Here is a 274,888-nt window from a genome sequence, read left to right as displayed (position 1 = left end):
TGTAAACGCTCCAGCTGTGACTGAGTTCAGGCTGTCGGCATCCAGTCGGTAAGTGTAGGGCTGCGAGGAGAGGCACACGGTCAGCTCTTCCAATAGGTGTGGACAGGATCCAGCCCACCACTTCCCCTGGCTCTTCACACAGTCTGTTCTTTCTGCTTAGAACCACCTTCTCCAAGTTCTTCCACTTCTCCCCACACACTTCCAGCCTAATTCCTGCAGAGCTTCAACTGGTGGCCCAGCCGTAGTCACCTTGCCTGGGGGTGGGAGGCAATGCTCCTCCTACCTGCTTCCGAGCCACCTGTGTTTCCCTCTCGTACAGGTGCTCAGGAGTGTCTCCATTAGACCACAAGCTCCTGGCATCCACCAGACTTTGCACAGTACCCAGCACATAGCCAGTACTCCAAAATGTTTATTGCATGCATGAATGAATGTACTCCTTGCGTCGCATGAAATCTCTTCATGGGGGCAGCTGTCAAGCTGACCTGGTACGAGGCCACGCAGAACGTATTTATTAAAGATATAAACAATGCAGCTTGGAAAAGACTTTCCAAGAGTCGGGCTAGTCGCTGGCTCATTCTCACTTCATTAAGCTGCTTGTGCCCAAGAGATCAGTAATTGCATTTCTTGGTCCCTAGTCCTGCATTTGCCTTCCCTGTCCCTGAAGCCCCAAGGAGGCGTATCATTAGTGAATGAGCACCTCTCACAAGGATGGAAGATGTCTGTGTGTGAGGTGAGTGCTTTGCTTGTTTTTGTTTGTGAGAAATGCTCACCGGAGGGACAATAAAGCCCCAGGATGGGGTGTGTGTGGCATGGCAGAGGATGCTGGGGCGATGGTGGGAGGGATATGGGGACAAGGAGCAGTCAGGAGGAAAATCTGAAGGATATTGATTCATTCTCAACGTATTTTCTGAGCTTGGAGGGAGTGAACATTCTGTATTCAAAGGGCTTTGAAGGTTGGTTTAATATTGCACCTTTTTCTGGGAAATCGGAGATAATAGATCTTTCTGACTCTCCACAATAAAAAATAGACCAGCACCTCAAAGAAGGATCAGTGTCTACTTGTACAGGAGGTAGGAAATGAAGTGGTCAAGTCTCCTGGGTAGCCCATGGAAGAGACCTTCTGCCCATGTCCCTGTCCTGTCCCATGCCTTCACCCCAAGGGACAGTTAGGGTTGGAGTGCGTGCATGGGCACACATCTGCGGGCACACTGGCTGCAGTGCAGATGGGAAGCAGACGACCGACAGCTACTGCCTCGTGAGTGTGCCTTTATAATCATGTGGACTCTGTTGAAAGGGAAGGCAACCATCATTCCTTGAGCCTTATAATATCTATAATATCACTTCTATTGGAAGAGACTTTTTCTTCTTTATTCTCTGCTTCACTTACTCCTTACATTTCCTCCAACAGCTTCTAAAACATTTTCACATGAGAACAAACATTTCCAGAGCTCCACTGAGTACCAGCCCTGTAGTTAGATGGAGGTAGAAAAACAGAGGCCTTGATCTCTGACATTAAGAATTTTACAGATAAAAGAAGTGGTTCTTTACCTGTGACCATGATCCCTAAGAGAGTCCAGGGATGGCCTTCAGGGGTCTTGCACATGCCTTGAACTTGAATGCAAAATTTCAGTTGTCTGGGGAAAGGGTCCATCACTTTCACTGGTGTGTCAAAAAGTTCCTTCCTGAAGCCCACGATGTTAAGAGCTGGGCTGATGATGTAATAGAAAAAGGCTGCACTCAAGGTATCAGGAAGGCACATGGTCTCAAAACAACCCTGTATGGGGGTCAGAGCTCGGAGGTGATGCCCTGAAGGAGAAACAGGTGGGCTTCGGCCTCAAACGGGTGAGCTTTAAATCTTGGCTCTGCCCCTGAGCTTTGGGGGACCTTGGGCAAGTTGGGTGACCTCCCTGAACCCAGGTCCTCCCTTGCTTTCAGATTTAAATGGGATAGGGTCCAGTGTGTTTGAAAAGCTGGGCGACAGAGCACAGATTATTTATTTATTTATTTTTAACATCTTTATCAGAGTATAATTGCTTTACAATATTGTGTTTCTGCTGTATAACAAAGTGAATCAGCTATATGCATACATATATCCCCATATCCCCTCCCTCTTGAGCCTCCCTCCAACCCTTCCTATCCCACCCCTCTAGGTGGTCACAAAGCACCAAGCTGATCTCCCTGTGCCATGCACCTGCTTCCCACTAGCTATCAATTTTACATTTGGTAGTGTATATATGTCCATGCTACTCTCTCACTTCGTCCCAGCTTACCCTTCCCCCTCCCCATGTCTTTAAGTCCATTCTCCACATCTGTGTCTTTATTCCTGTCCTGCCCCTAGGTTCATCAGAACCATTTTTTTTTTTAGATTCCATATATATGTGTTAGCATACGGTATTTGTTTTTCTCTTTCTGACTTACTTCACTCTGTATGAGTCCATCTACCTCACTACAAATAACTCAATTTCATTTCTTTTTATGGCTGAGTAATATTCCATTGTATATATGTGCCACATCTTCTTTATCCATTCACCTGTCAATGGACACCTATGTTGCTTCCATGTCCTGGCTATTGTAAATATTGTAAATTGTAAAAAAAATTTACAATTGTAAATTGTAAATGAACATTGTGGTACATGACTCTTTTTGAATTATGGTTTTCTCAGGATATATGCCCAGTAGTGGGACTGCTGGGTCATATGGTAGTTCTCTTTTTAGTTTTTAAGGAACCTCCATATTGTTCTCCATAGTGGCTGTATCAATTTACATTCCCACGAACAGTACAAGAGGGTTCCCTTTTCTCCACACCCTCTCCAGCATTTATTGGTTGTAGATTTTTCGATGATGGCCATTCTGACTGGTGTGAGGTGATACCTCATTGTAGTTTTGATTTGCATTTCTCTAATGATGAGTGATGTTGAGCATCTTTTCATGTGTTTGTTGGCAATCTATATCTTTGGAGAAATGTCTATTTAGGTCTTCTGCCCATTTTTGGATTGGGTTGTTTGGTTTTTTGATATTGAGCTGCATGAACTCCATGTAAATTTTGGAGATTAATCATTTGTCAGTTGCTTTGTTTGCCAATATTTTCCCCCATTCTGAGGGTTGTCTTTTCGTCTTTTTTATGGTTTCCTATGCTGTGCAAAAGCTTTTAAGTTTCATTAGGTCCCATTTGTTTATTTTTGTTTTTATTTCCATTCCTCTAGGAGGTGGGTCAAAAAGGATCTTGCTGTGATTTATGTCATAGAGTGTTCTGCCTATGTTTCCTCTAAGAGTTTTATAGTGTCTGGCCTTACATTTAGGTCTTTAATCTATTTTGAGTTTATTTTTGTGTATGATGTTAGGAAGTGTTCTAATTTCATTCTTTTACATGTAGCTGTCCAGTTTTCCCAACACCAGTTATTGAAGAGACTGTCTTTTCTCCATTGTATACTCTTGCCTCTTTATCAAAGATAAGGTGACCATATGTGCATGGGTTTATCTCTGGGCTTTCTATCCTGTTCCATTGATTTATATTTCTGTTTTTGTGTAAGTACCATATTGTCTTGATTACTGTAGCTTTGTAGTATGGTCTGAAGTCTGGGAGCCTGATTCTTCCAGCTCCGTTTTTCTTTCTCAAGATTGTTTTGGCTATTCAGGGTCTTTTGTGTTTCCAAACAAATTGTAAAATTTTTTGTCCTAGTTCTGTGAAAAATGCCATTGGTAGTTTGATAGGGATTGCATTGAATCTGTAGACTGCTTTGGGTAGTATAGTCATTTTCACAATGTTGATTCTTCCAATCCAAGAACATGGTATATCTCTCCATCTGTTTGTATCATCTTTAATTTCTTTCATCAGTGTCTTATAGTTTTCTGCATACAGGTCTTTTGTCTCCTTAGGTAGGTTTATTCCTAGGTATTTTATTCTTTTTGTTGCAATGGTAAATGGGAGTGTTTCCTTAATTTCTCTTTCAGATTTTTCATCATTAGTGTATAGGAATGCAAGAGATTTCTGTGCATTAATTTTGTATCCTGCTACTCTACCAAATACATTGATTAGCTCTAGTAGTTTTCTGGTAGCATCTTTAGGATTCTCTATGTATAGTATCACATCATCTGTAAACAGTGACAGTTTTTCTTCTTCTTTTCCAATTTGTATTCCTTTTATTTCTTTTTCTTCTCTGATAGCTGTGGCTAAAACTTCCAAAACTATGTTGAATAATAGTGGTGAGAGTGGGCACCCTTGTCTTGTTCCTGATCTTAGAGGAAATGCTTTCAGTTTTTCACCATTGAGAACAATCTTAGCTGTGGGTTTGTCAGATATGGCCCTTATTATGTTGAGGTAGGTTCCCTCTATGCCTACTTTCTGGAGAGTTTTTATCATAAATGGGTGTTGAATTTTCTCAAAAGTTTTTTCTGCATCTATTGAGATTATGATATGGTTTTTACCCTTCAGTTTGTTAATATGGTGTATCATATTGATTGATTTGCACATATTGAAGAATCCTTGCATTCCTGGGATAAACCCCACTTGATCATGGTGTATGATCCTTTTAATGTGCTGTTGGATTCTGTTTGCTAGTATTTTGTTGAGGATTTTTGCATCTATGTTCATCAGAGATATTGGCCTGTAGTTTTCTTTTTTTGTAACATCTTTATCTGGTTTTGGTATCAGGGTGATTGTGGCCTCGTAGAATGAGTTTGGCAGTGTTCCTCCCTCTGTTATGTTTTGGAAGAGTTTGAGAAGGATAGGTGTTAGCTCTTCTCTAAATGTTTGATAGAATTCACCTGTAAAGGCATCTGGTCCTGAGCTTTTGTTTGTTGGAAGATTTTTAATCACAGTTTCAATTTCAGTGCTTGTGATTGGTCTGTTTATATTTTCTATTTCTTGCTGGTTCAGTCTTGGAAGGTTGTGCTTTTCTAAGAATTTGTCCATTTCTTCCAGGTTGTCCATTTTATTGGCATAGAGTTGCTTGTAGTAATCTCTCATGATCCTTTGTATTTCTGCAGTGTCTGTTGTTACTTCTCCTTTTTCATTTCTAATTCTGTTGATTTGAGTCTTCTCCCTTTTTTTCTTGATGAGTCTGGCTAATTGTTTATAAATTTTTCTTTATCTTCTCAAAGAACCAGCTTTTAGTTTTATTGATCTTTGCTATTGTTTCTTTCATTTCTTTTTCATTTGTTTCTGATCTGATTTTTATGATTTTTTTCCTTCTGCTAACTTTGGGGGTTTTTTGTTCTTCTTTCTCTCATTGCTTTAGGTGTAAGGTTAGGTTGTTTATTTGAGTTAGGATTGTATTTCTGTAAGGTAGGATTGTGTTTCTTGAGGTAGGATTGTATTTCTGTAAGCTTCCCTCTTAGAGCTGCTTTTGCTGCATCCCATTGGTTTTGGGTTGTCGTGTTTCCATTGTCATTTGTTTCTAGGTATATTTTGATTTCCTCTTTGATTTCTTCAGTGATCTCTTGGTTATTTAGTAGCATATTGTTTAGCCTCCATGTGTTTATATTTTTTACAGTTTTTTTTTTCCTGTAATTGATATCTAGTCTCATAGCATTGTGGTCGGAAAAGGTACTTGATATGATTTCAATTTTCTTAAATTTACCAAGGCTTGATTTGTGACCCAAGATATGATCTATCCTGGAGAATGTTCCATGAGCATTTGAGAAGAAAGTGTATTCTGTTGTTTTTGGATGGAATGTCCTACAAATATCAATTAAGTTCATCTTGTTTAATGTGTCATTTAAAGCTTGTGTTTCCTTATTTATTTTCATTTTGGATGATCTGTCCGTTGGTGAAAGTGGGGTGGTAAAGTTCCCTACTATGATTGTGTTACTGTCTATTTCCCCTTTTATGGCTGTTAGCATTTGCCTTATGTATCGAGGTGCTCCTATGTTGGGTGCAGAAATATTTTCAGTTGTTATATCTTCTTTTTGGATGGATCCCTTGATCATTATGTAGTGTTCTTCTTTGTCTCTTGTAATACTCTTTATTTTAAAGTCTATCTTGTCTGATACGAGAATTGCTACTCCAGCTTTCTTTTGATTTCCATTTGTATGGAATATCTTCTTCCATCCCCTCACTTTCAGTCTGTATGTGACCCTAGGTCTGAAGTGGTCTCTTGTAGACAGCATATGTATGGGTCTTGTATTTGTATCCATTCAGCCAGTCTATGTCTTTTGGTTGGAGCATTTAATCCATTTACATTTAAGGTAATTATCCATATGTATGTTCCTATGACCATTTTCTTAGTTGTTTTGCGTTTGTTTTTGTAGGTCTTTTCCTTCTCTTGTTTTTCCTACCTAGAAGTTCCTTTAGCATTTGTTGTAAAGCTGGTTTGGTGGTGCTGAATTCTCTTACCTTTTGATTGTCTGTAAAGGTTTTAATTTCTCCCTCAGATCTGAATGAGATCCTTGCTGGGTAGAGTAATCTTGGTTGTAGGTTTTTCCCTTTCATCACTTTAAATATGTCCTGCCACTCCCTTCTGGCTTGCAGAGTTTCTGCTGAAAACTCAGCTGTTAACCTTATGGGGATTCCCTTGTATGTTATTTGTTTCTTTTCCCTTGCTGCTTTCAATATTTTTTGTTTGTATTTAATTTTTGATAGTTTGATTAATATGTCTTGGTGTCTTTCTCTTTGGGTTTATCCTGTATAGTACTCTCTGTGCTTCCAGGACTTGATTGACTATTTCCTTTCCCATGTTAGGGAAGTTTTCAACTATCATCTCTTCAAATATTTTCTCAGACTCTTTCTTTTTCTCTTCTTCTGGGACCCCTATAATTTGAATGTTGGTGAGTTTAATGTTGTCCCAGAGGTCTCTGAGACTATCTTCAGTTTTTTCATTCTTTTTTCTTTATTCTGTTCCCTGGCAGTTATTTCCACCATTTAATCTCCTGAGTCACTTATCCATTCTTCTGCCTCAGTTATTCTGTTATTGATTCCTTCCAGAGTATTTTTAATTTCAGTAATTGTGTTGCTCATCCCTGTTGTTTGTTCTTTAGTTCTTCTAGATCCCTGTTAAATGTGCCTTGTATTTTCTCTTTCTGTTTCCGAGATTTTGGATCATCTTTACTATCATTACTCTGAATTCTCTTTCAAGTAGGTTACCTATTTCATCTTTATTTATTTCTTCTTGTAGGCTTTTACCTTGCTCCTTCGTCTGTTACAAATCTTTTTGTCATTTCATTGTTTTTTGTTTTTGATGGGTGGTGCTGTATTCCTGTCTTACGTGTTGTTTGGCCTGAGACGTCTAGCACTGGAGTTTGCAGGCAGTTGGATAGAGCTGGGTCTTGGTGCTGAGATGAGGACCTCCGGGAGGCCTCACTCTGATTGATATTCCCTGGGGTCTGAGGTTCTCTGTTAGTCCAGCGGTTTGGACTCGGAGCTCCCACTGCAGGAGCTCAGGCCCAACCTCTGGCTTGGGAACCTAGATCCCGCAAGCTTCATGGCACAGTAAAAAAAAAAAAAAAAAAGGAAGAAAGAAAGAAAAAAAGGAGCAGTACAATATCAAAGAATGAAAAACAAAATAAAATTAGAAAGATAAAAAAATATATTAGGAAAAATAAAACTATAATTGAAACAACCGGTTGCTGAGGTTCCTCCCGTCCCCTTAGGTGTCCGTGGTCCCTCACCAGTGCCTTGTAGGTGCCCTAGTTGTGAGGAGACGCGAATTCCACGTCCTCCTAGTATGCCATCTTGACTCCGCCCCCAGGTTATTTTTAAACAGCATGTTGGTTATATTTTCCAATGCTGTGCTCAGTGTGTTCTTCCATCTCCAGACTCCTTTTCAGGTGAAGAACTTCTAACTTTAAAGCTATGAGTCCAATTGTTCACCTGAAAAAGTACAAGAAGTACTTATTTTCTCTGTGTTTCTAGACTTTGTGAATGCTCTGCAGTGTATTGAAATTTAGAAAAATTTTACCTGAAAAAGTGTCTGGAGGTTAAAGAAAAATAGTATGAGCATATTATTTGAAAATGCAGTAGCACCCTGTTTAAAAATAGGTTTATTCTATGTGCCCAGACTTTTCAGACACCCTGTATATATGGGTTGTTGAGACGCCACTTTATTTTGCTTTTTTCCCTGTGTAAGAAGCAGAGGTATGTGACTCCCAAAGACAGCAGTCAGCAGCACAACAAGAGGTCCCCTCGTTCCTGGGCTACATTCCGTCAACTGTTTACCACCACATTGGCATGTGCGGCTGGCCACATGCCCTGTCCTCTGTCCCTCCCTCTGTCACTCTCAACTCCAGTGGCATGGAGGCAGCTAGCAGCCCTCCTCCATGCTCTCACTCCTGACAGATGACTACCCTAGGTTTGGCCTGAGGGGAAAAGACTGCTGGTTAGAGAAGAGTTCAGTTGCATCTATTCATATGAACATGGTTTTTAAAAAATGATGGTTAGAGAAGAAGAAGCCTGGAGGAGTCTTTGTCACCCCCTCCTCAGGTGGGGTGCCCCTGCTGCGTGCCCCCAGAGGGCCCTGTCCTTTCCTTCTCTCGGCTCTTTGCACCCAGATTGCAACTGTTTTCTGGGTGCTCTGTCTTCCTCCCCAGCTCACATCCAGTGTTCACCAGCACAGAAAGTATCTTTCAAAGAATTACTTCTTAAAGAAACTAAGGTCTTCCTGAAAATGTTGCTACTTGAGAGTACAGAGTTACACTTGGAGATAAAAGTTACTCAAGGGCTTCCCTGGTGGTGCAGTGGTTAAGAACGTGCCAATGCAGGGGACACGGGTTCAAGCCCTGGTCCGGGAAGATCCCACATGCTGCAGAGCAACTAAACCCGTGCGCCACAACTACTGAGTCTGCGCTCTAGAGCCCGTGAGCCACAACTACTGAGCCCATGTGCCACTACTACTGAAGCCCACGTGCCTAGAGCCCGTGCTCTGCAACAAGAGAAGCCACCGCAATGAGAAGCCCGCGCACCGCAACGAAGAGTAGTCCCTGCTCGCCGCAACTAGAGAAAGCCCGTGCACAGCAACAAAGACCCAATGCAGCCAAAAATAAACAAACAAATAAACAAACAAATAAATAAATAAAAGTTACTCAAGTAAGAAATGCCTTGTTAGTTAAGCCAAACATCTGAGCTACAACTTCCCAAATTCTTTTCTCCTGTGAAGCTGTGACATTAACATAAGAAGATACTCAGGAAGCAAATAAGCCCGTTGGTGTGCTAACAGATTTTATTAATGCAAAGATAAGCATTAAGAAGCAAGGAGTGCTAAGGTGTCCTCTTAGAGTCCTAGATCCACTTCACATTTGTTTCTCTGTGTGAGTAGCATACCAAAAACAACTTTGTGCCTGGAAACAGTGAGGGAAGTGGTTCCCAACCCCAGCAGGGCAAAGGATCACTTAGAAGGTTTTTGGAAAATACAGTTTCCCAAATTATAGTCCTGTAGATGCTGATTCCAGAGGTCTGAAGTAGGACTTGGAATCTGTTTTTAACAAATGTTGCCTGTGATTCAGTTGATCAGTTAGGATTGGGGACTGACTTCTGAGGAAACTGTAACTGACTAGGCTTGAACTGATTCTCCATGACTAACGAACGTCTCTAAAGCAGTGGATGAGTATGTGTAAGAATCACCCACAGAGCTCATTAAAAATGCAGATTTCACATCCAGTAGAAAGTGGTTAAAATGACAAAGAGAGACAACAGCAAATATAGGTGAAAAAGGGGAGAAGCTGGAACTCTCATTACATTGTTGATGGGAGCATAAAACTGTAGTCTTTTTGAAAAGCTGTTTGGCATTTTCTTATAAGGTTAAACATACACCTACTCTGTGATCAAGCAATTCCACTCCTAGGAATTTATCCAAGAGAAGTGAAAGCATATGTTCACATAAAGACTAGTTGGAGAAAAGACAGCCTCTTCAATGAGTGGTGCTGGGAAAACTGGACAGCTACATGTAAAAGAATGAAATTAGAACACTCCCTAACACCATACACAAAAATCAACTCAAAATGGATTAAGCACCTAAATGTAAGGCTGGATATTATAAAACTCTTGGGGGAAAACATAGGCAGAACACTTTCTGACATAAATTGCAGCAAGATCTTTTTTTGACCCATCTCCTAGAGAAATGGAAATAAAAACAAAAATAAACAAATGGGACCTAATGAAACCTCAAAGCTTTTGCACGGCAAAGGAAACCGTAAACAAGACAAAAAGACAACCCTCAGAATGGGAGAAAATATTTGCCAACGAAGCAACAGACAAAGGATTAATCTCCAAAATATACAAGCAGCTCATGCAGTTCAATATCAAAAAAGCAAACAACCCAATCCAAAAATGGGCAGAAGACCTAAATAGACATTTCTCCAAAGAAGACATACAGATGGTCAACAAACACATGAAAAGATGCTCAACATCACTAATTATTAGAGAAAAGCAAATCAAAACTACGAGGTATAACCTCACAGCAGTCAGAATGGCCATCGTCAAAAAGCTACAAACAATAAATGCTGGAGAGGGTGTGGAGAAAAGGGAACCCTCTTGCACTGTTGGTGGGAATGTAAATTGGTACAGCCACTATGGAGAACAGTATGGAGGTTCCTTAAAAAACTAAAAATAGAGCTACCGTATGATCCAGCAATCCCACTCCTGGGCATATACTTGGAGAAAACCATAATTCAAAAAGACACATGCACCCCAATGTTGACTGCAGCTCTAGTTACAATAGCCAGGACATGGAAGCAACCTAAATGTCCATCAACAGAGGAATGGATATCGTATGATATCGCTTATATGTGGAATCTTAAAAAATGGTACAAATGAACTTATTTACAAAACAGAGTTACAGATGTAGAAAACAATGTTATGGTTACCGGGGGAAAGAGGGGTAGGGATAAACTGGGAGATTGGGACTGACATATACACACTACTATATATAAAATAGATAACTAATAAGGACCTACTGTATAGCACAGGGAACTCTACTCAGTATGCTGTAATGACCTATATGGGAAAAGAATCTAAAAAAGAATAGATGTATGTATGTGTATAACTGATTCACTTTGCTGTACAGCAGAAAGTAACACAACACTGTAAATCAACTATACTCCAATAAAAAAAAAAAAAAGACTTGGTACTAGTATACATAATAGCTAAAAACTAGAAACAACTTCTGGTGGACACACTCTAAGGTGACTCCTGATAATCCACAGCCTTGTATAATCCCCTCTCCTAGAGTCTGGGTGAAATCTGTGACTTGTTCTATCCAATATAGCAAAGGCAACGGAATGTCACCCCCACGATTATGTTATATTTTATAAGATTCCGTTTTAGTAGACTGAAGGGGGAGCCTCTCCTGCTGGCCTTGGAGGAGCAGACAGCCATGTTGTTAACCGTCTATGGACAGGGCCACGTGGCAGAGAACTGCAGAGGGCAGCTGACGGCCAGTAAAAAGCCAAGCTCCTGGGCTTCCCTGGTGGCGCAGTGGTTGGGAATCTGCCTGCCGGTGCAGGGGACACGGGTTCGAGCCCTGGTCTGGGAGGATCCCGCATGCCGCGGAGCAACTGGGCCCGTGAGCCACAACTACTGAGCCTGCGCGTCTGGAGCCTGTGCTCCGCAACAAGAGAGGCCGCGATGGTGAGAGGCCCGCGCACCGCGATGAAGAGTGGCCCCCGCTTGCCGCAACTGGAGAAGGCCCTCGCACAGAAACAAAGACCCAACACAGCCAAAATAAATAAATAAATAAATTAATTAATATTAAAAAAAAAAAAAGAAACAAGCCAAGCTCCTCAGTCCCACAACTGCAAGGATCTGAATTCTGAGCTTGGAAGAGGTCTCTGAGCTCTAGACAGGAGTGCAGCCTGGCTGACACCATGCATGCAGTTTTGTGAGACTCTGAGCAGAGGATCCAGCTAAGCCGTTTCTAGACTCCTGACCCATGGAAATTGTGAGATAATAAATGTGTGTTGTTTTAAACTGCTACATTTGTGGTAATTTGTTATACTGCCTAGAAAAGGAATACACAACTCAAATGTCCATCAACAGGTGAATGTATAAACAAATTGTAGCACATTCCTGCAATGGGATATTACTTGGCAATAAAAAGAACTAATTATTGATACATGTAACAACATGGATAAATATCAAAAAACATGTTGAGTGAAAGAAGCCTGACTCAAAAGAGTATATGTGGGTTTGTCATATATGGCCTTTAGTATGTTGAGGTAGGTTCCCTCTATGCCCATTTTCTGGAGAGCTTTCATCATAAATGGGTGCTGAATTTTTTCAAAACCTTTTTCTGCATCTATTGAGATGATCATATGGTTTTTATTCCTTAATTTGTTAATGTGGTGTATCATATTGATTGATTTGCGTATATTGAAGAATCCTTGAATCCCTGGGATAAATCCCACTTGATCATGGTGTATGATACTTTTAATGTGCTGTTGGATTCTGTTTGCTAGTATTTTGTTCAGGATTTTTGCATCTATGTTCATCAGTGATATTGGTCTATCATTTTCTTTTTTTGTGATATCTTTTTCTGGTTTTGGTATCAGGGTGATGGTGGCTTCGTAGAATGAATTTGGGAGTTTGAGAAGGATTGGTGTCAGCTCTTCTCTAAATGTTTGGTAGAATTCGCCTGTGAAGCCATCTGGTCCTGGACTTTCGTTTGCTGGAAGATTTTAAATTATGGTTTCAATTTCATTACTTGTGACAGGTCTGTTTATACTTTCTAATTCTTCCTGGTTCAGTCTTGGAAAATTGTACCTTTCCAAGAATTTGTCCATTTCTTCATGGTTGTCCATTTTATTGGCATATAGTTGTTTATAGTAGTCTCTTATAATGCTTTGTATTTCTGCAGTGTCAGTTGTGATTTGTCCTTTTTCATTTCTAACTTTATTGATTTGCATCCTCTCCCTTTTTTTCTTGATGAGTCTGGCTAAGCATTTCCACTAAATCAGGAACAAGACAAGGATGTCCACTCTCACTACTTGTATTCAACATAGTTTTGGAAGTCCTAGCCACAGCAATCAGAGAAGAAAAAGAAATAAAAGGAATACAAATTGGAAAAGAAGAAGTTAAATTGTCACAGTTTGCCGATGACGTGATACTACACATAGAAAATCCTAAAGATGCCACCAGAAAACTACTAGAACTAATCAATGAATTTCGTAAGGTTGCAGGATACAAAATTAATGCACAGAAATCTCTGGCATTCCTATACAACAACAACGAAAAATCAGAAGGAGAAATTAAGGAAACACTCCTATGTACCACTGCAACAAAAAGAATAAAAAACCTAGGAATAAACTTGCCTAAGGAGGCGAAAGACTTGTACTCAGAAAACTATAAAACACTGATGAAAAAAATCAAAGATGACATAAATAGATGGAGAAATATACCATGTTCTTGGATCGGAAGAATCAATATTCTGAAAATGACTATACTACCCAAAGCAATCTACAGAGTCAATGCAATCCTTATCAAACTACCAATGGCATTCTTCACAGAATTAGAACACAAAATCTTACAATTCGTATGGAAACACAAAAGACCCCGAATAGACAAAGCAATCTTGAGAAAGAAAAATGGAGTTGGATGAACCTAGTTGCAGGGCAGGAATAAAGAGGTAGACATAGAGAATGGACTTGATGACACGGGGTGGGAGGGCAAAGCTGGGGCGAAGTGAGAGTAGCATCGACATATATACACTACCAAGTGTAAAATAGTTGGCTGGTGGGAAGCAGCAGCATAGCACAGGGAGATCAGCTCAGTGCTTTGAGATGACCTAGATGGGTGAGATAGGGAGGATGGCAGGGAGGCTCCAGAGGGAGGGGATATGAGGACATGTGTATGCACATGGCTGATTCGCTTTGTTGTGCAACAGAAACTAACACGGTATTGTGAAGCAATTATACTCCAATAAAGATCTATTAAAAAAAAAAAAGTATATGTGGTGTGATAGAAATGAGAACAGTGGTTGCTTCAGAGGGGTGGGGTAATTGACTGGAAAGGGGCCTAAGGAAACTTTCTGGAATGATAGAAGTCTTGGTTGGGGTGGTGGTTACATAGGGTATACGTATTTTTCAAATCCCATTGAATGATATACTTAAAATATGTGCATTTAATTGTATGCAAATTATACTTCAGTTGTAGAAAAACACAAGTACCTCTACCTTCCAGATTCTGATTCAATGGGTCTAACCTGGGCAGTAGGATGTGGCATTTTTCATTGTTAACAAGCATCCCCAGGCAATTCTAATGCAGAAATCCTTGGACCACAATTTTAAAGACACCACCGAGTAGTGGATTATTTAAGGAGGAAGGATGGAAGAATCAGGAACATATGGTTTCTTTTGACTCAATCTAGCTTTCTCCCAAGAGACCTGTATTCTAATTAGAACAACAGTGTCTTCATTTGTTATTCAGCCAGTCAACAAACAGGCAACTTGATTCAGTTCAATTAATTGAGTATTTTTGAAGTACTTGCTATTTATCTTATTCAAAGCAAACATAAGACATAGCCCTTCTTCCAAAAGAGCTAAAAATTTAATTGAGGAAAATGCCCATATACGCATGAAACTGGAAACTGCAATTGTAATACAAAGCAAACAAGAACCCACTCTTATTAGTTATCGGATCTAGTTTTTCTTGGTCACTTTCCAAAGTATTCCCAATGGCCTTGCTTCCCTCATATCATTTTATCTTTAAAGTCACCTTTTTACGGGATAGTTAATCATTTTAATGATCATTCAGATGTTGTTCTCCCTTGTAGGTTTCTGTTTTTTTAACCTTAAGGGTTTTTTTTTTTTTCCCTCTCATTTTATCCATTTTTGTTCTGGTTGGCCATGAATCATGCTGCTGGGAGATTTTAAGAGCTCTCGGCTGAAGATCATAACAATAATCAGCCCCACCTGCCTTCCCTGATGTGTTGGCGAAGATCTCGGTACTGCCCTGTGTTGCAAGAACCAAGGAAGGAGACTTATTCCAGTCAGATGCCCAGCTGGATAGATGAAATACAACATCTTAATTCCCAGATGCTGCTGCTCTTCACTGAGCTTACTTCACTTGGGGAAATGTCTGTTAACTACCTAAGCATTGAATTTTAATCCTAATTAAGTATCACAATCCATCATGTTCATGCAAATTCATACTTCTGAAAGTTTCCTGACAATGTTCTACTTCATTTTCCTCGATTCCAGGTCATTCTAAATGATGCTTTTCTATTATGGACAATAAAATTGTCGATGGTCCAGAAAATAATGTTTATCTTTGGTAATATAGATGGAAACATTCTCTTTTATAATGGAAGAATAAGATACTCCAAATTGGCAAAGGCTTTTCAAACATATTGTTGTTATAGTAAAGTCCCTTTTATCTAGGATGTAAATCCAGGGACCTAAACAAAACACTACATTAAAGAAAAGTAACCAGGGTGGAGAATGCACAGGGAATCTTTGGTCCAAAGAAGGGAAGGTTCAAATGGGCTGTATTCTAAGATAGGATGGGCTGTCTACATGGCTCCAAGAAATAAAGTTAGGTCGAATGGTGGAAGGAATGGAGGGACAGATTTTAGTGCAATAAATAAGGAGACATTTCCTTACGAAGGCTATTCAAAGATAAGCTTCTTGGGAAGGTTTATTCATTTTCCATGGCTGCCATAAAAAATCATCACAAATTTAGCAGCTTAAAACAACCCTCACTTACTACCTCACAGTTCTGTAAGTTTGGAGGTAATGTGTTACAGAGCAGTAGAGAACTAATACACATAGATTTATCCCTAATGCCTCTTTTTTGCTCACATTCCATGTCCAATCCATCATAAAATCTTATTGGCTCTACTCGTATCTAGAATCTGACCATCTCACGCCATCTCCACTGCCACCACCCTGGCCCATCATCTCACTGCTTCCACGCCTGCACTACCTCAGTCTATTCTTAAAGGAGCATCCACAATCCTTGCAAGACATTAGTTAGATCATGTCACTCCCCTGCTCAAACCCCTGCAATTGTTTTCTCATTTCCCTTATATAAAAGCCAAATCCTTACAGTGACTCTACATGGTGTTCCCTCCCCACTCCCATCCTCTCAGATCTCATCAATTATTAATCTACATTCCCTGTCCCCTCTCCCATCTCCCCCAACACTCCACACTCACCACACTCACCTCTTTGCCTCTATTTAAATTTGCAAGCCCCTCCACCCTCCACAGCCCTCCCTACATCCTTAGCACTTATTACCCTCTGACATATTGTTTGGGGCCAGGCCCTTGCTCCCTAGCCCAGGACTCCTCTAATGGGCAGTCTTACCCCAGAGTTCCCCTATGGGTTGGCAGAGATGCTGTCAGATCTGCATATTGGTCTCAAGGCTTTTCCTGCCTAATCTTGCCTCCTTTTCATTTTATCTTTTAAAGACATTACACCCAATAATCTTTTGCATTCCTAATTCCATCTTAGTGTCTGCTTCCCAGAGACCAAAACTTACACATGTACTGTTAGAAGCAATTTACCTATATTAACTCACTTAAATGCTTGGTTTTATTTACCTTCCAGCTTCTGTTCCTAGAGCTTTCAAAATTTCTTAGGATCTAAAACCCCAGCATCATGGGAATTAACTAAGTTTCCTAAATCCTTATTTTTATCAGCAAAACTCTCCTGTTCTTAACCTTAAATCATGGCAAAATTCCCCCATTTTTCTCTTTTTGGAGAGAAAATAAACCTTTGTTAGACCCTTTTGCCCCCTCTAATTATCTGTCTTCTCATTGCCACACTTCCTAAACAAGCTGTCTCCTTTATCTCCATGTATACTTGCCCATGGACCTGGCCATCTGATATCCCACAGCTCTCCTGGGACCACTGCTGTAGCCGGCACTCAGTAAATCCCTGCTTGCCTCTGTTGGTTAGTGGTCCATATCATCTCCTTTCCCCTCCGCCTCCTTCATTTGTTTCTTCTGGATTTTCTTTGCTTTCTCATCTTCTCCCTCCACCTCTGGTCTGGATATTCCCAAAGGCCCAGTACTTGGCCCTCATCCCTTCTGTCTCTGTGCACCTTCTCCCAGAGAACGCACTCACCCTCACAGCTTCGGCTGTCACTTGCATATTTCTAATGATGTTGATGTCTATCACTTCAGTGTTTTATTACCACTTCGGAAGAAATTCCATAGAGGAAAGCTTGACAGGGAAACCAGAAGCCCTAAACAAAGACACTGGTAAATTCGATGACCCAAAATTTAAAACATCTGCATGGCTAAAAATCCAACAAAGGAGTTTAAAAACAACCAACAAACCAAACCTACCATAAGCAAACTTAACAGATAAATCATCAATTGAGAAAAATATTTATAATTAATATGGCAAATGCTAATTTTCTTACTATACAGACGACCCTTACAAATTCATGAAAATGCCCCAAAACAACCCAATAAGGAAAAAATGGGGAAAAGGTGTAAATAGAAAATTTATAGGGTTAAAAAAAAGGCAAGTGGGTGCCGGGATAACTGGATTTTGACATACAAAAGAATAAATTTGGTCCCCTACCTCACAACATATACAAATGTTAACTCAAAATAGATCAAAGCTCTCAGTGTAAGAGCTAAAACTATAAAACTCCTAGAAGAAAACATAAATGTAAATCCTTGTGACCTTGGATTAGGCAAAATTTCCTTAGATGTGACGCCAAAAGCACAGCAACCAAAGAAAAAATAAAGAGGACTTTTTCAAAATTAGAAACTTTTTTGCATCAAAGGACACTATCAAGAAAGTGAAGGGCTTCCCTGGTGGCGCAGTGGTTGGGAGTCTGCCTGCTGGTGCAGGGGACACGGGTTCGAGCCCTGGTCTGGGAGGATCCCGCATGCCGCGGAGCAGCTGGGCCCGTGAACCACGACTGCTGAGCCTGCGCGTCTGGAGCCTGTGCCCCGCAACGGGAGGGGCCGCGATAGTGAAAGGCCCGCGCACCGCGATGAAGAGCGGTCCCCGCACCGCGATGGGGAGTGGCCCCCGCTTGCCTCAACTGGAGAAAGCCCTCGCATGAACCGAGGACCCAACACAGCCAAAAATAAAATAAAATAAATAAATAAAGTAGCTATAAAAAAGAAAAGTGCTTTAAAAAAAAAAAAAAAAGAAAGTGAAGAGACAAGTCACAGAATGGGAGAAAGTATTTGCAAATCATATAATAAGGGCTTAGTAGTACCTAGAATATGTAAAGAAAACTTACAAGTTAACAATTAAAAGTTAAAAAATTTAAAAATGAACAAATAAATTTTAAATGGGCAAAGCATTTGAATAGATATTTCTTCAAAGAAGATATACAAATGGTCAATAAGCACATGAAAAGCTGTTCAATCTCAGTAGTCACTAAGGAGATACCTCTTCACATGTACTAGGATGGTTATAATTTGGGGGAAAAAAGAATGATAAAAAATACTGGTAAAGATGTGTAGAATTGGAACCCATGTGCACTACTGATTAGAATGCAAATGGTACAGCCACTGTGGAAAACAGTTTGGCAGTTCCTCAAAAAGTTAAATATAGAGTTACCATATGACCCAGTAATTCTATTCCTAGGTATATACTCAAGATAATTGAAAATATATGTTCATACAAAAACTTGTACACGGGCTTCCCTGGCGGCGCAGTGGTTGGGAATCTGCCTGCCAATGCAGGGCACACGGGTTCGAGCCCTGGTCTGGGAGGATCCCACATGCCGCGGAGCGACTAGGCCCGTGAGCCACAACTACTGAGCCTGCGCGTCTGGAGCCTGTGCTCCGCAACAAGAGAGGCCGTGATAGTGAGAGGCCCGCGCATCACGATGAAGAGTGGCCCCCACTTGCCGCAACTAGAGGAAGCCCTCGCACAGAAACGAAGACCCAACGCAGCCATAAATAAATAAATAAAATTTTAAAAAAAACAAAAAAACCTTGTACACAAATGTATATAGCAACATTATTCATAATAGGCAAAAAGTGGAAACAACCCAAATGTTCATCAATTGATGAATGGATAAACAAAATTTGGTATATCCATACTATGGAATATTATTCAACCATAAAAAGAAAACACTGATACCTGCTACAAAATGGATGAACCTTGAAAACATTATGCTAAGTGAAAGAAACTAGTCACAAATGTCCACATATTACTTGATTGCATTTATAGGAAATATCCAGAATGTCTTGGAACTAGACAGAGGTGGTGGTTGTACTATCTTGTGAATATACTAAACAGCACTGAAATACATACTTTAAAATGGTGAATTTTATGGTATGTGAATTATATCACAACAAAAAATGAAAAAAAGCAAGCGGCTAATAAACATGGGAATAGATGATCAAACTCAATAGCAATCTTGAATATTCAATTGTTTTAATTTAATAATCAGGATTCATTTTTCCCATCATTAGATTGGTAAAGATTTAAAATCTATAACATGGGCTTCCCTGGTGGCACAGTGGTTAAGAATCCGCCTGCCAATGCAGGGGACACGGGTTCGAGCCCTGGTCCAGGAAGATCCTACATGCTGCGGAGCAACTAAGCCCGTGAGCCACAACTACTGAGCCCGCACGCCACAACTACTGAAGCCCATGTGCCTAGAGCCCGTGCTCCACAACAAGAGAAGCTACCACAATGAGAAGCCCACGCACCACAACTAAGAGTAGCCCCTGCTCGCCGCAACTAGAGAAAGCCCATGTGCAGCAATGAAGACCCAATGCAGCCAAAAATAAATAAATTTAAAAAATAATTTTTTAAAAAAAAGAAAGTTTAAAAAAAATAAAAATAAAATAAAATCTATAACACACACAACGTTTCATGGTTGTAGAGAAACACGTATATCCTGTTGGGGGAAGAGTAATCTGGCATATTGTGTTCATACTCTTCGAGTAAATAACCTCAATTCCAAGAATTTACTCTATGCTTATATTTGTACAAATAAGTAATGTTTAAAGCTGTTAGCTGTAGCATTGTTATTAACAGTTAAAAACTGGAAACCATTTAATTGTATAGCCACACAATGAATGGAATATTAAGTTACTGCTAAAACAATAAAGTAGGCTTATGTGGAAAGATGCCCATAATATACTGAAATGCTTTTTAAAAAGTTATCATATATACATATGTATGTGTGTATATATATATATATATATATCAGCTATAATCTTTTAAAATGTTACATTACATATACACATATACCTTATACTTAAACATATATACGTTATACATAAAATACATCCCATTTTTGTCCAAAGTGTATGTATGCTTGCATGTTAATTTGTAGCATAAAGGCTAGAGAAGCATACACTGAAATGTTAATAATGGTTGTTGGGGATGAAGGAAGATGAGATTTGGGGGATATTTTACCTTCTATCTATCATTATTACTTAAAGTTTTGAATAAAGTTGGGACCTCCCTGGTGGCGCAGTGGTTAAGAATCCGCCTGTCCAAGTAGGGAACATGGGTTTGATCTCTGGTCTGGGGAGATCCCACATGCCGTGGAGCAACTAAGCTCGAGCACCACAACTACTGAGCCGGAGCTCTAGAGCCTGCGTGCCACAGCTACTGAGCCTGCGTGCCGCAACTACTAAGCCTGCGCGCCTAGAGCCTGTGCTCCACAACAAGAGAAGCCACCACAATGAGAAGCCCGCGCACTGCAACGAAGAGTAGCCCCCACTCACCACAACTGGAGAAAGCCCGCGTGCAGCAACGAAGACCCAACGCAGCCAAAAATAAATAAATTAATTAATTAAAAAAAAGATTCTCTCTAAAAATAAGCATGTTTAAATCTTCTATAATCAGAAAAACTAATCACTGTAAAAATTAGTGAATATCTTGAAAGCTCAACCTATAATATGAATACATTATGACATATTTCAAGGTATTTTAAGAAGAAGATTTTAGATGAAAATAAAATTTCTTAGAATCTAGGATATCCTGGAATCCTTTCTTCTGAAGTATTTCTTTACATGTGTTTTATCATCAGTTAATATATTTCCCCCCCTGCCTCTCACACAGTTACTAAGAGTTTTTATCTTTTTCTACCTGAAACATGAAAGAGCTGGGACTTTGGAAGTAAGAAGCTTCTGCTTGTGGACCATAATCCTGCTACATAGAGGATGGCTGTGCCTGTGAGGAATGATTAATTGTTAACATTACTCCAATTATCAATAACTTCACAGCTAACAAAGAACTCGGTGCATCTCACCTCTTTGAACTGAGGGGCCTAATGCTATTCTAGGTTCCGTAAGATCAGGTTCCTCTCTCATTAACCACTGTGTCCCTGAGATCTGGCTCAGGCAATGTGCACAATTAGGTGTTTTCTAAACTGAACTGAAGTTGGGGAGAGAAAGAAGCAAAAGGATCCCAATTATCCACATGCATTATGGGGAAAGTAGGGATGAAGAGGAGAACATTAAAATAGGAATCACCCTGAAGCCATTTAATAGGATTTCAAATTTCTCCCCCACCCCCCATCGCATTTTTAAGATCTAGTTAAGAAGGCAAGACAGGAACTCCAGAGGAAAGTGACAAGAGGGAAATGGACAATGGGAAACGACAAAGCCAAGTTTCTCCTAGGTCCTGTTTTCCAGAAGCCAGTCACATTCCCTGAACTACAGGCAAAGAGTATAAGGCTAGCCTCAATCAGATAAAAGTACCAGGCATTTCATTGTTTGTCCTCCAGTCATAGTGAATTCGTTTGTTGGTTTTTGTTGTTGCTTTGTTTTGTTTTTTGGCTTTTTAAAGCCAACCATGGTCTGGTCTCTCTTTGATATTTAGCTGAGCTGTATCAGGAGGTTACTCTTTGAAATTATCACACTTTTCAAATACCTCAGCTGGTGGTGAGCGTGGCTATAATGCAAATGGTCTAAAGTCTCCTTTGAAACTGCCAAACTTGAGGTTTCAGGTTGAGTCTTGCAGTTGCTTTAAATTCTCTCTTTGCTCTGAATTCTGCTCAGTTCAAATAAAATTCATGCTTCCTACATCAAGGAAGACAGGGAGTCATCTGAAATTTCCTGAAACACCTGGTACCAGGCAGGTTGAGGCAGGCAAACCTGTCATGCTGCCCTTGACAGGTTTGTGATAGCATCGTATTTTGGTCTTTATGTTATTTACTGGCAAATTCCATGTAACGTCAGTGCTGATGAATGCAAAACAGCTACTGTGACAGCGCTATCACCACTCCCCAGAGCATAGACTTCGATTGATCTAGAGCAGAGTTTTGCAGACTGGAGGTGGTGTGACCCATTGGTGGGTTGAAAAAACAATTCAGCGGATCATGACAGTGTTTAAAAATAAAACCAAATAGGATAAAATGAAAAAATATCAGTTTATAGTTCATAGAAAATGTGAGAATTGTTTTATGAAACAAGTATTTTTTTTATATATCTTTACTGCAGTATAATTGCTTTACAATGTTGTGTTAGTTTCTGTTGTACAACAAAGTGAATCAGCTATAAGTATACATATATCCCCATATCCCCTCCCTCTTGAGCCTCCCTCCCATCCTCCATATCCCACCCCTCTAGGTCGTCATAAAGCATCGAGCTGATCTCCCTGTGCTATGCAGCAGCTTCCCACTAGCCATCCATTTTACATTTAGTAGTGTATATATGTCAGTGCTACTCTCTCACTTCATCCCAGCTTCCCTTTCCCCCCCGGCCCAGGTCCTCAAGTCCTTTCTCTACATCTGCATCTTTATTGCTGCCCTGCCACTAGGTTCATCAGTACCATTTTTTTAGATTCCATATATGTGCGTTAGCATATGGTATTTGTTTTTCTCTTTCTGACTTACTTCACTCTGTATGACAGACTCTAGGTCCATCCACATCCTTACAAATAACTCAGTTTTGTTCCTTTTTATGGCTGAGTAATATTCCATTGTATATATGTCACATCTTCTTTATCCATTCATCTGTCAATGGACATTTAGATTACTTCCACATCCTGACAACTGCAAATAGTGCTGCAATAAATACTGTGGTACATGTATCTTTTTGAATTATGGTTTTCTCAGGGTATATGCCCAGTAGTGGGATTGCTGGGTCATATGGTAGCTCTATTTTTAGTTTTTTAAGTTCTCCATAGTAGCTGTATCAATTTACATTCCCACCAACAGCATAGGAGGGTTCCCTTTTCTCCACACCCTTTCCAGCATTTATTGTTTGTAGATTTTTTGATGATGGCCATTCTGACTGGTGTGACATGATACCTCATTGTGGTTTTGATTTGCATTTCTCTAATGATGAGTGATGTTGAGCATCTTTTCATGTGTTTGTTGGCTGTCTGTATGTCTCCTTTGGAGAAATGTCTATTTAGGTCTTCTGCCCATTTTTGGATTGGGTTGTTTGTTTTTTTGATATTGAGCTGCATGAGCTGCTTGTATATTTTGGATATTAATCGTGTGTCAGTTGCTTCATTTGCAAATATTTTCTCCCATTCTGAGGGTTGTCTTTTCATCTTGTTTATGGTTTCCTTTGCTGTGCGAAAGCTTTTAAGTTTCATTAGGTCCCATTTGTTTATTTTTGTTTTTATTTCCATTATTCTAGGAGGTGGGTCAAAAAAGATCTTGCTGTGATTTATTTCAAAGAGTGTTCTGCCTATGTTTTCCTCTAAGAGTTTGATAGTGTCTGGCCTTACATTTAGGTGTCCATTTTGAGTTGATTTTTGTGTATGGTGTTAGGGAGTGTTCTAATTTCATTCTTTTACATGTAGCTGTCCAGTTTTCCCAGCACCACTTATTGAAGAGGCTGTCTTTTCTCCATTGTATATTCTTGCCTTCTTTGTCAAAGATAAGGTGACCATATGTGCGTGGGTTTATCTCTGGGCTTTCTATACTGTTCCATTGATCTATGTTTCTGTTTTTGTGCCAGTACCATACTGTCTCGATTACTGTAGCTTTGTAGTATAGTCTGAAGTCAGGGAGCCTGATTCCTCCAGCTCCGTTTTTTTTCTCAAGGTTGCTTTGGCTATTTGGGGTCTTTTGTGTTTCCATACAAACTGTAAAATTTTTTGTTCTAGTTTTGTGAAAAATGCCATTGGTAATTTGATAGGGATTGCATTGAATCTGTAGATTGCTTTGGGTCGTATAGCCATTTTCACAATGTTGATTCTTCCGGTCCAAGAACATGGTATATCTCTCCATCTGTTTGCATTGTCTTTGATTTCTTTCATCAGTGTCTTATAGTTTTCTGCATACAGGTCTTTTGCTTCCTTAGGTAAGTTTATTCCCAGGTATTTTATTCTTTTTGTTTCAATGGTAAATGGGAGTGTTTTCTTGATTTCCTTTTCTGATTTTTCGTTGTTAGTGTATAGGAATGCAAGAGATTTCTGTGCGTTACTTTTGTATCCTGCTACTCTACCAAATTCATTGATGAGCTCTAGTAGTTTTCTGGTAGCATCTTTAGGATTCTCTATTTATAGTATCACATCATCTGTAAACAGTGACAGTTTTACTTCTTCTTTTCCAATTTGGATTCCTTTTATTTCTTTTTCTTCTCTGATTGCCATGGCTAAAACTTCCAAAACTACGTTGAATAATAGTGGTTAGAGTGGGCACTCTTGTCTTGTTCCTGATCTTAGAGGAAATGCTTTCAGTTTTTCACCATTAAGAATGATGTTGGCTGTGGGTTTGTCATATATGGCTTTCATTATGTTGAGGTAGGTTCCCTCTGTGCCCACTTTCTGGAGAGTTTTTATCATAAATGGGTGTTGAATTTTGTCAAAAGCTTTTTCTGCATCTATTGAGATGATCATATGGTTTTTCTCCTTCAATTTGTTAATATGGTGTATCACATTGATTGATTTGCGTATATTGAGAATCCTTGCATTCCTGAGATAAACCCCACTTGATCATGGTGTATGATCCTTTTAATGTGCTGTTGGATTCTGTTTGCTAGTATTTTGTTGAGGGTTTTTGCATCTATATTCATCAGTGATATTGGCCTGCAATTTTCTTTTTTTTGTGACATCTTTGTTTGGTTTTGGTATCAGGGTGATTGTGGCCTCGTAGAATGAGTTTGGGAGTGTTCCTCCTTCTGCTATATTTTGAAAGAGTTTGAGAAGAATAGGTGTTAGCTCTTCTCTAAATGTTTGATAGAATTCGCCTGTGAAGCCATCTGGCCCTGGGCTTTTGTTTTTTGGAAGATTTTTAAGCACAGTTTCAATTTCAGTGCTTGTGATTGGTCTGTTCATGTTTTCTATTTCTTCCCTGTCCAGTCTTGGAAGGTTGTACTTTTCTAAGAATTTGTTCATATCTTCCAGGTTGTCCATTTTATTGGCATACAGTTGCTTGTAGTAGTCTCTCATGATCCTTTGTATTTCTGCAGTGTCAGTTGTTACTTCTCCTTTTTCATTTCTAATGCTGTTGATTTGAGTCTTCTCCCTTTTTTTCCTGATGAGTCTGGCTAATGGTTTATCAATTTTGTTTATCTTCTCAAAGAACCAGCTTTTAGTTTTATTGATCTTTGCTATTGTGAAACAAGTTTTAATTACATATATGTGTATTGTGTTTATGTATTTTGTAGGTTATAATGTAATATTAAATGCTTTTCTTATAGTTATGGTCAAAAGAGGTTGAAAGCCATTGATCTAAGGCAGAAGTTGGCAAACTATGGTTCAAGGATCAACTTGTTGCTTATTGTCTGTATGGACTGCAAGCTAAAAATGGCTTTAAAAGAAGTATATATCATGACATGTGAAAATCATGTGAAATTCCATATTTCCTATTGTCCATAAAGTAAATATTATTGGAACGAAGCCACACCTATTTGTTTATGTATTGTCTGTGGCTGCTTTTCCAAGAGTTGAGTAGCAGTTGCAACAGACACTTTATGGCCCATAAAGCCTAAAATATTTACTATCATTACAGGAAAAGGTTACTGACCCATGATCTAGAAGACTTTTTCTTGATGCATGTTTTTCAAGTCTGTAAATCTGTGCAATTTGGTTTGTAGAAGAAATAGGGCAACGATCTGACAGGATTGGAATATGATATTTGGGGAGTGTCGTAGACACTGCCACTACTCCCCACGCCGCTGGGATCCCCATGCTGTTCTGTGTGACCCTCCTCTGGCATCTGTGCTTTCTAACAGCCCAGACCTGCAGCTTTCTGCACAGTCCTGCCCTTGGGCTTCTGGAGTGGCTCTGCCCACCTAGCAGTGCCTGGGAGTTTCAGCTCCTGCAGGCAGGACCTTGGCCAAGATGCAAGGGTATTAAATGCTAATCCTCTTGCCTCAAGTCATGAGTACAAAACTCTGAATGATAACCTCCAGCTGCAAAGGTGCCCTGTGGGATCAGGCCATGTTCATCTCCTCTGGGCTTTGCCAGAATCATACACTTGCTTAACTTCTCTCCCCTCTCTGTCCACCTGCCCCATTCCCTCTCAGAGCACTTCCTTAACACTTGAGGACACATGAATCCTAGTCTCAGAGTTGTCTTCTGGGGAACCCAGCCACTGAGAGTGGGAGCAGGGTGGGGAAGCGGGGAGAAGTTCATAAAAGACAACTTTTTTAAACTGAATTCTGGCCTTAGTGGGTGCCACCAAACTCTCTTGCTGAGTGCGGACTCTTTGCATGCTGCTGTTGGTGGTTTTCAGAAAGGAGGAAGGTAGTTTTTCTTACTGAAGATGAATTTGCAATGCGTTGTAATTTTAAAGAGCTCTGGGTGGAGTCAAGAGAATTGGATTTTAACTCTAATCGATCCACTGGGCAAGTAGTAATCTCTATAAGACTCCTTTTCCTCTGCTTGAAAAAGAACTAGATCAGCCAGTGTTTAAGGTATCCTCTAACCTTCTGAGTCTCCTTGTGAAGTGGGTGATTGAAACCATCTTCTAGATGCTGACCAGTCTTGATCGGGCCATTGAGCCCACAGACTTGGCTGGGCTCCAAAATCCAGACTCTACCCACACAGCAGAGGAGCTAGACCTGTCATCTCAGGTGGGTGCCCAGGGTGCAGCAGAGCCCCTCCAGGGGCCCCTCTGCTCCCCCTACCATAAACCCAGACCTTGGCAGCCAGTCAGCAGCGCTCAGAGACTTTGCTTTTCTAATGTGGAGCCGCTACCGGTGGTTTTAGGCTTTAAAAACCTTTAAAACCTCTCCATCCCAGCCTGGACTCTGCTGTACTGGGCTTCTGACTTGGTACCAGGTCTTTGGTCTGCTCTTTTCTGTCGTGGTCACACTCCATAGCGGGCTGTTTTGCAGCAGTCCTATCAGTGTATCAAAGCACCTATCTGTGAGAAAGAGCATTTCTAGTAGACACACAGGGGGAGGGAAAACCCTAAAAAGGAGATGGGGAGCGTAGGGTGGGGTGGTGAGAAGGTGGGTGACTGTAAGATGGCACCACTTTATTTTTATCTCGATCATTATAAAAACTTTAAACAACACAAGGATATAAAGTGTTTCTTCACCCAGGTCTAAGGACCCCTAGGGATTCCAGACGTACTGTCTGAAACCTGTGGGCTCTTTATACAAAATAATTTGTAACTGTGTCTATTCATTTGCATAGCCTTCTTGATGATTAAATGTGAAAAAACACTGTCATCCAGATTCCAGATGACTTAAAGCTAGACCTCAATTTTATTACCTTTGTTTTAATTTATGCTTATAACTTCAGGAGTCAAGTGACAAAGTGACAGCGTATTATCTTTTTCTTTTTTCCCCACAATGAAACCAGCCTTATTATTTACTTTTAATGTTGTGTCAATAATCACGATCATTGAAAAACATTCCAATAGCGCATGAAAGGGCAAGGAAAAAGTAAAAATCACTCAAAATCCTACTCCTCTTGCCATAAACATGACTTTTTCTGGTTTTTATCTTTTCATGAGTTGAAAAGCAAATCTAACTGCCATAATGTTGGCAGGTCCCAATGTCAAAATGATAACTGTCACCCTTATGTTGAATTATTTTCTAACTTGCACTTGAGTGGTATTTTCATATATGAACTTAAGCTTAAAAAAGTATTTAATAAATTGAGGGGGCTTCCCTGGTGGCGCAGTGGTTGAGAGTCTGCCTGCCGGTGCAGGGGACACGGGTTCGAGCCCTGGTCTGGGAGGATCCCACATGCCGCGGAGCAAATGGGCCCGTGAGCCACAATTACTGAGCCTGCGCGTCTGGAGCCCGTGCTCCGCAACAAGAGAGGCCGCGATAGTGAGAGGCCCGCGCACCGCGATGAGGAGTGGCCCCCGCTTGCCACAACTAGAGAAAGCCCTCGCACAGAAATGAAGACCCAACACAGCCATAAATAAATAAAATTAAAAAAAATAAATAATACCTAGCATATATATAAAAAAAATAAATAAATAAAATAAATAAATAAATTGAGAATTCAAGCTGACATCCTGAAAATTAACATAATTAAAATGAGTAATGGACTACTTTAATTAATGAGGAGTAATAGAAAAGACCAGAAGCAGACTTAATATGAAGATGGTGCATTTGGGCTATCTGAAAGCCACAGGACATCGTACTGTTGGTCATTTGAACATTTCATTTGCAGACAAGATAGAAACAATGATAAGAAAACTTGAATTACGGTAATTTTCTAAATGATATGAATGATTCATATCTTTATCATTTTCTTTCTAAGTTTTGACTGTGAACTCTTTGTTGAAACTGCATTTTTTTCAACATCTGAACCTGCTCTGTTTCAAAAAACAGAGCAGGTTCAGATATTTTCCTGTTCCCCACAATATTTGATGTTTTAAAAATGTTATAATAATAACCTTACTTTTAAGGGAATAAAATCAATTTAGAGCTATCAAGTATCTTATCATTAAAATTGATCCATAGTTTTGGTTAAATGTGGTCTGATAATCTTGAATTTCAAACATAGACCTGAAGCTTTTCATATTTTATAGCATGATAGCAATATAAAGAGTACTATCAAAGTCAAATGCAAAATGATTTAACATAGACTTCTACCTGAGGTCTCTCTACAATTGTAACTTCATCAGAGATCTCATTTCAGCATAACAACATCATCTACCAATTTGAGTTTTTATTATATAATTTTTTGGCATTTAATTTATAAATTGCCTTTGCATTTATATTTTTACTAATGCTCCAACTTTCTGGGATCCCCAGTTGATGCTAAAAGCACCAAGAGTACACTGATTTCCAATTCGTGCACCTATTTAAGTAAAATTTAGGATTAAAAATTTTAAACTAATAGTGAGTATCCAAAGAACTATTTTCCATTAGGGGATCCATACATTACTCAAATTTGAGAAATTCCAGCGTAAGGCTAAAAAATGTTTCTTGTTCCTGTTGCGGGCTTTAGACTGTAAATAAATATATATATTTAATATCAATGAGACCATCTCATACATGCTGTTCTGTAACTTGAATTTTTACTCAATAATACACCACAGAACTCATTCTTTTCAATGGCTATAAAGTATTTTGTTACATGACTGGTTAGCCAGTCCCTCATTAAAATATTTTTGTTGTTTCCAGATTTCACATTCTCATGAGGAACATTGCAGCATACATCATTCTTCATTTTGTAAACTTGTGTAGGGTAATTTTTATAGGTATGGAATTGCTGAGTGAAAGAGAAGGCACATTTAACTTTTTGATAGATACTGCCCAATTGTTTTCCAGAACGGCTGTATCAGTTTTCTATCCCACCCAGAGTATGAAAGTTTTGCCACATTCTCACCAACACTGAGGATCATAGAACTTTTAAATCTTTGGAAATCTGAAGGTTGAAAAGTTAAAAGTTGTGTGTAAACTGAATTGATGGTATTCTATGTTTCAAATGTGTATAGATGCTGCTGTGCTTGTTGAAAATCATTTCAAAATGTTATTTCATTAAGTTATCTATTTATCGTTATGCATTTTCTCAAGCAACAGCTCCTTAAACCACTATCATGCGGAAGTTTTTGATTTTGTTTCTTTCAAAAAAAAGATGCTCGCAGTAAAATGTCTGGAAGCCTGTAATTATTTGAGCTCTGTCTACATGAGAAAACTACCCAACATGATGCAGAGAAAATGGCAGAACAAGGCCTGGGATGGGGCAGCCCTGCCAGCTGCCCTTTCCCTTTGTACTGATAAATACCACCCTAGTTGCCCCTGGGTTCAAAGAGGTCCCAAGGAAAGATGGGGTCCCTCTCTAGGAGGAGTTTTTTTACTTAATCAAGGAATAAGAGTTTCCTTTGTCTTTTTCGTTTCCAAGTTCCAGAGTCTTAATTTCCATTACTGTGGAATCAGCATGAGTAGACATTACCTTAAAAAAAAAGTGCTCAGCCATGTACCCAGGTGACATAAAAAGACATACTCAGCTGTGCCACTGCCCTTGAAGTTCCTTGATGGCAGGCTATGTGCCCCCTCTGTCCTTGCATCCCCCAGTGCCTGACAGAACACCTGACACAAATGAATGAATGAATGAATGAATGAACAAATGCTATGAGCGTCCATGTTCATTCTGTAAACCTGTGCAGAGTGACATGCTTTCTAATACCTTTCTCCTTCTCACTCTTAACTGGGTTTTAGCCTTTAGAGAAATCCTTTTAGAAATTACTGGTACAGGGCTTCCCTGGTGGCGCAGTGGTTGACAATCTGCCTGCCAATGCAGGGCACACAGGTTCGAGCCCTGGTCTGGGAAGATCCCACATGCCACGGAGCAACTAAGCCCGTGAGCCACAACTACTGAGCCTGTGTGTCTGGAGCTTGTGCTCCGCAACAGGAGAGGTCGTGACAGTGAGAGGCCTGCGTACCGCGATGAAGAGTGGCCCCCGCTCGCCACAACTAGAGAAAGCCCTCGCACAGAAACGAAGACCCAACACAGCCAAAAATAAATAATAAATAAATTAAAAAAAAAAAAAGAAATTACTGGTACAGGTGTGTCTGATTTACTTTTGCTGGAATTTGTGACAAAACAGTTAAAAAGATGAGTACAAATTCTCTCTGAAAACACAACTGACTGACTTCTTAAAAATGAACCTTCCTATGACAAGGGCAGAATATAACCTCCTAGCCTGGTTCAGTTGACACTATTTCAAAGAGAAAATTTACACCTCTGCTAGTGTCGTGGATACTGGATTAACCACAGTTACCAATTCTACTAGTTACTTTCATCCAGAGATGAAAGCTTTGATTACGAATAGCAAATATGTTCCTAAGTAAATATCAAACACTACATTTCCAGTGACCTTTAAAACTTCATAATTTAGGGGACAAAAATAAAAAGCAAATCTAACAATTGCCAGTAAGAGAAGTCTCTCTGCCCTCTCTCACTTTTCACTTCCTTCAAAAGACTTAAAAAATTGAGATATAATTCACATACCATAAAATTCACCCTTCTGAGTGTACAATTCAGTAGTTTTTAGTATATTCACTCATCAGCACCATCTAATTCCAGAAAACTTCCATCATCCCCAAAAAGGAATCCCCTACTGTCCAGGGCCCTGAGATTCATTTCCTTTTAGTTACCTCTAGATAATAGTGCCTCTAGCCTTGGGGAGGTGGTGGCCATTAGCATCACAGGCCTTGAGAGAGTTCTGTTTCCAAGGATGCTTTTCTTTTTCTGCCACCATCAGCAAATGCTACTGACCGAGCACAGAAATCACAGGGAATTCTCTGTAGGGCAATTACTCTTTGTCATATTAAAAAAGAGTTGGGGGGGGTGGGGGGTGTTGTCTGGGGAAAGATTAACTGATGAGCACACGGATTATTGCCTTTGTTAAAGTACAGTATTGATTGTCAAGGATGGCTGAAGATCACATCCTCCTGAAGAGATAAAGTAGCAGGGCAATTTCTTTCAGAGTTAAGCGAAGGCATTTGCCATCACAGAGTCCAAGAGTGGGTCTTAAATTCATTAACATAATACAAAACTCTTGCTGACAATTTGTGTCTGGCATTTTGTCTGGGAATGGAGCAAGGTGGTTCAGGAAAGAGCTACATGGGAAGATGTAAGAAAGAAAAGCAGCCCAACACCCAGGAGTTGGTCTGGCACTCACAGCTAAGTCTTGTTCTCCTATTGAACATAAACAATTGTACAGAACACTAACATACGGCAAGGCCGTTCTGTGACCACGATGGATCAAGACAAAGACCAGACCACTCTGTTATTACGTCTGAATAGGGACTCACGTGAATATTTCCAAAGCACAAAAATGACCAAACATCCTCCTGTCCTGGCTAATAGAAGTGGGTGCTGCTTCCTTACCAGCCCTGGCATTAGCTTACCTTCATTTCTCTCACCTTCTAGATAAGAGGTATTAAGATATCAAATCATAGAATCTCCTGTCCTTTCTGATAGCATCCAATCCAGAGCAAAGCCCTGCTTGTTTGACCCTCCTCAAAATCACATAACTCAAACTCAAATCGCATCTTAAGTCCTTTCCAACATCTCTTTCTGAAACAAGTAACGCACACAACCTGTTCGTCTACAGACATGTTTCTTCTATTGGTCTTTGGATGAAGGACATTGATGGGGGGGAGTAGGTCATCTTCTATAAGGGTTACTTCAGGGAACCACAGAAGGGCTCCTACCTGAAACTATTTCACCTACCTACCTGCCACAAGGAAGACCTGAAATTCCACTGTGAGAATGTTATTCCTTCGGGTTGACACTTAATGACTATTTAGGCAGAAATGCTCTCAGAGAAGAAAATGACCTTTGAAACACTCTCAATCATAGATGTTTAACTTTGAGGTAAGCCACTTCCATATTTCATTTATTCACCAAATTTCCTTACATTTTAGCCCCTTGAAATTAGGACACCGCCTATGATCCATAGCATCTTAAATTCTTTGAAACATGGTGATACTTCTGAGCTCGAGCTTCCTCAATTGTGAGCCCCATTGGTGGGTTAAATATTATTTCCAAACCTCAGTCATTTGCATACAACTCCTACAATTTTTGCTCTATGCACATTCTACAGTAATGACATTCATATTATATTTGTCTTTACAGGAACTCACTTTTAAGATTTAAGTAAATCTAGCTTTCTCCTCATAATAATATCCGTGGAGTCCTGGCCAAGATATGCTAGTTATAGCTTTCTTTAAAACATATTAAAATATATACACAACTATTAAAAATTGTAAAATGTCGCTCACATTCCACCAAAAAACATCTCTTTTGTCCCCCAGTGGTAGCTGTGCCATCCTTGGACAACACTGAACTAGCTGATACCTAAGTGTCTTCCTGGCTCCTATGTTTGGTGTTTCAATGGTTCTAAGAGGGGCACAGTCTGTCCACCAAAGTTTACAATCTAAGGGTCAAGACAGACATGAACAGGGAATTCTCTGTAGGGCAATTACTCTTTGTCATATTAAAAAAGAGTGGTGGGGGGAGAAAACTTACAATCATACATATTTCTAAACACAAAAATAGATCCTATTAAGTATTTATCAATATATGGCTTTTAAGTAAATAATAAGATAATTGTGTTGGAGTCACTGGACCTTGAAGATTAATTAGCTTTATGTTGGTAAAAAGCACCAGATCTCTTGATACTTGGAAACACACATGAGGGATTTCAGATATAATCTTTGTCTTAAATATTTTAGTGGGTGTTGGGGATTTTGTTTGGGAGATAAGGGAACAGATTCGTTTTGAGTAGTCTGGGAAAGCCTCTTAGAGGAGAAAAGCTTTTAGAAATTACACAAACTCATCCCTTTATTATGATCAGCCAGAGGTCCCCTAAGCCTTGCAATTCGAAATATATTTGGTGAACATCGTCATGGCCGGGGAGCTTGTTAGAAATGCAGGTTCTCAGGTACTAACTGCAGCCCTGCTGAATTGAATCTGCTTTTTTCCTGATCCCACGTGATTCATATGCACATTAAGTGTGAGAAGAACTGCTTTAACCACCAGAGCCTACCTTAGCTACTGCTTATCTAAAAATGGTCCTTCAAGGACATAGCCCAGGCCAGGTAGCAAGGAGACCAGAGGTGTCTGATAGATTAAATACATTAGATTCATGTGTTTCCCCTCCACTGTCTTTGAGGGATGCCACATTAAACAGAAGACTTAGGAAGGTGTATTTTATTTAGGGGGAAAAAATAAACATCAATTTAAACTAAAATCAAAACCCCAAGCCATGACTTGTGGTCCAACAGCTGACTGAGTCTAAGAATCATATTAAAATAATACTAATTTTCTTCTTTCTTCCGACCATCTCTACCATCTCACTACCCCTGTACCCACTGGCTCAGAAACACATCTGTCCTCCATTGTAAAATTGCAAGCTTCAGCTTGAACATGTAAAGTGATAAAGATTCATATAAAGGAAAATATTTATGGGTGAATTTATTCACATGGAAAAGAAAATGTCATCTTTTATGTGGAGAAGGCATGAGCATTTCTATGAGAAAACATTTTCCCTGAAAGCATTAGCCCAGAGGACTCCTTTACTGAACTCAAGACCCCTGTTCCTTCCTTTATTCATTCATTCAGTCAATACCCAACATGTATTAATTGAATGAATGAATGAATGAAATCATTTCCCTTCATGGGCAATAGCCTACAAAGCCTCCTTCTCCTCTCAGCCCCTCTGGAAACTCTGGATTCTTTCCAAAAGCCATCTGATAGAATGTTTTCTGCCATCCTATCAACAGAATAAAATCAAAAGCATTTAAAAAATTGCCAGTGACTAAGTAGAAATTGGTTATTTAAAAGGCCAAATGAAATGAGCCAACCAGAAAACAAACAAACAGCCAGTGGCTCCACATAATCATGGAGTTTCTGTCTTTTGAAGTGAGCTACACTCTAATCTTTAGATATAAGAGAAAAAGGTTTTATTTTTGCATATTCAAATTCCTTATCCCTAGGTTTCCATTCTGAACTCAAAATATACCAGGCTCCAACACTGCCACCATTTTCTTTCTGTGTCTTATTTCATCAACATATTCAAAAATTTTCTCAACTAGCCTCTTAACATTTGCTGTGGGGAATAATAAGATGTTATTGTCAGAACATTGTCTTGTAATTATATGTAATAATGGACTTTGATATATCCATGTGAATAAGAGTAAAGTCATTTATTTGAGTTTAAATGTTCCTCAATAAGGACATTTTGATGAGCACATCTCAAACCCTGAATGTTAATGTGCTTTAGTTTTCTCCAGGTATTTCTAGCAAGGAGGAAGAGTGGGAAGGAACTGCCAATTACTGTGCCCTTATTCCATGCCAGGCAGTCTGCTGGGAGGTTGGTGAGAAATAAAGGTGGACAAAATACTAGAATAAAATATATCGTAGGTGACCTACTATGTGGCAGGTATTGTTTTGGACTCTAAGTGTCTAAGGCAGAAATTCTAACGCAATGGTTCTCAGTAGTGGCTGTACAGTAGAATCACCTGGAGTCTTTCAAAATATATACTAATGCTTGGACCCCATTCCCAGAAATTCTGATTCAATTGGTTGAGGTGGGGCTGGGGACATCAGAGTTTCTTTGAAACTCCCTAGGTGATCTGCCTGTGGGCCAAAGTTGAGAACCACTGCTCTGAAACATGTGTATTATAGTATTATATTAATATCATCCATATGTAAGTCTGAGTGATAAATTTATTGAGATTTCAGTGTACATAATAGATAGAACATCTTTCTTTATGATTCTTGAGAACAAGGGCCAAGCCTTTTATCTCCAGTACCTATCACAGTGTACAGTCGATAAACATGTGTTGAAGATCTTAATGATGATGACCGGAAAGCTTCTGGAAGTCGTATTCATACGGCCTGGCCCATCTCCATCAAATATATGTTTATTAAATGAAAAAAAAGTGATGATGGAGTGACATAGTACCATATTACTTCCTTGGAAAAAGAAGACATGGAAACTCTGCTAGCTCCACTGTTCCTGGCTCTGTGGAACTTTACTACCCATCTCCTCAGCAGCAAATGAGTAGCATGAGTTCTTTGCCACAGATGAACCAGACGGCCCTGAGCCCATCTCTGCGCCAGCTGTAGAGGTCCTTGGACCCTCCCCTCCTTCATCTGAGGCTCCTCCCTGCCAGGGTCAAGTTGTGATCAGAAGGGGAGATCAGGGAGTGTCTTCAGTCGGGGGATGAGACACAACACTGGCACCATAGGAGGAAAAAGAATTCCATGAACATTGGTAGCCAATGACTGAATTCTGCTGTGAGAATATCTCCTTTATTTACTTACGTGGAGTCAAACCTTTGCCCTTTTACAAATTCTTCCATTTTTGATATGACTGACTATGGTGGAACTGAGTTCTCAGGCACTGAATGAGATTCATAAGATCAAGGGATATTATGCATGTTTACGTGTGTCTACAAGTTGGATTCAAATGTCACCCCTTCTGTAATGGAGTTCCTTTGAACAATTTGTGATGCTAGAACCTAGGTAGCATATCTTGCTGTCTTGGTACACAGTATACAAGATGTATCACGTTGTGTTCTTACCGTACGAGCATCCCACCACATTACAACATTTTGTAACAGAGATTTGGATAGACTGGGAGTCAAATTATTTCACAAAGCCTAAAATAAATGTTCTAATATTGTCAGCCTCTTTGGTGGATGCTAGTCTCTTCACCAAATACCAGTATGATAGAGAACTCTCCACTATTTGACATTAATCTACATATCTGGTGTGTGAGGCTCTATGTAGGATATTCTAGGAGGAGGTCACATGCTGCAGCATCAGCCACTGCAAATGCAATTAGAGTTCTGAAGTGTTTCACCTGAGAAGATATTAGCTCTAACAGAAGCATCCACTGTTTCTCAGGCAGACACACAAAGAGCAACCACTAGGAATATACACAAAGGCAGCAGGAAGTTCCTCAATTCCGGAAGCCCTGACAACACACAGATCTGTTCCATGATACCACGTGGAAACCAGGACATTGGCAGGAGGGTTCACTTCCATATGATGGCATAATTGTAGGACAAGGATCTATGAACAAATTAAACAACTTTTTTCCAGCTCTTGCCTCCTCACTGGGTCCATCTCTCACTAATGCTCTTACCCAAACCTTCACTTTGTGTTCTTGATTACATTTTTAAATGCACCTGATTTCTAGAATGAGGAGATAAGGTATAAATACACATCTATATTATATAACATATTAAAATACATAGATCCAAACATCTCATTCTTTCTTTGAAATTTAATTCTTGTTATTATAGTTCATCCCATTTCACCTGCAAATTGCCTCTTTATCAACTTCTATCATATTTTTTTACACCTTCTTCTTGCAATTTTGCAGTAGCCTCTTACCATTCCAGCATCTTCAAAGTGTTCAAACACCCATTTATCAAACCAACTCTTTCTCTTCCACTCCCCACTGATATTTAACTGCCAGGGAATAGTTATGATAAAGAAAATCATATGAGGTGCCAGCCATATTGTCTTCATTTTCCTGACTCAAATCTTTTCTGGGATTTTGTTTATAAAAGATTGACTACTTTGTCCGTAGTTTGATCTTTCTCTCCTTTCACATTTCTTCAGTTTCTCAGCTTCTTTACTGAGAGGAAATGATTGCAATCATCTAGGGAAATGTATCTAAGAATTAGAGTTGGACACTAGAGGGGATATAATAGTTTGCTAGAGTTGCTGTAACAAAGTACCACAAACTAGGTGGCTTAAACAACAGAAATTTATTGTTTCACAGATCTGGAGGCTAGAAGTCCAAGATCAAGGTGTCAGCAGGATTGGTTCCTTCTAATTGCTGTGAAGAAGAATCTGTTTCATGCCTTTCTTCAGTTTCTGGTGCTTTACTGGCAATCTTTGGTGTTCCTTGGCTTGTAGAAGCATCACCCCAATCTCTGCCTTCATCCTCACACAGCATTCTCCCTGTGGGTGTGTGTCTGTCTCCAAATTTCCCCTTTTTATAAGGACACCAGTCATATTGGATTAGAGCCCTCTCTAATGACCTCATTTTAACCTGACTACCTCTGTAAAAACCCTATCACTAAATAAGGTTACATTCTGAGTTTTTGGGGGCTTAAGACTTCAAACTTTGTGGGGACACAATTCAACCTTTAACAGGGGATTACTTTTTCTGAGCTGTGTGTGGCTGGACTGGGCTATGTCTTTCTTCCTCGACAGCAGACTGGACCAAACATTGGGCAGATCCTCTCAGTTTCTTTCTGCCTTTTGCCCACATGACAGTGGACTCACTTGGTATCATTTCAAAGGAAATAGTCATTACTGGAGAGAGTGAAAATAGTGACTGGGTTTCAAAGGACCTGCCCATCATCCCTATGGGAGAACAAAAACCCTCCCTACTCTACTCACCCTTGTTCCCACCGCTCCTCACCCCTCCCCACACCCCACCTCTTCTCCCAAGCTATAACCCCATCTAATATTTTCTTCTGACCCTCCTCAGAAGTCACTCTGGCTTAAATCACTACCTGCTGCTTTGCAGAAAGCCAAGGAAGCAGCTCATTGAGGTGTCTTTCTCAAATAACAGATATGCTGAGCCCTCCCGCAGAGAACCCTTTGTCCCTCTAAGTCCGGAGATCAGGAAAAGTCTTATCTGTGAGTGAAGGGGTCAGTGGGATGGGCTGAAAATGCCACATCTGTGGGGGGTAGGGGGCAGGGAAATGAGCTGAATGAGACAGAAAGTAAATGGAGGAGTTCTGCTTGAAGTGTTGGTTCATTTTTCCAACCCGCGCATTATGTTTCTAGGCCTCCTTGTTACAGGACAGAACATACCCCTTAACTGTCTCTCAGGCCTAAGGGAACAAAGCTGCAAAGCTATGTGGTGGTTTAAGTGGTTCTGTGTTTTGTTTTTGTCTTTGTTTCCCCAATGGAAAAGCCAGTACTTTGTTCTCAACTAAACCATTTACAACCTTTGTGTTCTTCTGGTTCTCTGATATCAGCCAAAATAAAAGGTACTTTTGCCTCAGGGAAACTTGTAAGCTAACTGAGTTCATACAGAGACCGGGAAAGCTTATTGAAAATCATCTCCTAATACATCTGGGTATTAGACTTTCTAGAAAGGTGATTACTAGGAGACTTGAGAGACTGAGAAAAAATGAAAAGAAAAGCACCTTTTGTTTGAGAAGATTTTTGGCAAAGGGCATAACCTGGGTGTGGTGGAAAAGGCAAACATTTACCTCTTACCAACTCTGTGACTTAACCTTTTTGAACCTCAATGTTTGCTTTTTAAACTTTCCAGATGAGGAAAATAATTCCTGCCTCAAGGGTGAATATTAAGTGAGATGATGCAGAATGACAATGACGGGTCATTCGTAGGCAAATTCTCCTGCCCATTTCTATAGAAGTATCTCAATATAGTTTTGATTCAAAAGTAGGAAAGGAAAATTAGGAACAATCAATGTGAGAAAAGGAAAGTAGTTAGTTAATGTTGAAGCATCTCTCTGCCTGGAACTTGGCAACAGGGCACCACTTACTAAGAGGCGTAGGATTGGCCAAAGCAAGGTTGAGAGAGACCACAGGCACCCTCTGGCCACCCGCTCCACAATCCGGACTTAGTCTCTTCCTAAAAGCATGCAGGTTTCCGGGCACAGAAACACATCCACCTGCACACACATGGTTACCGATTGACAAGGAGACATCAGTATTGTGCTGGCTCAGAAGGTGAGGAACCAAGGAGAGTCCCTTCTCCTAACAGTGTACTCTTTTTGTAGTGTGCAGTAACTGCATGTGCTGTCTTGTCTCTCCACGTGAATGAAGGGCAGAGAACAAGTCTGTTACTTCTCTTTCATGCACTGAAGTTCCGCAATGCTGAGCAGAGAGTAGATGTTCAGTGAATGCTTTATTAACTGGATTTTCACTCTGGCTATAACAGTCAATTTTCGTGGGACCAGCTCTCCATTGAACCCAACTAAAATAGCTGGATTTTTAAAAAGAGCCACCTGTTTAAAGCCATCAGAGGGTTACCACAGCAGCAGAAATTAGGGGCAGGGTCCTGGAGAGAAAGGAAAGGCACTGAGGTGAGACCAAGGTAGGGCCATTTCTCCCCTCCAGGGACTTGCTGATTCATAGGAGGAATGGGGTGAGAGGCTGAGGATACAAACAGAAAGTGATTGCTAATCAATTGTATTTCAATAAAGCTGGGGGGAAAAAAATCAAAACAAATGCTCATAGAGCTTTAAGGAAAAAAGAAAGGGATGATTAAGAGACAGAGAAGCTGAGCAAAGTCTCACAGGGTTGAGAAAATAAAAACTGGAGCTGGGGGTTCACCAGGGAGAAGGGACCTCAGGCTCACAGCTGTGATCCCTGAAGGGCTGCACCAAGGAGAAAAGAAGAACCAGAAAGAGCTCTGTCAGCAGCAAGATTGATATCCAACCTCAGATCAGATCAATCCAAGTCTGGATTAAGGCAAACAGCCCTATTCTAACTGCTTCCCAGAAGCAAAAGTAAATCTACTCTGGTGGGAAGCAGCCGCATAGCACAGGGAGATTAGCTCGGTGCTTTGTGACCACCTAGAGGGGTGGGATAGGAAGGGTGGGAGGGAGGGAGACGCAAGAGGGAAGAGATATGGGGATATGTGTATATGTATAACTGATTCACTTTGTTATAAAGCAGAAACTAACACACCATTGTAAAGCAATTATACTCCAATAAAGACGTCAAAAAAAAAAAATCTACTCTGGAGGAAGATGACACCATCCAGAACTTCTATACTTTTTCATACAATTATTCAATGATATTTACCTTTATATAGCTCCTCTCCCCTTGCCTTTCAGATCCTCTTGCTGAGATGTGGAAAAGGCATGGACAGTCAGACACCCTGGCCTCTAGGTCTGTTTCCTTATTTAGAGGGTGAGGCAGGTTTATCCAGCTCTGAATTTCTCTGTCTCTGTGTGTGGAATACTCACAGCCATGTATACTCACACATGCTCACAGCCCAGGGAAGGAAGACACTCATGCCATGTGAAGCCACAGGAAACAGAGTGAACAACCAGGGGCTGTGGGAGGCAGGTATTCTAGTACCAAGAGGGTAGGGGTGACCCCTGCTTCCCATGGAGAGATGTGATTGGCTTGTTTGAAATGTTCCATGGGCTGGCTGGGAAACAGGAATCCACTTCTCAGGGATAAGCAGGAGCTGTGCCTGGTCCCTTTGATAAGGAGGGTTGTCTGGCTAGAGGATCTCCTCTGTGGAAGCTGAGTGGGGAGGGGGACTTACTTACATTTAGGCCATTTGAGGCTCTCCCGATTTTACCAGTTGTCAGGGTAGCACACAATTTTGAGCCTTCATTTCAGGCCTTACACTATACCTCCCAAGAGAGAAGCCCATGTATCCACACCCAGTGTCCAACTTCTGTTCCTATCCTCAACTGTCTTGACTTTTCATGTATGCTCACACCTCATACTCCTTTCTTATGGTCCCGTGGCTCTCACCAGAGTTTGGGTCCTTATCACTTCTGTCAGTGATAAAAGTGTTGCCTGCCTTATCAGTAAACAAAGGATGTTGCATTAAGCCATCGCCTTACAGCCACCCCGACTATGCACTCTGAGGAGCCTCAGGGTGAGAAAGCACAGGATACTGGCCCCGGATAACTGAGGCACATATCAAAGGAATGATTTCAATGAACTCAGACTTCTGCATCTTCCCATACACAGAAAAGTGCTAAATTCATTAACTTGAGATGCCTGGTTTTCTTTAATGAACAGTAATCTTTTGATGTTCTGGCTACCTGGTCTTTGTTGCAAAAAAGCCTGGCCTTTGTTCCTATGTATCCTGGTTCTTCCCTTGCTTGTTCGGAGAGGCCCTCAGAGCTATCTGAGACGCTGCCTCCCAGGCGTTAAGTCCTCAGTTTTGTCAGCCGAATAAAACATAATTATCAACTTTTAGGTTGTGAGTAGTTTTTCAGTCAACACCTCCCATCTGTTGTGATAACATCATGCAATAGGTTTCTCTGCCTCTGTTTCTCCCCTGGTGGAATCTATTCTTGTCACAGCTGACATATTAATCTTCACAAAATACCACTTTAACCAGTACCTCCTCACAACCTTTCCATAGCTCCCTACTGAACCTGTGATTTGGCCTTCCCAAGTTGTGTGAAAATGCAAGGACGGCTAGCACAGGACAGGCCAACTGAGCTAACGGTGATCAGCTGAGCTTCAGCAGCCAATTCTCTGACTTCAGGATGAAAAATTAGATACCTGGCTTCATGTTGCTACTTTCTAAACATGATCAGATAATTAAACTTAAAAAGTAAAGTTAGTGCCAATTTTCTTATTGACATTTTTCTTTTCAATAAAATAGGTCACCTTGGTTGTAAAAATAGGCTTCTTATTTATCAGCGTCAAAAGGAGCTATTTTCATTTTGAATGATTAAAAGAAGATGTGACTGTAATCATTTTTATTTTTTCTGAATCGATCCTTTGCAAGAAAAGATTGGGGAAGATAGGCCCATCATAAAGGTTTTCATTTTCCCTGTTAACTCCCTGGATGCACTGCCTATCACAGGTACCACACAGCGTCCCTGTCACATAAATCCATCCCTCATTCATCCAGCTGACTTTGTTTTCTAAATAGACTTTATTTTTTAGCGCAATTTTAGGTTCACAGAAAAATTGAACAGAAAGTATAGAAAGTTCCCATATACACCCTGCCTCCATACTTGCATTATCTCCCCCACTATTAACGTCCCACTTCACATGGGATGTGTTACAGTAGATGAACCTACATTGACACAATATAATCAATAGTTTACATTAGGGTTCACTCTTGGTGTTGTACATTCTATGGATTGGACAAATGTGTAACGACGTGTATCCACCATTGTAGTATCATACAGGATAGATTCCCTGCCCTAAAATCCTCTGTGCTCTGCCTATACATTTCTCCCTCTTACTGTCTCTATAGTTTTGTCTTTTCCAGAATGTCAATATAGTTGGAATCATACAATACGTAGCCTTTTCAGTTTGGCTTCTTTACTAAGAAATATACATTTAGGGCTTCCCTGGTGGTGCAGTGGTTGAGAATCTGCCTGCCAATGCAGGGGACACGGGTTCGAGCCCTGGTCTGGGAGGATCCCACATGCTGCAGAGCAACTAAGCCTGTGCTCCACAACTACTGAGCCTGCGCGTCTGGAGCCTGTGCTCCACAGCAAGAGAGGCTGCGATAGTGAGAGGCCCGCGCACTGCGATGAAGAGTGGCCCCCACTTGCCACAACTAGAGAAAGCCCTCGCACAGAAATGAAGACCCAACACAGCCATAAATAAATTAATTAATTAAAAAAAAAAAGAAATATACATTTAAAGTTCCTCCATGTATACTCATGGCTTGATAGCTTTAGTGCTGAATAACATTCCATTCTGGAGGTACAGTTTATTTATTCATTTACCTACTGAAGGACCGCTTGGTTGCTTCAAAGTTTTGGCAGTTAAGAATAAAACTGCATCTTGGGACTTCCCCGGTGGTGCAGTGGTTAAGAATCTGCCTGCCAATGCAGAGGACATGGGTTCGATCCCTGGTGCGGGAAGATCCCACAGGCCGCGGAGCAACTAAGCCTGTACACAACTACTGAGCCTTCGCTCTAGAGCCCGCGAGCCACAACTACTGAGCCCTCGTGCCACAACTACTGAAGCCCACGCACCTAGAGCCCGTGCTCCGCAACAAGAGAAGCCACCGCAATGAGAAGTCTGCGCACCACAACGAAGAGTAGCCCCCACCTGACGCAACTAGAGAAAGTCCGCGCGCAGCAATGAAGACCCAACGCGGCCAAAAATAAATAAATAAATAAATAAAAATTAAAAAACTGCATCTTGCACACTTTTGGCCTTGTAAACAAACCTACCTGGGCTGGCCAGGCCAAATGAGACTGTGGTGGGATTCCCAATAACCAGCAATTCCCAATTAAGTGCTGCTGTATATGTGTTTGAGTAAGATATCTGCTAACTACACCCACGCCCAGGGCTGCATTATAAAATTCAGGTCTGGGCACTTTCAGGGATACCAGATTCCCCCAATAGAAATTAGTCAGTTAGCCTGCACAAGCATTTATTGAGTATATTCAATGTTCGGGTGGATGATGAGGTGACTAAGATGACTAACTGCCCTCAGGAAGGCTTGAGAGCCATGTAGAGAGCCCGTTGCTACAATGTCCTTACAATGAATATTTATTGAGCAAGTACTAAGTGCCAAGTGCAATTGGAAGGTATTTCATCCAAGCCGCACAGTGACCCAGCAAGGACATTTCACAGAACAGGGAACTGAAGCTTAGGCAGGTTAAAGGAAAGCCCTCCCCAGCTGAACTGCAGATACTTGTAGTGCATTTGGAACAATCAGACCTGCCCCCTGTCCACTTGTTGCTATCCATAGGAAGCTACGCCTTGGACCCTAAGATCCAAAATTATGTTCTCTATTACTTTCCTTTTAAGTCAAGGGAAGAGTCAAGGATGCCAAGCAAACACACACACACAAATCACAAAAAGTACAACAGGTCTCTTGTCCTAGCAAGGAACCTTGATGCATTCCTGACAACAGTTTAGCCTCCTGAATTAGAGCAAGATGAAGACATCCAGCCAGGAATGACTATCCACTTAGGAGGGAAAGGGAAGAAGGGAAGTCATTCTGAGCCTTTGCAGCAGCAGACTCTGCAGTTTTGGGCTGATACCTGACCCAAGAGCTTTCTGTGACAAGCTGTTCAAGAGATATGCTGATTGAAAAAGAAGAGTGGCCAGGGAGATCAGAAAAAGTACAACTGCCATAACAAAATAACGAAATACTAAATAGAGCAGAGCAAGAAAAAGGAATTAATAAAAATATAAGAAATTAATGAACTGAAAACAGTAAAACTAATATAAACAACCCCCAAAGCTTATTAGTTAACAATAAAAAATACAATAGGTAATCTATATTCTTACTCACCAGGGCTGGTCTAGCTACTGCCACTGCTGAATGTCCAACCAACTGGCAACAGGAACAAAGCTGAGTTCCCTGTAAAGTGGGGACCAACCAACCAATTGGTGGTAAGCTGCTTACACCGGACTCCTCCCATTCTGCAAGGGTCAGTGCTTCCTCTTGACTGGTATGGACACGTCACAGGTTTTCTTTTGCCTTTCCAACATCGCTGTCCAAGGGCTTCCAGAATGTTTCATACACCAACACAGAATCCTGCATAGTAACACAAAAGACCAAGGAACTCATTTTACAGCCAGGGAGGCATGCTGTGGACACATGACCATGGGATCCACTGACTCTATTATATACCATTCCACCCAGAATTTGCCAACCTGATTGAAAAATAGGATGACAAAGTCAAGGTGCCAGCTTAGAAAGGATACCATCTTCTAGGATGCAGTATGCACCCTAAAATAATGACCATTATGAAGGGCTGTATCTCCAGTAGGTAGAATTCATGGGTCCAGGAGTCAAGGGGCAGGGGGAGGGGTGGGAGAGGATGGCTGTGCTTACCATCACTCCCAGTGATCCACTTGGGAAATGTATGCTTATAGCTCCTGCAAATATCTGCCTGCAGGTTTGGAGGTCCTGGTTCCCAGAGGGAGAAACTCTTCCATCAGGAGTCACAGAAAAAGTCCCATTCAGCTTTAAGCTATGACTGCTGCTTGTTCACTAGGGCTCCTTGAGCAAAGAGACCAGCAGAGAAGCAGAGGGGTTACTCTCTTGGCAGGGGTAGTTGGCCCTGATCAGCAGGAGCAGGTAGACTACTTTTATACAATGGACAAGGTAGATTATGTTTGGCACCCAGGTAATCCACTGGGTATCTCTTGATGGTCCTCTGCCCACTTTTTAAAAAATTTTATTGAAGTATAGTTGATATACAATGTTGGGTTAATTTCAGCTATAAAGCAGAGTGATTCAGTTATATATATACATACATACATACATTCTTTTTTATATTCTTTTCCATTATGCTTTATCACAGGATATTGAATGTAGTTCCCTGTGCTATACAGTAGGAACTTGTTGTTCATCCATCCTATATATAATAGTTTGCATCTGCTAATCCCAAACTCCAGTACTTCCTTCCCCCACCTCACCTCCCCCCTTGGGGACCACAAGGCTGTTCTCTGTGTCTGTGAGTCTGTTTCTGTTTCGTAGTCCTCTGCCCAATTGTGATGGTAAATCAACAAGGGCAGCAGCTCTGTCCAGGGACTCAGAAACCTCAGGGACGAATTCCTGATTTCCCCGAACAGGATAGCCACGTAGACTAGCAGAGACGCTCGCTGAGGTTGAGGAAAGTGGAGAATGGCCAGTAGATGATGAGTATCAGTTGTATCAAGATCAGCTATAGCAGTGGGGGCTACGGTTTGTGTCACTAACCTTACTTTAAGTTTCCCAGGGAACTGAGGAAAGTGGAGGACATGCTTGCAATGAGACAAATGTATTATTCTAAAAGGTATACTGAACTCACAAGGGGTGGACTGTCCTGGATGCTGCGGTGCGTGCCCTGGAATCCCTCTTCAGGACTCAGGCACTCATTTCTCCAGCTGCTGGGGAAGTGTTGTTTGCTGGTGGCTTGGCTTTCAGTTGAGTCTCTTCCCAAGAACTGCCCTTGGCTGAAGGAAGCTACCTCACCCAAGGTTATACCCCTTGCTGGTCAGCCAGGATCTAGTTGACATGAGGGTCCAGAGGCCCGGCCTCCCTGCCTCAGTTGGAGACATCTCTGGAGGGTCTTCCCAGCTTCAGAATTCAGGCCTCCACATCACAGCTGAACTTCTCCCTCTGTCCTCCTGTTTCCCTTACTCTGTCACGGTGCTGTTCGCGAGAGCACACCCCAACAATCACCTGCACACAAAACTTCATCACCCAGTCTGTTGCCTAGGAAACCCAACTTACAGTCCTGGTGATTGGACATTTTAGAAGCTGGCTCCGCCAGCTTTTTTGTGGATACCAACCACTGCATCCTTGAGAGGCAAAGGGAAGCTGAGGGCGGGGAGTGCTGAAAGATGGCAGAGAAATCTCAGAAATACCCCCCTGCATCCTTGCTAATGGTTGGCTCTTTAGGGCAACAGCAGCAGGAGGAGTGAAGCCAGGCGTTCCCCAGGCCCAGACATTTTCCATCTCTCTCAACTTTTCTCATAGAGCCTGAAGCCCGAGTATCCTACTCATCACTCATTTGGGCTGATTATTCTGCCTTTTGTGGCATCCTTGAGAGGTCTCCTGTTAAGCAATCGGCGAAAGCGCTAACTACAGTCAGGAATGGAAATAAAAGTGCTCCTTCCACCCTGCTCTAAAATGTCTCCGCAAAGAGAAACTAAGGGATATTTCCTAAGCAGGACGTGGCTTAACATCTTTCTTTTAAAATATATTTTTAGCAGCCTACAGTAAAAGGTAGCCTTATCTAAAAGGAAGCTTTATCAACCTCAAAACCATTTCTTCACATTTCAACTCTCTTCAACTTTTTAAATGTGACTTTATAGTCTATTAGTCACCAAAAAGACATTTAGAGCAGACCAGAAACAAAGTTAGAGACAATGAATGAACCAGAAGATAACCTTTGTGGTTTGGGGGCCCAGCACAAAGTGAGAAAGTGGCTGTGTACATTTTAGCCAGATTTTCCACAGTCCCAAACGTAGAAGTCTCCATGTTTTAAGGTCAACATTGGAGTGGGGACAAATGGCAAGTTGAAGAATGAAAAAAAAAAAATGGTTAAATGAAGGATTGCTGCTGTTACTTCCCTGCCACCAGGCAATCCTACAGAGGGAACTGGGGAGCACACGTAGGTTCAAAGACCCCTGCCGTCGGCCTGCTCAGTCCCCTCCCCACTCAGTGCTCACTCTCCAGGCCCCAGGAACAGTGGCAGGAGATTGCCCCTCGGTTTGTATCATAATTTTCTCCTCTCAGGCAGAAAGTAGGGCGCTGTGAGTGCCAACTGGTGCGTGGAAGGAGATGACTGGAGGTATTCACTTCAGCCTGTCCCTGGCTTCCTGTCGCACAGGGAAGGACTGGTTTGTAGGATGGACGCTCTCTGTGCCACCTGAGAATGCTCAGGTCACTAAAGGGCCAGTTTACCATAAGATGCATCAATGCAGCATCCCGTTGGTCTCACAATCAGTTTGCTAATAAACGGACTCTCCTTTCCTCTCTTCCAAAGGCTGAGCTATCAAATGTGCTTTTCCTCCAGCAGACAGTTTTGCAACTCAAGGCAGGAACAGGCAGTTAGAGGAATGAGCGCAAGCCCAGCGGAGCCCTGCTCAGCCCCCGTGCTCTCCCTCTGTGGGCTCCCCAGTCCTGACCCTCCTTTCTGCTCTTCCTGACATCATTCTCTGACTCCTTTCCTGAGCACCGGGATGGGGATGTTTTCAGAAGGCGTCATCAAGCTGGCCCAACAGCAGAGCCCCTCTGCCCCTGGTAGCACTAACAGAGCCAGGATGTGGTGACGCTGAGAAGCTCCGCCACACGCTCCCGAGGTGTGCCTGGTGGCCCAGCCCAGGCAATGCGTTCACACACACCCACGCTGCTTTCACCAGCTCACACCCAGGTCTGGGCAACATCAGCCCAGAAGGGGACATTTTCTGTGGCAGCCCAGAAAGCTCTTAGTTCATTTTCGTTTAGAAATGGTTTTACCCCACGAGGATGGCTGCAGTCCAGCAAACATGCCCACCCTCAGGCTTAGGAAGCCTTCTGGTTCAACAGAAGGACAGAGGACTGTGCTCTGTCATGGCACAGATATTTTTATTGAACACTTTTCTGAACCTTTACTTCGTTAGCCATGTCCTTTCACCTTTCTACCGTCGGTGGGTCCAGCGATCTCGTTCAGTCCTCTGGCTTCAGTCAGCTGGTCCACGGAAGAGACGAAACAAGAACACTGCTGTGGTGGAATGAGCTGATGAATATCACTTTGTGATCAGGCTGCTTCTAGAAAAATCTCTCCACCCTGAAAACCTTCTATGTGCTAACTTAGGATAGAAAGATGGCTGAGAAAGCACCATTGTAAAGTCCTGCCATTGAGGTGTGGCACATGTGATGATAAAAGCACATACAGAAACTGCATGGGAAGAACCAAATTATCCTTTTTCTTTTTCCTCTATTCCTTTTGGTTTTTTTGTTTGTTTTTCCTTTGAAGAAGTGGTGGTCAGGAAGACTCATAGAGTAGACAGGTGAGTGGGATGTTAAAGTACAGCTCATAAAACTGTTGCAGGACTCACTGGAAGGAACATTGCAGTGTGAGCCCTGGAGTCACACATCGAGGTCCAACTCTGCCTCTGCTCCCTGCCGGCTGTGGGGCCTTGGGGAAGTGACTTAACCTCTCTGTGTCAGGGATTCCTTATCTATAAAACTGGGGGAAACGAAAGTTCCTGTCTCGCAGGCTTATTGTGAGGACTGAATGAGTTAACACGTGTGAAGCTCTTAGCACAGTCCCAGGCATGTATTAAGTGTTCAATACGCATTAGCTAGTAGACAATTTTAGAACATCTGCTTTTATCCTTCCTGTGACGGGAATCTTTCCATCTTGCCAGGTAGAAATAAAAGTAGAGGAAAAACAAAGCCCAAGAGATGCGGAGGGAAGAGGAGAGGAAAAAAGATGGGACAGGAAGAGGAAAAAGAAGGGAAGGGGCTTCCCTGGTGGCGCAGTGGTTGAGAATCTGCCTGCCAATGCAGGGGACACGGGTTCGAGCCCTGGTCTGGGAGGATCCCACATGCCGCGGAGCAGCTAGGCCCGTGAGCCACAATTAGTGAGCCTGCGCGTCTGGAGCCTGTGCTCCGCAACAAGAGAGGCCACGATAGTGAGAGGCCCGCGCACCGCGATGAAGAGTGGTCCCCGCTCACCACAACTAGAGAAAGCCCTCGCACAGAAATGAAGACCCAACACAGCCATAAATAAATAAATAAATAAATAAATAAATAAATAAATACAGACTTTGTTAAAAAAAAATAAAGAAGAAGCAGGAGGCAGGTCCCTGGGGTGGATGGTGGGGTCCCCCACTTGCCTCTGTGGGCCAAGAGAGAGTCTTCTCCCCTGGGGAAGGAGTGAGTTATATATTCCAAAGAAGGTGAATTGCCCAGGGTCTCACAGGAGCCAGAATGAGAACATTTACAGGATTTCTGAGAAAACTGAGAAGCTGAGAGGCCACGACTGAATACACACCTCACAGTTTCACATGTCAACCCAGGAAATAATGCAGCATCAACAGTGGGGGAGCCGTGATTGCACCCTAAAGGACATCAGTCCACACACTTAGCATTTGTTGTCATATGTGTTATATGTGTTGTTACATTATATGCAGAATTTTCTATTGATTAAATTTCTTGATGTAAATATGAAACAAGAGTATTAATCCACTACTTCATATATTCAAGAATGGTGGGGGGGGGCTTCCCTGGTGGCACAGTGGTTAAGAATCTGCCTGCCAGTGCAGGGGACACGGGTTCGAGCCCTGGTCTGAGAAGATCCCACATGCCGCAGAGCAACTAAGCCTGCGAGCCACAACTACTGAGCCTGCTCTCCAGAGCCCGTGAACCACAACTACTGAAGCCCGCGTGCCTAGAGCCCGTGCTCCGCAACAAGAGAAGCCACCACAATGAGAAGCCCCGCGCAACGCAACGAAGAGTAGTCCCTGCTCACCACAACTAGAGAAAAGCCCGTGCGCAGCAACAAAGACCCAATGCAGCCAAAAATAAATGAATAAATAAATTTATTAAAAAAAAAAAAAAAGAATGGTCGGGGAAAGGGCAGGGAGCTTCATGTCATTTGAGTATATTTCACGTCATTGAGTACCTGGCAAATGTATGTTAGAAAAATGCCTTGATGTGGGTTCCACCAAGGGAGGAAGAGGAGTTTCCAAGTAGACAAGTAGGAAGGAGACAGACGCACCAAGCAAGGGGAAGAATGTGTCTGAAGTCTAAGTATGCAGAACAGCATGGTTTGTGCAGAATGCACCAGCAGTAGGGTATTACCCGAGCGTAAAGGGCAAGGAGAGGAAGATGAGGCTGAGAGCTGGGGCTAGGCTAGGACTCTGTGTATCTTGTCTGGGCACTTGAACCTGATCTTTCTAAGCTGTGATAAATCACTGAATGGTGTTGAGCAGGGGAATGTTGGCTTAGAAACACAGTGGAGAAGGGTTTCGAAGGGACCACGACTGGACAGTGGGAAAATTATGAGACCCCCAGCAATAGTTCGAGTAGGACTGATGAAGGCCTGAGCTAAATCAGGACTCCAGGGGATGGCAATTCACCTTCTGAAAGTGAAATCAGTAGAACTTGGAGAGCTTATCCATAAGAGAAGAGAGACGCCCTGGTTCTGGTTTGGGTGACTGAGGGGATGATGGCGATTCAAGCGACAGAGGGTGTACAAGTGGGAAAGATAACTTCCTTTTTGGATGCAGGATGGAGAGGAGGGGCTGGGTGGGTAGGGGGATGTGTGTGTATATGAGTAGAAGAAGTGGACTGAGTGAAAGACACTTTCCAAAGCTAAATGGACAAGCTATTTAGCTTATCTGCTGTTTTATACTGTCTTTGCCACCTCTCCTCTTTAGACAGGGAATATTTAAAGACACACCAAAGGAAGAACCAACAACTCACATTTACTAGGGGTTTCCTTTGTGACCTCTTCCGGTGGTTAAGTACTTTACCTATATTACCTCATTTGAACCTCAAAAGAGTCTTTTGAAATGAATATCATCATTCCTAGTTTACAGATGAACAAAGTGAGATTCAAAAGGATTAAGTAATGTGCTAAAAGCCTCACAGTTAATAAATGGTAGAGCTGAGACCACTCCATGAGAATAAAGAAAATTTCAGTAAAGAAGTAAGAAGTAAGAATTTTTCATTGTTCATATTTGGTGGGGGGAGGGATAGGCTGATGAGATATTTGGGTGAACAAATGCACTTTGACACTTACACTTATTTTATGTTCACGCTTTCAAAACACGTTCACATTCCTTATCTCAGACTTCTCACAAAGTATCTACATGAGGCTTCCAGGGCCGATTCTTGTAACTCTGTCAATCAATGAACAAACATTGGCCAAGTATCCCCAGTGAGCGAGTCACTGCTCACAGGGTGTTTGCTGAAGTTTCCTTCATGGTCCTGCTCACGAGGGGTTGACAGTTGCTACAGGGGACCATATAAAAACATAAGGCAGACGGGCAAAGCGCCAAATGGAGGCTACAAACCATTAGTTTTCAAACTGTGTCCTAGTTCCTCTAGGACACTGGTTCTCAAGGAGTGGAATGATTTTGCCCTTTGGCAAAATGGGGGACATTTGGCACAGAGTGGAGATGTGTTTGGTTCTCGCAACTTTGTTGGGGGAGGGCGCTGACGTCTGGTGGGTAGAGGGCAGGGGAGCTGACAGTCACCCCACAAGGCACAGGACAGCCCTCACAGCAGAGAATTCTCCAGCCCAGAACAACAGTGGTGCCAAGGTTGAGAAACCTGCTCCAGGGTAATACAATTACCTTGATTTGAATTTCATTTTTAAATTTACACTTTGTTATTTAATTTTATTTGTTTATTTATTTACTTTTGGCTGCATTGGGTCTTCGTTGCTGCACGCGGGCTTTCTCTAGTTGCAGTGAGCGGGGGCTACTCTTTGTTGCGGCGTGCGGGCTTCTCATCGCGGTGGCTTCTCTTGCTGTGGAGCACAGGCTCTAGGCGCACAGGCTCTAGAGCGCGGGCTCAGTAGTTGTGGCGCACGGGCTTAGTTGCTCCGCGGCATGTGGGATCTTCCCAGACCAGGGATCGAACCCGTGTCCCCTGCATTGGCAGGTGGACTCTTAACCACTGTGCCAGTAGGGAGGCCCTACACTTTATTTTAAAATAGTAATAAAACAACAGATACGCTGAGAATTATTACATACTAAATTTTCACACACTGTACTCACCAAAGGATTAACTTGCGTTGCCAATTTAAATGCTTTTGTGGAGAACTTGGAATAAATCTTCCTAGCGTAGTGATTGTAGAGGAGAACAATTTCTTAACAAGATTACCCGCTATGAAGAATGTCCTAAAATTTCTAGAGAAGTCATTATTTTAAAACAATTTAGCCATTTCTAACTATTTGTCTGTGTGTATCAAGGTTTTTCTCAACAAAATACAGAAACACATTTGGAGGCTGAGGCTGACACAGACTACAAACTGTCATCCACATCACGGTTTCATATTTTTGTATTTATCAAACAGCCTAAATGATTGACTTTAGAAGTAAACGTCATTAAGTTTGAACTTACACATTTGAATTAAAGGAATGCTGATCTCATTTGGAAAAAAATAAAGGCCTGTGCTACGAAAAAAGACCTTGGAAAACCACTGGTACAGGGCATAAGGGCATAAGATGTGGCTTGGCCCTCCAAGTGTGTCTTTCAGACTAGCAGCAACAGTATCACCCAAGTGCTTGGGACAAATGCAGAATCTCAGGCCCCACCACAGACCTTCTGGATCAGGACCTGCATTTCAACAAGATCTCGTGCACCTTAGAGTTTGAGAAGCACTTGATCTATGGGACATCACAGAAATGAAATCAAATAGGGCTTAGGTAGGAACAGTAAGGCCTAAAAGCAAGGTGGGATTTCAGCAGGGTATGATTTGAATTAACTAGACCGGGAAACATGGGGAGAGCACTCTAGGCGGGGGGAGGGGCAAGGTGAGGGGGTCGGGAACAGACCACCCTGGCCAGACAGAGGGTTCTGGTAGCAGAACACTTAGGAACAGTTTGAAGAATTGGGGGCAGAGAAGAACTTGGGGCTGAGAGAGCCCGGCCACCAGCCAGCTCTCCCACTCCTGGACTGCTTCACACCCCCTTACCTTGTCGACCTTGTTGAAGAGCAGCCTCCGCTGAATTCCAGGCCAGGATTCCCAATCGTGTCGCCACCATGAATCAATTAAACCTTCAATAGCCCCGAGATGTAGGGGCTCATTATCTCCATTTTCTAGATGGGGAGCCAACCACTTCCGGAAGCTGTAATTACCCCAGGTCAGAGGGCACCTGGGGCAGGAAGTCTGGTCTGTAACAGCACATTCTTGGTCCTTCCAGCTTCTCTCTCCCGAGGGGCACAGAGGCCGCTGCTGCGAGCCTTTCCAGAGCTCCAGGCTTCACAGGGCCCCGGGATGGAGGAAGTGGGAGGCTGGCGGCTCGACTCCTCCCAGGCCGGGCTCTGTGTAGAGAACATGACTCTAAGCGTAGCCCGGAGGGAGGGGGCTTCTGAGAGCGTTTGCTGGAAAGACGCTGGGACAGGGCAGACTTGGGGGGTGAGGGGGCGTTGCTGGGGAGGGTGGCAGAGGGGAGGCCTGCCTGCCCAAGGAGGCCTCTGGTGGGGCTGTTCCCAAGAGGAGTTTGAACCATAAAAGCCGTCCAGTTCAGCAGCGAGGTAACTTCAGTTGAGTCAAGAATCACCTAGTCTTCTTAAGAATCCAGATAGGTAAAACTGTAGCCTTATGTGTCAGCTGAATTCTTTATAGGCCCCCCCTACAAGCCCTGGGAAACAGAAGGTGCAGCTGGGCTGGTGGCCTGAAGCGTTGATTCTGCCTGGGACCACCTGACCAGCGCTGATTTTGCTAGGAGTCTGTCCTGGCTTTCTCTTGACCTCTTGAGAGACCCAGTGAGGTTTCTAAGCCAAGGCAATGGAATGGACCCTAGCAGAAGGACCGGTGACCAAGGGATAAGGGGAAGCCACTCCATCCCTGCAGGGCCCCCTCAGCCACCCGTCCTGAAGATGAAGCAGCTGGGACACCCCTCAGCCCTGCCCCCACTGCGCAGGGCATGTTGACATCCAGCTGGGGCCCCTTAACTCTGCCCGGAGGCTGATTCATCAGCTCCTGGGGGCTGAGTGTGTTGAGGCCCCGCCTCCCCTTGATGCTGCCCTTTGATTCCTGGTTAATGACTCCCAGCTGTGCGAGGTCCTGAGTTTGTTCAAACTTTCTGGTAAGAAAAGGCTGTGAAACCTGAGCTCTTTACTGGGTGGCTGTGGACACCTCTGGGGACAGAGCAAGGGCTGCTGGTCCTGGTGGAGGCTGCAGCATGGCCTGGGCCATATCCATAAAGGGAGGGAGACAGAGGCTGAGGTTGCTTGCAGGGAGACCTGGGAAGTCACCTTTACCTCTTGGTCTCCCAGGCCTGCTGGCCAGGCCTCAGGCATGAGATCTGTCCCTAAATTCAAGGAATGGTCTTTGGGACGGGTCTTAGCCTAAAAAGCCTAGGACTTCACCAGAGCAGAGGGACATGGGTTTCTTGCCTCTCCCCCAAATTCCCAAAACTGACTCTTCTGGGATATTAAGAAACTGTTACTGACAGCTGCAAAAACCTAGGGAGGGGGTAATATGAAGCTGAGAATGTTTTACTATAGGAAGCCTTCTGCAAGGTACAGCTAACAGACAAGTTGGCAAGGGTGGGAAGAGGTATGAAGGTAAACAAGGAGGCCCCAAGTTCATTGTTAACGCACCTGGTTAAGGGGTCCAACAGGAGGGGTGCTCCTCAATCAGGAGGTCATGTGGGTGCAGGAGAATCTCTTGGGAAGCAGTTCCGGGGAAGGTGGGGGGCAGAAGAGAGAAAGGGAGACAATGAAGCACAAAGCTGAGTGGTCAGCCCAGCCCAAGTACCTGATTTCAAAACCTGAAACGTTAGACAAGGATAGTATGGCCATATCGTGGAATACTACCTAGCCGCTAAACCATGCTGCTCTTTAAGACTATTTAAGTAGATGGGAAATGCTCATGATGTATCTGTAAGTGAAAAAAGCTTGTATTACAAATACTACATACAGATTCGCCTTATTTTGTTGAATGCACCCACAGACACACATGTGGAAATGTGGTAACTGGAAGTCGCCAAAGCATCCACAATGGTTAGCTCTGCGTAGTAGCATTTGTGGGTAATGTTTATTGTCTTCACGTCTTTCTATACATTCCACATTTTCTATAACCAGTGTGCCTTGCTTTTCTAAACAGGGAGAACAGTAACTGTTTACGTAAATGTAGCACAGGTTTCCTGTAAAGTGTGTGGCATGTCAAAGAGTCTGTGGGCTGTGGGCCAGTGAGTTGGGGGCTGGGTGGGCACGGCTTGTTGCCCCAGAGCACCTATTCCCCCTTCTTCCTTCCTACAGAAACCTCAATGCTGTCTGCATCGTGCTGCATATCTTCCCTTTGCCCTTCCAGACCCACTTCTCTCTTCCTCACTTTTAGCCCTGGGAGGCTGACCTTTATGGACAACATCAAAAGCTCTGGTTGGGTTTGGCTAGTGGGGGACACCAGCAGGAGATCAAAGGGAGACAGGACCATGCGGCTGTGGTATTGATTCCCCTGGCTTCCTCCCAGTGGGCTGGCTGTGGCTCTCTTTAGGAGGCCTTGACTCCTTCAAAAGGCTCACTCCACACAGCTCTGGCTTTGGGTTCCCTGCCTTACCCCTGCAGGCCTTGCGGTGGTGCAGTGGGCAGAATGGTGGCCGCCAAAAGACATCCACGTCTTCATCCCCGGATTGAAAATGTGACCTTGTTTGGATAAAGGGTCTCTGCAGATGTAATTAAGGATCTTGAGATGAGGAGATAATTCTGGATTATCCAGGTGGGCCCTAAATCTAATGCCAAGTGTCCTCATAAGAGAGAGGCAGAGGGTGATTTGACAGGTAGGAGAGAGGAGGCAGTGTGACCACAGAGGCAGAACTGGAGTGATACGGCCACAAGTCAAGGAACGCCACAGTCACCAGAGGCTGAAAGAGGCAAAGAACGGATTCTCCCCTAGAGCCTCCAGAGGGAATTCCCAACTTCTAGCCCCCAGAACCGTGAGAGAATAAATTTCTGTTGCTTTAAGCCACCTGTTTGTAGTCATTTGTTACAGTAACTGCAGGAAACTAAAACAGGCGGTAATGGTGTCCCCATTGTTACCTGCCCTGGTGGGAATGCGGTGCCATGGTATTTTTGTGGTCTCTCTATGCTTTCCCCACACTTTGGTAAATAGTCCCCCTCTTTTTTTTTTTTTTTTAATTAATTAATTAATTAATTAATTTATTTATTTTTGGCTGTGTTGGGTCTTCGTTTCTGTGCTAGGGCTTTCTCTAGTTGTGGCAAGCGGGAGCCACTCTTCATCGCGGTGCGCGGGCCTCTCACTATCGCAGCCTCTCTTGTTGCGGAGCACAGGCTCCGGACGCGCAAGCTCAGTAGTTGTGGCTCACGGGCCCAGCTGCTCCGCAGCATGTGGGATCTTCCCAGACCAGGGCTCGAACCCGCGTCCCCTGCATTGGCAGGCAGTTTCTCAACCACTGCGCCACCAGGGAAGCCCAGTCCCACTCTTTTTAAAAAATATTTATTTATTTGGTTGTGTTGGGTCTTAGTTGTGGCATGTGGGATCTAGTTCCCTGACCAGGGATCGAACCCGGGCCCGCTGCATTGGGAGTGCGGAGTCTTAGCCACTGGACCGTCAAGGAAGTCCCAATAGTCCTGCTCTTAAACTCAACTCACATTACCCAGTTTTCGTGAGCCACCCATTTCCTGCCTGTCTCACATGACACCTGGGGTGGATCCTGGTTCATCCAAGCAGTCTCCTAACTCTGGCCAAGTCAGAGGGAAACCAGTGGCCTTCTGGGACAGTTCATTGCTCCTGTGAGGGAGCCATAGGAAGAGATGGTCCTTCCGTCCCTCTCCTTCTTCCAGATTTGGGCATGTCTGGGCATGATGCCTGCAATGGCAGCAACAGTCTTGACACCAATTTGAGTCAACTAGTGAGCGAACGAATCAATTTACCAGCCCTGAAGGTGGTACCACTCTTCCTGTCATGTGAAATAATACATTTCTATATGGCTTATTTCAATTTGAGTTGGGGTTATGTTGTTAGTGGCCGGAAGCCTACTAATTGATGGAGAATTAGATTGGTTCTATGTTGTCTTAAGGCAGAGATGGTCAAATTGGCTTTAAATATCCTAGCGCCTAAAAAAAAAAAAAAAAAAAATTTCAAAATTTGAAAAATCTTGGTAAAAAAATGTTCATGACATATTCTACGTGCTCACACTTGGTTGGCAAATAGTAGGAAAGCAAAATGGGTAGAGATTTCTAGTCAACCACCACGTTAAACAGGGAGAGGGCCTGAAACAATTCTTTGTAACATAACTGGATATTCAGTTCAGCAAATAACTATTAAACCTGCTATATGCTAGGCACTTAGCACTGGGGTGTCAGATGGGAATGAGACATTGGTCATTTTCCTTGAGGAGCTCATAGATTGTTTTTTTAAAAAATCTTTTTTTCCCAGGTTATATTTTATCCAAATCATGGAAGAATAAATGCGAAACTGTTCATCCAGCAACACCTGTACTCTTCACTTGCTGTGTTGCTGTTGATTGTATACTCGGTGAGAAACGTATTGTAAAGCACAATTCAGAGGCAGAAAAATATTTAGAAAAAAATTTGATTCAAAAAGATCACATAAACAGAGTATGGGAGCAAAACTGGTCTTTACCCAAAAATGCTAAAAACTATGTTGTGCTTGTAAAGTATTACTTGGAACTGCAGCAAGTATTCCCCAAGGTCCCAGTTTGAAGAGAAGTGATTAAAGCTTGGGGTGCTGGGGTGGGGACGGGGTACACAACGATAGCATGCTGGGCTTACCCCCCAAACTTCACAGAACAAGGCAGATGGAGATAGAGCGGTTTCTTCACCAGCCAAGAACCCCGCCCCTCAATTCCAGGACCTGGAAGCAGACATCCTTCAGTAAGTATAGATGCATTCCTCAGTCAAAAACCACTCCCACCAGCCTGATAGTTCAATAGACAACGATTCCTTTGGGTCGAGTAGGACCACTCCATAAATCCTCTTTAAGATACTAATACCCTTGGGAGGGATATTCAAATTAATTCACAACAGTGGGTGATTCTTTTAGTTTTTTAACAGAGCTCTGAGAGAATGGGACACAGGGGATGAAGAAGGGGAGATTAAGGGAGAGAATGGGACACAGGGGATGAAGAAGGGGAGACTAAGGGAGAGAATGGGACACAGGGGATGAAGAAGGGGAGGTTAAGGGAGAGAATGGGACACAGGGGATGAAGAAGGGGAGGTTAAGGGAGAGAATGGGACACAGGGGATGAAGAAGAGGAGGTTAAGGGGAGATACTAAGGGAATGCTGGCACAGGTGGCTCGTTCAAATTGGAAATCCCTGGGAAGCAGAAGGCTGAGTGAGGGGCCTGGTGACAACCACTTACTTGTGCCTCTCTCCTTGGTCCTATTTCTCATCTCTGCTTAGCCTTCCTCTTTTGAGAAATGCTTAAATAGAAGCCAACCTCATCCAATGAACTTTCCCAAGGTTCACTCCACGGGACACTGGTTCTACAAGATACTCTCAGAAGATGCTGTGTACTGAAAGTCCTTGGGGAGTCTACAAGTAGGTTAGCACATTGACACTTCTGAGAAGTACAGCAGCTGGGAATCCTAATTTGTGTTTACGTAACCCAGCATTTTCCAAACTTTTTTTTGATGAAATAACTCTTTAGTGCATGTGAATTATCATGTCTTAAGAATGTATTCTGAGAGATGCTTATCTGATGCTTGTGGTCTTCAGTTGCAGTGTTTGCTATCTGAGTTTTCAGATAATACAGCCCAGACTTCCTTCTTTTTCCGTTTTCCCTTGCTGATGCCACCCCAGAGCACGTGAGCAGGAAAGAGAAGAGGCCAAATGCATACCGAACCCTCTGCTGTTTCTTTTTGGCTTTCCCAGCAAACAATTTAGTCAGGAACAGATTTAAATAATTCCTCACTTTACAGTTAGCTGATTAGCTACAGATTGCAATGATCTAGACTCTCATTTCTTTATTACTTTGGAAAAATTGGACTTATTCTCAGCAAAACTTTGCTCCTTTAAAAGCAGTAGCCTCCTTAGTAAGCATCTTTTCATTATTCTGTAATCTTTGGAAAGAGCCCAAACATCTCTCCTCCCCAAGGAGAGCTGGTTCAGGAAAACTACCATTGTTCCTGGCCAGAGAATAGTTAAAATAGAATCAGTACAGATGTGACTGGATGTCCAGGATGTTGCCTGGAAGCTGCCAAACTACCAAGTATTTGAGACCAAGTGAGCTCTCTGAACCAGGCACTGAGAACTTGTTAGAAATGCAAAACCTGGGGTCCCACCCCAGACCCAGCAAAGAGGAATCTGCATTTGAACAGATCCCCAAGTGATTTGTATCCCTTGTACCTCAAAGTCGAAGAAGTACCAGGATTCATCCCATCCTCTTTCATCTGTTCAAAAGTAATTACTGAGCACCCCCTTATACAACAGCTCTGTCCTACGTATTGAGGACACACTGGTAAAAAGGCAGAGAAGTTCCCGGTTCTCATGCACTTTACATTCTAGTGGGGGAGATAGACATAAACAAGTTTAAAACAAAAGATTTCAGGAAGTGGTAAATGCTGGAAGAAATAAGAGCACCATGGATTAGAAAACAACTGGGGGTGAGACACATTGCTCAGGAAGGGTCTCTCTGAATACAGACCTGCACGACGCGAGAGAGGGGACACGAGACAGGCTGGGGCAGGCACACTCCAGGTAGATGGCACAGCTAGAGCAAAGGCCCCGAGGAGAGTATGAGCTTGGGAACAGAAAGAAAGAAAGCCAGTGTGGCTAAAACCTAGTCAATTAGGAAACTCAGAGATCAGAGAGGTAGGGAAGGGCCAGATTACGTGCATCAGTGATTCTCAGAACTTCACATACATCAGAATCACCTGGAGAAGGGCTTGTTAAAACCCAGATTGCTGGGTCCCACCCCCAGAATTCACATTTCTAACCAGGTCCAGGTGATGCTGAGGCCTCTGGTGCAGGGACCACACCTCGACAACCACTGACGTAGAGCCTTGTGGGGCCTTGTTGGGAGTTCAGTTATATTCTGTTTGGTGGAATGCCATTGGAGGATTCTAAGCAGGGGAGTGACAAGATCTGACTTTCTTTTCCTCTGTCACCACCAGAAGAGCAGACCTTTCCAGTCATCCATTGCCACCTGGAGTTGCATCCCTTTCCTGCTTTGCTCATCACCTAATTTGTCCCGATTTCCCACCCTTCCTTTCCATTTCCTCCCAAACATTCCCATTGTGTCTTCTGGACAACCCTGCCCCCCAACTCCCTGATCTCAGCCTGTAACGGCCTTCCCTGCCCCTCCTTGCCCTGGTTAGAGCCTGGCTGGTCCTGAGGACACTATTCCTGAAGTTCTTTCTGGCAGAGCCTGTCTGATCTCTTAAGAGTCCACAAACTTCAAGGCCAGGAGGTAGTGTTGGTGCCTGCTTGTTCTCCACTGTTGCTCCCAGAGTGTAAGTCTTATTGCCTCTCACAAAGCCCCTGCCCGTTAGAGGGTCCTGCTGTCTGACTCTAAGACTAGACCACATGTTCTCGTTCATTGAGGGCTACACCCCCTGCTCTCCATCTTCCTCTCTGCGCGGCTCCTGTCAACAGTGAAGTTAATCACACCGACACTCCATCCAGCACACTGGTTTCTCAGTTTCCTCGACCTTCTCATCTCTAATGACCTCCATTCCACCTCAAGGTCATAGTCTGAACCTTGTCACCTTCAGAACCTGTCAGGCCTCTGCAAGCTCAAATGCCCACTGTCTTCCACAGCCTCTGCTCCTACAACGCACTTGTTCGAGTGTCCATTGTAACAATTCTTCAACTCTGTTGGGATGGCCCTTCCGTTGGCTCCACCACTTTTTACTATCCATCAGCTACCATCTGTGTTCACTCTTCTTGTCCGGCTTAGGGCTCCTGGTCCATCACTGTACATACTCCCTTCAAAAACCCTCATGCTCATAATTCCCTCCCCTTCTATTATAGCATCCTACAAAACACCATCCATTTCTCCATACCTGCCCTCGAGTAATTTAATGTTACTATGGAAAAGCCATGTCAGCAGACTGTTTTCACTTTAAGTTCATGATCACAGACCTCAAAGGGGTACTCACAACAGCTAGGCAATTTTACTGTGTTTTTCTGGTAAACCAGCATTCATATTTTTGGAAGCAATTTTTCTATACCTTTTTTATCTTTAAAACTCCCACAACCCTTCCTGCTTCTTCCTCTAGCTGATGAACTCTGCTCATAATTTCATGAGCAAAGAGAAACTATCAGATGTGAACTCCCTCACTTTTCCACCTTAAATCTACACATCTACATTTGTTGGCCTCTTCTCCTTCTCTCTGGTTAGTGTGTCCGTCCCCTATCAAAGGTCCATCAGTCCACGGGTGCTGAGTGGCCTCCCCTCATTTGTTCAATCACCCCCCATCAGCATCTCCCTCTCTATTGGATTATGCCCACTGGCATATACCCATGCTTTAGTATCTCCCATCCATTTCTTCTGTAATTTATATCTGTACTTCTAAACAATACAGCTATTTTTAGCTTCTTCAATTTTAGACACTTTCGATTGCTTTCCTTCACCGTCCTCATGCACATTTCCCCCCTTCCATCCTCCCAGTGTGGTCAGTCATATCACCATTTTCGGCTAAATCAGTGTTCCGTGTTTGCATTACCATGACTTAAGTACTCACAGCTGAACCATATAGGATGTTATTCTTTTATGGGTCAATTTTGTTTTTCTTGGGATTACTAATTACCTCATTTTTTCATCGCTTAGTTTTTAAAGTAGCTGGTACTAAGTTTTTACCAAACTTTTCAAATTGTAAAGCCCCTCTCATGAGTCACAGGTAACGAATCAAGACGGCTTCATCACACTTGAGTCCGGTGCCTTGGCTTTTGTGGCTAAAGCATGACTTAGCTAGAAGTGTTGACCCGTGTTCTTGAATGTGGTCTCTCCAGCATGGTGGTTATAGAATAGCTGGACATCGCAGCTCAGGGCTCCAAGAGTGAGTGTTCCAGTAAACAAGGTGGAAGACGTTTGGCCTTTTAGGACCTTTTAGATGGGAAGTAACACAATGCCACCATATTGTAACGGCTGAAGTAGTCAAAAGCCTATCCACACTCAAGGAGAGGGGGCATAAACCTCATCCCTCAATGAGAGGAACGTCAAAGAATGTTTGTGGCTATGTTTTTCAACTGTCACAGAGACACATACACTATACTTGCATTTGAGTGGAATGTCTTTGGAGGGAATCACAAGAAACTGGTAAGGGGAGAAACTGGGGATGGAAGTAGGAATGAGACTAACTTTGCCCTATAAGCCATTTTGTATCTTTTATAATTTTGCATCATGTGCTTGAATTACCTTTTCAAAAAATTAAATATTTTTAACCATGTCGCAGCTTTGCCTGGAGCTACACTTACCCCTAGAGGCCATGTCAGTTTCTAGGACACTCTAGACCACTATTGTCCAATAGAATTTTCTCTGATGATAGAAATACCTCTGCACTGTCCAATAGAGTAGCCATTAGCCACATGTGGCTATTACAGTTAAAATTAAACTAAGTTAAAATTTAATTCCTTAATCATACCAGCCACATTTCAAGTCCTTAATAACCACATGTGGCTGGTGGCTATATCTTGGACAGCACAGCTCTAGAACATGGGAGGCGCTTACATGAATGGGATGAGCGTGGGGTGCATGAGAGTCCTTGGGTCGATGGTCTCCCAATAGGTTTACACGAGCACTTCCTAAAACAGCTTTAAAGAAATACATACCCCCTTGCAAAAATTAAAGTTGACGTCTAATGCTTCATCCTTAGTTGGAAAGTTTATTTTTGTTAGGAGTTATAAAAGATTAAACATTTCATAAGATGAGAATGAACTATAATTAGAATAAATATTTCATGAGATGGTTTGATAAGATAGGTTTAATTACTGAATAATGCAGACTGAATCTGAAAGAAATCATGTAACAAATTTAGCACCACTAACCTATCCTGCTTTAGTTGCTCTAAATTTAGAGCATCTCAATGGGGGCCACACTTCACCCCTAACAGAAATACGTAGAAGACAGGGAAGGACAGAAAGCCGTAAGGGGCAAAGATGCCTTGATGCATCACTAAATAAGCTCCCCAGAAACGAATATGTCAATCTCCCCCTTTTCTGGCTCAAGGAGGTTTTTACACTCCAGAGCAAACTACATGTAAGAGTACGATGGGTGAGGGGAACATGGGAAATTTTATGAAATAATTTTAGAAATCTGTACTTGGAAGTTAAGACTCTGGAAGTGGATTCTCTTTAGATCATTCGTGAACTTTTACCCCCTTGAAAAGTCTGTAGAACCTCAGGTGTACTTGAACCTGGATTTGAAGACAGCTGCCATTGGAAGACGGAGGCTGGGCTCAACACCCAGGTGCCTGTTGTTGCTGCTGCTACTGCTGTGGAAGTTTCCATTGAAACCTGCCAAGAAGTAAAGATGAGGACAGTCCCCTGGTGCCCCTCAAATGGAGACAGGGTGGCCCTGTCAGCATCCCTGCCTCAGGCCTCTGGCCTGCTCTCCAAGGCTGTCACTAAGGTAGAACTATGCCTGGGGTTTCTTCCACAGAAGCTTGCTTCTCTTGTCTGGAAGTTTTAAGCCTGTGCCGGGTGGAGAGGACCAAATGCAGGGCTTGGGAAGAATCAGCAGGACAAGACTTAGTTCCTTCCTACCAGTTGACTAAGCTCCAACACTTCCCTCCTCACCATTGCCCCCTCCTCCCCTCTCTGTCTAGTTACTTCAGATGGAAGAGAGAATGCAGATGGATTTGGAGAAGCACAGTTCACTAGAAGAGGGGGAACGGGGCTGAGAGGGGCAGACCCAGTGGACAGTAGGCTAAGTCGGGGCTGATCAGAGTGTCCTCCACACGGTGGTGTCATAGCTGACCTGCGGGTCACTCACACGATGAAAATTGCACGTGGTCAACATTTCTCTTTAAAGTCTCTGAAATCGGCCTCTGAATACTGCTTATGGGGTGGTATTTTGGTGCCACATTGGAAACCAACGCACCATCTCTCAAAACATCCAGTGGGAAAACCACATTTTTCTTCTGGCCAAGTAAGGATAAATTGGTGTTTCTTTGGTCAAATACTAGATGTGTGGCTGGCTTATGTCTAAGCACTATATTGTATAAAAAGTATATTTCTTTAAATTCGAGAATCATACTTAGTACGTGGGAGCTCACACCGGGAGGCGCTGGCAGGAGCTGAGACCCTGAGGGCGGAGCAGAGCCCCATCTCTCACGCCTCCCTCACATCAGTGAGGGACTCACGGGCAGAGGCACTGAAAGCACTTAAATGGCCATTTAAAAATCCCCCTGCCCCTCTTTCTTGGCCCTGCAACTTATCGCTGAATTTTGTAAGTCTGCGTCTGTGTATGCAATGTCTCTGCTGTATTCCGTCGCTCCTCCACTACTTCCGGTCATTTCAGGAAGCCAGCAGGTATTTATGGGTTGCTACTATATGCCAGGCACTGCACGAAGCAATCTGCGCAGATCTTTCAGACAGGGGTTAGCACATAAGCCCCGCAATCTCACCCCACTCCCCATTTAAAAACTCCACCTCTGTCTACTTGCAGAGTCATAAGAGATACGGGTGACAAAGAAGATCTACACATTTGGCCCACTTTTTCACACACGAGATCCCTGAGACCGCCAGGAAGCGGCAAAAGTGGCAGCAATTAAACACCTAACTATCAAATGAGTGTCTAGATGGAGCCTGTCCTGGGGGGAGGCGAAAGGAACCCAGAGCCACAGCAGCTGAACAAATTGAGTTGAAATTGAAGATGGACGAGTTGAGTCTGGAAAAATGAAGGCACTTCATTTGCCAAGAGGAATGCCATCTTGACAAACTTCAGTGGAAGAAGCTTAAGCCAGCAATGTATTTTCTCTTGTTTTTTGCCTTGGGGTGACATCTAAAACGTCAATTAATTTTTCCAGTATGTTATCAATTTGCCTATAATTGTCATTTTAAAGACAAGAAATGGCCTACTGTGAAGATGGTTGATTTAGCAGCTTTGTAGACTTGTGTCCATTCATTCTATCCCGTCCACATTGGTGGCACACGCTCAATGCTTCTTGGAAATGGGTTCCATATTAACCGTCACAAGATCATTTCCTCGCTGCTGATTTTCTTCTCCCATCACATCCCCTTCATTAAACTCACACTGTCCATTTCCCAAAAGGCCACTGGGGAAGGTGTGCTCAGGCGAGCTCTCAGAGGGGTCCCCCTTGGGCTACTACCTAAATAGCCCATCTCACCCTTCAGACTCCAAAGAATAGACAAGCACAAACCAGCCTGAGAACAAGAGACCAGCAGTGGGTGACGTCAGCTCCTCAAGGGAATCGTATTTCTGGTCCAACGCTGCCAGTGACTGCCTTCTGGTATTTTTAATGATAACTTGACTGATACTATATTACCTCTGTCACTGTGTTTTATTTGAAGCACCCATTACCAAACTATCAGGATGTTATTTATCCAAGTAGCTAAAAGGCTGGTGTTTCCCTCTTTAACTCAGAACCCAGCCCTTCTGCATCTCTCTGGACATCAGGACATGTTTGTTGACGTCCCCCTGGTGCTGTCTGCCTGGAATTATTAGCTGGCTCATACACTCTCTGCTCAGGGGCTGACTGTCTTTTAAACTCATGCTCAAGCCCCAGCTCACAATTCTGCTCACACTGCAGCCCTGTGAGATGCCTTTCCACTCCTCCTCTTCCTTCAAGGCCTGGTTCTAGGTCCCTTGACATCCAACAGTCATTCTCTCCCTTCACCCATACTGACATCTTCCTGATCTGAACTCCAATAGCCCTCCCAAGCTGCCTGATTCTATGGCACCTATTTCTGCCTTGGAGTTGTTAATGTGTTTCTATGGACAAGTCTTAGCTTCCCAATCAGACAGGCCTTCACCGTCTTCAGAGTGCAGGCTCTGGTTTATTTTTTATTTATTTATTTTTTAAAAACTTGTTATTTCGTATTGGAGTATAGCTGATAACAATGTTGTGATAGTTTCAGGTGCACAGCAAAGAGACTCAGCCAAACATAAACATGTATCTATTCTTCCCCAAACTCCCCTCCCATCCAGGCTGCCACATAACATGGAGCAGAGCTCCCTGTGCTATACAGTAAGTCCTTGTTGGTTATCAGTTTTAAATATGTGTGTACATGTCAATCCCAAACTCCCTGACTATCCCTTCCCTCCACCCTTCCCCCCCCCCCCCCCCGCCCCCCCCCCCCCCCCCCGTAACCATAAGTTCCCGTTCTCTAAGTCTGTGAGTCTGTTTCTCTTTTGTAAATAAGTTCATTTGTATCATTTCGGCTCAAGTTTATTTATCTTGATGTCCTCCATCACCCCCCTTACCAGCACATCTGGCACAGTACCTCGAAAGAGTAGGGGCTGAATTGAATGTGCAGCGTCAGGTCCAGAACTTGAGGGAGAACACTCCAGCCTCCAAACATGCAGCTTGTGGGCTTCATGGCTCTGCCAGGGTTCTTGCACAGCCTCCCTGTTCCATTGTGGAGCCATCAGAACTTTTGGTTGTGGCCGCCAAGGTGGCCCTTGGGAACCCCAGGCTGGAGTGCTGGATGGCAACCACCTGGGTGGCCTCTGTCACTCCAGGTGGGATCACACTGAGAGTCAGGGGTTGTTAAGTCCCTCAAGCAGTAGGGAACTTGAGATAGCAAGATGGAAAAGATCCAAGGTAGGCCCTGCATTTGCTGTATCTCTCGCTTGAATTCCTCAGACAAGTGAAAAATGACCTTTTCATTCCCAGCCACCCAAACACTGTTCCTAGCCCTGCCACCTTCCCCCACTCCACCCCCCCACCCATCTCCTGCAGAGGAGTTGTAGCCCTTCCATGTGGTCACAGGTGGAAATGTCCTCGCTCAGTTGTTTGTTTAATATACAAAGGTTTACTGAATGCCTACTTTGTGCCAGTGAACAAATCAGACCCCTGCCCTCATGGAGCTTACAATCTAGCAGGGGGAAGGCAGGCAGCAAACAATGCACCTAATCCATAATAGCCTTATCGAGGATGCTAGGAAGTGACTGAATGCGAAGGAAAAAAGCAGGTAGAATAGGGTGGGGAAACATAGTTGGGCAGTGAGGGTCAACCAACCACCTCGGATATTATGGGTCACAGAATCCAAACCTCTAGAGAGCTCTTTCACTTACGGAAACGTCACTCTTATTTGCTCCGAGGAGATTTTCAGGTAAGAACTGGGAGCCTGGTAAAGCTCAGGGTTGGTAGCGGAAGAGGCTCTAGAAGGAAGTTCCTGGGATCTTCCTGATGGCGTTTGTATTAGTTTCCTAGGGCTACCACAACAGAGTGCCACAGACTGGATGCCTTAGAACAACAGATACATATTATCTCACAGTTCTGGGGCCCAGAAGTCCAAAATCAAGGCGTCAGCAGGACCATGCTCCCTCTGAAAACTGTAGGAGAAGAATTCCTTGCCCCATCCTAATTTCAGGTGATTGCTGGCAACACTTGGTGTTACTTGGCTTATACCCACATCACTCCAATACCTGCCTCTGCTGTCACATGGCATTCTCCCTGTGTCTGTGTGTCTTCACATGGTTGTCTTATAAGGACACTAGTCAGATTGGATCGGGTCGTTATAAGTAGGGGCCCATCCTACTTCACTACAACCTCATCTTAACTAATTACATCTGCAATGACCCTATTTCCAAATAACATCCATTTTGAGGTACTGTGGATTAGGACTTCAACATATCTTTTTTTAGGGGGACACAATTCAACTATAACAGTATCAGATTGGAAAGAAATGGGGTGAGGGCCTCAGTATAGTCCAGCATGAGAGAGAGCCAGGGATGGTCATAAACTGCTCTTGAAGTGGAAATATTTTCGGAAAGCAAACAAACAATACTGGGCACAAGAGTATGGGTTTGGAAGAAGATAAGTCTTGCAGAGGAAAGGGAAGGGAAGAGAAAGTAGGGCAAGAGTAAGGATTGAGCTGGTGGAGAGGGAAAGTGGGTGTCTGAGCCCAGGAAGATACACGGGTGGTGAGAGGCATGGGAAAGGAGGGTGGGAGGCACGTTCTGAAGGACAGGAAACTACAGACTCAGTGTAGGAAATCTCATCTCCATGAGTAATTATTTTCGAGTTCATGAAGCAACTTCCTGCGTGAGGCTAGAAGGGCAGTGGGTGTTCTGACCAGCGGGCTGATGGTCTTGCTTCATGTTGGTTTAAAAGGTGGAAGTGCACGTGGGAGGAGCCCAGGGCTGTGACATTTTGAGCCAGGTCCCCTGAGCTGTGGACCCGAGAGCAGGCTGACTGATACCACAGCTCGGGGGCTGGCAGAACTGCCTGGAGGAGCAGAGCCGCTTCCTGTGGGAGCTGAGCCCAGGGCCTGGCCAGGCACTGCCCACGCCACCCCACAGTGGGGAGCAGGCACAGCCCAGGTCCTCCCGGCTCCCTCAGAGGCAGACAGGAACTCACGGCAGCTAGGCTCCCCAGTGCCATCCGGCCCGTCTCCGCTCTGAGGGCTTCAGCCATCGTTCCAGCCAAGAATGAAACAGCTGGGGTCGGTGGAGCAGATGTCTCCATCTGGGCTTCTAGGGAATCACGTATCACCTCCTCCCAGACACAGTGCTGTAATTAGCACAGATCGTTGTGAAACACTGACCTGTTTTTCAGGGTCGTCCCTCAGCAGATTTGGAAAGGAGGTGACGGTTTCTCTACAACCTCTAGTCACCCAGCATCCTGGGCTAACACTCTTGACTTCTAGATAGAAGTGAGTTCTGAACCACTCATGTCCCTGGCAGGGTCCATCAAAATGTCTCTATCCTGTGTTTCATTTTGTTTCCTAATAGCTGGCAAGTCAGAACAACATAAAAGAACTAAGTTGTTAATAGATGATTATTCTCAACTGAGTTAGAGGTTTCGGTTGCCCAGAGCAGGAAGTGACTCTAGGCACCTAAGCAGAAAAGTCACTTACTGAAAGGCTAGGCGTCGTTCACAGTGTGGGCAGAGGGCACGAACCAGGCTTCAATGGGAAACAAGGCCAAGCAGAGGTGACTCTTGGGAACCATCTTCTTGGTTCCTGCCCCTGGTGACTCTGGACGCTTGGCACCATTCCCTTGGACTCGATGTGATCACGGCACCTGCGGATAATCTCCGGCTGGCCTGGGCCACTTCTCCAGGATTGACGGTCAAGTGCTGCAGCAATGGGTTGGAGCACCAGGTCCCGTGTCTCTCTCCAGCTGTCTGGAGGTGGGGAAAAGACCATCCATAAATTTTGTTTCTATAGTAGAAAGTGGAGCCTGTTTTCCTATTTTAGGATTCCTCTTGTCTTAGAATTCCTCCCAAATAGGAAGTGTTCAATGTGGGCAGCCCACAAGAACAACTGTCTGCTAGAATAACATGTATGTATATTCATGAGGGTCCCCAGGACGACTCTAATCCAAAAGCTGCCTCTCCTGGGGACTTCAGGCACCATGGCAGATGCATGGGGAGACTTGCCTAATGTCATAGGCAGAAGCCCTAGAATCAATGTTCAGTTTCTCTGATTATACATCCAAGTGCTGTTGACTGCAGTGGCCTCATTAAGTGCCTTGCACATAGCTGATGTCAACTAATATTTGCTAAGAGAATGAATGAATTATAGGTCTTCCACTATGTAATCACCTGCCTCTAACACATCATGAAAAGAGGCAGGATAGAATTATCAATCAATCAAATAAAACCTGAGGGCCCTGGGTTAAAGTGATTTAATCTCTCCAGATCTCTGTGTTTATCTTGTAAGATAAAAGGGGGGATGAGGCTGATCTCTAAGAATTTACCTTTGAACAAACTGCGAAAAAAAATTTTTTTAATTAATTAATTTATTTACTTATTTATGGCTGCATTGGGTCTTCGTTGCTGCACGCCGGCTTTCTCTAGTTGCGGGGGCTACTCTTCGCTGCGGTGCGCGGGCTTCTCGTTGCAGTGGCTTCTCTTGTTGCAGAGCACAGGCTCTAGGCGCGCGGGCTTCAGTAGTAGTGGCACGTGGGCTCTAGAGCACAGGCTCAGTAGTTGTGGCACACGGGCTTAGTTGCTCCGCGGCATGTGGGATCTTCCCGGACCAGGGCTCCAACCTGTGCCCACGGCGTTGGCAGGTGGATTCGTAACCACTGCACCACCAAGGAAGTCCTGCAAAAAAAATTTTGGTCACATACGAGACAACTGGAAATTTGAACCCTGACTGGATAATTTGATGATGTTAAAGAATTATTGTTACTTATTTTAGGTGAGATAACGATGATGTGGTTTGGTTTTAAAAAGTGCCTTTGTCTTTTAAAGATACATGCTTAAATACTTTTGGATGAAGAAATATGATGTTCAAGATTTGCTTCATAATGAATTGGAACAGGAAAGCAGGCAGGAAAATAGGTGAAAAGGGCCTTGAGTTGATCATTGTTAAGGCTTGGCAATACATACATGGGAATTTGTTATAGTGTTTTGTCTACTTTTATATGTTTGAAAATTTCCATAATAAAATGTTTTTAAAAATCGCGATTCTTTTCCTGCAGCCCCTGAAGTACCCATCCCAGTCAGAGCCTGATAGTTGCCTACCCAACAGCTCTTACTCCCTGGCTCTTTCCTAAAAGAAGCCCTGATTCCATCCAGGTGTCCACTCTTCCACACCCGGCCCCTGTGATCCAGGCAAGGTGACCCCATCTCCACCTCCAGTCCTATTTGTCTCAGCCAATCAGAGTGAGCCCAACCTTCTCACTAATCATTGGTTCTGGAAGGACGTGGGATGCAGGAGAGGTTTGCTGGGGCTTCTGAGAAGGTTCCTCTGTACTCTCCTGGGGGCTGCTGGAAGCAGCACTTCTCTCCGGCCGGAAGGAAGGAGGTGGTCCCAGATGCCATCAGCAGCCATGCTACATCCTAGAGGAAAGTCAGCTCAGGATGCAGCCGACATGCTGAACCGCAGAGCAGAGACATGGACCTGAATCCTTGATACGAGTGCTGAGCTTCTGGATCAAACAACCCTGAAGTCCAGCCTCTCCCTCTGGGCTCCCAATCACATGATATAATAGCTTTTCTTGTTGTTTGTGCAAATTTGATTTTTTCAGCCAAGAACGTATATAACCAAGAGTATCCTAACAGATGCAGTGCTCAGTGAACGCTCGCCCTGACTACTGTGAAATGAGGACTATGCTAAAGGGAGGGAGCCCCCTGTCCCCCAGTGACCCCCCACTGTTTGGAGGCAGAAAGCAGACAGTGTAGGAGAAAAAGGAAGGGCAGCATTAGGAGTAGGTCTATCAGAAGGAGGAGGCACTGGAGTGCCCTGCACTATTTTGAGCCTAGAGAGACAATTCTTCCTAATGTCAGACCATCCTGCTTTGAATGCCACTAACATGAAGCTCCAGACACAAGACCAAGTGCTACCAGCAGGAAAGTTGTGCCCAGCCCTTGCTGCTGTGGATTGCCTTTGGAATACCAATGGCACCCATTCCTTGGCAAAACATTCATCACAGAAATTATGCTAATCCATTTTTATAATTAAGGGATGTTGAGAAAGGCCATTCACAGGAACAGGTGGCCGGGTAGGGTCTGCAGCCTTCAGAAGGCTCTGGCTTTCCCCACACATTAGAGATGGAATTGCTGGGCTTCTCCCCCATCCATGTGTCCCACACTTCTCATCCTTCTTAAGTGGACTTGAAATCCAAGATGGCACCCTTGAATGGAGTATCTCTGCTTTTATGCGAGCTGGTGCTGAACATTTCAGGAAGCAATGAATACTTAACTGTGGAAAACCTCAGAGTACAGGGTCATCCAGGACTCTCCTCTCGCCCACACCCAACACATGCAGCCAAGCCCCAACTTTTCACCCAGTTACTCCTCGGCCTCTTGTTCATTCATCCTCCCTTTTCTAGTTTCTCTGCCACCACCCCTTTGCAAATCATCACTGTCTCTCACCCAGACGATTTCAATAGCCCAACCGATTCTTTGAATCAATTTCCACCCTTTCCAACTCCACTCTTTCCACAACAGCCTGAGTGCTCCTTTAAAAATGCAAATCTGGGGGCTTCCCTGGTGGTGCAGTGGTTAAGAATCCGCCAGCCAATGCAGGGGACACGGGTTTGAGCCCTGGTCCAGGAAGATCCCACATGCCACAGAGCAAAGAAGCCCTTGCACCACAACTACTGAGCCAGTGCTCTAGAGCCCGCGAGCCACAACTACTGAAGCCCACGCGCCTAGAGCCCGTGCTCTGCAACAAGAGAAGTCACTGCAGTGAGAAGCCTGCGCACAGCAACAGAGACCCAACACAGCCAAAAATAAAAATAAAATAAATAAATTAAAATAAAATAAAAATAAAAATGCAAATCTGGGAAATCCCTGGTGGTCCAGTGGTTAGGACTCCGCTCTTTCACTGCTGAGGGTGAGGGTCCAATTCCTGGTCAGGGAACTAAGATCTCACAAGCCACAGGGTGTGACCAAAACAAAACAAAACAAACAGACAAAAAATGCAAATCTGCCAGTGCCTTTTCCTTGCCCAAAACCTGCGAATTTCTTCCCACTACCAACCACGTCCTCCCTGCTTCTGCCGACCTCCCTCCGTACCTCCCTTGCCGCTCTGCTCTGGTATCCTGGACATCTTGAATTCCTTATACACACCCATTCGCTCACCTCAGGGCTTTCCTCGTAATCTGATCCCTCAGTTTGGAGCTGTCTGCTCTCCATCCCCCCACCCCCTCATCTGGGCATAGCCCACTCCTTTCGGTCTTATCTTCATTGTTACTTCCTTGGGGAGAAGGTTTCTTACTCTATCTCCCACCCCCAGCCAAGTTCCGTCCTCTTTACCTGTGCCTGCTGTATCATGTCCTTCTCCTTCGTAATAAGCAGCACAGTTATTCCCCTGCCACAGTTACAGGAAACTTTTGCTTAACATCTTTCTTGCCAATTAGATTTAAGCTTAAGGAGGGTAGAGATTTTGTCCACGTTGCTCCACGCTCCATCCCAAGCACCTATCACAGTGCCTGGCACATAATCAACGATTAGGTAATGAATACTGGTTGGCTGCCTGCCGGTGTAGCCGTTGCTGAGGCCTCCAGAAGTGCGGCCCCGCTGACCCCTCGAGACCCTATTTGGCCTCTGAAGCATCCACGGAGCTTCACATCTACCAAGTTCCCGCTCGAGGGGACAGAGCATGGAAAGAAACAGAGGTAGATGGATCCGAATCCAGTCTGGGACCTGGAAGCAATGCTATTGCCTTACGGAGAGAAAACGGTTTATTAGAATTCAGGACATTCCCCTCGTAAGCAGACTTGTTTCCCACTGTTTGTTCTAAAATGTTTGGTGTGACTCAAAGGTACGCACCACAGACTTGAAACAGAAAGCAAAGGCAGAGAGGAAGAAAGGCTGGAGCCATTTCCTGTTCACCCACAGCCCGCGTGGGGAGAGGGTCCTCGTCCTCCTGCTTCCTCGGTGATAAGTAGGAGCGTTTCAAGCCCCCACGTCAGTGCCCTCTCCTGGGCTGCAGGCAGACATCTGGTGGGAGAAGCCACAGCTACGATGCCCAAGGCGGGGGCCACTGAAGGGCCGTGTGCGGGGGGAACCGCTGGTCTCTCTCTCTGAGGCCTCTGGAGCAGCTCCGCTTCCTGAAAGGAAACGTGACCCGGGGTCACACCCTTCCCCCGCCACACAAGGCTGTCGGGCCAAGCTTTTCAGGGTCCCGTGAGCCTCATCTCCGCTCTGGGTCTGAGAACACCCCCTTCTCTTCAGGGTCAGCCACGACCACTAGAAACTCATTGCCGTGTGTCCCTGTGGAAAAACCATGAGGTCACTTTCTCCTGGAGTCAGATGCGGAGAGGTTGAGACTGTGCTGCCAGGGGTGGATCAGCGATGGGGTGGAGTGGGAGTGCGGGCTCGGGTCGGGGCAGGCGAGGGCCAAGGGAGCCCGGGGGCGGGATCCTGGACCCTGCCGGGCGGCTCAGGCAGCGTGGCCTCCTTCAGGTGACCAGGCCACAGGGCCCCTGGGAGCCTGTCATGCTGGAGCTGGGGAAGGCCAGAAGGTGCAAGCACGGGGTTTGTCAGAAGGTGCAGGGTGGCGAGATTCAGCAGGCCGTGTGGCTGGGAGCTCTCTAGCTCCCGGAGGTTCACTGTCCTCTGGTAACATGGGCTTGTCGTGGACCTGCGGAGAAATGCACGTGGACTCCCTGGCACCCAGGAGGCCCTGGATCCAAGAGCCAACGTGTATAATCACTACACAGGGCCAAGCTCAGGAACCTCGTCTCCATTCCTCCCACCTCACCACGCTGCCTTCAGAGAGGCTTCTCTAACACACAAGCCAACCCTGTCAGTCATCAGCAAGGAAGCTTTCGGTGCCTTCCTGGGACCCACGTCAGAACTTCTGCAACTTTTCTGCTGAAGTATCCCTAACAAGAGTAACGCATGTCCCGGAGCAGCAGAGATGAAATTTCTTTTAAGTCTCTTGTTCTATCTTAAAAATTCATGAATTTTTGTGTCTGACTCCATAATATATTCATGCTGGTTTTAATATAAATATATCATTTTCTTCAGATATTCAGATAAAGTATACAGCTCTACGAAGTTGCTGGGAGAAGGCGGCTGGGTGGTGAGGAAGAGATGTGAGAGTTTAACGTCTCACATCTGGAATTCCTTTTAATTTTCCCCATAACCGTATGAGGTAAAGCCTTTTTTTTTTTCTGTAAAGGAATTAAAACATTACAGGCTTTATAGAGCAGGATGTGAGCATCCCCCACAATATGAGTCCCTAAAAGAAACCCTGGTAAACAGCATCCGTGGCACCATCATGTCCACCGGCCTTGCCACGTTGTTGACCATCCCTGCCCCTGGAGTCTATGCGGTGTGTCTTGATCGTACAGTCACTTGCAGACACGGTTCTGAGCCTTTTAATTGAGAGCAGTGGCCGCCTGCCTATACCCCATTCTGTTAATTAAATGTAAGCTGTGGCCTGAAGTCAGCTCTGTCAGAAACCAAGAGAGGTGATAGAGGGGAATCTAGCTTCTCAGGGCCCTCAGGTCATCTTGGTTTAGATTTAGTGTAGCTGAACCTGATGGGGAATCATCGTCCAATGGACTCATGAGCTAGCAGGCAGCTCAGGGATCTGTTGGCATAAAGAGAGGAGTTGATGTGGACTTCGATTCAGAGCCTGGAGGGGAGGCAGGATGGAGCTGGATATCGTGGCATCTGTCCCCCTGCCCTGTGGAGGAGGGGATGGGATGAGAAAGAAGCTGCAGACGGTCAGTGAGCTGCTTGCAGCAGGGACTTTGGAGAACCAGATCCAGAGGATGAAATACAACACAGGGTTGCCCAGGTCTGTGGGGAATATAGAGGCTCAAAGGGAAGGCAGTGCTCCCAGAGGTCAGAGCAAAATGGTCATGAGCAGCTTCATGGGCAGCAGTCAGCAGTGAGGGGCCAGGGAGAGAGACGAGATTGTTCTTCCACACAGACAAGACTCCAGCGATAGCCAGAGGGAGCCTTCAAGGGGATGCCTGCTCAGAGGCAATGGGCCAGGATAATTTACTGTTAACGTTTACGTGCCCTAATAAACATTCACATCCAGGGAAGGCTTGGGGAAATTCGGTTTAGAGAAAATTTCCATCAACCAAGCATTTAATTACATGATTGTTTTTGCCTATGTGAGTTCCTGAAAAAAAAACAAAAAAAAAAAAAAAAAAACCAAACTGGAATTTATACATTGAATGAATTTGCCCCTTTAAAATGGTACCTCAGACAACAACAGGGATGGATTTGGAAGGTATTATGCTTAGTAAAATAACTCAGATAAAGACAAATATTGTATGATATCACTTATATGTGGAATCAAAAATACAACAAAACTAGAGAATGTAAAAAAAAAGAAACAGACTCAGATCTAGAGAACAAACTAGAGGTCACAGTGGGGAGAGAGGAGTGGGGAGGGAGGAACAAGATGGGAGAGGGGATTAAGAGTCACAAACTATAATGTATAAAATAAAAAGCTAAGCTAAGGATACACTGTATAGCACAAGGAATATAGCCGATGTTTTATAATAACTATAAATAGAGTATAACCTTTCAAAATCATGAATCACTGTTATACACCTGAAACTTATATAATATAATACATCAACTCTAGCACAATAAAAAAATAAAAATAAAGTGGTACCTCAGGAGGTTACACGCACGTTCCAAGAGGCTCACGATATTTGCAGAAATTATTTTTGGGAGCTGATTTCAGAACCATCCTATGAGTCATACTTTAGAGTCAGCGTGGTTTGATCACCCAGCTTATTCTTCAGATTTGCCTTTAGTAATTTTTGTTTGATTCCAAAGATAAAATCCTCTATTAAATGATTATGCTCTTTCACCAAGCCTGTTTCTCTGGAGACGGTAAATTTCTTGACCCAACAGGGCATGTCTGGTCTATCTTTGGCCACCCAAGCCCTGGCCAGGCACTTCAGAAATGCTTGATCGGTATTTAGTTGTGAGGTTGTTCACTCCATAGGGCTGTTTCCAACGCTGTCATGTCTTATACACATTGCAGGCATCAAAACATTTGCTTTCTTTCCTCAGGTGGCTTTTGGTATCAAATAGTTAATATTTATTCCAGAAAAGGAAGGGTTATTTAAATTTGCACCCCCCAAAACCCACAGTAGAAACACTTTCTGGAATGAGCATCAATCTTTTAGCTTTTTCTGTTGGTTGACGTCACAGAGAACAGTCTGTCAACATTTTCCCCTACAGTGGTTTTCTTTTCGGGGGCATAGAATCAAGATGAAAAAGCACGGCTCTGGGAGCACACAGAACAGAGATCTGGCACTCAAGGGATTGACTATGTATTCACTTATTTATTACAATTTTTAAAAAAATGGCCCAGCTGCTTTGGCTCATACAAGCTGGGCTGCAATGTTTCACTTGATAGGATTCTCATCTGGTGGTTACAGTACTGAGTGATTTAATGAGAAGGGTTTTTTTAATCCACAGCCGTGGATCCTGTGAGTTGATCCACAGCAGCCAGGTTCTCCGGTGGTGCACAGGACCACCTCGCCTGACAGAAATCCTGTCCTGTGACCTGGAAGGCCCAGGCCCAGACCTGTCCATTTGTATCTTGTAAAATGCTCCCAGGTGCTGCTGATGCTGACCCCTCGTTGAGAACGTGTGATCTATATCCTTCTGACCACTGCTGCTCTGGGTTCTCTCCTTGTGATCGTCATTATGCCTGGTGATTACGTTTGTGTCAAATGACGGACTAGCCCAGCTCCAACTGTCCTAGACAGAAGGAGACATTTGTTGGCTTATGTAACTCGAAAGCCCAAGGATAGGTTTGGCACAAGAACAAGTAGTTGCCTTGATCAGCTACTTCAAATGGTGTCATGATGAGGATTCTCTCATCTCTGGCTTGGCCCCCTCGTGGCTGGTGTTTTTCTCAGACCTCTTGTGGAGGCAAGATTGCGGCCAGATGCTCTGGCCTCGAAACCTCCAAGTCCATCAGAAAGTTAACCTGTATTTCTAACTGTTTTGGAATGAAATTCTGTGATCTGATCTTCTCCTGGTTCTAATATGGGGTCTGAAGTACCCATCTCATCTGTACCAGGTACAGGTATCATTGGTAGAATAAGAAGCCACTCTAGATATTTAGAGCAGAAGGGGATTTAACTTTAGTACCAGGAGCTTACAAACTTGTTGGATCATCTGAGAAGAAATGTTTCTAGATTGAATCTTTAGAAGTGACTCCCAGAATACAGCAGAACTGACCTTCTCGGGAGAGATGGGGGGATCCAGAGGCCACCATGAGAACAGGTGAGTTCAAGACCACCTGTCATATTTGTGAATCAGGGATCGGGAGACCAGGAGGCTGATGGCACCACTGCCACTACCACCAACCTGCTTCTCAAACTCAGGACACGACTGACCAGATGCTGGACCACTGCTGCAGGAGAGAGTGTCTCTGTGAGCATGTATGCCTGCAGAAAACGTGAAAGTCACAGGGACACCATCTCTTCTGCAATTCTGCCTTCCAAATCTAGTTTCAGTGGAAAATTTTGGATTATAATTTGAGTTCAGATCTTTGCCTATAGAAGAGTCGGGAAAAGGTAGTTTTTAGCTGTACAGCTTCTGCAACACAGGGCAGCACACTGGAGGGCACTGGGAAGGATTATGAGGGCCAGCACACCACAGGAGGAGGCTAGAGGGCACAAGGCTTTCCTCAGCCACACCTTGAGCCAACCCCTAGCTTCTGGGACTGGGTGGGAAGGGTTCAAGTCCACCTGCAGCCTGGGGACTAACAGTGGGATGAGGTGGTTGTCCAGAGGAATAATTAGGTTGTAGCATAAACCATATACTGTTAATAGAAAGAGAGGTAAAAGATTCTGGATGACAAAACCCCCAAACTGTCCCCCGAAAGGTATATGATGCTTTTATGGTTTACAGGTAATTTCACCTGCACCACTTCATTTGATTCTCACAGAAGCCCAATGAGGTGGGAAGGTCAAATACTGTGACTTCCCACCCTACAACAGGGGAAATCCAGACATCAGAGGTATATAAAAGCTCACCCCAGCTAATCCCTTACAGCTGTAGGAGGCAGTGCTTCGATTCAGACCCTGACTTCAGACCCTGAATCCCAGTCCGTGGGCTGGAGCAGAAAGTGGAAGAAAACTTCTTTCTGAAGCAAAGTATTGCAAACCCCAGCCCTCGTGTGCAGGAGCCTTGTGGCGGGACCTTGAGCAGGACAGCACTGCCTTGCCTTCTGGCAGCTCCGGCCATGCTGGGAGCACAGGTGTTCATGGAGGACTCCCGCACAAGGAAAGGGGCAGGAAACTTGCCACAAGCACGTGGGTGCTTTGCTCTGCCCTCAATTGGTCTTCATTTGAAGAAATGAAACAGGGAGTTTTCACGTTTTGTTTTGTTTAATGCTGAGTGTTTCCAAGATGCCACAATATTCATTTACAAATATCTGAATTTAGGGCATAGATGGGCTCATGTTTCTCCCAAACAGCAATATTTTTAGCATTAGCCCATTCCCATGTAGGTGCAAAATCTTCTTTCGATAATAGATCAAAGCAAATCCCTCCTCCTAGCCCTCCTTGTGGGCTGCAAAAACGACAAGTAAGCTGTGACAAAGTGAGAGAGTGGGCATGGACATATATACACTACCAAAACGTAAAATAGATAGCTAGTGGGGAAGCAGCCGCATAGCCACAGGGAGATGCAGCTTCGGTGCCTTTGTGACCACCTAGAGGGGTGGGATAGGGAGGGTGGGGAGGGAGACACAAGAGGGAAGAAGATATGGGGAACATATGTATACGTATAACTGATTCACTTGTTTATAAGCAAGAAAACTAACACACCATTGTAAAGCAATTATACTCCAATGAAGATGTCAAAAAAAACAAAAAAAACGACAGGGTTTGCAAATAAACCAGATTAGGGGCTGCACAGAGCTGCTACCCAGCATTACAAATGGCTCCTGGTGTCAGCACCCAAGGAAGCCTCCACTGCCAGATCAGCAAGCTATTCCTCGCCATTGACCCTCAGAGACTCGGGCCACCACAGTGACCAGAGACCTCAAAACTGGACTGCAACAGCAATACAAGCAATACCACATCTTGAGGAAGGGGACTTGCCTTGGGGTCAGGTGGGGCAGCAAGAATTTTGGGGGCATGTTCTTGGGAAGTTGCCCCCTGGAAAACCTGCCCTGCAGGCCCTGCACAGCTGCTGCCTTCAGACGGCTCTACTCACTGGGCAATGGGGCCAAAACTGTGATCAAGGGAGGTTCTTCCTTTGCACATGTGTGGTTGGGGTCATCACACCCCTAGAATTCTCACAGTCTGCCTTCAGCTTGTCTGCTGTAACAAAATGACCACAGGACTGGGTGGCTTAAATCACAAACATTTTTAACAGTTCTAGAAGCTAGAAAGTCCAAGATCAATGTGCTGGTGGTTTCTTTTCTGTTTGGGTGAGAGCCCTCTTTCCTGGTTTGCAGATGGCCTTCTTCTCATGGCCTCACATGCTAGAGAGCAGAGGAGGAGAGAAACAGTTTCCCTAGTCTCTCTTATAAGGACACTAATCCCATCACGAGGGCTCTACCCTCATGACCTAATCAACTTCCAAAGGCCCCGCCTCTTAACACAATCACACTGTGGGGTTAGGATTTGACAAGCGAATCTGAAGGGACACAAACATTCAGCCATATCAGTTATCCTGGCTATAGAGAAGGCCCTTAGTAGAGGCTGGTCACCCCTGGGTCCCTGCCCAGAAGTGGCCAAGTTGGGCCAGTCTTCTCTCATTCACATCAAGGGCCCCAGTGAAGCCTTTATGACATTTCACACGGTGAGCTGGTTGGTGCTCTTTCTCCTATTGCTTCATTTTAACCAAGTTGAGAAAATAGTTGTTATTCGGCTTGAATTGTTTCCTCTCCCAAAATTCATATGTTGACAACCCTAAACCCCCCAGCAACCGTCTCATCCTTGGGCTTAATGGCCCCCACTTGGAACCACTGCTTTGGAAAACGTTGTTTCGCCAAGTGCCCCCAGCCTCAGAAGAAGCCAGAACCTTGGTGATCTGACCCAGATCCAGGGTTTCCCACAGCAACATAACTATCTCCCAAGCCTCCTCTTTGCTTAAAAATTCACGTGGATTGTACATCCTATTCTATAACATAGCTGGGTTCACATCTATATTTTGAGTTACCTCGCATCTGAGTGTGAATGGATGCTCTCTGAAGAGCGTGTCCACGTCTATGGTAGCTTCCAGTGCCTCCGCACTTCCACTGAGTATGTCCAGGGGGGTCTACGTACCCTAAGTGATCAGCCCCAAGGCTTAGGCCAGGAGCAGAGAAATATTAGAACTCCTACTCATAGGTATTTTTTTTTAACATCTTTATTGGAGTATAATTGCTTCACAATGGTGTGTTAGTTTCATGCTGTATAAAAAAGTGAATCAGCTATACGTATACTATATCCCCATATCCTCTCCCTCTTGCGTCCCCTCCCACCCTCCCTATCTCCACCCCTCTAGGTGGGTCACAAAGCACCAAGCTGATCTCCCTGTGCTATGCGGCTGCTTCCCACTAGCTATCTATTTCACATTTGGTAGTGTATATGTCAATGCTACCCTCTCACTTCATCCTCAGCTTACCCTTCCCCCCTCAACCGTGTCCTCAAGTTACCACATCTTCTTTATTATCCATTCATTTGTTGATGGACATTATGTCGTTTCCATGTATTGGCTGTTGGTGAATAGTGCTGCTAAACATAGGGGTGCATGTATCTTTTTGAATTATAGTTTCGTCTGGATATATGCACAGGATGGGGATTGCTGGATCGTATGGTAATTCCATTTTTAGTTTTTCTGAGGCACCGCCATACTGTTCTCCTAGGGGCTCCACCAACAGTGTGTGAGCGTTCTCCTTTTCTCCACATCCTGTCCAGCATTGTTTATTTATAAAGACGGTTTAGTGATGTCCATTCTGACCAATGTGAGGTGGTACCGCACTGAAGTTTTGAATTGGAATTTCTCTAATAATTAGCGATTATTGAACATCTTTTCATGTGCCTATTGGCCATCTGTATGTCTTCTTCGGAGAAATGTCTGTTTAGGTCTTCTGCCCATTTTTTTGATTGGGTTGTTTTGTTGTTGTTGTTGAGTTGTATGAGCTATTTGTATACTTTAGAAATTAAGCCCTTGATGGTTGCATCATTTGCAAATATTTTCCCCCATTTTGTAGGTTGTCTTTTCATTTTGTTTATGGTTTCCCTTTGCTGTGCCAAAGCTTAATTGTATCATTTTAGTGTATGTTCCTACCCATATTTTTAATAGTTATAGTTTAGAACTCAGGACGTGTCAATAAACAAACACATATTGGCAGGTGCCTTCAGAAAAAGTTTTTCACTAGGGGGTTGGTACTTTCAGAAATGTTGGGGAGACTCTTAGCCTAGATTAAGAACCAGATTGTTCCTGCCCAGCCCAGTGTCTGCACCCAGCCCCTACTTCGGGCTGCCCATGCTCACAGTGGTAGAGCACCTGTGAGCGGACCTCCCTTCCTTCCTTCCTTCCCTCTCTCCTTCTTTCCTTCCTTCCTTCCTCCCTCCTCCCCTGCCCTCTCTATCTCTCTTTCTTTTTCTCTTCGTTGGTTGTAGTCATAGCTGGTGAGAAAAGGCAGGGGATATAAGGACACCCCTCGGGCAGGTTTCTGGCTGACTTGCGAAGGATGCAAAGGCTGGCTTTCCTGATCCTTCCATGTGTACTGCGCTCTCTCTCTCTCTTCTTCCCAGACAGGTGGCCAAGCCCTTGTTTTTGGAAAGTCCAAGCCCTTTGAGGGGGTGAAGAAGAGGAGGAGGGAAGGAGAGAACAGTGCCTCATAGGAAATTGGGCCACAGGGAAAAGTAATTTGTTCCATTTGACCTGGGAGGAGGAGAGTAGGTCTGAAGGCTCTGCAGGTCCCCAGTCTCTGCCTTCTCCTGGCAGCACCTGGGGGAGCTCGACCTCCCAGAGGAGTGGCCGTGTGGCTCCTCATGCCAGCAGGCTGTATGTCCTCCTAGTGCCTGGGACAACGGACTTCTCTCAGAGGAATCTCAGGGATGTTGTGGAAAATAAACCCCAGGCTGGAAGGGACTTAGAGAGTCTGGAGTCCAACTCCCTTATATAAAAAATGGAGAAACTGCAGCACTGAGATGTTAAAATGACTTGCCCAAGATCACACAGCTAGTTAATCCAGTTTCTTATACTTTAAAAAAAAAATAATTTGGTTTACAATAAATGCTGGTAAGAGTGTGGAGAAAAGGGAACCGTCCTACACTGTTGGTGGGAATTTAAATTGGTGCAGCCACTATGGAGAACAGTATGGAGGTTCCTTAAAAAACTAAAAATAGAAATACCATATGATCCACCAATCCCACTCCTGGGCATACAACCAGAGAAAACCATACTTCAGAAAGACGCATGAACCCCAATGTTCATTGCAGCACTATTTACAATAGCCAGGACACGGAAGCAACCTACGTGTCCATCAACAGAGGAGTGGATAAAGACGATGCAGTATATATATGTGTGTGTATATATATATATACATATATATATATATATGTATGTATATGTGTATATATATAATGGAATATTACTCAGCCATAAAAAAGAATGAAATAATGCCATTTGCAGCGACATGGATGGACCTAGAGATTGTCATACTGAGTGAAGTCAGACAGAGAAAGGCAAATATCATATGATATCATTTATATGTGGAATCTAAAAAATGGTACAAATGAACCTATTTATAAAACAGAAATCAAGTCACAGATGTAGAAAACAAAACTTATGATTACCAAGGGGGCAAAGGGAGGGGGAGGAATAAATTGGGAGATTGGGATTGACATATAGACACTACTCTATATAAAATAGATAACTAATAAGAACCTAATATATAGCACAGAAAACTCTATTCAATACTCCGTAATGACCTATATGGGAAAAGAATCTAAAATAGAGTGGATATATTTATATGCATAACTGGCTCACTTCGCTGTGCAGCAGAAACTAACACAACATTGTAAATCAACTATATTCCAATAAAAAATTTTAAAAATTAAAAGAATTTAAAAAACGATAATACAAAAAAGAAATAAATAAAAAACACCAACAACAAAAAACTAAAACTAAAAATAGAGCTACCATGTGATCCAGCAATCCCACTTCTGGGCATATATCTGGAGAAAGCCATACTTCAAAAAGACACGTGCACCCCAATGTTCACTGCAGCACTATTTATAACAGCCAGGACATGGAAGCAACCTAAATGTCCATCGACAGAGGAATGGATAAAGAAGATGTGGTACATATGTACAATGGAATATTACTCAGCCATCAAATAGAACAAAATAATGCCATTTGCAGCACCATGGATGGACCCAGTGATTATCATATTAAGTGAAATAAGCCAGACAGAGAAAGACAAATATCATATGATATCACTTATATATAGAATCCCCCCCCCAAAAAAAGATACAAATGAACTTATTTACAAAATAGAAATAGACCCACAGACAGAGAAAACAAACTTACGGTTACCAAAGGGGAAGGGGGGGGAATAGATAAATTAGGAGTTTGGGATTAACAGATACACACTACTATTATAAAATAGATAACCAACAGGACCTACTGTATAGCACAGGGAGCTATACCCAATTTTTTGTAATAACCTACAAGGGAAGAGAATCTGAAAAAATAGATATGTATAACTGGATCACTGTGCTGTACACCTGAAACTAACACAACATTATAAATCAACTATACTTCAATTGAAAAAAGATGAAAACCAAACCAAAAATGAAACATGGAAGTGTACACTTTAAAAAATTAAATATAACACATTTAATATTTTACAAGCATTTTATAATTGCAAATGATTGCCCTGTTTCACCCCCTTTGATTTAAGCCTTTTTAGGACCCAGAACTGGCTCTACATTTCTTTAAAGGATTCTTTTATCTAAACGAATTCTTCTTACTTTTTATGAGGAGGCTTTCTCTGTCTCTGTCTTGCCTTTCTAAGCATCTCTGGTGCCCCCAGCTTGAATCACACAGTGGCTTTCGATCTGACTGCATCTGTTTAGGCACATGCATCATGTCGCCCTGAGGTCACATTTTCTCATGCACGCATTTGGAGGTTCTGTACCTAGGGGAGAGTTTTCCCTTCTCGAGGTGTTCATTCATAGCCACTGCTCAGATGCCCCTTGAAGCCCGCTTTAGATTTGCCTCAGCCACTGTCTTTGGAGTAACTTTGATGACAGCAAGTCTTTATCATTCAGGAGGTAAACTTAGTTTTAAGAACTACAGAAAGTCATTTCGGGCAAGTCTGGCGGATAGAGTGGGTAATTTAGCTGCGTGAAAGCATTTGGAGTCAAACATAAGAGGTGACTATGAAGCTAAAAGATATCCTACCCTCACACCATGGCTAAGCAGGCTCTTCCAGAAATGTTTAGACCAAGGACAGCATCATTGGAATATGCAGGAATGTCCTATGAGGCCAATTCAGAGCGCACCGGGGGCTGCATTACCCATGCCAAAGACACTGCTTGTCCCCTCAACTTCTCTCCAGGGCCAGACTTCCTCGGGGGCATATTGATGCCTGCCTGTGGGAGATATTTTAGGGACACTAGAGGCGATTCTCCCTCTTACTCACTCACTTGCTCATTTACCCATAAGACATTATTTAACAAATATTTATGAAGGGATTATTCTGAGCCAGGCACTGTGTTAAGTGCTAGTGATACAATGAAGAACAAGACAAACCTGGTCCCTGTTCTGCTAAAGATTATTTAGCTCTGGCAGGAAAAGTCAGTCACTGAACAGATGATAACACCAAAAATTAAAGAGTTAAATTTTTGAAAAATTTTAAAATAAGTCAAAATATTTATTTAAAAAAACATTCTTAACAATGAGTTTAAAGTTGAAAAAGAATTCCTTTTAGTGAAGGAATGTTCTTCTACTAACTTCAAATAAAACTTGAGAGGAAGGCGTAATGGGATATGCCTAGCCAGTAACACTTTTGTATGAATCAGTTACCATACTTTCCCCCAGATAACAGCAGGATAATCTAGGCCTCTACTCTAGGGGTCATATGGTAGGCAGGATTTTAAAAAACAGCTTTATTGAAATATACTTCATATACCATACAATTCACCTATTTAAAATAAACAACTTAATGGCTTTTGATATACTCACAGAGTTGTACATTCATCACCACAATCAAATTTAGAACATTTTTGTTACCCTAAAAGAAACCCTGCACCCCTTAGCCATCTCTCTTCAACCTCTCTTCCCTCAGCCCTAAGCAGCCGCTTTCTGCTTCTATAGATTTATTTACCTAATCTGGACATTGTATATAAATGCCATCATACGTGTGAAGTCTTTTGTGGCTTCTTTCAATTACAATAATGCTTTCAAGGTTTACTCACATTGTTTCATGTATCAGTACCTCATTTCTTTTTATTGCCAAATAATATTCCATTGTCTGGATATAACACATTTTGTTTATCCATTCATCACCTGATGAATGTTTGGGTTGTTTCCACTTTTTGGCTATCATGAATAATGCTGCTGTGAACACTCATGTACAAGTCTTTGTGTGGACATATATTTTCACTTCTCTTGGGTATATATCTAGATGTATTTTTTTGCTAAATCACATGGTAACTCTATGTTTAAACATTTGAGTAACTGTCAGACTGTTTCCCAAGGTAGCTGCACCATTTTACATTCTTAACAGTAATGTATAAGGGCTCCAGTTTCTCCATATCCTTACTTCTTATTAACCAACTTTTTGGTTACAGCCATCCTAATGAGTATGAAGGGGTATCTCATTGTGATTTTGATTTCCTTTTCCCTGACAGCTAATGATGTTGAACATCTTTTTGTGTGCTTATTGGCCATTTGAATATCTTCTGTGCATATTCAGAATGCTTTGCCCATTTTTATTTTTATTTTTTTTATTACTGAGTTGTAATCGTCCTTTATAAATTCTAGATAAAAGTCCTTATTAGATATATGATTTGAAAAAGTTTTCTTCCATTCTGTAGGCTGCCTTTTCACCTTCTTGATAGTGTCCTTTGAAACACAAAAGTTTTTAGTTTGATCATGTCCAGCTTATCTCTTTTTCTCTTTTGTTGCTCATGTTTTTGTTATCACATTAAAAGAAAAAAAAACTGCCTAATCCAGGGTCATGAAGATTTGCAACTATATTTTCTTCTAAGAGTTTTATAGTTTTAGTGCTTAAATTTAGGTCTTTGATCCATTTTGAGTTCATTGTTGCAGATGGTGTGAGGTGGGTAGATGAGTTTTAATACGAGTTTGAAGAGGAGGGATACAAAGCACAGAGGATACCCAAGAATAAATAATAAAAATATAAAGAAACATCAATAAAAAGTTAAGAAAAGAAACATGGAATTATTAGTTCACATAAAAGAACATTTTTGTGGACAACTCTATGAACCCTGGATGGAGATTGTGACCAACATGTGTACGGAATTCATCCAAGTGGTAGAGATGGTGATGAAGTGGGAGGACATTCCATGCAGAGGAAATGGTGACCACATGAGATGAGAGTGTGGTGCATTCGAGGGTGTACAGGCAGTCCGGCTGGCTGGAGCACTGTTGTGAAAGGAGGAGACGTGGGTGGGGCAGAGCATGTAAAAGGCCTCTGTGTTAGTCTGTTCAGGCTGCCATGACAAAACACCCCAGACTGGGTGGCTTCAACCACAGAAATTGATTTTCAAACAGTTTTGGAGGCTACAATTTCAAAATCAAGGTGCTGACATGATTGGTTTCCCCTGAGGCATCTCTCCCTGGCTTGTAGATGGCTGCCTTCTCACTGTTTCCTCACATGACCTTCTCCCTGTTTGCCTGCATCTCTGGTGTCCCTTCTTCTTATATGGACATCAGTCCTATCTGATTAGGGCCCCATCCTTATGACCTCATTTAACCTTAATTACTTCTTAAAGGCCCTATCTCCATATACAGTCACATTGGGGGTGTTAGGGCTTCAACGTATAAATTTTGGGGTGGAGGGGACAAAATTCAGTCCATAACAGCCTCCAAAGCTACATTCAGGGGTTAAGCCTTTATCCCGTGATTTTACCCAGCACTGACATGTTAGATCTCTGTCTTTAAAAGTCCACCCTGTAGTTTTTTGTTAGAAAACTACTAACAATGAAAAATCAGAAAGAGAAATTAATGAAATAATCCCATTTACCATCCTAGGTATTTACCAATACCTAGGAATCAACCTACCTAAGGAGGCAAAGACCTGTACTGTACTCAGAAAGAGTACAAAAATGGCAAAAGACCTGTACTCAGAAAACTATACAATACTGATGAAAGAAATCAAAGATGACACAAACAGATGGAGAGATATACCATGCTTTTGGACTGGAATAGTCAATATTATCAAAATGACTATATTACCCAAAGCAATCTACAGATTCAACACAATCCCTATCAAATCACCAATGGCATTTTCCACAGAACAAAAAATTTTACAATTTGTATGGAAACACAAAAGACCCTGAATAGTCAAAGCAATCTTGAGAAAGAAAAACGGAGCTGGAGGAATCAGCACCCTGACTTCAGACTATTCTACAAAGCTACAGTAATCAAAACAATATGGTACTGGCACAAAGGCAGACTTATAGTTCAATGGAACAAGATAGAAAGTCTAGAGATAAACCCATGCACCTACCATCAACTAATCTATGACAAAGGAGGCAGGAATATACAATGGAGAAAAGACAGTCTCTTCAGTAAGTGGTGCTGGGAAAACTGGACAGCTACATGTAAAAGAATGAAATTAGAACACTCCCTAACACCATACACAAAAATAAACTCAAAATGGATTAAAGACCTAAATGTAAGGTCGGATACTGTAAAACTCTTAGAGCAAAACATAGGCAGAACACTGACATAAATTGCAGCAAAATCTTACCCATCTCCTAGAATAATGAAAATAAAAACAAAAATAAAGAAATGGGACCTAATTAAACTTAAAAGCTTTTGCACAGCAAAGGAAACCATAAACAAAAAGACAACCCACAGAATGGGAGAAAATATTTGCAAATGAAGTGACTAACAAGGAAATGACCTCCAAAATATACAAACATCTCATGCAGCTCAATAACAAAAGAACAAACAACCAAATCAAAAAATGGGCAGAAGATCTAAAGAGACATTTCTCCAAAGAAGACATACAGATGGCCAAAAGGCACATGAAAAGATGTTCAACATCACTAATTATTAGAGAAATGCAAATCAAAACTACAATGAGGTATCACCTCACACCAGTCAGAATGGCCATCGTCAAAAAGTCTACAAACAATAAATGCTGGAGAGGGTGTGGAGAAAAGGGAACCCTCCTACACTGTTGGTGGGAATGTAAATTGCTACAGCCACTATGGAGAACAGTATGGAGGTTCATTAAAAAACTAAAAATAGAGCTACCATATGATCCAGCAATCCCACTCCTGGGCATATACCCAGAGAAAACCATAATTCGAAAAGATACATGCACCCCAATGTTCACTGCAGCTCTTTTTACAATAGCCAGGACATGGAAGCAACCTAAGTGTCCATCGACAGAGGAATGGCTAAAGAAGATGTGGTACATATATACAATGGAATATTACTCAGCCATAAAAAAAGAACAAAATAATGCCATTTGCAGCAACATGGATGGACCTAGAAACTGCCGTAATGAGTGAAGTAGGTCAGACAGGGAAGGATGAATATCATTATGATATCACTTATATGTGGAATCTAAAAAAATGCTACAAACTTGTTTACAAAACAGAAATAGAGTTACAGTTGTAGAAAACAACCCCCTGGTTACCAGGGGGGAAGGGGGAGGAGGGATAAATTGGGAGATCGGGATTGACATATACACATTACTATATATAAAATACATAAGTAATAAGGACCTACTGTATAGCACAGGAAACTCTACTCGATACTCTGTAATGACCTATATGGGAAAAGAATCTAAAAAAGATTAGATATATGTTTATGTATAACTGGTTCACTGTGCTGTACAGAAGAAAGTAACACAACATTGTAAATCAACTACACTCCAATAAAAATTAAGAAAAAAAAAAAGTCCACCCTGGCAGCAATGTGAGTTCTCAATTAGAGAGTGCTGAGCTGGGGCAGAGGGCCCAGTTAGGAAGCAGTCGCATGTATGCAGGATGGGCTGATGGTGGTCTGAACTAAGGCAGCGACAGGGGGAATGGAGATTCAGTTTGGGGGCATAGGGGACATTCTGGTGGAGGGGGCTACTCTTTGCTGAGAAGAAAAAAGGCCGGTGAAGAGCCTGTTTAAAGGGCAGCTGGTGAGTGCCCCAGAGCTGAGGTGCTGGTGAGACAGAGGGAGATTGAGATAAACCCTAACGGATTTATCTCAAATAACAAGAAGGCTGGTGGCAAGCTTGGTGCACTGCTTTCAGTGGAAGCCTCCATGCGAGCCTTAAAGCAGGGGGGGGAGGGCAAGCCTGAGGCTACCCTGCTACCCCCTACTCACCCCTCCTGGCAACACAACAGCAAGTTCAAGACCTCTGCTCTCAGCTGGTGACCCAACCACAAGGATGAAGGACACAACAGAACTGACAATGCAAACCAAGAAAAGAGCAAGGAATCAAGACATGTAAATACAGAAAAGAATATTTAAGAAGTGAATGCAAAGGAAGGAGTGGAGATGCCAATTGTAGGCGCTCTTCTAAAGCATCATGAACAGGGAGGAGAAGAGGGAACAAGGGCCTTTCCGCTCAGGGTTTTTTTTTTTTGATCTCTGATGAAGAGAGGCCGGCAGAGAAGGAGAGGCTGAAGGTGCCTGGGAGAGGCACCCAGGGAGCTAGGAGGGGCCGTGCAGACGGGGACTGGTCTTAGACAAAGGGAGCAAGGGTTTTCCTGCAGCGAGAAGTCAGGAGGAAAGGACAGCAACATACACGGCACAGGGCAGATTTGTCCTGGCAGGTGAGTGGGCTTCCCCATCCTGGGTCACAGGATGTATCATTTGCGGCCACTGCTCCTGGTTTTCTGTGGAGGAGCTTCAGCTAGATAGCCTCACCTGGGCTCTCTCCCCGCCCAGCCCTCCCTCCCCCATGGGGAGTGAACGGATGGATGGTGAGTTCAGGAGAAGTAGCTGAGGACCCTCCCCTGGGCCCCAGCTCCACTCTCTCCCCACAGAGTGGCGAGGAGGTGACCGGCTCAGACCACCAAGTCCTCAGAGATCACAGACTAGAGGCTGGAAGAGGATTTCAGAGATGACAGTGAAGTGCTTTCAGACCCTGCTCTGCAGAGCCTCACCTCGGTGGGCAGGATCCTGGAATTCACCCTTCCCCTTTGATCTGAGCAACTCAGCTCATGTGTACCTCCCTTGTTTCTACTTCCTGGTAAGATTTCCTCTGAAGAAAGCCTTCTTGTGGTTAAAAAAACAAAACAAAACATTTTTTTTAAACCGCAAATCTAGTACAACTGCCTCATTTTTCGGATAAGGAGGCCCAGAGAGTAAACTCTCACCTTCCTTGTTCTCAGTTTTCAGTTCTGATTTGGGCGTTCAACATTTTCTTAAATTGGGTGATACTTTTTACCTAAGTTCCAAACTGGAACCAAAAGTATTACAGTGAAACAAATTTACCTTGAAAGCTGAATTCAGGCCGGTGACCTTGGCAATAGCCAACAAGAAGCAAACAAGTGGCAGGAAGCGAAGGAGGCATGGGTGTGAAGCTGCTTCTCTTCCCTTTACCTCCTCAAGTGCCTGCAGCCGGTGACCTCCGGCCTGAAAGCCGATTGGCAAAGGAGTCTGGGAGGCTCTGGTCTCCAGTGTTATACATTTTTCCGTCCAGAATTACATGCAGCCTTGGAAACACGTCTCTGCCGGGTGTCCCCTGGCCACTGACCCCTCCAGGGTCAGATCGTGTGAGGCAGGAAAGAGAGAGAAAATGGGGGACACGTGGGTGGGTTTATCTTCCTGCACCATCCTTCTCAGCCCCCTGCTTCCTGGTTGCCTGTCTCCCTGTCTCAGTCAGCTGGGGTTGCCATAACAAAACACCACAGGCTCAGTGGCTTAAGCAACAGAAATGTATTTCTCACCATTCTGGAGGCTGGAAGTCCATGATCAAGGTGCTGGCAGGTTTGGTTTCTCCTGAGGCCTCTCTCCTTGGCTTGCAAATGCCTCTTGCTGTGTCCTCACATGGTCTTTCTCTGTGTGTGCTCCCCGGAAGTGAGGATGCTTTGGGCAGAGGCTTATCCTCGCACTCATTTCATAGTGTGTCCCCAGAATCAGGACTGGTACAATTCTCAGTAACTTAACAGCCCAGAAGTGGGCTGGGAACACACGTGCTGCAGAGAGCAGTTTCTATTTCGCTCTGGGAGCTCTGAAATCCTTAAAACCCCCGCTGAATGCCAGGAAAAGTGCCCTTGCCTAATATGACACACCTGAGACTTCCCTGCCCTTTGGAGATTTAGGTTAAACTTGGCCCAAACTGTAATTCTGTGGCCTCCCTAAAGTTCCCTTGCCTCACTACCTCCAGTTTCTCTCTGAATTTTTGTTAAGTTCCTTGGGCTTCTTGGCCTCAGACTAGATACAGGAGTCCCTTCTTTAGAGTTTCCACACACACACATCCAGACACATGCAGCATTTTCACAGGTCATGTACTTCCCCGACGATTTCAGGTGGGGGCAGAGCGAGATCGTATCAGTACGAGACAACCTTCTGCAGTCTCCTCCTGGCCCCTTTCAGTCCCCACTTTTCCAAAGCCCAGGCTCCCTGCCTGATCTGGCCTCTGACAAGTGGTGTTCAGTTCTCTGTGTAGCAAGTGCTGTGGTACGCTGCCCAGACCCCCCCTTTCAAGGCTGAGGCATTCACTCTCCACTCGCATCTGCACAGGATGTTGCCTGCTCAAGCTCTCACAGCCGAGTCTCCCCCCAGGACCTGCCCTTGACTCAAGGGAGCTGCCTCACCTAACAGGGCATCCCAGGCCCAGTGGCTTCTCGAAGGGCGTGGGGTTCAAAGGCACAGCTCTTTGCCTCAGTTTGGGACAAGTCTGAGGGGCCATCCTGGCTCAAGTTCCCCACGGAATTGGCTGCTGCCTTTGCTGCAGCTTCTCCCTCTGCTCAGTCTGGCTGCCCTCACCCTCACAGGTGTCGATCCTGAGAGCGTTCCCTGACAAACTGCCTGCACTCAGACTTCCACCTCCGAGACAGCCTCTGGAAAACCTGGCTCGAGACCCCGGGTCTGGCTGCCACAGGGGGCAGCCCTGCCGTGGTGCTCTGTACCTCTGCAGTTTCCCCAGAGTCCTGGAAAGTCACTCGCTCTCCATTTTTTATCATCATCCCAATTTTACTGACAGAGCAACTAGGGCTCAGAAAGGAGGAATCACGTAGGCCCAGTCTCACCGGCTCCATTAGTGGCTGGGTCAGCCAGAAAGGCACAGCCCCTGGGTTATGTGTAACTCCTCTTGGTTTGGTTAGTTGTCTAACTTGCCATTTGGCACTGTGGGTGCCTGATGGTAAAACTAAGCCATAGGGTTCTGGCTATGGGACAAGAAAAATCTCTCTCTCACCCTTAATCCCACCCCTTTGTGCTTCCTTGCGGGTCCGCTCCATCAACAATCCCTTTTTCTCTCTAACATTTGCAGTCTCTCTCACCCAGAAAGCTCAAGTCTCAACTCTGATTTGGTTTGAGTTCTTTTGGTTGCCAGGAACTGAAGCCACTCTGGATGGCTCAGATAGGCTCAGATGATCTCAGGAAATCCAATCAAACTCAAGTGCCTGACCTTAGGAAGGGTTGACTCCCAGGGGCTTCAGGGAGCACCTCTCATCTCCCTTTTGAGAAGCAGTGGTCAAGGTGGCTAAAAGCCAGCCTATTTAGTTTATATCATGGCTTTCCTGCAAGTCATCTTGGGCACAACTTCTTTGTGTCTTGGGTTCCTCATCTGTAAAATGAGGACAATCATAGCACCCATCTCATGGACGATTATGAGAAATAAATGAGGTAATATTAATGTAAAGACTTACATCATGAGGCACCATAGGTTCATTACTGTCATCCCTTACTCGTGGCTTCTCCACTTCTCTCCTTGTATCTGTTGTTCTCTTGTTCTCCTTTCCCAGCCACTTCCTGTGGGTCCTCATGACTTAGGTATGCACACGAATGGATAGTGGCCACTTCATTCTCCTGTACCTGATTTTCAGCTCAAGGAACCATTCCCAAAGAGTATCTTTCATCTGTATCTCTTGGCTCAGGACTCCTATGAGAAGGTACTTGATTGTCCCCACTCATCTTTTTTTTTTTTTTTTGGCTAATTTTAAACATTTTATCAAGAAGGCACTATTTTTTTTTATACAGCAGGTTCTTATTAGTCATCAGTTTTATACACATCAGTGTATACGTGTCAATCCCAATAGCCCAATTCAGCACACCACCACCCCCACCCCCTGCCACTTTCGCCCCTTGGTTTCCATACGTTTGTTCTCTACATCTGTGTCTCAATTTCTGCCCTGCAAACCAGTTCATCTGTACCATTTTTCTGGTTCCACATATATGCGTTAATATGCGATATTTGTTTTTCTCTTTCTGACTTACTTCACTCTATATGACAGTCTCTAGATCCATCCACGTCTCAAAAAATGACCCAATATCGTTCCTTTTTACGGCTGAGTAATATTCCATTGTATACATGTACCACAACTTCTTTATCCATTCATCTGTCAATGGGCATTTAGGTTGCTTCCATGACCTGGCTATTGTAAATAGTGCTGCAGTGAACATTGGGGTGCATGTGTCTTTTTGAATTATGGTTTTCTCTGGGTATATGCCCAGTAGTGGGATTGCTGGGTCATATGGTAGTTCTATTGTTAGCTTTTTGAGGAACCTCCATACTGTTCTCCATAGTGGCTGTATCAATTTACATTCCCACCAACAGTGCAAGAGGGTTCCCTTTTCTCCACACCCTCTCCAGCATTTGTTGTTTGTAGATTTTCTGATGATGCCCATTCTAACTGGTATGAGGTGATACCTCATTGTAGTGTTGATTTGCATTTCTCTAATAATTAGTGATGTTGAGCAGCTTTTCATGTGCTTCTTGGCCATCTGTATGTCTTCTTTGGAGAAATGTCTATTTAGGTCTTCTGCCCATTTTTGGATTGGGTTGTTTGTTTTTTTAATATTGACCTGCATGAGCTGTTTATATATTTTGGAGATTAATCTTTTGTCCGTTGATTCGTTTGCAAATATTTTCTCCCATTCTGAGGTTTGTCTTTTCATCTTGTTTATGGTTTCCTTTGCTGTGCAAAAGCTTTGAAGTTTCATTAGGTCCCATTTGTTTATTTTTGTTTTTATTTCCATTACTCTAGGAGGTGGATCAAAAAAGATCTTGCTGTAATTTATGTCAAAGAGTGTTCTTCCTACGTTTTCCTCTAAGAGTTTGATAGTGTCCGGTCTTACATTTAGGTCTCTAATCCATTTTGGGTTTATTTTTGTGTACGGTGTTAGGGAGTGTTCTAATTTAATTCTTTTACACGTAGTTGTCCAGTTTTCCCAGCACCATTTATTGAAGAGACTGTCTTTTCTCCATTGTCTATCATTCCCTCCTTTGTCCTAGATTAGTTGACCATAGGTGTGTGGGTTTATCTCTGGGCTTTCTATCTTGTTCCATTGATCTATGTTTCTGTTTTTGTGCCAGTTCCATATTGTCTTGATTACTGTAGCTTTGTAGTATAGTCTGAAGTCAGGGAGTCTGATTCCTCCAGCTCCATTTTTCTCCCTGAAGACTGCTTTGGCTATTCGGGGTCTTTTGTGTCTCCATACAAATTTTAAGATGTTTTGTTCTAGTTCTGCAAAAAATGCCATTGGTAATTTGATAGGGATTGCTTTGAATCTGTAGATTGCTTTGGGTAGTATAGTCATTTTCACAATATTGATTCTTCCAATCCAAGTACATGGTATATCTCTCCATCTGTTGGTATCATGTTTAATTTCTTTCATCAGTGTCTTATAGTTTTCTGCATACATATCAGTGATATTGGTCTGTAGTTTTCTTTTTTGGTGGTATCTTTGTCTGGTTTTGGTATCAGGGTGATGGTGGCCTCAAGAATGAGTTTGTCTCCCTAGGTAGGTTTATTCCTAGGTACTTTATTCTTTTTGTTGCAATGGTAAATGGCAGTGTTTTTAAATTTCTCTTTCACATTTTTCATCATTAGTGTATAGGAATGCAAGAGATTTCAGTGCATTAATTTTGTATCCTGCAAGTTTACCAAATTCATTGATTAGCTCTAGGAGTTTTCTGGTGGCATCTTTAGGACTCTCTATGTATAGTATCATGTCATCTGCAAACAGTGACAGTTTTACTTCTTCTTTTCCAATTTGTATTCCTTTTATTTCTTTTTCTTCTCTGATTGCCGTGGCTAGGACTTCCAGAACTATGTTGAATAATAGTGGTGAGAGTGGACATCCTTGTCTTGTTCCTGATCTTAGAGGAACTGCTTTCAGTTTTTCTCCATTGAGAATGATGTTTGCTGTGGGTTTGTCATATATGGCCTTTATTATGTTGAGGTACGTTCCCTCTATGCCCACTTTCTGGAGAGTTTTTATCATAAATGGGTGTTGAATTTTGTCAAAAGCTTTTTCTGCATCTACTGAGATGATCATATGGTTTTTATTCTTTAATTTGTTAATATGGTGTATCACATTGATTGATATGTGTATATTGAAAAATCCTTGCATCTCTGGGATAAATCCCACTTGATCATGGTGTATGATCCTTTTCATGTGTTGTTGGATTCTGTTTGCTAGTATTTTGTTGAGGATTTTTGCATCTATATTCATCAGTGATATTGGTCTGTAATTTCCTTTTTTGTAGTATCTTTGTCTGGTTTTGATATCAGGGTGATGGTGGCCTCATAGAATGAGTGTGGGAGTGTTCCTTCCTCTGCAATTTTTTGGAAGAGTTTGAGAAGGATGGGTGTTAGCTCTTCTCTAAATGTTTGATAGAATTCACCTGTGAAGCCATCTGGTTCTGGACTTTGGTTTGTTGGAAGTTTTAAAATCACTGTTTCAATTTCATTACTTGTGATTGGTCTGTTCATATTTTCTATTTCTTCCTGGTTCAGTCTTGGAAGGTTATACCTTTCTAAGAATTTGTCCATTTCTTCCAGGTTGTCCATTTGATTGCCATAAAGATGCTTGTAGTAGTCTCTTAGGATGCTTTGTATCTCTGTGGTGTCTTTTGTAACTTCTCCTTTTTCATTTCTAATTTTATTGATTTGAGTCCTCTCCCTCTTTTTCTTGATGAGTCTGGCTAATGGTTTATCAATTTTGTTTATCTTCTCAAAGAACCAGCTTTTAGTTTTATTGATCTTTGCTATTGTTTTCTTTGTTTCTATTTCATTGATTTCTGCTTTGATCTTTATGATTTCTTTCCTTCTGCTAACTTTGGGTCTTGTTTGTTCTTCTTTCTCTATTTCCTTTAGGTGTAAGGTTAGATTGTTTATTTGAGATTTTTCTTGTTTCTTGAGGTAGGCTTGTATAGCTATAAACTTCCCTCTTAGAACAGCTTTTGCTGCATCCCATAGGTTTTGGATCGTCGTGTTTTCATTGTCATTTGTCTGTAGGTATTTTTTGATTTCCTCTTTGATTTCTTCAGTATCTCTTGGTTATTTAGTAACGTATTGTTTAGCCTCCATGTGTTTGTGTTTTTTACGTTTTTTTCCCTGTAATTCATTTCTAATCTCATAGCGTTGTGGTCAGAAAAGATGCTTGATATGATTTCAATTTTCTTAAATTTACTGAGGCTTGATTTGTGACCCAAGATGTGATCTATCCTGGAGAATGTTCCGTGCGCACTTGAGAAGAAAGTGTAATCTGCTGGTTTTGGATGGAATGTCCTATAAATATCAATTAAATCTATCTGGTCTATTGTGTCATTTAAAGCTTCTGTTTCCTTATTTATTTTCATTTTGGATGATCTGTCCATTGGTGTAAGTGAGGTGTTAAAGTCCCCCACTATTATTGTGTTCCTGTCGATTTCCTCTTTTATAGCTGTTAGCAGTTGCCTTATGTATTGAGGTGCTCCTATGTTGGGTGCATACATATTTATAATTGTTATATCTTCTTCTTGGATTGATCCCTTGATCATTATGTAGTGTCCTTCCCTGCCCCTTGTAACGATCTTTGTTTTAAAGTCTATTTTATCTGATATGAGTATTGCTATTCCAGCTTTCTTTTGATTTCCATTTGCATGGAATATCTTTTTCCATCCCCTCACTTTCAGTCTGTATGTGTCCCTAGGTCTGAAGTGGGTCTCTTGTAGACAGCATATATATGGGTCTTGTTTTTGTATCCATTCAGCAAGCCTGTGTCTTTTGGTTGGAGCATTTAATCCATTCATGTTTAAGGTAATTATCGATATGTATGTTCCTATGACCATTTTCTTAATTGTTTGGGGTTTGTTTTTGTAAGTCCTTTTCTTCTCGTGTGTTTCCCACTTAGAGAAGTTCCTTTATCATTTGTTGTAGAGCTGGTTTGGTGGTGCTGAATTCTCTTAGCTTTTGCTTGTCTGTAAAGCTTTTGATTTCTCCATTGAATCTGAAGGAGATCCTTGCCGGCTAGAGTAATCTTGGTTGTAGGTTCTTCCGTTTCATCACTTTAAGTATATCATGCCACTCCCTTCTGGCTTGTAGAGTTTCTGCTGAGAAATCAGCTGTTAACCTTATGGGAGTTCCCTTGTATGTTATTTGTCGTTTTTCCCTTGCTGCTTTCAATAATTTTTCTTTGTCTTTAATTTTTGCCAATTTGATTACTATGTGTCTCGGCATGTTTCTCCTTGGGTTTATCCTGTATGGGACTTTCTGCACTTCCTGGACTTGGGTGGCTATTTCCTTTCCCATGTTAGGGAAGTTTCGACTAGAATCTCTTCAAATATCTTCTCTGGTCCTTTCTCTCTCTCTTCTCCTTCTGGCAGCCCTATAATGCGAATGTTGTTGTGTTTAATGTTGTCCCAGAGGTCTCTTAGGCTGTCTTCATTTCTTTTCACTCTTTTTTTCTTTATTCTGTTCTGCAGCAGTGAATTCCACCATTCTGTCTTCCAGGTCACTTATCCGTTCTTCTGCCTCAGTTATTCTGCTACTGATTCCTTCTAGTGTAGTTTTCATTTCAGTTATTGTATTGTTCATCTCTGTTTGTTTGTTCTTTAATTCTTCTAGGTCTTTGTTAAACATTTCTTGCATCTTCTCAATCTTTGCCTCCATTCTTTTTCTGAGGTCCTGGATCATCTTGACTCTCATTATTCTGAATTCTTTTTCTGGAAGGCTGCCTATCTCCACTTCATTTAGTTTTTTTTTCTGTGGTTATATCTTGTTCCTTCATCTGGTACATAGCCCTCTGCCTTTTCAGCTTGTCTATCTTTCTGTGAATGTGGTTTTTGTTCCACAGGCTGCAGGATTGTAGTTCTTCTTGCTTCTGCTGTCTGCCCTCTGGTGGATGAGGCTAAGAGGCTTGTGCAAGTTTCCTCCCCAGTCATCTTTTTGAACCTGGTCATTGAAGTGTTATGTCATTTGCAACTTGGGTTGTCCTCCTCAAATCAGGTGCCCCCCTCAGTCCAGTCATCTGAGGCTGGGAGTCTGGAGTTGGCCAATTCCCTCTCCTCTCAGCAGGCACAGTGGGCAGGGTAGACTCTATGAGGAGGGAGAGTAGGGAGGGCAGAGACGCCAAGTATGCTTGTTGCCTCATCCTGCAAAATGGCACAGTCCTTTGACTTCCCCCATCCCTATGGTTTCTCTCACCACACATGTTGAAAGAGTAATCTCTTTTGATGGGTTTGCTTCCTCTCCACCCCCTTTACCCCTTAACTGCCCCCTCTACCCCCTCACCTGGAAGTATTTCCTCAAAGCCCCTATTTGTCTTCTAGAAACAAAATCCACAGACATCTCCTCAGTCCTTTTTCTATTTACATTCCCTGCATCATTGAGCCTTCCGATCATCCCTCCTGTATGAAATCTCCCCTGACTTTCCATGCTGCTAACCGTCCTTATGGTCCTCTTGCCTCACTCATCATCTTGGCCACTTCTGCTACTTTACAAGATACTTGGGTGTCTAACCTTCTTAGATTGTAAGCTTCTAGAAGTCAGAGACTGTGTCTTGTACAACTCCACATTCCACAAAGCCTTCCACACAGTAAGTGTGTAATTTACATTATGAGTGTTTTATAACAATCCCCAAATCCTAGTGGCTTAAAACCACAAAGGTATATTTCTTGCTCACGTTTCATGACTCTTGCAGGTCAGCTCCAGCTCTGCTCAGCTCTGCCCAGCTCTAGTCTCCAAATCTCATCCTTTTTCTGGGATTGAGACCAAAGGAATAACAACCGTCTAATTTACCTGGTTCTCACCACAGAGCATTGGGTTAGTCTCAGTGAGTACTTGGAATTGGTGTCATAGACTCATTGAAGAATTGTTATGTGTCTGGACCAAGTGGGACCTACCTTCCTGGTAGATTCCTGGTATCTAGAGTGGGCAAAACAAGGTGAACAGCCCCTTAATCCAGAATTTAATGTCACCGAGGTTTGTTAGTATCCGGGTATGATCAGTGTTGTAGGCACTCAGTAAGCTTATGCTCAGTGGAGGAGATTCATTCTTTCTGGAACAGATTGAGTCTGATGCCAATTCCTGGCAAGGATGAAGAGGGCCTTAGTGGGACTGCAACTAGTTAATGAATTCCATCACTCTGTCAGGGACATGAACTGCTTGTTAGAGGGCAAGATTTAAGACCCCCAGAAGTTAATGCCCCCCCTTTCAGCACTGGCTGATTCTGAGCCATTCGTGATACAAAACTCAGCCCCTAAAGTAGCTATAACAATAAATCCAACTACACCAAAACTCACCATGATTTTTTGCAATTTCACTGAAAATTTTCAGAGGCATGGAGGGAGTTCATGTTGCACAGCACGTAGCATCTTCCCTGTAAATCTCTTTACAAGAAGGAAATCTCTTTTAGATAAGTCTCTTCTCCTAAAATCTCCTCCTGATTTGCCTGTGGGAAATGGGGTGGATTGAAGGGTGGGAGACCTGCCTTTCTTCATCCTTCCCCCACAACAGTCAGCACCTCCTCTTCCAAGATGCTCTCTCTTGCCCTGCAATGTGGCTGGGGAGTCTCCCTTCTACTCCACAAAAGGATTATCACAGCATCTTTCTCTTAAAGCCAACCTCCTTCCTCCAGAAACCTTCGCATAAGAGCTACCAGGAAGACATTTTCTCCATTTTGTTATGAACTGTACAAATATGCTTTTCATGTGAGGTTGGATACGGTTATACATTCACTCATTAACTTGGAGAAACCTATTTCAAGTACCTGAACTTCACCTTATATATGTGCCTTGAGGAAATGGGACAGTTTGGCTTAGTGGATAAGTGCTTGGACCCTGAGCCCACCTGGGCTCCTCTCCTGGGGCTGCCACTTTCTATCTGGGTAAAACAGACAAATTAGGGGCTTCCCTGGTGGTGCAGTGGTTAAGAATCCACCTCTCAATGCAGGGGACACGGGTTCAAGCCCTGGTCCAGGAAGATCCCACATGCCACAGAGCAAGTAAGCCCGTGCGCCATAACTACTGAGCTTGCGCTCTAGAGCCCGTGAGCCACAGCTACTGAGCCCACATGTCACAACTACTGGAGCCCGCGCGCCTAGAGCCCGGGCTCTGTAACAAGAGAAGCCACTGCAATGAGAAGCCCGTGCACTGCAACGAAGAGTAGCCCCCACTCGCCACAACTAGAGAAAGCCCGCGTTCAGCAACGAAGACCCAACGCAGCCAAAAATAAATAAATAAAAATAAAATTTTAAAAAAAACAGACAAATTACCTGAAATCTTTCAGTTTTAGATTCCAGATCTGTGAAATGGGGAAATAATAGTACTTGTCCCATAGGATGGGGAGTGGTATGTCATTTAATTCTCACAACATGTAGAGTGCTTAGCATTGTTTCTTGCACAAAAGTGTTCCCCAAATATTAGCAATTATTTTTATCTTAGTAATATTTATACCAGCAAAGAGAATACATTCCAATCACATATTTTGTTGAAAATCTATGTAGTGGCTTTAAATGTGTCTGCAAATTTTTGTCACTCCGTCAGGACAGGCAGTCAAATTCCCCTCTTCCAGAATATGGGCTGGCTTTAGGGCCCTGCTTCCAATCAAACGAATTGGGCAGAAGCAATAACATGTGACTTAGGAAGCTAGGTTAGTAAGGCAGTGCAGCTTCCCGCTGGCTCTTTCTAATGTGTCTTGGGACACTTGCTCTGAGAACCCAGATGCAATGCTGTGAGGATGCCCAGAGCACATGGAGAAGCCATGTGTTCTGGCTAACAGTGCCATCTGAGGTCCCAGTTGACAGCCAGCATCAATCAGCCACTGGACATGTGGGGAGGAAGCCTTCATCATGACTCTGCAGGCACCATCTGACTGCAACCAACACCTCAGATGATAGCCACCTAGCTGAGCCTGGGGTAGGCATAGCCAGGTGATGTGGATATAGCAGTGGTGAATCTCGACCAGAGTTGCCACTTATATTCTTTACTATTTCCTAGCTGTTTTCATGGGTGAATGTCATAGTTGCAGAACAACATATGAGTTACATATCATCTAAGTGGCCTCATTTTTAGGCATATTGACAAGTGGCCTTTGTAAAACAACATTATATGGTGCCATAGACTCCTATGGCCATCATAATACTCGTTACACTTTAATTATTTCTTATATTTGACACTAGACTATCCATTCTGTGCGAGTAGGAACATGGCAGCCATAGTTACCATTGTATCCTAGAATAGTGCTGGCATATGCTAAGTGCACAACAAATATTTGTTGGCATGTGTATAGATGGATGGCTGTCGTTCATCTGGTTTAAGATGTTTCGAATGGCTTTCCAAGTTCTGCTGGCCTAAAAGACCTGCTGGCACCCCACTTTTAACATGAGCTGGCTTCTGCTTACTTTCTGGGTTTATTGTCTACCTCTCTCGTTCCTGGACATCACATTCAAGACTTACTGGATCCCTCAGAGTTCGTGAAAACCACACTATTCTCTACCTCTTTCCATCCCCCACCCAGCCCCTGGCCTTTGTACTTCTTTCCCTCTGTCTTGAATGTCCTTTACCTCTCCTGGCAATGCCTGAATTCCTGTATTTCCATAAGTCACTTACCTGATTCCCCAATATTTAAGCCTCCCAGCATCCAAAGCTGTTTGTAAGTCACACCTGGTTTGTGGCTCTTGTCAGTGTATTGCAATGATTGTTCACAAGTTTTTCTCATTTTCAGGAACAAGAGCCCTTGAGGAAGGGGCCTTTATCTCAGAGATAAGATGCTCTATAAATATTTATTGAAGAAATGAACAGACAAATTTCCTCCTTTGGAAATCTTGGCATTATCTAGAAAAATGGAAATCTACCCAAATTGCTTTATGGGAGTCACCATTGTCCATTTGGTTTCTTCTTTAGGCTTATGAAGCCTCCAGAACTCTGGGTTCAGATTAGAAATCTACTATGAGCCAGTATCCCTCTGAGCTGGTCTCCTCAAGAGATAGTTTCTCAGGATAGTTAACTCCAAGATTTCTAGGAAAAGTTTGTCTTTGCGCCTTGAAAAGACCTTAACACATAAGTCTAAATACCTTATGACATCAAGGTACTATGTTTTAAATTTCTTGCAAAATACCTTCATAAGCATGTTCATGTGAACTTCATGATAACCCTGTGGGTCAGGTAGGGTGACATCAGTTCCCCTCAGGACAGATGAGAGAACTCAGGTTGAGAGATGTTAAGGCACTTGCCCAAGGTCACACAGCAGAGCTGAGACTACAGCCTGGTTCAGCTCTTTTTCTACAACACTATGACCTTATGAATGAGCTGCCTAGAACCACACACATTGGGTATCTGTCAAGAAAGCTCCAGAACTTTCCTGGGGCTGGGAGTGCATAGAATACACATGCATGCGCACACTCAGGGTGCCTGGCCCAGGTATGTGAGCCTGGCGTTGGCGTGTCCTCTCACTTCTACAAGGGTGGGAACAGCAGTGCGGGGCCTACAGTCTGGCCCTTGCACATGGATCAGCAACTCTCCTGAGAAGGTGACCCCGTCTCACAGCCAGAGAGGTAGATTTGATAGACACTTTGAGCTTATAGAAAGATCACAGTTAGTCATATAACCTAATATAAAACATGGATTCCACGTCAGTTATCAGGTTTTCAGGACGCTTTCCTTCCTTTCTTCTTTCTTTACCTACCATTTAATTAGAACTGAGCATAGAAAGTTGAATAAGAAAAACTGGGTCCCTCCTCAAGGAGCTCCCGTTGATGGTTTGGTTCCATCGCTGCCTTTGGTATTGGAGCAACATGCCATGACCTCCCAGTATTTCATCACTTAGAGTGATCGCCAAAGTTGAGTGCACGCACCCTAGGCACAGTGCAAGATAATCTACTGGGGTGAGAAAGAGGGAAAAAATAAAAATTTCTACTTCTGTTTGGTTCATCTCAGTCTTTCCTAATTTTTATTTTGGGTGTTTTGTAACACACATAATGTATTAATTCAGTAGTACACATGGTACACCCCCCCCCCAACACACACACACACATACTTATATATAGTATGTCCCCAATTTTATTTTTATTTTACTGATAGGAATTTCTGATAATAAAGTTTGGAAACCAGTGCTTCAGAACAAGGAAAGCTATTCTTTGAGGCAGGAACCACATCTCTTTTTTATTTTGTTCTCTGCTCAGAAAGCTATGAGCTCCTCAGAATGGCCACTGCTATATGGCCTGATCTCTTGGCTAACCTGGTTGCCTTACGAAGCACAGCAACACGGTGCACACACTTTCTCCTCCTCCCAGGATGCCTCACCTGCTCCGTAATCACCTTGGACATTTGGGAAGAGCTGGGAAGCCAAGAGAAAGGTGGGGTGGGGGAACAATCTCTCTTCAGCTTTGCCTGCTCTTGTTCAGACAGATGGCTTGTCCAGAGAGAGCCGGTATATTAGTCCACACCAGTCCTTGCATGCTTTCTTTCCTGGCTCCTGTGAATTTTTGCTTCCCATTCTGTGCCAAATAAACCAGAACAATGAGACTCAGCCTGAAATCACAGGCTCCTAACCTCCATGCTTGTTTTGAAATTTGAAGGAACCTACCGATTCTAGACGATCCCTATTTGATTGGAAAAGGGGGACAGAAACTGTAACAGATCTCAGATTTCCTAAGGATATCTTCCCTGACAATGAAAGCTATTGAAGATTAACTTGGCGGGGAGAGCTATGTTCTGGGGGGATTCAGTCACCAAGCCCCGGGCGACCAGTCATCTTGGCCACATTCCCCATAATCAGTGTTCCGCAGAGGCCCATGGAGCTGAAGACAGGACACCCTGGAGAGGCCCTGCCCCTGGCAACTCAGTGTTCAGCTAAACCTACCCCTTTCACCAGTGTTTGACAAATTCTGCCCCCTCTTTTAGCAAGATGTGCCTAAGGCTTCACAGTCTTAAAAGTATTTTTCATATACTTCAATACTATACCTAGACTTTTTTGTACCTAGACAAAAGTCTAGGTATAGTATTTAGATATAAACTTCCAAGGAAGAAACAAATAGTAACCCTTAATAGTGCTGAAAAATACTAGCAGATTATGAGTCATTTCGTCTCCTCTTTAAAAGAGTGCCTCCGTGTATTTATCTCTTTTCATTTTCATGCCTGTCTGAGGGCAGGCTCATCCTAGGAGAGTTAAGAACATCTTCTCCCAACCCTCCATGTTCTGAAATCTTTGGGGAACTTCCTGACACGTGCTTGGTTCAAAGGCTTACTCCTCTCAAGAGCACCCATGTTGAAATCAGGGAAGAGAAATAACTGGTTCCATGCGAAGAGCAGGACCCCCTCAAGTGACTACCCCAAGAAGACTGGTTCAAGACAAGTGAGGGCTTCGTCGTTCCCATCCGTGGATGAAGGAACTGAGTGAGGCTTCACTTCTATTATTAACAGTAATAATAGTACAATAGCTAGACTTGCATAGTATTTACTCCAAGCGTACACTCTTCTGAGTGCTTCATGTCAATTAATCTATTTAATCCTCAAGCAACGTTATGATCCTAGTAGCCCCACTTTCAGATGATGAAACTAAAGCACTTAGAGGGCAATTTGCTTGAGGTCACACCGCCACTGGCCCCAGAATCTTTTCAGGGGTTTGTCCTAACTCACGGAGCCAGTCAGGGGCAAGAACGGGGACACCAAATTTCAGTCTCTCAGGTCAAATACACCTTTCCCTGTTCTAAACGCTGCATTCTCTGATTTGACTGATTATAAATTGTTTAAACTTTTCACATCTTGAGCTACTTATGTGAAGAGCCGGTTCTAACTTCACTCTGTGGCTGAAGTTCCGCTTCTGTTCTGGTTCCTCCCACAGCCAATGCACTTCTTGGAGAAATCATTTTCCAGACTAGTTTCTTGGGACATCATTTCGCCGGTCCATTTCCGCATGTGGCATTATAGACAACGGAATTCATCTGAGAAACACCCCGGGGAGAAGATTCAGAAACTGGGCTGGACAGGGTACACCAGAGAGGGCTTCTGTGTTGCACTTTGCTCTGGACAGGGGAACCACTCTACCTTTAAAAGGCTTCCTGGGGAGACAGCAACTCTACACACAACTCCTCCTTATGTCTGACAACAACTTTCCCTGGCAATAAGTTCCCTTTTCTAATTTAAACCTTTCAAACTGCAGCTTAATAATAAACAGTCCCTGAGTGCCTGCTATGTGCCAGGCACTAAGAGTTTATCTGCATTATCTCATTCTATCCCTCATCAACCCCATGAGGGAAGTGCTGTTATTATCCCTCTTTCTTAGACCTGGAGGCTAAGCACAGATAGATTAAGTAACTTGCCCAAAGTCAAACAACTATTTAGTGGTACAGCCTAGATTTCAATGTGGACAATCCCCCTCCAAGGACCAGTTTGTAAACGCTATAATGGGCTGTCTCTCTGTTGAGGCTCCATTTCCTGTGTACAGGACCCTGTGCTAGAGAGAAGGGCTATTTGCTGGCATCTGGATCATAGAATTGCTTCTGGCCACCCCCTACCTTTTTTTAAACAGATAATTAGCTTTAAAAAGCCCTCAAGTTCAATGTTCATTGAATGTAGGAGGTGACTAATTGTGGTTGGGGATATTTTGAAGGGCATGTACATAATCTCTGGCTGGAATGGATGATGAAAGGCCATGTGGTCCCCCCTGCTGTGGGGCAGAGGTCCTTGTAGCCAGATGGCCTTGTTCTGGGCCCTGACTCCCTGTGGTCCCGCTTTCCTGTGCTTTCATAACCCTTGGTGCTCACCTGGTACCTCTGACATCTCGCATGCTCCTCTGCAGCTTCCTGTTTTCCAGTGAGGTGTGTAGGATGAAGGGATGGTGCCGAGGGCCTGGACCTGACCTATACTTACCTGTGCATTCCAGGAAGCAGGGCTTGCTTCCTAACAATCTAACAAAATGCTTTGGGACTTCAAACTCTCCCAACCTCTGATCATCAAAGTAGAAACATTATTGCTCTACCAATAGAGCACTAATTTGTGTGAGAGACATAGGGAATCATGTTGTTGGCAGTAACTCTAAGTGTACTGAATAGCATTTCTTCATGACTATTAGTGTGAATTTACACAAACATAGTTAGGTACATACCTCAAGACTGGGATGGAACTTGCTCAACAAATGTAATATGAAGAATTATGGTGGGGTCAGATCTTTTAAAAATTTTCCTTTCAAAAAATGCTGCACCTGGAATATAGCCAATATTTTATAACAACTTTAAATGGAGTATATTCTACGAAAATCTTCAAATCACTGATCACTATGTTGTATACTTGAAACTAACGTAATCTTATAATCAGCTATACCTCAAAATAATAAAATGCTGCGGGGACTTCCCTGGTGGCGCAGTGGTTAAGAATCCGCCTGCCAATTCAAGGGACACGGGTTCGAGCCCTGGTCCAGGAAGATCTCACATGCCGTGGAGCAACTAAGCCCGTGTGCCACAGCTACTGAGCCTTCGCTCTAGAGCCCATGAGCCACAACTACTGAAGCCCAAGCAACCTAGAGCCCGTGCTCTGCAACAAGAGAAGCCACCGCAGTGAGAAGCCCGCGCACCACAACGAAGAGTAGCCCCCGCTTGCCGCAACTAGAGAAAGCCCATGCGCAGCAGTGAAGACCCAACGCAGCCAAAAATGAATAAATAAATAAAAATTTATAAATAAATAAAGTAAAATGTTGCACTTGATGTTGTCCCCTTCCAACTTCCTGTTCTTCACCTGCAGTCAGAATAATCTTTCTAAAACACAAACCTGGTCACATCACGCCCATCCTTAAAACCCTGCAATGGTCCCCATTACTGTCACGCGACAGTGCGGTCTCTTTTTTTCTTAATATTTTTATTTTTATGTATTTATGTATTTATTTATTTGCCACGTGGTTCAGCTTATGGGATGTTAGTTCCCCGACCAGGGATTGAACCTGGGCCCTCAGCAGTGAGAGCATGGAGTCCCGACCACTGGACCGCCAGGGAATTCCCTACAGTGCGGTCTTGACAGAACATGCCCTGAGCCCCGCTCTGTTCTTTGCCCCACTTCTCTCCATACTCCCCCTAGCACTATGAGCTTTAGCCGCTCTTCTTTCCTGCTTCCTCTAACCTCCAGGCCTCATACAAGCCCTTCTCTCTGCCCGTAACAAGCTCTCCTTTACCCTCCCACAAGGCACACACTTCTCATTTGCCTAATTCTGATGCATCTTTCCCTGATCCTCACTCAAGCCCCCATTCCCCTTAAACTAGGTCAGGGGTCTGCGATGTGTACCCTATCCCAGCCCTTATCACCCTTAATCGTACTTACATGTTTAAGTGGCCTCCTCCTTAGCAGCTCTGTGACAGCAGGAAATGGGTCTGCCTTACTCACATTGCTGCATATAGGTTGTGGCATAGAGTGGGACTCAACAAATATTTACTGAATGAATAAATGTATCAATGACATCTCCAAGATCTATTGAACTGTTCCTGTCAGAACTTCAAAGAGGATCACACAAAAACTACAGACACCTGAACCAGGCTGATGTAGAGAGCTATTAAAATAGATCGATATATACAAACATACATACACTTAGCCACATTCCTCATCTTGACTCAAGGGAGACAGCTACACTATCACCGGGAAGCCTTCCACCAAAGTGGCCCATCAGTCTTCTCGCAAACTCTGAACCACACTAGGTAATTCTAAGCCCTACCTGGGAGTTCTCAAAACAGGATTGTCGGGCTTCCCTAGTGGTGCAGTGGTTAAGAATCCGCCTGCCAATGCAGGGGACACGGGTTCAAGCCCTGGTTCGGGAAGATCCCACATGCCGTGGAGCAACTAAGCCCGCGTGCCACAACTACTGAGGCTACACTCTAGAGCCCGCGAGCCACAACTACTGAGCTCACGTGCCACAACTACTGAAGCCCGTGCGCCTAGAGCCTGTGCTCCGCAACAAGAGAAGCCACCACAGTGAGAAGCACCCGTGCACCTCAACGAAGATTAGCTCCCACTCACCGCAACTAGAGAAAGCCCGCGCGCAGCAACAAAGACCCAACGCAGCCAAAAATAAATAAATTTAAAAAAAAAACAAAACAGGATTGTCCTGGGTCAATCTTATGATCAAAAGTGTCAAGTGTATTCAAAATGAAACTGAAGCTAGTATATTCACTTTCTTAAACATGGACTGAGAAGCATTCCTTTGGCATGGATTTTGTTTTGGATTTTGATCTAGGAATCAGTTTCCTGTTGATTACAGCATGCAAAACATGCCCATATTTTACACAGACATATGTTCCGGAACTGATTCCGTTAATGCAGTGGTTTTCGAATCTCATTTTGTCTTCCACCCGTGCCCCCCACTCCCACGCCCGGAGATATTTGGCAATGTCTGGAGTCACCTTTGATTGTCGCAATCTGGAAGGGATTCTACTAGCATCTGGTGGGTAGAGGCCAGGGAGGCTGCCAAACATCCTAGAATACACAGGACAGGCCCCACAGCAAAGCATGAGCTCACCCAAAGTGTCAACAGTGCTGAGGCCGAGGAGCTCTGAGTGGAGATGACACTCCGTAGATACCTTGGTGCACAGAACTAGGCCCTCTTTTGTCTGTGTGGTGCTCTCCATGACGTATGGAAACAAAGCAGAAAAGAATACATTAAAAAGCAATAAGAAGGCTGTGGTTCCTCCCCTGCCTGTGATATAGAAATTAAGATGCACAGCCTGTCTCTAAAGTAGAATTATTCAGTTTGGGGAGGTTTCCTAGGTAGATCCCAGTCTTGAATCAATGAATCTCCTATGGAAATATCATAATACAAGGCATTTAGTGTGGAATTGAATAGACTCTTGAGTGTGAAAAGGAGTTTTGGTGAATTCAAAACCGTATTTGTTTTTCTCATTGAAACTGTTCAGGTCATTTTCTTTTTCTAAGAGTATAACCATTTGGACAAAAATATCCATTTGATATGCAGGTGAAATGTAAATTGCTACTCTTCTACACAGACAATCCAGTGTATTTATACTTAATCCATAAAGGCATGATGTTACAAAACACATTTGTATATTGTGAAGCCATCTGGCATCAAATTTTCCAATTTATAGACAACTTTGTATTTACATAACAAATTATTAAATCAACCATTTTTCCGGTTTATAAAAGGTCACTGAGGTACACACACAGTGTGTATAAAAGCAGATAAGGCTGATAATACATATTTACAGTAGATACAAATTAATCTTTCATATTTGAAGATAATGTTTTTTATATATTTTTTCTATATCAGACTGCCCACTGTTAGCAGGATTTCCCGTGCTTGAGTTGTTTATTGCTTTTTGGCTCACTGATTTAATATTCACTTCTGGGTTGTTTACACACAGAATTACTAATGTTCTTATCTCTTTGGCTAATGCAAATGTGATAGAGTGAATGAAAGAAAAAGATAAACAATAATTCAGTATTACAGTTCTGGTTGGTTGAGAGTATTTGTTCATAGTCCCCAAATGAGTCAAGTAATGCATAACTCATTTTATACACTCCATTGAAAAGTCTTGAGTCTTGCATTACATCATTTGGGCATAAATGGACAAAGTAAACAAGATATCAGATTTTCAGTAAGGTCTAGAATCTTGGCTTTCTTTTCAGAAAGAGCAATGTCACCAGCATCTTAAGCATCTTAGATTTTAAAATCTCAATGCGAAACCACTTGTGACTTAACAAGGGAACTTTGCAAACTGCATGGAAGATTACCAGAGTTAACTACAATATGTTATCATGGTCTGAAATGAAAAAAAGAATCACCTCATGGGACAAGTCAGCTGAAAATCTTCATAAAACTTACGGAAAGTAGAACAACCACCCTCCACTCCTCCCAAAATTCTGCAGTGTTACGTTCAAAAAAGAAGCTTGTGTTTACTTAAAAAACAGACACAGCAAATAACTCAAAGTCAGGGTTCAAATAAAAGACTAAAAGTGGCCCACGATATCACAAGGGATGAATATTCTTCTCAAAGAATTTACATGCACAATAGGACTAAAAAGTACAAACCAAAAATGTTCCTTAAGTAAATAAAAACCCTGATTGCTTTTAATTCTACAAACAAGACAAATAAGTGCAGCTCAGTTAGATTTCACTCATTTGAAATAATCTTTAAAAAACACTTAAAGGTATAGTTTATTCTCCTTGTGCTTCCTAAGACTGTTAAAGGGCACAAAATAAAATTAGGGACTATTAAGTTCTTTAAAGGAGCAAAATTTTTTTCATTCTGTTTCCATTCTCAGATTTGTTGAAAAAAAAAAGTTTATTTTAGGGAATAAAAAAATGTACTAATGTAGAAGGGCTAGCCTTCATTTTTAAAAAATGAATTGAAAAAAAATGAATTGGCTTTAATACAAAGAGAAAGAAATGGCTCTATGGGCAAAATTCAAGTACGAGTGACCAATTTTTTTAATTGTAAAGTAGGTGCAACATTTAAAAAAATGTTACAGCACTGCATGACCTGTAATGCTAACAATATTTACATTAACTGCTTACATGAAACCACAGAACTGTAGAAGAGAGAAAAAAAGAAAAAAAACCAAACCTGTGTGGACTGAAATAATACCTAGCACCCACATCAAGCCATAAGCAACCAGTGAAATCATGGGCACAAACATACTTTACATGGTCTACTGATGTAAAGTATACACGGGTCAGGGATGCACAAACCTAATTAGTTTAAAATATCAAAAAGAAGACTTGGCAGACATAAACTCAGTCTGAAGACAAAAGAGCAAAGGCTAAAAAAACTTCTACATATCAACACACACAAACACCCACATACACGCAGACACACCCAATACGCAAACACACATATGCTGTGAATCTGTAAATAAAAACAACCGTGTAGACAAAGCAGTAGAAAAGCAGATTGGTACAAAAAAAAAAGGACAACACTAATGGTTTAAACATACCGAACACATCAACTTATAACGAAAATAGTCAACTAAAGTACACAAGGTTACTTCAGGTGACTGCAGGAAGGACCAGGCAGGCAATCCGGCCACGACAGGAAAGACAAACTCAACCTACCCCCAGGAGGAAGGGTTCCCGCCTCCAGGCCATGAAGCCCAGCGTAGCCAGTTGCATTCCATCAGGCTTAGGGGTAGGGGTGAGAGTGGGAATGGAAAGGACAGAGAGACACAGGAGACCTGGGAGAAGAACTAAGAGCTGTTGATATCAAAAGTGAGCCCAGGTGCAGTGCTCTGTGCTGTGGCCCCGAGAAACCAAACAGAGGAATGACCTTGGTCTCCTTTTTCCTGAGTGACTGGAACTCTGCTACATCGTGGGACTGAGGAGTTGGAGGGCTGGATGAGAGAAGAGAAGCGAGGTGGTGGGCATTTAAGGGGTTCAGAGCCTGCCATTGGAGGGCCTCCCAGAAGCCAGAGGAGTAGGCTGTGGAGGGAGTCCCAGGCGAGGGGAAGAGGCAGCGCTCTCCAGAGGGTTAAGGGTTTGGAGGTGGGGTTGGTGGTTCTAAGAATAAAGGGATAAGGGATCCCTTCCTCTGACAATCCATCAATTGAATCCAATCCAATCAATTTCAGGCTGAAGGCCTGATACTTGGCTCAATTGCCTGGGAGATAGGGTTATACCACCACCACAAAAACTGTGGAAAAAAAAGACATTTATGTTGTGCTACATTTCTTATTAATAACCTTGTACTTTACAATGGCTCACAGTTTTAGGTTTGTATACTTGCAATGTAGTATTTTCTCTCTACATTTGTTTCACATTTTTTTACTTAATATAATATAAATAATTTGGTTAATAGATTCAACCTGCACATTTCAGCCACATTAATATATATATAAGAATCTGTGAATGGTATAAATAATTCTTTAAATAAAATAAATCTGATATGTTACATAATACTGATAAAAAATTACCATTGCTAATAATTTCGTAAGCCACCTTAACTTCTGGCGTAAGTAATACTGATGAATGGATGTGAAACTTGCTTTGATGATTTGTACTTAGTTTTGCTGCTATAGAAAAACTGAATTATAATCAACCTTACCTCTGATAATGGTTTCAAAGTAGGGCTTTGCCTCCATGTATGGAAACAGAAAGTTTTATCTTGTCAGGTATTGTTTGCAAAAAAACCTCAACTCTGAGCCTCAGTGGTGGTGCAGCATAAGCTTTCTAGTTCAAGAGGTGGCTATCAAGTGTTAACTACAGACATGATTGAGTAAAATATCCCATCTAAGATTTTTTTTTTTATAAAACCTATTCTACTTTAAAACTTAGGTAAAAAAAATATGCAACAAATGGTTGCAGTTTCTGAATTCTTAATTTAGACCTGTGAGCCCTTGTCCCTTTAGAAATCGGCAAGGTTTCGATTTCCTAGACACCCGAAATCAAGTCCAGTGCTTCCAGGCAAGGTTCATTCCAAACAGACAATATAGATGGACACTCAGTGGTGTGCAGTGTATGTCATAATTCAGTTAATACATTATCATGCCTTTTCTCTGCTGTTAAATACAAAAACAGCATCTTTTACATTATCATAGAAAAGCATTTAGGTTGTATTTTTATTTATCACTTTACACTTGTAGTCTCTGGTAGGTGTACTCCATAGAAACCAAAGAATTTTGTACACTATTTCTTTGTACAATAAAAGATAAAGTGTGCATTAGGTATGCTTGTACATGACAATATTGTACAATATTTACATTTTTGATATCACCATGAAATTCTGCATTTTCTATATACAACATGGAAAATTCTTCAGAAACATTTGGACTATTTCTTATAATCACAATTTTAGTATTATAGAAAAAGAGTTTCTCAGTAATCTCTTGACTATTTATCACTCTCATCATTCAGGGATTCTGATTGGTTTTCCAGCATTCATTATCCTTCCTGATCAAAAAAAAAAAAAAATATTGTATCACTGTTTCTTTTAGCACCCTGTGGCGGTGTTAACTATCTGCCATAGTATAAATATTGATATAACAGTGGCTATATCAATACTTATATACAGCTATATCTGTGCACATTCCTTTAATAAACACTGCGCATTGGTGAAGTAGTCCCTGTTATCTGGAGATCTTCCTCCTCTTGGGTTTGGGGGGTCTCATTTGTCTGTCTCCCTGTGGGATTTGGTGAACCTGGAAATAAAAGAGATGGGGAAAAAAACAACAACAGAGATTGAAATCACAAACACCATACGATTTCTGACAAAGAAACAGGGTAGGGAACAGACTCTGGCCCTCATTTTCTATCATTGATATCCTGAGGCATTTAAAATGTTTACCAAGGCCCAGATCACAGCGTGCCCACAGTCACTACAGAGGATGAGGAATCTTGGAAACGAACAAGCAGAGCAACGCTCTGTGGACCGCCCCCAACTAGTGGAATACAGAGGAGGAACTGGAAAAAAAAAATCAATGTGGGAAATGGGACTTGCATACCCCCCGCTGTCCATTTAAGACAAAAATAAGACGTTTCCCATCAGAGATTCCCTGGATCACTAATTTCACTGAAGTCTGGAAAAGTGGATAAATATATACTAAACATATTTTCTTCTTTACTTCATCACTGTACTTATTTTATAACTGCTATGAAGGGTCAAAGATAATACAAACATGCTCACAGCTCAGCCCAAGGAGGTTTACTTAGGAGAAGAATCGGATGGAAAACAGAATACCACTACCATCTGTTGGCAAATCTAAGCATGTGTAGTCTGGGAAGAGCAATTCATACAACGCATCTTTATATACTAATGCAGAAACTAGACGCATTTAGGGCTGTGTATCAGATCGAATGGGGTGGGGCAGCAGCAGAACTTGGTTCCCAGGTATCAGACGGCATGTATGGTTTTGAGGGGCAGAGGACAAGTGCAAGGGAGGTGATCAGGTGCCCCACGTTGTATTGCGGCTGTTGTGATACAGACAGGAGGGGGCAAGGTCAAGACCCAGGAAAGGCAGGATGCGCCCAAGGCAATGGTGTAGTAAATGCTTAATAACCAGCTCCCTATGGAGGGACACAAGCCCACTGTAGCATATGCCAATCTCTGTGGTATAATACGTGTTTCCACCACGGCCAATTTCAGGCTACCAATGGGATGTCACAGAACTCAGACTTAGGAAGAGATGTGCAGAATCAGCTCTCAAGATCCACTACAAGTTGGCTCAAATGCATGTTTTAAAGGTAATGTTTAGATAAAAGCAAAGGCCAATGCTATTCAGAGTCAAATACAGAAAACTTTAAAAAATATTATATTTCAAAAATAACACCTATGAGTTTCTCACACTGCTTCATCCTCCTAACCCCTCCATATACATTCTTTAAAACCACTAGTCTCTGATAAAGAGCCAACTGAAACCTTTTTAAAACTGAGGAAAGAAGCCTTTATTCAAGACTGCAAACTAGTAACCTGTGGATCAAATGTGGCCTGGAAAGGGATTTTATTTAGCTATATGGTGTTTTAATATTTCAAAAATAGTTGGCAACACTAAAAAATGAGAAATTTTACTTCTAGACTTGTGGCATCTCATGAAAAATGGGAAGATCTTGCAACACTGACACAATTCCTCACATGGCTCAGATGTGCCGCAGCATGGAAGCAGGAGCTCCTTCTGGACAGAGCACAGCCCCCAAGTTGCCAGGGTCCCCAGCACTGCTGACTGCCTGCTGGTCACAAAGGCCAAATGTCCTGAGACAGAGACTAGCGAGATATTGCCAAACCCATTTCTCTTCTCCCTGAGCAGGCACGGTGTATAGTACATTTACTAGTCCCCTTGAATTAAGAAGGCCACATGATGGCCTTTGGGTCAGGCCAGTGGAAAGTTAGCAGAAGTGATGAGCTTTCAGGTCTGGCCCATAAAGCCTATCCTGGTGTCCTCTGTGTACACGGTCTTCTCTCCCCTGCTGGGCTGGATGCAAAGGATGTAATGGAGCACTCTGAGGCCCTAGGGAAGGGTGGACATTAGAAATAGAAAGAATCTGAGCCCCTGAATGACTGTGCGGAGCAAGCCCTTCCTCAACCAGAAGGAGACCCAAGTGAGGAACCATCTTTATGGCGTTGAGCCTCTAAGACTGAGAGTTGGTACACAGCCTACCTTGACCAGTGCATCTTGGTTGGCATTTCTTAATCCACTGAAATTGCTCTTTTACTCATACCTGACCCCTTTTACTTAATGATATTATTTGCCTGGCCCTAGAAGGCGTTTGAGTTTATAATCTCCGCTCCAGAATTTTCCTATAATTCTACCAGGAAAGTTAACATCTCAGGGTCTCAGTTTACCCACTTTTGAAATGATGTGTCGGATCACAAAATCTCTAAAGTCCATACCAATCCCAACACTCTATGAACGTATAACTTATCTCTGTCATTCAATAGCCACTAGATGACTTGTTAGGATTCAGATAACCTTCTTAACAGTGTCAAGTAAACGTAAATTACCTTTCATTGCTGAGTAGCTTTCGATAATTCACATTTATTAGAGATTACCAAAATTATATTTTGAGCATTTACATTAGCCAATATATAAATTAGAGAATGATGAGTAAACTTCTCACATTCAACACTATTATATGCACCATCCAATAAAAATGAAAAGAAAAAGTAGACTCTACTTCTTTAAAACCAGTGGTTATCGTGTTAAATAATTTAACAACAGGATTTTGGGCCAAATATTTTATTTTTTTACGTAATAGTAGAAAGGAAATGAGAGATCTATATACTCTTGATCTTGACCCTATGTTCAATTTCCCTTTTTGTTTTATGGGCAGAGTGAAATTTATATTACTGAATACTTAGGCAACACTAATGATCACTGCTATTCTGAGAGTCAAATGTAAAAGCTGTGATTTGAACTTCAATATTTTGCTGCTCACATTTTAAAAGAATGTTATATGGGGAAAAAAAGGTACTTATCTCAGAAAAAAAACATAGTTAATACCACTAGGTTATTTTTTCTTAAGTTATTTTTAATCTTTTCTGATATCAGTCTTTTTCTGAGCCTAGTAATTTAGCATTGCTATGTGAGTTGCTTGACAGTACTTAAGAGACTTTACCAAAAAGTATAATACAATTTATTTCCAAAGAAACACAATATAATGGAAAAATAAATTAACTTACAGTCCCAGACATTTTGTCCAGTTCACTCATGGCCTCATGAATAGCAGCTTCTAAATGGTTATTTAGCTTTCCACTTCTGGAATTAATGAAAACAACACACCAGATTAACAAATTAAAGAAACAAAATCTCAATGTAATTCCCTAATCAGAGAACAGAAGTACCCATTCCACAAGAGAAAGTCAATTTACATTCACATTTGACAATTCAGATGACAAAACACTCTGGGATTCTCACGACTAAATACTAATGATAAAGTCACATAACCACAGAAAAAAAATTGAACACATGATTGGGGAAAATGGATTCTTTCCCCATCCACACGTTTCTTCCATAGTCTGATGATTTTGCAAGAAAACTGGGCCACAGGTCTCTTTTCCCACCGATGTAGCTTGTCCTCTGAGAGTCCAGCCTGCTTTGCATTGCCTTTTGTTCTGGCTTGTCTCTTTTGCAGGCGGTCCGGCTGTGTAGCCAGAGGAAGGGCTCTGAACTTCAGGCTCTGGCCACTAGGGAGCTCCCTCTACCCTCTCTGGAGCATCCTGGCTTCAGGAGTTGAGCAAGTGAAGGCTGAAATCCTGGTGCACATTTGTTCCAGGTGGGAAACAGTTCAACTCGCTACACCTGAGGCTCTGCCACATTTTTTTTTTTCCCCCCACAACCAAAATGACATAACTATTTGAGCAAATAAAGAATGATGGGCTCAGAGTGTCTATCACTCGTCTGACCTTTTCTCTCCACTCAGCGTACCATCACATGTACTATAACACATGGAACATCTGCCATGATTGAAAGTTTTATCTAGGAAGCTGTTGAACTAATTACTAAAATCAGGCAAATCTACACTATCCATGTCTATAGTTATGTCCACTCTAATTTTTCCTTCTTGATGCATATAAAGAATTACCCAATTATTCTGAGTACTAAGGTGATTCATTTCATTTATCTTGTCACGACGATTACCAGAAAAGCTGCAGAGGTAAACCTTTTCAAAATAGGCTGTTAGCATGGCTTTCCAAGAATTAAGTCCTATCCCAGCATCTACATGGAGACTGGAAATTTGCAGTTGTAGAAGACTTTGGCTCACAGACCCATTTGGTTTGGCTCACATCATGTTTAGAAACATATTTGAGCTTTAGTGGAATGCTTTTATTTATTTATTTATTTTAAAAATTTATTTATTTTTGTTCGTTTTTATAAATTTATTTATTTTACTTATTTATTTTTGGCTATGTTGGGTCTTCATTGCTGCACGCAGGCTTTCTCTAGTTGCGGTTAGCAGGGGTTACTCTTCGTTGCAGTGTGAGGGCTTCTCATTGTGGTGACTTCTCTTGCTGTGGAGCACGGGCTTCAGTAGCTGTGGTGCACGGGCTTCAGTATTTGTGGTGCATGGGCTTAGTTGCTCCGCGGCATGTGGGATCTTCCCAGACCAGGGCTTGAACCTGTGTCCCCTGCATTGGCAGGTGGATTCTCAACCACTGTGCCACCAGAGAAGCCCTAGTGGAATGCTTTTAGATGAGGCCTTTTGGTTTACCACAGCCCTCACCAAGTTTTACCCTCATACACCAGTACTGAAAAATTCATACATTTAGTTTCTGTATATAATCCTGAGTAGTATACTGCTAGGTACCTTGTGGATACTCCATATATTTACTAAATAAAAATATTTGTCTAAAGCTGAAACAACGGCTCCATATTTTGGGAAATATATATGCACTTAAGTCAGTTTAACTGAAAGGAAAGATTAATGTAGTGGTTGTAACTAAATTATAAGGGCAATGCAGCACCAACCTCTTCCCCCACCTTTTATTGGCCTGTAAGCTAGCGTCTAGCTTTTATATTCTTCCCATTTACTTTTAGAAATGTAAACAATGCAGAAAAGTGCATAGAATAAATTAGCAATCCCTATCAAACCCATTTCCAAAAATAAACTTAATAAATTACATATTTCCTTTAATTCTTTTTTATAAAAAAATTAAGCTGAAGTTCCCATTTGTTATCAATTCCTAGTCCCATACTCTCCCACCCTCCTCCCCAAAGGCAACTAACTGTGTTGTGTATTCTTACAGTGTGTTTTAATATTTTATATGATATATCCATGAACAGTACCTAGTATTGCCTTTTACGTGTTTTATATATATATATCATACAAATGGTGTCCTGATATACCTACCATTCTGCAACTTTTCTCTTTCCCTTTTATTGCTATTTTTGAGTACTGTCCAAGTTGATATAATCTATTCACATACTGTCTTTTATTTACCTACCTTTTCCAGTTTTAAGGGACCCTGGGCATCTTGTGGAGTCAGTCTGAGTTGTTTTCCCAATGAGGAGTTTGCTAAGCATGATTCTGGGTGACTGGATAGGAATCCAATCCCAGGACTCTGTAGGGCAATTTAAGCTGAGCTGGGGTTGGGCTGGGGCCCCTTTTGTGGACTGTTTAGCAAACGTCTTGACAGTATCACAAACTGCCCAGTTGCCTGACAATATTACACCTTGTGTAATGTGTTAAATAGCTTTATCCTTACTATTTCTTTTGTATAAAAGTATGAACATAAGTTTAAAAGATATTTGTTATGCATTTTTATTTACTATCTTATGGGTTTAAAATTGACTATATAAAGGTTCTAAATATCTAAAAAGAGGTAAAATGTTTCAGTGAAAAACCATCAGAGAATCTTGGTTCTCTCACCTTTAATAATAAAAATAGCTAGTATTTATTAAAAAGTTTGTATGTGCCAAGAATTGTATTAAATCTTTATACACATTATTTCATTTAATCCTTATAACAATCTGATGAAGTAGGTATTATGACAACTGTTTGTATGCAATACTTCATGACTTTTTAGGGAAAATTGGTGAAACCAACTGCAATTTTATAACTAAGAAGATGGATATTTAACTACAAATAGTTTTCAAAAGTAATAGAGTCATAAAAATGTTTTCCCTAACTAGGAAAAATTACAGTGACATCACCATTAAAGAATAAAAATAATTCAACATTATTTGTTGAATAAATAGACAAAATTTTAGGAGTTTGTGATTTCATTCTTCAACGAGATATTTAAAATGTTTATAAATACCTTGTGTCAATTTAAGGTAATTAGTATGTATTTCCTTTAACAAACTTAAGTAGTTATTAGAGGGTGAAATGACTACTTTTGGAAGAGAGAATAAATATGGAGACGTGGCGCAGGAAATTACATGAATACATCATTGGAATCAAGAGGTAAAGAGAGTTTCCCAGATGTCAAATCTGCATACTAATTTTTACACTAGCTGGTCAAGTCGGGAAAGAATGAGCTTAAAAGAGGAAGAGAAAACTCCATGAGTCCATGAAATGAAAAACTAGTCAAAATTCAGTCTTCTAGTCCAGAGGGCCTCCTTATGGAGTCTCTTCTACTATTTTCTCTTCCCCACTGACATTTAATAATAAACATTTTTACTGATGGACACTCTAAAAGCTACTTGATTAAGCAAAAGATGTTCATATAATCACATTTCTAGTTATTAACAGAGATAATTGCCACTTACCTTCACTGCCTACATTGTCACACATTACCCTTATCCTCATTAGTTAAAAAAAAAAGCCAGGTACACATCTGTGAATGGTATGAGAAATAAGAGGGAAATGAGAAGTGCACGTTGCTCTGGACTGTCAGTTCAGAATTTAAGCAACTCACTTCATGTAGAACAGAACAAACTTGGATAAGACATAAATGTCAAGAAACGTCGATTCTAAAACCTAATCCATAGGGAAAGTATGCAGATTTAAGAACATTCAACACATGAGAGATCAAGATGGTGGAGTGCGAGGACACTGAACCTACCTGCACACCCCACCCCCTGCCCCAATGAACATATCAAAAATACAACTACTTGTTGAGCAACTCTCGCTGAAAACGACCTGGAGACTAGCAGTAATGACTCTTCTACAACAAAGACTGTAGAGAAAGGTCCACATGGAGTCTGGTAGGAAGGGAGGAGAAGATATCTGGTCGGGAGTCGCACACAGAAGAGGAGGGGGTATCACCAGCTTGGAGATCCTCCCTGGGGAGCACGGGGTTCAAGCCACATTCAGGCACCCCAGCCCTGGGGTCCAACACTGGGAAGCTGAGCCCCTTAGCTGGTTTGAAAACAAGTGGGGCTTACTGGAGGGCTGTAAGAAACCGAGACTCCGCTCTTGAAGAGTGCATGCACAGACTTGCTTACCCCACCGCCACACACACACACACACAGCAGAGAGACAGCATATTGGAAACAGCCTGGTGCTTTGGCTGTCTTGCCAGCACACTCCCTAGCCTGCACTGGGCTCCTGCTCCAGCCCTTCTCGCTTTGGCACTGCTCCCCACTAGGGCAGGGGCTGCCATTGCCAATGAGAGTGCACACACTCAGAGGGAACGGAGCCCGCACAGACCCTCTGACCAGGGCAGAGGCAGCCATTGCCAGTGCACATTATCCCTGACCACATCTGGAGGGAGGAGAACTAGCCCAATATATCAAGTGAAAACACTACTTTAAAAAGATACACGTACCCTAATGTTCATAGCAGCATTATTTACAATAGCCAAGATACGGAAGCAACCTAAGTGTGTCCATCAACAGATGAATGGATAAAGAAGTGGTACATATATACAATGAGAATACTACTCAGCCATAAAAAAGAATGAAATTTTGCCATTTTTAACAACATGGATGGACCTGGAAGGTATTATGCTTAGTGAAATAAGTCAGAGAAATACAAATACTGTATGTTTTCACTTACATGTGGAATCTAAAAAAAAAAAAAACAAAAAAATGAATGTAACAAAACAGAAACAGACTCACAGATACATAGAACAAACTAGTGGTTACCAGTAGGGAGGGGGTGGGGTGAAGGGCAAGACAGGGGAAGGGGATTAAGATGTATAAGCTACCAGGTATAAAATAAGATACAAGGATATAACATACAGCACAGGGAATATAGCCAGTATTTTATAATAACTTTAAACAGAGTTTAATCTATAAAAATATTGCATCACTATGTTGTATACCTGAAAGTAATATAATACTGTAAACCAACTATATTTCAATTTTAAAAGATAAAGAAAATTTAATACAATAAGTATCATTTCTTGGTTTTAAAGTAAAAGTGTGATTTATGTTATTACTTTTTCACTTTCCAGATTCATAAAAATAAGTTTACTGAACAAATATATATGTACATATAGGCAGAAGATTTGATCCTCACTTAAAATCATAACATATCTAAAAGCTATGTAATTTTTTTCTTTAATGAAGCTATTTCCTCTTTTAAGTAGAAAATGACCCTGAGTGATTCTTCAATAAATACATTAATATTTCTTTTGTGATTAGGCTGTAATAAGCGCATCACTTTAAAGATATTTATTTATTGTACTGTTTGATTTGATTACAGGATATTGAGAATTAAAATGACTACATAATGCTCTAAACGTCTAATATGGTGATAGAAAGTTTCAACTGGCAAAAATACGTGATGATTTTGTTTGTTTCACCTGTATCTTCACAATAAAAATAACTTTACTAAATACCATGTGCCAAGTACTACGTTAAAGTTCTCTTTATATTATAACAATTCTAAGAGGTTGGAATTAATATCCCCATTTTAGAAATGGAGAATTTAGGCTCAGAGAGGTTAAATAACATACCCAAGGGTACACACAGCTATGTAGTGATGGAAACAGGATTTCAACTCAGGTCAAAAACCAACTCCCCTACCCCCTGGTTCTCCTCCTCCTTTCTGATCACTATTCCCATCTCCTTCATTATCTCTAGTAAATGTTCAAGTGCCCCAGCGTTCAATCCTTAGCCCACTATTTAAATTGGTAAAAGTATCCCTATGTGACTGCAGTCAGTTTTACATAATCAAATACCACTTCTTCCCAGTTTCAGACTTGTACCTGTGGGATCACAGGTACCTCACACTGCACTCAACAGTTTTCTCCTGTGTTCCCCATTTCAGTTTCCACTATGCATGAAGTCACCCAAGCTAAAACCCTGAGAGTTGTCCTTGATTGCTTGCTCTCCTTCACATTCCAACCAAATCACCATGATGTTCTGTCAGTTTTACCTCCCAAATATTTCTTGATCATATTCCTTCTCCTCCATTCTCATGGCTCCCCTCCTGGTTTGAGTCCTCATCCTCCCCTGTCCTTTGACAAGGCCTCCTAAATGGATGCCCTTGTCTCCAATACTGTTTTCCTAAAATTTATCCTCCATATAGCTATATCTAAAGTGAAAATCCAACCACCTATCCCCTTCAGGCACTTCCAATAACATAGAGACCCACGAGGCCTTACTAGGCCCTTTATGGTCTGGCTCCTGATTATATCTTTGGCTGCATCTTTTACAGTTCCCTGTCCCCTAAATCCAAATGCTGATCTCATCTAAATGCTACCCCCTACCCCCACTCCATTGTCCTTGTTTCCTTTGTCTGGCTAATACCTATGCAGTGTGTAAGGTTTGGCTCAGATATTAGCTCCTCTAGGATGTCTTCCATTACCTGAGTTTAATGCCACTTCTCTGTGATCCCCAAATATACTATACATATTCCTGTCATTGCAACTTTAGCATCTTAATTATTTGTTTCTATATCTGCCTCCTTCACTAAACAGTGATGTCCAGGGACTATAGCATTGTGCCTAGTTGGCACAGATTTTTTGCTAAATTAATCTCCTTAAATTGAGGAATAAATAAATGATTAAATAAATAAATAAGTGATTGGGTTCAACATATCATTTATCATTATGTAACCTTCAACTAATTATTTAAGCTATTTTGGTCTGAGTGTCCTCACCTATAAATGGGTTCAGTAATTCTGGCCCATCTTCTGATTGGGAGAATAGAAAAATGGATTTTAAATCATATATGCAAAATGTAAAGTATTCTACTAGGCATTTATAAGGCAAGTCAGTCTACTTAGACAACAGTCATAAACAAAGCTGTTTTGCTTCATATTTTTGTCTTTTACCTCTCCAATCCATACTCTTAAGTTTATGGTTTCATGAGAGTTCCTTTAGATAATGCCACTTAGGACTCGTATAAATTCACCAGAAATAGTAAACTGGCTTTGAGAAAAAATGCTTAAACTGCTGTTCGTTACTCATTACCTTTCAGAAATTGCTTAATAGCAAATTTATGGGGAAAATACAGCTCATTTCAAGGCAGTACATCTAAATATTTGGAGGAGTTATTTTATTTCTGTGTTACCAACAGTTTTGGATATATTGCACATAATCCAGCTAACTGGCATACCTCACCAAAGAAAAGATTTCAGGGATATTTTACATCCAATAAACAAGTACTATCCGGCTTCCTTGGTGGTGCAGTGGTTAAGAATCTGCCTGCCAATGCAAGGGACACGGGTTCGAGCCCTGGCCCGGGAAGATCCCACATGCCACGAAACAACTAAGGCCGTGCACCATAACTACTGAGCCTGAGCTCTAGAGCCCTCAAGCCACAACTACTGAGCCCACGTGCCACAACTACTGAAGCTTGCAAGACTAGAGCCCGTGCTCCGCAACAAGAGAAGCCACGACAATGAGAAGCCCGCGCACTGCAACGAAGAGTAGCCCCCGCTCACCACAACTAGAGAAAGCCCGCACACAGCAACGAAGACCCAACACAGCCAAAAATAAATAAATAAATAAATAAATTTATAAAAAATAAAAATAAAAAAATAAACAAGTACTATTGAATATTCTAAAGCAAATGGCCCACTGAAAATTTGTGACGTAGGTAGTTTGCAATTTCCCTCCTTTCATCCAGACCTTGTATGACTTTTATAGGCTTTATTCTACTACTAACCTCTGCATTGTGTCACTTCAGTCAGAATAGAGGGGAGGGGACTTGCCTCACTGTGTGCCTTATCAGATCTATAGTGAATCTGGCAATTCACTTGGCCCTCACCACAACCAGTGCCAACTTGCTACCTTCCAAAGGAGTCCCGAACATAGGAGCACAGGAGTTTACTCCTTGCAGCTGGCATCTTTTTATGAGACATTCTAGTGAGGTGAAGAGAGTCTCCCCAAGATTTGTTGAGTTCTAAAATTTTAGCTCTGGCAAGAATTACTGAAGACACCACTAAGAGAATGAGTGCCCTTTAATAGATATTATTATCATTACATAAGTCTTTTATACAAGATACACTTCTAATCATTATGTTTTCATAATTCTTAGATGTTGGATAATATGAAAATTATAGTAACTGAACAGGTGTATTGATTATATATATATTTAAAATAACTTTCCATGTACATATACAGAAGCACATTTATAGTTCTCTACCTTAAAATGAAATAATAGTTATGATATATAAAACTACATTGCATTACAGTCAAATTGTGTTTCAAACATTATCTACTTGTCCATACTACATTTACTCAGACTATAAAGGTCTAGAAAAAATTGAATGATAATAATGTCCCAAAGTTCAACTTATTATTATAATTCCAAAGAAAGCTTAATGCCCCTGCCCCAAGAAAAAATAATTATCTACCATCACTTTGACTAACAGTTAATCTGCCAAAGTTATTCACATGTGTACAACTCGGGGTGGGGGGGTATTCCCCCTCCCAAAGTATTTGAATTACAAAGGGATATACTTTTGCTACACTTTCAGAGACTAATTGCTACATGTTGAGAATATTAATCATATTTTCTTTCCCATTAAATGGGAGGGATGGAGACGGAAGGAGTAAGGAAAGAGCTGATGAGGTGGGAAACCCCACACACAGTATAAATTGTTAAGAAAATATTTTCTTTGTAGCTGATTTATCTATAATGGTCCTCTTGGATGATAACTTAAGCAGTACTGAGGCAAGAACCAAGATGGACAAAATCAGTGAGATTTCATTGTCCCTTTGAAGGAAAACCAGTAAATTATATGCTTGAAAAACAAAACAGAAAAAAAATAGTGCTTACTTTCTGTTCCTTTTCCGGGCTCGGCTGTAAGCTTCTAAACCTTCTGTTAGTGTCTTCAACTTCTCGGGCTCCACCTGAGTGAAGGCATGAAGACCAAACCACATTACCCAGACCTGCAATTGTTAACAGTGTGTTTATTTTCCTGCTGTACAAGCAGGTGCTGCACTGGGGGAAGGGAGGCTTAACTCTCACTGCCCTGTCAAATGCTCTGTCCTCACTCTAGCAGAGGTTGATTCTGCGGCTCCCAGGCTGCAACATCAGGGGAAATGAAAGACTGGCTTTCAAAAGTGTCAACATTTTCAAAATAATGTTTTAAGAACAAAACTTGGAATTTAAATAACCTTCATTTCACAAAATCGTATCAACAAGAGATCCTGGTTTGCTTTCTGCACTGTCTGATGCTCAGCAATTGCAAAGCTGTATTACATTAGGGATGAACAAGGGCGGTGGTTAGTGAAGGGGGTGGACTTTGGAGCCAGCAGATGGAAGTCTGAATCCAACCTCCTCACTTTCCAGCATGAATAAAACACTTAAATTTCCTGAGCCTCAGTTTCCTCCTCTTTAAAATGAGGACAATAATACCTACCTTCCTGCTAGAATCGCTGTGAGAATTAAAATGCAACAAGTCACGCTGAACACTTAGCTAAGCATAGAGCAGCTAGTGTTATTCAGTATGCGTTAGGCTCTGCAGAGGCCAGAGAACGAGTGGGGCACTAAGCTGCACGTAGTCCTTAATGATGTGGGAAGAGGGTGTTGCTACACCTGATGGGCGCGTTCTCTCCCCTGTCCTGCTTCCCCCGGCCAGCCTAGGTTATGTGACGTCTGCTATCTCATCGCCCTGTGCCACTAAATGGTGGCTGGGGGATTAGTGGGGAAGGGGAGGTGCAGCCTTTGCCACCTGCCCCTTATAAACTCTATCATGGTTCTTGAAGCCACTTCTCCTAAGAAAAGCAATTAATAAATAGGAAAAGTTGTATGTGAATAAAAACACATTTAGAAAAACACTGCTACTTTTATTGATCTTAAATACAATCTAAGTAGAAACAGTACTGCTTGCTGTGTAAATATAGCTTCAAAGTAAGTCCCCCACCATCCCTTAACCCAGTTTTTCCCTCACCCCTACACTACTTTTGTATAAAAATTCAGAGGTTGCCAAAACGCCTAGTGGGTAAGAAAATTTACACTAATAAGCAAGGAAATGATTAACTTTTGTCTTTAAATCTTCCTGACTCATGAACACCATTCATAAATAATTTTTCTTGGACCCCTTCAAATCTAGTACACAGTAATGATTAACAAAGGGTCTCCATTATCAAGTCTGAAAACAAGCACTTCTAATTATTCAATGAGAAAAACAGTCAAATAATGGAAACATTTTCCTTTTCATGACTTCTGTATTTTGTCCCAAAGGATCCAAATGTCTTATATACACACGTTCATTGGGGATACCTGATCTATTGTGCCAGAACAAGAGAGAACTTTGTTCCAGTAACAATTCTACAGGAGTGATGAAGTGTCTTATTGGGATGACTGGAAAAGCTTAAGTAAGATGAATATATCCATGTGTTGTTTTTTAAAGAAAGGTGCCTGGATACCTTTTCACATTTCACATTAGAAATGAGGTTCTATCTTGCATTCACTCACACAAAGAAAGTACGAAAGGTATTTCACACATTACATTTATGTAATTTATAGCTAATTCTGCTTATATTTAAATTATTTTCTTGGCAGCAAGGAGAAAGCTCTCCTGTAACATAAACTTCTATTAGACACAAACTGGTGTAGTGAGAGATCGCAGCAGGGATTGATGCAGACAACAGAAAGCAGATTCACAGTGAAACAAAGCAACACACCACCAATGAAAACTTACCCAATTGGTCTTAATTTTAAAAACTTAGTTAGGTTGAACTACTTTTAAAAAATCATCTATTTTTGTTTTTAATTAAGAAATAAGGGGCAGTAAAAGCATTTCTTGTGCATTTATTATGTAGAAGGTACTGTTTTATTATTTAATGCGGTAATAGTGCATACCAGTATGGTTTTGTCATTTTACAGTTGGGACTAAGTGAGTTTAAGCAACATGGCCAGAACTGAAACTCAGATCTGACTCCAAAGCAACCTCTCTCCACCACACCAACTCTAATATACATTGAAATATACATAATATATATAGGTATATATATAAATATATACACACACATATATACACACGTAGGTATATCTGTATATACACATATACTAAAAAAATTAGGTCAAATTATTTTAAATCCAATTATAGTTTTATAGATATTTAGATGATACTTGCTCAAACTTATCTTCAAAAATTTTTTTATGCTTGGATAATTTTCTGGTGATTTTTTGGAACTAATTCTCTACCATGATTTCTTCATTTAAATATGCCTCTAAGGTTCTATGGTATCTCATAATAAATTACATTATTTATAAAGGATTCAATGACCTTGAAAGAGAAAGCAATGATGGTGCTTTCTGAAACTAAATATAAGTAAGACACACATCACTCTGTATTTCTGAGATGACAAGATCATACATTTCCACAAGTAAATGTTTAGTTTATTTGGTTTCACAATTTTAGTATTCTTCTGTATTATGAAATATAATACCTGAAGCGGGTGTGTTTTTTCTGGGGAAATATTCATCTACTTATACAATATTCAAGAAAGTCTTTAAGGATACCTCCCCCCCACCAAAGGTATCAGGGAACAACAAAATAAATTCCATCTCTAGTCAAATAGAAATCATATTTAATGATTTAATGAATACTCCCTCATAAACTACTTAGCTAACTTGTAAATGAAGAAAGTACTGGGAATCAAATACATAAATATAACATTAAAAAGATTAAACACATACATATTTTAAAATAAAACTTACACTGAAGGAGCAAGTAATTTCAGACACTATTTTAATCTGTAATTTCATAATCTTATATTCCTGTATATCCAAAAGGCAGAAGCTCCATAAGTTGATTCCTATCTTGGTGAGAAATTGGGGGAGAACTTTATAATGTATCTTTACCGATAATCTGCCAACATAGTCTCATTCTAACAGTGACGATGCTAACGGTAATGGCTATCATGGTATAACTCTGCACATGTCATTCTAGAATTAGAAAAAGATACCCAGAACTTATATGTATTTATAGTACATATATTACCTTATGTATCAGTATACACATATGTTGAATCCTAAATCCCTTCTTTCATTCATTCAGATTCTTTAGATATAATAATTCTTTGACATAAATAGTCCTGTAGTCTGTTCCGTAGGGTTAGAAACATACCCATAGAGCCAGACATTATTATATGGTGGAAGTTTGAGTTTTCTGAACAACTCTGAAGCTCTGGTTGCTTATTCTGTTCAAAAGGCACGTATTAAACATTTGGTAATTTAATTAAGTTTGATATGGGGTCAGCACAGTAGCATGTAGTGTATCTCAGAAGTAAGTCTATGACAAAAGGAGACACAAACATTTCAGAGAGCCAAAGTGACCCTCTGAAAGCGAGGTATAGTATGTATTAGAAGAACCTGGACCAAAGATCCTAGATCACTTTTGAATAGAGCCAGTTAACTAGAGAAGATGTCAAAATTCCCCCACAGGTTTTAATCCCTGATAACAGGATTAAATCTCTTGGTGATTACTTTGCTGGTACTTAGTGCTGAGGCAAAGCTGTCACACAAGGTCAAAGGATAGAGCAGAGCCACGTCACAGATTTCATAACAGAGATAGAACAGCTGACCTCAATCGCCCCTTTTCATTCTTCACTTCCCATCCCATTTCTACAGTGTCATCAGCTCCTGTTTTTGGGGGAATGGTATCATGCAAAGAGTACGAAGCTTAGAGTTAGGAGACCAGGGTTGGGGCCTGGTTTAACTGCTTGTGACTTGTGCCCTTAGGAATGCCACTTCCCTGAGCTCCAAATGGAAATAATTGTGTGCATCTTTATGGAGAGGATCTAAAAAGATTATAAATAGGAAGGTGCTTTATAATCACCAAAGCAGTCTTTCCCAAAGTGCCACTGGTGGCATGTGAAATTGTTTTAGGTGGAACATGGACAGACCTTTAATCATTTTTAATAGTTATATACCCATATAAATTTATATTAGAAAAATATGAAAACATTATACCTATGATTTCACATATATCTTAGAATAAGACTAGAAGTTATTTTTAAAGTGGCTTGAATAGTGCCTACATAATACGTGCCAAAAATATTTGTTGAATGAATAAATAAATGAGTAAATGAATTTAAAGAAAAATTTTAACTAATAGTACAGGTAACATGTGACTTGAGCTGAAGTCTGAGAAATGCAGTTCTGAAGCAATAAGCAAATAGGAGGCATTTATTAGGTTTGTTGTTATCAAATATTCATTAAATAGTAACTATTTTAATAGTAACTATTTTAATCTTCAAGCTGAAAGTGTCTTGCTAACTTAAGTGCAATATTTCAACAGTTTTGCAAGCATGGGTATTAATGATAAACAAATAATTTGGGGTAAAAAGTTGACTCACCTGTGACAGAAAGGATGAATCTAATTTTCCAACAATAGTACTTTAGGAAAAATCCATAAAGTGAATCACAATTTTTTTCAAAGGGACTAAGCAAATCCACATTATTACAGTTTTAGTCAGTGGCACTATCTGAGGCTTTTTCTTGGCTTCCTTTCCTCTTCAGTTCAGATAGCAGCGTTTTTAAGTACTAGAGAACTATACACTAGGACTAGAGTAAATCTATTCTAAATATGACAATACATTTCATATAGATCCATAAGACATATAGAATTAAATGTTTTGAATAAACTTGTACTTCTAAGGATACACTGTTTAAAAGTCCATATAACAGAAGCATGTATTTGCCTCATACCTGAGGTTTCATTTGCTACTAACCACATGACAACCGTATTGACAAGCTCAAGAACTCTGTGCTTGGTCTCAGTTATCTATGAATGGAGACAGTCCTCCTTTTCCTCTTTAATCTTTCTCAGAAAAAAAAAAAAGTTCATGGTATTCCACAATTTACTAAAGTTTACCTAAGCTTTGTACTCAGTTTAGTCTTTTCCCTAATATTCATATTTTTGGTGTTACCTAGTTTATCATTTTTATTACCTTTCAAATTCTGATCAGGCACTGACTTTGTTTGCCTGGATTTTATCTTGCTTATTCCTTTTCAAAAACTATTTTGCTCCTTTTTCAAAAAGATTCTGTTGCTACAGAGCACTGATTGCCCCAGCCACCCCACCAACCAAAATGCAGCCCAAATATTGTGGATATTGATTGGGTATAGAGAAAATAATTCATTTCCAGAAGTGGTTAAGAAAATATATAAGGCAAAGGGAATACACAAAGAACACTTTCAACAGAGAATGATAGTACCAAAGAATATAAATAGTTAACACTGATAATCAAGCCCAGAAAGAATGTTCTTCAAAGTAACAGTGTTTAAACCTCACAGGAGGGTATACCTCCCAAATTTAGTTCCCAGGCTCAATTTCTTAAGTTACACACCCCCAGAATGCCACTGTAAGCTATCTCTGGTTTTGCTCCATACCATCAAAACGTGAGTGCATGTGATACTGAACTGACGTACAGAAAGTGATTGTCTCAAAAAAAAATTCGGCATGAGTTTTAATAATGATGAGTTCTTTCTGTTTTGAACTACCATTCAGAGAGCTACTTTAATCTCTACCTGTCAAATATAACCATAAGGAAAAAAGTCAAAGTGTGAGTCTAGAGAATGAGCACCCTACCCATTGCTTTTAAAAACGTCTTCATTTAACCAGGTGATGTTGAACCAACATGTAGAACTTTTCTGGGTAATCAGGAGATGTCTCTACCTGTCCAACAACAACAAACATTTCACTGAAAGGAAACATTTTGGTGCCAATATAGAAATAAATTCTTTCCTAAATTTGGCTTGAGTCAGAACACACATCGAATGTAAGAACAATGAAATATGAAGACCAATGGGACAGTGTGCAAAAAGAGTAAAAATAATCTACTCAGAAAAAAATAAGAATTTTATTTTTTTTGATTACTGATAGTCAATCCTTTTAGGCTAGTTAATGTAAGATCAAAGATGGCGGATGATAATTACAAAATATATCTTAGGAAAAAAAGAGCACTTTTTCCTGTTTTAAAATAGTTATTGAAATAAATACATAAAGATAACCATTACCCCCCATAGTTGCACAGGCTTAAAATGTTTGTACATCATAGTGTATAGGTATAACGCCAGTGGAAGCCACTTTCCTTTCCAAGAATTCCTTAATACGGTGCCAAGATCTGGCAGTACATTTCTCCAGCCATGACTCAGCACTGAGGTCTTATTCTTGGCCACTAAATCTGAAACTATAAAGGGTTCATGGTGCAGAGAGAAGCTTGTACCACTTCTTTAGACAAAGTATAAATATCTTCTAGATTGTACTTCGTTACAAACTGATAGTCTAAGGAAAAAATGAATTAGTAAGGAGATACACCACTTCCTGAATGGTGTTATATAAGGCACATAACATCCTTCGGTGCTGTCACATAGTTTCAATATTGGGACAGTATTATATATAGGGGTGATTCAGCGCAACTTTTCACAGACTGTTAAAAATCTCTACTAATTAATATTGTTGAGTGTTTTGGGGGGTAGGAAGGTAGAGGAAGAAAGTCTGAGTTTATAGTGTTTAGAAACACTGAGGAGAGGGGGACTTTCAAGTTCACTCAACAAACTAAGTGCTTTAAAATGCTTCCAAGTAGAACTCCTGCTTAAAATGAACAGCTAATAGGAATTTATAATCAGATATGCCAATTTGTATGCAACGTCCTGAGGTTCATAAAAAATAGTTATAAACTATTTCATTCATTAAATATGTTATTATTATCCTTTCACCCCCAACCTGGTTAGTAAGTCCTTTTTACACAGATAATGCATAGGTAAACAATAATGAAGGTCAAATGACCAAAATTCCATAATGGTAGAATCCAAATTCCTAAGGTTGTTTAATACAGTGCTTGCTTTGGCAGCACATATACATAAGGTTGTTTAATATAGACAACAGAGAGGAGGAGGCTAATTTTTACTGAGCCTCTTTTGTGTACCATCTATTTATGGTAATGCATTTAATTCTTAAACATCATTCTGAGTAGGGATTAATATTCCCACTTGAGCAGTGAGGAGATTTCAGCTCTGGAGATTAATATACCCATTCAGGACCATTTAGGGAACTGGCAGAGGTGCGTTTAAGCTCACACAAGAATGCCCGAAGCCCAGGCCTCTTTTTGCCACACCTGGCTTTCTCTCTAGTTCTCCAAGGACTGTGTTCACACAGTATTTGATATTTAGAAATCATACCTCCTAGAAAGGAATCTCAGAAATTGCAGGACATTTCTAATGCATTATTAGTAATTCTGCTACATTTAACACCCCGCGGAAGATTAAAAATGTCTTTCTAAAATCATAAGCTGACCAAGTCATTTACTATCACGACAAACAGTTGGCTAAAGTATCAGGTTATGGACAACTTGGAGATCTCAGCGCCTGCTCCAATCACAGCCCTGACCTCTCAGTCCAGAGACCACTCATGCAACCTGAAAACATGAGAGGTGCCTGGCTTGCTCTGAACTAGTAACCTGCAATCATGTTCATTAATTATTATTATTTTTTTCTACTTTGCCTGCTTCCAAAAAGGATTTGAAGTGACTTGCTGAGAACAAAGATTGTAACAGAAAACAAATGATAGGTTTGTGAGATGTGAGGGATGGGAGGAGGTAAGATAATAAATCTATTCTAAAACTTGAGTTAACACAGATTTTATCTGGTGGGATCTGACAGGATCTTGGATTAAGTTACATACTTGGGTGGACACAGAAATACTAGTACGAAAACCTGAGAGGCTAAGAAGGTTTTAAATAATCATGTGTAAGAAAACCGTTTAGCAAACCTTTTCTTTCGAGATACTACAGAGACACATACTGGGGGAAATGGTCCCAAGTTCCACATCAGCAAGACGGAATTAATAAGATTTTACTATAATAAACAGTTTATGAAGTCAGTCTCTGTCTTCCCCTCTTGACTTTATTAAAATGTCAGGCAGTATATGGAAGGAAACCTAATACACTGCTTACCTTTCTAAAAGCAGAAGTTTAGCTATAAACGCGGAAGACTTTATCCAATATTGTGAGGACCAAGGAGTTCTATGTAAATAAAATTTACATCATAATTGGTTCACAACTTTAAACCAATTTTACTGTAAAACATGTTTTATAGGAGATCTTTTCAAATAGATCATGCTTTGTCTTACACAGATATTAACCATAGTTTAATCTTTTCTATGTGGACCAGGATGACCAGGACATCAGGCAGAGGACATTTGGCTTGAAGTCAGAGAGATCTGTGTTTGAAATTTCACCTTTCCTGGTATTATAAACTGAGAACAGGGTTTGGCTAGCTGGGCATCATGAAATAAGGTATGAGGAAGCCCTTCCTTTGTTTGGTGAGCTATAGGGGGAAAAAAAGGGTCTGTGAAATAGCACTTTGTTTTTTTATGTGCAAAAGTGAGGTAGGTCCTGAAAAGACCAGAGGTTTTTAAAATGTTAAGTGCCCTAGAGCTTTTAAGGCTGTTATACCTTGCTTTTTAATGACAGATAAATATTTCATGTGTTATCATTAATATTTTATTATAAATTTTCAGTTTTTTACCTCTAAATGTTTGCTTTCAATTACTTTTTCTGATTTACCAGAAGTATTTTTAGTGTATCTTGATATCAAGATTTTGATATCAAAGTTTTGAGAATGCAAAATTACAATGTCAGACAATGGGAGGGGGGATATTTGAATTTACAGAAACAATTTTATGCTCTCTATTAGGAATTCACCTATTGTCTATAATAAAGAAGAATCTGGATTTTTGAAACACTTTTATTTTATAGTGACTGAAAATCAGTTGAGTATTTAAATAAAGTAAAATAAATGTTTCTTGGACTCTTAGATAATGATTTTTTTTTTTAAGTGCATCTCCTTAAACATCAGTGAGGAACTCAGATCTCAGGAGTTTGCTAACACAGACTAAGTGGAAGATTAGGACCACTGTTTAATGTGAAATGTGTTGAAAGTACATGCCTTTATTCTCCTGAGGACATAAAAAGATATTTAGACAAGTCATTTAGGACAGGAAGAATGTTTCCAGGAAAGGGAGGCCATAATCTTTTCCTTAGTTAAGCTTTTTTTGGTAAAATGGCACACAAAAAAGACTTGGTTTCATCTGCAGAGATTATAAAACAGTTTAATGTCTACATCTTGTATGTGTAGCAGTTCCGTTTATATCATAAAAGCCCAGTTTTGCTGTTTCTAATTATATTTTGAATAAACTGTCAAAAATATTTAGGTTTATCAACCTAAAGAATGATTGTCTGGTCTCAGAGAGATTAGAGAATAAAATGTTTTGTGAATAGGAGTATGGAATTCATTTTCTTATCAAAGGTAGAAACATTATGCCCAGAGTGTATCCTGACAAGTATATATTAGGCATTATAAGCAATGGGTTTAAGGACCTCCCGGTCATTTGGAGAAAGACAATCCTTTTACTGTGCTGGCAAGAATGCTTTTGGTTTCCTTTGCCATGAAACCTAAATGCCAGTGGAGGTTTGAGCAGAGTTGAAAGAGCTTTATACAATATACTCTTTAAGAGAATAATATATACCTGTAAGAGGAATTTTTATTTCCTAAGGAGATGAAAAATTACATGTTTCTTTATCATATGTGGGGAATGTACATTATTATCTCCTCCTGCTCGGATATAAATTTTTTCTAAATGTACATTATTATCTCCTCCTGCTCGGATATAAATTTTTTCTATCTACTTTAAACATTCTGCATATTTCTTGCCTAGTGAGTCAATTCTACCAATTGTGAGGGGGGAAAAGAAGCTCAGAAGACCCCTACTAATTTCTTCTAAATTGAATGGTAGTTTCATGGAGAAGTTTTCATTTAATTTATGTGATCAGATTGTGTTAAGTAGAACCAGACTACGGGGTTAAACATTTCCATATGTTATAAAGACCCAGAACGTTTCCTGAAAGGAGACTCCATTCTGAACTCAGATGTTACCTGCTGCTTCCAGAAATGGCTGCAACTCCACCCCAATTTTACCCTCTCGCCAGCTCTATGTGTCACATGTCAGCATATGGGAGAGATGCAGTCCCCTGGCACTTCCTGCTGCCTGGGAGGACCCCTACCTCTGCCACACTGCTGGTTTCCAACAACCACCATATTTTTTTTTTCTCCCATCATTGCCAGTTGCCTTCATTCTCTGTGTATGAATGAAGAATTAGGTACATGCAAGGAAGGAAGGCAAAGTTAACAAAATTCTGGAAATCTAGTTCCTGGGTTAGAGCCACCCTGAGCCCTAGTGGGATCTACAAATGCTTCACAACTCACCCCTTGACGATACGACATTTTGGTGACTACAACCATCCCCTCTTCATTTTATGCTCCAGAAGTTTCTGAGACCTCAATGAGTCATGAAGAATCCAAAGTGATGATAACAAAAAATAATAATTGATATCTGAACAAAGGTTAGTATTTGACAATGGATAAAGATTGGTATACCTTCCCTTCCTCGGGGCTTTGTTGACAAGAACTGTGAACGTCGTCTTCTCTTGCTAATTTTCCAGGCCAGGAAGTCAGTCCTTTGATTTGGCCCCAGACCAAGTCGCCAACGTTGAACGTCCTTGGCCTATAATGTATCAATTCATTTGAAGAAGGGGAGTCTGGATTCCTTAGGTCATCTTCACTACTAATGCTTTTAGCGTCTGAAGGGCTAGGTACACACCCGTTCATGCTTTTGGCATTAAAGTCTCCATTGTAATGGATGTAGTCTTTGACCAGAGAACTTTCCAAACTATTTGAGGAGCTTGGAGATTGCTCCTCTAGGACCAGGTCTTGCTTTGTGGTGCTCAGCAGCTCTCCAAAGCCCCGACTCTGTCGAGGTCTGTTCCCATTGATGTGTGTACATCTTTCCACAGTGTTCTCTAGTCTCTCCTTAAAACTCATCATAGTTCTTTTGTAGTTATTATACCTGAAATTTTCCTCCAGAATTTTATCCCCTTGACAGTTTCTTGGTGGTAACAGTATTGGGTGCTGTTCCCCAGGCAGAAATGGCAGTGTAGAGACATTGTTGGGTCTTTCGTGACAAGGACTATTGTGGATATGGCCTGGATGATCTAAAAATTCCTCACACTTCCACCTGTTTCGCTCCCCTCCAGGGCTTTGCTCCCCATCCCACTGTTTTTTAGATGTGTGGCAACTTGCCGACTTGAAATATTCAAACCCATCTCCTTCGTTTGAGTTTTTCCCATGGTCCAGATTGCTGGGCAGCCGAGCCCCTCTTACACTTCTCAGCCTACCATCATGATCAACACTGCCCATGTTTCGTCCATGAATGACCGCACTGACAGCACTGGGGAGACTTAATGGGTCACCAATTGAAGCAGTGAAGGCACTCATGGCACTCAGAGCTGGAATGGGGCTGATCTGAGTTGTACTGTTGACTGCAGTGGTGATGACAACCTGCATTCCTTTGCTGGCTGCATCAACAACTGCTTTGTAAATAGCATCTATGGAAGCATCACCTTGGCCACCCACAACGAGGCCATCCTTCACCTGTTGACCAAGAGATGGGTCAATCCGCGATTGCAACTCACAAGATGTATCTTGGAAAGGTGGAAGTGTAGTGTTTGGATTTTCGGGAAGTGCTGTGAGCCCCGGCTGAGTGCTTATTCTTTTGTTTAGGAGAGCTGCATCTTCCTGCATTCTCACCTTAAAGAAATAGACAGGAAGCAGTGAGAGAGAGAGAAAAAAATATTCAAGTCCTTAAAGAGAAAGACCATAATTTTAAGATTTACCAGAAGACAAACAAATATAACAAGGAAGGCAATATAAAGAAAGAACAAGACTCAAAAATGAAATTAAAAGTCACTCTGTATAGAAAGGCTTATGTCTTGATTATATTTGGGTACTGTTTCTTTGATTGAAACATGTAACAGATTTTTTTTAAAAAAATCATCATTACTAAACACTCTCTAGGAAAATTAAAGTTGAGGTGGTTGGATACAAAATGTTTCCAGGTGATGACTCCATGTTTTTAGTGTCATTACAGGTTTTGCAACTTGGAATTCAAAGAGAGAAACAAGTCTGTCACCAGCACTGCTCAAATTAAAAAGGAAAGCAGATTTAAAAATGATTTCTAACTCACTGATATTTCTACTGATGTAAGTGCAATACAATATAAGATAAAACAAAACAAAAAACATATATCCCTTTCTTAACAATAAACTAGTTCTGATATGACACTAAATTTTTGAAGTCTTTAAATAGGGTAGTAATGCCTACTCTTGAACCTTACCAGGTCACTGCCTGAGGGACACCCCCATGCTGCCAACAGTGACAATGGCTCACTACAGAGGTGATGCTTAATTGGGAAGAAGTGAAGGGAGGAAATGCCCGCCAGGGAAGAATATCAATACTCAGGACAGGAATGATGAGTGCAATTTGAAAAAGTCCACAGGTTATTCTAATTTCACCAACCTCAGCTAAGAATTGCTGCTATAGACCCTTGATACTTTGGATTTTTTCCCCCACAGTGATCACTCCCTTCTTGTCTTTATATCCTTTCCTACTAAACCAGAACCTGGGATCTATCAGCACATAACTACTCTCATGCCATTCTCCCCTTGTCTACACCTATCAGATAAAATCCCAATCTTGGATCAATTTAACTCCCTACCTTATATATCTATATGTACAGTGAGGATGCTGAGTATCTATCCACAGGAACTTATGGCTTCCAACCACAGCTGGGGGCTTATGTTCCCATCAATCCTATGATTCTCTGGTTAGGTATCACTCCCTCTCACAACTATTCAGATATTTATCCACTTCCTCAAGCCAGCTGCTATACTATATCCCACACTATTCTTAGTAAATGACCTTACTTAGAGATAATGAAGTTCACAGGTTAAGAATTCTCATAATTCTTATACTCTGCTATTCCCTGCCTTCTGGCAGCACACACTTCGCTGCAATATATGTGTCCCTGATCCTGTCCTGCTTCCCAGTGTAAGAGGAGCCCCTTCTACTCTCCGAGAGTCGCCCTCCATTCATGCTCTGGATCCCAAGCCTCTCCTCAGAGATCTTGCCTTATCTGTTACCCCTTCTCTTCTTTATGTTCAATCTCTTCCACTTTTTTTTTTGTCTCTTTCCTTTAGCGTTCAATATGTGCGTGGCTTCCATATTTTAAAAGTTTGCATTCAACCTACGCCCGCCTTGGGGCACTACCTTGTTTCTCGTATGTTCTTCATAGTTAAGTTTTTGAAAGTTTTTGAAAGAGTAATCCATATTCTTTCTTTTTTCATCCTTACATTCATTGCAGTCTGGTTCCTGCTCCCACAACTCCACCAAAACTGCATTCCACCAAGTCACTGGTGATGCTCTAACTGCTAAATCTAATGGAGTCCCTTCAGGCTTTATCTACCTATTTACTCAATGACATGGTTGAGCACATCCTCTTTCCTTCTAAATTCTTTTATTATATAAGACATATATGAACATTTTCTCATTGTCAAAAAAGAGAAAAGCTTTCATCACTTCCCCACCCAAATCTGTACTTTTGCATGCCACTCTGATGCCATTTCTTTCTCAGAAGTAATCAATGTTCGAGTGCATCCTTGCAGACTTGTTTTTAATACCTTAAGGTGTGTAGGTGTATATCTAGTTTCCCTTCTTTCTTCCATTCCTTCCTTTCTTCCTGCCTTATTTCTTTCTTTCACATAAATGGTATTGTATTTTAGTATTGTTCTATAATACTACAGTATTGGAGCTCTGTAATCTTGTGGATCTTCCATATCAGATTATATAAATCTACCTAATCTTGTAAACTACTAGATAGATGGATATAGCATAACATATTTTACTATTTCCCTCCTGATGGTTGCTTAAGTGGTTTCTAATTTTTGATGCCACAAATCAAGTTGTAATGAACGTTCTAGACCGTGCCCTTTTGTTCACATTTGAAGATTTCTCTAAAATAGATACATAAAAGTTGAACTTCTGGGTCAAAGAAGGTGTGTGTATATATGTGTATATATGTATATGTATATATATATATATATATATATATATATTTCTTTTTTTAAAATGCTGAACTATCAAATTACCCTCCAAAAGGACTATATCAGCATACAATCAGATCAACAATATATCTGAAAGAATCCATTTTCCCATGCCTCTGTCAGCAAGGGATATCATCAATCTGATGAACATAGTAATGTTGTAATTTATATAACTCTGATTATTCTTTTCATGTTTATTACTAATTATTATTTAATTTTCTCTGAATTGTCTGTTCATTTCTATTGCTCATTTTTCTAATCAATTATCTTTTTTCTTCCTAATTTGTAGGGGCTTTAAAAATATTATGAATGGCAATTATTTGCTATTATTATGCAAGTATTTTCTGCCAGGTTGCCACCTGTCTTCAACTTTGTTTAGAATACCTTTGGTCATACAGATTTTAAAGTTTTATGTATTCAACTCTGTTACCTCTTTTCTTTTTGACTTCTTGGTTTTGTGTCTTGCTGAAAGAGCCTTCTCTACCCCAAGATTATTTTAAAATCTTCTATATTTTTTTCATGTATTTATTTAGTGTTACTCTTTCCATCCAGCTCCTTAATCTACCACGAATTTATTCAGTTTGTAGAACTAAAAGAAGACCATGTGGCTGAAGCCCGGGAGAGAGTGGTGAGAGCTGGGGCTGGAGAGTGAGGCAGGGTAAGCATGTTAAGGATGTGGATTTTAATCAGGGGAGCAATGGGAAACCACAAAAGGGCTTAACAGGGTAACATGATCAGTTTTAACTAACAGCTCCAAAAGGACCAGTGAGATGCTTCAGACAAAATAAAATGCTTCACACAAAAAACTGGAATGTTTAACAATATTCATTATTGAGAAATAATAGTAAGTAAAGGTGAAAAGGTACATAACCACCTTCTTTCGTCTCTTCCCCCCCAATTAAGTAAAACAAGTAATAAATATTGTTTTCTACTAAAGTAACCCAGGGAAGGAGAGTACCTGAAAGTTCTGAAACAGACAAGCCATGGGGTTATTGTTAGCTGGACAAGGAATTGTGGACTGTCCTTGAAAAGCCTGGAGATTCTGGTACCCCTGAAGAAGCTGCTGTTGTTGCTGATTTGGAGGAAACATCTGATTGTTGTTTAACAGCGACTGTAGATGAGTCAGTTGATGGTTATTCAAAGTACTGTTTATTGAGGACATGTCACCTATAGTTTGAAAAACATAAAATATAAGTCAATGTGATTCTTTGGAGGTCCTATGCCTATCTTTGTTGAGGATTCCTAAAACAAAAACTAAAAACTAGACTTAACATGGTAATTCTTTTTTCTTTTTCTCCTCAAAGTCTTACTAAGTGGTAAGGAAAGAGTAGTTTTATTATTTAATTTCATCTTTCATAATTAGTGTTTTGATTTTGTATCATGGAGAGACGAGTTAAGTCTTTTGTCTATCCACTAGCCAATCCTTATATATTGATTTTCAGTGTTATAGAATTCCTTGAAACCATTTTTGTTAGAGCAACTACAATTAAAAGTTAAAATTAGTCCTAACTGCTTTAGCAAGCATAAGTATTTGACAAGATAGTTAAAACAAGTGGGTCTCATCAGGCCTGTTTACAGAATTTAGTTCTCAAGCCACAGTCATCAATAAATACCATCAAATAAAATCAGATTTGGTCTAGAAATACATATTTTGTTTTTGTTTTGTTTTAATATGTATTTTTTTATACAAAATATGTATTTTGAATTTTGGTTACCTAAAACTAAAATTGTAAAGAAAGCTAATAATACAAAAGGATTCACTGTCACAGTCATTAAAAATAAATATTATATAATCAGATAGGATTAGTTAATAACTACATTTATATTCAAAATTCAAAATTAACTTGTTTTGAAATTACACTGAAATTATTTTGAGGATAACATCATAGAAATTGCCCTATAGCTTGAAATCTGTATATCTGTAATGCTTTGTAGGTTACTTAACTACATTGATTTGACTGCCAAATAGAACTAATTAAACTTTTTTGTAAAGGTGTCCATGAAATCTGGAAACATATTTTTTAAGATATTGAAGATACCCTTGACAATATCATGTATATTTGCCTATGTTTCCAGACTTTATGGACATCATCTCTATACTTTATATTACAATTACTCGCATCAAACAGCTGAATATACTTGACATTATTTTCTATATTTTTTGAGATAAGATAATCTACATAAAGGATTTTGTTTTTAAGCCACAAAGTTCTAAAGAATAATACTGTTTGAGAAAACCTAGCAGTAGCTCTTGGGGCCTTCTGTTTCCTTGAACTTGGGCAAACTTTAACTTTGAATGTTATTATGCCTTGTTTCTTATTTTGCTGGATAAGCATTTAGTTTTGTTTATTTAGGGATCACATGGAAAAACACTTCCTCAAACCGTTTTCATCCACAGTGCAGCTGCTCATACTAACCCTGTGATGCCACACCAACTAAAATTCAAATAAATGTTATTTTTAAGGTGCACCTGTGCTTTAATTATTTGAAAAATAAGACTCTACTTGGCTTAAGAGAATGATGGGTAGGTTAGGTTTAGGTGGCATCAGAATTAGAAGAGAAAGCAGATTAAAATGATATTTAGTATTGCTAGAATAGGGGAGAAGGAAGAAGTCATTTTCATGTTTGTATAACTATGGTTGTGTGTGGGTGTTATTATATTTAGTTCCTTAAGCAAGCTGTGACATAACAAAAACATTTTTAAAAATAGTGTGACAAAATGGAGTTTTTTTAAAAAGGAGAAAATAGAATTAGAAAAACGTTTCTTTTGTAAAAATTTGTGAAAAAATTTAACTTACCAAGCAGACCTGTCCCCAGTAGAGGGTTAAGTAGCTGTGGCACCACAGAGTTACTGTTCAGTTTAGCTGGACCAGGTGTATTCCCAGCATTATTAGATATATTCAGCAATGTTTCTGCCATTGACACCACTGCTGTCCCACCAAGTGTTGAGACAGTCAGTGCTGCCACTGCTGATGATGTAGTGGTTGTGGTAGTGGTTGCCTGGGAAGAAGTTGCTATGGAAACCTCTGGATGATTAGCGGTGTTGGCCGATGCCGAGTTCAGGACACCTCCCAACAGCTGGGGATTCAAGGCCATTAATCCCGAGGCCCCAGTGACAGCTGGGAGGAACAGGGGGTTAAAAGTAGTGTCACTGCCTGCAAAGCTTGGTAAAGGGTTCCCCAGGGGCCTGGTTAAAAGGGTCTCAGCTCGGCTGTTCTCTGACTGATTGCTTGGCAAATGGTCTGGTGGGGCTGTCATCTGTGTTAATGAGGGTAAAGGGGTATTTTGCTGTTGCAAAAGATCTGAGATGGTCAGATTGAAAGATGGCAGGGGAAGCATGGCAGCTGCGTGGGCTTGGTTCTGAAGCAGGGCTGCTAAGAGTTGAAAGTGAACAGGCTGCAATACCTGCCCATCCATGTCACTGGAGAGAAAAGCTAAAGCAGCGTTTACATTCGGGTTGAGAAAACCTAAAGGGTGGAGGTTGATCTCAGACTTGCCTTCTCCTGCTGAAGGCTGGAGGATATTTAATAGATTCTGGTTTAGGAGATGCTGTTGATTCACTGGCAAAGAGATAGGTAGAGAACTGAGGAGGCTGGGGTTCAAGGGGTGTGGAAGATGGTTGTTTGAAGTGCTGTTGGATGGAAAATGAAGTGCGTGCTCCTGGCCAACAAAAGGAAAATCACTCCCAATGGGCAGCTGACTCTGCAGTGGGTTTCCAGCTGCGGTGGTGACTATGACGCCGTCTTGAAGAACAGATGTTGTCTTTGTGATGGCAGGGTGGTTGGTGCCAGCTATGGCTATGGAGGATGATGGTCCTGAACCGCCTAAAATAAAGGGAAAAAAACCCACTTATTAATTATGGATGTTAAGGGAGACAACTCTATAAAAATACATCAAGATACATTTCAATTAATATGTTACATGTCCTCTTCGTAGATTCTAACCAGATAAACTGTAATTAGAGATGATTTGACATGTTAATGAAACTAGTTTGACTTCATACTTCTTGACCTACTTTGAACATGAATATATTGAAGAACCTTAGTACTTTAAGCAATACCTGTTTCTAACTATCAAATATTTTGTTTTTCACATCCAGACAAGGTGAAAATGGGGGAAGCCGTGGTGTAGTCCATTCAATTGGGTAGATAAAAGTAACAATGCTTCATTTTTCAAAATATATTTTTACATTAAAAAAAAAGTTTTTGTTCTATATTTATAATACCAGTACTTTCTTTTAATGGAAAAAAAAAAACCCAAATAGAATATGCATGAGAATACAAAACAGAAAATAAAAAGTACCTATGTAGATAACTATTAATACTTTAGTGTATAGTTTTCTGGGCTTTTCCCACCTATATGTATATACATATGCAGACATATATATATACATGTTACATATATTTTTAACAAAAATGGAATCATATTGTTTTGCAACTTTTTTTCATTTATCAATATATTGTGAATATCCTTTCATGTTAACTATAGATCCATTTTACTAGTATCACGTATGGATATACCATAATGTATTCAATCCATTGTTGTGGATATTTTGATTGTTTACAATCTTTTACTATTTCAAGCAACACTATGATAAACATTCTTATTAACTCATCTTTGCCAATATGCTCAATTATTTTCTAAGGAAAAATTCTTAAAAGTGGAATTCCAGGGACAAAGCATTTACATATTTTTAAAGCTCTGGATACACATTGTCAGACTGCCTCCAGCGAAGTTGATCAACATATATTTAATTTATATTTCTATAAACAATGTAGGCAGCGCTCATTTTTCTCACCAACACTGTGTTTTATCATTATTTTTAAATCTTTGTCATTCTAATAGCATAAAGATACTTTATACTCATGATTCCTTAAATCAGACCAGTCCTCACCCAAATAGCGTTCTTAATCTTGAAAGTCTTGTGTATGCTAAAGATGTATATTTTAATATATATCAAAGTAATGTATATTAAATTCAGGGAATTTAATAATAAAATTTCAGTTGTGTATTATAATTGTTTTAGTTGTTATCAATCCAAGCTATACAAAATAATTACCTAAAGAACTTAAAAACAAACAAACCAACCAATGTCTGGGCCCTATCCAAGACCAGCTGAAAACTCATCTCTTGGGGTACAGCCTGGGCAGCAGTATTCTTTGAAATCACCCCTGGTGATCCAGATGCACAAGGGGTGGGGTGGAGAGGGTGAGAATCACATTCTGTTGAAGGAACCTACAATCATTTTTTTGAAAAATGTCTTACCCTAAAGAAATGCATTGTTTTATTTAATACGTGCATTTGGCAAATATTATAAGCACATACATTTAATTTATTAAAATATTAAACATGTATATGTTATAATGAACAATACCAGTGTTACTGAAAATCTAAAATAATTCAAACACTTTACTGCTGTGCTATATGCCATCATAACAAACTTTATATTTGACCACGTTACCATTGAGGCCTTGTTCAAATACACAGAAATGTTTCCATAGTTGTAATAGTAGTACAAATATAACTATATATTATTCTTGTTTCCTCCTAACAGACTAACACAAGAATTTTTCCTTTCTGACATAAAAACTCCATAGTAATATTTTTAACCATATGGATTGATCATATTTATTGATCCAGTAAAGTTTGGCATTTATATTTTGATTTTTTCATCACTATATATAACACACGGATGGACATCTTCCTGCATATGAAACTTTCCTACCTTTGAATTTTTCCTAAGGAAACTCATTGGCATGATTGTTGTGAGACTCAAAAATAGGTAAGTGAAAGGCTTGCAATGTGTAAAAGTATACAAATAAAAGGAGTTATCATTGTCATCATTATTATTGACATTAGTAGCTGCCGTTAGTTGTGATGACATGGTAATAGTAGTAAGTATAAATCAGCATATCCAACATATATATCTCTATAGCACGACTTTGCAATTTTTCCTGGCTGTTGTGGTCTTTTTTTTTTTTTTTTTTTAAGCTCTCAGTGTTTCATTTAAAGGAGATAAAATGCCGAAGTAGGCATATGGTATACAATTCTTTAAATATTAATTCAGATTTGTAATAAAACAATCAACACCTTAAATAAACATTTCATTGCTTCTTAAATCTTTCTGCTATTTCCGTTAAATAGGTACTGTGCTTTATTTGCGTTTGGAATCCATCTTTTTAAACAAGCTAATAAAAACTCTTATTTACTAGTAATCACTATCTATGGCTTTTTTCCCTATCTGTTAAATAATAACGGCATATTTAAAGGTACAGATCACCCATTCCTCTAATCACAGTCAGAGTACATTTTCAAAATACTCTAGTGTGTATATGACAAGGCTTTGTAGATGAAGGATTTCTGTAGAGGTTATTATTCTTTTATCTTTATTTTGTAAGAGAGAAACATCCATATTGAGGATTCATGAAAGTAGTCATTTGGGGACATTATTCTAAAAATTCTCCATCTAAATATTCTCGAGGAATGACAATAAAGAAAATATAGCTACTCTGGGTGTATTTTTGCATTACAAACAAGAAGGGGGTGAATACCACAAGCTTCTTAAGGGTAATATGTGGATCAGGTATATTTTTTATTTTCTCTAATTTTCAACACACCAGTTCAACAATCAAGTACACTCTACTGAACAAAAGGGTAGAAATGGTGATACAAACAAATAAACAACAACAACAACACAACACCCTGCCCTTTAAGGAACTCAGATTTTAGGCAATGTGATAAACACACAGATCTCCCTGTCTCAAATATACATTTTTTGAGAGCTGATTACAAACCAGGAAATTTTAAAGCTCTTTTCATATATCCAGTATAACTACAAGGCAATATGCCAGGAACAAAAGCAGGTATATAACAAGGGGACAATTGTAAAACTGAAGGTGTCAGGAAAAACTAAGCAAGTGGTAACATTTGATCTGGGATTTGAGAGTGGAAAAGGAGATAGAAAAGGCTTCTAAGTAGAAGCAAAGTAATTTTTTAAAAAGGCAAGGAGATAATAAAGTGTATGGAGGGTAATAGAGTCCTATGTATCCTCAGAACAAAGAAATATGACTGAAAATATTGTATGCTGCTTTCCTACACACCCAAGCCCTCCCACCCATGGTTAAACCTGCTGCCTTAGACAAGCAGTGAAGAAATTTAAAATCATCTTTCTAAACCATTAAAGGCAAGGATCACTTCTTATTTCCCTCTGTATTTCCAAGACCTAAGAGTCTCTAACACATGGTTGGCATTCAAAAAATGTTGGTTGAATCAATCTATTAAGATTGTAAGACTTGCATTCAACTTCTAGGAATCAGATCACTTGATGCTGTGTGTGTGTGGGGCAAGTGTGTATGTGGAGAAGGAGAGAGTACCACCCATTTGTGGAGAAAAGTGAAAACTGACTCTGTAGAGTATGATTGGTCCAATGCCAGGAGATAAGGGATGCTGGAAAGGAGATGGCTGAAAGATGTCAAGTTACTGTAGAAGACTCCCAGGTGTGCTGGGGAGTTAAAATAATCTTATGGAGGAAGACGTCCATCCCAAAGTACTCTAAATTCTTAAAGTCAACTCATTAACGCTTGGGGTCATTGAAAGAGGATCCTGAATTTTTATAGCAGGAGGGAAATTGGAAATTGCTTATTTCTGAACCACTTAATCTTGAACAGGCATTCTCTGGTGAACTTACTTCATAGTTCTGCATAAAAACCTATGGTCTGTTGAAGCATGTGGGGAAAAAGTCTTCTTAAAGCTGATTTTTCTTTTGGCAGCTAAGATGTTTTGAGTTTAATCTAATGAGGGAGACAGTTTTTTTTAAAAGAGTTTTTAAAATAGCAAACTATTCACTAAACATTTAGCAGTTAAATAACTAAAAGGCAGCTGGGAGCCTCGAACAAGTTAGTAAGTTGGAGAAGTCCTTTAATTAGAAAAAATTATTATTTCACACCAGCCAGCAGCACCATGAACTGGCATAACTTTTTTCTCATTGTTTCTGTTACTTTTAAAGAAGTAGGAAATAAGACTGGAAAGCCATCCAAATGAACTTTCCTGGTGTGAGATCACATGCCTAGACACCCAATCAGACACTGAGATAGTCCAGTACAATTAGGAAACAACAGTGGTAGCTTTTTCCAGTGGGGTAGATTTCCAGATATAAACAGTATTCTTTACACACACATATAATTTATGATGTGTGTGTGTGTGTGTGTGTCTGTATATGTGTGTGTATACAGAAATAGCATCAGTAATTTTTTTTAGGATTTTTTAAAGGATATTTTCCTATTACTAATAATTTCATTCTTGAGGTGTTTTATTTGCCTCATTTTTTAAACACTGCTTTTCAAAACAAAGGTAATGTCTACTTCTTTAGAGTTATTTCTCTTCTTCGTCACCAATATTCTTTGAGAAGAGTCATTGTTCATATCATGCTAAACTCTCTCACGGTTGGCCCTTAAGTATTAATAATATTGTTGTACATGGTTTTGTATGTGTACAAGAGAGGGCATAAAGCTCGTTCCAAATGGACCAATGGGTGCTTTTAAAATGTCATTTTACCAGTTTGATCTATAGCTCCAATTTTGAATAAATACTACTTAATGCTAGAAAACTTTTTCTTAATTGATATGCCCAAATACTGGTTTTTATCCATAAATTCAAGAACCTAAGAAATACATCATATGGAACACACTCCTTCACTATTTGACCTCTATCATTTGCTTTGGCAAGTGTACTTTAATTGCAATCAGGGTCAATGATAATCCTTAATAAAAACGAATGCTTCTAGAGACAAGAGAAAATATCATGCCCTAGTGAGTCTAATAAATATAATTCACTTTTCAATCCCATGGAAATAGTAAAATTTTTCTCTTCTATATTTAAAGGATTTAAAAAATTGAAAGATAACTTTTATGAGAAGTCTAGATCTTCCAACAAGGTATTATTTTCCCAAGCCTTAGTAATGACATGGTAACATGTATTTACAAAAACATACCAATCTCTATCTTTGTGCTTTGGATCCTGATGTAAATTCCTAGCATTCCTTTACCAGAAGTAGGCAGGAAGCCCTAGGGACTAGTGTCTATTTGTTCTCCATAAGGAAGGGAGGGAGGGACCCAAAACCAACACAACTTAGGAGAAAAGGAAGAGGGGAAAGGGATCAGTGGCAGTATCTGAGGAAATACTCTCCACCCTCAACAGGGCCAACCTCTTAGGGAAGAGGAAAGAACAGTGGAAGGAAATGTAGCTTGAATCTTGGAATATGAGGTCTGAGTGATTATGACCGTGTTCAGGCGGCGAGGCCAGTCTTCGGGTGGTAATGGGGTCAGACAAAAAAAAGGGTGTTTTACTACTGATCATTTCTGCTTCCTTTATTAATACATAGAATTACTCTGAAAACTGTTGAAATGAAAAAAATTGCTTGAGATTTTTCACTGTTTCTCAAGTAACAAAGATTTTTGGGTTTTTTTTTTTTTTTTTACAAATGCTTTTTATCACATTTTTCTTAATATTTATTTTAAGGAAGCAAATACTGAGAGAAGAGGTTAAGTCTCTTGCTTGGTAGGATTTCTGTTCTCTCAATATGCTAGAATAACAGTTAAAATGCTCTATCCATCAATATACCAACTGGAAGTTTATCTCATTTTGTTTAATGAGCAGAGCAATTAGAGATTCTAGATTATGAATAGTTAACTTTGTATCCTTCCATTGTGTACTATTTTATTTTCAGTGCTAAACAGTGCAGAGCACATACTAGGTATTACAAGAAATATTTGCTGAGTTAATTACCTCATGAATATTCTAAGACAGTGCTTAGACCTATTTAAGACTGTAAAATCGATTTAGTATGCCCCCAAACCAGTAGATTTTGATAAATGAAATAGAAAAGAAAAAAAAAAAAGAGTACATTGCATAGCTAGGATACTATTTTGTGGAAACTGTTTCTGTTAACTTATACATGTGAGTGCTGGGTCATGTTCTGCTGGTGGGTGATGAAATCATTTCGGTAGATCATGACTGTCTTAAAAAAAAGAAATAGAATAAGATAGGATAAGATAGAATGGGATCTAAAAATGTCAGAGTGCATCACACAGAGTGGTTTTTTCAGGAAACTTTTGCTGTACATTAAAAACATATCTCTAGTGAAATGGAATGCAAGTTAATTTCTTGCTGTGGTTAAAAGTAAAAAAACAGTTTGAAAAACACTGCTTTAGGATCAGGCCTCTCAGTTGCTCAACTCTGTGGGGGATGGTCTATGGAGTTGTGCTCCAGGAAGCATGTTTATCAGACTCTCATGTGAGAGGTATCCCTGTGGAGTCGTGCAGCACAGGAGCTCCGCTTTGGGGCATTTGTGATAAATACTACTCTTTCTTATACCTGTACCCATGGGTCTTGGATAGATATTTAGAATTTCCCTGGACTAGCTCCTACCCCAGGAGTATCTCAGCAACTCCTTCAGACTTCTGTTTGTCTAGTTTCATTCCTAATCTGTAAAAACGTGAGTTGTTACTTTGACTTTGCAAGAAGTATAATTCTTAGAAAATAATTTTTACTCTACTCTTTGCTTTGTTAGCATTAATGTTGTTTGATATAAGTTCCTTGAAGGTAGGAAGTTTATGATTTATTTAGTACTCCATGCACATGGAAGTGAAATCTATTTTGATGACACTAGGAAAATGTTTAAGCATTATTTTTAATGAGTCAAGTCTTTGTAGAGTTAACATTACTGCCTAGAATTTAGGTACTTTTAGAAGCTGCTTCAATGTTCTTAGACCACTTGATTTTAGTAAATAATAGCTTAGGCATCCCCTTGAGAACTGAAGGATTTCTAGTGATTTTATAAGTGAGCTTAGTGTGTTGCAATAGAATAAAATTCTCCCAATTTGCACACTGGGACAATTTATTTCTTGAAAGGTACAAAATAGATCATTGAATCAGCAAACATATCACACCACTCTGAGTTGTTATCACCTTTGATTACATAGACTCAGTGTCTAAATTCGAACGTATTTTAACTCCTCTTTTTGTACACAAGGAAACATTAAACCTGGAATATGTAAACAAAGCAAGTGGTGTAACCCTGATATTAGGAAACCTTAAACAGCAAGACATTGCCTGTTGTAAAAATAACTTACAGCAAAGAAGAAATGGCTCATTTTGCAAAAATTTAACTAAAAGAATAGACATAGATTTTTATCACATAATCAAGATTTTAATATAGATTTGGTTAAAAAACAAGAGCAGAGGGCAACTTTCAACCTAGAAGCCTATGCATCAATCAGGTGAGGCGTAAAATCTAGGCATTTAAAAACTTGGGTGGAAATACTTTCTATAGCAATTATCATAAATTCAGTCACAACCTTAAAGGAGTCTCTGCCTTTTTTCATTCTACATAAGTCTATAAAAGACTAGAGGCTTATTTCCACACAAACGTCCCATATCCTGAGACAGCTAACATAGAACAATCCATCCTGGAGTATTTTTATCCCATAATCTTTTTGCAACTATAACCTCAAATGAAGGGAATGACAATTTCCCTTTATTTTCTTTACTGGCATGCTCTGAGAATAAATAAATACATAGAACAAAAAACCAAGCTTGCACTTTGCAATATTTTATCCAAAGCATTCTTTTGTGATCTCTAATTTTCTTATACCTACCATATTAGTGGCTGCACTGAGTTTCAATCAGATGTATTTTGTGCTGAAAAAAACACTTTCTTTTCCAGAGTTAAAAAATATATGTATATATAAGTATTCACAAGCAAATATTTATTCATAGGTTTATTTATATTCTTGTTAGTCAATGTATATCTTTAAGAGTTAAGGCAAATAAATGATTGAATTATTTTCTCTTTTGGTACAAACTCATACTCTGCCCTTTCACAGGACTACAATTTCATGTGTTTTAGAAGAGTTGATTAAATGTTTTTTATTAGAAAAAAAAATGAGAATATAAAAGGCATTTTAAAGTGAAAAAGTTATATTTAATGACTTTATCATCTTGGAGGGAGGTAAGGTTCAGTTATTAAGTTGGTTAGCAGAATAGTCTAAATCTTTTTGCTTCTTTGAAAATTGTGAAAACCCACAGGGCCATGGAAGGATGGGTTGTCATGTGGACACTGGCAGGGCTGGGTCCTCTGCAGAGGCCCGGGTTACTGGCATGTGTGTTTTTGTTCTATGGTATACAGGTGGGCAGCAGTCAGAGGCCCAAAGAGGCATGGACCTGATGAAGTTTGTCAGTCAGGGGTACTTGATTTTGAATTCCTCCCTGAACCAAAACACCACAGGACATGTGCTGGAACCACTTAAGTGTTGAAACTTATCTCACTTCATAAACTGAAAGTTGCTTTAAATGTACACGAGTGATGGATTTCAGAACATACCTGCATTCAGCAGGTTGAGTGTTTGGACTGAGAATCAGGAACTGATTGGGGTTTGGTTGCCAGATCCACCAGAGCTTTGCTTTACAACTTGAGGAATGTCACCAAGTATCCTACTGGTCATTTTCTAAATCTGTTACATGGAAATATTAAACTTCACTTGTAATTTCGTATCCAAAAAGCTAATAGAAACCTGTAAACTTTACAATGCAAAGTGTTTAGAGAGCTTTAGTGGAAAGGCAATTTCAAAACACCAAATAGAATTAATAAAACCTTGTATATTCTTAAGTTTTAGAAATGTTTTCTAAGCATTTCGTATCTTTAATCCGATTTTTTTTTTTTTTTTTACTACTTTGCCTCCGATTCTCATATATGAGTTTTAATACATTTAAAATATGGACTGGTATTCACATATAGGCCTAAAAAATGAATATTTGGGTTGCTTATGATTGAAAAACTTTCTTTAAAAGAAGTTTTTGAAAACAAATAGCCAATCAAATTAAATGTTTCCAGAGTGATTTCTGGTCTTAAATAAGGTCTTACTGTAACATTTTTGAGCTGCTGCTTAGGAGAGTGGGGAAAAAAGGCACTGGATTGAGCAGGAGGTCACCTGAGTTCTGTTCATGCTCCATTACCACAAGGAAGAGTTGGGTCATGTTACCTGTGGGTCTCTTTCACCCTCACTGTGCTATCACATCTGGAATGGCAGGGCTAGCGTCTGCAGAGCTGCCTTCTTCAAAGGCCTATTGACACATCACCCACTAGGGACACCCATTTTTATCTGAGTGAGGTGATACAAATTCATTCAAAAAAGGTTACCAAATGTGATTCACAAATGAGGGGTAGTTCTTTTGAGACTGTGGACATTTCATCTGCATTGGCACAAACATCCTAATTATTGTACACTAGGATATTAGAGTCCAAATAGAGAAGGCAAAATTACTGACTTCTGTCTCAAAGTGCATCAAAAGTTTACAAACGTGGTTCCTAACATGCATTGATATGCTTTGATTCACTATCTGTTGGATATTTTTAAAGACTTGAAAGTGAAAACAGTATTTTTCACAACTAGATGTTTCAAATGAAGAACTTATGCAGCTGGGAAGAAAATGGATTTTAGAATCAGATGAACCCGAGTTCAAATCCTAATTCAATTATGTATGACCTTGGACAGTTATTCAAGTTCTCTGAGGCCCAATGTACTCATCTGTAAAACGAGGACAAGATTACCTTATACTTTGGAAAACTGCACAAATTAGAAATAATACAGGCAAATCACCTGGCACATCATAGGTACTCAATGACAGCTAAAAGCAACATTCTAAGAATAAAATGTGGTTTTCTTCTAATGTCTTACTAGTATGCTAGGAATACTCAGCAAAACTTAAAGGGATAGCTGTGACTGTCATCAGCTGTCTCACTCTGAAAGCCCAGCTTTGGTGTTTATTTGATGGATGAATAAATGTCAGTGAAAATAAACATTCAGGCTAAGCAGTTATAATAACAGTACATTCAGTTGACACAGTTCACTGTGTATCTAAAAGAAACATGATATTAGAGACCTCTTCAATATTCAGCTCATCAAAAGAATTATATTAATTAGTAAATCTACCCATTTTTATTACCAGCTGCACATCAGAGCTATGTACATTAAGCAGTATTTAATTTTATTAGGTTTACTACTTTAAAAAGTTCTTATTGACCTAGATTTTTATCAGGGATATGCTTTCTGTTAGCTTACACATGATTGGTCACATCCATATCATTACTAGACATTTATTCTCATCCCTTTTAGCTATTTATATGCTAACACTTTACTTATATTAGTAAATTTTCAACATGTGTGTTTTGACACTCCCTGCACTGGCAATCCAGATCTGATGTTTTACAGAGATGCACGGAACGAGAAAATACGTGTCTAAGACTATATAAAATAAGTCGAAACTTGACAATCAGAAGAAACAAGAATATAAATAAATGTTGGTCTTTTCCATTATAGATAAATTAAAATACATCATTAATAAAATACGTACACTTTGCAATATGAACTTAGACCTGAAACAAAGTAAGTTGAGGTAAGGGGTATCAAAATGGAAAGATATAATACAATGAGACCAACAATGCCTCATCTAAATGATTGAAGGTATGCTTAATAAATATAGTGTATTGTTAAAGAGTTACTGATTTTATGTAACCTTAATCTGCTAAATGCATAAGATTAAATTTTCATTTGTTTGGGATTATCTAAAAAGGAATATGAGTCATTGAAAAGCTGGAAGCCCCTTTGGAATAAGAATCCTGTTAAACACGTAAAATATAGTTTCAGGAGATTCCTTAGACTAAGAATATCAAGAAGGCACTAATCATTTCAATTATCATCTTCACCTTATATTCTTTTTAACAGAAGAGGTCAATGAACAGTTCTTCATTAAATACTGACATCAAAACATAACACATAACACAAGTTGTGGAGAATGGCAGGTAAAAGTAGTGACACCAGGAAGGAAAACACTTGATTTTACTATCAGCAACAAAGACATGTAGGTCATAACGCCTTTCCAGCATGGCGGTATAACACAGTCTATATATATCTACACAATAGATTATTAAAAGCCTCAGCAGTTTTCCCACTTACAGTAGCAATCTGGTTTTAAAAGCCCACTGTTTTCATAGCTGAATAATATTGTCTCTACAATCATCTTTTATTTCCTCCCTGCCATTTCCAACCAATCTCTCAAATCGTTATTGTTGGGTTTTGGGTATTCTTTCTATTATTTTTATGGTCAAATTTTCTGATGTCTCAATGATTTTATCTCTATAGTGCTTCCTTACGGTTTTTTGTAACAATTTCTGAGGACTCTACTGAAATAAAATATAGTTCTTTCTAATGTGTCGACTTTTAAATAAATTTGTCTCCTTCATTAATAGCGGATAAAGAGATACCATAATGTCAATGGTAAAAACAATGTTTTAGTTCTCCAAGAAGACTGTAAAATAATTTCAAGATCAAAAATTCTAGAAATCAGGTTTTCAAGCCTTTTTTATTGGAAAACTTAAATTATTACCTTTTTAAAAAAGGGAGTAGCCAATATCTATTTATGAATTTTTTCAAACAAATAATAATAAAGGATAGCAAACTAGGATAAGAAAACACATTAGAAGACAGCTTTCTACTTCATACAACTTCTAGTTACCTTTTCCTATCCATTCACCTATTTCTGGTCAGCAGAAAGAACAAAAAAATCCATGTATTTCTGCCTTTATTTTTGGGTTTTCCAAATGAGCTTCATTTACCTGAATACAAACAAGAGCTAGGGGAAACAGCTTTTATATTGGCATAGACCAAGTACATGTCTCATGAACCAGGAAATCCTGCCTTCTATGGCTTCTTTTGTAGTTTCGAGTCCAATGGTTATAGAACCAACTGAAAGTCGAACAAAATTCAAAATGACACAGGTTGACAACAAATAACGGAAACACATGGAATCCTCTTGGCTGTTATTTTTTCTAAGAGACAAATCCCTAGCATTCTGTAAATAAAATTATAAATACTAAAGAAATGATGAGAATTTCACAATGGGGAAAGGATCATTTCTTATCATAATAAATATTTTGGTATAAATTTAAAAAAAAACGTATAAAAGTTTAGTACCTTTGGGTACTTTTTTCTAATAAAACCATACCTGCTTCAGAACTTGTTTGATTATAGCTGCTAACAATGCTGTTTGGTATCACTGGAGTGGAGGACGTTGAAATTCTTGACTGAGGTGGATTGGGATGTAATGAATTTCCTAAGGCCATGCCCGACTGACTGAGCATCCCACAGTTCCCGCTAGCCTGAATCTGATTTATTAAACCTGCAAGATGGTGGTTTGGGACTGGACTGTTACTGTGAACAAAGTTAGTGTTTGCATTGTGGCAGTGCACGGCTTCCCCTCTTAAAGGTACGTCCTGTGTCAGTGGATTCTGAAGACCACTGGAGTTCACACTGGGGTCTGTAAAATGCAGCTGGTTAGCAGAGCAAGGCAAAGCAGTATTTGAGCGCCCACAACCCGGGCTACTATTGCTACTCAGGTGAGAGCTTTGACAACTCATAGACTGTAGTAACTGAGACATTGAACTGATGGGAAACGACCCCTGACCCTGCTTCCTTAGCAAGTCGGGTCCAGGTTTAGGAACTGCAGAACTATCCATTTGAGACTGTCTGAGCAAACTCAACACTGTGGTAGGTGGCTGTTTTCTTTTCCGCAGTGAGTCTTTTTGCTGAGACATCAGCTTATCTCTTAGTGCTGCTCGACCACTTTGCCCTTCACCTGTTGGGAGAAGCATGTTGGCAGCAGGAGGGAACATGGTGTTTAAAGTGCTATGTCCTTCAGTGTTGCCACTGCCAGCAACAGCTCCAGAATTGCTACTGCTGCTACTGTTGTTACCAGCAAGTTTGTTTTGATTTGCTAGCTGTGCTTTGGCTGCTGCTGAGAGTAAACTACTTGCTGGAAAGGAGGCAGCATTGTGCTGGTTCAAGATCTGATTTAAAGGCATTCCCAGCAAACCAGGCTGACTCTTTACAGAACCGCTTCCGGCAGATGCAGTAGGAAAAGCTGCACTGCTTGGGGTATTTAGTACATTACTCATTCCAGCAATTAATGGGTTAGGGATATCCTTGTACTGATGATGTCCATCGGACTTGGTAGAAGGGCTTGATGGCATTGATGGCCTTGGGGACCCTATTGTTGACCTTGGTGACCTGGGTGGAACCTTAATACCACTACAAGTGGCCTGGGGTCCGAGAGGTGGCATCATGAAATTTCCGTGATCTGATGATGTGGAAGATGAGCGTGATCTTTGGGGCGATGCCTCAATCCTTCCAATTCCAGTCCCCATCATGTGCACTGGGGATGTCACTGGAGAAGGGGACAGGGAGGTTGAAGCTGAATGCTGAACTCTTTGTACATGACTCCCATGATTCATGTGGCCAGGTTTTACGGTTGGCAAAGGGAGATTACTTGGCAAAGGAACGACAGCAGGAGGCATGCTTACATTCATCACAGGTACCTGAGAGTGGACATTTGAATGGAAACTAGTTGGATTAATGATAACAGGGTTCTGATTCACCGGTTTACTAGGAATAGGGTCAAGAATGCCAAGTGGATCTTTCTCAGATGTTAATGGCTTTTTCTGAAGAGCACAAGAAGGTGGAGGAGGGGGAGGTGGGCCTTGGGGTGGTTTGTGATGGAACATTGCTCGTGGTATTTCCATATTAGTTGAAAAACTACACATTGGTTTTTTCATTACTGGACTCTTTGTAGTCAAGGTTGGGGAAAGAGGTATATTAGTCCTTCCAGCCATTGCACAGGATGACTGTACAGGAGAACCGTGTAGCATTACTGAAGGTGGAGAAAGAGGAGTCCTATTCAGGTGAATAGGACTAGAATTGGGAGCTCCATGAAAACCAGGATTATTTCTTGTGAAAACATCAGGGCTTCCAAGTGGGTCAGTCCTTGGAGAGATTGAGCCATCTCCATATATCTGGGAACCTGACGACGCTGGGCTGGGCAGGCCTCCATGGCTGCCACGGAATGGAGATTTCTGTCCGTGTTCACTGCTGCCCAATCTCTGCCGGGGGTAGACAGGGTGGAGTTCTTGTTGCTGGCTTCCAGGCAGTTCTTGTACATATAGCCTCCCCATGGCATTTGATGATCCAATCATTAATTTGAAAGGATTCTTACATTCAGGCATTACAGAATTTGTAATTCCTTCGTGAGACTTATTTCTTACAGATCTTGGAGTTGCTGCCCGTGAAGGTACTACTGGAGTTGCATCTGATGTGAAAGAGAGAAAAAAAAAATCTGTTAGTAGTCTCAATTCTTTTGTGTTAGGATGGAGGGAGGGAAGGAAATGAGGAAGGGAGGGCATCTGAAAAAAGAAATCTGCAAACAGAAGCTGTGACTCCTTGCAATTAAAAAAAAGTTCTGTACTCTACAATAAATTTTGATTGTAAAAAATGCACATTATTCTCCCTTAGTTGACCAAAGGTTCTCAATAACTATTCATTATGCTTGTTTACCTCATGTCTGTTGAGAAAGGATGGGGATCTGAATCCGTACATACTGACATTAGTCATTCTAATAATATTTATAATATGTAAAATCAAGAATGACAGCCCAGATGGAAATGATGATGGTATTATTTTTTGGATTTGAATTTTTTAAGAACACAGTTACAGTAGAAAATGGTAATCTGTGTGGCATAATATTTTCTTGAGTAATTTAAATGAATTGCCATTTTCACCAGAAAATTTGTTGCCCGATAAAGGTTTCTATAACCTTACTAAAACCTCCTCGGGACAGCTACAAAAACTCTTCCTCATCCCAACATTTTCACTGTGAGAGTAACAGAGTCTTAATTTTTGTGAATTAAGTAAATAAGATTCTGAATCTTTTACAAAGGGAGTGATAACAACAGTAAATACAGTGAAGTTAAACAATCATGCTGAACTTCATATCAAGTTTGTAATACTTTAACACTTCAATTTCTTTGCCATTAATTAGTCATTGTTGTAAAACCAGCCTCAGTCAACCAAATTAGGTAAAAGACTGCAATTCTTTTATTAGGATAGAATTCTTATGCAAAATTTAATCAGAGTGCAAAAATCTTCAGTACTGGGCTCCAATTGAGTATTCTCTTTTTACAGAGTGCATTACTCCCTCACTGGCTTTTTGGAATCCCTTCAGTTCTTTCAGAGATCAGACAGAATACAGGCAACAAAAGCAACCTGGTTCATCATACAGAATTTTCATTTGATCATGTCAGAATTCTAGGTTTAAGGTTTTTTAGCCCCTAAGGAAGTTAACTATTTATAAGGTTGTGACTTCTAAAACAGGGATGGCAAATAAAATTAGTTTCATACACCAATTCCCATCAACTGGTGGTGGCTGCTTAGAGAGCTATGTTGAAAAGGGTGCTGAGCTCGAGCTGGACTCCATGAGAAAATGCCAATGAGTCTATTAGAAGCACAGGAGATGAGAGTGGTACTATTCATACTATACACTGGCCATCCCAATTCTTAGACTTACAGCATATCAGCAAGTATACTTGGATTCATTTGCAATCAGAGGTATATTTACTTAAATGGATAATTACACATTTAAGATAAATAAACTTCTCCTACCTGCTGAGTAGTATACAGGTCAAATCATAACACAACAATTTCTAAGTCAGTGGTTCTCAACCTGGGATAAACAGAAGTCTTGGTAGGGTACAATCAAAAAGTAAGAGAATGTAGTGAACGTATATTTTTCTTGGGAAATGTGGGCTTTCTGTTTCTGGCATGGTAAGAGACTCTTTGACAGAGTGATTTCTGTACATAATACAGTATATGAAAAGTTGAGAACCAATCATAAAAGAAAATTGCAGCAGATAAACTCAACTGAATTCATTTTCTTGTTAAAGAAAGCTTTTTAAAGTTTGTAATCAAGGAAATAATATATGAAAAATATTTGGGGCACTGAGCTTGACATATAGTGAGAACACAGCTGTCTGTATTAACATCACTAACATTATTATGGGATTGACTGTGTCCTCTTTAGTAATAAAACCCCCACCAAGTTGTGTCTTTTCTTGTTCATTTATATAGCTATCTACAATTCAATGATTAAAAATATAGACATTGGCATTTTTACATTCAACAGAATTTAGAAAGTAGCTGTCGTTTAGAAAGGATTTCTTCCATACTGGGGAAAAATAGTTACCATCTTTAAAATAAAAGGAATACCAAACAGATAAACAAACAGAAGTCATACTGCTCTTATGTTGCAGTTAGGAACTAACGTATTATAAGAGTTGGCAAATGTAAATGCTAGGTACTCATCAAGTGCTTTTGTGTATATTAAATAGACCTTTCGAAAGAGGTGTTGTATGTTTATGCATGTAAAATAAAGAGAGGTGAAAACTACTACATGAGTCTTCTTAATCTTTATTTAAATCCCAACCTTTTAATATAATTTAAAATTAGAAAATTGAAATAAATGCTATGTCTGAAGTTGGTAAAAGAGTAGAAATTAATCCAATAAAGTATATCATTTTAAAAGGGGATGGAGATATACCTCTTATACCTATACTAGTTAAATATTTACCTTTAATTTCAATAATGAAACTTGTATGTATAGAGTAGGACAAAGGACCTAGACCAAGATTCTGCTCCAATCATTAAAAAGGAAACAAGGCAGACTCTGTAGACAGAGCTGAAATGGTTGGATATGATGTGAAGTGAGAATGGCAGCAGATATGAGCATGTGCAAACACATGTGTAAGGTTAAGATGCAAAAATGAAAACATATTTACATCAAGGTGGCAGGATAATGATAAATTTTAAATAATTTATTACTGTTAAATGTCTTTAAGTTGTTGCAATATCTTTTAATTTCAAAAACATAGCTCATTAAAGAAAAAGAAAAATTCACTAAAATATATTTTTTTCTTACATACCTTAGTGGAGCAATTTTTGCTGATCATTCCTGTTAAAGTTTAAAGGTTAGAGGGTTATTGGAGAGGAGCTCTCTGCTAATAACTGCCAAATTTGTCTTTCTCTACCCTCTTCACATGAGTTCTAAGTGTGACTCTTTAATGACTTGCTTGGTGTCACAACTGCTTCTCTTTGTATCTAGAGCTATCAATAATTTGGCCTCAATTTACCTATGCAGGTTTAATTTTCCACTCAAGTCACATTAGTTTCCACATCATTCCTTAATTATGCTATACTCATTCTAGACAAGAATTTTCTTATTTCCCTTATGTGTCTAAATCCTACCATTTTCCAGGGCTGGTTCAAATCCGAGTTCTACCATAAAGCTTTCTCTGATCACTACAGGTTATATTCCTCATACCTATTTTTCAGAACTCTGTAGAACAATGCTACTTATCTTTCATAAACAAATGCTTTGGTGTTCAGCTGTGTTTTATCCAGAATTATTCAATTGTTAAGTTAATTGTAATATTTTGGAGAGTTCATATTCTAGCCCTTACAAAAAGAAGTTCCTCAGCCTCAAAGTATAATTCCACAAATTACATATAAATCATAACAGGAAAATGTACCTCAATAATGGACATAACTTTAACCGAGCAATCAAACTTAATGTCATCAATACGGGATAAACTGCCATTACGTGCTTCCTAGTTAGGACATAACATCACCTATGCAGTATTCCTATCAAACTACGTTTAACCTGAATATAAATATGAGGAAGCAATCAGGCAAATCCAAATTGAGGAACATCTATAAAACTGGCCTAGACTCTTCAAAAGTATCAACATCATGAAAGATTTAAAAAGACTGGGGAATTGATGTAGATTAAAGAAAAGTAATGTCTCTTTGCAGTTGCACAATCTTTGCACCCTGGATTTTTAAAAAGATTGGATTGAAAAAACTGTAAGAATACTATTAGGACAACTGGAGAAATCTGAATTTAGACTGCATATTAGATAATACTATCATAGCAGTTTTAAATTTTCTGAATGTGATAATTAGACTATGGTTTATATAAGAGAACATCCATGTGTGTTGAAATACTTAGGGGTGAATTGTCACAATATCTGCAACTCCTGAAACAAAACGTTAACTGGTAAATCTAGGGTACTCGAACTGTTCATGTAATTTTTCTGCAGCTTTGAAATTTTTAAAAAGTTCGTGTGTGCATGTATGTGTTGGATGGAGGTATAAAAAATTCCTGGCAAGGTGATTTGTTAGTAGGTGTTCAATATGTAGCTATTAAATGACTGAAAGAATAACACTGCCAGTTCTTGATAACATTGCTAGTCGCATTTAAGCACTTGATACTACACATTCCAATACAGCCCTAGGAAAAAGGCTACATTTGTTTCCTAAAAACCAATGGCCCTTTCTCTTTTGTTAGCTCAGCTCTATGTACCTCCATAGCATTTGTATGTGCTAATCAGTGTTTATTTTCCTCATTTAACTAAATGATTTGGATAGGAAACTTTGGGTGACAACTTCATGGGAATTTTTCAGAACTAATTTGTTATTTGCAATTAAAATGATAAAACATACATAATTTTAAATGCGTTGTGCATGTTTGAAAAGTGGACTCAGAAAATGCTTGGCAAAGTGATTTCTAGTGACTCCTCCAGGAGAGGAGTGGGGGAGGAAAAATTCCTAAAACCTTCACCATATTACATACTTGTTCCTCCTCCGGGACTGGGGAGCACCAGAGAAGGATGTGGGGCTTCCATGCTTTTATGAAGTGTGGCCACTGCAATGATTTTTCTTTTATGTATGCATAGCTTTGTGACATCTTCATCTGCTTTAACATCTTCTGCAGTTCTCTGTTTCACAGCAGCTCCAGGATCAAAATTAAATACCTGGAAAAAGCACAGCCTTTGTTTAAAATATGTCTGTAAAAATATTAAGTAAAAAGATCCCCTTGTTAAAAAAAAAGTTTTGCATAGATTAACCCATAAATCTGAATAAAACTTTCTCAAGTTTTTAAATTTAAGAAAAGCAACTTTATATATAATGGAATAAATACTTCTGCTGAACTCATGGTTTTTAGTGGCAGGGTAAATAATGAAAACTATCCTAATTCTAAGATAGCTAAGATAAATATATGGAAAGGAATAGTATCTGATAATGTTCCCAATTTTAGATACTTCCTGATGTTATAACAGTACAAAAACAGATGAAGTACGGTTAAGAAACCCTAAAATCTGACATTGCTATATGCTAACTTTTTCTTTGGCTTTACTTTATTGCTATATTAATATGACCTTTTCACTGATTTAAAAAATCTACTACTCTATTTTAAAAAATATTTATTGTGTATATACTTATAAGCTGTTTCAAGTGCTTTTTTGTGAATGAGGTGACACAAATAAAAAAGAAAAAGTTGTCTATTAATCTTTAGTTCTGTGATTGGGACTATTATAGATATCCAGAAAACAATGACATGTTTCTATAGTAAATATTTTATCATTTAAAATGATTTTACTTTTTACCTTGCAAAGGAGTAAAACAGTTTCACTTTTGGCTATGAGGGTTCAGCTTTGTAATTTAAGAAATATTTGTGGCAGATTTATCAACACCAGTGCTAAAAATAACATTGCAGACTGAGCAGGAGGGAAAAAAATACTGCACTATTAAATAGTAAGCATGGGTATAGCTCTAATAAAACGGTGCAAAAGAAGTTTTGATGAAATATTTAATATGAATATAGGTTTGTCACCTTTGAAAATGACTCTTGGACTTGAACTATTTTCCACAATCTTTAAGCATTCCAAAATGCATGCAAAAGATATATAATTTAAGACTTTAAAATATATAAATGATTGGAGAAGTAATATAAAAATGAAATGCCAAATGAGAAAAGCAAATATATGAAACACCTAAAAAATGAAAAATTGCTGATTACATCTATTGCGAAATGGTTACCTTGGGAAGAATAAGAGGACATTCCAAGCCACACTTGCATGTTCCGTCAGTAAGCAGGTATGTTTTAACCTGCTCCAAGCAAGATAACAAAGACCCACTGGGACTGTGAAAATAGTTTAAAAAAACATCAGGAAATAATTCTGACTGCACATATTATATGAAAAACGGCATAATTTATAGTCTACTGTCCTTCACAGGGTTTTCTCCTGTGAAACATTTTCCTACTAAGGAAAAGCATTTTCTTTGTCAGTATTATGTTAGCTACTAAATTATAGCCTTTAACACTATCACTCTTTCTCCTGAACCAAAATATTTCTCAGAAAAATACAGATCTTCATAGAAAAATAAATAAAAGTATTTTGACAACCAAGAGTGGACTAAGGATGGGAAAAATGCTATTGCTAAGAAAGAGCAGGTAAGAAAGGAACAAGAAAACTACATGAAAGTAATCATTATCATTTTAAACTAGAAGATCTACTTCTAAAGCTGTGTGAGGAAAACCTGAAATTTAGGAACACGTTGGAGGTCAAACCAGAAAGTCACTAAATTTACAAAAATTCGAGCTAACAAGTTCTTCCCGTTAATCTTGGAGTCTAGAACCAAGCTGTCCCTGTGTAAAAACAGGCTTCACTTTTTCCTCCCTCATTCATTTGTTTCTTTGAAGATAGATCAGTGTGGCCCAGCTCAAATTCTACTGAAGATCCAAGCTGTACTTATAAGGATGGGGAACTCTCGAGGAGATAGGGTTTTAGGTGGCAGAAAGGTGCCTTGCAGGCCTTGTGGCTGGTGATTGGGTAGTGCTCTCAACATTACTACTCTTTGGGTCACAGAAGTTAGTATGATATGTGAATACTGATCAAATTTAAGTCTACAAATTAGGTACTAATTCTGATGACAGGGTAAGTCTCTAATGTTTATTTACAATGAGGATTAGTTTAAAATGGGCAATTTGCATTTTAGGACTTCTATTATTAATGTACTGATTTTACAGCTTGCATGCATATTATGTCTTGAAAATTATTATAAACTTTTTATTCAAGAATATCTTTTATTTATGACTATTTACCAAAACTTTCACTTAAGCCATCTGATAAAGTTTATCCAGAAACGATACTCTCCACTTCATAAGCAAAGCTTTACATTACCGGGGGTAGACTATTCTGCTTCTACAAAAACACAGGTAGTAGTTTGGTGTCTATAAATAAACCAGCTTTAAAATGCAATTCATATTTTATTTATGGACAATCATATAAATGACTTATGCATGTAGAAAATAACAATTAAAATCCTCAACTTTGTTAACTCTTTCATTTATTTGGGCTAACAATTTTTTTCAGATGATATGCAAAGAATAATAATTCCCATATTACAGACTGGAGTTCCACCCTAGCGGTAGGGGCAGCAAGATGTTTTTGGAGGTCTGGTAATTTTGATAAAACAAAATCACTAGTTATGTGAAGAATTCATGAATTTTATGAAAAGAAACTGCCGAACGTGTTACAGTTAAAAAAAGTGTATGAGTGAATCCTAGAAGCAGTTAATTGTAAAATTAAACTTGAAGACAAGAATTCCTGAATTCTATCAGAGAACTCTACTCTAGACACTTTAAAAACACTTCCTCTCAATCAGTCAGTTGGGTTCTTTCCTTTAGTTGCAGCTCTTTAATTAACTTTTGGGAGTAATAATTAACATAAAAATAGTTACAAGTCTTATGGCATAGATAAAGCTTAGAAGATTGGAAGCAGGTGGGAAATTTAATGTGCAGCCTCAATGCCACCCTGAGGCAGGAGCAGCTGGAGACTAACCTAAAAATTATAAGCAAACTGCACATTGCAAAGGAAGCTATAGAAGGAGGGCTAGCCTCTTATACATGTTCAAGTAGTAGTTTAACCAGTTATATACAAACAAATCAAACCCACGCTGGCTGAATTTATTTGAAGGTGTCTTACCTTATCTGGCAAAGTTAGTTTCCAAAATAATCCTTAGTGTACAGATTTGGATTGGGAGAATTCAAACTAACTCATATTAACAGATAGTAAAGTCTACTCACACTTGGAAAAGTCATGAGCAAGATAACTGACAGATTCCCAGACTTAATTTGCTTTAACCTAACTCTCAGCAACCTGAAAAGCTGATTTATCTTTCATAGGGATAAAGATGAAGTAAAACAAAAACAGAACAAACAAAATCTCCCAAAAACTAAATTATCAAGATTTTTGGAGTTATTTGCTCTAAGCTGAATATATTTGCTCCTTACAGACTAGAAAAACCATAAATATGAACATAACACCGATATCTTGCTATATTATTGATACATTGATAACAAAGTATTTCTGGCAGTTTGTTAACAGCATTGGCAATAGAAACACTTTGAGAAAGTTATTCCGTATGTCCTCATCCATCTAAGCTACCATGGGGTGAGCTCCACATTCCCCGCTTTCTTATCCCTTCACTTCAATTAATATAGAGCATATCTTGAATATTACAGAAACAAAAAACACGTGTGCAAAAGAATTTCAAGTGGTCATTAAGTTTACCTCAAGAAATACCTTCCACAAGACAAACCAACCAACCAACCAACCAACCAACCAACCCAGGACAGAATCTGAAATGACAGTAGAGTTGTTATAGTATGAAATCGTTTGGGTTTATATAATGGAAAATTCCTCATTTATATAAATACATCTTTGCACAAATGAGAATTCCATTGAAGCTGAGATACAAATAACCACAATGAAAGTAACAGCATTAATGTAATGATGCAATGTGATATCTTTTAAAAAGTTCTCTTTGTAATAGTTTTTCTTATTACATCACAAAGATTTATGGTATTCTAATCATATACTTACTGATAAACTACAAAGTAAGGAACTTAGGTGCCAATTATTTAATAATAAGACTAAAACTTCTTGCCAACAGTTCAGTTACTTCATTCAAGTTGTTCAACATAATAAAGGCTGCCAAAATTTAAAAGAGCAGGCATTTATATGTAATTTGTATGATTTTTACTTGTGAGATGACTTCATCCTGACTTTTACTATTATATGCAGGGAATAGATTAAAAACTGCACAGAAAAAATAGGGAAATTATTTTTGGTTAATATCAGGCATTAAGAAACTAATAATTGAAACTGCCTATAGATAAAAACACTTAACCTTACATCAGAATAGCCAGCTGAAGCACTATGAAGGACACAATAATATTGTCAGGAGACATCGGGTCTGTTTTCAGTATTTTACATTCTCCTGTGCATGTGGTAATGATGCTCATGTGTTTCTTTTAGAAATCTTCCTATTTTTCTTTATCCTTGTTAGAGAGATAAGCAGGATGACATTTTATATAAACACAAATAATGCATAAAAATCCTCTCTTGTAACCTAAGGCAATTTACATCGCAGAACAGTACAGAATAAAAACACTTAAATATTTCCAGCACGAAGATCATTTATTCAAACTGGTTTCAGGTGCTGTCAGTTACAATATTTACACTCTCAGAGCAACAGACTGTACCTCCTTCATCTGGGGACCACAAACTTGGAGGTAGCGCAGGTAATAATAAGGGCTCACCTGACATAAAGCACTCCATTTTGATCCACACGACGCTGCCAACCCACAGGAACTTGTATAGCTGGAAGACCTCCATCCTTGTCCCCTCCGTCACACTCCTTGCCTCCATTCATTTTCTGTGTCTGCTTGGGACTCCCCAAAGATATCAGCAATAAGATGATATCCTTATATTACAGGGCATCATGGCCTTCAAAAATGGCCAGCGCAGCACAGTTTTCCCCAGACTGTACAAAATGCATTGGGAAGCTTCGGCTCAGTTTGGAACCAAGTCCTTGAAATCTGCCATTGTAGAAAAAATCAGTTTCCCATTATAATCTACATTAAATAATCAATATTTCATTCCTAAGGATGGTCTACATGGGTAAAAACGAGTGCTTCTGACTAAGGAAAATCATATTCATCAATGCTGGTACCTGTCTGAAGTGCGGGAGGGGAGGAGTGTAAGTTTTTAGTTCAACATTTTGTCTTGAACCTTGATGTTGGACTAAAATAACCTCTATTGTTTAGAAACTGTTCTCATTTTTACAGTGTGAGTCAGTTAATATTTCCAGGTACTACCCGCCTTTATAGGCCACATTCTTTAAACTTTCTCTTCATCTTCCAATCTGAATCCAAGATGTTGCAGGTTGGTTCATCTGATGTTTTCATGTCTTCAAAATTCCAATAATGTAGCCTGAAACATATGTAAATATGTAAACACTACATTTAATAATGAAACACTGAGAAGCTGCACACTTTTTCTTTTTTTTTAACATCTTTATTGGAATATAACTGCTTTACAATGGTGTGTTAGTTTCTGCTGTATAACAAAGTGAATCAGCTATAAGTATACATATATCCCCACATCCCCTCCCTCTTGCGTCTCCCTCCCACCCTCCCTATCCCACCCCTCTAGGAGGTCACAAAGCACCAAGCTGATCTCCCTGTGCGATGCGGCTGCTTCCTACTATCTACCTGTTTTACATTTGGTAGTGTATATATGTCAATGCTACTCTCTCACTTCGTCCCAGCTTACCCTTCCCCCTCCGCGTGTCCTCAAGTCCATTCTCTATGTCTGCATCTTTATTCCTGTCCTGTCCCTAGGTTCATCAGAACCATTTTTGTTTGTTTGTTTTTAGATTCCATATATATGTGTTAGCATACAGTATTTGTTTTTCTTTCTGACTTACTTCACTCTGTAGGACAGTCTCTTGGTCCATCCACCTCACTACAAATAGTTCAATTTTGTTTCTTTTTATGGCTGAGTAATATTCCATTGTATATATGTGCCACATCTTCTTTATCCATTCATCTGTCGATGGACACTTAAGTTGCTTCTATGTCTTGGCTACTGTAAATAGTGCTGCAGTGAACACTGTGGTACATGTCTCCTTTTGAATTACAGTTTTCTCAGGGTATATGCCCAGTAGTGGGATTGCTGGATCATATGGTAGTTCCATTTTTGGTTTTTTAAGGAACCTCCATATTGTTCTAAGCTGTACACTTTTAAAAATAGAATAAACTGGTAAGTGTACTAAACCACTTTGATGTCCTCTGCTGTCAAAAATCACATGTTAAACTCAACGTGTTTTCTTCTTCCAACTTGATACACTTACTCCAGTTAAAACAATTTGCTTGCTCTTGCAACTTTCTAATTACTAGAGATAGACCCATAATTATGGCATTACACATATACACACACAACCTCCTTCTAACTGACAATAAAAACATATTTACACACAACCTCCTTCTAACTGACAATAAAAACATATTTATCACCTCTTATGACCTGACAACTAGAAAGTTGTGTGTTAATCCAATCACTTTTTTTTTTTTTTTTTTTTTTTTTTTGGCCATGTGGCATGTAGGATCTTAGTTCCCCGACCAGGGATTGAACCCACATCCCCTGCATTGGGAGCAAGGAGTCTTAACCACTGGACTGCCAGGGAAGTTCCTCAAAAACTGTGTTAAATGACTTAAGATTCATATCATAATATTAAAACTTTAAAAAATTTAAATAAAAATTAATATTTTAGATTGTTTGCATGTATAACTCAATCAACACATAGTGTAAGTATACACAAAACTACTCAATCTGCATTCTTAAAAGTCTACATATTTAAGTTGGCCCCAAATCTATTTTCAGATCTCTTCATTGGGAAAGCAAGAGAATGCTTTATAGTAAAAGGCATCATGATTCAGGCATACACCTTATTGCAGCCTTGGCTCTGAGGCAGATTAAAGGTGTTGTAATGAAGCAAATACTAATATAGCTGAAAGTCAGGAACCGTGGGGATGGGTGTGGGAAGCACTGGCAGGCAATGGGAAAAGCAGCAAAAATTTATTGGGAAAAATGTGGGGTGTAAAGGATAGAGCCAAGTAGTACATTCTCAGTGGTGACTCAAGGTGCTAATTTGCATTTCTGGGCCCACTCCACTGGGTCTATGCCTCTCAAAGAAATAACCTGCTTGCAGGCACAGCTTCCTATTTCTGTCTCCCATTCACCGACCCCTGCTGATCACATATGTGTTTTATTCATGTTTCATTTAACAGTTAATGAGTGGCTATTATGTACGAGGCACTATGCTATGTGCTGGATTACAAAGACGGTAAGACACCAGTTTATCCAAAGCCCCAGGAAATATTTGTGTTTGGCACTAAAGAGGTGCTGAGGGACTTCCCTGGCGGTCCAGTGGTTAAGACTCTGCACTTCCACTGCAGGGGGTGAGAGTTCAATCCCTGGTCAGGGAAGTAAGATCCTGCAGGTGGTGTGGCAAAAAAAAAAAAAAAAGCTGCTGAGTGGGGAAGAACAGAAAGGAAAGAGGCAGGGAGTGGGACGAGAAAGGATGGAGAGAGCAAGGAAGGGACAGTTCCTGTCCTCAAGAAGTTTCTAGCCTAGTGGAGTTCCCGGTGCTAGTGAAAGATGTGACAGAGATAAGAATTTTGTGTGATCCTGGACTCCCAGTTTGGCCAAATAGCAACAGACCCCGATGAGAAAAACTTTTTTTTTTACAGTCCTTTTTCATGCTCATTTTATTACCTTGCTTTTTACTAAAGAAATCTTTTCCGTGATCCGTGGTCTTTAGATTGGACCAGCTCTCATCTTCCTCACTTTCAAGCTTTCTGACCTTTTGACGCCTATTTCTTTCTTTTTTGTCTGCCTGCTCTTGCGTGTGACTCCAACTTCCCCAAGACTGACTGGCTCACTCCATTAAGTAATTTGTAGATCTGCCAGATAATAACATTGGATTCATTTCTGCCACATGTCTCCCTCATATTTCAATAATCAAAAATACAAATATCTGACGGCTGGGTTTTGCTTACCAGCAGTTCTCAAAGCATGGTCCTGCGACAAGCATCATTATTGTTACTAACATCTGGGAACATGTCAGAAATACAATTCACAGGACTGACCCCATACTTTCTAAATTAGAAACTCTGGGGGCAGTCTGTTTTTTAACAAGCCCTCTAGATGATTCTAATGCATGCTCAAGCTTGAGACCCACTGGCTTAGACTAATGCCCCTGCTTTCCCTCCCTGGACATGACCGGTTTTACATTTCTACACCATGCAGGCAGCCAGGCCGCTACTTCCTTTTGTTCCTGGGAGGGTCATCCTTTTTTTGGCTGATACTTCACCGTTCTAGAGGCAGCTCAGCTGTAAGGGCCTTAGGAACCCCTCATGCAGCTGAGGTCCAGTAACTATATAGTTATCATCTATCTATCTCTAAGTGGCATTGATTTCCTCAATATTCATTTTGTAAATTTGGAAAATTCAGAGATGTTTTGAGATAAAAATTAAAATTGAACTGTAATCTCACTGTTGAATCATAACCACTGCAAACACGGGTGACTTTCTTTCAGTCATTGTTTTTGGAAATTTTTAAAAGCACACATTAAAAAAAAAGAATTTAATCTAATAAACAATGAACCACTACTCCAAATTCACAATGTAAGCATTTTGTCACTTCTGCTTATTTAAAAAAATAAAACACTTTAAAAATATTACAGATGAAGTTAAATACTACCCCTCACCCCCATCCAATTTTTCTTTTTCATCCTATTCACCTCCCCTCTGGCTTAAAGGCAACTAACATCCCTATTTTGGTCTGTATCTTTCCAGGCTATGTTTTTTTTTTTTAATAAATTTATTTATTTTATTTATTTATTTTTGGCTGTGTTGGGTCTTCGGTGCTGCGTGCGGGCTTTCTCTAGTTGCGGCGAGTGGGGGCTACTCTTCCTTGCGGTACGCGGGCTTCTCATTGCAGTGGCTTCTCTTGTTGTGGAGCACGGGCTCTAGGCATGCGGGCTTTAGTAGTTGCAGCATGCGGGCTCAGTAGCTGTGGCGCATGGGCTTAGTTGCTCCGTGGCATGTGGGATCTTCCCGGACCAGGGCTCGAACCCGTGTCCCCTGCATTGACAGGCGGATTCTTAACAACTGCGCCACCAGGGAAGCCCAAGGCTATGTTTTTATATGTTTATTCCTTATGTATATATGTAAACAATATTTGGTTTTGTTACATGTATTTTAAAGTTTTTACATAAATACCATTATACATATATATCATTCTGCAACTTGCTTTTTAAAATTCAACATTGCTTTGAGTGCTATCTCTGTTGAGATACATAGATCTATCTCTGTTGCAGATATATAGATCCAATTTGTTAATTTTAAACATTTGAATGGTATTCTAACATATGACTTTACAATTATTCATCTATTGGTATATCAATCATATTAATGTTGGGTTGTAGGGTCTGCACATTTAAACTTTAGAGGCACTGCCAAATTGCTTTCTAAAGTAGCTACACTAATTCCATTTTTTTTCTATGTATAATAGTGCCTTCTTTCCTTTAAATATTGAATTATTACCACTTTATACTTTATTTTCACCTTGAGCGTTTTACTATGGCATTAAATATTTTTCCAAAATATGACTTTTAATTGCTTAGAATTTTCTTGGACAGAGGTTTATAATTTATTTACTTACTTCCCTTTTGTGGACATAGATTTTCTCCTAAATTTTCACAATTACAAATAAATCCAAGGTAAATATCTCTGTACATAAATCTATGGCCATTTTGATAATTCACTTAGAAGTATCTGCTAAAATAGAATTGCATAATTTTAGGGCCTTTGATAAATTTCCTAAAGCGCCAAGAGGGTAGTTTTAGGAAAACATTTCAGGCCATGCTTCTCAAACTTTGGAAATCCATGCATGCCCTCTTTTGCTGAATATTAAAATCTATTCTATTTGCCTCCGAGATTCTGACAACTTTATCTTCTATATAGACCAATCATTCAAGATTTAGTCAAGTTTTATTTTTATAGTTTATGATAAAAACACCAGTTTCTCCTCTTTTCCAAATTTAACATAAAAACTACATATCCACAACATTTTCCCTTCACCCCTTCCCCAAAGATTTCATTATGACCCACCCTGTTTATATGGCTTGGTTCAAGCCCAGTAGACACAGGTTAAAACAGAAAAGATATTGTAATAGGAAAGGCACCTCCATCTCACTAATACTAAAGATCAGGGATAGATCTTATACTTAGAACATAATTTGAATTTATTTCACAAACATTTCTGGTAGCAATAACAAAATTCACAAAGGGGTGTGCAGGTGTGTGTGTGTGTGTGTATGCGTTCTGAGAATATCTGCCACCATTCTACCAACGATTTCATTTTCCAACCACCTTTCAATATGCAAATTAGTCTATGAGAGTTGACTTTTGGTGAATTGAATTTTAGTGACCTGATTCACTTCTCTGCATTGGCTTCATTCAGAATTCACATTAGATGTCACCTCCTCAAGGAGACTACACTGTAAATCCTAGGTATTCTCTGAAACTTTGTTAATTCACTGATACCTCTTATCACCCGATTTTTTTCTTATCATTTTTTGTTTGTTTATTGCCTATCTCTCCCCACAGGAATGTAAACTCCTCACAGCAGGGACTTGTTTCTCTAGGTTCCTCCAATAGTCCCACTTCCTGGTGTAGTACCCCTGGCCTACAGGAGGTGCTTAAATACTTGATGAAGACTAGTTACAAGTTACTACAATGGCTACATTCTAGTTAGCCAATACAGTTTTATATTTTGATTTTTACGTAGGCCTGTGAAATTTTAGCAACACAGGCGTCTAAAATGAAAGAAAAGTTTTTAAAAGGAGTCAATAGAAGCCGGTGACTATGCATGTTGACAAAAAATACAAAGGATTTTATTAGGATTGCTCTAGATTTGTCCCTAATGATCTCAAAATCTCTGAGTAATAACTTCTGTGTAGCAAAAGTATGATAGGGCTTCTAAAAAAAACAATATGCTAACTTTATACTTTATTTGTAAAGTGCATCAGAGTTTTATTTAAATGGTTTATATACACACTTTAATTGGATTAATAATGGAACCACTAAAATAGATGAATGCAACCATATAAAAATGAAACTTGTATTTCAACAGGATGATAATTAATGCAATAGACCTTTTTTCTCTATCTGCTTTACTGACATTCTTGTCAACCTAAGAATAAATTCACTATGTTATGCAGTGATAAGTGTATATTTTAAAAGTTACACCCAAAACACCATGCAGACTAAATATCAGAGAATATGACATCATGAAAATAAGTAGGTAATCTTCATAAATCTTTCTGAATAACATCAAACATCATACATTCTTCTGAATAATGTCACACAAACTTGATTAATGGTAAAAATAATGAATTGATTTTTAAGTCATGTGATATTATGAGTAAATTCTATTAATATGTTTATAATGACATCACGCATTAATCTTGTGCTCAGGGCCATTACTTGGATACACAGTAGGACAGAATGAATCCTGAATGAGCTATTGATTTACCAAGGTGAGACGATGTAAATTAGGTAAAACACCAATATTTAATGTTATATAAGTATAAATTATCATTTGTACTTTTTATACAATGATTATAAACTTAACTCATGAAATATTCAAAGTTAAGAAGTCTCCAGTAAATCAACTCTATACTTCAATAAAAAAATTAAAAAAAATAAAAACAGAAGTCTCCTCCATTCTGACATTTGCAAGGATGAATGCCTCATGTTCTCCAATTGAGAAAAAAAAGGCTCACATAAAACCTACCTCTATACTTAAATTCCAAAACAATATGTACACGCAACAACAGGTATAATTGGATTAAGAAATAACATAAGCATTAGTATTTTGAAGAGTAATGTCTGAGTGGCTACAACGTTATCATTTGATTGGGTAATGAATGGATATACTCATCATCTTTCCATCATTATTAAGTTAAATTATGCTTGTTAGGGTAACCCTGAATGACATTTCCCTTTTCAGTGATCTTTCATCCTCATATCAATTATTTAAACAGTTCCTTAAAAGTACTTAGCCAGCCTTCCCATCCAACCTTTCCATCTGTTTCACCTTTCACCTATTTACTCAAGCTATGCATTTTTATTTATGAGCACACTTATCTTACAGTTATATCTTCTTTCATTTAAAAAAAAAAACCTTCCAAAAAGTAGTCTCATTTTAACTCTGGTTATTATTTTCATTTGGTTCTTATATTCACTGTGCAGCCACCTCTTCCAAAACATGCCTCTCAGATACATCTTTTGTAACAGACCTAATGCCTCTGCCAGGCTCTACTTACTCACCCCAAAGTACCCCAGTACATTTACACCTGTTTTATACAGTTGTATCAGGATACCACAAGCACATCTTTCCTGCTCTGATCACTAAAACTCTCTAGTTTCAAACGTCCTTGCCCTTTCAGGGCAGAAGAGTGTAAACATTCAAAAACTGTGCATGAGGATCACATTCACGTGGAAGGTTACATTTTTTCACGAACTCTGAAGGTATAGGGATAGGCTCCTGAGAATGAGGCCAGTCCTCAGAGTCAAGGTAACAAGCATCCTGACCTATGCCCATCTATGGTCAGGAGGATTACTTACACAGGCCGTTTCATGTTACCAACGTTCAGCAACTTACACATTCTCGGCCCATGGAAGCCTTTGGAGAACTAAGTGCTGAATGTAGTAGACTGCAATTGGCCACAAATATTTTGTAGTTCCTTCCGTCAGGAATTGGGATTTATTACTCTGTGGAGAGAGAAAAGTCCAGCTGGTCCAGCTGGTCCAGCTGAAGCCCCAGACATGTAACTGAGCCCAGCCAGCACCATGTGGAACAGGCATGAGCTGTCCCAGTTAAGCCCAGCCTAGACTTCCAACCCACAGAATCACGAGTATTATTTCAAATAGCCAAACACTATACTGGAAATGATCTAGAAGTCTAAAGTAGGGTTTCATTTAAATTAAGTACAGTATTGAGATGCTATGTAGCTGTACATTTTAATAGCTTGTGACCTTGGAAAAGTTTTTAAAAATTTCTTTCCTTATAGGGGCTTCCCTGGTGGCGCAGTGGTTGAGAATCTGCCTGCCAATGCAGGGGACACGGGTTCGAGCCCTGGTCTGGGAAGATCCCACATGCCGTGGAGCAACTAGGCCCGTGAGCCACAACTACTGAGTCTGCGCGTCTGGAGCCTGTGCTCCGCAACAAGAGAGGCCGCGACAGTGAGAGGCCCGCGCACCGCGATGAAGAGTGGCCCCCGCTTGCCGCAGCTAGAGAAAGCCCTCGCACAGAAACGAAGACCCAACACAGCCAAAAAAAAAAAAAAAATTTATTTCCCTATAAAATGGAGATTTTATAGAACTGTTCTGTTGTGGGGATACAATAAGTTAAAAGTCTTAAACTAGTACCTAACACATAATAAATATCTAAGTTGTTATTATTTATACATAGCTATTAAAATCATGTTATTGAAAAGGTCCATGACATTGTCAGGTGAAAAAACACATGACAAAGTTGCATGTACAGTTATAAATCTTCATTTACAAAAATGCTACTATTTATGTAGATATAGGAATAGAACAGCACTATCTTCCCCGTGCTTGTCCCTGGATAGCAGGAACATGAGTGACTTTTATTTTCTTCATTGTTTTTCTATATTTTCAAAAAATTTTTTATAATAAAAATGTGTTGGATCTGTAATTAGGAAAACTATTATTTCCAAAAAAGTTAAATGTTATATCCATAGAACAGCTAATTAATATTTCCCCAATACTTAAAAGCATTAGGGAAGATTTTTATTGGAAACAGTCACAAGCTTTGTGCCTAGTATTATGCTATTATTTCTCTTTCTGTTTTAGCTAAGTGGAGAGAAAGATAGGGAGAGTCAGGAAGAATACCACATTAACCTGACTGACCTAAATAGTAGAAAGAAAAATTAAGGCTATCCCTTTGATTGGTTCTAAAATGCCTCAGGCTGTCACCCTTACTTTTCTGCTTGCAATGTCATCTGCCATCCCCATGTTTTTCATTAAACCAACTTCTGTTTATCTCAGTTTACATGTCACTTCCTCAGAGAGGCCTTCCCTGGTTTCTCCAGTCATTATTTGGCTTTCCAGGTCTAAATTTACTTCTCTTTATAACTTCCCCTTATAATATTCAGGAATTCACATGCATTACTACACATACCTGAGCTTTTTCTTTGCCCTCACCATTCTACATGACTACAAAGAAAAAGCAATTGAGGCAGCTAACTTCAAGTTACAGCTTCCCTTGTGCCTTTAAAAATATAGAAGGAAAGTGAGGGTTTGTATGCACATGTAGAAAATGCTTATGATGCATTTTACTTTCTTAAAAGCCAAAAAGTGAACAATCACAGCTCCCAAATACATATTCTTTAAAAAAAAATCAGAGAACTGTTTTAAAGTATAGTAACAGGTCACACCAGAACATTTATAAACTAATTAATAAACTCACTATAACTCTTAGGGAAAATTTATTTATGATATATTTCTGTATATTTGGCATCAACATAGTTGGCTATTTTTGCTTTTCTATGGTATAGTAAAATTTCTCATAAAGATTATTTATAAAAAATACTTGCTTACATTTACATAATCTTTTAAAGAGTGCATTAAGCAAGTTTAAGGGGTTATTTTCACATTTTATCTGTGAATTACTAGTATTTTGGCTACTCAAGGTAGCTCAATAGGTCAAATCATTGTTAAAAAAAGAATGTATATCAATTTTTTAAAATCAAAACTGTACTAAGAATGAAACAATTGTGATTTTTGTCCATCTGGGGGTTGTACAACATATTGAAACAACTAATGTTTATGTACTCTTTTACTTAAAAAATGTTTTAGCATTCTTCAATTCACCTGGCAATGGATGCCAAATTCCTACCTGGAGTAATTAGTTCCACATAGAGGTAATGGTCCCCACCCACCCCCTGTAACACTGACCATCAAGTTACTCAAAGTAAAAATAGGAAGATTCCTCAGCCATTGAAGAAACAAATACATTGTCTCTTTATATGTATAAATATCTAGGAACACTTAAGTCTAATCAACATCTCCACCAAACATAATTAAATGTAAAGGATAACCATAGTCTAATTAATTATCTGATAAGGTTCTCAAGATGCAAGAGAAAGAAGACAGTCTCTGTGTAAATTGTAGAAGGGGGAGCCCAAAGCATACAATCTCTAAGTCCCATGATCTTTTACTGTGTTTATTTAGCTTACACATCAGGAAGGAAATGAGTAAGTAGTAATACCTGTAGATGTTTAGTGGTGGCATAAGAAAAGTGTCTCAAGGAGACTCCATCTAGCATTTGACTGCTCAGTGGAATGCTGATGGTGGCAGAGAAAATGTAGCAGCCAAAGAAAACTTATGCACAAAATGTTCAGGTTGGAGAGGAAGGTAGTTTCAATAGCACAAAACCAGGCATAGAATATTTTAGAGAACATGCTGAAGAAAAGTAAAACCTGTAGAAAATAAAGTCTGCAATTTAACAAATAGGTAAGCAAAATATAAAACCAAGTTACAAACACGAGGGCTCTGGGCCAAATCCCACCTGTGGAAGTATCTGGCAGGCGCACAGTTTGAGAATAATAATACAAGTGAATTAGTTGACAATATTTAAATCAAAAGATGTCACATGAAAATTTGCATTTCCTGCTTTACCTGAGAAACTGGACAATGTGGTAACACTAGGTCAGCATTCCTGCCTTGCAACAATTATCTGGAACGGAGCAGTGGCTGCTCCTTCAGAAAGGACTTGGCTCTCCAGTACACTGCAGTGGCTTCCTGCTTCATTCCCACCAGCCTGGCCTCTGTAGGCACTTGGGTTTCCAACCTTCTGGAATAGAAAGGACCTTGAGGTAAGGCTTGAAGGACAGACTGTAGACCTTGACAAGAGGCACAACTTATTTCTTTTAATGACCATTTAACCTACACTTCATTGTTTCTTCACAAGGGTAGAGGATGAACTCTCTACTCTGTAGTGGATCTTCACGCATTGTTAGTATATGAAGGAATACCAGCCGGTAAGCCAGCTAAAACCACAAGCACACATAGTCAACCTTCTTAATGAAATTGATTTGACCCTGAGACTCTGGTGATCGTTGAACTAGAGGAGTCAGAGGGTACACAGAATGCTCATCCAACTTTAATTCTCTATCTTTCCTTCTTTCTTAGCACCATTGTCAGCAATACCACATTATCATTATTTAAGGAACTTAATGTTGGGATCAAAGAATTATGCAACCAAACTGTACATTATCATTATTGAGTTACAAAAAGACATCTTCCCCTGACTTTTAAAACTGCTTCCTTTTAGCAAATAAGGAAAAAATTTATAAGGACTTTCAAAAGTATACTTGAGACCTTATTACCCCTTACTTAATTTTCTCCTAGCCATCAGGGAGACAAGGACAAGGTTGCTCCTCAGCGTGGGTAAAATAATCCTTGGTGCAGTTTAACTCATTTTGTTCTGCTTCCACAGGCATTGAACAACCCTCTAATTATCTGATGGATTTCATAGGGGCTTTGATATCATTAAGTTAGTGACTTAGATATCAGATACAGGTATTTCAATCAATGAAAACAAACCAACCAACAAACAGGTCACCGGGTTTATAAATTAAATTCTTGCAAATACTGAATCAACATTGTGAAAATGACTATACTACCCAAAGCAATTTACAGATTCAGTGCAATCCCTATCAAACTAACAATGGCATTTTTCACAGAACTAGAACAAAAAATTTCACAATTTGTATGGAAACACGAAAGACCCTGAATAGCCAAAACAATCTTGAGAAAGAAAAACGGAACTGGAGGAATCAGGCTCCCTGATTTCGGACTATATTACAAAGCTACCATAATCAAGACAGTATGGTACTGGCACAAAAACAGAAATACAGATCAATGGAACAGGATAGAAAGCCCTGAGATAAACCCATGCACATATGGTCAACTAATCTATGACAAAGGAGGCAAGGATATACAATGGAGAAAAGACAGTCTCTTCAATAAGTGGTGCTGGGAAAACTGGACAGCTACGTGTAAAAGAATGAAATTAGAACACTCCCTAATGCCATACACAAAAATAAACTCAAAATGGATTAAACACCTAAATGTAAGGCTAGACACTATAAAACTCTTAGAGGAAAACACAGGCAGAACACTCCATGACATAAATCACAGCAAGATCCTTTTTGACCCACCTCCTAGAGAAATGGAAATAAAAACAAAAATAAACAAATGGGACCTAATGAAACTTCAAAGCTTTTGCACAGCAAAGGGAACCATAAACAAGATGAAAAGACAACCCTCAGAATGGGAGAAAATATTTGCAAATGAAGCAACTGACAAAGGATTAATATCCAAAATTTACAAGCAGCTCATGCAGCTCAATATCAAGAAAACAAACAACCCAATCCAAAAATGGGCAGAAGACCTAAACAGACATTTCTCCAAAGAAGATATACAGATTGCCAACAAACACATGAAACGATGCTCAACATTGCTAATCATTAGAGAAATGCAAATCAAAACTACAATGAGGTATCACCTCACACCAGTCAGAATGGTCATCATCAAAAAATCTACAAACAGGGCTTCCCTGGTGGCGCAGTGGTTGAGAATCTGCCTGCCAATGCAGGGGACACAGGTTCGAGCCCTGGTCCGGGAAGATCCCACATGCCGCGGAGCAACTGGGCCCGTGAGCCACAATTACTGAGCCTGCGCGTTTGGAGCCTGTGCTCCGCAACAGGAGAGGCCACTATAGTGAGGCCCGCGCACCGCGATGAAGAGTGGCCCCCGCTTGCCACAACTAGAGAAAGCCCTCGCACAGAGACGAAGACCCAACACAGCCATAAATAAATAAATAAATAAATTTAAAAAATCTACAAACAATAAATGCTGTAGAGGGTGTGGAGAAAAGGGAACCCTCCTGCACTGTTGGTGGGAATGTAAATTGATACAGCCACTATGGAGAACAGTATGGAGGTTCCTTAAAAAACTAAAAATAGAACTGCCATACGACCCAGCAATCCCACTACTGGGCATATACCCTGAGAAAACCATAATTCAAAAAGAGTCATGTACCACAATGTTCACTGCAGCACTATTTACAATAGCCAGGACATGAAAGCAACCTAAGTGTCCACTGACAGATGAATGGATAAAGAAGATGTGGCACATATATGCAATGGAATATTACTCAGCCATAAAAAGAAATGAAATTGAGTTATTTGTAGTGAGGTGGATGGACCTAGAGACTGTCATACAGAGTGAAGTAAGTCAGAGAGAGAAAAACAAATATCATATGCTAACACATATATATGGAATCTAAAAAAAAAAAAAAAAGTTCTGAAGAACCTAGGGGCAGGACAGGAATAAAGACACTGACGTAGAGAATGGACTTGAGGACACGGGGAGAGGGAAGGGTAAGCTGGGATGAAGTGAGAGACTGGCATGGACATATATACACTACCAAATGTAAAACAGATAGCTAGTGGGAAGCAGTTGCATAGCACAGGGAGATCAGCTTGGTGCTTTGTGATCACCTAGAGGCGTGGGATAGGGAGGATGGGAGGGAGATGCAAGAGGGAGGAGATATGGGGATATATGTATATGTATAGCTGATTCACTTTGTTATAAAGCAGAAACTAACACACCATTGTAAAGCAATTATACTCCAATAAAGATGTTAAAAAATATATATATATATATAGATGGTCTGTGTCAGACCCTAGAGGCCCATCACCCTTGAGAGGAATGGCGAAGTCAATTTTTTAAAATTATTAGAGTAGGGATCACATCCTGGACCATAGTACTCCAGAGGGTGCTCCTCTACCTTTGAGGTCTTTCCAGATATCTGGCCTACTTTTTCTTTTTCTTTTTGATTTTGGGCCAAAGCAAGACAGGGGACTGTGTAGGACAGGGTGTAGCAGCATGCTTGAGCACTGCTATTCCTCAGAAAGCAGCCAAGAGAGACAAAGAAATAACTAAGGGATGTGGGACCAAGGTTAAATAACTACGTTTCTATAATCCTGATAATACTAAAGGTACTCCTGGCATTATATTTAATGTTTTAAGTTTATTGGGAATCAACTACATGTGAAGCACTGCAACAGATACTCGGGGCCCAGACATAAAGAGAACATCATCCCCCTAGCTCAAGGAGCTTACTGTCTGAGAGGTGGAGGGTAGGGAGTTGGGCAGTCAGGTAAACAGGTAATTAATTACAACACTGAGTGACACCAGCTGTGCTAGGGCTAAGTACGGAGCACTAAATGAACACAAAGAAAGAGCTAGTCTAGTTTTCAGGGATCAGAGAAAGGGGGAAGCAGGATACATCTAAGGATGTGCAGAGGTTACACAGGCAAAGAAAGGTTAGTAGGAGACCTGAAACTTTACCTAATCCATGCAAATGATCTTAGTTCCAAAAGATTAATATTGAAGATTCTATATTTATCTGGCAATAATAATCCCAATATGGTACTCATTTTTAGCTGGTAAGCAAGCATAAAGGTCTCAGTTTGTTAGACCTGTTAACCTTGAGATGTGATAAGTGATGAGGCATTAACGAATATTTTCCACACGAAGATATGGATGTCTGCCTGATGCCTTAAATAGAAAATGATGCCCTGACATCTAGATAAGCAAATATTGTTCTGTAGAAGAAATATTATGAAAGAATGATGATTCACTTCAGTTAAGAAAGTGATATTAGCTGTGACCGCATTGGAAGCAGAAGGTAAAACAAACAAGATATGGATGAGGGAGCCTTCCTCTATAGATAAAGTAGTTCAGAACTGTTTGGAAGTATATCCTTTAATAAAAGTATATCTTAAAATAAAAGAAGTCCATAAGTGATGAAAATAAGATGACTGTTGTGCTAAAGTTATTCTGGCCAAATGTATAAATAATACTGGCTGACATCCTACCATCTTCTGGGACTTTATACATACACATGTTAACTCACTTAGCCTTGTCACAGCCCTGTAAGTAAGTACTACTACTTTTTCTTTTCTAGAGTTGAGGAAACTGAGGCAAGAGAAATTAAATAATTTTACCTTCCCTTTTCCTGTCTGATAATTAATTTCCCTCTTTTCCTACTTTACTTTTCTTCTTAGTATTCATCACTATCTAACATACTGTATTTTACTATTTATCCTATTATTGTCTGTCTCCTCTGATAAGAACATAAGCTCTGTGAACATATGGATGTATTATTCACCATAACAGACAAAAACCCTTGTTAATTAAAAAAACTTTTTAAAATTGAAGTATAGTTGATTTACAGTGTAGTGCCAATCTCTGCTGTACAGCAAAGTGACTCAGTTTTACATATATAGACATTCTTTTTTAATATTCTTTCCCATTATGGTTTATCCCAGACTAATTTGTGCTTTGGGCTCAATAGCTTCTTGAAGGCTGGCTTTGTATCGCAACTTTTTTTACTTCTCATAGCACAAAGTATAGAATCTTACACATGCTGGAGCCAAAAATATTTGTTGAGTGAATGATGAGTGTAATTAATCAGTAAGGATATACAGAGCCCTTGCCATGTATGGCACTGCACTTGTCACCATAAATGGGGAAGTACAAAATACCATCAGTGTTCTTAAAGAACTTAGGAATAGAAACAGGTAGACGCATGAGGAATACCTGGTGTACAATACAAAAAGTCCTCACATTTCATTACTTCTGTTGTTCAATCATATAATGATGCCTAAAAATGCTTATTCACCACTTCTCTCAAGACATCCTAGTATTCTAATGCATTAATCTTTCTTGGAAATGCCACAACTGTTCACAACTCTATGCCTATGCACGTGTTGTTCCCTGGGCACAGAAAGATTTCCTCTCACTTTCTTAAAGCAATCTTCTGTCCTTTAACTAAATTCCAGGGTCAACTCCTCCATGAAGCCTCTTCCAGTCTCCTGCTTAGAGTTACTATCTCATTCTACAGTATTGCTTACATGCATGTAAGAGCCCTTACCATATGCTGTTTTATATACTTACATGATCAGGTACTGGGTATGAAAACAGTGTGCTTTGAGTTGAATTATTTGTTTTTCTCACCTAGAGAACTTTTGTTTACTCCCCTAAAATATAATCACAAATAGAAAAGTTCTTAATGATATGTTAAAACCAATCAGTGATACACAAGGCGGTTAATTGTAGCTGTGTATTTATTTAACCAAAATCAAATGAAGGCTGAATAGAATCTACTTTTCTTATTTTATTTTCAGCTCAACTTTTGGATTCAGAGACTATTTCCAGTGCCTAAAAGAGTATCTGGCACACAGAAAATTACTTGTTGAATAAATAAATGAATGCCTGTATACAAACCATGGCATTAAATGCTAAATGGCATGGCATAAACTAAATGTACTATAGGAACTCAGAGATGAGATAACACATAATAGAAAGAACAGTGAACTAACAGGAAGTTTGGTATCTACAATTTTCTAGCTTATAACTTTGAGCAAGATATGTAACCTGAGCTTTAATTTTTCAATTTGTTAAGAATAATGGACTGAACTAGATCAGTAGTTTTCAAATTATTTTAGTTGTAGATCTCTTTTGTCTAATAAAATCTAAATGGAACTTCCATTATAAAAAGCAGAAAAAGAGATTTGTTGGTAATAATTCATTTTGGAAGACCAAATTATAATATTACTTATTAAAATCCATCAATAAGAATAACGGGCTATTTTGATTAATAAAACATATGAAACCAAGGGATATAGGTGACAGTTGCAAGTTAAGTAATCTTCATCAACAAATTTATTTCTGTACTTTGTTTTGGTTTTATAATATTGAGACAATTCTGATTACCACATAAAAGCTATTGTAAATGGCAACTTTTTTGAAAAATAGCAAATTTGGCTTTGGCAATATTAAAATTGCTGCAATCAAAATGGTCTAGAAGCTTGAAGGGAAGTAAAGAAAATCCTGTTTCCAAAATTGAATGACTATATCTAATCATTACTCATGTCTCTGATCATGAATACAAAATATGGGTAAGAACTACCAAAAACTTAAATTAAGCAAGAAGACTTTCGTTAATACAATATTATCACATTAATTTGCCATTGCAGAATTGTTAAGGAGTGATAAGGATACATGGCAGGAAGACTACTCTATGTCATATTTGTATTTATTTAATGGAGCATACATATGCCACGGCTATTCTCTTGCTTGCATAATTTGATTTGGAGATATAACAATGGACTCAAGTTTTTAAAAAAGGCCAACTAAAAACTTAAAAATAAAAATGCATACTCATAAGAAGTTCAAATATCTACAGGGAAATTGGTGGCAAGGCTTTAGTCAGCAGTTCATAAAAATATAAACTAGCAGCACAGTTTATTTTTGCTTCACGATGTGTTCATGTGTTACAATTTGGTATAACACATGTGAGTGGGCAGGTTATTTTTATGACTGTGTTAAAATACTTAATATAATTTAAAAATGTAAATTTGTGTCCAACGTTTGGAAAACTCTGAAGAACCTCCTCTGAGCTAGATGTTCTCCTGGTCATTCCAATGCTATTGTTTCTACATAAGCTAGAAAAGCAAGAAATACTTTATAAAGATGACTTCAATGTTTTCAACTCAATCTTATATATGTTTACTGAGATTAGATACCCGTGGGATGGGGGAAGAGCCTGACCAGATTGAAGTGGAGAACTTGTGCTAGGGAGTATCAGAAATACAGCTTTAAAAAACATGTCAGTCTTCCTAGCATAGGATGAACCTCTATGCACATGAAGCTAAAAACAGCTTTGGTATCATAGATCCATGACATTTCTAACATAAGCATTGCTGGTCTACAAGTATCTTAATTTACAAATGCAATTTCATTCCTATGTACTTATTTTCTGATAATGACATCTGTCGGATGGAAAATAACTTTTCAGTGACTTTGCCTTTATTTACTTGAAGAACATATTCTGATTTGAACTACAGAGGAAAGTCTCTTAACTGACCTCCACATAAACAAATCACTGAATTAATCAAAACAGCATTTCCATTTGAAAACAGGCAAAAGCTTACTTCTGCTCTTACCACCTGAATTATATGCTTTTGAATATCAGCTGTGCTGTTTCCAAAGCTGTCTGAGTCAATAACACTTGCTGGTGTCATTTAGGAATTTAATAAAATATTTTGTAAACAAATGAAATATAAATATAAAAAGAGAATGACTGTTTCCATGAAAATTAAGTTGAAAGCATAACTTTTAATACCCGCCTCTTAAAAAGTGAGGTTGAACAAGATGGAAAAGAGCAGAATCTTGGGGGGGGAAATCCCTAAAAATTGTGGTTAAGAGCATGAATTCTGGACCCAGAGTGCTGAAAGTAAAATTTCAACTCTACCTCTTGGTGTGTGACTTAGGGTAAGTTACATCTCTGTTCTTCAATTTTCTCATCTGCAAAATGAAGATAATACTAATATCTACCACACAGTGTTGAGCAAATTGAATAAGTGAAGATTTGTAAGGTACTTAGCTCCTGGCCCACAGTAAGTGTTATGTAAATATTTGGTAAATAAATAAAAATAGCTGGCCATAAAGGAAATCTCAATGACTCCAGAGAAATGAAATCACACACAATGTATCATCTGATCAAATTTCCATACAGAACGTCATAAGAAAATGATATCCCCAAACATCCCTGTATTTGTAAATTTAAAAACAGTCACTCATATATAGGTAGCGGTGAAAGCCAATTTGAGGTCAATGATCATGAATTTATGGCAGAATCCAAAAGGTGAACTTATTCACCAGAACATGACTTCTCAGACAAGACAGCAGTATGGACAGAGCTGGACCTCTGGCTTATTGAGTATAGGCACAGAAAAAACAAAAACAAAACAGATTATATGATTTTTGCAATTTAATATCAAACTATTCTAAAAAATATACACAAACACTCACATAGAGTGGGGCAAGAGAGAATGATAAAGGAAATATGGCAAAATGTTAATTGCTGAATTTGTGCGAATAGAGTTCTTTGCACTACTGCAACTTCTCGGTAAGTTTGAAATTATTTCAAAAAATGTAAGAAAATCAAACAAAAATAAAATAGGACCATGGTTTTGAAGAGGGGTGGGCAAAAGACAGAGGGGCAATGAAGTCTGAGATACGGCACTTGTGTGACTGAAATATGGAACACAGAATCCAAGCTGGAATACAGGTTTATATGAAGTTAAAGGACATGCAGTACAGGTATCAGGGGAGGAGGAAAGCAACTGTGAGTATATGAGGCAGGAGAAATAGTCTGATCGGAAGGAGTTAAAATGTTGGGGAGACAAAACATAGACTTTTGAAGATTATAAGGCAAAGTGATTAAATGCTCAAATAAATAAAGGAGAAAGAAAAATTCGACTTCAGGTCAGAAAAGATTAATATAATGGGCTATTCTACTTTCGAATCACTTCTCTACCTTGTTAATTCCCCTAGCCCCATATATTGGTTGGAGTAACTCAAGCTTAAAGAACTGTTCATTAAAAAAAAAAAAAAAAAAGAAAAGAAAATAAAGAAAGAAAAAAAAGGAAGGACGGAAGAAAGAAAGAAAACTCCAATCCATCTTGCGTGAACGGAGGACTAAATTTGGGAGAGGGATAGGTAGAGAAGGATAAAACCTTCTGGAGAAGTTGATAAAAATGTGTCCCTTCTTAGGTGTTTATGTGGAATTGGCTTGGTCTTGAATACTTAGTAAGACACATAACTATTAAATGAGGTATGATTAATAGAAATAAAGAAATAAAACTGTCAGTACCTGAAGTCAACATGATCATTTTCCTAAAGAACCCAAACTGGAAAATTATTAGAACCAAGGACAAAGGTATTTAGAAGGTAGCTAAGTATAAAACTAACACACAAAAACAAGAAAGGGATAATTGCCCTATCAAATAGTAAAACATATTAAAAAGTTGTAGTATTGGTACAAGAATAGGCAAGTAGTATAACAGAAGAGACTGGCCACAAATAAACCCATAGATATGCAAATTTAGTTGACGACAGAGGTGGCATTTTATTTTTTTTTTATGAGGTGGTATTTTAAATCAGTAGGAAAGGGATGGCCAGTTCAATATATGGCATTGGGACAACTGTATACTCACTTGGGGAAAAAAATGAGTTACTTTCATAACTCATGTAATTTACAAAAATGTATTCCAGATGATTCAAGACTTAAGTCAAAAACAAAAACTAAATCAAGCTAAAGCATAAATGCAGTAAGACAATATAAAATAATGTTTATCTGAACTATATTTATGAAAGCCTTCTAAAGGAGATACAAAAAGCAAATGCAATAATGAAAAAGACTGTTAAATTTGACTATACCAAAATTTAAAACTTCGGTTCAGCAAAAGAATCACCAAAAAAGTTAAGACAATTGATAGGGGGAAACTATTCGCAACATATATAACAGTCTAAAGCATTAGTATTTGGAATGTATAAGTAACTTCCAAAAATCAATAAAAAAAAGATATAAAGCCCAAAAGAAAAATGGACCATAAATATGGATAGGCTGAGAAGAGGAAATGCCAAAAGGCCTGTAAGCTTAAGAAAAGATGCTCGATCTTAGTAGTAATCAGAAAATGCAAAATAAAGCAATAACAAAGCATCACTTTTCACTCCTAAGATGTGTAAACATTTTTAAAAGACTGTTAATAGCAAGTTCGGTCAAGAGTATGGGGTAACAGCTAGTGTCAAACTACTGGTAGAAGGACCATTTACCTCCTTTTAGGAGGTATATATATCAGCACCAATATTAACTTAAGATATGCATATTCTTTTAAACAGCAGCTCCTCTTCTTTATCATGCTCGGAAAAATAATAAAATATGTGCACAAAGAATTATGTAAAATGATATTCACTAGCACTGATCATTAGAATGAAAAATACAAAACAACCTTAATGCCTATTAACTAGGGAATGGGTAAATAATAAAACGTTCATAATATGGAAGATAATACAACAGTTAAAAGAGGTAGTTCTACAGTGATATGGAAAAATTTCTAAGACATACTGTCAAGTGAGGAAAAATGAGTTGAAGAACATGTTCTGAAAGTAAAAACATTTAGAATGGAGATGATCACTAATGTACTGCTATGGAGAGACCATCCGGATAGAATGCTGTTTACTGAAAAGGCGCAGAAGCAAAGGCCAGCCAGTAACAATGAACATTCCCAGGCTAAGCCTAAGGACTCTAAACACCATGGTCGGACTGAAAGAAACCAGATCTCCAGTTGGCTGTGATGCACAGACTTGCTAAAGGCAGGAAAGAAAAGAAATCAAATTCCTATGAATTTCCCTAGGCATTGGAGGGTGATTAATGAACTACTATTTAATAGACATACAGCATCTGCCAGGCAATGACAGACACTTCAATGATTTCATTTAATTCTGACAATGCCAGGGTAAGTATTACTGGTTCCATTGGACAAATAAAGAAAGTAAGGCTCAAAAGTTAGGTACCGTCCCTAACTTTAAATGATCACTTAACTACTAAGTGCTATTCAAAGTGAGGTCTGGAGAGCACTGTCAGTCTGTAAGAACAGTGTGTGAAAGAGTGAGAAACTGTGCTAGCAATTTAACAGAGTTATGTTCACTGAATCTTATAATAAAATTTGGGCTTGAAAAAAAAAGATGCAGAATTTAAAAAAATTGTATTTGTATAAAGAAAAATAAAAAGCTACTTCCTAAAAAAAAAGTAGAAACATTTAAGCTACATTAAAATATCATACATAAGGATGTATAATAGTATTTTTTGTATCTATTGATGGTGAAATTGGGTTCCTTTTCACATCAAATGCCATGAATTTTCAACCTTTTCTTCCTTGGGTGCCTTTTGTATCTTATTTTAGACTAAAATTACATGTTAGTAAGAAACATGTACTGAGTATCTACTAAAAATCTAGGTGCTCAAAAACAAGTAACACAAGGTATGTTCCCTCAAAACCTGAGGAATAACTTTTGGGAACCACTTGGGATCTTCACTCAAGAGGCATGAAGCAATCACGTACTTTGGACAAAACTATGTTTATTTTTGGCAGTCTACACAAGGTGAAGTTCTACTTTTAAGAACTGACTCAGGTATGAATTTTAACATATTACGTAGAGGTGTATAAGGTCCAATTACTCAAATCAGATACTGTTTTCTTTGTTCATTAACTTGAACTTTAATATTTTATAGCAAAAAAGCCTAGAATACTACATATAAGCCTTTATAAAAGCATCTGATTTTGTTTATTTTTATTAGGTAAACGTCCTTGGAATTCTTCAGCTTACAATTCAAAGTTTTTCCTTGATGACTTAAAATGTTTAAAACACTTTTTTTGGACCATGAATGAAAACATGGCAGTAACCTTGATATTAACATTGAACACATCAGTGTGTTACATTTGAGTTTCAAGAATACGCAGCATGGCAGAAATTCTTGGGAATCTGGAACTTGGAGGTTAAACCACTAAAGTTGGCTTAGGAGGCTTTAGGAATATTAGGAGATGAGATGATGCAAGCAATTTCATCTCTGGAAAAAATCAATCTAATGTTAATGAAAAAATTTCCATGGCAACCTGATACAGAAGCAAAGGTGCAGAATAAAAAGATAAAGATTTTTTTAGTTCTAACTATAGGTACTGTTTGAAAACTTTACTCTTTATTGAAGCTTTTTGTTTCTAACCTTCAACAGGGATATGTTTTAATATTTTTATTTTTACAGTTTTCAAAAAGGATACTGATGACTCAGATTAACCTGTAAGCTAATAAACTAGCCTCTATTGACCTAGAGAGTCAAAGTATCTGGAATAAGTTATGTAACTTTTAGGAACATTTATTAATTCTAGTTCATAGCTGAGCAGTAATACTATTTATTGATTCATTATTTTTGTCAGAAAGATATCCAAATTAGAATCAGAAAACAGATGCTGACATATAAGTCATCTATTAAACACAGCAGGTAACAACAAAACATAGCTACAAATTTTTACACTGAAAACAAGAGGGACAAGTAAAAGGAATTTACCAAATTTATAAGAAAATAATCCTGAAACCCTCAAGTAAATTTCAAATTTATATTACCAGGTCATTTCTTACTAGTAATAAACAATAAATAAATCCAAAGATGAGACTGCAATGATAGTTTTAATGTTTCAGGCATGAACACTTCAAAAGACAACTGCAGCAATAATTTGTATATTTTAAGTATGAACACTTCAACAGACAATATCTTTTTCTTTTGTGGCCACACTGTGTGGCTTGTGGGATCTTAGTTCCCTGACCAGGGATCAAACTCAGGCCACGGCTGCGAAAGCTCCGAGTCCTAACCACTGGACTGCCAGGGAATTCCATGCCCCCCCACCCCCTTTTTTTTTTCAACAGACAAAAATATTCTGTTTGAAAAAAACACCAGGATATTGTAATACAAGTGCTTTGATTTAACTGTATTATGCAATTAATGCTGAATGATAAAGAGATAAAATCCCACACTATTTCATATTTTCAACTTTGGTGTTATATCAGACATCACAAACAGCTCACTACTGTATAAATTCTATTTTTCTAGGAAAATTTTTGGTGGCCTCAATCTACTTCATATATATATGACTAGACATATAAATATATAAATATTCATACACACATACATATATATAAAATACCAGAAAGCCACAGGGAAATTTCATATTACCAAGTCTTGATTAATCTTATAAAATACAAAGAGACGACTTGTCATTAACAATTGAAAATGAAATTATATTTAGTAAAAATGCATTTTGTGAGATGATACTGTTCTTAATCTTTTTCATTTGTTCAGCTCTAGATGTGTTTAGAGTAACTGGGTCACCCTGAACCAGTAATTCAGATAATGAGAATTTTACAATACCTATATGTCCTTTCCCTCACTGGACTTTTTAATACTTCAGTATTAAAGAAAATCTTTGTTGAAAAGTCAGTTTTATTCTAAGTTTTATGATTTGTTTATAATATTGTTATTCATTCACTCATTCAAAAGTATATGAACTAGGTATAAAATCAAATGAAATTATTTAAATCCTTCATTATGGCTTACTACATATCAGACATAGTTGTAGGTACTGGGGATCCTACAATTGGGAGGCTTACAATGCAGTGGTGGAGACAGACCAAAAATCAAGAAGTGAATATATAAATAAAATAACTGGCAGTCATGTTAAGTGCTATGAAAGAAATAAATAAGGACCTAAGGGAGAACAAGGGTGAGGGGTAGGAAAGATCTCCCTTAGAGAGATGGGAAGTCCTTCCTGAGGAGATGAAATTTAAGTGAGACCTGAAAGATGAGAGAGAAACTGGCCATGAGAAGGGAATCTGGGGAAGAGTATTCTAGGCAAAGGAAACAGCATGTGCAAAATTCCAGAGCTGGAAAAGCATTGGGTGTGATCCAGAAACTGAAGGAAGATTCACGTTGCTGAAATGTAATGAGGGAAGTGGGGAGTGGCATGAGATGAGGCTGGAGAAATAGGCAGGGAGGGAATCATGTAGGGCCTCATTATTCATAATCATGTTGTGAATTTTTTTTTAATTGCAACGGGAAGCTTTCAAGAGTATAAGCATAGGAGTGACAAAACTTTAATTGCACTTTAGGAAGGTATCTCTTTTTTGCTGTGTTAAGAATGGATTGCACCAGGGGACTTCCCTGGTGGTGTAATGGTTAAGACTCCGTGCTCCCAATGCAGGGGGCCTGGGAACTAGATACCACATGCACGCCACAACTAAGGAGCCCGCCTGCCGCAACTAAGACCTGGTGCAACCAAATAAATAAATAAATAAATATTAAAAAAAAAAGAATGGATTGGACCATATGATCCAGCAATCCCACTCATGGGCATATATCTGGAGAAAACCATAATTTGAATAGATACATGAACCCCAATGTTCACTGCAGCACTATTTACAATAGCCAGGACATGGAAGCAACCTAAATGTCCATCGACGGAGGAATGGATAAAGAAGCTGTGGTACATATATACAATGGAATATTACTCAGCCATAAAAAAGAACAAAATAATGCCATTTGCAGCAACATGGATGCACCCAGAGTTTGTCATACTGAGTGAAGTTAAGTCAGACAGAGAAAGACAAATATGATACCGCTTATATGTGGAATCCAAAAAAATAGTACAAATGAACCTATTAACAAAACAGAAATAGAGCCACAGATGTAGAAAACAAACTTATGGTTACCAAGGGGGAAGGGGCAGGGAGAGATAAATTGGGAGACTGGGATTGACATATACACAATACTATATATAAAATAGATAACTAATAAGAACCTAGTGTATAGCACAGGTAACTCTACTCAATACTCTGTAATGACCTATATGGGAATAGAATCTAAAAAAGAGTGGATATATGGATATGTATAACTCATTCATTTTGCTGTACAGCAGAAAGTAACACAGTATTGTAAATCAACTACACTCCAATAAAAATTAATTTTAAAAAATTAAAAAAAAAAAGAATGGATTGGGAGAAGCAATCTGATAGAAGTTTTTGTGATAAAGGCTGAGAGCCTGACAAAATTTTGGATGCCTGTTCTCAACTGTCTCTTAAAAGTACTTCTTTGTGTTTAACTGTGAATAATAATAACAGTTATAATTGGAATATAATTGGAGAAATCGCTCATGTTCTCCTGGAGATTGTAATAGCCTAGGAAGTGCACACTGGGTGGGGTCACAAAGGTATCTTACACTTTGGGAAAGCGTATTTCAAAGTATTCAAAGACAGACAAAAGTGCATTGTCAGCAACTATTATAAGGAATGAAAAGAAAGTTTTGAAATTTAAAAAAAAAAAAAAAAAAAAAGGACACTCTGACCATGACCATACAACCAGCCTAAGCCCAAAGATGAAGAAACCAGAGAGTTATGTAGAGGCTCAAGGGGTTGAACAGGGAGCTTTCCATGTGGCTTAGGTATAAAGAGGTATGTTTCAAAAGCAAAAGAAAAGTCATATAAACCGAAGATTCAGCCTTTAAGACTTTATGTGATTTGACTTCTTGATATTTCCCTGACTACATTTTGTACCAGTCTCTTCTTTGTAAATGACTCTCCAGTTGTGTCCTTTTCCAGTTTATTGAATATGTCACACTTATTCTTGACTTTGGGCTTTTGCAGTTGCTGTTCCCTCTCCTAAACCCTTCTAATATCTGAGCTCAAACATCACCTCAAAATGCCATCTTGTTTATTTTCTTCATAGCACATATTCCTGACTAAAATAATCTGTTTATGTTTATTGCCTTTCTCATCACTAGAATTTAAGCAACAGAGTAAGGACTTTGTCTATCCTTTCCATAAGTTATCCTCAGTGCTTAACACAGCATCTGGCACATTATAGGCCTTCAATAAATACTTATTGAATGGAAAGAAGGAAGAAAAGTAGAAAGAAAAGAAGGGAAAAATGAAAAGGCATTCAAGAAAAATATAAAAACTTTTATCAAGTACAGAATGAATTGGGCTTTAGAAAAATCCTAAAGATATAAAAGGAACTTTTAAAGTTATGATTGGAACAAGAAGAAGATTCAGAGAAAGACTTTTATTTGGATAAACACTGAAATAATAAAATGAAATGAAAAGACAATTAAATTTCAATTTTGTTTCTGTTTTCTTGATCAAAGAGAATAGATCTTGTGTCAAAATGAAAAAATAAATTTGATTAAGAATAAATCATAGAGGACTCTGACTTCCAGCCAAGATGGAATAACTGGGGTCATATTTGCCCACTTGCTTGAAATAACAACAAAAAAAAAACCCAGACAAAATATATGAAACAATGGTTTTTAAGACATTAGACATCAGTCAATCAAGGTCAGTGATCTTTCAGAAATAGGAAACAAAGGAGATGAGCCCTAAAAATGCCCTAGCTTATTGCCTTGAGTGAGTTTCTATTCTGTGGGCAAAGAGGGTGAACCCAGTTGGAGCTCAGCAGACTAAGTTGAGGAGATGTAGCTGAAGAGTCAGGGGAGACCAAGGCAGTGTGAATTTGCAGGACAGAATGCTGGAGAAGAGAGAGCCGCAGGGAGAGAAATGCAGATATCTGTGGAAGGCTCCCTTTGAGCATCCCTCAGAGTACTGATAAGTGCATGCATGTGAGGAAAATAACTGAGGCTGAGGAAAGAATTCCCTGAAAGGATAGAGAGAATAGCACTTGGCATTCACACTGGGCTGGGAACTAGAATACTTCATAATTCATTAGGTATAGAGTAGCATACTCAGAAGTGTCTTGCCTAATAGTGGGGAATACGTAGACTTAGACTAAACATTGTTCTGGTCCCACCTAATGAGTTTTAAAAGCAAGACTTAAAAGGATCAAACTGTTATTTCCAAGTAGCTTAAGTGCACTCCAGAGCAAAGCTGAAGAATATTTAAAGGCATACAAAAATACCCAGGACTCAAGAAGGAAAAATTCACAGTGTCTAACATGAAGTAAAAATGATCAGACATGGAAAAAGCAGGAAAATAAAACATGTGGTGAGGCATAAAACCAGTCAATCTTGAATGAAATTCCAGGGAATTATGCTGAGTGAAAAAAGCCAATCCCCAAAGGTTATATACTATATAATTCCATTATTTAACATTTTTGAAGTGACAAAATTTTAGAAACAGAGAACAGAACTTACACATGGGACAGAATTGTACACACGGGATAGAACTGTACAGAACTAAATACACATACACGCACATGAATGAGTACCAGTAAAATCAAAGAAATCTGAACAAGATCAGTGCTTTGTATCAGTATATTCTGGTTATGATATTATACCAGTTTTACAAGATGTTACCATTGGCAGAAAATGGGTAAAGAATATATGGGCTTTCTCTGTATTATTTATTACAATTGCATGTGAATCTACAATTAAATGAATAAAAATTTCAATTAAAAAATCAATCAATTGAAACTGATCCAGACTTACAGATTTTAGAATTAGCAGATAAGAACATTGGCAGAGTTACTGTAACTGTAACACTGGCAGAGTTACTGTAACTGTAAAAGAGATATGCAAGATAGTAAAACAAAACAAAACAAAACAAAAAAACAACCCAAATTGAACTTCTAGAGACAAAAACTATGAGGTGAAAAATACACTGAATGGGATTAACAGTGGATTAGACACTGCAGAAAAGATTAGTAAATGTGAAGACATAAGAATAGAAACTATCCAAAATGAAATGGAGAAAGAAAAGAGACTGAAAAAAAAATGGACAGTGTCAGTGACGTGTGGGATGATTCAAGTGTAATTCAAGTGTGTAACTGGAATTCCTGAAGGAAAGAAGAAAGCAGGAACAAAACAATTTAAAGAAACAATGGCTAAAATTTTCTTGGATTTAGTGATAATTATAAGCCCAGAGACCTAAGAAACAAAATAAATCCCAAACACAAAAAGTATGAAGAAAACTACCCTAAGGCACATCATAATCAAATTGCTCGAAATAAGAGAGTCTGAAAAGCAGCTGAGGGATGGGGGAATGTGTTATATACAGAAGACCAAAGTTAAGGATGACAGCAGATTCCTCACTGAAAAGAATGCATGTGAGAAGACTGTGAGCTCTCATCTTTAAAGTACTAAAAAATTCCCCCAAATCTGTCAACCTAGAGTTCTATAGACAGCAAAAGTATCTTTCAAAAATGAAGGTGATACAAAGACTTTTTCAGATATACAAAGCTGAAAGAATTTAAGTAATGATAAAGAAAGTCCCTCAGAAGAAGCAAAATAATACCAGATTGAAATCTGGATCTAAGACAAAGGGAGTGTAGAGCACCAGAAATAGAAATTATTTGGCTAAACATATCAAATCTTTTTCTTGCATTTAAATATCTTTAAAGATAAGTAACAATTTAAATTCTTAAAAATGTAATATGAGGTTTATACTACACAAAAAAGGAAAATAGAAGGAGAAGGGGAAAAGAACAAAGATCAAATGGGACAAATACAAAATAAAAAACATGGGACAAACAGCAAAATGATAGACAAACCTACCCAAATCAATTACCGTATCAAACATAAATGGTCTAAATACCCCAATTAAAAGGCAGGGGTTGCACTCTCACCACTATTATTCAACATAGTTTTGGAAGTTTTAGCGACAGCCATCAGAGAGGAAAAAGAAATAAAAGGAATGCAAATCAGAAAAGAAGTAAAACGGTCACTGTTTGCCGATGACATGATACTATACATAGAAGATCCTAAAGATGCCACCGGAAAACTACTAGAGCTAATCAATGAATCTGGTAAAGTAGCAGGATACAAAATTAATGCACAAAAATCTCTTGCATTTCTATACACTAATGATGAAAAATCTGAAAGAGAAATTAAGGAAACACTCCCTCTACCATTGCAACAAAAAGAATAAAATACCTAGGAATAAACCTACCTAAGGAGACAAAAGACCTGTATGCAGAAAACTACAAGACACTTACGAAAGTAATTAAAGATGATACAAACAGATGGAGACTCCCTCTTGTGACAGCACCGGAATCACAAATAACTGCTGAACAATCATCGACAGGAAGACACTGGGACTCGCCAAAAAAGATATCGTACATCCAAAGACAAAGGAGAAGCCACAGTGAGACGGTAGGAGGGGCATAATCACAATAAATCAAATCCCATAATGGCTGGGTGGGTGACTCACAAACATGAGAACACTGATACCACAGAAGTCCACCCACTGTGGGGGTCTGGCAACGGGAGGAGGAATTCCTAGAGAATCAGACTTTGAAAGCTAGCGGGATTTGATTGCAGGACTTCAACAGGACGGGGGGAAACAGACTCCATTCTTGGAGGGCACACACAAAGTAGTGTGCACATCAGGACCCAGGGGAAGGAGCAGTGACCCCATAGGAGGCAGAACCACACCTACCTGCTAGTGTTGGAGGGTCTCCTGCAGAGGCGGGGGGTGGTTGTGTCTCACCATGAGGACAAGGACACTGGCAGCAGAAGTTCCGGAAAGTACTCCTTGGCATGAGCCTTCCCAGAGTATGCCATTAGCCCCACCACAGAGCCTGTGTAGGTTCCAGTGTTGGGTCGCCTCAGGCTAAACAACCAACAGGGAGGGAACCTAGCCCCACCCATCAGGAGACAAGCAGATTAAAGTTTCAGTGTGCTCTGTCTACCAGAGCAACAGCCAGCTCTACCCACCACCAGTTCCTCCTATCAGGAAACTTCCACAAGCCTCTTAGATAGCCTCATCCACCAGAGGGCAGACAGCAGAAGCAAGAAGAACTACAATCCTGCAGCCTGTGGAACAAAGACCACATTAACAGAAAGAAACACAAGATGAAAAGGCAGATGGCTATGTACCAGAAGAAGGAACAAGATAAAACCACAGAAAAACACTAAATGAAGTGGAGATAGGCAACCTTCCAGAAAAAGAATTCAGAATAATGAGAGTGAAGATGACCTAGGACCTCGGAAAGAGAATGGAAGGAAAGGTTGAGAAGATGCAAGAAATGTTTAACAAAGACCTAGAAGAATTAAAGAACAAACAAACAGAGATGAACAATACAATAACTGAAATGAAAAGTAAACTAAAAGGAATAAATAGCAGAATAACTGAGGCAGAAGAACAGATAAGTGACCTGGAAGACAGAATGGTGGAATTCACTGCCGTGGAACAGAATAAAGAAAAAAGAATGAAAAGAAAGGAAGACAGTCTAAGAGACCTCTGGGACGACATTAAACACAACAATGTTCGCATTATAGGGGTCCCAGAAGGAGAAGAGAGAGAAAGGACCCAAGAAAATATGTGAAGAGATTATAGTCGAAACTTCCCTAACATGGGAAAGGAAACAGTCACCCAAGTCCAGGAAGCGAAGAGACTCCCATACAGGAAAAACCCAAGGAGAGACACGCTGAGACACATAGTAATCAAAGTGGCAAAAATTAAAGACAAAGAAAAATTATTGAAAGTAGCAAGGGAAAAATGACAACATACAAGGGAACTCCCATAAACTTAACAGCTGATTTCTCAGCAGAAACTCTGCAAGCCAGAAGGGAGTGGCATGATATACTTAAAGTGATGAAAGGCAAGAACCTACAATCAAGATCACTCTACTGGCAAGGAGCTCATTCAGATTCGATGGAGAAATCAAAAGCTTTACAGACAAGCAAAAGCTAAGAGAATTCAGCACCACCAAACCAACTCTACAACAAATGCTAAAGGAACTTCTCTAAGCGGGAAAAACAAGAGAAGAAAAGGACCTACAAAAACAAACCCAAAACAATTAAGAAAATGGTCATAGGAACATACATATCGATAATTACCTTAAATGTGAATGGATTAAATGCTCCAACCAAAAGACACAGGCTTGCTGAATGGATACAAAAACAAGACCCATCTATATGCTGTCTACAAGAGACCCACTTCAGACCTAGGGACACATACAGACTGAAAGTGAGGGGATGGAAAAAGATATTCCAGGCAAATGGAAATCACAAGAAAGCTGGAGTAGCAATACTCAGATCAGATAAAATAGACATTAAAATACAGAATGTTACAAGAGACAAGGAAGGACACTACATAATGATCAAGGAATCAATCCAAGAAGATATAACAATTATAAATGTATATGCACCCAACATAGGAGCACCTCAATATATAAGGCAACTGCTAACAGCTATAAAAGAGGAAATCAACAGTAACAAAATAATAGTGGGGGACATTAACACCTCACTTACACCAATGGACAGATCATCCAAAATGAAAATAAATAAGGAAACAGAAGCTTTAAATGACACAATAGACCAAATAGATTTAATTGATATTTATAGGACACTCCATCCAAAACCAGAAGATTACACTTTCTTCTCAAGTGCGCACAGAACATTCTCCAGGATAGATCACATCTTGGGTCACAAATCAAGCCTCAGTAAATTTAAGAAAATTGAAATCATATCAAACATCTTTTCTGACCACAACGCTATGAGATTAGAAATGAATTACAGGGAAAATAACGTAAAAAACACAAACACATGGAGGCTAAAAAATATGTTACTAAATAACCAAGAGATCACTGAAGAAATCAAAGAGGAAATCAAAACATACCTAGAGACAAATGACAATGAAAACACGATGATCCAAAACCTATTGGATGCAGCAAAAGCAGTTCTAAGATGGAAGCTTATAGCACTACAAGGCTACCTAAAGATACAAGAAAAATCTCAAATAAACAATTTAACCTTATGCCTCAAGAAAGAAGAACAAACAAAACCCATAGTTAGCAAAAGGAAAGAAATCATAAAGATCAGAGCAGAAATAAGTAAAACAGAAACAAAGAAAACAATAGCAAAGACCAATAAAACTAAAAGCTGGTTCTTTGAGAAGATAAACAAAATTGAGAAACCATTAGCCAGACTCATCAGGAAAAAGAGGGAGAGGACTGAGATCAATAAAATTAGAAATGAGAAAGGAGAAGTTACAACAGACAGCGCAGAAATACAAAGCATACTAAGAGACTACTATAAACAACTTTATGCCAATAAAATGGACAACCTGGAAGAAATGGACAAATTCTTAGAAAGGTATAACCTTCCAAGACTGAACCAGGAAGAAACAGAAAATATAAACAGACCAATCACAAGTAATGAAATTGAAACTGTGATTTAAAATCTTCCAACAAACAAAAGTCCAGGACCAGATGGCTTCACAGGTGAATTCTATCAAACATTTAGAGAAGAGCTAACACCTATCCTTCTCAAACTCTTCCAAAAAATTGCAGAGGAAGGAACACTCCCAAACTCATTCTATGAGGCCACCATCACCCTGATACCAAAACCAGACAAAGACAGTACCAAAAAAAGAAAATTACAGACCAATATCACTGATGAATATAGATGCAAAAATCCTCAACAAAATACTAGCAAACAGAATCCAACAACACATTAAAAGGATCATACACCACGATCAAGTGGGATTTATCTCAGGGATGCAAGGATTCTTCAATATACGCAAATCAATGAATGTGATACACCATATTACCAAATTGAAGAATAAAAACCATATGATCATCTCAATAGATGCAGAAAAAGCTTTTGATAAAATTCAACACCGATTTATGATAAAAACTCTCCAGAAAGTGGGCATAGAGGGAACGTACCTCAACATAATAAAGGCCATATATGACAAACCCACAGCAAACATCATTCTCAATGGAGAAAAACTGAAAGCAGTTCCTCTAAGATCAGGAACAAGACAAGGATGTCCACTCTCACCACTATTATTCAACATAGTTCTGGAAGTCCTAGCCACGGCAATCAGAGAAGAAAAAGAAATAAAAGGAATACAAATTGGAAAAGAAGAAGTAAAACTGTCACTGTTTGCAGATGACATGATACTATACATAGAGAATCCTAAAACTGCCACCAGAAAACTGCTAGAGCTAATTAATGAATATGGTAAAGCTGCAGGATACAAAATTAATGCACAAAAAACTCTTGCATTCCTATACACTAGTGATGAAAAATCTGAAGGAGAAATTATGGAAACACTCCCATTTACCATTGCAACAAAAAGAATAAAATACCTAGGAGTAAACCTACCTAGGGAGACAAAAGACCTGTATGCAGAAAACTATAAGACACTGATGAAAGAAATTAAAGATGATACCAACAGATGGAGAGATATACCATGTTCTTGGACTGGAAGAATCAACATTGTGAAAATGACTATACTACCCAAAGCAATCTACAGATTCAATGCAATCCCTATCAAATTACCAATGGCATTTTTTACGGAGCTAGAACAAATTAGCTTAAAATTTGTATGGAGACACAAAAGACCCCAAATAGCCAAAACAGTCTTGATGGAAAAAAACGGAGCTGGAGGAATCAGACTCCCTGACTTCAGACTATACTACAAAGCTACAGTAATCAAGACAATATGGTACTGGCACAAAAACAGAAACACAGATCAATGGAACAAGATAGAAAGCCCAGAGATAAACCCACGCACCTATGGTCAACTAATCTATGACAAAGGAGGCAAGGATATCCAATGGAGTAAAGACAGTCTCTTCAATAAGTGGTGCTGGGAAAACTGGACAGCTACATGTAAAAGAATGAAATTAGAATACTCCCTAACACCATACACAAAAATAAACCCAAAATGGATTAGAGACCTAAATGTAAGACTGGACACTATAAAACTGTTCGAGGAAAACTTAGGAAGAACACTCTTTGACATAAACCACAGCAAGATCTTTTTTGATCCACCTCCTAGAGTAATGGAAATAAAAACAAAAATAAACAAATGGGACCTAATGAAACTTCAAAGCTTTTGCACAGCAAAGGAAACCATAAACAATACAAAAAGACAACCCTCAGAAAGGGAGAAAATATTTGCAAACGAATCAACGGACAAAGGATTAATCTCCAAAATATATAAACAGCTCATTCAGCTCAATATTAAAGAAACAAACACCCCAATCCAAAAATGGGCAGAAGACCTAAATAGACATTTCTCCAAGGAAGACATACAGACGGCCACGAAGCACATGAAAAGCTGCTCAACATCACTAATTATTAGAGAAATGCAAATCAAAACTACAATGAGGTATCACCTCACACCAGTTAGAATGGGCATCATCAGAAAATCTACAAACAACAAATGCTGGAGAGGGTGTGGAGAAAAGGGAACCCTCTTGCACTGTTGGTGGGAATGTAAATTGATACAACCACTATGGAGAACAATATGGAGGTTCCTTTAAAAACTAAAAATAGAACTACCACATGACCCAGCAATCCCACTACTGGGCACATACCCAGAGAAAACCGTAATTCAAAGAGACACATGCACCCGAATGTTCATTGCAGCACTATTTACAATAGCCAGGTCATGGAAGCAACCTAAATGCCCATCAACAGACGAATGGATAAAGAAGTTGTGGTACATATATACAATGGAATATTACTCAGCCATAAAAAGGAACGAAATTGGGTCATTTGTAGAGACGTGGATGGATCTAGAGACTGTCATACAGAGTGAAGTAAGTCAGAAAAAGAAAAACAAATATCGTATACTAACGCATGTATGTGGAACCTAGAAAAATGGTACAGATGAGGCCGTTTGCAGGGCAGAAGTTGAGACACAGATGTAGAGAACAGACATATGGACACCAAGGGGGGAAAACTGCGGTGTGGTGGGGATGGTGGTGTGCTGAATTGGGCGATTGGGATTGACATGTATATACTGATGTGTATAAAACTGATGACTAATAAGAACCTGCAGTATAAAAAAATAAACAAACAAAACAACTAATACTAAACTTTCATTGGGTTATTTGTATGGAAATATGTTAATATAAATGTTTCAGACATTACATGAAATTTCTAAAAATCTTATATGTTCTGGTATAATGTTATAAGTCATAATCCTAGTTATTACTTTAAAATGTATATCTCAGAAATAACTAATTTTCTTGTCAACTGCATTATTATGAACTTTCATCAAATCTTTAACCGTGGTCATTTTTAAGTCTTTTGTCATTTACAGACAGTTCTGGGTGTACTCTGATGCTTTTGCAAATATGTTCTTATAAAAGGGTTTCATCTTCAAGAAATTCATGGTAAAGACTCTGACAAGTACAGGTTTCTGGTAACTGACTGTACTGCTGAACTGAATGAATAAGCATTTTCAGAACTCTAATGAAAAACTGATGAACTCATAAAAGTGCTAACAAAAGATCAAGATGAAAAAAAAAATTAATTACATGGGACTGAGTGAACTGATGAGGATGAGTATAATTTTTGTGACTTTCTGTTTGAATCAAAAAAAAAAAAATCCCACAAGGACTCAGAGGCAAAGAATATACAAATCAATTTTTACTGCAAAGTAAAGGAGCTGTTACAGTGGAGGATTACTGGACTGAATGTCAATTTATTATGACATAGTATGAGTGTGTTTCATGTTTGGTAATTGCAATCATTGTTGCTTTGGTTGTGGTCATCCATGTACAATGCTTGGTGTCAGTCTATTTATGTCTTGTAAAAATAAAATACAGTGTGTGTGTGTGAAAAAAAAAATCCTCAACAAAATACTAGCAAACAGAATCCAACAACACATGAAAAGGATCATAAACCATGATCAAGTGGGATTTATCCCAGGGATGCAAGGATTCTTCAATATACGCAAAGCAATGTGATACACCATATTAACAAATTGAAGAATAAAAACCACATGATCGTCTCAATAGATGTAGAAAAAGCTTCTGACAAAATTCAACACCCATTAATGATAAAAACTCTCTAGAAAGTGGGCATAGAGGGAACCTACCTCAACATAATAAAGGCCATATACGACAAACCCACAGCAAACATCATTCTCAACGGTGAAAAACTGAAAGCATTTCCTCTAAGATCAGGAACAAGAGAAGGGTGTCCACTCTTACCACTATTATTCAACATAGTTTTGGAAGTCCTAGCCATGGCAATCAGAGAAGAAAAACAAATAAAAGGAATACAACCTGGAAAAGAAGAAGTATAACTCTCACTGTTGGCAGATGACATGATACTATATACAGGGAATCCTAAAGATGCCACCAGAAAACTACTAGAGCTAATCAATGAATTTGGTAAAGTTGCAGGGTACAGAATTAATGCACAGAAATCTCTTGCATTCCTATACACTAATGATGAAAAATCTGAAAGAGAAATTAAGGAAACACTCTCATTTACCATTGCAACAAAGAGAATAAAATATCTAGGAATAAACCTACCTAGGGAGACAAAAGACCTGTATGCAGAAGACTATAAGACACTGATGAAAGAAATTAAAGATGATACAAACAGATGGAGAGATATACCATGTTCTTGGATTGGAAGAATCAATATTGTGAAAATGACTATACTACCCAAAGCAATGCAATCTATACTACCCAGATCCAATGCAATCCCTATCAAATAACCAATGGCATTTTTTAAAGAAGTAGAACAAAAAATCTTAAAATTTGTATGGAGATACAAAAGACCCCGAATAGCCAAAGCAGTCTTCAAGGAAAAAAATGGAGCTGGAGGAATCAGCCTCCCTGACTTCAGATTATACTACAAAGCTACAGTAATCAAGACAATATGGTACTGGCACAATAATGGAAATATAGATCAATGGAACATGATAGAAAGCCCAGAGATAAACCCACGTACCTATGGTCAACTAATCTATGACAAAGGAGGCAAGGATACACAATGGAGAAAAGACAGTCTCTTCAATAAGTGGTACTGGGAAAACTGGCCAGCTACATATAAAAGAATGAAATTGGAACACTCCCTAACACCATACACAAAAATAAACTCAAAATGGATTAGAGACCTAAATGTAAGACTGGACACTATAAAACTCTTAGAGGAAAATATAGGAAGAACACTCTTTGACATAAATCACAGCAAGATCTTTTTTGATCCACCTCCTAGAGTAATAGAAATTAAAAAATATTTTAAAAAATGGGACCTAATGAAACTTAAAAGCTTTTGCAAAACAAAGGAAACCACAAACAGGATGAAAAGACAACCTTCAGAATGGGAGAAAATATTTGCAAACGAATCAACGGACAAAGGATTAATCTCTAAAATATATAAACAGCTAATGTAGCTCAATATTAAAAAAACAAACAACCCAATCCAAAAACGGGCAGAAGACCTAAATAGACATTTCTCCAAAGAAGACATACAGATGGCCAAGAGGCACATGAAAAGCTGCTCAACATCACTAATTATTAGAGAAATGCAAATCAAAACTACAATGAGGTATCACCTCACACAGTTAGAACAGGCATCATCAGAAAATCTACAAACAACTAATGCTGGAGAGGGTGTGGAGAAAAGGGAAACCTCTTGCACTGTTGATGGGAGTGTAAATTGATACAGGCACTATGGAGAACAGTATGGAGGTTCCTTAAGAAACTAAAAACAGAATTACCATATGACCCAGCAATCCCACTACTGGGCATATACCCAGAGAAAACCATAATTCAAAAAGACACATGCACCCCAATGTTCACTGCAGCACTATTTACAATAGCCTGGTCATGGGAGCAACCTAAATGCCTATCGACAGACAAATGGATAAGAAGATGTGGTACATATATACAATGGAATATTACTCAGCCATAAAAAGGAATGAAATTGGGTCATTTGTAGAGACGTGGATGCATCTAGAGACTGTCATACAGAGTGAAGTAAGTCAGAAAGAGAAAAACAAATATCATATATTAACGCATATATGTGGAACCTAGAAAAATGGTACAGATGAGTCAGTTTGCAGGGCAGAATTTGAGACACAGATGTAGAGAACAAACGTATGGACACCAAGGGGGGAAAGTGGCGGGTGGTGGTGGTGGTGATGTGATGAATTGGGAGATTGAGATTGACATATATACACTAATATGTATAAAATGGATAACTAATAAGAACCTGCTGTATAAAAAAAAATAAAATAAAATTCAAAAATTCAAAAAAAAGAAAAAGATGATACAAACAGATGGAGAGATATACCATGTTCTTGGATTGGAAGAATCAACATTGTGAAAATGACTATACTACCCAAAGCAATCTACAGATTCAATGCAATCCCTATCAAACTAACAATGGCATTTTTCACAGAACTAGAACAAAAAACTTCACAATTTGTATGGAAACACAAAGACTCCGAATAGCCAAAGCAATCTTGAGAAAGAAAAACGGAGCTGGAGGAATCAGGCTCCCTGACTTCAGACTATATTACAAAGCTACAGTCATCAAGACAGTATGGTACTGGCACAAAAACAAAAATATAGATCAATGGAACAGGATAGAAAGCCCAGAGATAAACCCACGCACCTATGGTCAACTAATCTATGACAAAGGAGGCAAGAATATACAATGCAGAAAAGATAGTCTCTTCAATAAGTGGTGCTGGGGAAACTGGACAGCTACATGTAAAAGAATGAAATTAGAACACTCCCTAACACCATACACAAAAACAAACTCAAAATGGATTAAAGCCCTAAAAGTAAGGCTAGACACTATAAAACTTAGAGGAAAACATAGGCACAACACACTATGACATAAATCACAGCAAGATCCTTTCTGACCCACCTCCTAGAGAAGTGGAAATAAAAACAAAAATAAACAAGTGGGACCTAATGAAACTTAAAAGCTTTTGCACAGCTAAGGAAACCATAAACAAGATGAAAAGACAACCCTCAGAATGGGAGAAAATATTTGCAAATGAAGCAACTGACAAAGGATTAATCTCCAAAATTTACAAGCAGCTCAATATCAAGAAAAGAAACAACCCAATCCAAAAATGGGCAGAAGACCTAAATAGACATTTCTCCAAAGAAGATATACAGATTGCCAACAAACACATGAAACGATGCTCAACATCGTTAATCATTAGAGAAACGCAAATCAAAACTACAATGAGGTATCACTTCATACCAGTCAGAATGGCCAGCATCAAAAAATCTACAAACAATAAATGCTGTAGAGGGTGTGGAGAAAAGGGAACCCTCTTGCACTGTTGGTGGGAATGTAAATTGATACAGCCACTATGGAGAACAGTATGGAGGTTCCTTAAAAAACTAAAATTAGAACTGCCATATGACCCAGCAATCCCACTAATGGGCATATACCCTGAGAAAACCATAATTCAAAAAGAGTCATGTACCACAATGTTCACTGCAGCACTATTTACAATAGCCAGGACATGGAAGGAACCTAAGTGTCCATTGACAGATGAATGGATAAAGATGTGGCACATATATACAGTGGAATATTACTCAGTCATAAAAAGAAAGGAAACTGAGTTACTTGCAGTGAGGTGGATGGACCTAGAGACTGTCATACAGAGTGAAGTAAGTCAGAAAGAGAAAACCAAATATCGTATGCTAACACATATATATGGAATCTAAAAAAGAAAAAAAAATGGTTCTGAAGAACCTAGGGGCAGGACAGGAATAAAGACGCAGACATAGAGAATGGACTTGAGGATACGGGGAGAGGGAAGGGTAAGCTGGGACGATGTGAGAGAGTGGCATGGACATATATACCCTACCAAATGTAAAATAGATAGCTAGTGGGAACCAGCTCCATGGCACAGGGAGATCAGCTCGGTGCTTTGTGTCTACCTAGAAGGGTGGGATAGGGAGGGTGGGAGGGAGACGCAAGAGGGAGTGGATATGGGGATACATGTATATGTATATAGCTCATTCACTTTGTTATAAAGCAGAAACTAACACACCATTGTAAAGCAATTATACTCTAATAAAGATGTTAAAAAAAAAAGGCAGGGGTTGTCAGACTTGGTAAAAAATAAAAAGTAACGCTGCTTACAAAAATCATACTTTAAACATAGCAACGAAATGACAAAGATAAATTCTATTAACACTAATCAAAAGAAAGGTAGAAGGGGCATTTGTGATAGCCCAAACTGAAAAAACCCAAATATCCATCACAGGTGAACAGATAGATAACCTAACTGTGGTATACCCATATAGTGGAATATAACTCAGAAAAACAAATGAAAAACTATTGACTCATGTAATAGCAAGAATAAAACTCAAAGTCATCATCGTGAGGGAAAAGTGCCTAATGAAAAAGAGTATATACTGCATTATCCCATTTATATAAAATTCTAGAAAATGAAAACTAATCTACAGTGACAGAAAACAGATCAGTGATTGCTTGAGGACATCAAGAGGGTGCGGAGATAAGGGAGGTAGAGATTATAAAGAAATTTTAGAAAACTTTTGGTGGACATGGATATGTTAGTTATCTTAATTGTGGGGATGGTTTCACATATGTTAAAACATCAAACTGTACTCCTTAAATATGTTTATTGTATGTCAACTATATCACAATAAAACCATTAAAAATAAATAAATAAAAGAAGGAACAACTCTTCTTTACAGAATAAGTCAATAAATGCAGAAGAAATGAGGAAGACAGAAAATCACTATTAGAACACCACAGTAATAAATCTGGCAGGCGTGGTCAATGAATGCTAAAAATAGTAGACGAGTGTATAAGAAGAAACAGGATATTTGCATAGCATAAAAGTATTTCCTTCCAAATGTTTATTAATTACAAAGGAGGAAAATAGCAACTTTACAGTGGAGAAACCTGACAGACACCCACTAAGCCAAGTGATCAAGGTTAACATCATCAGTAGAAAGACATAACATCATGCGCCACCTGCTAGAATGCACTGAGAAGGGGACATCACTTCCAAATATTTGTCCCACAAATGCATAATGGCAATCTAATCAGACAAAACTTCAGATAAACCCAAACTGAGGGACATTAAAGAAAATGCCTGAGTAGTTGGTACTCAAAGGGTCAAGGGCATGAAGGGTAAGGAGAGACTAAGGAACTCTAACAGATTGGAGGAGACTACAGAGACATGAAAATAAAGTGTAATGTGGGATCCTGGACTGTATCTTGAAAAGAAAAAGTACATTAATGGAAAAACTGGTGAAATCAGAATAAAGTCTATAGTTCAGTTAATATTATTGCATCAATATTAATTTCTTAGCTTTGATCACTTGATTATGCCCTATGCAAGATGTTAACATTATGGGAGGGTAGGTAAAGCCTACATGGAAATGCTCTGCACAATTTTTATAACTCTCTTTTTAGTCTAAAATTATTTCAAAACAAAAAAAATTTTTAAAGAATAAATCACAGGGATTTCCCTGGTGGTCCAGTGCTTAAGGCTCTGTGCTTCCATTGCAGGGGGCACGGGTTTGACCTACATGACTGCCTGAAAGAAATGAATGAGAGAACCTGGAGGTGAAATGAGTGGATGGATGACGGTAATCCTTTTTTAAAAAATATATTGTTAAAATTAATTTATTTTATTTTTGGCTGCGTTGGGTCTTCGTTGCTGCACGTGGTCTTTCTCTAGTTGCAGCGTGTTGGGGCTAGTCTTCGTTGTGGCGCGCGGGCTTCTCATTGCGGTGGCTTGTCTTGTTGCAGAGCACGGGCTCTAGGCGCGTGGGCTTCAGTAGTTGTGGCGCACGGGCTTAGCTGCTCTGTGGCATGTGGGATCTTCCCGGACCAGGGCTCAAACCCCTGTCCCCTGCATTGGCAGGCGGATTCTTAACCACTGCACCACGAGGGAAGCCCTGGATGATGGTAATCTTTGAAGAACTACAGAGACTAGAAGAGATGATAAGAGACTAGACAATGAAACTCTAATTTTTTTGAAAAGGAAAAGAATGTGGAGATCTCAAATTATAAACCAGTCAGGCTTTAAATCGTGCTTTTTAAGCTCTGCAAGATTTCTGGAAGGAACTAATGAACAGATAGCTTTACATGTGTTTAGAAAGGAAGACAGTGATAACTATGAGCTAGTTCATCTTTACCAAGAACAAGTCATGTTAGACTAACCTCAGTCATTTCCTGAAAGTATCGCTTGCTTGGCAGATCTGAAAAATACTCTAGCCCTAGTAAATTTGATTTTAAGAAGGTATTTGGCAAAGTCATTAGAAAGCTTGTGGACCAGATGGTAAAATAAGAGCTAGATGACATTTCAAAAGTCATATATATTCATTATTGACTGAATGACTACAGATTTATGACTCAATGTCCAAGTTCAATCTCCTATTAGAATTCTCTATTGGCAGATCGAAAGGCTTCTTTTCTGCAATCCTATCCAAATAACCATTTTCCATTAACTAGGATGAAGAAACTCTGAGATGGAAGAACGGTTGATGGTTGCAGAACAGAATTAGGATCCTAATATCCTTAAAGGGATTTTAAAAAAACCACCTTAAAAAATAAGATCAAGTGGAAGATGGAGGAGATATAATTTATAGTATATGATATAAAATCTTGCTGTACAATATAGTTGGTAGAAAGGCCAACGGGATCATACTTATCAGAGAGTGATATTCAGCCTACATTAGAATGGGGAATTCTGTGGACTTCCCTGGTGGTGCAGTGGCTGAGAATCCTCCTGCCAGTGCAGGGGACATGGGTTTGATCTCTGGTCCGGGAAGATCCCACATGCCGCGGAGCAACTAAGCCTGTGCGCCACAACTACTGAGCCTGCGCTCTAGAGCCCGCACGCCACAACTACTGAAGCCTGCACGCCACAACTACTGAAGCCTGCTCGCCTAGAGCCCATGCTCTGCAACGAGAGAAGCCATCGCAGTGAGAAGCCCACGCATCGCAACAAAGTGTAGCCCCCGCTCGCCGCAGCTAGAGAAAGCCCGTGCACAGCAATGAAGACCCAATGCAGCCAAAAATTAAAAAAAAAAAAAAAAAGGTTATAAAGAAAAAGAATGGGGAATTCTGACAAACTGTAAAATCTTCCATATTTCACTCATCAAATTTCTTTAATTCATAGAAAAGTGAGAATAAGTAAATTCTTATGATAGATAGACTTTCCAAATGCCTTTGAAATGAGAATCTTTCTTGAAAAATCATCTTCCCCAGATAGAATGAGAGCCAGGATCTCATTTTAACCAGTTTCTGATTACCCTGGTGAATATAGGTAGAACAAACTCTCTGTTAGCAAAACGCAACAGCCTATTTATTAATGTATCATGGCTAAGGTCAGGTGAGAATATTTATACATGCTAATTTGGCACAGGGCCAGGATGGCAGTAGAGTTAGAGCTGGAGGAAATAGACAGGAGAAAAATAATTATTAAGCACTGGCAACAGATGCTGAGCAGTAATTTTCCTATTGTGTCTGAAGTGCTAACCTTACTTTAACAAGAACCAGCTCCACTTTTATTTTATATAAGAGGATTCCATTAGATAAAAGGTTCCTATATTTATAAATGAAACAACCCCCCGCCCCAAAACAATGATCTTTTAAAATATAAGGAGCAGGGGCTTCCCTGGTGGCGCAGTGGTTGAGAGTCTGCGTGCCAATGCAGGGGACACGGGTTCGAGCCCTGGTCTGGGAAGATCCCACATGCCGCAGAGCAGCTGGGCCCGTGAGCCACAACTACTGAGCCTGCGCGTCTGGAGCCTGTGCTCTGCAACAAGAGAGGCCCGCGCACCGCGATGAAGAGTGGCCCCCGCTTGCCACAACTAGAGAAAGCCCTCGCGCAGAAACGAAGACCCAACACAGCCATAAATAAATAAATAAATAAATAAATAAAATTAAAAAAAAATAAAATAAAATATAAGGAGCAGAAGGCAAAAGTATAGGGGCCACAGAATAAACACTCGTGAATTAACCAGAGAATAATAAAACCAAATATAATCAAGTAGGACATGTAATCAGTTTGCCAGGGATTGGCAACCTTTGCTAAATAGTTCGCCTCAATATCAATCCTTTCCCATTTCATACATTTTTATCTCATAGAGAGATACTGAGGGCCTGAACTAGGATTCTGAGAATGAGACTAGAGAGAAGGAATACAATTGAGCAATATTTGGGTTCTGAAATAAGCAAATCTTAGTTATTATATGGATGTGTGGGGCCTGAGGATGATGTAAGGAGTCTAGGAAAGGGATGGCAAATAAGTTTTAATTCACATGCTATCTGATATAGCATGGATTTCAGCAGAAAATAAGACAACAGTACACTCAAATTGGGTAATTTGTGAAAAACTTTACCTGCAAACATGTGGAGAAGATTTAGGGGAACTGGCAAGGGATAGTATATGACCCCGGGGCTGGCAACACCAAAGACCCATTACATCCCTAAGTCAGAAAAGAGCAGTTTCTGGAATTGAAGAGGGTATTGACAGGAGTTATGTCCTTCACTGTGACGACACCTGTAAGAATAAATATCTCAATATCACTCTTCTTCCACTTTTTGATCTTCTGTGGATGCCTCCCAGAAAACCCACCCAGAAAACACAGGACAAGAAAGCTCTTGATGTAGTCCTAAAGGTGACTGCACAAAGAGTTGGGTGAAGAATAAGCCGGATACTAAGCCTAATTGATTGACAGTAGTTGCCTACAACACCATGTAGAAAAGGATTCCGTGATGTCATCCAACCTCATTAGGATAAATAACCATGAGAGCCATATACCTATTATGAGAATGGGGTGAGGCAGTATCAGCATGTGCTCATGAATCCTATGCCTGTAATAAGCATGTGTGTCTTATGTTTCCCAACCCTGGACTATGAAGACTTTCATACTTCTAGTTTGTCTGAATGATAAATAGCTATACCAACAAATGAAACAAAAAATACAAGAGGAACATATTAGGGAGCAGGGATGATAAATTCAGTTTAGGTTATGTTGACTTGGAGACGCCCAAAGATCATCCCTGGATATATGAATCTGAAGTTCAGTGGGGAAGTCTAGCCTGGAAATGGGAGTTTTGGAATCAATAGTTTTATATATGATAGTTGAAACCATAAAAATAGAGAGAACACAGAGAAAAAGAGTCATGGGTAAGTATGAATACTGGGGAATATCAACATTTTAAGTGGAGGGCATAGAAAAAACCTGCAGAAAGAAAAAGAGCAAGAATAGTCAGAAGGTTACAGGCAGCACCATGGAATGTAGATTCACAGAAACCAAGGGAGTAGAATATTTGTAGAAGAAAGTTGCCGTGAATGTCAAATGTTGAAGAACAGCTGTGAAATAAGGACTGAAAAATTTCCACTGGATATGACAATTAGAAGGTTACTGGTGCCCTTGATGAGAGCAGTTCCAGGAATATAATAAAAGAGGAAGCCCAATTTCAGTGGGATGAGAAGTTAATGAGAGACAAGGATGTGAACACTGCAAATATTGTTCTTTTGAATACAGTGAATGAGGTGAAAAGAAGAATGAGTTGATGGTAGGCAGACAAAAACAGGATCAAAAGAGAATTTTTTTAGAGTGACAAAACAAAATTAAAGTATGAGGAGAAGGAGCTAATTGAGTGAAACTGAATAAGAACGAGAGAACTATTAGAGACGGCTGGAGCCTGTTCCCTAAGGGAAAGTGTCTTGCCCACACCCCTCAGTACAGGTGATTGACTATAGTAGGCATATAAATTGGTTAATGACCTATTAAGAAAAGATGAATTGAGCCAAATGGATTCTCTTTGTTAGGAGTATGAACTAAGAAATATGGAAATAATTGGCTGATTAGCAGTGGAAACTCAGATGAAAGAGTAATGATTAAAAAAAAGAAGGAACAGCGCAGCAGTGATGAGCAATGTTAAAGCTGAAGTCAGACAAAATAAAAACCATGAGTGGATGATGGAATCATCTGTTAGGTAGAGCATAAGGAAGTTAGATCTTAGAGAAACAGAAGAGAACAGAGGTGTGTGGGGGTAGAGGCAGAGGCTCCAAGAGAGGTCATGTCCCTCTAAAGGAGTGACACAGAGAACTGCTTTGGTATCTGATAACTTTCCAGTTATGGTTCGCTGGTATCTTTACATTAACTCATCTTTTCTCTTAATGGGAATGAGTTTCTGTTCCTCGAATCCCAAACTCCAACACTAAGACAAGGACTAAAAGCAAAGCCGTGGAGGAGTCAGGAAAGGAAAAGTCAAGTGAAAAGGGCTGCTTTGAACAGAACTGAAAATCTAATGCTCAGTGATCCTAAGAAAGAAAGGACAAATGTTGATGCAGGAGCTGGAACGAAGTCCATAGCTCAAACATTTATCAAAAAAACAAAACAAAACAAAAAAGATTAAAACTAAATGAAGTTAAGCATCCAGCTAAAGAAGTTGGAAAAGAGCCACAGAGCAAGCCCAAAGAAACAAGAAGGAAGGAAATGTAAGTATAGGGGCAGGTGATGTAGAGAACAACATCAACAACCTCCACAATAGTAACAAACAAGAATAGCAACCCAAAAGCTGATTATCTGAAAAGATTAATAAAATAAGCAGACTTCGGGCAAGACTGAAAAAAGACAAGAGAATGTGCAAATAAACAAAATACAGAATTAAAAAAGGAAATAACTATAGACACCAAAAGATTAAAAAAGGAGAATGGGTATTATGAACAACTATATATTAAAATATTTGAAAATAGAGATGAAATAAATAAATTTATAAATAAATAAATTCCCAGGAAAATGTAAAATATCACAACTATTACAACAAGAAATAAAGAACTTGAATAAGTAATACAGAAATTGAAGTAACAGTCAAAGACCACACCTGTGAAGAAACCCCAGGACCAGATGGCTATGCTGGTAGGTTCGACCAAATTTTACAACATATAGAACTCTTATTTCATGTAATTTGATCCAGAAAAATACAAAAAGAATAAAGGCTACCCAAGTTATTTATGAAGCTAATATAATTTTAGCTAGTCAGATAAAAATAACACCGCAAAAACCAATCAAGCTCCATGGTGAATTTAGTATGGAAGAAAAGCAAAAATATGACCTCATATGTTTGTTAATGCAAAAATGCATTTGCTATTTGTAAAATCTTAAGTCAGAAGATTTCTGACATAAAGCAGTAAAAAGTGTAAATAATATACTAGACAGTAATACGTTAATATTGCCTAAATATCTACCTTAACGTTATAAGCATGACCTTTTCCTTGCAATTCAAAACTACATTGTATCCTCAGTGGTCTCAACAACTCCTTTTCTTACTCCCAATCTGCCAACCTCCCCTTCTCCGCCACTGTACTTTGTCACTGCTACTAATCCCTCAGGTGTGTTAGGGTTGAACATAAACTTAAGAACATCTGCTCTATCTCCAGTTCATCTCAGAGGAGGCTGAACTTTTTCTTTCAAAGTTGGTGGACTTCTCAGGCTAGGAAAATCAGACTTCCCAAATCAGGATAAAAGTGAGAAGAGAACGGAGTCCTGGACAAGGAGATGTCTGCCATTGGTTCCCCAAATCTGGTATGTCTGGTTAACCTGTTAGGATAACTTAGAAGCACTGGTTTATAATGCATAGGAACCAATGAAATTAGCAGTTTGTTGTTTTGACTGCTGGAGGTACACAATCTGTTTCTCATGGCTTCAACGTATACTCCCTGCTAACCTGTGAGGATGACATAAGGCTAGCAATGCCTTTGGAAAAGGGAGATGTTAATCACAGACCATGTTGCTTTTCTATTTTGTTATTTTAACTGGTTAGGGGAAGAGAAAAGCTTGAGTAGTGTACTGTTTACTTTCCTTAATTTCAGATTTTTGACTCTGGAGGTGATTTATTTCTTTATTGTAGTATCACAGGAATTAAAGAGGAGATTCCGAAAACTATGGAAAACATACATTTAAAAGATTAGATAGGAATACTTCCCCACAGGATTGTCAAACTTCTCAATTCTCTAAAACATGCTGACAGTTTATTTCTTTTATCCAGAAACTCTTACAGGAGTGAGAGCTCAATAATTTGCTGGAAGGTCTTTATCTTTACCTCCCTTGGTCTCTACATAACAAAAAGGATATCAAAAGGCCTGTAGCCTATAAGGTTTCTGGAACTAACTAAATCCTAGTAATGTAGAGCTAAAATTTAGAAATATACCATAACCCCTGGTAGAGAATTACAAGCTGTATTTAAGAGGCTGAAGGGCAGTGAATTTGTTTTTTGAACTTAAAAGCTGCTCCAATTTGCAGTTACACTGAATTAAAGAATGAAAGCAAATCTTTCACTGTAAACATTATCCCCTAAGTTAATACTGGACTAAAATATTTCTTTAAATAAATCAAGAGATAATAATTCCTAAACTCATTGTAACAAGAAAGAATGGGACAGATTTTTACAAATGCTATCTGTACTCCATGACCTGACAGACAAACACTGGGCAGCCATAGGCTGTAAAGGATGAAGAGAAGTTCCTCAGGTAGTGTAGGGAAGACCATTTAGCTCAGAGTCGGAGCTGAGGCTGCTTCTCCTTGGTTTGAGTTGCTGTTTAAGGGCTGTAATGCAGATATAATAGCATTAAGGAGTAACTTGGAAAGGTGTTCAACATCACTATCATCAAAGAAATGCAAATAAAAAGCACCATGAGATATCTCCTCACACCTGTCAGAATGGCTATCATCAAAAAGACAAAAACAACACAAAAAACCAACCAAAACCACACACACACACACACCCACCCCCCCCAAAAAACAGGTGTTGGCAAGGATGTGGAGAAAAGGGAACCCTTGGGCACTGTTGGTGGGAATATAAATTGGTGCAGACACTATGGAAAACAGCATGCAGGTTCCTCAAAAATTTTAAAATAGAATTTAAATTTTAAAATAGAATTACCATATAATCCAGCAGTTCTACTTCTGAGTATTTATCTGAAGAAAGTGAAAACACTAATTTGAAAAGACATATGCACTCTCATGTTCATTGCAGCATTATTTACAATAGACAAGAGATAGAAACAACCCAAGCGTCCATCAATGGATAATGAATGGATAAAGAAGATGTGGTATACATATACAATGGGATATTATTCAGCTGTTAAAAAAAAAAAAAAAGAATTCTTGCCATTTGAGGCAAGATGGATGGAATGTAAGGGCATTATGTTATATGAAATAAGTCAGACAAAGGCTAATACCATGACCTGACTTACATGTGGAATTTTTTTTTTTTTGCCATGCCACTCGGCTTGTGGGATCTTAGTTCCCCGACCAGGGATCGAACCCGTGCCCCCTGCAGTGGGAGTGCAGAGTCCTAACCACTGGACTGCCAGGGAATTCCCTACATGTGGAATTTAAACAAAACGAAACAAAGCAAAACAAAAATCAAGCTTATAGATACAGAGAACAGATTGCTGGTTGCCAGAGGTGGGGAGTCAGTAGTGGGTGAAATGGATGAAGAGAGTCAAAAGGTACAATCTTCCAGTTATAAGATAAATAAGTCGTGGGGATGTAATGTACAACACGCTGACTACAGTTGGTAATACTGTGTTACATATTTGAAAGTTGCTAAAAGAGTAGATCTCAGAAATCCTCATCACAAGGAAAAAAAATTTTTTTGTAACTATGTATGGTAATAGAAGTTGACTTGTGATGCTCATTTTGCAATATATAGAAATATTGAATCATTGTTGTTCCCTGAAACTAATATAATATATATCAATTATACCTCAGTAAAAAAGTAGTAACTTGGAAGATGAAGTATACCAAAAAAGGCAGAGAATAACGTTTCTTCAGTTTTCAGGCTATAGTGTACATTAGTGGTTCTGGAACTGTAGAGTGCTTAAGAATCACCAGTGCTGCTTTGTTAAAACGCATATGTGCAGGCCAGACTGACAGTTTTCTAACTGAGAAACTACAGGGTAGCATTTAGGCATCTGCACTTTTTAACAAGCACTTCCAGGTAATTTTGATAGAAGTGGAAGTCTAAATGCCACATATTAAAGAACACTGGTCTAAAATATAAAAAAGAAATAGAGTATTTGGCAGTTCCCCAGTTGATTTTGTTAATAAAAACCAATCAAATCCCATAACAAAGATTTGGAATTTGGAATTATGTTATGTTACTGTGTGTTGTCTACATTGCTCTTATTACAGAAATATCTATGGCAATAATAAAATGTGATATCGCATCTTCCAGAAAATCCGTTCTAATATAAACTTTTGTCTACATTATTAGAAAAACAGACATCTGCAATAAGTAGCACCACTTTTATATTCAGAAAAAAAACCCAATGCAGTAATTTCTACTTTGTGAGAAAAAAGTAAAACAGAAATTTATCTAACATAGTACACCAGATTGAGGGATGCTACAGGAAAAAATTATTAAATGTTCTATTTGTTTTTCAACAGTTCAATACTTCAGAGAAAACTGAAAAAAATAGATACATATAAAGGTCAACAGAAACATTCCCTTAGAGAATACATGTTATATATCTATATCCCTTGAGGAAGAAATGCAAAACCTGAAACAAATGAATATCATCTGTTTTCAGAATAATGATTTGTAAATATTTGCTTTTATCCCACAACTTTATCAATATATCTATTAGGTTTCAGGCTACTAAGCTTTGAAAAAATACAGAATAATTGAAGAAATAAGCCTATTGTAAAAATATCTGGGCACTTCCATTAATTCTTACATGCTTACTAAAAATCAGGCAGACTGAACATATTAGATGGGAATGGTATCTGCTAGTAAGAAACCCATTTTTTGTTTTAGGTGACCCCCAAAGTACATTACTTGTGAAATATATGATGCCAAAAGAAAAGCATTCTAGAGTCAAAATTTACTTTCAGGCAGAAAAAAGAGATTTAAACAGTATAAATTACATTAAGTTATTGGGTAGTTGGTAAAATTCCTTGCATTCAGTGCAGAGAGAAATATTAAGTCATTGAGTCATTCAGTCTAGTAAAGCAAGAATATGTCAAAAATATAGCTGGCTGCAAATTAAACCTGTAAATTTTTTTTTGTGTGCTGAAATATAAACTCATGTGATAAAACTGTTTTTAGATACAGATGTCTTTCCTAGTAAGTATTGTTCTTTAACATTGTTTTCTTAAACATTTAAAAAATAATCAACATTTCTCCAAGTCCTTTATAGAAGATAAAAAATACCTTGAAATATAACTTGCAACTATCTAAGATTAAATAAAATATTCAGAAACCTCGGAATGTTTTCTTTGGTCTCTTCCATTATTAGGTTTTTAAAGAGTCCTGGGAGTTTCAATTTACTGGCTTGAAATGCAGACTTTACAGACTTATGTGATTTATGACCATGCCTGTTTCCTATTCAGGACCCTTTTCTTGCTTTTCTTATAGAAATATAAAAAGGAATTCCAAGAGAGGCTAATATCAAGTAGATATTCCGAAGTAGAATTCCTTAAAAACCCTGTTACAATTTTTTATTGGCATCATATTGATCTATGAATCAATTTGAAAAAAACTGAGTATACTGAATCTAATATATTAGTGCAACTCTCCATTTAGATCTTTACTGTTGCTCAATAACGTTTATAGTTTTTCATAGAGATCTTGCATACTTTTGTTCATTTTATTTCTATGTACTTTAAGTCTTCGTGGCTGTACTAAGCAGCATGTTTTCTAACTTTCTTTAACATTAGAAATTCAACTTATCTTTGTCTATTGATTTTATAGTCAGTCAACTCGCTAAACTCTCATATTATTTCTAACAGTTTATCTGTTCATTATTTTGAGTTTTCCATGCAGACAATCATGTCATCTACAAATGAAGGCTGTTTTATTTCTTCCTTTCAAATGCTTATACTTGATATTTCTTTTCTGTTCTTGCTGTGGGGACTCTGACCTCCATTACAATGTTAAATTGTCTTGTTCCAATTTTAAAGAAAATGTCTGTATTACATTGGTAAGAATAATATTTGCTGCATATTCTTGATAGATACCCTTTATGAAGTTAGGGAATCGTCCCTTTTCTCTCACTTTTGCTAAGAGGTTTTATTCCTCCCCCAATTTAGTTGAATGAGTCAACTAAATTATTAAAAAATCTATTGAGATGACCATGTTTTTTCTCCTGTAAATATGCTAAATGACACATACAGATTTTTCCCCCCTAATGTTAAACCACATTTGCATTCTTTTGATGCCCTTCTTAGTCCTGATGTATTTTCTCCTTTTATTCATTGTTGTATTCACTTTGCTAATGTTTTGTTTAGGATTTGATATTAACATTCGTGAGTGAGAATGAATCGTACTTTTATTTTCTCTTGCTGTCTTTGTCTGGTTTGGATATTAAGGTTTTGATATAGATGTATTTGCTGAATTTGGGGATACTTATTCTTTTTCTCTTCTCTGGAAGAGTATGTAAGTTTGAAATAATTTTTATTTGCAATGTCAGAGGTCATTTGTAACTCTGCCAGAATAGTGGGTTTTTTTGTTTAAATGAGAAGGTTTTAACAAAGTATTTAATTCTTTAATGATTACAGAGTTATTTTGGTTTTCATCTGGTTCTTGAGTCATTTCTGGTAAGTGATAATTCTTAGGAGGTTGTATATTATACCTAAGTTTTCAAAATTTATTGGTATCAAGTTGTTAGAGTATCCTCTTATCCTTTAATCTCCTTTAACTTGATTTGTAGGTGTGTACCTTTTAAAAAAACTGATAATATCATTTATTTCTGCTTTTTCTCTTTAATTTTTAACTGATTAAATTTCCAGAGGTTTATCTGTTTCATAGGTGTTTTAAAAGAAGGAATTTCAGGCTTTGTTGATCCCACCTGCTAAATGTTTTATATTTCATTCGTTTCTGCTCTTTGTTATCTCATTCTTACTTTTGGTTTTTAAAGCTATTGTTCATTTTCTAACTCATTAAATTGGAACCCTAGGTCATTGACTTTCAGCCTCCCTCCTTTTCTAATGTCAGCATTTAAGGTTATGTATCCTATACATTTGATATGTTTAGTTTTTGTCCAGTTAGAAGTATTTCCTTTCTGGTTTGTGAGTTATTCAAAACTCTTTTTTCTTTAAATTTCCAAACATATAGTCATTAAAAAATTTATCTTTTAGCTATTGACTTTTATTTATATGTCAGAAGATGTGGTCTGTAAGATAATTCTCTGAAATTTATTGACATTTTGTGGTTAAAAAATATGGTGAATTTTTGTAAATGAGTAATCACTTGAGAAGAATGCATACTGTCTGATTGCTGGGTACATAGTTCAATCAGACAAATGTATGTTAAAATTTATTATGGTATTGAATTTATCACTTTCTTCCTTTAATTTTATTGAATTTTAATATTTTAATATATTTTGAAGCCATGTTTTTATGGGCATAGAGGCTTAATATTGTTATATATATTTTTATCCTTTTATCTCTTTAGTTTGGTTTGATTGTTGGGAAGTTTAGGCATGTCAGTTCTCTAACACTTGTTTTTGTTTGTTTAAATTTCACCCATTTCTCTCACCCCCCAAACCTTACCTCTTGCAAGCACCAATCTGTTCTCTGTATCTATGAGCTTGATTTGGGTTTTTTTTTGATTCCATATATAAGTGAAATCATACAGTATTTGTCTTTCTCTGACTTATTTCACTTAGCATTATGCCCTTGAGTTCCATCCAAATTGTCTCTAATGGCAAGATTTCATTCTTTTTTATGGCTGAATAATATTCCATTGTACATATACACCACATTTTCTTTATCCATTCATCCACTGATGGACACTTAGGTTGTTTCCATCTCTTGGCTATTGTAAATAATGCTGCAATGAACATGGGGGTGCATATATCTTCTCAAATTAATGTTTTCACTTTCTTCAGATAAATATTCAGAAGTGGAACTGCTGGATCATATGGTAATTCTGTTTTTAATTTTTTTGAGGAACTTCCATACTGTTTTCCATAGTGGCTGCATCAATTTACATTCCTACCAACAGTACACAAGGGTTCCATTTTCTCCATGCTCGCCAACACTTATTATTTTTTTACTCTTTGATGACAGCCATTCTAACAGGTGTAAGGGGGTATCTTATTGTGGTCTGATTTGCATTTCCTTGTATATTAATGATGTTGAGCATCTTTTCATGTACCTGTTGGCCCTCTGTATGTCTTCCTGGGAAAAATATCTATTGAGATCTTCTGCCCAATTTTTAAATTTTATTTTTTGCTAGTGAGTTGTATGAGTTCTTTGTACATTTTGGATATTTGTCCCTTATCAGATGTAAGATTTGTAATTATTTTCTCCCATTCAGTAGGCTGTGTTTTCACTTTGTTGATAGTTTCTTTTGCTGTACAGAAGCTTTTTAGTTTTATGTAGTCCCCCTTGTTTATTTTTGCTTTGTTTTGTTTTTGGTGTCAAATTCAACAAATTATTGCCAAGACTTATGTCAAGTAGCTTACTGTCTGTGTTTTCTTCCAGGAATTTTTATGGTGTCAAGTCTTGTGTTCAAGTCTTTAACCTATTTTGAGTTAATTTTTGTGTATGATGTAAGCAGTCCTCTTTCATTCTTCTTCATTAGACTGTCTAATTTTCCCAATACCATTTATCGAACAGACTATTCTTTACCCATTGTATATTCCTGGCTCCTCTGTTGTAAATTAACTGACCATACATGCATGAGTTTATTTCTGGGATCTCTATTCTGTTCCATTGATCTACATGCCTGTTTTTATGCTAATACCATATTGTTTTAATTACTATAGCTTTGTAATATCGTTTGAAACCAGGGAGCGTGTTATATATCTTTCTAGTGAATTGAACCTTTCATTATTATGTGGTGACTCTTTTTATCTCTAGTCATGCTTGTCACATTAAGATTGATGCCCCAGCTTTTGTTTGTTTGGTGTTTGCCCAGTATAACTTTCTACTACCTTTTATTTTTAACTTTTTCATGTCTTTATGTTTTCAGAGTGTCATTGATTGTAATTGTTAATGTATTTAGACTTGTTTCAATTACCTTACACCTTTTGCTTTCTATTGGTCCCACTTTTCTATGCTTAAAAAAAAAATCTCTTCTTGCCTTAAAAATTGATTGGTATAGTTTTTGTTTGGAACTTATTCCATTTTCTCCTTTCTATTGGACTGGACATCATACCCTCTCTTTTTTTTTTTTTTTTCCCCCTGCACTGTGTGGCTTGTGGGATCGTAATTCCCCAACCAGGGATCAAACTCCAGGCCCAGCAGTGAAAGAGCTGAGTCCTAACCACTGGACTGCCATGGAATTGCCCTCATACACTCCTTTTATACTTTTAATTTCCTTGGAAATTTTACTCTGCGTACTGATAATCCCTGCTGTATCCCTCCCCAGGCTTTCATGCTGTTGATGTCTAACATTACATTCTTTCCATTTTCTTCAACCCCCGAAACTTTAAATAATAATATCTATTATTACTACTAGTAGTAATGGTATTTTATATAGATTTTATTGGATTTATTTTATCTGCCAATTTTTTCACTCATCATTACTTCTAGCATCATATATTTGACTTTGAAATTATTTCATTTTTTCTGTCATTTTAATGATATTTTTCTTAATTAATCATTTCCTTTTATAAGTTCCTTTAGTTTATGTCTGTTGGTGGTAAACTCTGTTTTTTTTTTTTTCCTTTTCTTACTCTTTTAGATTAACATTTTTTTTAAGAGAAATTTTTTTTTTTAATTTTATTTATTTATTTACTTATGGCTGTATTGGGTCTTTGTTTCTGTGCGAGGGCTTTCTCTAGTTGCAGCAAGTGGGGGCCACTCTTCATCGCGGTGCACGGACCTCTCATTATCGTGGCCTCTCTAGTTGCGTAGCACAGGCTCCAGACGCACAGGCTCAGTAATTGTGGCTCACGGGCCTAGTTGCTCCGTGGCATGTGGGATCTTCCCAGACCAGGGCTCGAACCCGTGTCCCCTGCATTGGCAGGCAGATTCTCAACCACTGCGCCACCAGGGAAGCCCCTAAACTCTGTTTTTTGTTGTCTACATTTTTTAGAACTTTGGCTTGAAAAAAAGTTTCGCTAGGCACACAATTTTAGGTTGACAAGTATTTTCTCTCTGCACTTTAAAGATATTCCATTGATTTCTAGCTTCCATTGTTGCTTTTGAGGGGTCTGTTGTCCATTTCACTGTTTCTTTTCAGCTGATGTGTTTTTACCCCCTCAGGCTGCTTTTACTACCTTTTCTTGTCTGAATATCCTACAGTTTTACCATACAATCTCAAGATATGGATTTCTTTTTATTTTTCTTGCTTGTTACATCTTGTGCTTCTGCTATTTGTAGACTCTATTCTTCACCATTTCTGGAAAATTATCAGTTATTAGCTCTTTAAATACTGTCTATCCTTCATTTCCTCTATTTTTTCTATGGGAAACTTTGATTAGTCTCAGAATTTCCCATTTAAGCCTACAAATCTGTACCTTTGTTTCATGTTTTCAATGTATTTGTTTTTCTCATATATTCTGTCATTTTAAAACATCCCATCTAACCCACCAATTCTCCCTTCAGCTGTGTTCAAACTGATACATAACCCATTCTGCCCACTATTTGCCTGTTGACTCTTAAAGTCCTCATTGTTTCCACTGTTCTATGCTCTGCTTAGTATTGTATGAGGTGAGGAGTTTGAAAATACCTGGTTTCCCTGACAAGTTTTGCAGATTATAAAGAAAGAGTTGCTATTTGGACAACAGGGAAGAGGTGATTCTGGAACCCAGCATTTTGAGAAGAGGCAGTGTGACTTTTTGGTAATTCTGGCTGAGATGACACCACTTTGGTGGATCCAAAAGTGACTGCAACAGCATCTCAGTGAGTCTAGGATCACAAGCTCCAACCAAGAAATGTTAGCAGCTTCTGAGCTCTGGCTATTACTCCTTTTTCCTTTTTATTTGCTCTGCCAGTCATCCTCTCTTTGCTTTCCTGGTCCTTTCTAATAACCTGTGTAACCAATTCCCTGTATGAAATTGTCTCTGTATAAAATAATTAGAATGGTTCCTGTTTTTCTGACTAGATACTGACTAATACACCTATCCATTGAGGATTTCTTTTTCATTTCGACAATTAAATTTTCCACTTGTAAGTTCAATTCTGTTGGCTTATTTTTAAAAGTATTTCAGGTTTGCTTTTATATATTCTACATCAGATAATTTCAGTATCTACAGTCCTTGGGGTCTAAATTTGTAATTTGTCATTTCTACTGTAAAAATTAATAAACAGAAACCTCAATTAAACAGAGTCGTGATACCAGAAGAGGGAGCTCTCTGAGATGACAGCAGAGCCTAGAGGAAGAAGAAAGACTTCTCTTCTTTCCTGGCAACAATTCTGCCAATCATAAACTCTTAGTTTACTATAGCCCTTCCAACTTCTTTTTCTCTTCTATAAAGGAGTTCTCCTTTCCTTGCTTTGTGGAGACTTGCGTGTGGCTCACCATGGATGCAGACTCCAAATTGCACTTCTCTGCTGATCCCAAATTAACCCCCTTTTTTTTCCCCTGGAGAAATAACTGGCAGTCTATTTGTTTTAGGTCAATACTGCTAAATCTCACTCACAATGGGTTATTTCCTTATGTGTTTGCTGGACTTTGATTATGAACACATATATGGTTGACATAATCTGTAAATAAAACAGGAGGAAAAAAACCCCACCTGGGGGCTTTAAGTGAGAATTTCTTCCACCTTCTTTATCTTGTTGTTGGCCTATAGGTTTCTTTCTGGATTAAGTATTTTTACTTTCATTTGCCATTAAGACAACCCCCCTGTTTTGTATGTTTACTGCTCATACTTTAGTTTCAGCCCAAGTTTTTTTCTTTCCTTGCTTGTTGAGATTTTACTTCAACCTGTGGAACCTAACAATGAAATAATATTAAGTTTTATGCAAGATTTGGTTGTTTAGAATTAAGACAGCCCTTCAGAGTAATCTGTTACACTGCTAGAAATGGAGGTCTTCATTCTGATTTTCTACTTATTCCACTATTTTCAAAATAGTATTATTTTATAATAAAAATAATACTTTGTAAAAAATTTAATGATAATTCAGACTTGAGCAAGAATGTATTACTCTTCTCTTTCTAATTAAATATTTTCTTTAATTTTAACCATAAATAATAAAACATGAATATCAATTTCTTATGTTTAATTATATTTTACACAGTGTACCTCAATCTCTCCAAATTCTTTTCATTTGATGCATTATGTAAAATTCTAACCTCGCTAATATTAAAAATAGGAAGATGTAAGCCACAAAATATTTGTTACTTTCCAAATAGGTCAACGGATAGCAAAAAATTATATGTTTGTGATTACCTAATCACACATTCGTAAATAAGTATTTTTCCTATATATACTGTTAAAACATATCTGAGCTATACCAAATTCTAAATGAGTTTCATTGGAATAATAAACACTCTGGAGATACATTAAGATAAAGTTAGCCAAAATTAATAAATAAAAATGTATTGTTTAGAATTAGTGAATTATTTCAAGTGAATTATTTCAAGACAGAATAACATTAACATTTCCCTTTTCTCTTTTTTAATAATAGAAAAACCTTAAGTATTTCTGGCAAGGAGAAAAAAATCTCTTGAACATGGCTGATGAGCTATTTATGATACAGTATAAAAACTGAAACTATTCTTATAAAAAGCTGAATTATTCATTCTATTTAAAAGAAATACAAAAAGAAATTTAATCATGTTCTTATACTTGCAAAGCTACAACTTATTAAGCAGTAAAAGAAATGCTTAAAATAAGGAAATTAGATGTTACTTTTCAATTTTGGAAAAGCATGCTCCTAAACTCTTAAAACAGGTTAGCAATTTTGGAGGTTAATTTGAAAAAGTAGCAATATGATTCATGTCAACTTTGAAATTTATCAGGAAACCAAATGTCATTAAACTGATTTTTTTTTTTACTATTTTATCTTTGCTTAGGATAGTTAAGAATTAATATATAAAATCATCTTACTCATATAAACTATTCTTTAAGGAGTGAAAATATATATAAATTAATGAATACTGCAGTAAGCATGAAAAGAAAAAGGCAATTTATGTGGCTTACCTATATTTCCCTGTGCATGCTCTGAATTACAAAAGGAAACATCGGAAGACTTTTTAAAGAGGCTTTCCAGGCTCTATCCCAAATCTTGACTACATAATAGCTAATTTCTGTATCCTGGGAACACCTTTTCAAGTAAATTTAATGTAATGACAAAATGGATACTTGTATTTCATTTGTTCCAATGATAAGCTTAAGAAATATGTACTCACTCAATTAACCAAATTTCTGGGGCACAAAGTTTAAACTGAAAATATGAACTAACTTTCTTTCTCCCTTCCTTCCTATAGGTATCCACTGTCAAGACTACCCTTGAAGAAGGGAGAGGATGTAGAACAGTTACACTCTGCAGAAGGGACAGAAGACAAAGTAAAAGGGAAGTACTGGAGGAAGCTACACAGAAGAGATCATTTTTCAACCTCCTTTTTAGATTTATACAATTTCTTACATTTTGATGAAAAGAATTTAGGGGAAGCAGCGAGAGACATATAACTACAACATCAATGGCGAGAAACACAGAGAAAGTAGTCAAAGGCGGCTTCTATTTATTTGTGTAAGCTGTCCACTAAGCAAAAACACAGTTGCAACTTAGTGTCTCTCAACTGGCAGTGATTTTTTTTTTAGTATTCTGTTCATTTATTATTTACTTGTTTATTGTCTGCCTCCTCCTCATCCTCCACTGTTCTAGAATATGAGCTACATGAGATCAGGAGCCTTGCCTGTCTTTTTCTTTTTTTTAATTAATTATTTTTCTTATTAGTCATCCACTTTATACACATCAGTGTATACATGTCAACCGCAATCTCCCAATTCATCACACCACCACCCACACCCCCCGCCACTTCCCCCCCTTGGTGTCCATACGTTTGTTCTCTATATCTGTGTCTCAGTTTCTGCTCTGCAAACTGGTTCATCTGTACCATTTTCTAAGACCCACATATATGCGTTAATATATGAAATTTGTTTTTCTCTTTCTGACTTACTTCACTCTGTATGACAGTCTCTAGATGCATCCACGTCTCTACAAATGACCCAATTTCGTTCCTTTTTATGGCTGAGTAATATTCCATTGTATATATGTACCACATCTTCTTTATCCATTCATCTGTCGATGGACATTTAGGTTGCTTCCATGACGTGGTTATTGTAAATAGTGCTGCAATGAACATTGGGGTGCATGTGTCTTTTTGAATTATGGTTTTCTCAGGGTATATGCCCAGCAGTGGGATTGCTGGGTCATATAGTAATTCTATTTTTAGTTCTTTAAGGAACCTCCATTATGTTCTCCATAGTGGCTGTATCAATTTACATTCCCACCAACAGTGCAAGAGGGTTCCCTTTTCTCCACACCCTCGCCAGCATTTGTTGTTTGTAGATTTTCTGATGATGCCCATTCTAACTGGTGTGAGGTGATACCTCATTGTAGTTTTGATTTGCATTTCTCTAATAATTAGTGATGCTGAGTAGCTTTTCATGTGCTTCTTGGCCATCTGTATGTCTTCTTTGGAGAAATGTCTATTTAGGTCTTCTGCCCATTTTTGGATTGGGTTGTTTCTTTTCTTGATATTGAGCTGCATGAGCTGCTTGTAAATTTTGGAGATTAATCCTTTGTCAGTTGCTTCATTTGCAAATATTTTCTCCCATTCTGAGGGTTGTCTTTTCGTCTTGTTTATGGTTTCCTTTGCTGTGCAAAAGCTTTGAAGTTTCATTAGGTCCTATTTGTTTATTTTTGTTTTTATTTCCATTTCTCTAGGAGGTGGGTCAAAAGGGATCTTGCTGTGATTTATGTCATACTGTGTTCTGCCTATGTTTTGCTCTAAGAGTTTTAAAGTGTCTAGCCTTACATTTAGGTCTTTAATCCATTTTGAGTTTATTTTTGTGTATGGTGTTAGGGAGTGTTCTAATTTCATTCTTTTACACGTAGCTGTCCAGTTTTCCCAGCACCACTTATTGAAGAGACTGTCTTTTCTCCATTGTATATCCTTGCCTCCTTTGTCATAGATTAGTTGACCATAGGTGCGTGGGTTTATCTCTGGGCTTTCTGATCTATATTCCTGTTTTTGTGCCAGTACCATATTGTCTTGATTACTGTAGCTTTGTAGTATAGTCTGAAGTCAGGGAGTCTGATTCCCCCAGCTCCGTTTTTTTCCCTCAAGACAACTTTGGCTATTTGAGGTCTTTTGTATCTCCATACAAATTTTAAGATTTTTTTGGTTCTAGCTCTGTAAAAAATGCTATTAGTAATTTGATAGGAATTGCATTGAATCTGTAGATTGCTTTGGGTAGTATAGTCATTTTCACAATATTGATTCTTCCAGTCCAAGAACATGGTATATCTCTCCATCTGTTGGTATCATCTTTAATTTCTTTCATCAGTGTCTTATAGTTTTCTGCATACAGGTCTTTTGTCTCCCTAGGTAGGTTTATTCCTAGGTATTTTATTCTTTTTGTTGCAAAGCTAAATGGGAGTGTTTCCTTAATTTACCTTTCAGATTTTTCATCATTAGTGTATAGGAATGCAAGAGATTTCTGTGCATTTATTCTGTACCCTGCAACTTTACCAAATTCATTGATTAGCTCTAGCAGTTTTCTGGTGGCATCTTTAGGATTCTCTATGTATAGTATGTCATCTGCAAACAGTGACAGTTTTACTTCTTCTTTTCCAATTTGTATTCCTTTTATTTCTTTTTCTTCTCTGATTGCCGTGGCTAGGACTTCCAAAACTATGTTGAATAATAGTGGTGAGAGTGGACATCCTTGTCTTGTTCCTGATCTTAGACGAAACGCTTTCAGTTTTTCAGCATTGAGAATGATGTTTGCTGCGGGTTTGTCGTATATGGCCTTTATTATGTTGAGGTAGGTTCCCTCTATGCCCACTTTCTGGAGAGTTTTTAATCATAAATGGGTGCTGAATTTTGTCAAAAGCTTTTTCTGCATCTATTGAGATGATCATATGGTTTTTCTTCTTCAATTTGGTAATATGGTGTATCACATTGATTGATTTGCGTATATTGAAGAATGCTTGCATCTCTGGGATAAATCCCACTTGATCATGGTTTATGATCCTTTTCATGTGTTGTTGGATTCTGTTTGCTAGTATTTTGTTGAGGATTTTTGCATCTACATTCATCAGTGATACTGGTCTGTAATTTTCTTTTTTTGTAGTATCTTTGTCTGGTTTTGGTATCAGAGTGATGGTGGCCTCATAGAATGAGTTTGGGAGTTTTCCTTCCTCTGCAATTTTTGGAAGAGTTTGAAAAGGATGGGTGTTAGCTCTTCTCTAAATGTTTGATAGAATTCACCTGTGAAGTCATCTGGTTCTGGACTTCTGTTTGTTGGAAGTTTTTAATCTCAGTTTCAATTTCATTACTTGTAATTGGTCTGTTCATATTTTCTATTTCTTCCTGGTTCAGTCTTAGAAGGTTACACCTTTCTAAGAAATTGTCCATTTCTTCCAGGTTGTCCATTTTATAGGCATAGAGTTGCTTTCAGTAGTCTCTTGGATGCTTTGTATTTCTGCGGTGTCTGTTGTAACTTCTCCTTTTTCATTTCTAATTTTATTGATTTGAGTCTTCTCCCTCTTTTTCTTGATGAGTCTGGCTAATTGTTATTCAATTTTGTTTATCTCTCAAAGAACCAGCTTTTAGTTTTATTGATCTTTGCTTTGTTTTGTTTCTATTTCATTTATTTCTGCTCTGATCTTTATGATATCTTTCCTTCTGCTAACTTTGGGTTTTGTTTGTTCTTCTTTCTCTAGTTCCTTTAGGTGAAAGGTTAGATTGTTTATTTGAGATTTTTCTTGTTTCTTGAGGTAGGCTTGTATAGCTATATACTTCCCACTTAGAACTGCTTTTGCTGCATCCCATAGGTTTTGGATCGTCATGTTTTCATTGTCATTTGTCTCTAGGTATTTTTTGATTTCCTCTTTGATTTCTTCAGTGATCTCTTGGTTATTTAGTAACGTATTGTTTAGCCTCCATGTGTTGGTGTTTTTTATGTTTTTTCCCTGTAATTCATTTCTAATCTCATAGCGTTGTGGTCAGAAAAGATGCTTGATATGATTTCAATTTTCTTAAATTTACTGAGGGTTGATTTGTGACCCAAGATGTGATCTATCCTGGAGAATGTTCCGTGCACACTTGAGAAGAAAGTGTAATCTGCTATTTTTGGATGGAATGTCCTATAAATATCAATTAAATCTATCTGGTCTGTTGTGTCATTTAAAGCTTCTGTTTCCTTATTTATTTTCATTTTGGATGATCTGTCCATTGGTGTAAGTGAGGTGTTAAAATCCCCCACTATTATTGTGTACCTGTCGATTTCCTTTTTAGCTGTTAGCAGTTGCCTTATGTATTGAGGTGCTCCTATGTTGGGTGCATATATATTTATAATTGTTATATCGTCTTCTTGGATTGATCCCTTGATCATTATGTAGTGTCCTTCCCTGCCCCTTGTAACGATCTTTGTTTTAAAGTCTATTTTATCTGATCTGAGTATTGCTACTCCAGCTTTCTTTTGATTTCCATTTGCACGGAATATCTTTTTCTATCCCCTCACTTTCAGTCTGTATGTGTCCCTAGGTCTGAAGTGGGTCTCTTGTAGACAGCATATAGATGGGTCTTGTTTTTGTATCCATTCAGCGAGTCTGTGTCTTTTGGTTGGAACATTTAATCCATTCATGTTTAAGGTAATTATCGATATTTATGTTCCTATGACCAGTTTCTTAATTGTTTTGGGTTTGTTTTTGTATGTCCTTTTCTTCTCTTGTGTTTCCCACTTAGAGAATTTCCTTTATCATTTGTTGTAGAGCTGGTTTGGTGGTGCTGAATTCTCTTAGCTTTTGCTTGTCTGTAAAGCTTTTGATTTCTCCATTGAATCTGAAGGAGATCCTTGCCGGCTAGAGTAATCTTGGTTGTAGGTTCTTCTCTTTCATCACTTTAAGTATATCATGCCACTCCCTTCTGGCTTGTAGAGTTTCTGCTGAGAAATCAGCTGTTAACCTTATGGGAGTTCCCTTGTATGTTATTTGCTGTTTTTCCCTTGCTGCTTTCAATAATTTTTCTTTGTCTTTAATTTTTGCCAATTTGATTACTATGTGTCTCGGCATGTTTCTCCTTGGGTTTATCCTGTATGGGACTCTCTGCGCTTCCTGGACTTGGGTGGCTATTTCCTTTCCCATGTTAGGGAAGTTTTTGACTAGAATCTCTTCAAATATTTTGTTGGGTCCTTTCTCTCTCTCTTCTCCTTCTGGGACCCCTATAATGCGAACGTTGTTGCGTTTGATGTTGTCTTCACTTCTTTTCATTCTTTTGTCTTTATTCTGTTCCGCAGCAGTGAATTCCACCATTCTGTCTTCCAGGTCCCTTATCCGTTCTTCTGCCTCAGTTATTCTGCTATTGATTCCTTCTAGTGTAGTTTTCATTTCAGTTATTGTATTGTTCATCTCTGATTGCTTGTTCTTTAATTCTTCTAGGTCTTTGTTAAATATTTCTTGCATCTTCTTGATCTTTGCCTCCATTCTTTTTCCGAGGTCCTGGATCATCTTGACTATCATTATTCTGAATTCTTTCTCTGGAAGGTTGCCTATCTCCACTTCATTTAGTTGTTTTTCTGGGGTTTTATCTTGTTCCTTCTTCTGGTACATAGCCCTCTGCCTTTTTATCTTGTGTGTCTTTCTGTGAATGTGGTTTTTGTTCCACAGGCTGCAGGATTGTAGTTCTTCTTGCTTCTGCTGTCTGCCTTCTGGTTGATGAGGCTATGTAAGAGGCTTGTGGAAGTTTCCTGGTGGGAGGGACTGGTGGTGGGTAGAGCTAGCTGTTGCTCTGGTGGGCAGAGCTCAGTACTGGCAGTGATTTTGCACCCCAGGGGACATCTGTCAATTTCTGAAGAGAATTTTAATTATCATTGTGTGTGTGTGTGTGTGTATGCTACTGGCACCTAATGGGCAGAGGCTAGAGATACTGCTAAATATCCCATAATGCACAGGACAGTCCCCAGCAACAAAGAATTATCCATCTGAAATGTCAATAGTGCTAAGGGCAAGAAATCTTGCCTTACACTACAGATGTGCTCCTCTCCGTCAGTTCACAAATGAATGGTGGTTAGAGAAGTTAATATATGGTGGGTGATTTACTGAGAAAATAATTTGGATGCTTAGTGAAGCCAAAGATTGGGATAAATTTCCCAGAGAAAGACAATGACCTATATGTGACCCCTAAAAATATAAAATGCTGCAAAGAAGATTTAACATGAAAATTAATCTAGCTCACTGTTGTCTATGGCATTGGTCATCCTGGCTGTCACAAAGTTTTGAACACTTTCTTTATATTTTGTTAACTTTCTACAATACGATACCAATCTTCTCAAGGCAGAGATCAGAAAACTAGCATTCTGAGACTGTCTTGCAGCTAGGCAAGTATCTTTGGTTCCACCAATCAAATTCTCAGAGTGTGATTTGACATTGGAAGCAAACAACCTGAGGATACAACTCTTCTTGGAGAACTTGATTTGTTGGTGGAAAGATCAGGTATTTCTTCGGGATATTCTTCAGGGACAGTAGTGGTGTTCAGACGGATGCATCATAAGTGCTGGGTGCCAGTGAAAAGAGTGTTTTTCCCTAGAGGACCTCCTGAAAGATGCTTGGAAAATGTTATTAACTTCAGAGCCAGCTCTCTGGTCCTGCTGGAGTCTGTTAGCTACTTAATACCTTTTAATGTGTTTCCTTTAATGTTAAACTGGTCAAAGAGGATTATGTTATTTGTAATAAAGAATCTTGACTGATACAAAAATATATGATTTAAAAATATTTCTTCCCTAAACTCTCTTGTTACTAATGATTCAGCAGTAGGCCTAAGATATACTATTAAACCATGGTGTTTTGGAGCTGGTGCTTATAGAATTTTCATTAATTACATGTATTATACTTTGGAAAGGATGCTAAAATAAAAGTCCAGGGCTGTGGCATTCAGGATCAATGTTTAACATAATATTTGTATACAACAGCCATTAAATAATGTTAGCTAAGAAGTTAACTTGAATCCAAAATAAAATCATTATACTGGAATAGTGATCAAGTATTTAAAATAGTATTGTTTTCTAATGTTAAGAAAAAAGCACACTTAGGAGTAAAAAAAAGAAATGCTCTAAAATATAAGTATAGTCATATGTATGTGTGGCAGAAAGGAGGGTAGATATTACAATTCAGGAGGACAGTACAATCTGTATTATTATTACTGTGTATCTGCGGCACCAATTTGCACATCTATCTGAGAGATCATCTTCTTCAGTATCCCAGGGTCCTGAGAGGATGTACTCTGTCCTCCACACCTCAAACCCAGGGCAAGGGAGCAGACTGGTCACCTGCAGGTTCTCCTACTATGGGGAAACACTTAAATGGAAGGTCAACAGGGGCCAGTGTTGAACAAGCACCTGTTAACTAACTAATTTATCGAGGTTAAAAAGAAAAAAAGAAAACAGGATACCTTAGACCAATAACAAGAAATACAGAATATGGTCTTATATTGCTTAATGTTTCTCAAGGGTCTTTTACACTGTAAAAGATAATATGATGACTGAGGATTGTTAAACACCTACGTATACATTCAGAATTGTTCTGCCCTCTATCTCTGTAATAAAGCTCATTGAAATAAAGGAATACATGGGCATATGTGTATATACACACACATACCCAAAGATACTTATTTAGTCTGGAACAAGTAAATAGGCCTGTGTGCCATGTTCTAAGCTTTGCAACATTCTGGGTGTGGCCAATTGGCATCTAGTAAGTCACTCCAATCCAATGAAGTATCTCAATAAATTATATGAGTAATGTCATCAGGTAAGCCTATATTCAACACTTAAAAGGACTGTGCTGAAAAAGGAGGGTGTAGAAAGCCAATTACAGTATTAAGAATAATTCTAATTGGTAAATACAAAAAAAAAGGATTATAGTCACCTGATGACTATTGAGAGTATTTTACTTGCTTCACATTTTAATTGGGGATTTTTCAGTAAATGTAACTGGTTTCAGAATCTCCTAAAAAGGTGACTTGCAGGTAGACAGAAGCTTGTCCATTTTAAAATTTAAGCCATCATCAACATTTATGTCATATCAATACCATCAGTTTGAAATTTTCAAAATCCTAAAGGTTCCAACATACTTTGGTCCAAAAAGTCTTATGATTTATCAATTATTGAAAAGATAATAGATGTAATGCATGATAAGTGAAAGCAAAAATGGTATTTGTAAAACCTCTCCTTTCAACAGCAAATACAAATGAACATGTTTTTATTTTTCCCCGTATGAGATATAAATCAACAAGAATCATTACTGTGTTACGTCATTATCCGGTTATTCACTGTGTACTTCTCACTGTAATGAAATGGTATCACCGAACAAGAGGTATTATTCCCCCAATTGACTGAGATCTACTAAAATCATGAGTGGAAATAAAAAATAAGTAAACAAAACCTTCTCAAAGATATTCTCTCCCTCTGCTTCCTGAAAACGTTGAATGGTTCAGCTTATTCAAAAATTGGGCCTGCTTGCTTTCCTGTGATATTATAGAACAAATCTTTCATTTTCCACTGAAGTCTGTTCTTACCAAAGTTAAAAATTAATTCTGTAGCCATATCAACACATAATTCTTTTAAAAATTAGATGACTACATACGACTAAACTATGTGTTTACTGCAGTATGCAACTAAAGATAAGATATAGGCCTTCGTTACACTATACACAGCTAACTGGAACAACTGATCAAAGGCTAAAATAGTTTTCCTCAGTTACCGTGGTAGCAGAGTTGGTAAAAATCAGAGACAGAATTGTAGAAAATAACAAAGACTGCCCAACATCCCAACTTCAAGTGAGTTTCCATTAAGTCTTTTTGCATGATATTTAACTATTAAAGTCCTCAAACTTTTTGAGCCTACTACATTTTCTTCCACTTACCTTACTTCACTTAAACTCATGTTCTCTCTGCTAACCTTTCCCACCTTCTTATCTTTCATCTTAATTTCTGTATTCCCTTTTTCTTGTGTTTGGAAATCTCCCTCTCTGTGCAAGGTTGGTTCTCCAAATTCATTACTACTACTTTTCAGAAACACTACATCACAATGCTTTTCCTACCACTGAAGGCTCACAATGTAATCATGATTTACTGTCCTTCACACACAAGGATGAAGGGAATGATCCAACAATCATTAGTATGACATGAGTTTGAGTTGGGTTTATAGTAGTAAAGGATGAATTTTTACTAATGAATCCATAGTTTTCCTTGGGTATCTCTGAAAGCCAACAGTACGTGAGAGTTGTGTGCCCTGAATTGGCATATACCAGTAACCATAAAGAGCCCAACAATCAGAAGAAATAAGACAAATATTTTCTTAGGGAAAAAAATTCTCATTATTATTAAGATATCTAATATAGATGATAAGACTGCATTTGTTGTAACATTTAACATATCACAGACATTCAATACATTGGTAATGTTAATAAGACTAATGTTTGTCTTGAAAAAAGCTGATTTGGATCACAGAATTCACCTCATATTTTACTAACCCCATCTTTGGTAGTCAAAATCACTGACTTCTACAACTACCCACTTTGGGTTAGGAGCTATTACTACATACCTCCATAGTACACTGTGCTTACTTTTATCATATTTATTATATTGCATTGTTATGGTTCAGTCAGCTTGTCTTAAGCAACTTGAGAATGGGAACTATATCTTCTATGTCTGCAACATTAATCCAACTACAGAACCTGGCACACATGTGCATGAATTATACTTAATGAATGAAAGCCAAAGCAGCTTTTCCAATGGGGCATTCAATTACTAACACTAAGGGTAAATTTAATACATTGATTATTTTTAATTGGAAGGTCACTAGATGTATAAGAGAGTCACAACACTGGTATTATGGGGAAAAAAAATCACTTTTCTTTTCCCAATTGAACGATTTTTTTGAACCGACACCAGTGAGGAGATTACAGAGAACCAAAAATGGCTTTCAGAGAAGTATAGGAGGATGATGAAACCACCTAAAGTATACAGACCTCAACTTGAGATTCTGTGCCTTTCTTTCCCACTCTAAACTATGAATTTCTTACTAAAAGATCAGAGAGTTTAGAGAAGCTTTAGCAAAATTTTGAAAATCTTGAAGTTCTGGAATTAACCTAGTATTTATAGCCTAGCTTCCCAGAGCATTTTTTTTTTTTTTCTCCATCTGCTGGCTGTTGATATGGTAAAACCTGATATTCAGATTACAGAAACACAAGAAGAATGAGTTTCTCTTTTTAAATATGTTACGATAAAATTCTGGTTTCAAATCTTGGTGTGAGACAGTTATTCTCTTGCTAAAAAAACCTGAATGAGAAAAAAAAAATAGGTCAACATTGGTGCTGAATCCTTTCTTATGTAGATAGGAGCGCCAAGATTTAATTCTATAAAATAATTTTACATGATGACACAGGACCATTTTCTCAGAGAAATTATATGGTTGTTAAAAGGGCAAGAATATTACTGACATGTTTTATTCAATACATTTTGAATGTAGACTATAAAGTTCTTGCTGGAATTAAAAAAAATAAGATTCAACAGAAAAAAAAATCATTTGCTGAAATGCTTATATATTTACCTTTACTTAGAGAGCCATTAAATGTTCTGTGAGAAAACAATCCTCCACCTCTATCAGTATTTATAATGTTAAGAATAAGAATATTCCTTCTTGGGACTTCCCTGGTGGTCCAGTGGTTAAGACTCTGAGCTTCCGCTGCAGGGGGCACGGGTTCAATCCCTGGTCAGGGAACTAAGATCCCACATGCTGTGTGGTATGGCATAATAATAATAATAATAATAATAATAATAATAATAATAATAATAATAATAATATTCTTTCTTACACAGAAACATCAAAACAATTTAAAAATCCTGCTTCAAACATACTCACATATTCACACATACTTTGTCCCTCTTAGTTTACTCCTCTTACACATTTGTTTTTGGTGTAGACTCTTGGATTCAAAAATTATACCAGTTGATATCTGAATCTATTACAGTCTTTGTCTCCTGATTATCTTTTAAATGGAAAATATCTTAAAAAAAATAAACCACAGTACAATTTAGTCCTCTGAATTTTACTCTGACTTGCCAACTCACAATGTCAACCAACTCTCAAATGTAACTTCTGAAAAGAAAACAAATATTAATTGTGTATAAAGACTATATAGCTTATGTGTCCAAAGAAGGCAGGATTTATACTTTGAGAAGGGTAAAAGAAGTAAAACATATTTTTACTTCCTTTATGTAACTATACATATAATACATGTAAATAACATACATAATGTAAATATACATATTGTGCCAGGTTTTAAAAAATGGCGATGTACTCAAAATATTTAAAAGGATAATTTAATGATTATCCCACTTAAAAAATAAAACATAGTAATTTATAACAGAAAGAAAATATCAAAAACTAGGTAATTTTTTTAGTAGAAAGTCTTCTTAAAAAAACCTTTCTTAATTTAATACATAAACTATCACCTTTATAAAGTGGTGACAATGATTACAAAATATAGAAGGCAAAAAAGATTACTGGACAAAGCTCTTGTTACACTTGAATTAGCCACATAAAGTGGAGGATGAGGAATAAACAAGCGTGTGGCAGGTGGGGTGGAGGTTGGGAAGAATGGATGTAGTCTAAGTTTTATGTGTGTCTTGAAATAGCTGTCCATTGTATATTCTCTAAGTGCATTCACTTAAAATATTAATACCCTGAATTCATATGGTACATTTAACATAAAGAATTTAACATGAGGGACTTCCCTGGTGGTCCAGGGGTAAAGAGCCCACCTTACAACGCAGGGGACATGGGTTTGATCACTGGTCAGGGAACTAGGATCCCACATGCCGTGGGGCAGTTAGGCCTGCATGCCACAATTACTGAGCTCATGCGCCTCAACTAGAGAGCCTGTGTACCACAAACTACAGAGCCCACGAGCTCTGGAACCCGCACGCCACAACTAGAGAAGAGAAAACTCGCCCACCACAACTAGAGAGAAGCCCGCGCTCCGCAAGGAAAGATTCTGCATGCCTCAATGAAGATCCCGCGGGCCACAACTGAGACCCGATGCAGCCAAAAATAAATAACTAATAAATAAATCTTAAAAAAAAAGAATTTAACATGGCTCACAAATACACTATAAATTACCTTTTCTTGAGGGGGGGATTAATCACCATATTAATTTAGCTTTATAATTTTATCAATTTGGCCAAAGAGCAAGGAATACATTTCTAAGGTTTGGACTTTTTTCTTAAATACTTGGAACAATTTGACCCATGATAATGAAACGGGCTTTAACTCTCAGTGGCATACTCGAGTTCAAAGAAGTATTAAAATTTTTATTTTGGTATAAATTCAAACCTAGAGAAATGTTGCAAGAATAGGATGAGGAACTCTCCAGAAACATCATCCAGATTCCTCAATTGCTTACATTTTGCCCCATTTGTTTTGTCATCTAAGTATCTTATCTATTTATCTAATTTCTTATTTTGAGAGTAAATTGGAGCAATGTGCCAATTTACCTCTGAAAATTTCAGTAAGCATTTCCTTAGAACATGGGCATTCTCTTATATAACCACAATACAATTTTTGAAATCAAGAAATTTAATATATGTGACTCATAGTTCATATAAATTTTTGATAACTATTAAAAAATGCCCTTTTAGCATTTTATACTTCTTAAAAAATCCCCTGGGCCAGGTTCCATTATCACACATTACATTTAGTTGTTAAAGATTCTTTAAGTTTTCTTTAAAATGGAACTTTTACTTGGCCTCTCTTTGTCTTTCTTGATCTTGACATTTTTGAAGAATGCAGGCCAGGTATTTTGTTAAATGTCCCTCATTCTGAGTCTGTCTGATGTTTCCTCATGATTAGCTTTGCGTTATGCATTTTGGCGGGAATACTACAGAGGTAATGCTGTGTGCTTTTCAAGTGCATCATATGAGGAGGCCCATGAAATGTCAGTTTAATACAATATTGATGGTGTTAAATTTGATCAGTTTGTTAATGTGATGTCCACCAGTTTCTCCACTGTCAAATGATTGTTTCCTTTATAGTTAAAAAGTTATTCATGGGGAAATATTTTGGAAGTATTTTATGTAAAATTTTACCCACTAATTTTAGCATGCCATTGATGGTTTTCTAACTCCATGATCTGATCTCTTGTATTAGTTGTCACTCTAATCTAAGAAAGAGCTTTCTCTTTTCTCTCATTTATTTATTTATTCATTTAATGGTTGGAGTCTTATTTTATTCAGTGTGTTATAATTCATTATCATCATTACTTATTTTGATGCTCAAACTGTCTCAAATTTGGCCAGTCAGAATCTTTTCAAACAGTCTCCTGTCCCAAATATTTTTTGCAACTAAATTTTCCTTAAGAAAATCCCAACCATTCTACGCTCCACTCTACCTCCAAAGAAATAAAGTATTTTTCCTTTATTTTTGTTTTTTTTAATAGCAGAAAGTTACTATAATGTCATATTCAAAAATGTTTTAGAAGAATATGCGATGACACATGACACTGATGAACTACTAAATTAAGTGACAAAAACCAACACGGTTTCTATTTTGGAAAAACTATTTCTTCTTTAGCTATTATTTCCTTAGAGTTGTAACATGCAATTTTTTAAAGTAAAAAAATAATATGTTCATGATTTTTAGAGTATTTTATCTAGAAATCATAAAGACCAATACTATATAACAACTTTAACACTCTACTCTAAAATCATGCATATATTATTTTTAATTAATTAAAAATTAAAAAGATCTAATTAAATGTTGAGTTGTTGTAAGATAATGCTGTAACCTAGGACATTTTTCAAACAGCTCTGGTCCCTCACGAGCACATGGTAAAGTTCTTTGCTTATAAATATACTGTCCTCTTTCTTGTAAGGAGAAAAATGTAAATATATAATTTAGAATAATTGAATATAACATTTCAGAATTACAAGGAATTTTGGAATATATTTAGTCCTGTATTTCCCAAACTATGTTTGGAAGATCACTTAAAATATAGGGTAACAGAAACTTTTAATACTACATCCATCTTTTGGAAATTCACATTAATACTGGGTATAGAATGAGCACAGAACTTAGAATTTTTTAGAAGTTCATTCTTAATATCTAGCTGGGAAGTGGTAATCTCCTCATTTTTCAGAAGAGAAATATCTTTTATAATATCTCATAGACAGCTGATGGCAGATCCAGAACAGAAAGTACAAATCTCCTGGCTATTGGCAGTTCTGTGTGTCTTGTTAACACAAGACCACTTCAGGACCCTTTTAGTTGGAGTCTTCTTTACCAAGAATTACTAAGAGCACAATATAATTGTTGTGAAACATGCTTTGATGCTCTTATTAATGAATAGTGATTGCTGCCCCAAATATGGGATCAGTGGTTCTGTGTTGTAGAGTCTAGCTTATATAACTCAACACACTAAGTGACCTTTAAAAATAAGTAGCTATAGTGATTTCCTATCTGTCTGACTATACAAATAATAATGTGAGCCCTTCTTGTATCAAAGACTGGATCTTGTGCGAAGTTGAAACAACTATATTAGTAAATATTGGACAAATTCATTCGTTTATTCAGCATATATCCTACCTTTTAAAAATGGCTTTGCAACAGCTTATTGAAATACTTATAAAACAAGACAGTTAGTTTCCCAAACTGGTATCCTGGAGAACACAGCTCTAAAAGATGGAACTTGATATGATGCAAAATACTGTTCCAGGTCAAACATGTTTGGGAATGGCTGGGTTTACAGATTTCTTTTTTCCAAGACTACTAAGAAACTTTTACATGATAAGGGCATTATGAATTTTCAAGAAAGAAAAATATGAAGAATATATATGTGTGTGTGTATTTTCATTTTCCAGATTTACTTGACAACTGATATTTTCTCCTGGCCTTCATGATACAGCTTTTAGAAGACTGCTCTGTGAAACACCAGTTTGGGAAATACTGATTCGGGAAAAAGGACGAGCAAATTCATCCAGGAGCTGGAGACAAATCAGAGCTAGATGTACTGTTCAATTATAATAAGTTTCTAGTCCTGATAATGCCTCCCATTCCCACTCCCCCGTAAGGTATGAATATGCTGTGCCCACACTTTCTGTTAGAGTCCTGGTTCTGGGCCACTCTCTTGTATTTGCTTATTGTTTATTTGTTTATTGCATCTCATTCTACCCAGCTTTGGCCAAACCTAGTTGTATTCCTTACTTATTTCTGCCTCTCCTTGTACTTCAGATTGGATTCTAGGCACTGAGTTGCCAGCTTATGGTCTTAGACTTCTCAATACGGATTCTGGTCATCTGCCCTGGTACTCTGTAGTTTTCCCTGGCTATATAAAGAAACCTATGAATTAGTTTGGTAAGCTAATCTTTCTGTCATCAAGAGGACAAACAAAACTACAGAGCTGATCCTTAGCACATTTGTGCTTTAATTTTCTTAGCTGAGAGTTGTTATGTAATCTGTTATTTCTTCTATTTTATAATATTTTTGCAGTGAGTAAAGAGAAAACAAATCAGATTCTTTCAATACATACATGACTTGAAAGTCAGTCACCTGTTCAGATGCTTTAATTCATTCAGTGTTTTCCTTTCTGGGTTTTATTTTTTACACAAAAGTATTAAATGGTGAAACAGCTTTCCACACTGGGAGAATATGGCTTCCTGAATGTAAAAGCTGACTTCTTGAAGAGATGCTCTAAACCAATCTGACAGATGATAAAATAACTTCTCTTGATGAGCACAATTTTATACTGCAGACTCTAGATACTATTTTATTTTTAATAATTTAACAGAGTTCACCCAAATTTAGGAAATAGCAACAGACTAATTACACCTTATTGGGGTTAGATTTCAAAATAAGTAGATTACCGTAATTCTAAACACAAGGTAAATAATGGGGAAAAATCCATAATGAGTCTTATCTAGCGTGATCTAAAACTTTAAAATGAACAATCATTATCTGTGCATTTTAAACTGGAATATAAAAGCATTGTGTTCCATTATTTGAATATTTTAAAACAATATTTTAAGGCCAGCTTTAAAAATGATTGTGCAGCAATATTAAACGGTGTGCACCCTGTAATTCTAGCCTGTGGAAGCAGTTTCTGAGGTTTCACAGTAAATATCAGCAATGCAGCACACTCTACCTCAATTTTCAATATCTAGGTCACATGACTCACTTTGAATACTGTGAATAGAAAAAAAAACAAGCAGGAAGATTTCTGTAGTGCTACCAAGAAATCATAACAACATTCAAATTATGAAAGAAAATAGCATAGTATGGTTTTAAAAATAATTCCTATGTAAAAATAGAAGCTAGTGCCCTAAAAATGAACTTCTGATCTATTATTTAAAATGAATAAAACCATTGAGGAGCGTTATTTACTTAATAAAATGCCTTTTGTTTTTACTACTCCCTCAGGTGTGTGTGTGTGTGTGTGTGTGTGTGTATGTGCACACACTGTATGTGTGTGTGAGCACCGAACAGTCAGAAAGAGACAAGAAGAAGATACTGAAAATTTCCAGTTACAATAAAGGCAAATAGGTATGACAATAATGATATCTGAAATTACAATCTTTTTATTTATATAAGGAAACTCGAAGGGTGGACAATATATTTTAATTATGAAAAATGCATAGTGGTTTTGCAATTTCTTTAAGCCATAATCACATAGTTGTAGATATCTGGAGTCTGGAATCTTCTTTACTGTAATTTTTATTATTTTACTTGAAATCTACTGAATTTATTAGGTTTCGGATTTAAAATTTCTCCTTTCCCCTTCCCCAGGTTAAGTGAAAAACAGGAAGTAAATGAGAGACCCTAATAATCTATAATAAAACTCTGCTACCACTTATAATTTTTATGTATGTATATTTCTTTTTAACGGAGATTCAAATGAAAGCAACTTGTCTAAGTGCATTTTTCTTAATCTATTCAATAACATTAAAGAGAAATCACACATGACAGCGCAACAAATTAGATGGGAGATACTAAAAAACTGCATTTAAGTGACTAGAATTTATAAAGATAGAACTCTGATAAAGAAATGATTCATAGTATAAAGACTTGGCTATAATCAATGTATATTTCTTTAACAGCACTAAAGCTTACAAGTATCGTTTAATCAAGTACCCAAAGGAGCTGCTTAAGACAACAAGAAAGCAGGAAAAACACTTTTTAGATGTAACATTCCATGAGCTGGCAACAATCCCCTTTAAAGTACCAAAATTTTCATATAGATACAGGTTAGGGGATTTGGATTAGCAACTTTACTCTAGTTATGGAAATATTCTAGAGGTGGTTTAAAAATGGGTCCACAGTATGAAGAAGGGGAAAATGAAATTATATATTTTATCTCATTTAATCACCATTGCCACCCTATGAGATAGTATTTTGATCCTCATAGCTGTCATCTTACTGCAAATAAAGGATTATAAGCTTCTAGAAGTCAAAGGCTGGTTTAAGACTAATTTACTGCTATTCTATGCAAAATCTCGTTTATATTCAATGATAAGACATAGGTTGGTATTCAGCAATAGATGGAAAGCACTGCTAGAGTAGGTAGAGATTAGATGATTTCTGAAGAAAGTAACTTCTGTTTTAGCCTGGGGAATAATATATTATATAACATATTAATATTTTATGTTTATGTAATATGATAATATTTATTTCATTAAATACTGATCTATTTATGTCTAAGAACATATATTTATGTCATTATTTTAATAACTAGTTTTATTATCTATATCATGTGCTAGGTGCTGTAAGCATCACATAATTATATCCAGGAAAATCTAGTCTGTTAGTTTATGCTGCTATACTTCAAATGACATTTGATCTGGTAATTTTTCTACTTACAAACATTCAATGACTTCTAGTTAAAGATGGGAGGTAGACCATACATGTTTTTACTTCTTTTAAGACCTACTAAAATGATAGTAAAGGAATAAAAAATAACTGACACCACAATGTATGGGGGACAGACCATCAACAGATGACAGATTTCAAAAAATTAATGTGAACAGGAAAATACAGAGAGAAAAATGCTGTGGAGCACAGGAAACCTCAGCCTACAGTAGACATGTAGTGGCAAAAGCTAAGATCGAACCCATCAATCTGCGGAATTACAGAGAGGTTCAAAGGCTCGCGGATGCCCAGTGAGAGAGCAGCAATGAGAGCAGCAGTGAGAGGTGGGGCTGAAAACGGGGGGATTAATTTAAGGTTTGTATAAGGAACAGCTGGCACCCACATCCACTGAAGCAAGGCATTCCTAAAGAAATAATCAAAGGGTTCCTCTTGGGGAAAATCAATCCTATGAATAGCTTTTATCTCTGGCATTTAGGGACTCTCGATTGTAATGAATGGGTCCCTGTCCTAGCCACTCTAAACACCTGAAATCGGGAAAAGCTGCCTTTGTATGCAAAGCTCCCAATCAGCTGTTTATTTCCTCACTGTTGTATATGAACCTGTATCCAAGAATTACCAGATATTTACAGAAAGCTTCCTGCATAAAAAAGAGGGGAAAAAAAAAAAGCAAACAGAAAAATGAAGCTGAATTGGAGGAAATGGGTAACTTAGGGAAAAAAAGATGAATTTTAAAAAGAACTCTAGCTAGTATCCTCAGGGACAGTGAGCAGACATCATACACAAAATAATATGAGTGATGACTATAATAGTAATGATAATAGCAAATACATATGAGGCTTACTACATTCCAGATTTTATTCTTAATGTTTTATGTTTACAAACTCATTTAATCCTTAGAACTCTGAGATAAGTAGACTATTATTATCCCCATTTCAGATTAGGACAGAGACAGAGAATTTAAAATTGCTCAAGGTCACAGAGTTACTAAGTGGGAGACAGGGATTCAAGCTCAGTCTGGCTCCAAAATCTGTGCTCTTAATCACTACCCTCTTCATCTTTAAACAAACAAAGACAAACAAACAAAACTCCCAGAGAGTATGAAAGACTCTTGAAAAATGAAAACATAATTTTATGTTTCAACCCTCCTATGAGTCTCTTTTTTTGGTTTGGTTTTAGGAATTGAGAGCATTGCCTGGAAATAGATTTTAAAAGAAATAGAAAATATTATTATAAAGAAGAGACATTAGATGTTCATTCAGCTCATGTGGTCCTTCATAGAATAACAACAGTTACAGAAGGAAAGAACAAGAAGAAAAAAAAGAAAAAAAGGAAGGACACTACTAAAGAAATAGTACAAGATGATCTTCTAGGGATTAAACTCCTCAGATGAAAGTGTTCACTGAATACAACATGAACAGAAAAAAGCCTATACCGAGCACATCATTGGGAACTGAAAACACCAAGAAAAACAAGAATGGACCCCAAAAGTTACCAGAAGGAAAGAACAGATGAGCTACAAAGGACTAACTCAGGCTGGTGTAAATAAATTTTAAAAGATTGTGGAGCATCACCATCCAAGTTCAGTGGGAAAATGATTTGTACCCTAGAATCCCAGACAACCTACAATTCAGATGGCAAGCAGTTAGATAGGCAGCAACTGCTTATCCTCAGCACATTCTTCAAAGGCGGTACTTTTTCTACAATTTTTAACACAATGATTGTTAAGACTATTATAAAAACAGTCAGTTGTAGAAGTGGTACAAAATGTCAGTTTTTAGACTGTGTCTCATGTAGAGCAAGTAGTCGAACGTGGCACCTTCTAATGCTTTTTCTCCCTCTCCAATACTGATGCACAAACCCCGCTTCTCCCTTTTCCCCCAGTCAGGCCCTGCTCCCATGCTTGCACCTTCTGATGTTAGAACCTGGATACACTTCTAGTGAGAATAAAATAAAGAACATTCAAACATGTGAAAGTTTAAAAAATTTATCATCCATATAATCTTTCTTAGAAAGTTGCTAAGGGATATGCTTCATTAAAGGAGGATGTACAACGAAAAAGAGAAAAAATGTGGGTTGAGAAGAGGAGGAAAGGGAAGCCTTAGCATGACAGTTGTGCAGCCAAAGGATGTAAGGACCTAGAAGAGCAGTTCCCAGGGAAAACAACAAAAACAAAAAGAGATGTCCAGAATGTTTCACATAATGAAGAGTTGGAAAGAATTGGGAATATGACAAAGAAAAACAATGCAACAAAAACAAAAACAGGCAATTAGAAATTTTAAGAAAACTGAAAAATGGCCCAAGTAAGGGCATATAACCAAAGAAGACTACTTGGGACTATAATTAATCATTAATTCAAATGATTCTGTATCTGGCACTATTTTAGTCACTGAGATTATAAAAGTGAGGGGGAAAATAGTAAGCCAAAAAAATCAAAGAAATTAAAGTAGATAATCCTTGTCTCCTTGAAACTGTAGTCAAGGATGGGGAGAGTGACAATAATTTAAAAAATTAAGTGAATAAGTACGATAAGTGAAATACAATAAGTGAAATACAATATATGATTTGTATTAACAATAAGTGCTACAGCGAAAAATACAACAGACAGTAAAGCAAGAATCCTAGGTAGGGGAGTTGCTATTTCCGATAAGATGGTCAGGAACAGCCCTACTGAGCAGCTGCCACTTGGGTCAAGAACTTAAGGAAGGGCAGGATCAATCAATGTGTTCCTGTGGGTGAATGGATGTTCCAGGTGGTGGGAACAGAAAATGCAAAGGCACTATTCACACAATAATATATAAATGCTTAATTATGGTTATAAAATAGATGTAAATGGCATCAATTTTAGAAATACAAAAATGAAAGAACTGAGAACAGAACCACGGAGAATGTGGACACACTTATCCTCATCTGCTAGAGGGGACAATCCCAAAGCAGCACCTATAGTTAATGGGATAAGAAATAAAGGTATTATAAAGGTATACTGTTGTATCCACAGTTACAACAGAGAAACCAAAAATAGAGATAAAACCAAATGAAGAATGATAGAGAAAAGGTAGGGGTGGGGTAGGGTAAGTGAGTGAATTTATAATGCCTCCTTTATTTGTGTGTGTGTGTATGTGTGTGCGCGTTACTATATGATGCCTAAAAGTGATAAATTAAAAAATCTGAGGTGGAAGCAAATTACTTTTACCTGGATAAATGAAGACAAATATCAGAAGGAAAAGTGGAAAGAGAAGTGAGGCATCAGTGGGAAAAGGGGAACCAAAGAACTATTGATTTTAACCATGTGCATATATTAATTTGACTTAAGCACACCCACCTACCTACACACACACATACACACACACACACACACACACCCTTTGGAAGCCCTTAGGATAAATAACACTGCCTACAGGGCCCTGCCTGCCTCACCAGCCTCACTTCATGCCTCCCTCCCCTGCACTCTCTGCTCTGACCACGTTGGCCCCCTTTCAGTTACCTGAACAAGCGAGTCCCTATGCTGTTCCTTCCATCTGAAATGTTTGGCCCAATATTCACCTCCAGGCTGACTTATCCATTAGGCACAGCGGGCACAATTGCCTTGGGCCCAAAATACTTTTAGGAGTCCATGAAAATGTTTTAGTTTCTATTAAAATAAGGAAAAAAACCACTTTTCGTTGAAAGAAAATGTTTTAGTATATAATATTAACATATTTGTCTTCATACCAGTATAATCACAAAATACGATTTTTAATATTCCTATGGAGGAAGGGGCCCATGAAGGCAAAAGTGCCTAGGGCCCATAAAAGTCACTGTGTGGCCCCTGCCTATCCTACTCCCCATTTCCACCTGACCTTGTGGATCCTACTCATCCCTCAGATCTCAGCCAAAAAGCCCCTTCTTCAGAGATCCTTTGCCTGATTTTCCCAGACTATATGAGGTCCCTACATATGTTCTTGCATTACCTTATAATGTGGAAATGAAATAAATTGTGTAATTTTCTGTTTAATGAAATCAGGAACTGTGCCTACCTCATTTACCACTATGTTCCCAGTACAAAGCCTTATATGTATTGATGTGAGACCATGTAGGACTGAGAATTTTCTACTGTGGCTCCCTCAAGCCCTGGTTCAGGTTTCTGATCCCAAATCTACTACTTACTATTTAATCTCTTATTGACTCAGTTTCCTCATTTAAAAATGGGGATAATAATGGAGTTTTGAGTTAGAATGTGAATTAGAATAGTGACTGGCATATAGTAAACCCTATATATAAAGCCTCGTTACCCTTCTTCGTGTTATTAGATGATTACGAGAACACTACCCTTTTTATTAGTATTATCATCATTATTATTCCATACATTGGGTGAGTTAAGTAAATGTTTAAGTTTGTTAATTTCCTCCCTCTTACTATCTATTATGTAAATATGTTTTAAAAGAGGATGGAGTCATTTTAAGAACTTAAGTCACAAAGTTTTTAGAGAAGAGTTAGAGCAAAGAGCTATAAGGATGGAAGGAAATGGAGATTTTGGTAACTGAAAATACATAATTATCCATGAATTCAAAACCTCAGGGCTTTCAAAATAGCCACACTAACCAGTTCATAATTTTACATGATAACATCGGGCTAGAAGAATGTTTTCAGCAAAGAGTAGTAAATCAGAATTCTCTCAAACATAAATTTCCATGAAAATCTAATAAAAATGAGAGGTGGAATTTATTATCTCTTTTAAAAAAACTTACCCATTTCCCCTGAATAGATGCTCTACACAGTTGAACACAATTTTCAATAGTGATATTACTTTCTTGGGGTTACAATTTTTTATACATAATTCCATCTGAGGGTAAATAAAAAAACATACCCCTAAAGCAGTAAAAATAAAATAAAGCAACATTAAATGAAAAGCCTGCCAACGGTTTTCATTTTGGTAAACATTTATCTTAACATTTAAGCTTCAGACTCCTGAGATGACCCTTGGGATAAAATGACAGACTCAAGTCTTGATTCCTTCTGGTATTTCAAACAATACTCCACAAACTAAGGACCATTTATTTTGAGGATAAATGACTGTCTAGGAGGGTTAATGTCCTCGGGCTTTGCCTGGGGTCTGTAATCTCGCCTAATCATTATTCACAATCACCCAGAAAAGCCTCAAGCTAAAACTGTGATTGCTATTTAGAACTAAACTTGCAAATTCATTTAAAAAAATTCTTCTTTCATGATTTCATTTTTTTGTTTAATTCATGTGCACCTTTAGACATGAACTGCAGCAAACATTAAAACCTAGAGCAACAGTCAACATGTTGTGAGTGTTGCTTTCCTCATTAATTTATGAAAAAGATAAGCCATCTTTTTATTTGAAAACCAAAATAATTTTTATAAACGCAAAAATGAATTGAGGCATGCAGTATTCCCTGAAAATAAGGGAATAATCTAGAGTCAAATCATGCCACAAATTTCTTTAATTAGACCTTTCACATTTTTTTTCCTTAGCATGTAATTTCTTGCCATCTATCTTGCCAAAACTTTCCATTCCTGCTTTATCTCTAGGATTGACTGCTGGAATCCTCTCTCTGTTCTTCCAGTAACTCTGTCTACTTTAGTTGATAGAGAAATACAATTTCTTACTGATTATAACATTTAAGAGTCTCTTCTCTGAATAACAGCAATTAAGAGTGAGGGCTGGGCTTCCCTGGTGGCGCAGTGGTTGGGAGTCTGCCTGCCGGTGCGGGGGACGCGGGTTCGGGCCCTGGTCTGGGAGGATCCCACATGCCGCGGAGCAGCTGGGCCCGTGAGCCACAATTACTGAGCCTGCGCTCTGCAACGAGAGAGGCCGCGATAGTGAGAGGCCCACGCACCGCGATGAGGAGTGGCCCCGGCTTGCCACAACTGGAGAAAGCCCTCGCACAGAAACGAGGACCCAACACAGCCATAAATAAATAAATAAATAAATAAAAACAAATACTTTAAAGAGTGAGGGCTATGTGTCTCGGACTGCCTGGGTTAGAGTCAGATTCCTTACCTCTATAAAAGGGGATAATAAAAGATTTTACCTCAAAGCACACTGTAAAGATTAAATGAGATAAATAATTCAAAGTATTTAGTAGATTGACTGCTACATAGTAAGCACTGAATAATTGTTATTGTTGCTAATAATGATAACTTTTTAGAACCTTTTATTTATAATACTTCTTAAATATCTTCCGAGAAAACTGGATAAAAAAACATTCTTGTGACGTTGGATAAGCTTTAGTTAAGCTCTCTGCTCTTCTGTTTTCTCATTTATAAAATGAAATAATCTGGCAATATTAACCCAAAGGACTCTCTTAACTATAAAAACTTACATGATATTACTTAGCTGTGACGAAGGTTCAGATTTATTTTCCTTCTCTGCGTTTGATATGTATTGACAATCTTATTTCCAGTTGAGACTAACTCTGTTTTTTTTATCCTTCTTCTTTGAATAAGAATCATGTCTAATGATATTCTGTCTCTTTCTGGCATTAGTAATCATGAGATACTTTCTTAACTTCTTATGATGAACTTTTACATTCAGTATCAAACCCCAAAGAAGACCCTAAGATGGTATTGCTTTCTTCTGAACTCATAGCTCAAAAACTAATCAGATATTAACCACATATAACAAATGAAATTCTAACTAATCCAAGGATTAAAAAAAAACAACAAACCCTGTTATGTTTCTGGAGAGGCATATACAAAGTTCTACTCAAAAGGCTTGGAAAGTCTTTTTAATACAGTAACATAATTCACAATTTAGGATAGTGCCTTATGAGGACAGGAAAATAAAATTTATATCATGGTATAAGAAGAGTTATAGATTCTAATGAGGCATAACTTTAGTAGAAAAGGAAGCTGAAGCTTTTTATTAAGATATAACTTTAGTAACAAAAAAGTTATATGGATATCATACAGATATGTATATTTAATCAATGAGAGAGGCGTAACGTAAGTATTTAGTATAATTAAATTCTCATAGAGGCTATTTTAAAATCCTAAATTATGTAACAATAATCTTAACTAATGCTGACGTTTGGTTTAACATTATAAGTATCTTGTAGTGAAAGTCAGTGATTCCAGCAAGACAAATTATGGCAGATGTAAAATACAGGTTAGTTAAAAATACCTTTAAAGTCAGTGTGCATACTGAAGTATTTAATGATTTAATATCTGAATTTGCTTCAAAATAATACAGACGATATAAGTGAAACAAGATTAGCTGTGAGTTCTTAATTACTGAAGCCAGACTGAGGTACATGGGGGTTCATTATACTATTCTGCCAAATACTCTGTGTTTAAAACCGTCCATAATATACACAGTTCAAAAAAAAAGCCAATGTACCAGCAGACACCAAAGCCAGAACCCATGAGGAAGATGATAGATTTAACCTCATAAAAATGCTACTTTATATGGCAAAAAGAAAGTACATAAAACAAAAACAACCAGCTTTACAACAAATGTTAAAGGAACTTCCCTAGGTGGGAAAGAGACCAGCAACATAAAACAACCTTGTACACATATAGACTGCTATATCAAAACCTCATGGGAACAGCAAACCAAAAAATTACAATACATACACACAGAAAAAGAAAAAGAAACCCAAACACAACACCAAATATAGTTATCAAATCACAAGAGAAGAGAACAAAACAGAAAGGGAAGAAGAAAGACCTACAAAAACAAATCCAAAACAATTAAGAAAATTTCAATAGGAACACACATATCAATAATCACCTTAAATGTAAATGGATTAAATGCTCCAACCAAAAGAAAAAGACTGGCTGAATGGATACAAAAACAAGACCCATGTATACGCTGTCTACAAGAGACCCACTTCAGCTCTAGGGACACATACAGACTGAAAATGAGGGGATAGAAAAAGGTATTCCATACTAATAGAAACCAAAAGAAAGCTGGAGTAGCAGCTTTTTAATCAGACAAAATAGACTTTAAAATAAAGACTGTTACAAGACACAAGGAAGGACACTACATAATGATGAAGGGACCAATCCAAGAAGAAGACATAATTGTAAATATATATGCACCTAACATAGGAGCACCTCAATGTATAAGGCAAATGCTAACAGCCATAAAACGAGAAACTGACAGTAACACAATAATAGTGGGGGACTTTAACACCCCAATTACCCAATGGACAGATCATCCACATCGAAGATCAATAAGGAAACACAAGCCTTAAATGACACATTAGACAAGAGAGACTTAATTGATATTTATAGGACATTCCATCCAAAAGCAGCAGAATACACTTTCTTCTCAAGCGCGCATGGAACATTCTCCAGGAGAGTTCACATCTTGGTCCACAAATCAAGCCTCAGTAAATTTAAGAAAACTGAAATCATATCAAGCATCTTTTCTGACCACAACGCAATGAGATTAGAAATCAATTATAGGAAAAAAACTGTAAAAAACACAAACACATGGAGGCTAAACAATGTTACTAAACAACCAATGGATCACTGAAGAAATTAAAGAAGAAATAAAAAAATACCTAGAGGCAAACAACAATGAAGACACAATGATCCAAAACCTATGGGACGCAGCAAAAGCAGTTCTAAAAGGGAGGTTTATAACAATACAATCTTACCTCAGGAAACAAGAAAAATCTCAAATAAACAACCTAACAATACACCTAAAGCAACTAGAGAAAGAAGAACAAACAAAACCCAAAGTTAGTAGAATGAAAGAAATCATAAAGATCAGACCAGAAATAAATGAAATACAGATGAAGAAAACAATGGCAAAGATCAATAAAACTAAAAGCTGGTTCTTTGAGAAGATAAACAAAATTGATAAATCTTACATCAGACTCATCAGCAAAAAAAGGGAGAGGACTCAAATCAATAAAATTAGAAATGAAGAAGGAGAAGTTACAACTGACACCACAGAAATACAAAGCATCAAAAGAGACTACTATAAGCAACTATATGCCAATAACATGGACAACCTAGAAGAAATGGACAAACTCTGAGAAAGGTACAACTTTCCAAGACTGAACCAGGAAGAAATAGACAATATGAACAGACCAATCACAAGTAATGAAATTGAAACTGTGATTAAAAACTTCCAACACACAAAAGTCCAGGACCAGATGGCTTCACAGGTGAATTCTATCAAATATTTAGAGAAGAGTTAACACCAATCCTTCTCAAACTCTTCCAAAAAATTGCAGAGGAACAAACACTCCCAAACTCATTGTATGAGGCCACCATCATCCTGATACCAAAACCAGACAAAGATATCATAAACAAAGAAAATTACAGGCCAATATCACTGATGAATGTAGACACAAAAATCCTCAACAAAAGACTAGCAAACCAAATCCAACAACACATTAAAAAGATCACACACCATGATCAAGTGGAATATATCCCAGGGACGCAAGGATTCTTAAACATACACAAATCAATCAATTTATACACCACATTAACAAACTGAAGAAAAAAAACCATATGATCATCTCAATAGATGCAGAAAAAGCTTTTCACAAAACTCAACACCTATTTATGATAAAAACTCTCCAGACAGTGGACATGGAGGTAACATACCTCAACATAATAAAGGCCATATACAACACACCCACAGCAAACATTATTCTCAATGGTGAAAAACTGAAAGCATTTTCTCAAAGATCAGGAACAAGACAAGGATGTCCACTCTAGCCACTTTTGTTCAACATAGTTTTGTAAGTCCTAGCCACAGCAATCAGAGAAGAAAAAGAAATAAAAGGAATCCAAATTGGAAAAGAAGAAGTAAAACTGAAACTGTTTACAGATGACATGATATTATACATAGAAAATCCTAAAGATGCTATCAGAAAACTACTAGAGCTCATCAATGAGTTTGGTAAAGTTGCAGGATACATAATTAACACACAGAAATCCCTTGTAGTCCTACACACTAACAATGAAAGTTCAGAAAGAGAAATTAAGGAAACAATCCCATTTACCATCGCATCAAAAAGAATAAAATACCTAGGAATAAACCTACTTAAGGAGGCAAAAGACCTGTACTCTGAAAACTATAAGATACTGATGAAAGAAATCAAAGATGACACAAAAAAATGGAGAGATATACCATGTTCTTGGATTGGAAGAATCAATATTATCAAAATGACTATACTACCCAAGGCAATCTACAGATTTAATGGAATCCCTATCAAACTAATAATGGCATTTTTCACAGAACTAGAACAAAAAATTTTTACAATTTTACAACACAGAAGACCCTGAATAGCCAAAGCATACTGAGAAAGAAAAACAGAGCTGGAGGAATCAGGCTCCCTGACTTCAGACTATTCTACAAAGCTACAGTAATCAAAACCATATGGTAATGGCACAAAAACAGAAATATAGATCAATAAAACAGGATAGAAAGTCCAGAGATAAACCCACACACCTATCGTCAACTAATCTATGACAAAGGAGGCAAGAATATACAATGGAGAAAAGACAGTCTCTTCAATAAGTAGTGTGGGGAAAACTGGACAGTTACATGTAAAAGAATAAAATTAGAACACTCCTTAACATTGTACACAAAATAAACTCAAAATGGATTAAAGACCTAAATGTAAGGTGGGAAAGTATAAAACTCTTAGAGGAAAACATAGGCAGAACATTCTCTGACATAAATTGCAGAAAGATCTTTTCTGACCCACCTCCTAGAGTAATGAAAACAAAAACAAAAATAAACAAATGGGACCTAATGAAACTTAAAAGCTTTTGCACAGCAAAGGAAACCATAAACAAAATGAAAATACAACCCACAGAATGGGAGAAAATATTTGCAAATGAAGTGACCAGGGAGGGATTAATCTCCAATATATATAAACAGCTCATGCAGCTCAATAACAAAAAAACAAACAGGGCTTCCCTGGTGGCGCAGTGGTTGAGAATCTGCCTGCCAATGAAGGGAACACGGGTTCGAGCCCTGGTCTGGGAAGATCCCACATGCCGTGGAGCGGCTGGGCCCGTGAGCCACAATTACTGAGCCTGCGCGTCTGGAGCCTGTGCTCTGCAACGGGAGAGGCCGCGATAGTGAGAGGCCCGTGCACCGCGATGAGGAGTGGCCTCCACTTGCCGCAACTAGAGAAAGCCCTCGCACAGAAACGAAGACCCAACACAGCCAAAATAAATAAATTAATATTTAAAAACAAACAAACAAACAACCCAATCAAAAAATAGGCAGAAGATCTAAATAGACATTTCTCCAAAGAAGACATACAGATGGCCAAGAAACACATGAAAAGATGCTCAACATCACTAATTATTAGAGAAAAGCAAATCAAAACTACAATGAGTTATCACCTCACACTGGGCAAAATGGCCATCATCAAAAAATCTACAAACAATAAATGCTGGAGAGGGTGTAGAGAAAAGGGAACCCTCCTACACTGTTGGTGGGAATGTAAGTTGGTACAACCACTATGGAGAACAGTATGGAGGTTCCTTAAAAAACTAAAAATAGAAGTACCATACAATCCAGCAATCACACTCCTCGGCATATATCTGGACAAAACCATAATTTGAAAAGACACATGCACCCCAATGTTCATTGCCGCTCTATTTACAATAGCCAAGACATGGAAGCAACCTAAATGTCCATCGACAGAGGAATGAATAAAGAAGATGTGGTACATATATACAATGGAATATTACTCAGCCATAAAAAAGAACAAAATAATGCCATTTGCAGCAACATGGATGGACCCAGAGATTGTCATACTGAGTGAAGTAAGTCAGACAGAGAAGGACAAGTATCGTATAATATCGCTTATATATGGAATCTAAAAAAATGATACAAATGAACTTATTTACAAACTAGAAACAGAGTTACAGATGTAGAAAACAAACTTATGGTTACCAAGGGGGAAAGTGGCAGGGAGGGATTAATTGGGAGATTGGGATTGATATATACATAGTACTATAAATAAAATAGACAATCAACAAGGATCTACTGTATAGCACAAGGAAGTCTACTCAATATTCTGTGATAACCTATATGGGAAAAGAATCTGAAAAAGAATGGATATAGGTATATGTGTAACTGAATCACTTTGCTGTGCACCTGAAATGAACACAACATTGTAAATCAACTACACTCCAATATAAAATTAAATTAAATTTAAAAAAGTTTAAAAAGAAGCATTCTAGCCAAGGAGCATTTATATTCTATTATTTCTAGTCATAATATATGTACATAAGTATATAATAATATATAATGAATAATTATATATGTATTATTATGCATCATATAGACATATATCAATAAATTCAGAAAGACATATGACAACATATAAAAAGTACTTATCTCAAGGTGGTAAGATTACTATACTTTTCTGTATTGTCTTTTTTTTTTTACAATGAACATGTATTAATTTTATAATAGAAATATTCTTTAGAGGTGTTTGTATGTCTTAACTATTTTGAGAAGTCTGGCATTTTATTTATTTTTATTTATTTTTTGAATTTTAGAATTTTATTTATTTTTTTATACAGCAGGTTATTAGTTACCCATTTTATACATATTAGTGTATGTATGTCAATCCCAATCTCCCAATTGGCATTTTAATCTATAGATGTCAGATGTTTTTCATATTCAATAAATATTAAGTTCACAGACAAGAAAACTATAATTATATGAAGAATTCATGGAGAGAAAACAACTCCTACCTTCTGGAGAGAAACTGATAAAAACATAACATGTGCTGTGAGACCCAGCAGCGTAATGGAGGCGGTAAATCTCTAGATGCTCTATGCCTTTACGAGTCCCTATAAAGGAGTACCTCTTCTCTCTGTAACAGAAATAACATAGACACACACATTTATTTAAAGAACAGGCTGAATGAAAATTATCCTTAAGTACACAGTGGAGCTATACAGGCTGCTGCCTGTTTTCAAGTGGGGTCTCAGAGAAAAACAGCTGGAAATATTACCACTTTTTTTAAAAAATAAATTTATTTATTTATTTATTTTTGGCTGCATTGGGTTTCTGTTGCTGTGCGCAAGCTTTCTCTAGTTGCGGTGCGTGGGAGCTACTCTTCATTGCAGTACGTGGGCTTCTCATTGTGGTGGCTTCTCTTGTTGCAGAGCATGGGCTCTAGGCGTGCAGGCTTCAGTAGTTGTGGAAAGCGGGCTCAGTAGTTGTGGTTCGTGGGCTCTAGAGCGCAGGCTCAGTAGTTGTGGTGCATGGGCTTAGTTGCTCTGCGGCATGTGGGATCTTCACAGACCAGAGATCAAAGCCGTGTCCCCTGAATTGGCAGGCGGATTCTTAACCGCTGTGCCACGAGGGAAGTCCTATTTTTTTTTTTAATTTACCATTTTAACCATTTTATTTATTTCCTTTTGACTGTATCGGGTCTTAGTTGCGGCATGAGGGATCTTTGTTGTACCATGTGGGCTTCTTAGTTGCGGCATGCATGCGGGATCTAGTTCCCTGACCAGGGATTGAAGCCAGGCCCTCTGCACTGGAAGTGTGGAGTCTTAACCACTGGACCACCAGGGAAGTCCCCCATTACCACTTATTTGTTATATGACCTTGGGAACATTACTTATCCTCTCTGTGCCTTAGTTTCCTCATCTGTAAATAGGGATAATAACAGTACCCAAGTAGAAGGGTTATTATAAAGATTATATTCATAAAGTACAACAGTGTCAGATACAATAACAATAGTGTATGCCATATATGTGGTTTTTAAAGATAAATACCTGAGTGGGGTTGATTATATTAATAGAGACTCTTCACAGAGCATATTACTTTCAGTGATATTTTACTTCTGTTAACATCTCAAGTAATTCTCACTTCAGTGCTATGAATGGATATTATTACCACCTGGCCCTCAGCTTTGCAAATCAGAAACTTGATTTTATCAGAGCTCCCCAAACTGTTACAAACTCACAAGAACTGATAAATTTAAAAAGGCAACTTTTTGTTGTTCCAAAATGATAGCAGATGGACTGGATATAATACTATTTCCTGCTACCTGGTCTATTTAAGTACAAACCACTTAGCAATTACCTGTTCAGTGTAAAGATAAAGCAAGTAGAATTGAAAAACTCAAACTGGACCTTCCATCAAACCATAGTAGTGTGCTTTTCTACTGTGTTACTAATCTCCTCTTACACTTGATATGATACCTTGAGAAAGCATCACCAATGGAATATTCTTGCCAAGAATGTTTAATCTCAATCTAATAATCAAAAACAAAAATCAGAAAAATCTAAATTAAGGGACATCTTGCAAACAATTTGCCCAGACTTTTAAAACATGTCAACAACATGACACAAAAAGTCTGGGAATTTTTCTTTTTTTTAAGTTTAAAGGAGATTAAATGGATATGACAACTGAATACAATGCACGATCCTGAACTGGATCTTGGAATCAGGGGAAAAAAAGACAGCTATAATTACTGAACAGTTGGGAAATTTAAAATACAGACTTTTAAAATCCTTATTAGTTAATACATTTAAAATTAGGTGGATTATTCCTGTAAATAAAAATTATTCATTCATGCGTTTATATGCATCATAGTTAATTAAACATCTATTCAGCGTGATAGGCCTGCAGATAATAAAAATTCTTGCAAGTAACAGACCCTAAAATACAGTCTTGGCCTGGCCAAAGAGGTCAGGTGAAGGGTAGTGCGGGCCCTTCTATCTTAGTCTGGCAACTCAGCAAAGTGGCTAAACCACCATCTGATATATTTGGGACTCAGGCCATCTTCCTACTGAAGTGTTTTCCCTTCTAATGAAGGGGAAAAATTCAGAATGTTCGAGCAGGCTGCTGCTTCATGCAGCCTTCAATAAAGTTCTACAAGAAAGAGTGGCACATCAGGAAGCAGAGAAGGGAAAAAAAGATAGCTTTGCCAAAAGAGCTACTTTCTGTCTGTGGCTGAGCGTCAGATGATCTGGAGCTCGGCAGGACTGAAGAAGCCAAATTATAAATGTTTTATAATTATCTTTTATTTATTTTTGAATAGGTTATTTGCATGATATAGAATTTGAGAGATATAAAAAGGCAGTGAAAAATTTCCCATCCAGTCTTGTCCCCCAGACATCTATTTTCCCTCCCCAGAGGCAATCCCTGCTACCGCTCATGTATTCTTCCAGAAATGTTTAATGCATTGCCATATCTATACATGTATTTACAGAAATGGAGCAGGTTATACACTCTGTTCTATACCTTGCTTTCCTTATGTAATATGTTTTGTCAATTGATGACTTCAGTACATAGAGAGCTGCATTATTATATATTATTTTCATAAAGCTTATACTGTAAAAACTATAGAGTAGATAAGAACTCAAGAGGACACAACAGGTGTTTTCCCATGGAAAGGAAAAAAAAATACTGGCCACCAGACAAAAAAGAGCATTGAGGTATCTGAATGTAGAGTACTGAAGATGACAACTGAGAAAGGTAGCTGGGAGGATTTGTCTGAAGACATCTTTGGATTCAGAGAATACCAGTGCATTGTGGCAGAACATCTGAAAAGTTACTGAAGCCTTTGACATGAGAGGGGTGCAAAAGTGGCTAAGACTGATCTGGCAGACATTAAGGAGACTGGGGTTTGAGGAAACAGGGTGAAGAGTACCTGGTCCTCACAACTGGAGACCACAGCAAGAACCGCAGCAGTAGACTAAGTATATGAAGTCCAGAGGCCCAGCAAGAGGAAACACATCTCAGTGGATGACGGCACATGGTGCCCAAATGCCAAGGGCCCTGAGTAACTCAGCAGAGACCAGCAAGCAGAGAGAAGAATGTGGAAGCCCATGCTTATCTGCTGATATCAGGATGATACGAGTCTCCCCAGGAACTTGGGGAAGAGCAGAAGGGAAGAAGAGGATAAGAAGAAGAATCTTAGTTTAAAGCCTAAATTGACTCAATTTTAACTCAGAAGTGACCAAGGTGCTACCAGTTGGTAAGATTAAGTTTTCCTTTATCTATGGAAGTGATGGGGTGGGGGGACCAGGAGAAGAGGTTTGTGAGTTAATTCTGTTTCACACATAGGCAAACAGTATTTTACACACTTAATAAAATTTAAACCTACATAGCTCATAAGGCTGTTATAAGGATTCAATGAAATGGTTGTGTGAAAATGTACAAAGAATAAATGGTGTGATTTTCTGGTTACAATTTTTTTTATATCTTCATTGGAGTATAATTGCTTTACAATGTTGTGTTAGTTTCTGCTGGTTACAGTTTTTGATAGCAACCTTTCTGTGACTTCCCTCCAAGTTCTGGGGAACTTCACTGTGGTCCCATAATTCCAGATTTTATTATACATGCCCACTTCCAAAGAGTATTAGCTTTGAAGTAAGTGAATCCTCAGTTCAAATTCTACCTCTGTCACCCACTAGCTGTAAGAATCTGGGGAAGTAACTTAACTTCTCTGAGTCTCTGAACCTTTATTCATAAAACATAGTGTGACAATCAAAAATTATGTTATACTGTATTAAGTGAAATAATGAAATGTACACATGATATTGTCTTTAATAACCAAAGATCATTGTATACATATATTATGTATATAATTATATGTATATATATATATATAATATATATTATGTATTAAGATAATGAAACAAACAATTACTTCCTCTAAAGGTTAAACAATGTTGCCCAGTTTTTGATTTGGAAATTTTGATAATCTTGTCCATGTCCTGACTCTAATATATTGAGCTCTGTAATATATGGCTCTTGGTTATTGTTCCCAGGGCGATGGAGTACTAAACATCCCCACACACTGTGAAGAAAGCAGGCCTGTGTCATAATAAAAGCATTCAATATAAAATATATGATACATAAACAGCAATCTCTTCAAATCTTACTCTGAGACTGAGTATAGGGATTGGATATGGTAATTTCCCATTTTCTTAAAATAGAAATTGTCTTTTTAAAAAAGATATTTTTTAAAAAAGGTATTTATCTCAAATCTAACACATGTTAGAAAGAAAAAACTACTCAGTAGATAATCATGTTGATTTCTGGTTAAAGATGGTAGATTGAACATATACTTAATTCCATCCCCTTTCAAAACCACATTAAAATACAGTATAATATTAAATATTTCATTAAAAAGCATGAAACAAGAAAGAAAAAGAGAATGAGAGATGAATGACAGTACCAAAATTTGGAAACTAGACGGCAGAAGGACTACAGCTAACTGACTTGGCAAATCCTAACAAACTAAATCTTAAACCAGTAGGAGGTAAAGCCAGGAAAAAATTTTATTTGCATTACAGTTTTCAAGAAACTTAGTAACTGGTAGCACCCAGACTTATGGAAGTAGGTTAAAGGTAGAAATAAGAGCAAGGCTGGTTGGAAGCCTGTTTAAGAATTAGTCTCTTGCATTCCCTCTCCACCATCCGCAACTGGACAAGTACCCCTCCCTCTATCATCCTAGCAGAAGACAATGTTTATTCTTTGGAGTGGTAAAACAGAAGGTTCCCAAACTGGGAAATTTGGAGAATTCTGGTCAGCAGAGTACTCTACTGAAAACAGAACTGAATGAAATTTTATACTTTGAATATGAGATCCCAAGTCCTCTTCTACTTAGTTTGTAAAATAAACTAGTAGCGCATCTTATAACCTCTAGGTAGGAGAGTGAAAGACTCTTCTTTGGAGAATCTAACTGGATTAAAAAGAAGGTTCTCAATAAATTGACGCTGGGAGTTCCTGAACAAAACAGCATAGTCAGATCTATGGAATCCACAGTCATCAAGCCCCAATTATGTATTATCTAGATATCCCCCTTTCTTATCACCTTAAACATGAGCAGTGGGAAATTAATGGATTAAATGTGAAGCTGAAAAAAAATCAAGAAGTAGAAATATAATCATTTATTTAGAGATACTCTTCTTCATAAATACTAAAAGAAACACCTAAAAAGAACCAAAAGTGATTGCTTCTGGTAATTGGAAAAATGGTGAAAAGAGGTATAGAACAGGAAACTGCTAATTTCTTTTAAAAATAAGTCTTGTAGGACTACTTGATTTTTTAAACAATGTGCATGTGTAACTTTGATAAATATAGAACAAAACAGTATAAAATTAACATTAACAATGATCTGTAGGAACTTAGCAATTCAAATTTAAATTCTTAAATGTGGCTGCGTATGAACTGCTGTATTGTCCAACCTTAAAGGGTAAGTTTCTAGAAAACAGGTGTTACACCAGACAAATATCTGCTATGGCAGCCAGCACATGGCAGGTAACTAAACATTGCTACTTTAACTGGTAACAATGAAAAACAAAAACAGGCCCTGTGGTGGGTTCTAGACCTCCTGGGTTCAAATCTTGACTCTAACCCTTTCTAGTTATACAGTCTTGGACAAGATATTAAATCTCTTTTTGTTTATGCTTCCTTATCTGTAAAATCCTCATTTCATAGGAATGTTGTGAGTGTTAACATATATTATAGGAAGAGTGTTTAGCACAGTGCCTGAGGCATAAGGAATGGTTAATAAATGCTAGCTATTTTAATTTTAATCCCAAAATCTTAACTCTGGATATTAAGGATCATGTCTACTGTAACTCCTCCTACTCCCTTGCACAGACCTTACGACATTTTATTTCCCACAAATGTCTTGTTCAACAACTCTAACCCTAACCATCACCCTAAAATCAATATTGCCCGGTTCACTTCAAAACACAAACTAGAAATAAATATCTGGAACCACCTCTTTTGTCTTATCCATTCTTACTTTCCTTTTCCTTTAAGGCAGCCTGGAGCAGGATTTGTAACCAGAGGACCTAAGTTTGGGTAGGTCATTTAGCCTCTCTGACTATCCATTTTCTCATCTGTAAAGTGGAGATGATAATACCTGCTGGAGTGGATACTTGAAGTTTGCCTCTCCACCATGCTTTTCTGCTACTTCTGCTAACTGTATACCAATTTTCCTTTTGACAACTCACCCGTTCGACAGCTTTAGAGGTGGGCCTAGCTGCCAAAGCCAGTCAGCATAGCCCCCTATCCCTCTGTCCACAGTGAGGTTTCCAAGGATGGATACTTAATCAGATCAGGACCACTGACACTCAAAACTGTCAGTGACACCAACAGTGGAGCTGACAATGAAGCCAATTCAGGGGATAAGAACTGGGAGCCTCAGATTAGTCTTTCTGGAGACCATTCTATCCTATAAACCACAATATCTCCTTTTAGCCTAAGCTTGTGTGTGTGGAGTGGGGAGGGAGGGGCGGGGGGAGGGGAGGGCAGAGAGGGCGAGTGTTCTTCAGTTAAATGAATCTTAACTCCTACCAACCATGTAAGTATTATCTCTACTGTTTCTAAGATCAACTGAGATAATAAATATAAAAATCTTGGATAAACGTAAGAGTATGCAAATGTTAATTGTTAAAAATTGTAATAACATAAGCCCAATTTCTTCACAAAGTATACTATCCTTGTAATAGTTATAACTTATTTTCACAAAAATAAAGTACCTTATTAAAAATCTGGACATGATGGATAGTATTTGTGAATATATATTTTGCATAAAAAATATAAGAATGCACAATTGTCCAAATTATTCCAGGTCATGCATGTGACAGCAGCTCAGACGGCTTCCTTATCTACCAAATTTAAAAGGTTAGGCTAGTATACCCCAAATCTCTATTTTACCCTTTGATATATAAAGTTGTATGCTCCATAAACCTATTTGAATCCTTTTGAAAATATGTATTCTGTACTAATTACTTACAAGTGAATTTTATCAGACTTAATTAGTAAAGTCTAGAGTAGTACAATTATTTTATTATTTATAAGTAAAACACGAATTAAAGAGAAATTGAAAAATGGTACCTAGTCCCTAAAAAGCTGATTTTATAAATGTATAAAATAAAATACTCTGAAGTCAGAATAAAAACTAGAAATAAATGATATGCCAAATGACCTCAAAGGCTATAAAAAGGCATCTGTTTTCTTAAATAGATCCATCTCTTCCTGTCTACAGGATTAATCTGACTGACAATTCTTTTCTTTCTGGCTAAAGCAAAAGTAAACTTTAGCTCAACTCCTGTTTCATTTCTCAGAAACGAAATAAGTGCAATTGAAATAAATGCTGCTTTACAGTATTTGCTTCATCTGATATCTCCTAGGTCTTATCTCTAGATTATGCTCCTTTAGGTAAAGGATGAGATAATCACGTAATAAGGATGCCTTTGGTCTCATCTTCCATTATCAATACCTAATGATAACAATGAATATAATAATGAGAAAATCATAAGCATGAATGTATACATTTTTTTCATGATGGAAAATATCCAATACAAAATGGAAAAAAAAAACTGGGTTGTAATGGCATTTTTTAAAGAAAGAAAATGATGAGATAAGAATGCTATTCTTTAATTAAAAACAAGTTATAATATCAGGGTCACTGGTAAAAGTTTAATACCAATTAAAAATAGTATTAGACAGATAATTAGTCAGGAAACATAATAAAATGCTTAAATTCCAGTCCAACAAAACCAACAACTCTTCTTAATAAACTGGATTATGAAGAATGTGGTATTTTAATAAATATACTTTAAGTCAGTTTTGTCCTTCAAAATGGTTATCTTCAGAGGCTGTAAACCAAGCCCAGAAATGCCAGAATTGTGAAAAATATTTCTGGAATTTCTCTTTTGTAATTGACTCTACAGTTAACTTTTGTACCACACAAGATCCCTTGTTGTTTCTGACCCCAAAAGGCATACATAACTTTTGACCCACTAAGCTTAGTTTGACATGACATTTAGTTGGTTTAAGAATTCAGATGAAACTAGTATGTGCATGCAAAATAGTATGTTAAGGAACAAAAGCAATTCCATAAATATTTTGTGCAAAGGCAGTATCCATGGAGTAAGTCTACAGTTTCCAAAAGTGCTTCTGAGAGTCAAAAAATAATATTTTAAAATGTTGTTTGTCGCCTTCCCTATAACTATGTCTTAAATTAAGAATAAAATAGCAGTCTGAATATGCAGACATAAAATATCAAATTTCAGATTGTGAGAATAACTTTTTTTAAAACAGCAGCTTCTAAAAATTAATTCAATTTAACATTTATTGAATGTATTCTATATATCTACAGGAGTGCTAGGTACAATAGAAAACAGCAAAATAAGTAATGTACAGGCCAGGTGTTCAGAGCAATTATAAGCTAAGTGGAAGAGAAAGTTACGTACAATAACCAGTACAACATTCTACTTCAGTTCTAGACTTAAACATTCTAAATAAAGCTAAAATCTTAGTTATATAAGCTAATTTACATTCAAACGTTTTAGTCCATAGTTTCTCATGTCATTCCTTTTACCACTAGCATTGTGTACCATTATAAGTACATATCACATCACATTGTATAAACTTATTTATATATCTGCTCCCTCAGCTGGTCTATGGGCTCCTCCACATGAACTAGAGGTCATGGCACAACATCTACTGTAATGTACATGAAAACAACTGTGTGAATCATAAGGCAGGAAGTTAAATTACTGAAAGAAAGGCAAAGTGGTATGAGAAAATCAGAAAAGGAATGGTTTTAATTCCCACTGGAGAACGCTTCAAAAACAAGGGAGCATTTAAAGAAAACTGAGATCTTAATACACAGAAACATAACAAGAGAGAGAGGATTATGGGCAGATGGAACAGGAAAAGTTTGAAAAACTACGAAGGTAAAGAAGGTACTGGGTATGCTTTAAAATATTCATAATCCAGTATCACTGGAATTCCAAGCTTTTGTGATTGATTGATAGATGTATTAACTATAGGGAGGGGTACTGGGAATAACACTTAGACAAATTAGCAGCAATCTGAGTGGGTCATCTTTCCCAGACCTGTACTACCAGGGGACCAACAGTACAGGTCTATCAAAATGGTGCCACAAAAAATGGCCTTTGAAAATCTATTCATATGTCTGAACACAATTCAGATGTCTATATTATTTTAGAATAATGTAGAGCACTCCTTACCAAATGGCATTTCATGGACTAATACACTCTTAGAGAAATGCAAACATTTGCAGAACCCAGTTCAATTCAGTATGTTTTCCCAAATAATTTGACCATGGAACATTTTTGCCATAAAATTCCTGTTAACATCTCAGTTTGGAAAATATTATTGTAATTTCCCTATTTTTAATATATAAGGTATCACTATACTTTAACTTAAAATTTGAGTCATCAACTGGGTTATTTCATGCATTATGATGTTATATTACTACTGGGAACAACTCCTAAATATCCACCAATTTGGTAGCAAACAGAGGATATGAGACAGTATCATAATAAGAAATTATCAATATAAGTTTACTTCATCTTATATACCCAAACCTACATGGATTATTTAATAGTTTATGGTGGATTAATCATAGGCTACAGTGAAATTTAGTCAGATAAACATAAGGTTTGATTTAGCTACATCTCCTTAAAAAATATAAAGAAACTGGAAACAAGATGAATGTCTACAAATAGGGGAATAGTTAAAAAAATTTTGGTACCTCCATACTACACAATATTGCAGTCATTAAAAAAATAAATTAGAGCTATTTCTACAAAGCACTGTAGAGTGAGAAATGCAAGGTGCAGGTGTGTGTGTGTGTGTGTGTGTGTAACCCCATCTTTTAAAGCAATGAACAATTCCTCTCTCTATATGTGTCCATGTATATATGTGTATACACATTAAGTATATGGAGGATATATACTAGATTAAGAAAAAAGACTGCATAAAAATATGATACTTTTACTGGTATATAAAATAAAAATAAGAGCTAAGAAAATGAAGAATATTAAGACCTAGAGAAATTACATCAAAGTTGATTAAAACTAATACAATAAATCTTTCCTATTTGATTTCTTTGATGAATTCCCATTAATTATGGTAGGGGCTGGGGCAGGTGGGATGTACATTTCGTAGCATGAGTTATATATTCTTTCATGGTTTGATTCCTACTTTTCTCACATTCCCAGTATATATTCTACATTCCAGCTATAGTAAACAACCTAGCATTTACTGGGATACTCTGTGCTACTTCATAATCCTGTGCCTTTGTACACACCGTGTCCATTGCCCGAAATGTCCTTTTTCTTGCTTCTCTGCATGTTGAACTCTTAAAAAGTTTATGTGTAAGACTTAGTCAAATAAATATTAAAAATACAACCTGTTGTATAATAAGCATTGAGTAAGTATTACAGGAATTCAAAGTCCTGACTGGAGTAGTCAGGAAAAGCTAGTAAATGAATTAGGTCTTGAAAGATTAGCACTTGAACAGAAGTGAGGAGAGAGGGTACAGGCATACCTCGGAGATATTGCAGGTTCAGTTCCAGACCACGGCAATAAAGCAAATATTATTCTCAAAAAGCAACTCACACAAATTTTTTGGTTTCCCAGTGCATATAAAAGCTATGTTTACCCTCTACTGTTGTCTATTAATTGTGCAATAGCATTATGTCTAAAAAACGGTGTACATACCTTAATTAAAAAACTTTATTGCTAAAAAATGCTAACAAACATCTGAGCCTTCAGTGAGTCATAATCTTTTCCCTGGTGTAAGGTCCTGCCTCGATACTAATGGCTGCTGACTGATCAGGGTGGTGGTTGCTGAAGGCTGGGGTGGCTGTGGGAATTTCTTAAAATAAGACAACAGTGACGTTTGGTGCATTGATTGACTCTTGCTCTCACAAACAATTTCTCTGTAGCATGCAATGTTGTTTGATAGCATTTTACCCATACCCACAGCAGAACTTCTTTCAAAACTGGACTCAATCCTCTCAAACCCTGCTGCTGCTTTATCAACTAAGTTATTGTCATTTCAACAATCTTCACAGCGTCTTCATTAAGAGTAGATTCCACCTCAAGAAACCACTTTCTTTGCTTATCCTTAAGAAGCAACTCCTCACCCATTCAAGTTTTACCATGAGATTGTAGCAATTCAGTCACATCTTCAGGCTCCACTTCTAATTTTAGTTTTTTGCTGTTTCCACCACATCCACAGTTACTTTCTCCACTGAAGTCCTGAACCCCTCAAAGTCATCCATGAGGGTTGCAATCGATTTTTTGTAAACTCCTATTTATGTTGATATTTTGACCTCTTGCCATGAATCACAAATATTCTTAATGGCATTTGGAATGGTGAATCCTTTCCAGAAGGTTTGCAATTTACTTTGCCCAGATCCATCAGAGGAATCACTATCTATGGCAGCTATAGCCTTATTAAATGTATTTCTTAAAGAATAGAGCTTGACAGTTGAAATTACTCCTTGATCCATGGACTGCAGAATGGATGTTGTGTTAGCAGGCATGAAAACAACATGAATCTCATTGTACATCTCCATCAAAGCTCTTGGGTGACAGGTACATTGTTAATGAGCAGTAATATTTCAAAAGGAATCTCTTTTCTGAGCAGTGGGTCTTAACAGTGGGCTTAAAATATTCAGTAAACCATGTTGTCAACAGACGTGCTGTCTCCCAGGCTTTGTTGTTCCATTTATAGAGCACAGGCAGAGTAGATTTAGCATAATTCTTAAGGTCCCTAGGATTTTCAGAACGGTAAATGATCACCGGCTTCAACTTCAAGTCATCAGCTGCATTAGCCCCAACAAGAGAGTCAGCCTATCCTTTGATGCTTTGAAGCCAGGCACTGACTTCTCCTCTCTACCTATGAAAATCCTAGATGGCATCTTCTTCCAACATAGGGCTATACTGAAAATCTGTTGTATAGTGTACCAATCTTCATTATCTTTTTTTTTTAAACATCTTTATTGGAATATAATTGCTTTACAACGGTGTGTTAGTTTCTGCTGTATAACAAAGTGAATCAGCTATACATATACATATATCCCCATATCTCCTCCCTCTTGCGTCTCCCTCCCATCCTCCCTATCCCACCCCTCTAGGTGATCACAAAGCACCAAGCTGATCTCCCTGTGCTATGCAACTGCTTCCCACTAGCTATCTATTTTACATTTGGTAGTGTATATATGTCCATACCACTCTCTCACTTCATCCTGGCTTACCCTTCCCCCTCCCCGTGTCCTCAAGTCCATTCTCAACATCTGCATCTTTATTCCTGTCCTGCCCCTAGGTTCTTCATAACCATTTTTTTTTTTTTTTTTTTAGATTCCATATATATGTGTTAGCATACGGTATTTGTTTTTCTCTTTCTTAACCTTCATTATCTTAGCTAGATCTTCTGGGTAACTTGCTGCAGCTTCTACATCAGCACTTGCTGCTTTACCTTGCACTTTGATGCTATGGAGATGGCTTCTTTTCTTAAACCTCATGAACCAACCTCTGCTAGCTTTAAACTTTTTTTTTGCAGCGTCCTCAACTCTCTCAGCCTTCACAGAAATGAAAAGCATTAAGGCCTTGCTCTGGATTATGCTTTGGCTTAAGAGAATGTTGTGGCTGGTTTGATCTTCTATCCAAGACCACTAAAACTTTCTTCATATCAGCAATAAGGCTGTTTTGCTTTCTTGTCATTCATATGTTCACTGGACTCACACTTTTAATTTCCTTTAAGAACTCTTCCTTTGCATTCACAACTTGGCTAACTGTCTGGCACAAGAGGCCTAGCTTTCGACCTGTTTTAACTTTCTACATGCCTTGCTCACTGAGCTTAATAATTTCCAGCTTTTGATTTAAAGTGAGAGATGTGCAACTCTTCCTTTCACTTGAACACTTAGAGGCCACTGTAGGGTTATTAATTGGCCTAATTTCAATATTGTTTTGTCTCAGGGAACACGGAGACCCAAGGAGAGGGAGAGAGATGGGGGAACAGCCAGTTAGTGAAGCAGTCAGAACACACACAATACTGATTGAGTTCCATATCTTATATGGGTGTGGTTCCTGGTGCCCCAAAACAATTACACCAGTAACATCAAAGATCACTGATTACAGATCACCATAACAAATACAATAATAATTAAAAAGTTTGAAATATTGCAAGAATTACTGCCAAAACTTGACACAGAGACATGAAGTGAGCAAATGCTGTTGGAAAAATGGCGCCAAAAGACTTGCTTAATGCAGGGTTGCCACAAACTTTCAATATGTAAAAAATGCAATATCTGTGAAGTGCAATAAAACAAAGTCCAATAAAATGAGGTATGCCTGTATTACAAGTGGGGAGAAAGGACAAAAGCCAAGATATATAGGTGGTATACAGTACATGACATCTTTAGGAGGGTATGTGGTAAATAATTATGGATGGGTAGATGGATTTATCAGAGGATTAATACAGGGAAACAGCAAGTTATAAGATGGGAAGGTTGGAATATGGCCAGATAATTTAGACTCCAAAATATGAAGCAGGGCTTCCCTGGTGGCTCAGTGGTTAAGAATCTGCCTGCCAATGCAGGGGACATGGGTTCCATCCCTGGTCTGGGAAGATCCCACATGCTGTGGAGCAACTAAGCCAGTGCGCCACAACTACTGAACCCGAGTTCTAGAGCCCACGAGCCACAACTACTGAGCCCGAGTTCTAGAGCCCGTGAGCCACAATTACAGAAGCCTGTGTGCCTACAGCCCGTGCTCCGCAACAAGAGAAGCCACCGCAATGAGAAGCCTGTGTACCACAACGAAGAGTAGCCCCCCGCTCTCCGCAACTAGAGAAAGCCCGTGCACAGCAACAAAGACCCAACGCAGCCAAAAATAAATAAATAAATAAGAAGCAAAGGCACCTAAAATCTATCCTGAATACCCAGGCTCTTCAAATAGGAGAATGTAAACCTCATGTGACACTAGAAGGCCCAGAATAAATATAAAGCATCGTTCTGGCTCATCAATTTTATTTGAAAATTTGCAGAATTAAGTAATTTAAGTTTTAATTTAAATTTAAAACACTATTTTAAAACATTTATTTAAATTTAATACATTACTTTTATATTAAAAGAAACAGATGTACTATGGAGTGGGATGTAAAATTTGTGCAAATTTTTAAGATAAAACAGGAAACTTCCAAGAAATACTGAGCTTGTGGTGAGCCATGCTACCAGATCCTAGTGGGTGCTCTCATTTACATCCTTTCCTGGCAGTGGAAATACAGTCATGAAAGCGATTTGAGCAAGGTAGTAACAGGACTGAAGTGATGATTTACTTGTACTAATCTAGCAGCAGGATGCAGGCTGGCCTAGAAATGGGGGAGAAGATTAGAAATCTGTATCCTAGCTAAAGAACTATTGCAACAGTCCAGAATAGCAGCTATTAGAATGGAAAGAAACTTGACAAGCTCCATTAAGGAACTTAGTATTTCAACTAATGTAGCAACCTTGCAGTATATTAGAATTGACTGAATGATACTAGACCTTCTTTATATTGAGAGGCAGTTTACTGGTGGTTAAGTACCAACTCTGGTGCCAGAATTCTTAGGTTTAAATTTCAGCTCAGGCACTTACATGCTGTATAACTTTGTACAAACTGTTCTGTTTCTCTACTTCCTCATCTGTGTAATGGGAATAATGACAGTACTACCTACTTCACTGTATTGCTGTGAGGACTAAATGAGTTAATACATGTAAAGCACCTAGAACAGTGCCTGGCACAGTAAACACTATTTAAGTGTTAGCTGCCACAATTACTTTTAAAAAAAACTGTTTATATTAACCCTCATCTTTCCTGAGATTTTAAGTTCCAAGGAACTAGGGAGATCTACAGTGTGAGTATATCTTCTCTAATTCTGTGACGGCTCTGGAAAAATCCCTGAATCCTAGAATATCAGCCCAGAGATCAATGAGGGCTTTAAAAACATTATAGGTTGAGCCAGTTCATCAGTACATTTTATACCCTGTTGCCCCTTCATTACCATTAAAAATATTACCATCAAATTCTCTTACAAATTTTATAACGTATTTTAAAAATGTCCACAGCAAGTGTTTTTGGCTTCTAGTAAGACTAAATTTATTTGATAGAAGATAATTGTTGATACTAAAAAATTGAGAAAAACGTATACCTATCTTCTCAGAATGGGCAAACTCAATGAATTACTATATGTTATGATATGTTATAGTGCACTGGTAGGTTTTATTAGGTTGGACCACATAAAATTGACATATTCAATCATTTTTGACTTACAAAAATGACAAATTCATATGGTTCAGCTTAATATTACCTTAAACGTACTTTGGACAAATAATATATACTTTTATTTTTCTTAAGCAAATTCTACACTTTTCTTTGTTTGTTAAAATAAGCATGGAATGGGACTTCCCTGGTGGTGCAGTGGTTAAGAATCCGCCTGCCAGTGCAGGGGACACCGATTCAAGCCCTGGTCTGGGAAGATCCCACATGCCGCGGAGCAACTAAGCCCGTGCGCCACAACTACTGAGCCTGCACTCTAGAGCCCACGAGCCACAACTACTGAAGTCCAGGCGCCTAGAGCCTGTGCTCTGCAACAAGAGAAGCCACCGCAATGAGAAGCCACCGCAATGAGAAGTCCACGCACCGCAACAGGAGTAGCCCCCCCTTGCAGCAACTAAAGAAAGCCCGTGTGCAGCAACGAAGACCCAACACAGCCAAAAAAAAAAAAAAAAAAAAAAAAAGCACAGAATGATTTGAACAAACAAGGTCAACAATAGCAAACAAAATCACTCTTATGTAAGATACCAGTCTGGAACTTGCAAAACTCCTCTGTCTTGACCTTTAACCTCTGATTCCTACCCTAGTTCCTGCAGTGCTGTTGTGAGCAGGCTGGCCTTATAGATGTCTCCCTACCAACTTTGCATGTATTAGTCACCAAATGCCTTGCCTTTGTTCTTAATATTGCTTTTAAAAAAATTATTATTGAAGTATAGTTGATTTACAATATTGTGTTAGTTTTAGGTGTACAGCAAAGTGATTCAGTTTTATATGTATATACACATATTTTTCAGATTATTTTCCATTATAGGTTATTACAAGATATTGAATATAGTTCCCTGTGTTATACAGTAAATCACTGTTGCTTATCTATTTTACATAGAGTAGTGTGTATCTGTTAGTTCCATGCTCCTAATTTATCCCCCCCTTTCCCCTTTGGTATGATATCACTTATATGTGGAACCTAAAAAAAATACAAATGA

General features: G+C 38.8%; 1 protein-coding gene across 5 annotated transcripts; it reads right to left on the bottom strand.

Annotated features, from left to right (window-relative positions):
• Positions 1–114,166: 114,166 nt before the first annotated feature.
• MBD5 (methyl-CpG binding domain protein 5) lies at positions 114,167–269,152 on the bottom strand. 5 transcript variants are annotated; one of them, XM_036857404.1, is made up of 14 exons: positions 261,454–261,499; positions 258,536–258,657; positions 179,258–179,432; positions 176,214–176,323; positions 168,239–168,911; positions 164,671–164,773; positions 163,424–163,604; positions 156,914–159,049; positions 143,653–144,678; positions 141,813–142,021; positions 137,295–138,503; positions 126,681–126,754; positions 117,743–117,818; positions 114,167–114,767 (listed from the first exon to the last, which is right to left on the bottom strand). In XM_036857404.1, the coding sequence occupies exons 5-14, from the start codon at positions 168,349–168,351 to the stop codon at positions 114,696–114,698; spliced, it is 5,199 nt and encodes a 1,732-aa protein (XP_036713299.1). In that variant the 5' UTR covers positions 168,352–168,911; positions 176,214–176,323; positions 179,258–179,432; positions 258,536–258,657; positions 261,454–261,499; the 3' UTR covers positions 114,167–114,695. The 5 variants fall into 5 exon arrangements, with proteins under 5 accessions (XP_036713299.1, XP_036713296.1, XP_036713297.1 ...); XM_036857401.1 differs by lacking the exons at positions 176,214–176,323; positions 261,454–261,499 and adding an exon at positions 269,131–269,152; XM_036857402.1 differs by lacking the exon at positions 176,214–176,323.
• Positions 269,153–274,888: the final 5,736 nt, after the last annotated feature.

This window comes from Balaenoptera musculus, chromosome 7 (assembly GCF_009873245.2).
Source record: "Balaenoptera musculus isolate JJ_BM4_2016_0621 chromosome 7, mBalMus1.pri.v3, whole genome shotgun sequence".
NCBI lineage: Eukaryota > Metazoa > Chordata > Mammalia > Artiodactyla > Balaenopteridae > Balaenoptera > Balaenoptera musculus.
The sequence above is the reverse complement of the archived record's forward strand: the minus strand, read 5'-3'. Positions and strand labels throughout refer to the sequence as shown.

Coding starts and splice junctions, on each gene's coding strand:
- MBD5 (XM_036857401.1), bottom strand. CDS start 168,351: ATGAATGGAGGCAAGGAGTGTGACGGAGGGGACAAGGATGGAGGTCTT. Junction 164,774..168,238: donor AATGGAGTGCTTTATGTCAG/GTGAGCCCTTAT, acceptor CTATTTTCACAG/TCCCAGTGGGTCTTTGTTAT. Junction 114,768..117,742: donor TGGACAAAATGTCTGGGACT/GTAAGTTAATTT, acceptor TTTTATTTCCAG/GTTCACCAAATCCCACAGGG.